Raw genomic sequence first — 232,771 nt, forward strand, 5'->3', positions numbered from 1 at the left:
TTATGGAGATAGCTGGTGATGTTTGCACATTACAAATTGTAGGCTTAAAAAGGGTTACAATGGTAAATGTTTTGTTATGCATATTTTACCACAACAAAAAAATTGAAAAAAAGCAGCCATTGTGATGTGCAGTCCATTTCTGCAGACTCCCTGACAGGGGTCAAATGGGGCTTAAAAAGCCGTACATGGTGGCTCACGCCTGTAATCCCAGCACTTTGGGAGGCTCAGGCAGGAGGATTGATTGAGCTCAAGAGTTTGAGATCAGCCTGGGTAACATAGCGAGACCCTAACTCACAAAAACATTTTTAAAATTAGCCAGGTATGATGGCATGCACCTGTAATCCCAGATATTTGGGAAGCTGAGGCAAGAGAATCACTGGAGCCAGGGAGGTCAAGGCTGCAGTGAGCCGTGATTGTGCCACGGCACTCCAGCCTGGGCAAAAAAGCGAGACACTGTCTCAAAAAAAAGGGTGTTAGAGCTCTGAGTAATTCCGACAAGATCTCCATGCCTCCCTCCCCCAACTCAAAACCCCCGCTCTCACATCCCTCCCCCATCTGCTGTGGAGACCTCCAGGACCTATCCCATGCTGCCCTATACCCAGCTATCTGCTACAGGAACTGGGTTGTGCCAGCTTGCAAGAGCCCATTGTTAAATGTTTAAATATTCCACGAGCCTGCTGTTAAACCACTGGTAGCTTGAAATGAGCCGTGGTGGGAGTATTTACACCATGGAAAGTGGCAAAGCCTACACGTCAGGCCAAAGAGTGCACTCTAACTCAGCCTCAGTGCACAGCTGCAAATCCTGTTCTCCTCATTCACCAAAGACACAGGACGCCCAGGTTGTCACTTCACACTGTGCCCTAATCCCAGTAAGGCCATGCTCACCTCCTAATCCAGCCCCACCTCCAGGCCTCCTTACTCTCAAAAACCCTCACTATTTCCTCTGGAGCTTGAGACATGCCCTGAGCAAAAGCTCCTCCTTCCCACAGCTTCTCTCCACCTGCTTGCTCTGACTGGAACCCGGGCCCCTGGAGCATCCTCCGTTGTGGTTACTTCCAGATCAACCCCCACCTTCCCCAAACTCACCAGCCTTGAAGCTGGTGCCATCACACTATGCTCTGTGCCACCTTTCCTGTCTGGTTCTCTGCAGACCCTAGGCCCCTCCATCTTGTTCCTAGAAGATTCCCACTCCCAGCTCATTGTCACTCTCACTAAATCCCTGTCCTAATTCGTGGCAATTTAAATCTCCACAGAGATGATCCTCCTCCTTCCCTGACCTTTGCTCCTCCAATGATCTTGCCGTCTACCCGTGCTTGGCCACCTCTCCCACGCTCCTTCTCTAGATCCCTGTGTGCCTTCCAACCGAGTGGCCACAAACCCCTCAAAATGAGCCTGGTCCAAAACGAGAGGCACTGTCCGTGTAAACTACATGCAAGGTTTCAAAGCCGTAGTGTGGAAAAAAATGTAAAATACTTCACTAATAATTCTGAATGTTGATGACATGTTGAGGTGACATCTGGGATGCATTTGGGTTAAATAGAATATAATTGTCCCTTCTCTACCTCATGTCCTCATTCCCCTTCTTTCCATGTGGACTCCATGGTCCATTGTGCCGCCCCTCTCTCCTGTGCACCTTCAGCCCCCTCACCTTTCTCTAATTTCTCATACTGGCCTGGAAAAAACTTCCAACCTGGTCAGTTACAACACTGTGCCAGCACCTGTTAAGCTGAACAAGATTGAAGGAAAACACACAAAGATTCTGACCCTCCACTCAGGCGCTGGCTTCCCCATTTCTGCAATGCTCCACCACCACCACCAATTGTTGATTTGTCCTCCCTATTGGAGCATTCCGTCATCTCCCATTATAATAATTAATTTATTAAAAAAATTAAAATTTGATCTCTGATATGGTTTGACTGTGTCCCCAATCAAATCTCACCTAGAATTGTAGTTACCATAATTCCCACTTGTCATGGGAGAGGCAATTGAATCATGGGGGTGGTTACCCCCATGCTACTGTTCTCATGATAGTGAGTGAGTTACCACGAGATCTGATAGTTTAATAAGGGGCTTTTCCCCCTTTTTGCTTGGCACTTCTCCTTGCTGCCACCATGTGAAGGACATGTTTTCTTCCCCTTCTGCCATGACTGTAAGTTTCCTGAGACCTCCCCAGCCATACTGAACCGTGAGTCAACTAAATCTCTTTCCTTTATAAATTACCCAGTCTCAGGTATGTCTTTACTGGCAACGTGAGAATGGACTAATAAAATCTCTCTCTCCCTTTCTGCTGTCCTTTATAGCAAGACTCTTTGGAAGTATCCATCTGGGCCAGAGTACAGTGGCACATTCACAGCTCACTGCAGCCTCGATCTCTTGAGCCCAAGCAATTCTCGCACCACAGCCTCTTAGTAGCTGTGACTGCAGGTGCGCACCACCATGCCCAGCTAACTTGTAAAAATTTTTTGTAGGCCGGGCGCAATGGCTCATGCCTGTAATCTCAGCACTTTGGGAGGCCAAGGTGGGCGGATTACCTGAGGTCAGGAGTTGGAGACCAGCCTGGCCAACACGGTAAAACCCCGTATCTACTAAAATACAAAAAATTAGCCAGGTGTGGTGGCGGCACCTGTAATCCCAGTTACTCAGGCAGCTGAGTTAGGAGAATCACTTGAACCTGGGAGGCGGAGGTTGCAGTGAGCTGAGATTGCACCACCGCACTCCACCCTGGGCGACAGAACGAGATTTCCATCAAAAAAAAATTTTATAGAGTCTTGCTATGTTGCCCAGGCAGCTCTGGAACTCTTGGCCTCAAGCAATCCCTACCTCAGCCTCCCAAAGTGCTGAGCTTACAGGTGTGAGCCCCTGCACCCAGCCGGAAGTATCTATTACTATCTTCAATTTCTCTCCTCCCATTTTCTCTTGAATGCTTTTCAATCAATATTTGCTTCCTACCACCACACTGAAGCCCTCCAGTGGCTTCCCTATTTCATCTGGGATAAAATCCAAACTCTTGACCAGGTGCGGTGGCTCACACCTGTAATCCCAACACTTTGGGAGGCCAAGGTGGGCAGATCACTTGAGCTCAGAAGTTCAAGACCAGCCTGGGCAACAGGGTGAAATCCCATCTCTACAAAAACTACAAAAATTAGCCATGTGCAGGGCGCATGCCTGTAATCCCAACTACTTGAGGTGCTGAGACAGGAGGATTGCTTGAACTTGGGAGGTCGAGGCTGCAGTGAGCCAAGATCATACCACTGCACTCCAGCCTGGGTGACAGAGCGAGATCCTGTCTCAAAAAACAAAACAAAACAAAAAGGCCAAAGTCTTCGCAGTGGCCACAAGACCCTACGTGACCTGATCTCCCATGATCCATTGCTCCTCGGCAGCCACCACTCCATTCCATGAAGTAGCCCAGGCCAACTACTCTGCAGCCAAAGTCAGGGAAACTTGGAGAACATGTGTGGACCAGAGGATTCCTTCGTCCTGGCTACCAAAAGAACCCCCAAATCCTGCAACCCACCCGCTATGTGCCCAGACACAATCTGGAGTAGAGGAGTAGACAGTGGCAGCCATCAGAAGCCCCACTGGCCAAACACTTCAGCCTCAGAATGGTGAGCTGCTCGAGGAATTGGGTAAATGTTTGTATTAGACTAAGGTTACTAGAATGGATGTTTTTCCGCATTGTATTACCCAGAAGAGAATACCTTTCAAGAAAGATGAGATTAATTAAGTAGGAAAATGAAGACACTCTATTATCTTTGCATATCTGATGTACTGTGAGTGATTTTGTGACCCTGCTGCATGCACACATATGCACAGAAAAAAAAAAAATTCTTAGAATGTAGACCGAACTATTAACAGTGGTTATGGATGAGTGATGGATGAGTCAAGTAACTATAGATTTGGAAGGATATTGTCTGTTTTAAAAGAAAATGAACACTTTCACTCCCAAACAAGATGGAATCATAGAGAACAGATTTCCTCTCCTGCCTGAAAAAATCAAAATAAATTGAACCAAATGTATAAAACAAGAGTTCTCGAGACACTGGATGATACGGTTCGGCTGTGTCCCCACCCAAATCTCATCTTGAATTGTAGTTCCCATAATTCCCATGTGTTGTGGGAGGAACCTGGTGGGAGATATTTGAATCATGGGGGTGGTTCCCCCATACTGTTCTCATGGAGGTAAGTCTCACGAGATCTGATGGTTTTATAAGGGGGTTCCCTCTTCACTTGGTTCCATTCTCTCTTGTCCACCACCATATAAGATGTGCCTTTCACCTTCTGCCGTGATTGTAAGGCTTCCCCAGACCTGTGGAACTGTGAGTCCATTAAACCTATTAAATCTCTTTTTCTTTATAATTTACCCAGTCTCACGTATGTCTTTATCAGCAGCATGAGGACAGACTAATACACTGGATATCAGGCAACTAGGCACAATGATTTCTGAGAATGTGGAAAATAAAGTGAGCCTGCAATTAACCCAGCTTCCTTTCTTGAGAGGGTTTCCAGGCCACAGCATGGACAGGGTTACCCAGGTGGGGCCTGGCAGGCTCCTCGAATTGGGAAGACAGAGCTGAGAATTCAGAGAGACTCTGGTCACAGGTAGGGGCAGGGGGGTGATGCTGAGAGCCCCTGGGGCATGCCTGCCCTCTGCAAAGCTCATGGCTGGTTGCAGCGAGGTGGTCTGGGGGTGGACGTGGGCAATGGGGAGGCTGCGTGTGTTAGAGCCAAGCTCTCCCCTCCTTCTAGTCTGTCTGGGTTTCTGCAGCTCCTGGTAACTTTGCACTGATTCCAGAGACAGCAATTGTTCAGGCACCTGGGTGTAATTCCAAAAAACAAACCCCAAACCTGGCTCTTGGTGCTTTCAGTGATGGCTCAGAGCAGGAATTCTCTGGCTTTGGGGTGCATCCTCAAACGTGGGGGAGGCTTGCTGAAAAGACAGGAGTCTGGTCCCACCTCAGGCTGCTGATCTGGAGCAGGCTCAGGAGTTTTTCTAACACGCTCCCTGAGAGATCCTAGCAAACGTTTGCACAACACTCACTTGAAAGCTGTGTGACCAAAACCATGATCACAGGGTTGTCCCTGAACACGGTGGAAAAATAACCTTTCCTTTAAATCTCCCCTGTGGTGACTTAGGGGAGGAGCCGGAAGAGAGCAGCGCTTCACAATAAAGGGAAGAATTGCTTGAACGGAGGCGGAGGCGTTTCAGGCATGAGTCACAGGCTGGGTGTGGAAGAGGACAGTGTGAAGCAAGGTAGGCTTCCCAGCACCCCTCCATTCTCAGCAGGGGCTGGCCAGCCTCAGCCAGGCCAGATGGAGGGAGCCCTGGAGAGTGGGGCCGGCTGCCCAGCTAGAATGCCTCCTTTTACTTCCAGCAGGGGGAAAAAAAAAAAGGCCTCCTCTCAATAGCAGAATTATCTACGTTTTCCCTCCCTTCCTCACTTAAATGCTTTCGAGGAGTGGGAGAAAGAAATTGGAGGCTGGAACGAATACCTTTTGCCCTCCTCTGAAAGGAGCCCGGGAGGGGTGAGAGGGTGTAGGAGCGGAGACTCCAAATGGCCCCCACCTGCCAAACCATTCTCAGGAACAGGCACCAGCTGAGATGTTGGCAGCAGCCGCTCCCCTGCAAGGAGCCCCTCCCACTTCCTGTCCCGCACACCTGCCTCATTGGAAAGTGACGCACCCACTCTTTGGCCTCGGCAGCCTGATGTTTCTCACCACACAGGAAGACAGTCATGCTACAGGAAGACCTCGGACTTTGCATCCAGCAGGTGTGAGTTCAAATTCCAGCTTTATAATTTGCAAGCTCAGAGGTGGATTTGCTGGGAAGCTAAACAAGCTTACCTGGAGAGCCCACAGCTTGCACGGCCCCTCCTAAGACTTTAACCTTATTTCGTATTCATAATTTTGTAGTCTTTTCCCTTTAAAAGGCAGCTCGAATTTTTTTTTTTTTTTTTTTTTTTTTTTTTTTTTGAGACGGAGTCTTGCTCTGTCGCCCAGACTGGAGTGCAGTGGCTGGATCTCAGCTCACTGAAAGCTCCGCCTCCCGGGTTCATGCCATTCTCCTGCCTCAGCCTCCCGAGTAGCTGGAACTACAGGCGCCCGCCACCTCGCCTGGCTAGTTTTTTGTATTTTTCAGTAGAGACGGGATTTCACCGTGTTAGCCAGGATGGTCTCGATCTCCTGACCTCGTGATCCGGCCGCCTCGGCCTCCCAAAGTGCTGGGATTACAGGCTTGAGCCACTGCGCCCGGCCGGCAGCTCGAATTTTTAAGCATTAAGCCCCACGAGACCTAAGTCCACCTAGGAGGTAGGAGATATCCCTTGCAGCCTGAGAATAATAATTACCACCTTGTAGGGTTGTTCTAGGAATTGCCAGACTGACAACACACCACACACCCAGAAGGCACCCAAGTCACACAGCCTGATGTTGTTCCCAGAGCGCCAATGCATCACCCTTGACCACAAGACCTGCGTCATTGGATTTGTCTCCAAAACTTGGGACTCTGGAGATAAAACGTCGTTGCAAGTCTACCTTTGCCACTGAATCTTAGCAGCTTTTGAAGCAAAGCATTTCAATATTTAGACATTGTGTGTTTCTAATGGGTACTGGGATCAAAATAATAAAAACTCAGTCTGCAAAGGGAGAAGAATAGAAACCAGCAGATTCATTATTTCACAGAATGTTCCTCTCCTCTCAGGTAAACATGCCTAATAATATCTGCTTAACTAATGAGCACCGCATTGCCAGTGGGGCCTTGACTCTGACGATGTAATGCATTTCTGTGCCATCGCACCCCCCACCCATCTCGGAGAGCGTCTGAAAATTAAGTGGGGCAGATGTAATTATGCGTCTAATATGCAAGGTACACGTGCACGTAGAAGCGTGCGTTGTGTAAACAACTCTACAAAATCAACTGCGGGTATCTGCTTGGCTCACGTCCTACAAGCACCATTTTCATTTTATTTCAGTTACTTCTTTTTTTTTTTTTTTTTTTTTTGGTAACAGAGTCTCACTGTGTTGCCCAGGCTGGCAGGCTGGAGTGCAGCAGCACAATATTGGCTCACTGCAACCTCCGCCTCTCAGGTTCAAGCAATTCTCATGCCTCAGCCTCCCCAGTAGCTGGGATTACAGGCATGCACCACCACGCCCAGCTAATTTTTGTGCTTTTAGTAGAGGTGGGGTTTCACTATGCATTGGCTGGTCTTGAACTCCTGACTTCAGGTGATCTGACCGCCTTGGCAGTTCAAATTCACATGCAACAGCCTTGGGCTATTTCTTTGAGAGTCAAATCGGCAGAGATGTGGCATGAAAGGAAAGAAGGCGAGTGTACAGCATGCTCAGGACTTTCAGGTCACTCAGAGCTCCCCGGAGCTGCACCAGACACAGAAGACAACAAAGGCTCTACCTGGGGGACAGGCTCCACACGGTGTGGCCCAGCGTGACAGTGAGGGTTCCTCCCATAACCAGCATGGGGCTCTATGCCAAGGCCATTCCCTCCCAAAGGAAACTCATGCAAGATCATTTTTAGGCTAGTTTCTAGTCTTCTAGCAAATGCGCTGGGTTAGAATTCATGCATTTTTTAGACTCCCATCCTCAGCACTAAAGACCCACTTCTGAGTGTGCTCCAAGCTGTGCACAGGGTAGGGAGAGGATTCAGACACAGCTGTGCCCTCCACAGGTCACAGGTGGGTGGAGAAGAATCATCCCTGCCCACAGAGACAGGCAGTAACAGGGAAAAGGGAAGAACAGGGCTAAGGGAACTCAGGAAAAGCCCGAGTCAGGTGTTAGAGAAGGAAGCAGCCAGAGCAGGCTGAGGCGGGGGGATGAGGGGGACACAAGGGGACGTGGGGTGACATGAGGCCTCCAGCAGGGGTGCAGCTTGTGGAAACCCAAGGAGCACTGCAAGCGGTGTAACTAAGGCTGGGCAGGGAGGGGAAGAGATGAGGCTGAAGTCAGTGGAAACCAGAAGGCCAAGGGCCTGGGGAGCCAAGCCAGAGGTGGAGCTTCATCCTGAGGGCCGTGGCCAGCTGCTAAAGGGATTTCAGGAGGGCAGTAATACCATAAGATTTGGGAGTTTTCGTTTTTTGTTTTTTTTGTTTTTTTTTTTTGATTTCGGGGTTTTGTTCTGACATGGAGTCTCGCTCTGTCACCCAGGGTGGAGTGTAGTGGTGCAATCTTGGCTCACTGCAACCTCTACCTCCCGGGTTCAAGCGATCCTCCTGCCTCAGCCTATTGTGTAGCTGGGACTACAGGCGCCCACCACCACACTAATTTTTGTATCTTTGTATTTTTTAAGTAGAGACGGGGTTTTGCCATGTCAGCCAGGCTGGTCTTGAACTCCTGACCTCAGGCAATCTGCCTGCCTGGGCCTCTCAAAGTGCTGGGATTACAGGCATGCAATACTGCGCTCAGCTAAGATTTGGGTTTTCAAGGGGTGGTCCTGGTTGCTGGGCACAGTGGAATTGAAGGAGATAGAAGTGGATTCTAGGGAGGGCATAGTGGCTACTTCAGAAGCTGCAGGATTCAGAGTTTGAGAAGCCCCAGTGTGCATCAGACCCAGCACGTTCAAATGTATCCACTACAAAGAAAAGAAACTTTTTATCTGAGGAAGGCAAGCCCCCTTTAAATGATCAGGCCTAGAGAGGCACAGATGTGACAGCTGTCACATCTCACTGCCCCACCTGAAAAATAAATCTCCTGAAGCCGCTTGCTGTGTGGGCTCTAGGTTGACTGGTACCAGTAGCTATGCATCAGCCTAACAATGCCACACGCCGGACACCGTAACTCGTGCCCTGTAGTTCAACAACGTGTAGACAATCACTCATCAATGTTATTTCTGTAAACTGATGAGAATTCCTGAAAAACAGTTTCACAATCGCCCCTTTCCTGATTTGTCTTCTTTTATTTAAAAGCTCGAGCCTCTCTTCTCTGGAGCACTTTCCAAGGTAACTTGGGAGTGCTCCCTGGACTGCAGTCCTCAACTGTGGCCCAAATAAACTCTCTACCTGTGTTAATTTCGCTTCCGTTTCTTTCTGTTGGTCAACACCACAATCTATATTTGAAATGTCATTCTTCCATGCTAGAATATGTATTTGGAAAGAAATTATTTTACTTTTTTCCTGAAGTTCCTTGGCTGTAATACATTTCATCGACTCTTGGCTGTGATCTGTGGACAATGACTGTGCACACCTACAGACTCACTCCTCATCTTCGTGAGGCTGGGACAAGGGTACCCACGGAGGCTTGTCCCACATCTGTAAAGGCCTCACATGCATGGCTGTGAGCCTCTCGGCCCTCATGTCCGAGCTCCCCTACCCCTTAAACAACTCTCCCAACCCCACCCCACCTCAGGTCCAGGGTGAACATTCCAGCAATGTGGTCTGCCCACAGGGGAGACCCAGGGAAGACGCCTGTACAGTCCTTAGAAAAAGGCTTAGGGTTTGAGGGTGAGGAATCCCAGGATCCCAGACACCTGGTGTGGGCTTCAGGTGGGCTCATGCCCTTGGCCCTGCCAGCTAAGTGGCTCTGCTGGAGGAGGCGGACCAGAGTGGGACCCCCAAAGGCACAGAGCCCTGGGCCAAGACTCCCAAATGCTCAAGTTTAAAAGTGATACTTTATCCTCTGGAATCCTTGAGAAGTAGGAAAATTTAACCCAGTGATTATTTTCAAGATAGCTTTATGTTAATAATTTAACCAATTCGAGAAATCAACATAAAATCAGCTAACCCCGTATGTGTGTTTTTTGTTGTTGTTGTTGTTTTGTTTTGTTTTTGGCCCCTGACTTTTGTGGAGACCCATGAGATGCTTGGTGTCCTGAGCCTAACGGATGCAGGGGCCTGGCTGGGACCCAGCTGGGAAGCTGATGCTGTTCTCCAGGTGAGTGCTTTGCCAAAGGCTGCTCGGAACACTGCCTGCCTCCAAACTTCTGCTTTCCTAATAGGTCACAAGCACTTTGCAAGAAGCTGCAATCCATCATCCCCTTCTGCTTGCATCCCCCCTCACATCTGTGGGTGGGAGAGAGGACAGAGCAGGGGGAAGCAGGAACTCTGAGGTTCCCACTTGGGGCACCCACACTTTGATGGGCAGGAGGTGCTCCTGGCCCGCTGGGTGGGACCTCTCCCAAGAGACCTTTATGCCAACCTGGATGCTGGGGACACACTCAGCTCTCCCTTAGCCTGACCCACCTTCCTAGAAAGACAGCTCAGGATTCATTTCTCCCCAGGGCTTTCACTGTGCATGAGAAGTCCCTTCTGCCTTCTATTTTCTCTTCTCCAGGAAACCTCTCTCCACAGCCCGAATGCATGACTTTGAACTTTTCCAAGACTTCCAGCACCAGAGACTCAGGACTGACCAACTTTCTCAATATCCTATTCTCCCAACTCCACTCTGGGCTCCCAGTCAATCTCCCTCCCCCCTTTTTCCCCTGTAAAAAACCTAAACTGCTCATTTCTTCTCCCTCAACCCCTGGATCACATCAGCCCCATGGAGAGCTCCACTCTGGTCCACCACCTCCAGCAGAGCCACTTAGCTGGGAGGGCCAAGGGCGCAAGCCCACCGGGAGCCCACACCGGGGTATCTGGGATCCTGGAATTCCTCACCCCTAAATGCTAACCCTAATTTTAGAACCTGATCACAAAGGATTTCATCCTTGAAAGAAACTGTTCCAGCAATCTCGATTTTGACATGAGTCTGGAAAGGATCTTGAGCACTACATGGGTCCCACTGGGGGTCTCCTCCCAGTGGCTCCTGTTCCCTCCCGGCACGGCTGGCCTTTGCTCTGCACCTCCACTCTGCACTGAGGTCCCTTTGGCTAGTCCTCATGGAGGGGCCTCAGGAGACAGTGGGGAAAGCACAGGTTCCCCACAAAAGACTCCAGTGTGGGCTCAGCCTAGTCATGTGACCCTAGACAAGCTTTTAACTTGCCTGCACCCCACAGCGCAAGTAACCTCCCCTGCTGTTATGGGTTGAGTTATGTTCCTCCAAAAAATCTGTTGCAGTCCTAACCCCCAGGACCTGAAAATGTGACCATATTTGGGCATAGGGTCTTTACAGAGGTCACCAAGGTAAAGTGAGGTCATTAGGATGGGCCCTAGTGTGATATGATTGGAATCCCTACAAAAAGGGGAAATTTGGACACAGAAACAGACAGGCATTGAGGGAAGATGATGTGAAGAGACACAGGGAGAAGATGTCATCTACAAGCCACAGAGAGAGGCCCAGAGCAGACCCTCTCTTACTGCCCTCAGAAGGAGCCAGCCCTGCCAACGCCTCGATCTTGGACTTCCAGCCTCCAGAGCTTTCAGACAATAAATGTCTGCTGTTTCAGCCCCCATCTGTGGGACTTTCTTAAGGCAGCCCTAGCAACAAACCCACCTGCCCTCTTGACTTCCTGAAATGAGAGAGCCACACGGCAGTGCTGCATAAAGGGCAAGGGCTGCAGTTTCATTCAGGCCATGAGCAATCATTGAGCACCGACAGTGTGCCAGGGACCACGCGTGAGCGCTAGGGGTCTACACCACCAACTTAGATAAAGTCCCTTACTTGCTTCCTTTACATAAGTTATTCTCCTAGCCACCATGCAAGTGGAATCATCTCAGACTTCTACAGTCTTCACAGCTCCTAGCTAATCATTAAGCACATTGTAGGTGCTTAATAAATGCCTAAATAATTGATTTACTACAGATTCGTAATGGCTACAAATTATTCAGTGTACAAGTCTGAATGTGGGCGTGATAAATATTTTATAGTCTTTAGCAACATCCAGAAGAACTAATCGTAGTTTGAGTCCAAAATAACCTCATTTATTTAGTACCACGACAGGCTTGTCCTGTTCTATAGGGTGTAGAATATTGAGCCCAAAGGGATGGCATCTCGTTTGCTTTCATGACCTCCTCCCCTCTTGCATGGATACAGATCATGGCTTTAGACAATTTTTGAGGTGAGGCTACATTTTCTGGGCATAACCAACTTCAGATAAAAGATATTTTCTGTAATGCATCATGCAGGATCTTAATAATTCTAGGAGCTCATTTGAAAGTCATGTTAAACTGGCCTTTTGAGAGTTCTGCATTATTAGAAAGAAAGGGAGAGGAGAAGGGGGAAGTAGAAAAGGGGGGGAAGTGGAAAGGGGGAGGGGAAGTGGGGAAAAGAGAGAACAGAGAGGGGAGAGGGAGAAAAGGAAGGAAGGAGGAGAAAGAGAAGGACGGCATATTTGGGGCGAAATCAGTCCCTGCAGTATGTGGACATTGTGTGCTGCTGGGCAGAAGGTTTTCAGCACGACAAGAATGAGAATGCCAAGTGCATAAATTATAATGTCGTCTTTTCCCTGCAAACAGTGAATAATTATAGATGCCAAGTGTCTCAGTGAAATCTGCTGGGCATATGGCCCCTTTTTGTCTTCATGCCACTTTTCTTTTCTCCTCCAGGGCAAAGAAGCCAGCATGAATTAGCACCTGGCCACAGTATCCTGACCTGCGAGAAAAAAAATGAGGGCATGTTTTCAATTTCCAGGGAAGCATACGTCCGTGTTTGATTCAAAACATATTTACTGAGTACCTAAAATATCCCAGGTCCTGTGAAAATACAGGAAGGGCTCGTCACACAAGGAGTGTACAACCTTAACAGACAGCCCGGCGCCACAATCATTTATTGAGTGACTACTGTACACCAGGGGCTGTGCGAGGTTGGGGGTGCAGATGGAGGCACCAAAGTGAATATTTCATCAATTCCTACCCCAAAAGGGATTATAGATTCATGAAAAGGGAGATTCATAACAAATCACATCTTTTCCTTTCATTCTCATAGCAGTCTACAAAGGCGGCACAATCATTCGCCCACCTTGCAGATGCAGCAACTGTGGCATGCAGTTTCAGTCACTTCCTTGCAAAGGGGACTAGGAAGTGGAGGAGGTGGGTGTGAACATAGCCTGGCTGTGCACACTGGGCTGGCATAGTCATCTCAGCACAATAGAGCAGGAGGTGAGGGGTGTATGCAGGCAAGCAGCCTGCAAGGATTCAGGAGAGGACACAGAAAACACTTCCCAGAGGTGCAGAGATGCTGTCCTTGGAACCCAGAGGAGGGAGTGACTCCAACAGGAAGACTAGCAGAGGCATCTGGAATGGGGTGGAACTTCAGTAGGTGAGGAAGTTGGGAAAGGCCAGTGCAGAGGCAGGCAAGAGCAGAGGCAGGCCCCTGTGGGCTGGGGATACCAGGGAGGAAGAGGGGCCTTGCGGGATGCAGGGGGAGTGGAAGCAAAGTCGGAGCTCAGAGGGCCCTGCTGGCCTGCTGAGGAGCTGGATACATCTTATTTGTGCTGTCTTACTCAGTTTCACACTGCTATGAAGACACTACCTGAGACTGGGTAATTTATAAACAAAAGAGGTTTAATTGACTCACAGTTCCACATGGTTGGGGAGGCCTCAGGAAACTTACAGTCATGGCAGAAGGTGGAGGGGAAGCAAGGCATATCTTACCATGTGAAGCAGAAGAGAGAGCGCATGCAGGAAAAACTACCACTTTTAAACCATCAGATCTCATGAGAACTCCCTCACTATCATGAGAACACCATGGGGGAAACTGTCCCCATGATCCAACCACCTCCCACCAGGTCCCTCCCTCAACACATGGAGATTACAATTTGAGATGAGATTTGGGCGGGGACACAGAGCCAAACCATGTCATTCCACCCCGCCCCTCCCAAATCTCATGTCCTTTTCACATTTCAAAACCAATCATGTCTTCCCAACAGTTCCCCAAAAGTATTAACTCATTCCAGCATTAACTCAAAAGTCCAAGTCCAAAGTCTCTTCTGAGATAAGGCAAGTCCCTTCTGCTTTGCCTTCATGAGCCTGTAAAATAAAAAACAATTTAGTTGCTTCCAAGATTCAATGGGGGTGGTAAATGTTCCCATTCCAAATAGGAGAAATTCACCAAAACAAAGGGACCACAGGCCCCTTGCAAGTCCAAAACCAGTCAGAGCACGTATTAAATCTTAAAGCTCCAGAATGACCTTCTTTGACTCCATGTCTCACATCCAGGGCATGCTCATGCAAGGGGTGGGCTCCCAAGGCCTTGGGCAGCTCCACCCCTGTGACTCTACAGGGTACAGCCCCTATGACTGCTTTCACAGGCTGGCATTGAGTGCCCACAGCTTTTCCAGGCACAAGTGCAAGCTGTCAGTGAATCTACCATTCTGGAGCCTGGAGGACAGTGGCTGTCTTCTAATAGCTCCACGAGGCAGTGCCCCAGTGGGGAATCTGTGTGGGAGCTCCAACTTCACATTTCCCCTCTGCATTGTCCTAATAGAGGTTCTCCACGAGGGCTCCACCCCTCCAGCAGACTTCTGCCTGGACATCCAGACGTTGCAAATCCTCTGAAATTTAGGCAGAGGTTCCCAAAGCTCAACTCTTGTCTTCTGCACACCCAAAGGCCTAACACCATGTGGAAGCTGCCAAGGCTTGGGCTTGCAACCTCTGAGGCCATGGCCCAAGCTGCACTTTGGTCCCTTCTAGCCTTGGCCGGAGCTGGAGTGGTTGTTGGGACACAGGACACTAACTCCTGAGGATGCACAGAGCAGCAGGGCCCTGGGCCCAGCCCAAGAAACCATTTTTCCATCCTAGGTCTCCAGGCTTTGATGGGAGGGGCTGCCATGGAGGTCTCTGACAAGCCCTGGAGACATCTTCCCCATTTTCTTGGCTATTAACATTCAGCTTCTCATTGCTTATGCAAATTTCTGAAGCTGGCTTGAATTCCTCCCCAGAAAATCGGTTTTTCTTTTCTACATGGTCAGGCTGCAAATTTTCCAAACCTTTATGCTCTGCTTCCCTTTTAAACATAAGTTCCCGTTTCAAACCATCTATTTCTGAATGCATGTAACTGAACACTTTCAGAATAAGCCAGGTCACATCTTGACTACTTTGCTGCTTAGAAATTTCTTCCACCAGATATTCTAAATCATCTCTCTCAAGTTAAAAGTTCCACAGATCTTTAAGGCAGGGGCAAAATGCCACCAGTCTCTTTGCTAAAACATAGCATGAGTGACCTTTACACCAGTTCCCAACAGGTTCCTCTTCTTCATCTAAGACCACCTCAGCCTGGACTTCACTGTCCATATCACTATCAACATTTTGGTCAAAACCATTCAACAAGTCTCTAGGGAGTTCCAAACTTTCCTACATCTTCCTATCTTCTTCTGAACCCTCAAATTGTTCCAACCTCTGCCCATTGCTCAGTTCCAAAGTCACTTACACATTTTCAGGCTATCCTTTTTTTTTTTTTTTTTTCTGAGACAGAGTCTTACTCTGTCACCCAGGCTGGAGAGCAGTGGTGCAATCTTGACTCACTGTAACCTCCACCTCCCAGGTTCAAGCAATTCTCGTGCCTCAGCCTCCCAAGTAGCTGGGGTTACAGGCATGGGCCACCACCCCCAGCTAATTTTTTGTTGTTGTTATTATATTTTTAGTAGAGACGGGGTCTCACCATGTTGCCCAGGCTGGTCTCAAACTCCTAAGCTCAGGGAATCCATCCACCTTGCCCTCCCAAAGTGCTAGGATTACAGGCGTGAGCCACTGCACCCAGCCTCATATTATCTTTTTAGCAATGCCCCATTCCCAGTACCAATCCTGTGTATTAGTCCATTTTCACACTGCTATAAAGACACTACCTGAGACTGGGTAATTTATAAACAAAAGAGGTTTAATTGACTCACAGTTCCACGTGGCTGGGAAGGCCTCAGGAAACTTACAATCGTGACAGAAGGCAAAAGGGAAGCAAAGCATGTCTTGCCACAGCAAAGCAGAAGAAAGAGAGAGTGCAGGAAAAACTGCCACTTTTAAAACCGTCAGATCTCATGAGAACTCCCTCAGTATCACGAGAACAGCATGGGCGACGCTTTCCCCACAATCCAATCACCTCCTACCAGGTCCCTCCCTCAACATGTGGGGATTACAATTCCAGATGAGATTTGGGTGCGGACACAAAGCCAAACCATATCAGGTACTATCAAAGGTTCCTGAGGAGGGATGTGACATGATCCAGCCCATGTAGAGGACAGTAACTGGTAACCACAGGCAGAATTCATTAGAGAAGGGAATCAGGTAAGAAATCATCAGAGATATGGGATCATTTGAAAAAACTATTGATCCTCCAACTGGGTACCCCAAAAGGGTAACTAGGACAATGCTATGAGGGAGGAAGATGAAACAAAAAAGCAATTTCCCCAGTAGCAGCATCCATAAGGTCCATGGCAGTGAATTAAGGGTGCCACCACTTTCTCAGAGTATGTTGAGTGAAACTCAGACGCAAAACTATGTTTAGTATAATTACATATGTGTCAATGAAAAAAAAAATGCATAGAGGCTGGGCACGGTGGCTCACACTTGTAATCCCAGCACTTTGGGAGGCTGAGGTGGGTGGATCACTTGAGGTCATGAGTTCAAGACCAGCCTACTAGCCTGGCCAACATGGTGAAACCCCATCTCTACTAAAAATACAAAAAATTAGCTGGGCATGGTGGCACAAGCCTGTAATTCCAGCTACTCAGGAGGCTGAGACACGAAAATTGCTTGAACCCAGGAGCCATTGCAATGAGCCAAGATCATGCCACTCCACTCCAACGTGGGCAACAGAGCAAAACTGTCTCAAAAACAAAACAAAACAAAACAAAAAACAAATTTAAAAATGCATAGAAAAAAGTGGAAACATATACAAAAAATGAGAACAATAATTGCCTTTAGGAGATGGGATTATAAATTTTTTAACTTTCCTTTCTCTTGTTTACCTGCACTTGCTAAGGTTTATGCAGTAAATATTTTACTTTTGGAGTCAGTTAAGTTTTGAAAAAAGCAAAAAAAGCCCACAACTGTAACAGGTTCTTCCTCTCCATAGCAAAGCTGATTCAAACAGCAGTTTTTGAACACAGTAGTATCATGCTGGTTGGTATCGTCTTGGTAGCAGAATGAGAACAAAAAATCATCCAGGGCAATAGGAATGGCAGTATGTAGCAGAGAAAATAGCCCAAGTCAAATTTATGTCCAGCCAAGACCACCATGAAAGCTGAAAACTAGCATCCCTGCTTCCTCTGCCCACCCTATCCCATCCAACCTTCATATACATCCCCCCCCACCCATTAGCCAGAGCATTCCTTTGATGGCCTAAGTTAGATGTTGTCTATGCCCCAGGGCCTTTGCACCAACTGGTCCTCAGGTGCCAGTGCTCTCTCCCAGTGTCTCACATGGCTGAATTCCTTGTCAGGTCCCAGTTCAAATTTACCTACTCAGAGCAACCTTCCCTGACCATCGTAGCTAATATAGCCAACACCCGCTAGCAGACACCCCATAGAGTCTAATCCAGCTTTGTCCATAGAACTTTCGGTGACAATGAGACTCTTCTGTGTCTACGCTGTCCACTTGCCACATGTGGCTATAAGCACTCAAAATATGGCTAGTGTTAATTAAACATGGAATTTTACATTTTATTTCTTTTTTTATTATATTTTAAGTTCTAGGGTACATGTGCACCACGTACAGGTTTGTTACGTAGGTATACATGGGCCATGTTGGTTTGCTGCACTCATTAACTCTTCATTTACATTAGGTATTTCTCATAATGCTATCCCTCCCCCTGCCCCCCCCCCCCACACACACCACGACAGGCCCTGGTTTGTGATGTTCTCCACCCTGTGTCCAAGTGTTCTCATTGTTCAGTTCTCACCTATGAGTGAGAACATGCAGTGTTTGGTTTTCTGTCCTTGTGATAGTTTACTCAGAATGATGGTTTCCAGCTTCATCCATGTCCCTGCCAAGGACATGAACTCATCCTTTTTCGTGGCTGCATAGTATTCCATGGTGTATATGTGCCACATTTTCTTAATCCAGTCTATCATTGATGGACACTTGAGGTGTTCCAAATTTTTGTTATTGTGATAGTACTGCAGTAAACATACATGTGCATGTGTCTTTACAGTAGGATGCTTTATAATCCTTTGGGTATATATCCAGTAATGGGATGGCTGGGTCAAATGGTATTTCTAGTTCTAGATCCTTGAGGAATCACCACACCATCTTCCACAATAGTTGAACTAGTTTACATTCCCACCAACAGTGTAAAATGTGTTCCTATTTCTCCACATCCTCTCCAGCATCTGTTGTTTCCTGACTTTTTAATGATCACCATTCTAACTGGTGTGTGATGGTATCTCATCGTGGTTTTGATTTGCATTTATCTGATGACCAGTGATGATGAGCATTTTTTCACATGTCTGTTGGCTGCATAAATGTCTTCTTTTTAGAAGTGTCTGTTCATATCCTTTGCCCACTTTTTGATGGGGTTGTTTTTTTTTCCTTGTAAGTTTGTTTAAGTTCTTTGTAGATTCTGGATATAAGCCCTTTGTCAGATCGGTAGATTGCAAAAATTTTCTCCCATTCTGTAGGTTGCCTGTTCACTCTGATGGTAGTTTCTTTTGCTGTGCAGAAGCTCTTTAGTTTAATTAGATCCCATTTGTCAATTTTGTCTTTTGTTGCCATTGCTTTTGGTGTTTTAGTCATGAAATTGCACATGCCTATGTCCTGAATGGTATTGCCTAGGTTTGCCTCTAGGGTTTTTATGGTTTGAAGTCTAACATTTAAGTCTTTAATCCATCTTGAATTAATTTTTGTATAATGTGTAAGGAAGGGATCCAGTTTCAGCTTTTTACATATGGCTAACCAGTTTTCCCAGCACCATTTATTAAATAGGGAATCCTTTCCCCATTTCTTGTTTTTTCAGATTTGCCAAAGATCAGATGGTTGTAGATGTGTGGTGTTATTTCTGAGGCCTCTGTTCTGTTCCATTGATCTATCTCTCTGTTTTAGTACCCCAGTACCATGCTGTTTTGGTTATTGTAGCCTTGTAGTATAGTTTGAAGTCAGGTGGCATGATGCTTCCAGATTTGTTCTCTTTGCTTAGGATTGTCTTGGCAATATGGGCTCTTTTTTGGTTCCATATGAACTTTAAAGTAGTTTTTTCCAGTTCTGTGAAGAAAGTCATTGGTAGCTTAATGGGGATGGCATTGAATCTATAAATTACCTTGGGAAGTATGGCCATTTTAACAATATTGATTCTTCCTATCCATGAGCATAGAATGTTCTTCCATTTGTTTGTGTCCTCTTTTATTTCGTTGAGCAGTGGTTTGTAGCTCTCCTTGAAGAGGTCCTTCACATCCCTTGTAAGTTGGATTCCTAGGTATTTTATTCTCGTTGTAGCAATTGTGAATGGGAGTTCACTCCTGATTTGGCTCTCTGTTTGTCTGTTATTGGTATATAGGAATGCTTGTGATTTTTGCACATTGATTTCGTATGCTGAGACTTTGCCGAAGTTGCTTATCAGCTTAAGGAGATTTTGGGCTGAGACAATGGGGTTTTCTAAATATACAATCATGTCATCTGCAAACAGGGACAATTTGACTTCCTCTTTTTCTAATTGAATACCCTTTATTTCTTTCTCTTGCCTGATTGCTTTGGCCAGAACTTCCAACACTATGTTGAATAGGAGTGGTGAGAGAGGGCATCCCTGTCTTATGCCACTTTTCAAAGGGAATGCTTCCAGTTTTTGCCCATTCAGTATGATATTGGCTGTGATAAATAGCTCTTATTATTTTGAGATATGGTCCATCAATACCTAGTTTATTGAGAGTTTTTAGCATGAATGGTTGTTGGATTTTGTCAAAGGCCTTTTCTGCATCTATTGAGATAATCATGTGGTCTTCGTCGTTGGTTCTGTTTACGTGATGGATTACGTTTATTGATTTGCATGTGTTAAACCAGCCTTGCATCCCAGGGATGAAGCCGACTTGATCGTCATGGATAAGCTTTTTGATGTGCTGCTGGATTCAGTTTGCCAGTATTTTATTGAGAATTTTCATATCAATGTTCATCATGGATATTGGTCTAAAATTCTCTTTTTTTTGTGTGTGTCCTTGCCAGGCTTTGGTATCAGAATGATGTTGGCCTCATAAAATGAATTAGGGAGGAGTCTCTCTTTTTCTATTGATTGGAATAGTTTCAGAAGGAATGGTACCAGCTCCTCTTTGTACCTCTGGTAGAATTCAGCTGTGAATCTGTCTAGTCCTGGACTTTTTTTGGTTAGGAGGCTATTAATTATTGCCTCAATTTCAGAGTCTGTTATTGGTCTATTCAGAGATTCAACTTCTTCCTGGTTTAGTCTTGGGAGGGTGTATGTCTTCAGGAATTTATCCATTTCTTCTAGATTTTCTAGTTTATTTGTGTAGAGGTATTTATAGTATTCTTTGATGGTAGTTTGTATTTCTGTGGGATCGGTGGTGATATCCTCTTTATCGTTTTTTATTGCATCTATTTGATTCTTCTCTTTTCTTCTTTATTAGTCTTGCTAGTGGTCTATCAATTTTGCTGATCTTTTCAAAAAACCAGCTCCTGGATTCATTGATTTTTTGAAGGGTTTTTTGTGTCTCTATCTCCTTCAGTTCTGTTCTGATCTTAGTTATTTCTTGCCTTCTGCTAGCTTTTGAATTTGTTTGCTCTTGCTTCTCTGGTTCTTTTAACTGAGATGTTAGGGTGTCGGTTTTAGATCTTTCCTGCTTTCTCTTGTGGGAATTTACTGCTATAAATTTTCCTCTACACACTGCTTTAAATGTGTCCCAGAGATTCTGGTACATTGTGTCTTTGTTCTCATTGGTTTCAAAGAACATCTTAATTTCTGCCTTCATTTCATTATTTAGCCAGTAATCATTCAGGAGCAGGTTGTTCTGTTTCCATGTAGTTGTGCGGTTTTGAGTGAATTTCTTAATCCTGAGTTTTAATTTGATCGCACTGTGGTCTGAGAGACAGTTTGTTGTGATTTCTGCTTTTATATTTGCTGAGGAGTGCTTTACTTCCAACAGTGTGATCAATTTTGGAATAAGTGCGATGTGGTGCTGAGAAGAATGTATATTCCATTCATTTGGGGTGGAGAGTTCTGTAGATAGCAATTAGTTCTGCTTGATGCAGAACTGAGCTCAAGTCCTGGATATCCTTGTTAACCTTCTGTCTCATTGATCTGTCTAATATTGACAGTGGGGTGTTAAAGTCTCCCATTATTATTGTGTGGGAGTCTAAGTCTCTTTGTAGGTCTCTAAGGACTTGCTGTATGAATCTGGTTGCTACTGTATTGGATGCATATATATTTAGGATAGTTGGCTCTTCTTGTTGAATTGAATTGATCCCTTGACCATTACATAATGGCCTTCTTTGTCTCTTTTGATCTTTGTTGGTTTAAAGTCTGTTTTGTCAGAGATTGCAACCCCTGCTTTTTTTTTTTTTTTTTTTTTTTTTTTTTTTTTTGCTTTCCATTTGCTTGGTAGATCTTCCTCCATCGCTTTGTTTTGAGCCTAAGTGCATCTCTGCATGTGAGATGGGTCTCCTGAATATAGCACACTGATGGGTCTTGACTCTTTATCCAATTTGCCAGTCTGTGTCTTTTAATTGGGGCATTTAGCCCATTTACATTTAAGGTTAGTATTGTTATGTGTGAATTCGATCCTGTCATTATGATGTTAGCTGGTTGTTTTGCCCATTAGTTGATGCAGTTTCTTGCTAGCATTGATGGTCTTTAGAATTTGGCATGTTTTTACAGTGGTTGGGACCAGTTGTTCCTTTCCATGTTTAGTGCTTCCTTCAGGAGCTCTTGTAAGGCAGGCCTGGTGTGACAAAATCTCTCAGCATTTGCTTGTCTGTAAAGAATTGTATTTCCCCTTCACTTATGAAGCTCAGTTTGGCTGGATATGAAATTCTGAGTTGAAAATTCTTTTCTTTAAGAATGTTGAATATTGGCCCCCACCATCTTCTGGCTTGCAGAGTTTCTGCCAAGAGATACGCTGTTAGTCTGACAGGTTTCCCTTTGTGGGAAACCTGACCTTTCTCTCTAGATGCCCTTAACATTTTTTCCTTCATTTCAATCTTGGTGAATCTGGCAATTATGTGTCTTGGGGTTGCTCTTCTTGAGAAGTATCTTTGTGGTGTTCTCTGTATTTCCTGAATTTGAATGTTGGCCTGCCTTGCTAGGTTGGGGAAGTTCTCCTGGATAATATCTCGAAGAGTGTTTTCCAACTTGGTTCCATTCTCCCTGTCATTTTCAGGTACACCAATCGAATGTAGATTTGGTCTTTTCACATAGTACCAAATTTCTTGGAGGCTTTGTTCATTTCTTGTTATTGTTTTTTCTCTAAACTTCTCCTCTCACTTTATTTCATTAATTTGATCTTCAATCACTGATACCCTTTCTTCCACTTGATCTAATTGGCTATTGAAGCTTATGCATGTGTCACATAGTTCTCATGTCATGGTTTTCAGTTCCATCAAGTTATTTAAGGTCTTCTCTACACTGCTTATTCTTGTTAGCCATTCATCTAATCTTTTTTCAAGGTTTTTAGCTTCCTTGCAATGGGTTCGAACTTCCTCCTTTAGCTCAGAGAATTTTGTTATTACAGACCTTCTGAAGCCTACTTCTGTCAGCTTGTCAAAGTCATTCTCCATCCAGCTTTGTTCTGTTGCTGGCGAGGAGCTGCGATCTTTTGGAGGAGAAGAGGTGCTCTGGTTTTTAGAATTTTTCAGCTTTTCTACTCTGGTTCTCTGGTTTCTCCCCATCTTTGTGGTTTTATCTACCTTTGGTCTTTGATGCTGGTAACCTACAGATGGGGTTTTAATGTGGATGTCCTTTTTGTTGATGTTGATGCTATTCCTTTCTGTTTGTTAGTTTTCCTTCTAAGAGTCAGGTCCCTCAGCTGCAGGTCTGTTGGAGTTTGCTGGAGGTGCACTCCAGACGCTGTTTGCCTGGGTATCACCAGCATAGGCTGCAGAACAGCAAATATTGTAGAACAGCAAATATTGCTGCCTGATTCTTCTGCTGGAAGCTTTGTCCCAGAGGGGCACCCTCCTGTATGAGGTGTCAGTCAGTCCCTACTGGGAGGTGTCTCCCAGTTAGGCTACATGGGGGTCAGGGACCCATTTGAGGAGACAGTCTTCTGTCCTTTCTGAGAGCTCAAACGCCATGCTGGGAGAACCACTGCTCTCTTCAGAGCTGTCAGACAGGTATGTTTTAAGTCTGCAGAAGTTTCTGCTGCTTTTTGTTCAGCTATGCCCTGCCCCCAGAGTTGGGGTCTACAGAGGCAGCAGGCCTTGCAGAGCTGTGGTGGCTCCTCCCATTTCGAGCTTCCCTGGACACTTTGTTTACCTACTCAAGCCTCAGCAATGGCAGACGCCCCTCCCCCTACCAGGCTGCTGCATCACAGGTTGATCTCAGACTGCTGCGCTAGCAGTGAGCAAGGCTCCATGGGCTTGGGACCTGCCAAGCCAGGTGAGGGATATAATCTCCTGGTGTGCCATTTGCTAAGACCATTGGAAAAGCACAGTATTTGGGTGGGAGTGTCCTGATTTTCCAGGCACAGTCTGTCACAGCTTCCCTTGGCTAGGAAAGAGAAATCCTCTGACCCCTTGCGCTTCCCCAGTGAGGTGATGCCCCACCCTGCTTCGGCTCACCCTCCATGGGCTGCACCCACTGTCCAACCAGTCCCAATTAGATGGACCAGGTACCTCAGTTGGAAATGCAGAAATCACCATCTTCTGCGTCAATCACACTGGGAGCTGCAGACCGGAGCTGTCCCTATTCAGCCATCTTGGAACGGAATCTCTCATTTTCACTAATTTAAAAGTAAATGTCTATGTGGCAAGTGGCTGGCATAATAGACAGCATAGGCCAAACCATTACCCACTTGTTTCTGTTTTCATAGCATATCACTGTCTGAAATTATCTTTCTCAACTGTTTACAAATTTATAGTTTGTCTTCCCCCATTAGAATGTAGGTTCTGGGACTGGGCATGGTGCCTCACACCTGTAATCCCAACACTTTGGGAGGCCAAGGCAGGCAGATCACCTGAGGACAGGAGTTCAAGACCAACCTGGCCAACATGGTAAAACCCAGTCTCTACTAAAAATATAAAAAAATTAGCCGGGTGCGTGGTGCACACCTGTAATCCCAACTACTCAGGAGGCTGATGCAGGAGAATCACTTGAACCTGGGAGATGGAGGTTGTGGTGAGCTGAGATTGCGCCACTGCACTCTAGCCTGGGCAACAGAGCGAGACTCTGTCTCAAAAAAAAAAAAAAAAAAAAGGAATGTAGGTTCTACAGGGGAAGGGGCTTATTTTTTCACTGCTATAATTCCAGCTCCAAAACACACAGTAGGAAGGCAATAAATGATAAATGAATAGTAGGAGAAAAGATAGACTTTGTAGGCTTTTATCTTTACTTTTGTAGTTTGGTTAGATCTTGTATCATACAGCTATTGCCAAATACACTATGTAACAAAAACAACCTAGAACTCGATAACTTCAAAGAAACATCTTTTAATCGTACAGATGTCTGGGTTACTTTAGGGTTACCTAATACCCAGCAGACCCCCCAGGCTGACTCAGCTGCGACCACTTGCACATGTGCAGCTGCCTGGGGGAGGCTAATGAGGTTTGGCGGGACTGGCCCTGCTCCAAAGACCAGCAGCAGGCCTGGGCGTGATGTCCCCAGGGCAATGGCCAAAACATAAGAGGCAGACAGAGCCCTCAAGGCCTCTCAAAGCTTAGGCTTGGAACTGAAACGCCATCACTTCTGCCTCATTCTACTAGCCCATGCGAGTCCACAGCTGAGCCCAAAGTCACAGGGCCCTGCAAAATCACATGATAACTGGTGTGGGCACAGGCAGGAAAGAGGAATTGGGGGCCTTCATGCAATCTACCATTTGGCTTTTTAGTTACTGGGATGGAAACTCAGTCTGACTAGCTCAAGAAAATGATAGATCATTGTAAAGATGTGTGGAGGAGGGAATCTCAGGGGAAGCCGAGGACAGGGGCTGGGCTGGGAACCCCAGGGACTAGAGAGCAGGTGTCAGGCTCAGACAGTTCTGGAAACCTCTGCAATTAGAACTCTTTCCAATATGTCTGGGGGTTTCCCAGTCTCTCTTCCAACTGGCTTCTCTACCCTCCCATCTCCATACCTTCCCTCTTACTTCTGCCCCTCCTAACTTGGGCTTGAATGTAGCTGATGTGGCCTCTCCAACTCCCAGGTACTTCCAGGTTCTTCTGGTCTAGGTCCTTTGGCTGTCTGCCACATTCTCTCCAAATTTCTTGGTTGTGATGGGTTCACACAACTTCTCACACCAGGACCCATCCTAAATTGCTGCCCAGACCACAGATTGGCTCCTCTTAAATTCAGGTTCCTAGCTCTGAGCCAATGAGCTATGGCTGCAGGACGATGTAGAACCAAATGTCCCCGAGAATAAGGCAAGCCTCATGGTGGACATGCCCCGCAGTCGTGAGCAGCAGAGCAAACGATGTGCCAGTGCCTGCGTATCCCGGATCCCAAAGGCCAAGAGAGTGGTGAAGTACAGGGCCTGGTATCTGTGATCATTGTGTTTGTCTTGCTCCTCTTCGTTTAGGAAACTGTCCTTCCCTAATTCCGTGGTAATTCAGGGGCAGGTGGGTGTCAAACATGGCTCCCATTCCCCTCTCTTCCCCAGCTCTCTAGGGAGTCTGAATCCCAAGCCAGAACACCTAGGGTGGAGCTGCTGCAGTCGAGTCCTCCAGAGAGCCATGGGCTCGGAACACCACAGTGGACCCCTCCTGTGGAGATCCTGACCCCTCACTTCTGTCTTTTGCAAAGCCTGGTTGTTTTCACTCCCGGCACCCTTTCAACAAGTCTGCATTTTTTATTCAAGTGGGGATAGAGTGGTTCTTGTTACTTGGAAGCAAAGAACCCTAAGCAATATTATGTGCATGCTCGGGACAGGGTTCCCTCAGAAGGAAAGAGGCAAAGGATGGAGACAGAAATCACGTTTTCAACTGTCCTATTTCTGTATTAGGATGCATGGGTTACAAATTCTCCTCATCTACCAGGGTTGCATTAGGGTCACTTAGGTAGGAAGGAAACATACCAAGACAGATTAGGCTCACCCAAACTCTTGCTTCGTAACTTTGACTTGGGCCAGCATCTGGAGGCACCGTTTAAAAAGCTAAGGAGGGCATTGTGTGCCTCCAAAGTTACCCTGAGAAAGGCATAAGAATGCATCACCTTGAGCTGATTAAAAAAAATCAGACAACAAAAATGAGCAATGTTATATTCAAAAGTGGTGGTGGGCGGGGGAGTTCTCTTTTAAAATATCAATATCATAGAAGACAAAGAAAGGCTATAGAAATGTTTCAGATTGAAGGCCGCTAAAGAGATGTAAATTTAATGCAATGCCTGGCCTTAGGTTGGATCTTGTACTGGAGGGCAAAAAAAAGAAAATATTGTAAAACCTAGTATTAGGTCAACTGATGAAACTGGAACATGGGCAATCAGTTAAAGTCTTGTATCAATGCACATTTATGTGCTTATGTAAAAGAAGAGGCTTTTTCTTACAAAATACAAATTCAAGTATTTAGGGAGAAAAGGCCATAATATAAGCAACTACTCTCCAATGGCTCAAAAACAAATTGTAGATAGATAAACAGATACAAGCAGACAGAGACAGAAAGTGATGAAATAGGGTGAAATGTCAATAGGTGAATCTGAGTAAAAGGTGTGTGGCATTCTCTATACTATTTTTATTTTTGCAACTTTTTGTACATTGGAAATCAGTTCCAATACACATTTAAAGGAAAAGGCTGGTGAGATGTTTATAGAATGGCTTTACTGGATTAAAATCTAACTAGCTTTTAATATTTTCATTTTGTTTTCCATGTAAGTCGCTGATCCAGGCATGCACACACACACACACACACAGTATCATTGATGAAACGGCAGCTGATTTTATTGATCTTGTTACAGTGTTCTCTGAGTACATTCTAACCACATGCCAGGCATTTTCATATATCATTTGAGGCTTACAACAATCCGAGGGCTGACGATGATCATCTCCATCTTGCATGTGAGCAGGAGGCCCTGCTTTGGTACACGCTGCTGTCATACCATGGTTCAGGTGTGCTCTGGTGGACACATGCCCACAGCCCAAGGAAAGTAACAATCAGAAACACTTCTTCCCTGAAATCTCTGTGAGGCCCTAGGAACCCAAGGCAGAGAGGCAGCCCTGCCCTGAAACTGGGAAGCAGAGCCCAGCAGAGAGAGGGACAGGCTCCAGGGCCATCCTGGCCTCCGACACTGGGGTGTGCACACACTACGGCTCAGGGAACAGCTAAAGGCCATGGCATACCACTGCAGGCCACAGTGGCTGAAGCAGGCCCTGTGGACTTTCCAGACACTTCTCAGAACTCAGTGAGTCCAGAGGGGAGAGGTGGAAAAGGACAGGCAGGTACTACTAGATGGTACAGAGAGGGCTATATCAATGACCCCTCCACCACAGTGCAGCTTCCGCCCAGACACAGGACTGCTGCATTATCTGGGGGGTGGGCAGTGCAAAATGAGCACGCAGGGCCACTTGTTTTAAAAATCTTAAGAATTTCAAGGTCAGGCGCGGTGGCTCATGCCTGTAATCCCAGCACTTTGGGAGGCCGAGGTGGGCGGATCACCTGAGGTCAGGAGTTCGAGACTAGCCTGGCCAATGTAGTCAAATCCCGTCTCTACTAAAAATACAAAAATTAGGTGGGCCTGGTGGTACGCACCTGTAGTCCCAGTTACTCAGAAGGCTGAGGCAGGAGAATCGCTTGAACCCAGGAGGTGAAGGTTGCAGTGAGCTGAGATCGTGCCACTGCACTCCAGCCTGGCGACAGAGCGAGACTCTGTCTCAAAAAAAAAAAAAAAAAAAAAATTCAGGTTGGTAATATCTGAACACTGAAGTGCAGGGCCCTTCTGCGCACCGTGCCTTGCATAACCGCACAGGGCGCAGGCCCCTAAAGCAGACCCTGACCAGACACTGCTGGGAACTTTATATACACTATTCCTCATCTCACAAAGCCCTTTGAGGGGGACACTTTTATCTCGATTGAATAGATGAGGATGCTGAGCCCCAAGGTGATTAAGTGAACAAGGCCCAGCTGCCAGAGCTCAGTAACAAATGAATGGATAAATGAGTAGATGAATGAATGAAAGCAGCAGATAGCCCTAACTTCAAAACCAGTGTTCTGTTCACTCTACAAGTTCACATGAGGGACACCCCTGAGAACTCTAGAAGGTAAGCTGGGCTACAATCAGTGGAATGGGTCTGGCAGTTTTTTCTGATATTGCTTTGTTCAGGCTGGCACAGCTCTGGGAAACCACAGAAACTCTGCCCTGCAATCCTGCGCAGATGGCACAGGCAGCGAGTGGCAGAACCTGGATTCGTGCAGGACCCCCTCAGCTGATTCCCTGCCCTTCCTATGAAGTCAAGGCTGCCAGGGCCTCTGGACGCCCTTACCTAAGCGCTCGCCATTCGAAGGACCCATCTGTTGTTAGTCAAAAGTTAATTTACTGTGAACTAGAACTCATTTACAAGCCTGTAGCACGTGCTGTTACATACCTGAAACTGTGGGAAATTTTCATCTTAAAGTGTGGATTTGGTATCTACAAGAGCCAAGAGTACTGTGTGTCAAGTTGCATAAGGTAGAGACTAATGTCTGGGTTTACTTGGGTTTTTTCTGTTGAAAAAGAGAGCAGCACCGAACACGGGGTTCATGCCTGTAATCCTAGCACTTTGGGAGGCTGAGGCAGGTGGATTGCTTGAGCCGAGGAGTTTGAGATCAGCCTGGCCAACATGGCAAAACCCCATCTCTACTAAAAATACAGAAATTAGCCAGGCGTAATGGTGCACGCCTGTAATTCCAGTTACTCAGGAGGCTGAGGCAAGAGAATCACTTGAACCCGGTAGGCAGAGGCTATAGTGAGCCAAGATCATGCCACTGCAATCCAGCCTGGGTGACAAAGAGAGACTCTGTCTAAAAAAAGAAAAAAAAAAAAAGAAAGCAAACTGGCAATGAAGTGAAGTAATAGCAACAAACTAGGGCAATAAAGTCATCAAAACTTATTATTCCAAAAAGATATTCTAAAAATCTGAGAAAAGCACATAGTTATAAAACATACATCACCTTCCAAAGTAAAGAACTATTCCTCTAAAAGGAAATCTGTTTGGCCATAACATTTATAACATTCATTCTAAGAAGGCAGCCTCATTAAATCAGTAATCAAAAGCCTTACAACAATGAAAAACCCAGGCTTCGATGGCATCACTGGTGAATTCTACCAAACATTTAAGGAATTTATACCAATCCTCCTCAAACTCTTCCACAAAATTGAAGAGGAGGGAACTCTTCCTAGCTCATTCTAGGAAGCTAGCATGATACTAAAGTCAGACAAAGACATTATAAGGAAAGAAAACTACAGACCAATATATCTGATGAATATCAGTGCAACAAGCCTCATTAAAATACTAGCAAACAGAATTCAACAGCACATTAAAAGGATTATACCCCATGACCAAATGGGATTTATTCTTGGAATGCAAGAATGGTTCAACATACAAAAATCAATTACTGTAACACACCACATTAACAGAATGAAGGAAAACAACCCTGATTATCTCAATTGACGGATAAAAGGCAGTTGCTAAAATTCAACATACTTTCACGATAAAAACACTCAATAAACAAGGATTAGAAGGAAACCACCTCAGTATAATGAGGGTTGTACATAAACAGACAACTAACATCATACTCAATGGTGAAAGACAAAGTTTTTCCTCTAAGATTAGAAATGAGGCAAAAATGCTCATTTTGCCACTTTTATTCAACATAGCACTGGAAGTCCTACACAGAACAATTAAACAAGAAAAAGAAATGAAGGCATCCAAATTGGAAAGGAAGAAGTAAAATTGTTTCCATTTGCAGATGATAAGATTACACACACAGACGGATACACACACACAAATACATAAACAAATCCTGTTAGAACTAATCAATGAGTTCAGCAAAGTTGCAGGATACCAAATCAACCCACAAAATCAGTTGTGTTTCTTACACTAAAAATGAAGAATCCAAAAGGGAAATTAAGAAAACAATTCCATTTACAATAGCATAAAAAGAATAAACTTAACCAAGGAGGCAAAAGACTTGTATGCTGGAAACTACAAAATGTTGCTGAAAAAAATTAAAGACAACTAAATGGAAATACATCCTGTGCTCATGAATTTGGAAGACGTAATAGTTAAGGTGTTCATGCTATCCAATGTGACTTAATTAATGCAGTTCATACCAAAATCCTAATGGCAGTTTTTGCAGAGGAAAACTCCACCTTAAAACTCATATGGAATCTAAAGGGATGCTGAATAGTCACAACAGTCTTGGAAAAGAAGACCAAAGTTGGAAGACTCACACTTCCTGATTTCAAAACATACTACAGGAAGAAAAACAGTGTGGTGCTGGGATAAAGACAGATATATAGACCAGTGTAATAGAATAGAGAGCCCAGAAGTAAAATGTCAAATGATTTTTGAAAAAGGTGCCAAGACCAATCAATGGGGAAAGGACAGTCTCTTCAACAAATGGTGCTGTGAAAATTGGATATGCAATGCAAAAGAATGAAGTTGGACCCTTACCCTGTACCATACACGAAAATCAACTCAAAATAAACCGAAGACCTAAATATGGGGGGTAAAACTGTAAAACGCTCAGAAGAAAACATAGGGGAAAACCTCATGACATTGGATTTGGCAATGATTTCTTGGATTTGACACCAAAAGCACAGGTAACCAAAGTAAAAATACATAAATTGGATGACATCAAAATTTAAAATTTACGTGACTCAAAGGACATAATTAACAGAGTGAAAGGCAACCTACAGGAGAGAAAATATTTGTAGATCATGTATCTGATAAGGGATTAATATCCAGAATATATAAAGAATTACTACAATATAACAACAACAGCAGGAAGAAAAATCAAATAACCCAATTTAAAAATAGGCAAAGGACGTGAATAGACATTCCTCCAAAGAGGATGTAAAAGTGGCCAAAAAGCATATGAAAAGATGCTCAACATCACGAATCATTATGGAAACACAAATCAAAACCATAATGAGATATCATCTCACATCTATTAGGATGGCTACTATTGAAAAAACAAAACATAACAAGTGTTGGTGAGGATGTGGAGAAAGTAGAACCTTGTGTAGGGAAAAGAAAGAAAGATCAGACTGTTACTGTGTCTATGTAGAAAGGGAAGACATAAGAAATCCCATTTTGACCTGTACTTTGAAAAATTGCTTTGCTGAGATGCTGTTAATTTGTAACTTTGCCCCAGCCACTTTGCCCCAACCTTGTGCTCACAGAAACATGTGTTGTATGGAATCAAGGTTTAAGGGATCTAGGGCTGTGCAGGACGTGCCTTGTTAACAAAATGTTTACAAGAAATATGCTTGGTAAAAGTCATCACCATTCTCTCGTCTCAATAAACCAGGGGCACAACGCACTGCAAAAAGCCGCAGAGACCTCTGCCTTGGAAAGCCGGATATTGTCCAAGGTTTCTCCCCATGTGATAGTCTGAAATATGACCTCATGACCGTCTCCCAGCCCGACACCCGTAAAGGGTCTGTGCCGAGGTGGATTAGTGAAAGAGGAAAGCCTCTTGCAGTTGAGATAGAGGAAGGTCACTGTCTCCTGCCTGCCCTTGGGAACTAAATGTCTTGGTATAAAACCTGATTGTACATTTGTTCAGTTCTGAGATAGGAGAAAAACTGCCTTATGGTGGGAAGCGAGACATGTTGGCAGCAATGCTGCTTTGTTATTCTTTACTCCACTGAGATGTTTGGGCAGAGAAAAACATAAATCTGGCCTATGTGCACATCCAGGCATAGTACCTCCCCTTGAACTTAATTATAACACAGATTCTTTTGCTCACATGTTTTCTTGCTGACCTTCTCCTCACTATTACCCTGCTCTTCTGTGGCATTCCTCTTGCTGAGATAGTGAAAATAATCATCAATAAAAACTGAGGGAACTCAGAGACCAGTGCCGGTTCAGGTTCTTGGTATGCTGAGTACTGGTCTCCTGGGCCCACTGTTGTTTCTCTATACTTTGTCTCTGTGTCTTATTTCTTTTCTCAGTCTCTCGTCCCACCTGATGAGATATACCCACAGGTGTGGAGGGGCAGGCCACCCCTTCAACCTTGTATGTGATTGGTAGCAATATAAAATGGTGCAGGCTCTGTAGAAAATAGTATGGAGGCTCCTCAAAAAATTTAAAATAGAATTACCATATGATCCAGGAATTCCACTTCTGGGTATAATATGGTTTGGCTTTGTGTCCCTACCCAAATCTCATGTAAAATTGTAATCCCCACATGCTGGAGGATGGGCCTGGTGGGAGGTGACTGAATCACGGGGTTGTATGTCCCCCTTGTTGTTCTTGTGATAGTGAGTTCTCACAAGATCTGGTTGTTTAAAAGTGTGTAGCACCTCCCCCTTCTCTCTCTCTCTCCTGCTACCATATGAAGACGTGCTTGCTTCCCCTTCACCCTTCTGCCATGATTGTAAGTTTCGTGAGCACCCCCACCAGCCATGCCTTCTGTACAGCCTGCAGAACTGTGAGTCAATTAAATCTATTTTCTTTATAAATTACCCAGTCTCTGGTAGTTCTTTATAGCAGTGTGAGAATGAACTAATCCAGGGTATATATGCAAAAGAATTGAAAGCAGGATCTCGAAAAGATATTGCACACCCATATTACTAGTATGGAGAGAGACCACCACTTCTCCTGCTGACCTTCTCTTCTTCTCCACCACCCCCTCCCTGTTTCCCTAGTTTATAAGACAGGAGAAAAAGGAGAAAGTGAAACGTTGGAAAGAAACAGAAATAAGATAAATAGCAGGACGACCTGGGTGCTATCACCTGGCCCTGGTGGTTAAAATAATAATAATAATATTAACAAAAAATAAATAAATAAATAAATACCAAAAAAAATAATAATAATATTAACCCATGACCAAACTACTTGTGTTATCTGTAAATTACAAACATTGTATGAGAAATCACTGTAAAACTTTTGGTTCTGTTAACTGATGCATGTGGCCTCCAGTCACATTCCCCATGCTTGCTCAATCTATCATGACCCTTTCACGTGGACCCTGTAGAGTCATAAGTCCTTAAAAGGGCCAGGAATTTCTTTCTCAGGGAGCTTGGCTCTTAAGAGACAAGTCTGCCAAAGCTCCCGGCCAAATAAACCTCTTCCTTCTTTAATCCGGTGTCTGATGAGTTTTGTCTGTGGCTCTTCCTGCTACAATAGCAGCATTGTTCACAAGAGCCAAGAGGTGGAAGCATCCAAAGTGTCCACCTACAGATGAATGAATAAAGAATACAATACATGAATATTCATACAATGGAATATCAGCCTTAAAAAGGAAGGAAATTCTGACATATACTACAACATGGATGAACCTTGAGGATATTATGCTAAGTGAAATAAGCCAGTCACAAAATGACAAATACTGCATAATTCCACATTTGAGGCACCTGGAGTAGTCAGTCATTGAGACAGAAAGTAGAATGGTGGTTGCCAGGGGCTGGAGAGGGGCAATGAGGAGCGGTTTGGTTGGAACAGATATCAGTTTGGGAAGATGAAAGTTCTGTAGGTGGATGGTGGTGATGTCTGCACAACAATGTGAACGTACTTAATGTCTTAGAACTATACACTTAAAAATGTGAAGATGGTAAATTTTATGCTGTCTGTATTTTGTCATAGTTCTACAAAATTAAAGGCAGTTTCATTAGTTCTCTGTTATAACTTGGATGCCAGTTCATGCAGAAAGGCAATCTCTTCAGGTCTCCCAGGATGGAGTGGTGACCTGGAAGAGAATCCTGTTCACTGGAGCAGGGTGCTGCTCTCTTTCGAAGATGCAGTGGAGTTTTCTCTTTCTCCACATGAAGGGCAGGAAAGACGACAATGGCAGGAGGTGGGGGATAGGCAGTGAAGTGCATTCAGCAAACTGTGGAGTTCCACCCAGACCAAGAAATTCTCCTTAAATGAAGTCTGTGGCACAGTTCTGGCTTTCACGCCCACTGTCTTCTGTGATGCTCTTGGTAACCAGCAGAGAGGGCAAGGTGTTGTGTCACATCTGCTTTCCGTGAGTTTAGACCAGGGGTTCTCCACCTCGGCACTAGTGTCTTTGGGCCAGAGGATTCTGTTGTGTGTGGCTGTCCTGTGCATTGTTGGGTGTATAGCAGCATCCCTGGTTTCTACCCACTAGATGCCGGTAGCCCTCACCCCCACCCAGTTGTGACAATCAAAAATGTCTCCCGACACCACCAGTGTCCCCTGGGGGGCAGAATCACTCCTGTTTCAGAACCATTAGGTTAAAGGTTTTGAGACGCACACAGAGTCTGCACAAACCCAAGTCTTCTAATTCCAGATCTCCCATTCTGCCATGACACCAAGTTATTCTCCACCTAAGGCCCCCTTGACAGCTACTCCCCACCCTTCTCCTCCCTAGAGCAGGACATCAAGGGATGCCTCACTGGGCTTCCTGGCTCTCTGGCTCAAGTGGGTCAGCAAAATGGGAGCCACTGGTGAGACAGAGGAGGGGAGAAGCGAGAGGGTGGGGTGTGTCTTCACCTGTCCTGGCCTCCATCCCTGCACACCGACGGGGACTATGACAATGAGTTGACTATACCAGGCTTTGGCATGACCTCTGCCTCCCTCTGCCCAGTGACGCCTGGGAACAAGGGCAGCTCCCACAGCCACTGCCCCTGCCTGCTTCCCACTCCCTCGTCCCTGGCGTGGCCTTTGCATGCCTCTGTGCATGGACCTTTGATTCATTTATTTCCAATTAAATCCTCTGACGGGGTCATCTGTTCCAGCCTGTTAAAACCATCACCCAAACTTAGGACAAGAACTGAAAGTCAGCAGGTAAACACACTGCAGCTGATTATCCACACCCTCCCTTCCAGCAAGCTCTCTGCTGCTCTGTTGAATACGTCTCCTCTCTCTGAAAGCCCCCAATCCTGCTCGCTAATGCTCTTATGGTGCGCTTCTCCCGCCACCTTGGGTTAAGTTATTTCTGTCCTGTCTTATCTCCTCCACTGGACTTGGGGATTTGGGAGGAAAAAAGAAAGGGATTGTATTTCACTCCATGTATATGAAAATGAATTATTTTGTGTTGTTTTCCATTTTTCTTCAATACTTGGATACAAAATTGTATTAAGACATTTTTAGAATTATTTTGAACTTCCACAGTTTTTAGAATAATCTATGAAATTTTCAGTTTTTGAAACTTTCACAGATTTCTTTCTACCTTTTGGATCTCATTGGGAAAGTACTCCAGGCACCTGCAGCATTTATTCCCATCTGTTGGGGACTAACTGGCTCGCGGCATTTTTTCAAAGCTCTACAGGGGCCAAACAAGATGCTTGGCTTAGTCTAATAAGCTCTCTGGGTGCCCTTGTGCCTGAAAGAACTAACTTTTGGATATTTTCTTGGACTCCTCAGAACCAAATGGCACCTCACTTCAAATCACGGTCCACTTGTTAAACTTACTGAGTGCTTGATACATGCCCAGAGTGTGATCTGCACTCAATATATGGATAATTAATTCAAATGTAATCTGACTTAACATACTCTGTACTCCAACTCTCCAGACAAATTTGTAGTGGAAGGAGTCTGGTGCATGAATAAATAGATATAAATTCAGTACAAAATACGTGTTTCATGACATTTTCGTGGAAAGGAAGTGAGGAAAGTTGGGAGGAGCAGATGTGATGAACATCTAGTTTTTGGGGAGGCCTCAGGGATGCCCGAAAGGAAGTCACTACCCAATCCAGGTAGCCCTGGTCTAGGAGAGGTGAGGAGGAGGGGCTGGGGAGCTAGTGATACAGACAGAGGAGGGCCCATAAGCACACCACAAAGCTGGAGACAGACAGCAGTTAAAGAAAAGTGGCATAAAGTCAGAAACAAGTCTGAGATGCAACAGTGTCTTGCTCTGTCACCCAGGCTGGAGTTCAGCGGCATGATCACGGCTCACTGCAGCCTCTATCTGCAGTGATGGCTCAAGCAATCCTCCTGCCTCAGCTTCCTAAGTGGCTGGGACCACAGATGCGTGCCACAACGCCCAGGCTGCTCTCGAACTTCTGGGCTCAAGGAATCCTCCCAGCTTGGCCTCCCAAAGTGCTGGGATTATAGGTGTCAGCTACCACACCCAGCTAGAATTAGTTTCTTTAAACGCTAGGCACTGAGTAACACAGAATGCCTGAGACATGATCATTGCCCCTAGGAAACTCAGCTGAAAATCCAAGTATGCAAGACTGCCTGGATGCCCAGAAGGCCTAGGAACGACATCAAGAGACCTAAGCCCATGGGCCGGTGTCTGTGAGAGCCAAGAGAGAAGGCTTTCTGGGCAGGGTGACCAAAGTTGTAGCCTGGCAGGCAGGGCAGATCCACACCAGCCTCAGAGGAGCAGGTAGGGCCAGCTGTGCTGCAGGCATCTTCATAGAGAAGACGCAGGAAGGGTTTCTGAGGGCAGACGCAGGGAAGGGTGCAGGGCTGATTCTGAGTCAAGGGCCACCTTCTCTCTGCGCTGCTCATATGCACCACTTATGTCATCCAGAGCAAAGCAGTGAACGTTGTAGGGCTGTGGCTGGTGGCTGCAGTGAGGCCAAAGACCTCAGTCCTGTGGGAACCTCTCTGATCCTCCAGAGACCTCAGGGGCACAAATAAAGCAATCCAACGTACAGAGAAGACAGACACGGAAAAAGTATGTTTGGGTTTTTAGAGACTGTATTAGTCCATTCTTGCATCACTATACACAAATACCTGAGATTGGGTAATTTATAAATAAAAGAGGTTTAATTGGCTCATGGTTCTGCAAGCTGTACAGGAAGCATGGTGCTGGCATCTGCTTGGCTTCTGGTGAAGCCTCAGGGAGTTTTCACTCAAGGTGGAAGGCAAAGGGGGAGCAGGCACTTCACATGGTGAAAGCAGGCTCAAGGTGGGGGAAGGTGCCACATAGTTTTAAACAACTAGATCTCATGTGAACTCCAAGCGAGAGCTCACTTATCACCAAAGGGATGGCCCAAGCCGTTCATGAGGCATCTGCCTCTGTGGTCCAAACACCTCCCAGCAGACCCACCTCCCACATCAGGGATTACATTTCAACATGGGATCTGGGTGGGGATAAATATCCTAACTATATCAGGGACCATCTCAAAAAAGTGTCCCAGAAGAGCAGGGGTTGGAAGAAAAGGAGTTTTGTGTGAATGCGAGCAGTGCCTTCATGAACATGGAATGTGGGGCCATCCTGGAAGAGGTAACCCTCAGCCACACACACAAGAACACACCCAAGTGTGTGTGCACACACATGCACAGCCACAGGATGGCTTTATATCCCATCTCAATAGCCTGTCCTGAATCCCTTCTTTTGGAAGCAGGAGCTATATCTATCTTCAGCGTTCCTGTAAATACCACAGCACTCAGGACACTGCATGAAACCCAGTGTCTTCTAGAGCAGTCGGTAACTGTCATTAAAGATGGTCCTCCCTAACGTGGGCAGATGAAGCCAGTCCAATGGCCGGCGAAGTACACATGCAGGTGTACAGGCAATGATGTTGAGTCAGATTTCTCTGGTTGCTATGGTTTCAAGGTCACTGGATGGTAACTAGGCAGCTTTGCTGGTACCTTGTCTCTGTGCTTTCCCTCAAACTCTAAACTGACCTGAGAAACCCCTAACCTGACATGCAACTAGTCCTCTATGCTATATTTCCAGTTGCCATCTTAGACACCTCTACCTGCATTTTGCAGACACAGCGATGTGTCCCAAACTGCAGTCTTGTTCCCTTGCAAACATGCCCTCCACTTGCATCCCTTCCTCACCATTCACTGTGCTGCCCAAACTACAAGCATGAGCATCCGCCTTTTATCCTCGATTCTGGCTCTCTGTCGCGTCAGCCATCCTTCCCCGTGTTGCTGTGGAGATGCTTCCCCGGCACCTACCTGAACCATAGCTGGATGCTGATTGCTCTTTCTGCCTCCCGCTTTTACTCCCACCCTCACCTCCTTCTCCACACTCCTACCACCGATGTCTTCTAAAATGCAAATGTGAGTACATCACTCCCCACTTCAGTATCTGTCAGTGACCCTGAAACGCATTCAAAAAGAAGTACAATATGTTGGCAAGGTCTACCAGTCTTAATTCAGCGTCGTTGTTCCTTCAGTCTCATCTCTGGCCATAACAAAACGTCCTGTGCAGTGCTCTGTCATGCTTCCAAGCCTGACCTCCTCATCCCAGTCCTGCAGATTTGTCACATGTCATGTCCTTCTGATTGCTGGTTTTCTTCTGTTTCCATGCAAGCATGTGAATTCCTTGAGAACAAGGGTAGTGCCTTGTTCACCATGAAATTTCTGGCATCATGCTTTGCACATAATAGTTATCCAACAAATGTGGGTCGAATGAATGAATTGTATGCAACACCGGATCAGGAGCTATGATACAAGTATTTTGGTGGCATAGGCTTGTCTCAGAGAAGCCTCTAAGCCTCCCTAAGAGTTCATGGCCATAAACCAATAGTTTCAGAGCTACTCCTTTTTTGATATGGATATATCTTGGGCTTATTAAATTGAAAGCATATATTTTATTTTTAAAATGTTATTAAGTTAACTAGGGGCATCGCTCCATCCTCAAAATTGTTTTGGAGACACCATTAACTCACCTAAATTATTAATAAAAAAAGCCATTTATTCCACACAAATAGCTGTTTGAGGCTGTCCTGCTTACCTACAGATATTCGTCTAAGAGCCCATAGACATTCAGACACCCGCAAACACAACTTACTTTCTGGACCTCCCACAACATTCCTCACTTTAGATCTTTTTTTCTTATCCCCTGCCTTTCAGCTTTCCCATTGCAGAACTGCTGAGAACAATCGAAAATGCTCTGCCTGGCAACTTCCAAGAACAAAACCCCAGGGACTAAGAGAACACGATGATTTTTAAGCTGCCAGTTAAGATGTAGCTCCTTCATCATCACAGGTGAAGCACCAATGCCTCTCGCACGTGAAATCCGTACACTCCTAGAGTCTTACTCCCTAATGCATTTCCGCAATCCGGGACGCCTGGCATTAGCGTCTCCAATAGTTCTGGGAACGAGGTGGACTGCGGAAGTACTGTATTAAAAAGTTAACGTTTTTCCCTGGGACACCCTCTCCTCAGAGCTATTAACGAGGTGACAGAAATCAGGTGACTCCCAGTCATCATGCAGAGGTTTCCTCACCATTTACCATCCAGTCAAATTAAAGAATAAAAATAAAATCCTATTGGCGCAGCGGCCACCAAGTCTTCGAGGCCTGGCCTCAGTGGGCGGGGCCGAGGCCGGAGGAGAGAGGCTGCACGAGTGGGCGTGACCTCGCGGAAGGAGCTGCGGTGGGCGGGGCCAACGGGGAGCGGCGGGGCTGTCGGGTGGGTGGGACCTCGCCGGAAGAGCTGCGAAGGGCGGGACCAACCAGGAAAGGGCGGGGCTGTCGGGTAGGCGGGACCTTACGAGAGAAACGGCGGAGGGCGGGACCAACTAGGGAGGGGCGGGCCTGTCGGATGGGCGGGACCTCGAGGGAGGATCTACGGATGGTGGAGCTGGTGAGGGGAGGGGCTAGTCAAGAGGAGGAGCCGGTCGAGGGGAGGGGCTGGTCGAGGGGAGGGGTTGGTCGAGGGGAGGGGTTGGTCGAGGGGAGGAGCCGGTCGAGAGGAGGGGCCGGTCGAGGGGAGGGGCCGGTCGAGGGGAGGGGCCGGTCGAGGGGAAGGGCTGGTCGAGGGGAGGGGAGGGTTTGGGGGCTGGTTGAGGGGAGGGGAGGGGAGGGGAGGGGAGGGGTTGGAGGCTGGTTGAGGGGAGGAGAGGGGAGGGGAAGGGAGGGGAGGGGAAGGGATGGGAGGGGAGGGGAGGCGGGGCCTAGCGGGGTCCGGCGAAACAGCCGCTCTCTCGGTTCCCGGGCCTCTCTGTGCGCCTCAGTGCAAAGCGTGCGGGGCACTCTTGACTGCAGCGAGACCTGCGGCGGTGAGGGGGCGAGGCCAGGAGGCCACGGTTCATGCCTCGCCGGCTGCAGAAGTTGTTGCCATACATTTCAAATGTGCATTTCCTACGTCTCACGCTCTGTCTTGCGCCTCCACAGCGGGCCACGGCCCTATCACCGCAATCGCAGCCACACGCTCCCTCCCCTGACTTGGCTCGGCTCTGCTCTGCGGCCAGGCCCGTGCCCTGAGGCCGCGGCCTGCCTTAGGCCGGCTCGCAGCGACTCGCGACGGAGAGCGCGAATGTGAACGGGTCGCGCGGAGAGGGTGGGGGGAGCGGGGAGCGTTAGGGCACGTGGGGGCGCGTTGACCAATGGCAGGGCGCTGTTGAGGGCAGCGGGGCGGGCCCGGGCGCGGGGGCGGGGCGAGAGGCGAGCGGGCGGGGCGGGGCGGCCGGCCGGGGGTGGGGAGGGGCGGGGCGGGCCGGCCGGGGGAGGGGCGGAGAGACGCCGCCGCCGCTGCTGCCGCCGCCGCCGCCGCCGCCGCGGCTGCCGCAGCCTTTGGGAGCCTGGAAAAGGGGAAGCGAGAGAGAGCGAACGACTCAGTCCCCGGGCGGCGGCGGCGGCGGCGGCGGCGGCGGCGGCGGCGGCCGCGGGGGCGCGACGGCCGGGGTGGGGGCGCTGCTGCTGCGGGGGCAGGCGGCGGCAGGGGCGGCGGCGGCGGAGGTGGCCCGCTCCAGCCATGCCGAATAAAAACAAGAAGGAGAAAGTGAGTCCGGGCCCGGCCGCGGGACGGGGGTAGCGGGGAGGGACTGCCGCGGGAGGGCGCGACGGCACCGGGGTCCTGCGCCCGGGCCCCGGCTCAGCCTCCCCGCCCGACACCGCGGGCTCCCCGTCCCCGAGGGCGGCCGGGCCAGGCATCCCCTGGCTTCTCTCGCCCTCAAGCCTGGTGGGGGCGGGGAGCCCGGGGATCGCGCCGGAGCCGCGGGGCCCAGGCCCGGGCCGCGGGGACCTTCGTGACGGGCCGGGGTTGAGCGTGGAGGGAGGGCGCGGCCCGGGGAGAGGGTCGGAGGGGCGCCTGTCCCCGCCAGCGCGCCGTGGGCCTGGGCGGGCAGGTGCGGCCGCCGAGGGGTTTCGCAGCCTCGCAGTCTCCCGGAAAGGAGCTTCAGGGATGAGGGCTATAGACTCCTGGGGAGGGACCCCTGGACGGGGGAAAGGGAGCAGGAAGGGACCCCGCTGAAAGCTGGTAAGGAATTCTGTGCCGCCCCAGAGGGACGCTCTGAGGCTCTCAAACACTATTATTATCCTGGGTGGCGGCGGCGGTGAGGGCTCTGAGCAAGGGTGCTGCGTTTGCATTCGAGGGGGGCGGGTATGTTTCTGCTTCAGGTGGAGCTCTGTAGCGTTTCATTATCACCCCAGAAATCCTCACTCATAGGGTTTAGGGTGGGAAGGAAGAAAGGGATGTGGTATGGATCTCAAAATGCCAGAAGCACTGTGTAAAATTGGATATATCTGTTTTCAGCTTGAAGTTTTCAACCTCAAATGCAGATAAAACGAAAGGAATCTGAATGGGGGGTGGGGGGCATTGCACTGTTGGAATCCTAAACAGTGTGATATAGAATTTCCTAATGGGATGAATTAAAAATATCAGAAGCTCTAGTTAAGTTGTATAAATCACTTTTAAAACTGCATTTGGCTTATCTGATGTTTACCTGTCTAAAAAGTCAGAAGACTAATTGCCTTTGCTTGATGTTTACCAGGAATCACCAAAGGCAGGGAAGAGTGGAAAAAGTTCAAAAGAAGGACAAGACACAGTAGAATCGGAGGTAACTGTCATCAAATATTGACTTTGTATTTCATATACAGCTTTTAACTTAAGGTAGAAAAACTGAGAGTGATAAAGCCTAGAATCTTCTAAAATGCTTCTCTCTGTGAGGTTTTTTTTTTGTGGTATCTTTCATAACCCTCAATTTTAGTTGTTTAGGTATTTACTGTTTTGCTTTGGGAAACTATTAATGATTTTATGAAAATTGTGCTTGCCTATGGAGTTGGTTTGTGGGTCTTTTGGGGGAGTATTTTGTTTGTTTGTTTTTGAGACAGGGTCTCACTTTGTCACCCAGGCTGGAGTGCAGTGACTCAATCTCTGCTCACTACTGCCCCTCGCCTTCCAGGCTCAAGTGATCCTCTTACCTCAGCCTCCCAAGTAGCTGGGACCACAGGCACATGCCACCACATGCAGCTACTTTTTTTTTTTTTTAATGGAGTCTCACTCTGCCACCCAGGCTGGAGTGCAGTGGCTCGATCTCGGCTCACTGCAACTTCTGCCTCCTGAGTTCAAGCGATTCTCCTGCCTCAGCCTCCTGAGTAGCTGGGATTACAGGTGCCCACCAGCATGTCCAGCTAATTTTTGTATTTTTATTAGAGATAGGGTTTCACCATGTTGGTCAGGCTGGTCTTGAACTCCTGACCTCGTGACCCGCCCACCTCAGCCTCCCAAAGTGCTGGAATTATAGGCCTGAGCCACCGTGCCCAGCCTGGAACTGGTATTTTTAAGTTCATTTCCCACACCTCAAACCCAACAGCCCTCCTGTATAGGTTGGTGTTATGGGGTCTATGGTGGGTGTTGCTATGTTGCTTTTAGCTTTAGGGTCATCCCCCCGCCAACCGCCACTTCTTTGCAAGCTGCCAGGCGACTCAGTGGTTGGTTCTTTTTCTTCCATCACCTTTGTTTTCCTTCGTACTATCTCTGCTACTGACGCCCTGGGCTAGCTCCCTATTTCTGTTGATGATTCCTTGGCCTCTTTCCCCCGTAATGTTAGTATTTGAAAAATTTACCTAATTTTGATATGTTATTGTTGTTCACATTCTGTGTGTGTGTGTGCGCGCGCACCTGCGTGCGTGCACACGCGTGCATTGGCCACTTGTGAATTTCTTTGCTTCTTGGCTTTGGCCTCATTGAGGAACAGCTGGAATGCCAAGTGAGGACTGCATCTACTTGAACAAGGTTGATACTGTTCCTTCACACCGTGAAGTGCCTTCAGAGGATTTGCAGAGTCACCACTTTCCTTTGCCTTTTCTTCCTTGTGACTTATTGTTGAACTGGAGCACCTGGGGCCAAGGGTTCAGAAGCTGCGTGGACCCAGGCAGAGCTGATGGGTCCTTTTGAATCCATGGGTAGCAGATAATTGGCTTAATAGAGTGTCATTTCTCCAGAGCTGGATCATTGAGGTCCCAGTCTTATCACAAACGACATTTATTTGCCAGTGTCAGACTTCCTCCTGTAAGCCAAATTAGAATGAGTTCAGTTCTGTCTGGGAAGCACAGTGAACTGGCGATGATCTGCAGTGGACTTTTTTTTTTTTAGCTCTGCGTTGTCTCTTTTCTATCACTTGGTGTATTCTGAACCTCCCTCCTCTTCAGCAGGTGGTTTATTCCAGCAAATCTGTTGCCCTCCCCAAAGCAAAAAGCAGAAATCCAAAAGGTTCCTTAAATGTCAATAGTTAGGATCATTTGTGCCAGTCTGTCCCTCCCTGTCTTTATAGCAGACAACTGAGGTTTACTATGCCATGCTTGGATTTCACTTGCTTATTTCTTCCCTGTCACCCTTTTGACTAAATTCATTTAGATGAAGACGAAACGTAGGTGCTTCATGGAGGTGTATGCGATATGCCTTTTTTTTTTTTTTTTTTTTTTGGTCTTTTGATCTTTCATTAAAACTGCTAAGATTTCTTCTCCCCATAACTTTCTTGCTAACGTACCTATATCCTCTTACTTTAGGGATATTCCTTATACAAAGGAGCATCAGTGTGTATATTTCATTTATTCCTATTTTTAGTAGGAAGATCCTGGCTGTAAGGATGAATAATGTTAAGTTTAAACCTGAAAAGTCTGTCAGTAACTCAAAGATACCAAAACCACTACTATGTGAAATGTGTGTTTTGAAAGCAGTTTGCCAGCCATGTCAGACCTGTGGTGTAGCCTGCAGTGCCTGAGTATGATGCCCCACTTGTCTTTTTGTATTTTTTCTAGTGCTACTGTCTAAGAGCTGGAGCTACAGAGCTTGAAATTACCACTGAAAAATACTGAAATGTTGGGCCCTTCACTGCTTCCTCATAAGGATACCAGAGGCAACATGGCATATTAAGCTTGACACTTGGCAGATCACTGTATAAATTGTTTTTCAGGAATACAAATTGGGACACTTCTGTTCATTTGACCTTTGAATTGACCCTTAACTTTTTTATTATTTTTTTTTTCCCCTCAGTCTTCAGCTGACTGCCTCACTTCTAGGTCCACCCACTTACCAAATATGATTGACTCATGCAGGTGAATTAAACCATTATTACACATTTTTCCCTCTCCTCTCTTTCAGTATTACTCTTAACTTGAATATTTTAACCTGAACAGTTTAAATAGGCTTGACAGTCCCATGCTGCTTTCAAGCCCTTTTATTTTATTTTATTTTATTTTTGAGACCGAGTTTTGCTCTTGTTCCCATGCTGGAGTGCAATGGCGTGATCTCGGCTCACTGCAGCCTCCACCTCCTGGGTTCAAGTGATCCTCCTGCCTCAGTCTCCCAAGTAGCTGGGATTACAGGCTTCCGGCACCATGCCCAGCTAATTTATGTGTGTGTGTGTGTATTTTTAGTAGAGACAGGGTTTTACCATGTTGGCCAGGCTAGTCTCAAACTCCTGACCTCAGGTGATCCACCCACCTCAGCATCCCAAAGTGCTGGGATTACAGATGTGAGTCACCACGCCCAGCCCCTTTCAAGCCTTTTAACATCATGTCACCTTCACAATGAGCAGTTGCTCCCATTACCCAGTGAACTCACCTTCTGATGGGACAGTTACCCTACTTGGGGCTTCACAGCCTTAAGAGATTTGCAAAGCAGGGACCTGCCCAGGGCAGAGCAGCCAGACGGCATGGAAATAATCCCAACAGAGAAAGCATTCAAGAAGCTGGCCTCTGGTTGACGTAACACACTACTTCAAGTATACGGCAGGTCCGTATAATAAAATCCTGCCTGGCTATTCTTCAGCCTCGTAGAAAGCAAGAAAGCAGGTGGCGTATGTTGCAGAACACTTCTTGGGTAGAACAAGGGGATATTTGATGGTTTGGGTTTTTCAGTAAGAAAGATAAAGTCCTGGAGTATAGGATAGAGTGGTAGAGTGGAAAATATTTCAGCCTGGGGGTTAGAAAATAAACATGCCGATTCTTGCTTTGTCATAAATGATGTCACCTAATTTGTGTGACCCTGTTTTCTCATCCCTAAAATGATTGGATGAGTTTAAGATGAGGCTCTTTTTAAATGTATGGGACAGATGGGGTGCTATCCTTCTTGAAAGACATTTTCCCTGCAAGTATGGCAGGCTGTATCTTTCAGTGTAGCAAAATTCTGTTAAAGGTCATAACTGCTGCCCTGTAACTTTTGCCTTATTCTAGAAACTTCTCCTTGAATGACATGTGTTGCTACATGTTTCTTCTCTTTCAGATAGAATGGTTAATTTTGACTTGTTGCTTATGTACATGTGTCCTGGAAATAAAAGTTTCTTCCCACTCCTTATTGCTGATTTATTTCATAGGAAGTCTAAGGAACGAGGCAACAAATGGGCTCATGGGTCACCTGAAGTTGGAAAATTCTGTGGAGATTAACAAAGGAGACTCACTTTTGAGCATCTGTTCTCAGTGTAACATTCAAATCTGTGGAAACATAACTAGGCACATTTTCTGATTATTTAGAATGTTAATAAATTGCTCTGAGATTCCTCAAGTCCATTTTGTAAGATCAGACCATAGGTGGGTGTTGTTTCTTTTAAGTTTGTGTGCTGTGTCCAGTGTTACATTTTTAAAAGTGTTCATGCTTTTTGTAAAGTGATTTGTTTTAAACACATTAAAGGTTGTTTGAGTATTGTCATGTATTTTACACCTGCTTCAGCTGAGTTTTGTTTGAAAGTCTCTACAGCAACTCTTACATAATATCTGTTGCTGAAGAGAAAGAACAATCCTCTCTCCAACTTGTTAGCTAGCTTTGCCACCTTCTACCTTTAGTAACAACCTTTTTCCTGTTATAATCTCTCCCTTTACATTCCAGTGCCACCACTCCCTGATGGTCTAGACCTAGGGAGACTGACACTCGCCTCGGGTCGCATAGGCGCTAGGCGAGGAGTAATTTTTTTAGAAATTAAAACTGAAATTTAAAAAATATTTATCTAATAATACACCCATTAAATGTTAACAACATTTTTATGAAAAATATCTTTGCAAGAAATACTCCTTCTTTTCACAGTCTCTGTAGCAAGTTTTCACCTGAGTTAGTGGGAGGAAGACAAGGACAGTCGTTTTGTTCGGTATGGCCCCTCCAAGGAGGGCTCCTGACACCCTGTAGGCTCACTTCTGAGCTTGGGGCTTGTGCTAGAACCTCCCATGCCTTTGCTTCCATCAGTCTTTTCCCAACGTTTTCCATATAACCCTGAGCTGAACTTCAGTGAAACCCAGAGAAGACCAAGAGAAATAATACTTTAAAAATCTTTTTGAAATTCCTATGTAATGATTATGGAGCAAATGGAATCCTTTGCTTTTAATTGCCACGTCTTGGCTCACTCTTCCCAGCGCCTCCCCATGGTCTTTCCTCAGAGCCCAGGGCATGGGAAAGAGGTGCTGCAGGGCGGATCCATCCCCCGCAGCCGCAGCCGCAGCCCCTGAGCTTTGGGGTTGTTAGCAGGCAGCTGTCCTGAGCTTGCTGCCCTTGGGGCATGAGAGAGTGGTGGGTTCTTCCTTAAGTGGCTCCCTTCTCTAGCCCCCATTCCCGTGCTACATCACAAGCTGCAAGGTCGGTAGACCCCAGGTACCTCCTTTGTGACCTCCACCGCTCTAGACCAAGGGTTCCAATCAGAATACTTGACTGTGGGGCCAGATATTTTGTTGCGGGGCTGCCCAGTGGCCCTGTACTTTGTAGGACATTCACCAGCGTCCCTGGCCTTACCCCTCAATGCCAGTGGCCCATGGCCCCCACCAACTGTGACAACCAAAATGCCTCCAGACATCGCCTAACGTCTCCTGGAGGATCAAATCGCCCCCTATTGAGCCACTGCACTATGGAGACCCCTTTCCAAACTATGTACATCTGCTTACAAACCATGCCTGGCACATACACATCTGAGCATTGTATTTCCTTTAGAACAGCAGCGAGTGCTTACCCAGAAGGGGGATCACTCCTTTATACTCTTCAAAATGATCAAGCACCCCAAAGAGCTTTTATTTAGTGGGTTATGTATATATACTGATATTTTTCCTTAGAAATTAAAGCTGAAAGTTTTTAAATAGTTCAGCTAATAATAACAATAACACCCATCACATGTCGGCATAAAAAACATGTGGAAAGAATTTTTTTTTTAATTTGCTGAGAAAAGTGGCATGGCTCTGTTTTTGCAAATCTCTTTAACATCTGGCTCTGTCGAAGGTAGCTGTCTGCCCCTGCACGCAAACTGTTCTGATTTTGTATGTGTAGCCTGTGAAAAACTCCCCATAATGACGCTTTAAAGGGCAAATCACGTCTTCATGTTATCATAAAAGCAGTTTTGACCTTGTGGACCCCTGAAAGGGTCAGGGGACACACCCCGGTCCCCAGACCACACTTTGAGAACCACTGTTTTAGAATACTCTTCCCCCATCCTTGGCTGGCCATCTGAATCCTTTCATCGTTTTTTTGTGTGTGGTTTTTTTTTGTTTTTTTGTTTTTTTGTTTTTTTTTTTTGAGATGGAGTCTCGCTGTGTCACCCAGGCCGGAGTGCAGTGGCGCAATCTGGGCTCACTGCAAGCTCTGCCTCCCAGGTTCATGCCATTCTCCTGCCTCAGCCTCCCGAGTAGCTGGGACTACAGGCGCCTGCCACCACGCCCAGCTCATTTTTTTGTATTTTTAGTAGAGATGGGGTTTCACCATGTTAGCCAGGATGGTCTGGATCTCCTGACCTCGTGATCTGCCCTCCTCAGCCTCCCAAAGTGCTGGGATTATAGGCGTGAGCCACCGTGCCCAGCCCCTTTCATCTTTGTAGCTCCAACTTAAGCTCATCTATCCAGAAACGTCAGTGAAGCTGTTTCTCACCATCTTGGACTGTGCGTTTTCCATCTTTTAAATGCTTATAGCAATTAATTACTAGACCAGTGGCTGGCTGTACATAGTTCTCTGCCACGTATACTGTGTTAGATGACCTTTGTTCCCCTGTGACTTGCCTTCCTAGCTAGATTCAGTCCTTGAAGGCATCAGTTGAGTTTGATTCTTCTTTGATCTTGTCGTATATATTAGGACCTAGAGTCAAGAAGTATTGAGTTGGTGGGTTCTGAAAGTACTGAAAAGGAGAGCTTCAAATCAGTTAGGTTGCTGATTTTTCTGATACTGTAAATTAGCAACAACAATAAAACAACTTGTTTATTAAGAGGCTTATATATCACTTTTTTGATCCAATAAGGGAATTTTAATGTAGAATTTTTATTCAGTGTAATTCATTTTAAATAAATAACATTATTCTAAAGCAGAAGATTATGGTATTTAGGTCTTTTTCTAATGTCTTGTGAAAATTTTAAAAAGTAGAGTATTTTGGTTTTTTCTTAGTTTTCTTTTACATGCTTGGTGGAAAAAAGTGTAGTCTCATAAGATCTTGGTTAAAAGGTCAGTGGTAAAAAGTATAATCTCATAAGATCTTATTTTAATTAAAGCATTTCAAAATAGGATTTCCATTTAAATACAGTTACGCATCGCTTAGTGAGGGGGGTACGTTCTGAGAGCTCCGCTGTTAGGCGATGTTGTCATTTTGTAAACATGTTGGCATGTGCTTAACACAAACAGGTGCTACGGTCTGCTGCACACCTAGGGCCTAGGGAATAGCCTGTCACTCCAGGCTACACACCTGTACAGCATGTCATTGTACTGAACCCTGTAGGCACCTGTAACACAATGGCAAGCATTTGTGTATCTAAACATAGAAAAGATACCATAAAAATATGGTGTTATAATCTAAGGCACCAGCATCATTTGTGCAGTCTGTTGTTAAATGTTGGTACGTGGCAGTGACTGTAAAGGTTTCCCTGTGATCTTTTGTGCTTTGTATATCTTAATTTAAATTTATTTTGGGAATGTTTCTCAGTAGAGCATAGTTACATATCTATTTAATGTGTTTTATAAGATAGGTTTTGTTTTGAGCACTTCTTGTTCTGTGCGAGCACTGTGTTGAGGATTGAGGAGATAAAAAAGAATAAGGAAGTATTGACCTGTTAGGAACGGAAGTATTGGCTGTTCCCATCATTTTTGAAGTGTAGCACCTGTTGCTTCTGGACATCCAGTATACTTAGGAGTAACTTGGCCCCCATTCAGTTAGATCTTGTTGTCCTTGAGTGGATGGGACAAGATGGAAGCCATTTCATGTAAAGAGCCACCTGGAGTTTTAGGTGAGAAAATCAGATGCTTTAAAGCATCTAAGCAGACACAGGCTCACCATTAAATGATGGAGCTCCAGAAAGCCAGTGGATCCTAGGGTGTGTATTATGGTTAAGGCCAGTAGATGAGATCAGCATTCCTCTCCCTCTTCAGTAAAAGCTTCGCTACAGTATATGCAATTCTAGAAAGAGCTCATCAAGCAAATGATATGAAATCTGAAGTTTTCCAGTTCAAGAAAGATGCTCAAAGTTCCTACATTAACGCAACAGCAGGGTGAACAGCAGCTTATGGCCCTGCCATGTGATGGTGGAAGGGTTTCCACCTGCATCCTTAGCGGAGCTGAGTGAGTCCGTCTGCCACCAACATGAAATGCGGTGATGTTTTCCTAAATCACAGGAAGATTCATCTGGAATATGTCAATTTGAAGACAGGTCTCCAGTGTTTCCTAAAACACTGGGTACCTGCCGAAGGGCAGGGCACAGTGGTGTCTGGTTTAGCACAACGTCCTATCTAAGCACCTTGCATGTTCCTATCAGTGTGTTGTGTTAAGCAGACTCTCCAGTGCTCCTGCAGTGAAACAAGTGCTGCTTCCCAAACCCAGACAACATTGTCATCTTCATGTTCTCCACCTGGGGGAGTGAGAGAACAAGCCTGGAAATTAAGCTCTCCAGAAGGGGAAAAAATTGCTTTATTAAGGACATTTGGCTTTTTCTTCATCGTGTGTGTGTGTGTGTGTGTGTGTGTGTGTGTGTGTGTGTGTGTGTTTGAGATGGAGTCTCACACTGTCACCCAGGCTGGAGTGCAGTGGCGCGATCTTGGCTCACCACAACCTCCGCCTCCCGGATTCAAGCTGTTCTCCTGCCCCATCCTCCCAAGTAGCTGGGATTACAGGTGCGTGCCACCACACTATCTGGTATATATTTTTTTAATATAAGGTTGAGCGGCCAGGCGCGGTGGCTCATGCCTATAATCCCAGCAATTTGGGAGGCCCAGGCGGGTGGGTCACGAGGTCAGGAGTTCAAGACCAGCCTGGCCAAGATGGTGAAACCCCATCTCCTCTAAAACTACAAAAATTAGCCGGGCGCAGTGGCAGGCACCTGTAATCCCAGCTACTCGGGAGGCTGAGGCATGAGAATCACTTGAACCTGGGAGGCAGAGGTTGCAGTGAGCTGAGATCGCACCACTATACTCCAGCCTGGGTGACAGAGTGAGACTCCACCTCAACAGCAACAACAACAAAAATGGCCCTCAAGAGATTAATTTCAGATACCCTGCAGCCTGCAGGTGCTAGCTCTGACCAAGGGCTGGCATTGCCCAGTAGTAAAATCAAACTACTAAGGGGTTCTGAAGGGGTTAGACCTGCCCTGGCCAAGATGTTCATTGTTTGCTGCATATGGCTATTTTAATTTTAAATTTAAATTAATGAAAGTTAAAATTATGTAAATAATTCAGTCCCTCAGTTGCACAGGCCACATTTCAGATGCTCAGTAGCCACATGTGGCCAGCAGCTACTCTGTGGACCAGCAGATGTGGAACATTTGCAGCTTCACAGAAAGTTCTGTTGGACAGAGCTACTTCAGACCCCAACAGTATTTTCCAAAATAATTCTTATGTGAGTGTATTTAATTTAGTTTAACGTATTTTGTTAGCTATCACTCTTAATATGAAATATCAAATTTAAGGTTAAATTTAAAGGAAGAGAAGGCATATATTGGCAAAAGAGAAGAGCGAGAAGAAGAGGGAGTGTGTGGTGAGACAGGAGGGAGGCCCTGTCTGCTGCTTGGTCTGTGGTTGGCCTACACCTGATACCCATATGAGAAAGACTCCGTTGCCCATAGGAGTGGGACCTGGAGAGACCCAAGAGCGGTCAAGACCTTTTGTCCTCCTAGTCTTTATAGACATTTTCTCTTATTTATTTATTTATTTTGGGGCCAAAACACACATGGTTAAAAAATACAGTAATACAGCTGGGTGCAGTGGCTCATGCCTGTAATCCTAGCACTTTGGGAGGCCGAGTCGGGCGGATCACCTAAGGTCAGGAGTTCAAGACCAGCCTGGCCAACATGGTGAAACCCCGTCTCTACTAAAAACTTTTTTAAAAAAATAAAAAATAAAATTAGCCAAGCGCGGTGGCATGTGCCTGCTGTCCCAGCTATTCATCAGGCTGAGGCAGGAGAATCCCTTGAACCCGGAAGGCAGAGGTTGCAGTGAGCCGAGATTGCACCACTGCACTCCAGCCTGGGTGACAGAGTGCAACTCTGTCTCAAAAAATAAATAAATAAATAAATAATATGGAAATCAAGGTTCTCCCTTCATCTTCCTGCCATTCTCAGACCAGTTTCACAGAGCACAGCCACTTTGACTGTCCTGCTGATTAGGAACGGCGCCACTGTCCAGATCAGGGAAGCCGTGCAGTGTGGCAGAGGCTGGGCTCTGGAGTCAGGTCCCCCTTCTGTCCCCTGGAGGGATCATACCCTCTCTCTGTATCATGTTCCTGTTTATCTTGGCCGTTTTCTCTGACATTGCGGCTTCCCTCCAGGGGATTCCTTCATTCTCAGTCATCTAGCAGGTTCATTCTGAGATCCAGCATGTGCTGAGCACCATGGAGAGTGCAGAGTTCCTGCACTCGTGGACTGTGCCTCCGATGAGGGCACAAAAGCGGAGTGCGGTGCTGCAGGTGTTTTCCGCAGGGCACTAGTGACATTGGGCGTGAGAGCGTCTCACCTTTGCAGAGCGATGGCCCTGGGGATCTCAACACCATGGTGACAACCAAAACCCTTCACATGGCTCCACACACTGCTGGTGGACAGGACCCTCTGGCAGCCCCTCTGCTGGAGATTGGGAGGCTGCTTCAAGGGGTCAGGGATGGTCTCACCAAGCAGATGACATGAAAAGTGAAATGTAAATGTCAAGAAGGAGGCCACAGTGCAAAGATCTAGGGCAAGATGTTCATTCAGCCAGAGGCAGCAGGTAGTGCAGAGGCCCCATGGAGGAAGTGAGTTTGTCGTGTCCACTGCCAGGTGTTCAGTTGGCTAAGGAGAAGTGAGGGTAGGCAGAGCGGGAGGGATGGAGGTAGGGAGCCGGGCACAGATAAGGTGGGATAGGGTCTTATAAACAGCCTGCCTACGCAGGGTTTTGGGATTTTGGCGAGGAGGGGGAGTTGTTTTGGGGTTTTGTTTTTAGAGACAGGGTCTCACTCTGTTGCCCAGGCTGGAGTGCCGTAGTGCAGTCATAGCTCACTGCAGCCTTGAACTACTGGGCTCGAGCAATCCTCCCGCCTCAGCCTCCCAAGTGGCTGAGACTACAGGTGTGTACCACCATGCCCAGCTGATTTTTGTATTTTTTTTTTTTTGTAGAGAAGGGATCTCACTGCGTCTCCCAGGCTAGTCTGAAACTCCTGGCCTCAAGCGATCCTCCTACCTCGGCCTTCCAAAGTGCAGGGATTACAGGCATGAACCACTGAGTCTGGTTGGGCTTTGAGTTTTTATTCTGAGGGAAGCCACTGGGATGTTTTGAGTAGGGAGGTAAGAGGATCTTCCTATTTGCTGTGTGGGAACAAGGGGCAAGAGCTGAACAAGGAGACCAACTGGAAGACTCTGCTTCTCAGATGAAGGGTTTCTTTGTTCACACAGGCAAGGATGAGGCACTGGCACAGCTGGCCGCGGGCGGGCTTGTCAGCTGACCACTTGCTTTAGAGGCCTTGGCTGAGAGCTGGCTCTTGTGACTTTTGGCCCCTAGAGACTAAACTGCAGAGAATTTGCTTTGAGGTGCCGGCTCCTGCATTAGCAGCCTTAGTTTTTCCTCGACAGACTGGTTTCTTTGGAGAATCCCTTTTTCTTGTCACAACCACTCAGTTTACTGATGTTCTGCAGAGAAGGTGTGTGGGGATAAGGTGGCTATGGACAGATCAGTATTCAGACCTAACATCAATCTCCTTTTCAGCTGCATAGCTCACTCCTTTCCTCTGCTATACCCAGTCTCCGAGTGCGTGGCCTCAGGGGGATTCTGTAGGGACAGAGCACCTGCTTTCTCCCTGCAGCCCCACCCTGCTTTGTGGTTGCCAGATGGAAGTTGCATCTGTTGACTATTCCTATGCTGAGATGCACCAGTGACTGCCTCCGCAGATCTTTTTATTACTGGAGGTCGTAACTTGCCTCTTCCTTCACTCTCACTTGTAAGGCAGGCTCAGGTTTGCTGATTGTGAGTGCATCACCAGACTTGATCAGGGAAGTCTGTCCTGTTTTCCATTATTTCTTCCTCTCATCCAGAAACTGTTGTCCTGGCACAAGAATCAGTAAACCTTTTTCTGTAAAGGGCCATATAGTAAATATTCAAGGCTTTAGGGGGCACGTGGTCTCTACTGCAACTACTTAACTCTTGCTGTTGCAGCAAGAGAGAAGTCGTAGACAGTAGGTGGATAAATAGACATGATTGTATGCCAATAAAACTTTATTTACAAAAATAACCAGAAGGCCAGATGTGGCTCATGGGCTGTGGCTTCCCCAGCCCTGGCCTACTGGAATCCAAATCAGGTTCAGCACTTGGAGAAGCTGCTGCTCTGGGTCCCTGGGCCTATATCTGAAACCAGTACTAGTTATGGTCTGTGGAAGAGGTATCTTTTGTGTTTAACTCTATTCACCATCTAAGAGATACTGAGAGATCAGTGATTTGGCCCTGCCCACCTGAATAATAAATCTCTTATATCTAGTTGTGAATTTTTAGCATTGCAGTGTTTAAATGAAGGGAAAGAGCGGCTTGTTTCTTTTGGTAATCCCTTACAGGATAAAACATCCAGGAGAGAGGCTTTGCCACAAATCCAGTTGCCCATTTTGCTGTTTCCATGAAATATTTCAAAGTAGAGAGACGAATAGACGTCCATGTGTCTGCTGCACAGATTGCCTTTTTACCCCAAATATATTGGGGTGCTGTTGCCTGGCTGCATGGAAGCTTGTGCGCTGTGAGGGCAGCTGGACACTTGGACTTGCTGTGTCTCTGTTAGAAACGAATGGGGCGTTGTCCCTGAGCGTGCAGGAGGCATCTGGCGTCGTTTCCTCTGCCTGAGGAAGGGCAGCCATGCTTGTTGGGAAGACTTGGGAGGGGCCATGCACCACGGAGGCAGGCGACGCCCTTTGCCTTTGTACCTCCCTGGGCCTGGCAGTGGGCCTGGGCTCAGGGCCAGCAGCTCATCTACCCTGGCTGGGAACCTGAACTCCTGCATCATTTCAAGGCCCATCTGGGCAGCACCTTGCCTTGCCATGTGGACTGGCCACCTCATCTTCCCTCCTCTCCAGACACTCCCACCACATCCTTCCCCCCAGCCACAGACTCCAGAATCCCAGATCCTCACAGCAATAGACACCTCCTCCCCCAGGGACCCCGTGTCTCTTCAGTGGAGAGGCTCTGGGAAGGGGAGGGAACGACTTCCTCTTTATTCCCGTAGCTTCCATTTGAGTGGCCGGCAAGTGTTTCAAATAGCATTTCAGGTTGTGCCCCCCCATCCACTCCACCCCCGCCTTCCTCCTAGAAGATGCAGCTGCTGCTCGGGTGCAGCCACTGTTCAGACAGGTGGGGGCCGCAGTGCTCTCTTGGAACCCTCCGAGACCACCGACTTTCAGTGGCTTCTACTGAAGGGAAAGGCCAACTATTTTGATTTGGGTTTGACAGATAATCTGAGTTCGAAAAATAATTTCCCATCATTAAGCCAGACATCAAGAGGCTAAAGTAAATTCTAGGTCATCTCTCCCCTCACTGAGTGGATAGAATAAAATAAAACTCCCCGTAACCAGCATTCCGGAAGAGGGCGAACGGGGAAGAATCAAGTCCTTTTTTTCAGATGTTGCCCAAGCCGGATCGCTAAACAGTATCATACTTCTTTACAGCGATTTCTTATCGCTTTAAGATAGATATCCAGTTTTTATTTCAGGAGTAAGCACCTAAACTGAGGAAGCACACCTGTTGTTTCTCACTTTACGTTCAGCCAACACTGATGCCTTCTCTGTGCTGAGAACGGCTGATCCTCCCAAAGCGTGTGTGTCTCCCTGGCTTCGTGGGGCCCTTGCTGTTGTCACCATAAGCCCAGAAGACTCAAGGATGCTGAGGGTAGTGCAGCCCTCTCCACCACCTATTCCAGAAAGCCCCCCTCACCCCAAAAGGAAACCCAATTCCCACTAGCAGTCACTCCTCACTCCCCTTCCCCCAGCCTCTGGCAACCACCAGTCTGCTCTCTATGAATTTGCCGATTCTGAATAGTTCATAGAAATGGAATCATGCAATATTTGTCCTTCTGTGTCTGGCTTCTTTTACTTCGCAGAATGCTTTCAAGGTCCATCTGTGTTGTAGCAAGTGTCACACCTCATTCCCCCCTTTTTTTTTTTTTTTTTTTTTGAGATGGAGTCTCGCTCTGTTGCCAGGCTGGAGTGCAATGGTGTGATCTCGGCTCACTGCAACCTCCGCCTCCCAGGTTCAAGCGATTCTCCCGCCTCAGCCTCCTTAGTATCTGGGACTACAGGTGCCCACCACCACGCCCAGCTAATTTTTGTATTTTTAGTAGAGAGGGGGTTTCACCATGTTGACCAGGATGGTCTCGATCTCCTGACCTCATGACCCGCCTGCCTTGGCCTCCCAAACCCTCATTTCTTTTTATAGCTAATATTCTATTGTTTAGATATAGCACATTTTGTTTCATCAGTTGATGGAAATTTGAGTTGTTTCTACCTTTTGGCTATTGTGAATAATGCTGCTGTGAACATTGTGAACAGATTTTTGTTTGAACACTGTGTTTTCAGTTCTTTTGGGTATATGCCTAGGAGTGAGATTGCTGGGTCATATGGATGGTCATTTTTGTGTGTGTGTTTGAGATAGTCTCGCTCTGTTGCCCAGGCTGGAGTGCAGTGGCGCTATCTCAGCTCACTGCAACCTCTGACTCCTGGGATCAAGCGATTCTCCTGCCTCAGCCTCCCAAGTAGCTGAGATTACAGGCAAACACCACCATGCCCAGCTAATTTTTGTATTCTTAGTAGAGATGGGGTTTCACCATGTTGGCCAGGCTGGTCTCGAACTTCAGACCTCAGGTGATCTTCCCGTCTCGGCCTCCCAAAGTGTTGGGATTACAAGCATGAGCCACCGTACCTGACTTTGGATGGTAATTTTAAGTTTAACTTGCTGAAGAACCACCAAACTGTTTTCCATATCAGCTGCCCTATTTTACATTCTCACCACAATAGACAGGTGTTCCAATTGTTGTTCCACGTCCTTTATGACACTTGTCTTTTTGTTGAGACAGGGTTTCATTCTGTCACCTAGACTGGAGTGCGATGGTACAATGATAGCTCACTGCAGCCTTGAATTCCTGGGCTCAAGCTATCCTCTCGCCTCAGCTTCCTGAGTAGCTGGGACTACAGGTGCATGCCACCACAACTGGCTATTTTTTTCTTTTTAATGGAGAAAAGGGGTCTCACTATATTGCCCAGGCTAGTCTTGAACTTATGGGCTCAAGCAATCCTCCCAAAGTGCTGGGGTTAGAGGCGTGAGCCTGGCCATGCTAACATGTTATTTTTCAATTTGAAAAAGAATAGGTATCCCAGCGGGTGTGAAGTCATTGTAATTTTCATTTACATTTCCCTGACATCTAAAGGTGGTGGGTGTCTTTTCATGTGCTTGTTTGGCCATTTGTATATCTTTTTTGGTGAAATGTCTGTTCAAGTCCTTTGCCTATTTTTTAATCAGGTTTTCTTTTTGTTATTGAGTTGTTAGAGTTCTTTTCATATTCTGGATACTAGACCCTTATGTAATTTGCAAATATGTTCTCCCATTCTGTGGGTTGTCTTTTCACTTTCTTAATAGTGTCCTCTGCACAAAAATGTTTAATTTTTATGAAGTCTGGTTTATCTGTTTTCTTTTTAGTTGCTCGCGCCTTTGGTGTCATAGCTGAGGAACCATTGTCAAATCCAGGGTCATGAAGCTTTACCTTTGTATTCTTCTAAGAGTTCTGTGGTTTCAGCTCTTCTGTTTAGGTTTGTGATCCATGTTGATCCTGTGGTGTGAGGGGGGATCCAACTTCATTCTTGTCCATGTGGCTCTCCATTTGTCCCAGCATCATTTGTTAAAGAGACTGTTCTTTCCCCAGTGAATGGGCTTGGCTCTCAATTGTATTCCATCAGTCTGTATGTCTATCCTATGCCAGTATCATACTACCTTGAGCCAGATGCACTTTTAAAAGATCTGAGGCTGGGTGCAGTGGCTCACCACACCTGTAATCCTAGCACTTTGGGAGGCCACAGTGGGAAGATTGAGCTCAGGAGTTCAAGACCAGCCTGGACAACGTAGTGAGACCTTGTCTCTACAAAAAACACAAAAATTAGCCAGACATGGTGGCGAGTGCCTGTAGACTAAGCTACTCAGGAGGCTGAAGGAGGAGAATCACTTGAGCCCAGCAGGTTGAAGCTGCAGTGAGCCATGGTTGTGCCACTGTACTCCAGCCTGAGTGACAGACCCTGTCTCAAAAAAAAAAAAAATTAAATTAAATTAAAAATAAATATCTGAAAATACATACAAAACTAGGTTTTGTCTGGGAGGACAAGTAGTTTGGTATTGCTGGAACATCAAGTGTGCACGGAAGTGGTTGTGTGAAGGCTGGAATTAAGGACCTGAGAGACGGTGACTGTGTGAAGGAGATGCAGCAAGCTCTGGAGCCTCCTGAGTGTTGCCAGATAACGGGGACATGAGATGTGTCCGTGCTCTCAACAAGCTCAGAATCTCTTTGTAGAAGCAGACATGGGATTCCAAGCCTGACGTAAGTGTAAGGGAACCCACCTAAGAACACTGAGGAGATGGTGGGGCCTGACTGCATGTGTGAGGAGTGGGGAACACGTTAAAGAGAATGGCATTTGAGCTAGAACTGAAGGCTGAGTAGATCAAAAGCTTTGTGTGCGGGTGAGAGTTTGGAAACGGGAAGAGGGCATTTCATGCTGGAGAAACAGGCATTGAAACAGGGCAGGGTCAGAAGACATTTGAGAATCTGAGAGTGGCCCAGCATTCCTGAAATAAAGGAGAGACTCATCTCTCCCATACATTGAGAGATGAGTCCTGGAAAAATAAGTGTAGGGGAGACAGCGGCTGAGCTCAAACCCCATGCTTTGGAGTTTGAACTTTCTCCTGCAGGCAGTGGGGAGCCGCTGGCATCTTGTGAGCAGCGCAGTGGTCTGATGGATCTTTAGAAAAGTCAGTCCGGTAACCGTAAGAAAATATGATTGGAGGCGGCTGTGGTCACCACTGTACCACCAACACTGAAAATATGATTGGGAGAAAGATGAGGGAAGGTGTTCTGATTGTCTGGTCTATAGGAGCTGGGGTTAATGCAGGGAGGAATAACGTGTTCATTTGGACTATTTTCACATACACAGTAGTCGAGGGAAATCGTATAGGGAAGCCCCAGGTCCCTGTTGCCCAGCCTTGGCCGTCATCCACATGCAACCCATCTTGTCTTATCCAGGCCTCCTCCTCCACGGGCACAGCCCTCTTCCCACACTACGTTATTTTGAAGCAAATCTCAGTCATCATATTTTATTTGTAAGTCCCACTTGTGGTATCCTCCAGCAAGGACTCTAAGAACCAGAATGTGATTGTCACACCTAAGAATATTAACTGCAATTGCTTACTCTCAGGAGTAAGCATTAAATCTCCCCTCCCCTCCTCCCTTTTTCAGTTGGTTGGTTTGGGTCCTGAATTGAATGGAGTCCTGAGATCCAAATTAGGTACATACACTACACTAGGTTGTGATATGTGCTGGTTCCTCCTCTCCTTTTTCTCCCTGAAACTTAATTGTTAAATCAGGTTGTTCCCATACATTTGAGGGATATGATAGTCAACCAAGGGTGATTTTGCCCCCCAAGGGACATTTGGCAATGTTTGGAGATGTTCTTAGTTGTCGCCGCTTGGGGGAGGGGCTGCTTGCATGTCAGGGCCCACAGCGGAGGCTCACCTGGGCTGAAGTGTGGTGGCGCGACTGCCGGGTGCTGCGGGGAGAACAGCTCCTGCCATTCCCCCACGTTCCCTGCGTGCAGATCGCATCCCTGTTGGTTAACACACACCCCTCTCTCTTGTATTTTCCTAAGAACTGGTGGTTAGACCTCAGGGCTTGATCAGATTCAGGCTGGACTTTCCGGCATTAAAAATACTTCTTAAGTGGCATATCACTTAGTCCTTAGCACATAAGTGGTGGCAGTTTGTTCCGTTTATGATAAAATTGCAGAGAGGGAGGATTTTGAGAGGCACTGGAGCATGGAATTGCTCGGGTGTGGGGGGTAAGGGGGAGTTGGGGCCCAGCATTTGGCTCAACCCCAGGCCCAGAGTCCAGGGACTGAGGCTCGGGCTTGGCTGCAGCACTGCCTGGGTGATTTCAGGCGCTCACCCCACAGCCTGAGCCCTGCTTTCCTCTCTGTAAGCTAAGGATGCACCAGCTCGGCCTGAACCACGGAATGTAACACGGGGCAGCCGCTCCCCAGCCTTCCTCCCTAGCTGTCTCCCTCAAGCTACAGGTGCCTTGCAGTGCCGCCACCGGAGGAGTCTGTAGTTTTACGGGACATCCGAGGAGCAGGGAGGGAGCCGGGTGTCGGGGCTGCGGCAGGGTCCCCTCCGGGCTGTCCGCGAACCAGCGGTGTTGGTGGTGTCTGGCACCCAGAAGGAGGGCTTGTTTACAGCCACCGTGTTTCCCGGGACCCTGGCTTCTGTCCTCTGCCCAGGGACCCCTTCAGACCTTCCCCACCCTCCCAAGCCTCAACCGGCGCTGCGTCTCCCGGTGGCCCAGCGACCTTGGCGGCTTTGGCCCCTGAGCCGCTAGGCTGCCGGGCGCGCTGTACATGGGGGGCCAGGCTCGACCTCACTCCTGTTGTCGCCGCGGACCCGCGTGGGCTCCCGCCGGGCCCTCCTGCCGCCCCCTAGCCTCCCTGCCCCTGTCCTAGCTAGCCTGCGCCTTCCTGGGCGCCTGACGCACCCCTCTGCCCCAACCATGTTTTCTCGAGTGTCGTCTGTCGCGGCCTTCCAAGGAGACCCTCAGCTCCCACCGGCCGCCTCCAGAGCCTCCGGCATGGGCCCCAGGCCACGGTCCCGCCTCGCCCCGGAGTCCGGAGCAGCGGAGCCGGCCCCCTGGGGAAGAAGCGGAGGATGCGGATCTGGCCTCCTGCGCTGCGCCTCCAACCCTCTGCTTGGCCGCGCGCAAACCGCGCTCTCCCGTTTCCTTTCCGTCCCGTCTCGGGGGCTTCGTCCTCTCGCCGTGGCCGTGGCCAGGCGTCCCGGAGCGACACCCAGGATCCCGCCCCAGCACCCGCTCCGGCTCCCACCCTCGTCTGCGCCCACCTGCCCTGGGCAGCTGCTCCCAAGGGAGCCCCTCGCCCTCCCTCTCTCCTTCCCTCCATTCTTCTCTCTCTGTGTTCCTCCTTCTCTCTCTCTCTCCTTCCCTCCCTCCCTCTCTCCTTCCCTCCCTCCCTCTCTCCCCCTTCTTTCTCTTTCTCCCTCTTGCCACTCCCTCTCTTCCTACCCTTTCTTCCCCCCTCCCCGTTTCTCTCCCCCTCCCCCTCCCTCTCTCTCCTCTCTTTCTCCCCATCCCCCTCCCTCTCTTCCCCCTTTCTCCCCCTCCCCCTCTCCCCCTTTCTCTTTCTCCCCCTCCCTCTGTCTCCCCTCTTTCTCCCCCTCCCCCTCCCTCTCTTTCCCCTTTCTCTCCCTTTCTCCCATCCCCTTCTCTCTCTCCTCCCTCTCTGTTTCTCCCCCTCCCCCTTCCCCTCCCTCTTTCTCCCCCTTCCCCTCCCTCTTTCTCCCCCTTCCCCCCTCTGCCTCTCTTTCTCCCCCTTCCCCTCCCCCTCTCCCCCCTTTTTCTCCCCCTCCCTCTCTTTCTGCTTTTTCTTTCTCCACCTCCCTCTCTCTCCCCTCTCTCTCTTTCTCCCCCTTCCCCTCCCTCTCTCCTCCCTCTCTTTCTCCCCCTCCCCGCTTCCCCTCCCTCTCTCTTTTTCCTCCTCCCCCTTCTCTCCCCCTCCCCCTCTCTCTTTCTCCCCCTCCCTCTCTCCCCCTTCTCTCCCCCCTTCCCCTCCTTCTCTACCCCTCTCTTTCTCGCCTTCTCCCCTCCCTCTTTCCCCCATCTCTTTTCTCCCCCTCCCCCTCCCTCTCTCCTCCTCTCTCTTTCTCCCCCTCCCCCTTTCCTCTCTATCTCCTCTCTTTTTCCCCCTCCTCCTTCCTCTCTCCTCCTCTCTTTCTGCCCCCCCTTTCTCCCCCGTCCCCCTCCCTCTCTCCCCCTTTTTCTCTCTTTGTCCCCTCCCTCTCTTCCCCTCTCCTTTCTCCCCCTCCTCCTTCCTCTCTCCCCCCTCTCTCTCTTTCTCTCCCTCCCCCCTCCCTTTCTTCCCCTCTCTCTCCCCCTTCCCCTCCCTCTCTCTCCCCCTCCCCCTCCCTCTCTCTCCCCCTCTCTCTCCTTCTTCCCCTCTTTGAGCCCAAGTTCTTGGTGGCATCTGCTTTGGGCAGCTCTGCAGCTCCTTAGGGAGGTCACCTCACCTTCCCAGGGACAGACAGTGTCTCATACAGACAGAGCCTGCCCTCCTGAGCTGATGTCCCATCAGGGAGGAAGATGTCCCCTCAGAGTTGGTGGGAGCATCAAGTCACAGTGTTGTGGGGCAGGCAGCGGGTGGTTGGTCTGGGCAGGGCCGGCAGAGTGGCTCCTCTCTCTGGCCTTGGCCCTGACAAGAGAGAGGAGTGGGGCGTGGTGGCCAAAGGGCCAAGGGCCCCTTCGAAACTGTGCCCGAGGGCTGACTTCTTATTGTCTCAGGGGCAGAAGCCTATCCTCAGTGTGTCCCCATGGCAGTCAGGACCCATGAGCTCACCTCCCAGCCCCCAGGCCGGGCCACCTTCCATGTGGCTGACCTTCCAGCTGGGGTCAGAAGCCACGGGGGAGCCCTGTCATTGGCCTCTACCCAAGGTCCTCGCTGTGAGTGCTGGGCTGGCACTATAGTGAAATGAAAAGGAGATGGAGGGGTTATCTACTGGAGCACGCACATATGTGACTGAACATCTAAAGCCGGGACAGCTCCTAGGAGCAGCTCCTCCAGACTGTGGAATCAATGCCAGGGGCGCCCAGAGAAGGCGGAGCAGAAACTGTCTAACTGGGGGATCTGTGGAGGAGCTGGTTATGGAGGGGCTTTTAGGGAAGAAAGACCCAGGCTTTCATGATAAAAGATTGACAGATGTCAAGCTCAGAGCCCAAGAAAGTACCTTTTGTGAAAAAAGCCACAGACTGAGGGAGAGAAGGGAAGGGAACCGAGGCCCCTGCCTCCCAGGTCAGAGTCTGCCTGCTGTTCCAACAGTCTGTCACATCAGACAGCGCTTTGCAGGCATTCCTAAGCACCTTAGTAGAAAGTAAAGCAGCTCTTACTGCTTATGAAAATTTCATTCAAGGATGAGAACAAATTAATGTTTGGGGCTGCAGTTGGTGTGTCTGCTCTCCTTGACCCTAAACTGGATGGGTTTGTGTCTGCAGGATGGAGTCTATATTAGTTCATTTTCACTATAAAAAACTACTTGAGATTGTGTAATTTATAAACAAAAGATGTGTAATTGACTGACAGTTTCACATAGGTGGGGAGGCCTCAGGAAACTTACCATCATGGCAGAAGGCAAAGGGGAAGCAAGGCACTTCTTACACAGTGGCAGGAGAGAGAAAGGGAGGGGGGAGCTGCCAAACACTTTTAAGCCATCAGATCTCGTGAGAACTCACTATCACAAGATCAACATGGGGGAAACTGCCCCCACGATCCAGTCACCTCCCACCAGGTCCCTCCCTCGACTCTTGAGGATTACCATTTGAGATGAGATTTGGGTGCGGACACAGAAGCAAACTGTCTCGGAGCGGGACAGCCTTTTTAAAGAGCATATAGGCAGACACAGACTCCCTTTCTTTGGGCAGACAAGAAGGGTGGGCAACAAGCACATTGTGTCACTGCTGGAGAGTGGTGGCAGCAAACAGTTGTGGGCCAGGTCACTGCTTGCTACCCAGAGAGCCCTTCAGCTGGGGGGCCCAGAGGATAGCTGAGCTCCACAGACCCCCTTGGTGAGCTCCTTTGGCCTGTGTGACAGGAGACCCCTGGTTCCTCTGCTTCGTGCATCCTCAGACTCTCTCCGCCTCTCCTGAGTAGTTCAGAGGGCAGCGTTGCAGGTTGGCCGCAGGGGTGTTGACCAGCCCTGGAGCTATGGTGCAGCCTGGGAATGAGCACACACACCAGGAGCCTGGGACAGTGGCAGCAGAACCGCTCCAGCAGAGCCTTTTCCTGGGGCTCAAGGGAAAGCACTCAGACGGCCTGCTCTGTGTGTTCAAGGCTGAGTGGTGAGCCAGCAGGGAACATCTAGCATTTTGTGAGATACTCAGCTGTATTCATCTCCTCGCACCACTGTACAAGTTACACATGCAGCAACTCCAAAGAGCATAAACTTACTATGTTACAGTTCTGGCATGCAGGTCTGAAATGAGGCCAAAATGAACGTGTCAGCAGGGTGGTGATGGCTCTGGAGGTTCTAGAGGAGAATCTATTTCCAGCCTTTCTCACCTTCTAGAGGCCGCCTGCCTGCCTTGGCTCGTGGCCACTTCCCTGCATCTTCCAACCCAGCCATGTAGCATCTTCAGATCTCTCTCTGACCCCTGCTTTCGTCATCCCATTGCCTTCTCTTGTCTCCCTCCTGCCTCCCTCTTGTAAGGACCTGTGTGATTCCCTTGGGCCCACTTGGATGATCCAGGATCATCTTCCCATCTCAAGATTTTTAACTGAATCCCATCTGCAGAGTCCCTGTCGCCAAGCAAGGTCCCATATTCACCGGTTCCAGGAATTAGGATGTGGACATCTTGAGGGGTCATTATTTAGTCTGCCACATCAACCTATGTGGTAAATATTTAGCAATCAAAAGTTTGAAGGAAGATACGAGAAATTAGGTGTATCTTTGAATCTCTCAGTCTAGCATTGCTGAAGGTGGGACCTAAGCCCCATACTCCAGCCACTCTAAGGAATGATGTCTTCCATGGAGTGAAGGGGAATGCCCCAGAGTAAGACTCGTGTATATGCTTTTCTATATTTTAATGGTGCTAAAAAATACAACCATTGTACATATTCATTTGTTTTTGTTTTTGTTTTGGAAGCAAATTTCCGTCAGGAAAAACAGCCTTGTTGCTGTCCCGTCTACAGTATCTGCTAAAATAAAAGTACCAGTCTCTCAGCCCATAGTGAAGAAAGACAAACGGCAAAATTCTTCAAGGTTTAGCGCAAGCAATAATAGAGAACTTCAAAAACTACCATCCTTAAAAGGTAATTTTTATTTGTCTTTTAAAAGTTAAATTGTGGCTATTGGAGTGAAGGAGCAATGTTTTGATAGTGTGCTAACTTATTCCTTTGCTGTGTTTGTATTTTGCAGGGTCGTCTTTTCTGTATTGAGGTGTTTTTTGTTTTGTTTTGTTTTTTTTAGGTTGCATGTCATTAACTTGTTTACTCAATTAACATTTTAAGTTCCAGAGCTATTTAAGATAAAAGTTTAACAACACAATATAGGCATAATACACTAAGAAAACAGGAAAAGCTGAACATCTTTTTATTTATGGTATTAAGCTAGCCAGTTTTTCTTTTAAATTACTTCTCATTTGTTTGTCTTAGAACTGTAGCAATTCTGAAAGGAATTACTCCAAGTAGAATAATGGTAAAAATTATCGTTGAAGTTCTCTACGTTTCTAAAGTAAGGACTGTAGCTATAGTACATTATGGACTTGCTTTGTTATGAGTCATTAGGGATTACCTCAAGCGTTCCTTATATGAAATTAGGAAAAAGTGCTCTTTACTTTGAATTTCCCCCCAAATGACACAGCCATCCCTTTCCATCTCAGGTTGTTTAATCCCTAAAAGTCTTCCTTTAGATTTTGAGATTGAGGTGCTTAAAACCTTATCAAGGAAAACAGAGTAAGGACCTTAAAGTCAAATGTGAACCTCTTAAAGCCTTTATAATTACTAAAATGTAAGACAGATATACTAAATAAAAAATCATTTTTCATACCTTAGATTTATAATAATGGATCTTTTTTAATTAATTTCCACTGAATATTAATTCAGCAACCAGTCCAGTGACTCTCGCTTATAATCTCATTACTTTGGGAGGCTGAGGCAGAAGGACCACTTGAGCCCAGGAGGTCGAGACCAGCCTAGGCAACATAGGGAGACTCTGTCTCTACAAAAAAATAAAATTTGCTGGGCATGGTGGCACACACCTGTGGTCCTGGCTACTGGGGAGGCTGAGGTGGCAGGATTGCTTGAGCCTGGGAGGCCAAGGCTACAGTGAGCCATGATCATGCCACTGCACTTCAACCTGGATGACAGAGTGAGATCCTGTCTCAGAAAAAAAAAAGTAAATATGAACTCAGTGAGAGCAGCAGTCTGTCATGTTTATAGCTGTATTCCCAGGCCTTCCACACTGTGAAGCAGATAGCAGATTTGCCAGGTGGAGGGAGGGAGGGAGGGAGGGAGGCTGGGTGGATGGTGGATTTATGGGTTAATGAATTTTCTTGCGCCCCACTTGCTAGAAATTCAGGTTCTCGGCCGGGCACAGTGGCTCACACCTGTAATCCCAGCATTTTGGGAGGCCGAAGAGGGCAGATCACGAGGTCAGGAGATCTAGACCATCCTGACTAACAGGGTGAAACCCTCTCTCTACTAAAAATACAAAAACAAAATTCGCTGCGCGTGGTCGCGGCGCCTATAGTCCCAGCTACTTGGGAGGCTGAGGCGGGAGAATGGCGTGAACCCGGGAGGCGGAGCTTGCAGTGAGCCGAGACTGTGCCACTGCAGTCCAGCCTGGGTGACAGCGAGACTCCGTCTCAAACAAACAAACAAAAAAAGAAGTTCAGGTTCTCGCTTGCATTTTCTAGAGCTTGTATTGTATTTGGCTTATAATTGGTTTACCTTTGTGGTAGATAATATGCATGCTAAGTCATTTTTTATTAGTCTTCCTCTTCCCAAATAGAATATACGTTTCTCATGCTGTTCATTCATTCAGCAAATATGTGTTGAGCGCCTGTGTAAGCAATTCTAGGTACTAGGGGTACAGAATTAAACAAAACTAAGCCCCTATTCTCCTGGAGTGAGCAACCCATTGGTGAGACAGCAAGGAAAGGGATAGGTACCGACTCCTCCTTCCAGTACCCTCCGGAGGCCGAGAGTCAGAGGGAGGGAAAAGGCTTTGTATAACCATCGTTGGGCCTTCGTATCCCAAGCCCTATCCCTAATGCCCGTCACAGCTGGGGCTTGGATCTGCCATGATACAGAAGGTTGGCCATGTGCCGCACCTTTCCATGCATGCCCTGCCTCAGCCAGTGCATGCTGGGTGTGTACTGCTGCTGAGTTTGGTCAAATGCCATATGATTTTTCTCCTTAAGATGTTAAGACTATAATTGCTGTGTTGATAGATTTTTCCGGTTTTGAACCAGCTTTGCATTTGTCAGTTTTGTCGTCGTATATTATTCCATGCACGGGGCACAGCCCATGCAAGTACTGGTGTATGCCGGCCTCCAGCATACTTCCTTTACCTCTTCTGAGGAGTCTCTGCACAAGACTCTTTCTACATCTGTTCTACATCTGTTTTCTATTCTCAATCTCCATTTCCTTCGTTTTTTATTATACCTAGTAAGAATGGCATGCAATGTACTTCCACTGACACTTACATTTTCACTGTTCCCGAAAAGAGTAAATTCTCCATAGTAAATCCACATATCCAGGAGAATTTCACATGGATCAAGCCAGTTCCCCTCACTGGTCTTGTTTGATAATTATTTCTTGGCTGTTCTAAAACATTAATGTTTCTGTATATATACTAAAATAATTTCATCTAGTTCAGAAAAATAATTGATTGGAATTAAAGTTATATATTAATTTGGTGAAAATTGATATCTTTTTTCCATCTAGGAGGATGGTATATATCCCCCATTTTTCTGGGTCTTGTTTTCTGACTTATAAAATTTTATGGTTTTCTTGTAAATCTCTAACTTTCCAGTAAATTTATTTCTAAATACTCTATAGCTTTTGCTTGTCACTCTTGTGACTGGGTTATATTTTTTCCCATTTCCACTTCTGATTGGTTTTTGCTAATCTCATCTAGAGCTATTGGTTTTTAAATATTTTGCCATCACCTTACCACATTTTCGTATTAGTCTTAATGTTTCCACTACAGTCTGCATATATAGTCCTGTTGTTTGCAATGGATTCTTTTATCTCTCTTCCACTATTTATGCCAACATACAGCAGTTATTTTAATTTTATTCTGCCACTAAGAAGGACCAACAAAACCTAGAACAGAGGTGATAGCAGGCATTCCTGTTTTCTCCCGTTTCAGTAAATGGCTTCGGCATTTCCTAATTTGATGGGAAAGTGGCTCTTGGTTTCTGGTAAGCAGTCTTTGCAAGGCTGCTGGTGCTCCAGAGTCCACACCCACAGGACTCTTCCTGGACCCATGCAGGCGGGTTGGCACCATGCCAGTGCATGCTGGGTGGGTACCGCTGCTGAATTTGGTCAAATGCCACATGATTTTTCTCTTTAAGATGTTACTATTATAATTGCTGTGTTGACAGCTTTTTCTGGTTTTGAAATATCTTTGCATTTTGTCAATTTTGTCACAGTGTGTTTTCATAGTGTTTGGAACTAATTTTCTTTAGAGTATTTGCTTCCATATTTACTACATGGAGCTGGTCTATGGTTTACTTCTTTTTCATAAACCTGTATTTTGTCCCATCTAAGATTTGTTGTCACCAGCACTTCGTGATGGTTCCTGGGGTGGCCTGTAGAAGCTTTTCCCAAAGCAGCTCCCTCACACTGCCAACTCACGACAGGGATGATGAGATGGACCTGGATTTCAGAAACAATACCATGTGGAATGTGTCCATGAAATAGGGTTGAAAGGTTGACTTGGAACTCAGTGGGCCTGTTGCTTTTCTCTATGAAACATCTGTAGCTTCTTTCCATAGTGGGTTCATTTAGAAGGGGGGGTCTGTTCACTAGTACATGGTCATTGTTTAATGGCCCTTTTAATCTCTTCCCCATCTGTGGCGGTTATGTCTCCTTGTAAGTTCATTTATTCTTTTGACTGTTCTATTTGTGTTCAATATTATTCATCTGCACTTTTATCTTTAATTATCCTGTGTCTTTTATTTGAACCTTTTCGTCATTTATTGAGTAGAGAGTTCACTTATTTTTAGTTTGCTTTTTAATAATAAAAGAATTTAAAGCCATGTATTCAGAGTGTAACTTTCAGCCCTATCCCTAGATTTTCTTTTTTTCCTACCTTTTCAAGTCATAGGCTTTTCTTTTTTAGAGTTAATTGAAGCATAATTTACATATCCTAAAATTTACCCATTGTAACTGGAAAATTTAGTTATTTTAGCAAATACATAGAGTTGTGCAACCATCACCACAGTTCTATTTTAGAATGTTTCCATCTTCCTCCAAAAGTTACCTCGTGCCCATTCACCATTAATTTCCACGCCAACCCCAGATGCAGGCACCCACTGATCTGCTTTCTGTCTCTAGACTTACTTTCTTCCGGACACTTCATATAAGCGAAATCATACCATAGGTAGTCTTTTACATCTGCTGTAATGTTTTTGAGGTTCATCTGTGTTGAGTAGTTTGTTTCTTTTTAATGCTGCATCATATTCAGTCAGATGAATCTAACACATTTTGTTCATCCATTCACCAGTTAATGGACATTTGGGCTGTTTCTTAGCTGGTATGAGTAACTGCTGCTGTGAATATTTGCATAGAAGTCTGTGTGAGCATATATTTCATTTCTCTTGAGTAGAGACCTAGGAGTGGAATTCCTGGCTTGTATGGTAAGTTTATGTTTAGCTTTTTAAGAAACTGCTGGCTGGGCACCGTGGCTCACGCCTGTAATCCCAGCACTTTGGGAGGCTGAGGCGGGCAGATCACAAGGTCAGGAGATCAAGGCCATCCTGGCCAACACGGTGAAACCCCATCTCTACTAAAAATACAAAAAATTAGCCGAGCGTCGTGGCGGGCGCCTGTAGCCCCAGCTACTCGGGAGGCTGAGGCAAGAGAATCGCTTGAACCTGGGAGGTAGAGGTTGCAGTGAGCTGAGATCACACCACAGCACTCCTGCCTGGGTGATAGAGCAAGACTGTGTCTCAGAAAAAAAAAGAAAAAGAAACTGCCAAACTGTATTCCAAAGTGGTTGCACTATTTTACGTTTCCATCAGCAAGGTATGAGGATGTGTCCACATTCTTGCCAATATTATTATTGTCTTTCTGATTATAGCCTAATTCTTGTGGGTGTGTAATGGTGTCTCACTGTGGTTTCAATTTGCATTTCCCCAGTGACTGGAAATATTAAGCATCTTTTCATATGCCTGTTAGCCATTTGTCTGCCTTCTTTGATGAGATGTCTACTTGTATCTTTTGTCTATTTTTAAGTTGGTTGTCTTCTTGTTGTTGAATTATAACAGTATGTTATCCCAGCTATGAGTCCTTTATTTTATCAGAAAATAAAATACAATAAAAATAAATTATTACAGAAGTGAAGTGCAAAATACAGCCACAATGTTTTTATTATTCAGTAAACATAAGATTGCCCTGTTAAGTTGATATGAAAGTTTCGAAACGCATACTTCTCAATTTTTGTTATTCATTGTAAATCTTCAGATGTGTCTATATGTGTTAAACCCTTCTTTTGAGCTTTTAATTTCAGGGCTTTTTTTTTTTTTTCATTGGTGAAAGTTCTGTTTGGTTCTTTTTTCGGTCTGCAGTGTCATTTTAAAATATTTTCCTATTCTCTTGAACACACCATCAAAACTTGTCACAAGAATAGTAAACGCAGCTGTTTTATAGCCTGTGTCAGGTCATACTAGTATCTGAGGTGTTTGTCACATTTTGTTCATGATGTCTTATTTCCTTGTGTATCTAATTTTTTTTTTTTTTTTGTATATTGGTCATTGTATTCAGATATTTGAAATAAATTGAAACCTAGAATCAAAGTGTCTTGTTCAATAGGGATTTGTTTTTGCTCTGCCAGACACCTGGAGGCACTGCCAATCTGGGAGTGCCTTAAACCACAACACTGGTTTGTTAAATCAACTGACCCAGTTGTTCTGCAATATATCCCACTTACCACCCTGTGGTTCCTGTAAATGGAAACCTTTTTTTGGCTGAAGTACATCAAAGGCAATGCTTTATAACTTAGGAGATAGTGTCATTATTGTGAGAGATACATAGCCTCTGGTTGCCTGTCATCAGAAGTGATGCTAAATTTTCAATTTTACTAGTGAATTCAGTTGATGATAGATTGATATCTCTATTGAACAATTACGTATTTCCCTTTACAACTCAAAAAGTACTAGTAATAATCTGCAGTGTATATTTTGGCATCCTGCCAATGTGTATTCCCTGTCAACCATATGCTAATGTCTTGAACAACAGTTGATAATCCTTTCCTGAGTCCGTAGTTTCACTAGAGAATTCAACATTTACTCTAACATTCTTCTGAAAGCAGTGATTTTTCTTACCAACCAGAGATACTTGGTTATCTTGAAATGGAACTCCTACTGAAAAAGAAGGATAAGCATAATTCTTTGTTTTTTATTACCAGTTCCCTCTAATGGTGACAGCTGAAGCTTTTTTCTAGCTTTCTCTTTGTTTTAATATCATTGTGGACTAATGTATTGTTGTTGATTTCAGTGTGTTTTTGTGTGCTAAAATCATTAGTCTTTCTGGTGTTCAGATGGCATAATTTCAATCACTGAGTGCCACAGTGCTACTGTGGTTCTTTTACATAGCCTCATTTATTTTTGATTCCTTGATTTCTGACACAGTGAGATATCCCTTGGGCTCATTTAGTACCTTCTCTTCCCCAGACTTAAAATCAGCCATTTTTCTTTTTCTTTTTTCTTTTCTTTTTTTTTTTTTTTTTTGAGACAATCTCGCTGTCTTATCCAGGCTGGAGTACAGTGGTGTGATCTTGGCTCACTGCAGCCTCTACCTGCCACGTTCAAGTGATTCTCCTGCCTCAGCCTCTCAAGTCGCTGGAATTACAGGTGTGTGCCACCAAGCCCAGCTAATTTTTGTATTTTTTGTAAATATGGGGTTTCACCATGTTGGCCAGGCCAGTCTCAAACTCCTGACCTCAAGTAATTCACCCACCTCAGCCTCCCAAAGTGCTGAGACTACAGGTATGAGCCACCACACCTGGCCAAATCAGACATTTTTCAAAGAGCCCAGGTTCCTTTCAGTGGTAAATATATTAGCAACCAAAATCTGGGTCAGAGGGATGTTTATTGCTACTGGTCTGACGTTACTTTTAAATGCTTTCAGTGGAGGGAGCTAGAATATAAATTTTCTGAATTGTACATTCATATTGATATTTTAAATTTAATTTTAACATTATAGTGTTTTTGAAGCAGGTTATTTCCCTGAGCACTTCACGGGCGGAAACTGGAGTGCATGGGTGTGGGAACTAGCTGGCCTCTTCAGCAGCAGCAGAGGCGAACTCCACTTACTCGCTGCTCCACCCCTTATGGGAGGGGGAGGGCAGGTGAGCTGGTGCAGGAGCCAGGGTGAGCACTTTTGGGCACCAGCAGGAGCAAACCCCATACCAGCCCCATGGCAGCATCTTCAGGGGTCCCTGTGATCCCTGAAGCCCCAGAGAAAGTATTGCAATACTCTTTTAGCTCTGCCATCCATGGACGACTTAAGTGTTAACAGCTCAGTGGAGGGTCAGTGTGACGACCTTTTACACCCGCACTCATGGCACCGGAGTCGTTGTCCAGCATCCAGGAGGAATGAAGTTGCACGAACGAATTGCAGATGGTAAATGAAGGAGATTTTATTGCCAGCAAAAGTGGCTCTCAGTGGGAAGGCAAGCTAGAAAGGAGACAGAGTGGGAAGGTAATCTTCCCCTGAAGTCTGGCTGTCTCCATCCAGATTCATCTCTGAAGTTACATCATCAAGCTGTCCCTCTGAAGTCAAGCCACTTCTTTCCAACATCCAACTGTAGTCTGCAATGTCCAGTTGCTTCTCTTCTCTCTGCCAGCTGAGCCTGGGGTTTTTATGGGCATGGGATGGAGGTATGGGGCAAGCCATTGGTGGTTTTGGAAAAGGCAACATTCGAGTGAGAAAACAGGGATGCGTGTTCTCACTTTGGGCCAAGGTTCCAGGCTTTTCGGCTTGAGGCTGGGGCCCTCACCGAGGACCTGCCCTCTTCTGCCCAGAACTTCCCTGCCTCCTGTTCTTATCATTTGCACTCATTTCTTGGCTTTTCATAGTTTTATCTCTGTCTTACACTGAAAATGTTGATTTCTAGCATCATTAATATAATTATGGGTATATTCTCTTAAACAATTCCCCAAAACAATATTGATATTACTGCAAACAGTTGGAACTTTGAATTGACCCATAGTCATTGCAGAAAGAAATGGCTGTTGACTTTATTTATTTATTTATTTATTTATTTAAGAGACAGGGCCATGCGATGTGGCCCAAGCTGGTCTTGAACTCCTGCGCTTAAATGATCCTCCTGCCTCAACCTCCCAACTACCTGGGATTACAGGCATGCACCACCATGCCTGGCTACTGTTGGCATTTTTGTTGAGATCCTGTTACATTTTGCAACTATCTGAGGGAGGGCTGGCATCTTGTGATGTTTGCCTCCTCTAAGAGTATGCTATGACTATTTTCCAAGGCCATTTTCATGTCCTTTATGGCTGTTTTTAAGTTTCCCTTGTAGGTTTTGCAGGTCTCCTACTAAGCTAATGCCTAGATAGTCAATTATCATTGCTGTTGTAAATGGGGTCTTTTCTTCCATTATGTCTTCTAGTTATTAGTTGTTTATTTGAAGGCTATTGAATGTGGGGGTCTTGCTTTCATAACCTGCTTCCTTACTGAATTACCTGATTGTTTTCATCAGTTTTTCAGTTGATTCTTTTGAATATTCAGGTATTAGTTAGAGCATCTGCAGATAATTTCACCTCTGTTTATAATTGTAAACTCACATGTCTTTCTCTCCAGTTGAATTTACTAATAAATTCAGTAAAACAATTTCAGTAAAATGTTACGTAGTGGTGGTGAGAGTGGGCATACTTGTCTTGTTTCTGACATTAGTGGGAATGAAAGGCATTATTTTTAGCAACCGTTTATTATTTCATTCTGTGGATACCCCAGTTTTTCAGCCATTATAAATGACACTGTTCTGTTAATCTTTTGTTACCATTGTTGTTCACATCTTTGAACCTTTCGTTAAACTTGATGAAGGAAGTACTGGATCAAAGAGCAGGGATTTTCAAAAACCCTTAATAGATGTTGTCTACACACTTTGCAGAGAGTGGCACCACATACTCCCCCAGAGTGTGAGCTGCCTGTCCGTCATCTCTCTCCAATGCTGAGATCATGTCAAAGTTGTAGATTTGAGAAGTAGAAAAAGGTATTTCATATTTTTATTTTTTTTAACAGTGAGGTTGAATACAGCCCTCAGACCTGTTCATTGAAATATTATTCTGAATGAATGCCTTCATTTAACAGTTTTGGACCAGAAGGTAGAAGGGTTAAATGTTAAATAAAGAGACCCTTTTTTTAAAGATATTTATAAAAGGAGTAAGTTAATCAGGGACTTGTTTTTTTGAGGCCATTTTTAGAAAAGAAAAGACTGGGAGAAGTCAAAGTTATAGCGGAATAATGTAAGACTTATTATTGGCTAATTAGAGACTGGGGTAAAAGAGTTGCTGAGTATTTGGCCTTTTGTGAAAGAAGTCATTGCATTATTGTTAGAATTTACTTGAATTGTTTAAAATTGGCTTTTGAATACCAGTTAAATATTTTATATCTCTTGCCTTCCTCTTGTGCAAATACAATACTTCATCCTCATTCAAAGCAGTTTATTTTCTTTTCTTTTTTTTTTTTTTTTTTTTAAGACACTCTGTCTCCTAGGCTGGAATACAATGGCATGATGTCAGCTCACTGCAGCCTGGACCTCCCAGACTCAAGCAATCCTCCCAGCTCAGCCTTTGGAGTAGCTGGGACCACAGGTGTGCACCACCATGCACAGCTAATTTTTGTATTTTTAGTAGAGACGGGGTTTCACCATGTTGCCCAGGCTGGTCTCGAACTCCTGGGCTCAAGCGATCCACCCACCTCTGCCTTCCAAAGTGCTAGGATTACAGGCGTGAGCCACTGCACCCTGCCTATTTTCTGATACAATTGAAAGCTTTACCATAAATTTAACTGCTTACAAATGAATTATGCATATATTTACAGGAACTTTGGCTTCTGGCCTGTTAGTTGAAGAATAATAAAAATGGACTGTGCGGAAGCTATCGAGTGCCTGCTGCTCTTCCAGTTGGCTTAGAAAGAGCCAAGCAGGGAACCTCTGCTTTCGTTAGTCTTTTCTTCTCTCACATGTTTTGATTTTTGTTTCTTCTCGTGATTACCCCTATTATCTTGATGAGAGGACACAGTCCCTGGATTGGTGAGGCAGCACACTGGCCGTCTGTGCTGCTCAAAGCAAGGGGAGGTGTTCAGAGCAATGACCCAAGGTGGCCCTTGCCCTCAGGAAACCAGTGGGCCCAGAGTCACAGTGGTGTTCTAGCTTCAGCCCCTCTAAGCCACAGAGAGGCACCACCAGGGCCGCTCCCTCTTTGGAACACTGGGGAGCCCGTTGCCTGTCAGACAGCCTGAGCCCAGCCAGCCGGCCCAGCCTCTCCAGGGTACCCATTCTCCATGGCCCAGGGGCCACACACATGACCTTGACCGTTACTCCATGGTCAGTCTCAGCTCTCTCTGGGTGGCACCCGCAGGGTTTGGTTTCCATATGCCAGCTGTAATCTCAGCTCATTATCACACACAGAGACCACTCCTTGGACATTCCCACCCTCTGTCTGGTCCAGAACCCTGCTGCCTCTGCTCCTCAAGTATTTCCTGAACTGTCCTGGCTCAAGCTGTCCTTATCTGAAAAAATAAATAAATAAAATAAAAAACAGGTAAAATACACATGTTAAAACATATTATTTATTATTTTAACCATTCATAAGTGTACAACTTGGTGGTATTAAATACATTCAAAATGCTGTGCACCCATCACCACTATCCATACCCAAAACCTTTTCATCATCCCAACAAAAACTCCATTAAACAGTAAGTTGCTGTCTCCCCATTCTGCTTTCTGTCTCTATGATTTTGCCCAGGGTAGCAGCCTGTTATAAGCGGAATCGTACAGTATCTGTCCTTCTGTGCCTGGCTTATTTCCCTAAACATAATATCTTCCAGGTCCCCCCACGTTGTAACATGTGCGAGACCCTCGCTCCCGTTGAAGGCTGATGCCATCCCACTGTGTGGTTGGACCCATTCCACATATCCCCTCATCAGTGGATGGATGCGTCGGTCGCAGAGCACACCACACACATTCAGTTAGTATACATGTTAACAGTTGTGCACTGGTCTGCCTGTGTCATCCATTCGGGCATCTGCCAAGGACCCAGGAAACACACAATGTGTCCCCCAAAGGAATGAAAAGCCCTCCTAGCCCTTCTGCCCTCTTTCTCTGCCCCCTCCATTTTCACAGAGGGTGGCCAAAACCTCAGCCAGGCCCACCACTCCCTTCACCTCCCTCCGCCTCGGATTTCCTCTTGGAAAATGAGGCTTCTGACTCACTTGACCTACTGTGTAGGCTCCTAAGGGTGTCAGCAAATTAAAAAAAAAAAAAAAAACCATTAGCATGAAAGCACTCCGATGTATGCATACTTTTACTTCGCGTTGGTTCCCTACATTCTTAGAACAAGGAAGGAGTGTGAGTACTTGCTTTGGATTGAAAGGTTTTCCAGACTAGCTGTAGGAAGTATGAAAGTAACCAAGGTCTCACACACAGCCCCAGCACTCTGGGTAGATTTCACTTCATCTACTCCACTCACCTACGCTGAGCTTCCCTGTGGACAAGCTCGTCCGTCCTCTTTAATCACTCCCAGGCCTCGCTCACACAGCAACAAGTGCCTGTCCCTGTGTCCTTGCTGTTGGCAAGCCGAAGTTCCCTGGCAGCCTTTGAACATAGCTGAATGTTAGGTATCTTTGATCTGTCTAAGGAAAAAGTCTATTTTAAACTGTGAAGTGAAGCCAATTTTTTTAGGTCAGATTCTTACCCAACAAAGCATACATCATCCATGCTCATACAGTTTCCAGTTTAAAAAAAAAAAAATAGTGCTGGCCAGCGCAGTGTCAGTGCACTGTGCTCGTGATGCCACAGTTCTCTAGGTTCAGAACACCAGCCTTCTGTTAATTACGATAAAACGTCTTCACTAAAATAGCATATTTAATTTGCCTTCAAAATTGCTTGGAGAGACTTAAAAAATAAAACCTTCAGCTGAATGATGTAGAAAGGAAAATTTGAAAGTTTTATTCAGAAATACTACCTAGAAATAAAATCAGTGGGATGTATTTACAGGCAGTTTGTTTCTACGTAAAGAATAAAACAGTGACAGAGAGATCAAAGAATAAAGAATAATTCCTTTTCAAGCCAGGCACAGTGGTGTGCGCCTGATTTCTCAGCTACTCACTAGGCTGAGGAGGGGGAGAATCGTGAGTTCAAGCCCAGCCTGGGCAAAATAAGGAGACGTTGTGTCCAAAAAAAAAAAAATGAAATAAAGAATTATTTCTTCATTATTGTCTAGTACATAGATTATGGTAGTTATGGCATTTGATGGGAGACCATATTGAGCACTGTGGGCTTGTTGGCCCATTGAGCTGTGGATGGCAGGCTAGGTGGGCTGGGCCCAGCAAAGCGCCCTTGCTTGGTCCTCGCTCAGGCCCTTCACAGGCAGCCGCAGCTTCAGGAAAGGTTCAGAACATTGCTGTGAGGCCAGCGTAGAAGGCAGGTAGGCATGTCACAGGTGGTGAGTGGAAGGCGTCCACTCCTTAGCAGGTGCATCATGGGAAGCCTGGAATGGGGTCTGTGTTCAGGGGAGAGGGAAATGCTGTTCTTGAGATGATTTGACAGCATATCCCTCTTAATTATATGCTACCTGGAAGAGGTGTAAAGGGTAGCAAGGTGGTTTTGTAAGATCAGAATTGGGTGCGACTGCTTGATTCATTCATTCATTCAGTACATTTGAGGGAACATCTCCATGCCAGCCATTCTCTAGGAGCTGGACCAAGGAAGAGCTTGTGGACCGAGCCACAGACCCGGAGGGAAGAGGAAGCCTGCCTGGATGAGGGTTATCTAAGCAGAGATTGTCCTCAGGTGGCTCTGCTGCATCCCCCTGCGGCAGCTGAAGGGATCTTTCTGTTGGCCGATGGCCTGTGTTTTTCTGGTGGGACAATGCCCACTGCTTCCTGCACTTTGCTCTGATGGCTGGAGCTGCATTTAGGTGTGTCCTGCCTCAGTCGCTCCCAAGCTGTCCACCTCAACTCAGCATGGAGAGCGCACTCCATATCTGATGCTGGCTTATTTAAACGTGAGGGGGTTGGGAGATCACATATACGCCCGTTTACAGGTGAGGAAAGGACCAGCGGGGTTTAGTGAAGGCAGCCCTGCTCCCCATGCTGAGCTCCCTCTGTCTAGCCCCTCCCTGAGCAGGTGATGAAAACATAGCCCAGTGCGAGTGACATGGTTGCATTATGAGCCTCTTCTGGGTTGCAGTTATTGAGAGTTTGTTTCATCAGTGAGGAAGGTACTCTGGAGACCCAGTTGAACCCTGATAGCTTCAGTGAGCGTACAGGCTCAATGCAAAGGTGACGGGCTTACAGGAGAAGGTCCAGGCAGTTCAAAACTGATTTGAGACGGGGAGTCAACCTCCTCTAATCTATGTTGGTTCCATTTTTCATGCCTCATTTCAGCTAATTTTGGTTTGTGTTTTTTACGTGCCTGATCTCATGTATCCAGATTTCCTTGGTTCCCATCACAGCGCTTTCTCTGTTCCTAGCCTGTGCCTAAGAGACAGTATTCATTGAGGGTTTCTCCCTGCAGTGACTTAATCTGTATGTCTTTGTAAAAATTATTTTTAGGCCAGGTGTGGTGGCTCACGCCTATAATCCCAGCAATTTGGGAGACCAAGACGGGTGGATCCCTTGAGTCTAGGAGTTTGAGACCAGCCTGGGCAACCTTGGCCCTACAAAAAATTTAAAAATTAGTCAGCCATGCTGGTGCATACCTGTAGTCCCAGCTACTTGGGAGGCTGAGGTGGGAGGATCACTTGAACTCAGGATGTCAAGGTTTCAGTGAGCTGTGGTCGTGCCACTAGGTTCCAGGGTGGTAGAGTGAGACCCTGTCTCAAAAAATATATGTATTTTTTTAAATTGTTACTTTTGGCCAGGCATGGTGGCTCATGCCTGTAATCCTAGAACTTTGGGAGGCCGAGACAGGGGAATCACCTGAGCCCAGGAGTTTGAGACCAGCCTGGGCAACATGGCAAAACCCTGTCTCTACTAAAAGTATAAAAAGTTAGCCAGGTGTGATGATGTGTGCCTGTAATCTCATCTACTCAGGAGGCTGAAGCACAAGAATTGCTTGAACCCAGGAGGCAGAGGTTGCAGTGAGCCAAGATCATGCCATTGCACTCCAGCCTGGGCAACAGAGCAAGACTCTGTCTCAAAATGCAATAAAAATTTTAAAAATATATAAAATAAAATTGTTACTTTTAATTACTCTGAAAGTAATATGTGCTTGTTTTAGCAATACTGGAAAAAAAAAAAAAACAGGGAAGTTTTAGAAATAAAAAACATCCATATGATCCTATAGCCTTACTGCTGTGGGTATATATCCAAAAGAAAGAAAATGAGTATATCCTGGGGGCACCGCACTGCCATGTTTGTTGCAGCACCACTCACAATAGCCAAGAAATAGAATCAACCTAAGTGTCAATCAGTGGATGCATGACTAAACACCATGTAGGACATATACACAATGGAGTATTATTCAGCTATAAAAAAGAATAGAAACCTGTCATTTGCAGCAACATGGATGGAACTGGAGGTGATTGTGTTACGTGAACTAAGCCACGCACAGAGGGACAAATACCATGTGATCTTACTCGTGGGAGGTGGGAAAACAAAGTGGATCTCATGGAGGTAGAGAGGAGAATGGTGGTTACCAGAGGCTGGGAAGGGAAGGTAGGGAGAGAAGGTGGTTAAGGGCTACAAAAATTCAGTCAGAAGGAATAAGTTCTAGAATTCAATAGTACAGTAGCGGATTTGTAGTTAACAATAATTTATTATCTATTTCAAAGTAGCTGGAAGAGAAGAATTGTAATGTTTCCAACACAAAGAAAATATACATGCTGGAGGCCTTAGGTATCCCCCAGTTCCCCTGACCTGGTCGTGACACATTGTTAACAGGTATCAAAATATCACATATCCCCTCCCCTCCAAATATGCACAACTATTATATATCAATTTTAAAAAAGAAAAACTCGTACCCATACAAGCCAGTGATGACACTGTGTATATTTGGGGAGTGATTCTTCCTATGATCATACAATTTCTGATTATACACCGCCTCTTTCACTTATATTTTCATTTTATGCATTTATAAGTATTTCTGATGGATGTGTAATATTTCACCAGGTGTGTGGGACAATCCCTTTGGCATTAAAGTAGTTTCCAGTATTTTAGAACCATAAATAAAACATGCCCTCAAAAAGAGTCAGATAGTTAGAAATGAAGTTATCAAGGAGAGAAAAGACATGCACACTGCAAACTATGAAATGTTGCTGAAAGAAACAAAAGAATACACCAATCAATGGAAAAACATCTCTTGTTTATAGATTGGAAGACTTAATGTTGTTAAGATGTCAATACTACCCAAAGCAATCTACAAATTCAGTGCAATCCCTATCAAAACTTTTACAACATTCTTTTCCAGAAATAGAAAAGTCCATCCTAAGATTCACAGGGAATGTCAAAGAGATAAGCATAGCCAAAACAATCTTGAAAAAGAAGACCAAAGTTGGAGGATTCACACATCCTGATTTTAAAACTTACAGCAAAGCTACAGTAATCAAGACTGTGTAGTACTGGCATAAAGATGAGCCCAGAAACAAACCCTCATATAGGTGGTCAGATGAGTTTTGACAAGGTTGCCTAGACCATTCAATGGGGAAAACACAATCTTTTCAACAAATGGTATTGGGAAAACTGGGTACTCACATACAAAAGAATGAAGTGGGACCTGGCCAGGCGCGGTGGCTCACGCCTGCAGTCCCAGCACTTTGGGAGGCTGAGGTGGGCAGATCACGAGGTCAGGAGATACAGACCATCCTGACTAACATGGTGAAACCCTGTCTGTATTAAAAATAGAAAAATTAGCCGGGCGTGGTGGTGGATGCCTGTAGTCCCAGCTACTCGGGAGGCTGAGGCAGGAGAATCGCTTGAACCCGGGAGGCGGAGATTGCAGTGAGCCGAGATCGCGCCACTGCACACCAGCTTGGCAACAGAGCGAGACGCCGTCTCAAAAATAAAAATAAAAATAAAGAATGAGGTGGGACCCTTACCTTCACAACACATACAAAGATTAGCTCAAAATGGATCAAACACCTAAACCTAAGAGTTAAAACTATGTTTGAGAAGAAAACATAGGGGAAAGATTCCATGACATTGGATTTGAATGATTTCTTGGCTATGACACCAAAAGCTCAGGCGACAAAAATAAAAATAGATAAATTGGACTACATAAAAATGTAAAACGCCTCTGCATTAAAAGGGCCAGTCAGCAAGAAAAGGCAGGCCACAGAATGGGGGAGATACTCGAAAAATCATATAACTGATAAGGAGTTAATATCCAGAATATCTAAAGAACTCCTACAACTCAGCAAAACAGCTTGATTTTTTAAATGTGTGAAATACTTAAATAGACATTTCTCCAAAGAATATAACATCTGCAAATGACCAATAAGCACATGAAAAGATCCTCAACATCTCTGTCGTTAGGAAAATGAAAATCAAAATTACAGTGAGATACTTGACGCCCACTAGGATGGCTACTAATTTAAAAAAAAAAAAAAAAAAAGAGCCAAGGCAGGCAGATCACTTGAGCTCAAGAGTTTGAGACCAGCCTGGGCAACATGGTGAAACCCCATCTCTACTAAAAATACAAAAACTAGCCGGGTGTGGTAGCACGTGCCTGTGGTCCCAGCTACTCAGGAGGCTGAGGTGAGAGGATTGCTTGAGCCCAGAGGGTCAAGGCTGCAGTGAGCCAAGATCATGCCACTACACTCCAGCCTGGGTGACAGAGCAAGACCCTCCCTGTCTCTAAAAATAAAACTAGTGCTCGCTTCAGCAGCGTATAAACTAAAATTGGAACGATACAGAGATTAGCACGGCCCCTGCGCAAGGATGACATGCAAATTCGTGAAGCAGTTGCATATTTTTAATAAGTGGTGTTGGGAAAACTGGATATTCATATGCAGAATGAAACTAGACCCCTCTCTCACTGTATACAAAAATCAAATCAAAATGGATTAAAGAAATCTAAGACCTCTGCCGGGTGCAGTGGCTCACACCTGTAATCCCAGCACTTTGGGAGGCTGAGGCGGGCGGATCACGAGGTCAGGAGATTGAGATCATCCTGGCTAACACGGTGAAACCCCATCCCTACTAAAAATTCAAAAAATTAGCCGAGCATTGTGGCGGGCACCTGTAGTCCCAGCTACTCGGGAGGCTGAGGCAGGAGAATTGCTTGAACATGGGAGGTGGAGGTTGCAGGTGAGCAGAGATCACACCACTGCACTCCAGCCTGGGTGACAAGAGCAAGACTCCATCTCAAAAAAAAAAAAATCTGAGACCTCAGACTGTGACACTGCGACAAGAAAACATTGGGGAAAATCTGCAGGACGTTGGTCTAGGCAAAAATTCCTTGAGCAATACCCCACAAGCACAGGCAACCAAAGCAAACAGGGACAAATGGGATCACATCAGGCTAAAAAGCTTCTGCACAGCAAAGGATGCACTGAGTATAGTGAAGAGACGACCCACAGAATGGGAGAAAATATTTGCAAACTACCCATCTGACAAGGGATTAATAACTAGAATATATAAAGAGCTCAAACAACTCTATAGGAAAAAAATTAATAATCTGATCAAAAGATAGGCAAAAGATTTGAGTAGACATTTCTCAGAAGACAGACAAATGGCAAACAGGCATATGAAAAGGTGCTCAACATCATTGATCATTAGAGAAATGCAAATGAAAACCACAATGAGATACTATCTCATACCAGTTAAAATGGCTTATCCAAAAGACAAGCAATAACAAATGCTGGAGAGGATGTGGGGAAAAGGGAACCCTCGTACACTGTTGTTAGGAATGTAAATTAGTACAACCACTATAAAGAACAGTTTGGATGTTGCTTACACAAGTAAAATTGAGCTATCATATATTCGGCAGTCCCACTGCTGGGCACATACCCCAAAGAAAGAAAATCAGTATATCAAAGAGATATCTGGACTCCTATGTTTGTTGCAGTACTGTTGACAATAGCTAAGGTTTGGAAGCAACCTAAGTGTCCATCAACAGATGAATGAATAAAAAAAATATGGTATATATACACAATAGAGTACTATGCAGCCATGAAAAAGAATGAGATCCAATCATTTGCAACAACATGGATGGAACTGGAGATCTTTATGTTAAGTGAAATAAGCCAAGTACAGAAAGACAAACATCACATGTTCTCACATATTCATGGGATCTAAAAATCAAAACAATTGAACTCATGGACAGAGAGAGTAGAAGAATGGTTACCAGAGACTGGGAGGGGTAGTGGTGGGGGTGGGTGGGGATGGTCAGTGGGTACAAAAAAAGTCAGAATAAATAAGACCCACTTGATAGCACAACAGGGTGATTATAGTCAACAATAACTTAATTGTACATTTTAAAATAATATGAAGAATGTAATTGGATTGTTTGTAACTCAAAGGATAAATGCTTGAGGGGATGAATACCCCATTCCCATTCTCCATGATGTGCTTATTTCACATTGGATGCCCGTATCAAAACATCTCATGTGTCTCTTAAATATATACACCTACTATGTACCCACAGAAATTAAAAATAAGTTTTAAAAAGTAAGTGTTAATGTCCTCATGGAGAAATTGGAACTGCTGCTGTATACTGTTTTTTGTTTTTTAGGGTTTGTTTGTTTGTTTGAGACAGAGTCTGGCTCTGTCACCCAGGCCGAAGTGCAGTGATATGATCTTGGCTCACTGCAAGCTCTGCCTCCCGGGTTCACGCCATTCTCCTGCCTCAGCCTCCTGAGTAGCTGGGACTACAGGCACGCCCCACCAGGCCCGGCTAATTTTTGTACTTTTAGTAGAGATGGGGTTTTGCCATGTTGGCCAGGCTGGTCTCGAACTCTTGACCTCAAGCGATCTGCCTGCCTCAGCCTCCTAAAGAAAGTGCTGGGATTACAGGTGTGAGCCACCACGCCCAGCCCTGTGCACTGTCAGTGGGAATGTGAAATGGTGCAGCCACTGTGGAAAACAGTATGGCAGTTCTTCCAAATATTACACATATACCTTGCAACTATGTATCGCTATTATGCATCAATTAAAAATAAATAAACAATAGAATGGGAAAACAATAAAAATAGAACTGCCATATGATCCAGCAATTTCACTTCTTGGGTATACACCCAAAATAACTGAAAACAAGCATGAGCAGATACTTGTAGCCCCATGTTCATGGTAGCATTATTCACAGTTGACAAAAGGTGGAAGCAACTTAAATGTCCGTAAACAGAAGAGTAAATAAACAACTTCAGTGTGTGCCAGTGGAATGTCACTCAGCCCTGTAAAGGAAAGAAATTCTAGCACTTGCTACAATATGGATGAACCTTGCGGACATTATGCTAAGTGAAGTAAGCCAGTCCCAAAAGGACAAACGCTGTAAGATCCCGTTATGTGAAGTACCAAGAGTAGACAAGTTCATAGAGACTGAAAATAGAGTGATGGTTGCCAGCACTGGAAGGAGGGGGAATGGAAAGTTCCTGTTTAATGGGGACAGAGTGTCTGTTTTGCAAGACGAAGAGTTATGTGGATGGATGGTAGTGAGGGTTGCAAGACACTGTGAATGTGCTTAATGCCACTGAACTGTATGCTGAAAACAGTTAAGATGGTAAATTCTGTGTTGATGTGTATTTTAGCACAATTTTTTTATTTTTTTGTTTTTATTTTACTTTAAGTCCTGGGGTACATGTGCAGAACGTGCAGGTTTGTTACATAGGTATACATATGCCATGGTGGTTTGCTGCACCTATCAATCCGTCATCTAGGTTTTAAGCCCCGCGTGCATTAGATATTTGTCCAAATGCTCTCCCATCCCTTGCCCCCCACCCCCCAACAGGCCCTGGTGTGCAGTGTTCCCCTCCCTGTGTCCATGTGTTCTCCTTGTTCAACTCCCACTTATGAGTGAGAACATGCAGCGTTTGGTTTTCTGTTCCTGTGTTAGTTTGCTGAGAATGATGGCTTCCAGTTTCATCCATGTCTCTACAAAAGACATGAACTCGTTCTTTTTTATGGCTGCATAGTATTCCATGGTGTATATGTGCCGCATTTTCTTTATCCAGTCTATCATTGATGGGCATTTGGCTTGGTTCCAAGTCTTTGCTGTTGTAAATAGTGGCACAATTTTTAGACAATTGTTTTTTAATCCATTATAATATTATTAACTCCTTGTATTTATAGCATTTTATTTCCTTTTGCTTGCTTTTGGAGAGAACATACAGAAATTTGTGATTTTAAGCCCGGGCATGGTGGCTCACACCTGCAATCCCAGCACTTTGGGAGGCTGAGGCCGGAGGATCACTTGAGCCCAGGAGTTAAAGACTACTCAGGGCAACATAGTAGAGACCTCATCTCTATTGAAAATGAAAAAAATGAGCAGGTGGTCCTGACTCTGCAGGAGGCTGAGGCAGGAGGATCACTTGGGGCCACGAGGTCGAGGCTGCAGTGAGCAGAGATCATACCACTTCATTCCAGCCTGGGTGACAGAGCAGGACCCTGCCTCCAAAAAAACAAACCACAGAAATTTGTCATTTTTAATATGAGCACTACTCCTGAGGGGTTTGTTCATAAGTATTTAAATGTTCTTTTTTTGCTTGAGAATTGATTATTCACTTTCCCTTTCTTCTAAAAGTTATAGGGATTTGGGGGTGGTGGTTTTGATTGATTTTTATTTAACTGTTTAAGCCATCTCAAATTTTATTTTGGTGTGATGTGAAAACACTTTAATTGACTTTTTTCTGCATATAGTTAATCAGTTGTCTGCCCCAAGATTGCCAAGCAATTATCTAATTCTTCCCCTTCCACTGATTTGAGATACACTCTTTATTATATTACATTTGTGTCAACATATTTCTCAGTTTGGGGCTGTGGCTTGTGTTCCATTAATCTGCCTCTTTTGCCCCATCACACTGTCATTAATTCATATAGCTTTATAGTTGGTAGGACTAGCCTTTCTCATTAGTAGTGTTCTCATTCTTCTTGTTCTTTTATTTTTTGCAGGTGAACTTTCGAATACTTTTGCTAAGTACCTGGAAAAATAGAGGCCCACCAGAATTTTAATTGGAAATACTTTAAACCTGTAGATCAGTTCGGGGGAAAATTATCAGCATAGCTGCAGTATTTATATTTTTATATTTCCAATTCAGAAGTATACCTTACCTTTATTCAAGTCTTCTTTTCTTCCCTCATATTATTTGTTTATTTATTTCTATCTTAGAGTCTGTTTTATCAGTGACGGCCAGATCAGCCTTGGAGTTCTTTAAAGAACTACTTACATGCATAGGGTTTCAAAAGAGCCTGGGGTAAATCACTAATAAAGGCGAGATCCTTTGATCTGAGATCATTAGGAAAAATACATCAAAAAGTGTCTTCACTATTTCTTTGACTGCTATTCCGTATATTATATATAAAGCTCTTTGGAGCCTTTCCCCCTTATTTCTGTATTCCCACTCATCAGCACAGTCATAGGCTAGGCACATTTTTTCATCTTATCTCATACGAAATATTAAATCATTGGCGAGCAGGTCTCTGTCTCTTTAAAGCCCAGATCTTCAATAAGCATCTGCTCCTGGGCTCCTTCCTGAGCCACTGAACACCTCGTTCCTAATTGTGTCTGAGTTCATCTGGCATCACTCGGAGGAGGAGGAGGCGGCTGGGGTATGTGGCAGTGAGAGCCATCAACACTGCTTCGTAGTGGTCGTTGGTGATCGGTGGCCGTCCCCTCCAGACAGACAACCCACAGGTCAGCAGTGAAGGCCCAGAGGCAGGAGGGCAGCTAAGATCTAAATTCCTGTTACCCAACTGAAAGCACGTGCTCTTTAAAAAAAAAAAAAATTAATTCTGCTGTTCAGATAGCAGTGAAGCCAGGGCAGGTGTGAGGTCAGCAGGCTGCTCAGGTGGTGCGTGCCCACTGCTCACATGTGTCAGAAATCACATCATCTCCTGGCCAGCTATGGAATCCAGCAGTGTCTTGTCAGCTCTGGGGAAAGAGGGGGAAGAGAGGGATTTGGTTTGCTTTTATCTATTTATTTATTTTAGTTGCTATTGATACACACAATAAAAGCTACATTCTCGTGAGGGAGGACTTGATTAGCAGCCCTGAAGGGTGGTGGCAGGTCCCTTACTCATTGGATGTACCTGGCGCTAAACCCTCAGCTGAACTGTGAGCCCTAGCTGTGTCTCAGGTGTTTCTTACTCTACTATCAATCATGTTTAGGAACTAAAGGACTTTTGTATCGTTCACAAGTGGGGGAACAGAGCAGAGGAGCTGTGTGAGAGACTATTAAAAATGAGGAGCCATAGTTTGGACAAAGTTTCTTGTTGGTGTGAAGAAAGGAGGAATTTTTTTCAGTTCTACCTGCCAAAGAGGCTTTTCTTATAGTTTGTTTTCATTTGGAACTACTAATAACATTGATTTTTGTAGGGAATCATCTCACCGCACCCCCTCATGGGATCCTGCAATACTCCAATTCAGAAATAATGTTTTTCTCCTTGGAATAGCTTTTTACATTAAGCTTATTTGAAGATAGAAAACTAAGATCCGAATAGTAGCTTTTAATAGCCCCATAAAAATAAGTGAAATATCTTTAATTTTAAATTTGAACAATATCTAAAACTTAAAAAGTATTTAATATGTCAGCATCTTTGCAATACAAAAATAAACACACTGAATTTCATTTTATGCCTTTTTCCTCCCAAGGCCAGGGGATACAAATATTTCAATTTGTGTCACTTTCTAGCTATCGAATTTATAAAACAGCTTTCATTTTCTATGTAAGTTTTTAAGCTTAATTTTTTCAGGAAAAAATAGATCTCAAGAAAAAAAGTGTTTGGGATCATAAGTTAATAACTTGTCCTATTGGTAAAGGAAGTTGAATAAGAGTCCAAACTAATGGATTAGAATTGTGTAATATTTGATTAGCCATTTGTTAAAAAACAACGAAACAAAACAAACACTGAGTTGCCAGAATCCTACCTAAGATGCAGATATTAATTAGAACTAGCAAGTCGAAGTTGCACAGGTGGGTATAAAATGAATTTGGGATCCCTAACTGGGAAATGCTGAAGTTCACGCAGACGTAGACACACAGTTTTTGTTTGTTTGTTTGTTTGTTTGTTTTTTGGTAGCTCCCTCGGAATCATGCGTTTACAGTCTGGCCAGGGTTGTGGCCTCCAGTACTTCCCCTAAGAGATGGGATCTTTGCCTAAAAGTTACTGAGAAACGAAGGCTGCAGAAAGCCGGAAAATGTCCAAGCTTTTAATGCACACTGACAGCCAAACAGAACGCTCTTTCCGTTTGCAGTTTTTTTTAGTGTCATTTTAAGTTGCAGCTTCCGGCCAATCAGCGCGCTTCATGCCTGCTGACATCACGAACCAGCCAGTTCCCTCCAGCTGCAGAGAGCTTCAGTTTGCCTTTTTTTTTTAAACTAAAATGGAGGCTGGTTTCTTGCCTTAAGGAGCCCATTGCCTTTCCCGCTGAAGTCTAGATGTTGACATGTAATAAAGCGGGCAGCAGGATGGTGGTGGATGCGGCCAACTCCAATGGGCCTTTCCAGCCCGTGGCCCTTCTCCATATTCGAGGTAAGTTATTGTGTGTTTCACTGAATCGGAACCTTCCGTGGGTAGTTAATAAATGGCTATTGTGCTTCAGATAAGAAAAGCAGGAAGTCCTTTCTAGCAGAATTCCCCCCATTTCGCTGCAGACTGAAGCAGAGGAGGTTGGGTGTGTCACTGCAGTTTGGCATTTTACGAACTACTTACAGAATTTGAGGCTTGAAAGAGGCCTTGCATGCATAGTTCAAAGCTGGTTTTTCTGCTTTCTGCTCGCTCTCCCATCCCCCTTTCAAAGCTGTGCTGATGTCAAAGGATGTGAAGTCACTGCCCAGGGAAGGTATTGGGTGGGGGTAGGAAGGAGAGGCGGGCCCGTCGCGCCTGGCCAAGTTGTCCGTACGCAGAGTTTCTGTTACATCTGTGTTGCTTAATGCTGCAAAGGTTTTGTCGAGGACACATCTCAGAATTAAAGATGAATTGCAGTCAGAAAATATGCACAATTGATTGGAAAAGAACTTCCTTTAAAAGGATTGTTTTCATTCTTGCCGTGGAGCCTGAGAGAGAAATATGCTCCACTTTGAAATCCTGAAATCTGTCCTGGGTCATCGTTTTTGAAATGTTAACGTTTTCGTGGAATATTAGGAAATATTTTGCATTTAAATAGGCTCTGTATTGCCATTTGACTTTTAAAATGTTAAATGGCAGCAAGTTTTCAAGGTATATGGAGATCACTATTAATAATTACAGTTTGCCTCTTTTTATGCATATTTTGGTTTCAAAACTGAGCCTAAAAGCACAGCTACTCTAGTAATTAATAGTAGTTATGTTGAACCACAGGCGTCAGGGTAGTAGCCTACTTATTCTTGGTATTTTAAGATCTATGAATTTTTTTGGTCATAATTGAGTGAAATAGAAAAATGATTTTAAGTTTCATCAGATCACTTTAGAATTTATAGTATCAGAGCTGTGCCCCAACAAAACTGTTTCTCAGAATCTCTTTTAAGGATATATTTAAGGAAGGGTGGGAGCAAGATTTCTAGGTGACTAATAATCTCTCTGACTAAAATGCCAGACCAGACTTTTCAGATCACAGGGTGTACCCAGGCACATGCATACCCAATCTACTGGAATAAAATGGGTGGTGCTTTTCTCTCCACACCATCTTTCATGAAGGTGGAAACCAGCATTCAATGACCACATTGTAGGACAGGCTGTGAATTTATTGTTTTTGTAGTGCACCCAGTAAAAAGCAAAGGTTGCCTATAGGTAACATTCAGGTATTTTAGCTGCAAGAACCAAATGGGCAAGAATAAAATGTAATTGTTTGGACTTAAGTTAAATAGTTTTTGTTTTTTGGGAGACAGGGTATCACTCTGTCACCCAGGCTGGAGTACAGTGGTATGATCACAGCTCACTGCAGCCTCCACCTCCTGAGCTCAGCTGATTCCCCCACCTCAGTTTCCTGAGTAGCTGAGACTTCAGGCACGCACCACCATGCTCAGCTAATTTTTTAATATTTTTTGTAGAGATGGGGTTTCGCCATGTTGCCCAGGTTGGTCTCGAACTCTTGGGCTCAAGCGATCCTCCCACCTCAGCCTCCCAAAGTGCTGGGATTACAGGTAAGAGCCACTGTACCCGGCCAAGTTAGTTCTTAAAAACGAACTAGTTAGCAGTAAGATAAATTGACTGCATATAAAATGTAAATTTTTATGCTTTTAAGGTATCCACTTATAAATAACATAAATCTTTTTGATTTGTGTTTTCTGGTTTTTATTTGATGCCTAATATACTACTCAGTTTTTGAATTATGAACTTATTCTGAAATAGAATCATGTCATGTTGTATCTTGAACCACATTGATTTTTCTTTTTTTTTAATTCCAAGAGCTTATTATAGCCAGTTTGGATTTGGTGCTGTTGGTTGGGTGGTTTGTTGCTTGCTGTATAATTGTGGAGGGAAAAAGTAGTGAAATGTATTAGCCTGAAAGAGACTTGGGTTTTTGATAACCTTTGGAGACCTAAGACTAACTTCTGACTCAAACAGTGGGGGTGATTTCTAACTTCAAAATTTGAAGAATGCTTGACTTACTCATGAAGACTTTGTGGAGCAAGCGTGTTAATGTGAGAGGTAGCAAAATTTGATTTATTTACTGGGCTTTAGAGTCTTAGCTTAACCTCCATTGAGCAGCTCCTGTGTGCCAAGTGCTGAGGATCATTGAAGTGATTAAGTCGCAGCCCCTGTCCCAAAGGAGCGAATGGTTACATGGAGAGGCCCAGCATAGGAGCTCTGCCATGAGAGGGCTAGAGCAAGAACGCACCGGCAGGGTGCCGGGGAGAGCAGCGGCTGGTGTCGTGATGCCATGATGCCGTGAGCAGAAGGAACCGAGGAGGGCTGCGCCCTGGACTACCCTGCTCACGCGGATGGGGTAGGGATGCACTGTCCTTCTCGTTTATTTAGGGAGGAGGGGTCTTTTCCACTGAAGGAGAAATAACTTACCCAAGGTTACACAACCTAGAAGTGGTGGAGCCAGAATCCAAACCCAGATTGTTGTGTTGTTTCGTTTTGAATCTTTTTTAAAAAATCATTTTAAAATAGGAATGTTGGCTGCTTGAAGAATATTTTGCTACAGGATTACAATAGTGGTACTTTCCCTAATGCCTTATCATTTATTTGGCTCGGTGGCCTCTTTTTGTGTAACAGTTTTGTACCTTGGGCTCATTTCTTAATCATTTTACAAATATTGATTGATCCATACCACATGCCAGGCAGGGTTCTAATGTGGATATGAGCAGGGGCTATGGCCCAACTTTCCCAGTTTACCATCCACCGGGGTGGGGACCAAGTAAGCAAGTAAAGTGATCACCTGATTTGTTGTCACGATCGCTTTGACCATTACTGTCTACCAAGTAGTCTGGAGTTTGCGATTAAAATGGCGAATTTGCATATCCTAATAAGTTCAAGTGTGAAAGGGACATATTTTTGAGGGTTAGTGTAAGGCCTTCTGTCTGTAGAAGGAGAGTCACCTGGAACTTGATGACTGTGAATGTGGCTTGGTGTGACGTCAATCCTTACCCTCAGCTGTGTCCAGGAGACCTGCCTGCTGTGGTGGAAATGTTCTGTGCTGTCCTCTGCAGCAGCCCCTGGTCAACTGCGACTGCTGAGCACTTGACATGTACAGCTGAGAAAGTGAATTTTTAACTTTAGTTATTGTAAATGTAAGTGGACACACATATCTAGTGGCTACGATCGATTGGACAGCACAGTCCTAGACTGGAATTGTTCAACTTTTTTTGGAAAAGGGCCAGATTGTAAGTAGTTTTGGCTTTGTGGGTGAAAGCAGCCACAGACAGTAAATGAATAGGCCTAACTGTGGTCCAATAAAGCTTTATTGACAAACAAGTGACAGGCTGGATTTGGCCCATGGGCCATAGTTCACCCACCCTGTTCTAGACTGCTCTTTGACTTTTGGAATTGCCTGTTAAGGATAGGAAAGCATGTTTCCTGCAGGCCTTTGGTCTAGTGCCTCCTCCCTATGCTGGGAAGCTGGGCCAGCTGTGATGCTGTGAGGCGTGGTGGGCGGGCCCGCTTCCCACCCTGCAGCGCATGCTCACTTCAGGAGCCAGGTTTAAGGCAGTGACAGCCAAGCCAGAAAGATGGTAATGGCCAGAGAGGAATCACACAGTTTTGAGCCTTTTCCAGCTGGCCTTTATTCTGGGCTTCAAGAATGTTATTAACTGCTCTCATCTTGTTCTAGTCATTAGCAAACTTATCCAGTGGATGAGTCTGTCTTTGAAAGACTCAGGAGTAGCTCCAGCCTAGTGGGATGTTGGAGAACAAATCATTCTTTTGATGGAAACTCATTTTTTCTTGGGAAATGGAGGTCTGATGGATAAGTTTATTTTCTCACAAGTACTTCCGAGTCACCAGTTTGTTGAAGGTCTTTACCTTTCCAATAAAAATTCATTTAAAAACATGCAAGAAGCAAGCATAGAACTCAAACCCCATGGTTTTCATTTCCTGCTGCACTAAATCTGGTGACTTAACCTACATTAATAATAATAACAATAGCTATTATACATAATGCACATGGGTTACTAAATTAGTAACACACCTGCATGGTGTGAAGTCAGTAAGTCCTAGTGAGAATGGGTGCCCCTTGTTATCTTTATTACCTAAAATTAGGAAGGAAAAATGTTTGAATGATGACTAAACAGATTCTTCAAATGATTAAACCGGTGGTTCTCTGAACAGTGCCTCAGCTCAAGATTTTTGCTTCATAAACATCTATGTACTATGTAACTGTAGCTCCCTGCAAAGTGACCTTATAGAAATACAGCCTTAACCTTAAACCTGTATCTTATCCTGTGTCCAGTCCTGTTTCCTATATGTAAAGTTGTTTCTTCTGTATTCCTGGTGGTATGGAAGGTAACCAGAGTAACAGATAACTCTCTGAGGAAACGGGTGGGTATGTTTGTGTAAAGTCTGTACACCTTTTTGTTCGTTAAGCACACACGCACATTTATGCTCAAACACACTCTCATCCACCTCCCTTACCATACGCTCTCAATCTCAGAGGCAAAAACAAAAACTTACCATTCAACTTGGGTCTGATGTCTGCTCAGGAGGTTTTGCCTTGCAGCAAAAGCTATCTTCTAAAATTTTTTCATTAAAGTATGTTGTGTAGAGAAATGAAAGAAAAATAAAGTTAAGGTTATTAGTCAAGAATAGGGTGTGTGTTTTTAAACCCAGGAAAAGAATAGACAGAAACACAAAGACAAAGTGGTTTGGGATACATCCTAACTTTTGGTTCCACATGTCAAATGAAATTGCAAGGTGGTTCTTTTTGGATCCTACAGCACTTTGCCAATTATGACAAGCTGTTATGAACGCTCATATACTTCTTCCTCCCAGCACTCCTGCCTGGCAGGTGAGCAGGACAATCCTAGTATTTCTCCTCCCCAAGGTCACCCAGCCTAGAGGGCCCAGTCCAGGGCTGTTGGCAGCACTGAGTATGAGGTCCCGAAGCTGCTGCTGGTGGCTGTCCCAGAGGAGAAGCAGCATGCATTGAGTGCCTTCAGTGTGCTGGATCATGGCTGAAACCTTGTACCTCTGTTCTCTCTCTGAATCTGCCCAGCACTGTGAGGCATTATAATCCTCCCCCACTCACTGCCACCCCTGCCTTTTTTTTCCCCCCCGGGAGAAAAAAAGGGAGCCTCTTGCCAAGGGCCACCGAGAATGTAGTGAAACAAGATTTGAGCCTCAATCAGTCTGATAGCAAAGCTCATGTTCTTTGCTCTGCAGACATCAGAGTGTTGAGAGATGCTGGTGGAAGCTCTCACCTCATAGGTACTTTTTGATTTATACTGTTTTCTATACAGTGGTAATATATTTGAGTGTCTGGAGTTCAAAACTCATTTCAGGGTTGAATAGGAGTTTGTTAAAGGTTTGCATGCGTATGTTCTTGGTGTGCAGGGAGAAAGTTGATAATCTTCTTACCTGCTGTCCCAGTTCACTTACCAAATCTACCAGCTAGTAGTTGTTGACTTATCTCCTCCACAAAATCAAGAGTATCCTTAGGACAGTCCTGTTGAACTTGTTCTCTGGTGACACTGAGCATTATTCCTAGAGTAGAAGCATCAGTTAGTGTCAGTGGATTGAAAATTAAAAGTTATTTCTGAGTGATCACTTAGGAAATAGCTATCTACTATTATTTCTTTTTTGAGATGGAGTCTCGCTTTGTCACCCAGGCCGGGGTGCAGTGGCACGATCTTGGCTTACTGCAACCTCTACTTCCCAGGTTCAAGCCCTTCTCCTGCATCAGCCTCCCAAGTAGCTGGGGTTACAGGTGGCCGCCACCACGCCCGGCTATTTTTTGTATTTTTAGTAGAGACAGGGTTTCACCATGCTGGCCGGGCTGCTCTCGAACTCCTGAGCTCAGGTGATCCGCCCGCCTCGGCCTCCCAAAGTTCTGGGATTACAGGCATGAGCCACCGCGCCTGGCCTGTCTAGTGTATTTCTTAGCTAAATACCTGATCAGTGGAATGAAAAGCTCATAAAAAGCTGTACTTTATTTTTCTCTCAATCCTCCGTACAGGTGATGTATTTCAGTGAAAAACGTATAGGAGATGGCTTTTACTGCAAGGCAGACACCTGCTGAGCAGACGTTATACCCAAGTTCAAGAGTAAGACTAACTACCAAAAAGGTGCCAGACTTTACACAAGGTGGCTGGTTGAAAGAGCAGACACAGGTGCCCACTCCACTCTGCGCCTTGCTCAGGCGCCGTTTCCTCTCCCTGTCGCACTGGATATAGGACCGCCAAGTGGAGAACTTCTAAACCTGGGGTAAATCATTTCTCTCACTGACATCTTGGAAAAAAGACACTGGCTAAAATTCATGGGGACAAATCAATAGTCCTACAGCAGGTAGAAGTCTGGCATTATTTTAGGCCCTTGAATTACACATAAATCAAAAACTCTTCTAGTTTAAAAAAGAAAAAAAGAGATACAACAGTTTGGTACAGTGAGTGAATCTAGATTAGATCTTTGTTCTAAAAAGTGTAAAATCAAACCTATTAGAGACATTTTGAAGGCAGCTGGAAAAAGTGGAGTGCAGAATGATGTTGGATGTGTGGAATTACTGCAAACTTTCTTGGTGTAAAAAGGTGTCCAGGCCAGGCGCGGTGGCTCAAGCGTGTAATCCCAGCACTTTGGGAGGCTGAGACGGGCGGATCACGAGGTCAGGAGATCGAGACCATCCTGGCTAACACAGTGAAACCCCGTCTCTACTAAAAAATACAAAAAACTAGCCAGGCAAGGTGGCGGGCGCCTGTAGTCCCAGCTACTTGGGAGGCTGAGGCAGGAGAATGGCGTACACCCGGGAGGCGGAGCTTGCAGTGAGCTGAGATCCAGCCACTGCACTGCAGCCTGGGCGACAGAGCGAGACTCCGTCTCAAAAAAAAAAAAAAAGGTGTCCAAATTTTGTAAGGGACTTTTCTTATTCTGAGGGAATGCAGAATGAAGTAGTAATAAGTGAAGGATCATGATCTCTGCAACTTGAAATGATAAAGAGAAAAGTGGGTAAAAAGCAAATATGTCAAAGCATGAACAGTTATTGAATCTAGGCAAGTGGATATACAATATACAAGTATTCATTGAAATTCTATGGAGATTTTAACTTTTTCATAATGTTCGAGACAAATAAATATATTTTTTATATATATAGAAATATATAAATATAAATTATATATAATATATAGAAATATATATTTTATATATATAGAAATATATACATCTTATATAAAAATATATTTATATATAGAAATATATACATATATAAAAATATATATAGAAATATATACATATATAAAATATATATTTTATATACAGAAATATGTAAATATATATAATATATGTAAATATATAAATTATATATATATATTTTTTTTTTGAGATGAAGTCTTGCTCTGTCGCCAGGCTGGAGTGCAGTGGCGCAATCTCGGCTCACTGCAACCTCCGCCTCCTGGGTTCAAGCAATTCCACTGCCTCAGTCTCCCAAGTAGCTGGGACTACAGGCGTGCACCACCATGCCTGGCTAGTATTTTGTGTTTTAATAGAGACAGGGTTTCACCATGTTGGCCAGGATGGTCTCGATCTCCTGACCTCGTGTTCCACCCACCTCGGCCTCCCAAAGTGCTGGGATTACAGGCGTGAGCCACTGCCCCAGGATGAGAAATATATTTTTTAAAAATAAGGCTGTTTCACTCTCTTATCATTTCAATATTCACTGGTGAAGGAAATATCTTTAAAAAGGTTCTGCTTTGGAAACAACATACAAAGGAAATGTAATAACTTAGCTACTGTTTCCTAAGCCATGAGCAGTGGCCTTTCATGTTTGAGTCTTTGCCAGCCAGTGTTGGTCCTCTGGTTATAACTCAGGGTAGCTGCACAGACCACCGCACCATCTTACCAAACAGCGTTTTTGGGGTGCATCACCATTTTTTATGTTTATTGCCATTTTTATTGGTCTTTTGGAGTGTAACTGCCTTTAAGGCACACCGGAAGATAAGATAAAACCAAAGTTTCCTGCACACTTTAACAGGCAGGGTGTTTGGTGGTTAAGGGTAGGACCTGGAGCCACATGCCAGGGTCAGATCGCCACCACCCCCCACCCCGCCCACCCTAGGCAAGCTCAGCTGTCCAGGGCATGTGACTCACTCTCTGTTTCTAGAAATGGAACGTGAAATGGGAATAATAATACAAGCTACCTCTTTGGGGTTTTTTGAAAGTTAAGTGAATGCACGTAAAGAGCTTAAAATGGCGCCTGGAGTGTCGTGAGACTCAAGTGTTTGTGGTGTCTGTGGTTACCTCTTTTGCAGGTTGTATGTGGTACTCCAGAGCCCCACCACTTAGCCATGATCTGTTTTCTTTTTCTCCAGCTCTATTATCTGTATTTGTTCTCTCAAAGCTCATCTGTCTCTCTGTCTCTCTCTCTTTTACCCAGCCTTTTCATCTCTTGCAGTTTGCTTGGCATTTCACCATTTGGAAGAAATCAGTATCATCAGTACCTCTGGAGTCTGCACTATGTTTTGCTTATAGATTGTGTATAGTTACCTACTAAGATGGTCCTAAGCACATGTCCACAGCCTCGGTTCAGAGTATACTTAGTGTTCCCTATTCAGTCTTTCTGTTCCTGTGCTCCAGTCCGTGAAGTCTAGAGTCAAATAAGAAATTAGCATTTATATACATCTCCCCTCCTCATCTTTAGAAGAAGAGTTTCAGTATCACATTCATAAGAAATTTCATATTTAAAAGTTAGTGTTACAGTCACAGTGCCTCACACCTGAAATACCTGCAGTTTGGGAGGCCAAGGTGGGCAGATCACCTGAGGTAAGGAGTTCAAGACTAGGCTGGCCAACGTGGTGAAACTCCATTTCTACTAAAAATGTAAAAATTAGCCAGCATGGTGGCGAGTGCCTGTAGGCAGGAGAATCACTTAAACCTGGGAGGCGGAGGTTGCACTGAACTGAGATCGCGCCACTGCACACCAGCCTGGGTGACAGAGTGAGACTCTGTCTCAAAAAAAAAAAAAAAAAAAAAAAGTTACAGATATCTGTGGTTAATCTCAAATAGGGTGACTTTACATGTCATTTCCGTTTAGTTGTTTTTAAGTGCAGATGTTGCTTTAATTAAATAATGTTTGAAATAAGGGGGATCCCAACTCTAACCTTGTATCTTACTGTTTTTAGATGTTGATATTTTGGTGTTTTCAGTAGAATTTGAGCTGTTAACAGTGTTTGATTAGGTTTTCCAGTTTCTTTGTCATCGACGTTTGTGGCCTCGTTGTAATACACATGGATTTTTATCTGCTGGTTGTGTTGTTCACGAGCAGTGTGTTCTAATTATGGTATTTTAACGTATAACTTGTGAAAACAGTAATGTTTCACTCTAGGGAACAAGTCCTGAAGAGCCCTAAAGCCCTAGAGAACCACCTCCACTTCTTCCTAAGTTGCTGGTTCTTTATTCTTTGTGGGCTTCAAGGAGGAGGTGGGCGGTGAGGGTGTCTGTATATGTGTGTTCACATTTGTAGACAGTTTCTGCCCATGTATAATTAGGAATGGGTTGTTGGTTCTGTTTTTTTTTTCCCCAGCTTTATGTAGTTGGTCAGACTTCTCAAAGGCGGGTAGCGTTGGTTAATCATTCTCTTGGAATTCTGAAGCCTTTGCGTGGAGCAGTGTTCACCCTGGGCAGCCCGTGGCCCCTGGGGTCACAGAGCTGCTTTCCACGGGGTTTGCAAGGCCATCACTGTCTCGTAAGATCACCAAGATCTGATTTACCTCTTTTGCTGTGTGGGCGTTTGCCCTGGTGGTGCAAAGGCAGTGGCCAAGTAGCATGGCACCTTTCTTTCATCAAGCAGGACAGCGGTGCTCAGCTAGCAGCACACCAGTCTGACCAAGGATGTCCTTGATGAAGCATGAAGTTACTAGTTTTTTAAGTCTCAACTGTTTTGTATACCTTTTTACTTTTGTTTTTGTTTGGGTTTGTTTTGGTTAGGTTTTTTTGTTGCCCAGTCTGGAGTGCAGTGGCGCAGTCACAGCTCACTGCAGCCTCAACCTCCCCAGCTCAAGCACTTCTGCCGCCTCAGCCTCCTGAGTAGCTAGGGCTACAAAGAAGCACCACCACACCCAACTTTTTTTTTTTTTTTTTTTTTTTGTGGTAGAGCTGGGGTCTCACTGTGTTGCTTAGGCTGGTCTCAAACTCCTAGGCTCAAATGATCTTCCTGCTTTGGCCTCCCACAGTGCTGGGATTAGAGGCGTGAGCCACTGCAGCCAGCCTCCTTTTTGATTTTGCGTGACGAAATGCAGCGTTCACATAAAGCCCTTCTAGCATGCTGGAGTGTGATGGCCGTCTCGAAGAAAAGCGCCCGTGCTGATGTGTGAGTTATGAGCCAAAATAGCCACTTTTTCCAGGAACTTATAAATTATGAGAACAGTAATATAAAATCATTTTTACTTGACAGAACAAAAAGCAGACAAACGATAGATATTAAGACTTAAATATTTGGCTGATATTTTCTAGAAAATCTATGAAGTGAGCTTATCAATGCAGGGGAAAACAACTGCGCCACTGTTTTTGGCCCATGATAAAATTTGAGCTTTCAAGAAAAATTTGAACTTCGGAGAACTTTTATCTGCCAGTGTAAGTGTGACAGCTCCCAGTGCCACAGACTCTTCTGCTGAGAGGGGTGGCGACATTAGCAAGTGGAGTTTCTTGATGTATACGGTGGGAGGCCGCACAATACGTGCAGCAGTGTGCTCTCAGTGACCGACAAACAATGCTACAAACAAGCGTGGGCGAAGAGCCTCCCAAAGTGTAAGAGATACTGCCGGGTGTTAGTGTAACTGACGGGTTCATCAATACGGTTTCAGATTCCTCATTGCAACTAATCTTTTTTTTTTTTTTTTTTTTTTTTTTGAGACGGAGTCTCGCTCTGTCGCCCAGGCTGGAGTGCAGTGGCCAGATCTCAGCTCACTGCAAGCTCCGCCTCCCGGGTTCACGCCATTCTCCTGCCTCAGCCTCCCGAGTAGCTGGGACTACAGGCGCCCGCCACCTCGCCCGGCTAGTTCTTTGTATTTTTCAGTAGAGATGGGGTTTCACCGTATTAGCCAGGATGGTCTCGATCTCCTGACCTCGTGATCCGCCCGTCTCGGCCTCCCAAAGTGCTGGGATTACAGGCTTGAGCCACCGTGCCCAGCCGCAACTAATCTTTAAACAACTATCACTTGTTGAATTTTAGCGTAGGCAAAGAAAAACATCGGCAATTTTTTGAGAAGCTATTGAAACCTCCCTTTTCCCACCAGACATGTCTGTCTGAGCCTGGGTTTCTTTACATATACTTGAACCAAAATAGCATATCACAGCAAATTGAACACAGAAGCACATCGGCAGATCCGCCTGTCTTCTGTTGAATATTGAAGATCCATGCAAAAATGTACAACAGGGCCATTTTCTCACTGGTTTCTTTTTGAAAATAAGGTTATTTTCATAAAATGTTACTTAACATGAAGTGAACCTATTGCTAATTTAAATGAATAAGTAAATATTTTAAAAATGTTCAAATATGGTCAATATCAATGGATGTAACCCCCATAATCAAAGCTCTTTAGGGTTCACCATACTTTCTAAGAACGTAAATAGGTCTTGACACCAAAAAAATGGAAAACTCTTGGCCTAGGAAATTTTTCTAGAATGGGCTGGATGTGACCCTTACCCTGTTTTTACCAAGCCTCCTTGGTTTTTTCCCTCTTTTCTCTAGGGAAAAAAAAAAAAAAAATTAAGTAGTCAGCAGAATCATCTAAATTGGTCTCTGGGACCATGAGAGCTGAGAGCATCCGGAGCCCACCTAACCCTGGTCCTTCCTCCTGCCTTGGTCAGTTTCCTTCTGTGTTCTTCAAATCTTTTTTTTAAAGCCATTTTCAAGTCATCAGTTAATAGGTGAATACAACCACCTTTACGTTTTTTCTTCATTGCAAATAAAACTGAAATTTTCGCTAACCTTATCCCCTGAGATTGGTCTACCATCCCCACATCTCAAAGTGACTGCTACTTAGAGTTTGCTGTATGTCATTCCAGACCATTTTCTCTCTGTGGGGTGGGGGGTGTGTGTGTGTGTGTGTATCCACATAAATAATATAAATACTTATTTATTCACAGAGTATATAGCATTTTTTGTTTCATCTCTTTAAAAAATTGACATGAGAGCAGTTTTAGTAACAAAAACCTTTTATACGTTCTTAGTATCTTGTTAGCCCTCTCGGTTCTTAATGCTCTGACCTGGTGTTACGTCATATATCCTGTATTATACTGTGTATACATACATTGCATAAATGCTTAATGTGGTCTCGCATGTTTTTCTGTGAATTTGGCTTAAACTGTCACACTAGCTAGGCGTCTAGGAGGCGGCGGCAAGTGGAACGTGGAGCTGTCGCAGACACTCAGCCCCCACAGCCTGTGCATGGGTGCTCTAGGCTAATTTTACAGGTGTAATGACCAGGCCAGAGTGAAACCATGTTGTCTGATTTTAGAACAGAGGTCACTTATGCTTCACCACGCTGCTGGAAATGTGGAATTGTTTCTCAATTCTTGGACCTGGTCCTGAGGAGATGTTTCCCTTTAGAGAACATCATTGATGCTTTTAAAAGTATTTTACTAGATGTTGAAAACATTGAGGTCTTATTAATTTAATGACCCCACCACCACCCCCAGCCCCCCCCAGCCCCTCCCCACATCCTTTCCGGAATTATTACATCAAATCATACAGGAATCTGGCGCTCTCAGAGCCAGGATTAAGGCCTAACAGTGTCACTAGTTACTGAGGTTCTTGATTAAGTCACCATACTTTCCTGAATCTCCAAATAAGTTACATTAAAAATGCATTTGATTAAATTACTTATTTTCAAGAGAATTGGAAGAAAGGGACTGTGATTGGTGTTCTGATCTAATCCCCCGAAGATGAAAACATGAATGAAAATGAACATATTTCTCCTTTTATGTTATTGTTAGTTAAGAGAAATGCTCTGCCGGGAGAAACCTTAAATGACTGTCCAATGGGTAGGGTGTTTTAAAGAATCTAATAAATTCAGATACTTTTTCTTTTTACACAAAGTCACAAATGACGTTAGGTTGATAAGTGTTTTTATGACTTATCTTAAACAACGTTTAAATTTAAGCCAATGTTAAAGTTGTGATTTTGGGAAATTTTTTACTTATCCGTCCTCTCTTCCCTACTTCCTTCCCTTAAGAACCCCATTCTTATTTTCTCATTTATATCCCAGATGAGGCTGTCAGGTATTGAAACCGACCTTTTGAAGACATGTAAACTTTTTGGGGACTGACTTTTTTCATTCAAATAGTCTAATATCAGTGGATATGAACTCTGCATGTTTTTACTTTTAAATCTTATGCATCATTTAAATGTTAACTTTCAAAATATTAATCTTGAATTGTCACATTTTTGTGTGAGTTGGCATTATCCAATTAAATGAACATAAATTATACTGCCTACATAGATTGGAAAAATATCTTTTGGTGGGCTGTGTGTATGCACACGTGTTTATGTAAAACCAAATATCAACTTACAAAAACCAGCTCAGTCGTACAGTCTTGTTTAGTGTAACATACGGGCTGAGACATTTGCTTATTTGAGCCTTTTCACCCTTTATTTGTAAAAAGGAGGAGAGCCCTTAAGTGAAATGTAAACTAAACTTGGAACCCCTAAAATAATTTTGAATACTACTTCACATTTAAATGTGTTCTTAAAAATAAAGCAAAGTTTAAGAAGCATGTTCGGTAAAGAGTTCTTTGGCAGGAAATGGGGACTTATCAGCCAAGCTAATAGCCTTAGCTATGGCATCCATAGTAACTAACACATGCTGCCGATGTAAATATTTGTTGTCAAGCTTTATGCCGGGGAGCAGTGCTGCAGAACCCAGGCAAAGCAGTTCAGGCCAGTGAAATTAAAGCATCAGCCACCAATGTTTGATTCCTTTTGTATTATCCGGTATTCCAAGCATGACAACATCATTCATCTCTTCTAGGGTTTTTCAAAATAGTTTGGCCATAAGAAAAATAATCCTAGAAGACCAGTTTACTTGGAGTAATTCGGTACCCCCTCCCCCACAGCATGATAGATACCCAAATGAGAATAGAGAGGCTGTTATTGTTTGTCATTAGCACCCTGGAACCTGTTTCATCTTCAAAGCTCCTCGCAAAAGGGTTCATTAGCCGTCGCCCTCTTTCCTAGGAGACAGTAAACACGTATGATTAGTCCTACTTTGACAGTGGTGGAAACCAAAGCAGAGAGGTTCTCCAACTTGCCTGAGGTCCGAGAAGGAGCTGGTGACAGAGACCAGATACTGAACCAGCACCTGGGTTTTCTGACTCACGGTTCTGGGCTCACCCCTCTCGGAGCATGCACTGAGCCTGCTCTTGCAGGTTTCTTTATCACAGGGATCTATCTACACGGTAGTCTCTGCTCTCAGCTTTTTACAGTGGTGTAGAGTGCAGTGCAGCTGAAACCAGGTTAGTTGATCTTATGGTGTCATCTAGAAAAACAAGAGATGCAGATTCTGGGTCACGAAGGTAAGACTGTACTTTGAGGGTTTGTGCTTATGGGTGAAATTAACTTATCTGAGCCTTACATTGTCTCACTAGGCACAGTGCCCACCTGTTCCGTGGCACAGCCCCAGAACTCCTGTTGAAGAAACAGACTCCAGGACTGACTTTCCACTTGATTTTAGGAGCTCGCACATCCTGAGAGATTCATGTTCAAGCTGCATTTTAGACCTAGCTGACAAGGGTATTTTCATGCTAAACATAAACTTACTATTGGTAAAGATTCTTAATGAGTAATTCTTAGGATTCAGTACAAAATTAGATATATCCTTTTTATTGGTAATGATAGAGCGTGGAGTTCCTGCAGGGTGGGGGAGAGGCATTCATCCGAAAACGGGCTGTGTTTTAGTGTAAACGTTTGTCTACGGGGAAACAGTAGGAAAGCATCAAGAAATATTTCTTGATGTATACAATTGAGGTGATGTTTACATTGTAGTGAAAAGAAAACCTCCGCATGCATGTTCCTGATTTTAATAAAGCTCTGCAGAGATTTCCTTCCTCATTCTTTGCTTTTGACTCTGCGTATGTCCTGTTGCTAATTTAAGTGTTGGTGACCCTGTGTCCTTTGTTGTGCCAAACAAGGTTAAAATTAAGACTAAAACAGTTTCTGAGTTCATTTCAAATGGAAGGACAACATGATACCTAACACAGAAGAGAACAAAATTTAGTTTTGACTTTCTGCCCTATGTCCACCTAAAGCTGTATTTCATTCACTCACTAATATGTAGAAATCAACTGTGCTTAGTGCTAATAACTGGTCATGTTCTAGGTGCTGTGGGTGCGTGTCTGCGCTGGCTTCAGGAGAGAGCAGGCCCTGTGGGGCCCAGCAAGGCCTCCCAGGAGAAGCAGTGCATTCGCTGAAGTTGCTGATTGGTGGTACTAGGATGCATTTGGGAAGATGGGATGATGTAGCCTGCTGGGGTGTGTGTTGGGGGTGGTTGTTGCACTGTGGCGAGAGAAATCCTGGAAAAGGGTGCGTATCAAATAAGTAGCATCCGTTTATGACTGATGAAAGGAGAGCAGCAGAGAGCAGTGAAGTGGAAGGCAGGACACAGCAGTGGTGTCTTGTGCCACCATCTTCGTCACTACACAAGGGGAAGTTGGGCTAAGAATAAATTTGTTTTGGTTCCAGGATGAAACTCAAGAGATACAGAAGAAACTGAAAGTGATACTTTTGGCAGAGAAATAGGATAAGAGGGTTTTCACCGTGTGTGTGTGTGTGTGTGTGTGTGTGTGTGTGTGTGTGTGTCTTGATGAACGTATTACTTATTTAAAAAATATAAAGAAGTCATAGCATTAAAAGTGGGAGACATATACTGATAATAGAATCCGGTCATTACTATCTTTCTGTGTCTTAGAAGTTACTACTATGATTTTAGCCACTTAACTGGCTAGAACAGTTTTGAAAGGCCAAGATCATGGGTTTAAGATTTGAGACTTGACCAAGAGGTAACTTTCCTAGTCCTTATCATAGAGTGCACGCTCCCAGCTTTTGTCCACCCTGTTTGGAGTGCACACATTCATCAGTGAGGGCAACAGAACACAGCATGCAGGTGGAACTGTGCAGGTCAGTCACCACTCCACCTCCCAGCCAGGGCCTCACTCCAATTCCATCATTTGGATTTTACTGAACTTTCATGTTGGCATTTCATTTAGTTGAATGAACCAGTTTTGTTGTATTTCAGATATTCTCACTGTGTGATCAGACCTGTTCAGTTTTTGTAGGTGAACGGTAAAGCTGTCAAAACCAGATCTGCTGAAAAACCAAAATGTTCAGTGTCATCTTTGGCAGAGGGGATTATCAGAAACTTCTGGGGCAGGAAGGGAAATTTAAGAAGGAAGTTGGGGAAGGTAGGACCTCATGGCTTTGGTTTTTCTGGTGGTCCAAGGGAGGAGGCTTCTGGAGAATGGAGGGGGAACAATAAGTGACAAGCATGAAGAATGAAGAGGGAACTGACCAAGGATCAGTGAGAGTAGGAGGTGGCCCAGAGGGCGTGGTCAGAGGTGGCTATCACGGCTATCACAGCAAAGTCTTTACTCCGAGAACCAAGTCTTTATCATATATATGTTTTGCAGATATTTTTCTCATACTGTGGGTTGTCTTTTTCACTGTCTTGGTGGTATCATTTGCAGCACACGTTTTTAATTTAGAGGAAGACCAGTTTATCTTGGTTTGTCTTCTGTCTCCTATGCTTACAGTGTCATAGCTATGAAACCATTGTTGAATCCAGATTTACTCTTACACATTCTTCTAAGAGTTTTTTAATATTAGCTCTCTTACATTTTGGTCTTTGTTCCATTTCATGTTAGTCTTTATATAGGGTGTGAGGTAAGGGTCCAACTTCATTTATTTGCATGTGAATATCCAGTTTTCCCAGCACCGTTTATTGAAAAAACTATTATTTCCCCTATTGAATGGGTTTGGCATACTTGTTGAAAATCAGTGGACCATAAATAGGGTTTATTTCTGGATTCTCTATTCTATTGGTCTGTATGTCTATCCTTATGTCTGTACCACACTGTCTTGATTACTATAGCTCTGTTGTAAGGTTTAAAATCAGGAAGTGTGAACTCTCCAACTTTGTTCTTTTTTTCAAAATTGTTTTGGCATTTTGGGTCCCTTTTGGTATATTGGGTCCATTTTACTCAGTGGTGTAACGATATGTGCATGTCCATATGAATTTTAGGATCAGCTTAGCAATGTTCCTTGTCTCTTTCTCTTAATTCTGTAGCCTTTCCTGGGTTAGAATCAGATTAGGACAGTGCTCCCTGGAATCTGCCCAGTAGCTGCTCTGACTGTGAGTAGAGAACCCGTGGGCCATCTGGGCACTTAATCTGAAATGGTCCATGAAGAACCCCTAAAATGTTTAAGTTTCTGAAATCCCTGGTTTTATTGTAAAAAGCTATTTGAATTTAGTATTCTGTTTCATGATTATTATAGTTAAGTGTAAAAATGTTTAACTTTTTTTTTTCTTTTTGTTTTTTTGTTTGTTTGTTTGAGAGGGAGTCTTGCTCTGTCACCCAGGCTGGAGAGCAGTGGAGTGATTTCGTCCCACTGCAGCCTCTGCCTCCCGGTTCAAGCGATTCTTGTGTCTCAGCCTCCCTAGTATTTAGGATTACAGGTGTGTGCCACCACACCCTGCTAATTTTTGTGTTTTTAGTAGACACAGGGTTTTGCCATGTTGGCCAGGCTGGTCTCGAACTCCTGACCTGAAGTAACCTGCCCGCCTTGACCTCCCAAAGTGCTGGGATTACAGGCTTAAGCCACCACACCCAGCCTTATTTAACATTTTTCAACTGCATGGAAAACTGATATTCTAGGATGTATATTGAGTTTATCCTGTGGCTTTATGCATCCTCCGGAATGCATACCCCAGCATAAAAGGCCAAGATTGGGAGAAACCTGCCTGCTGGAGTTCTTGGATTTATAAAAGTTCTTTCCTTGACTGTCTGCCTTCTGACCTCTCCAGACCATAACTAGCAGAGCCGAACTAAAGGGCAGAGACAACACTGATCTGCTGCCATCTGCACTGGGCAAGATGGCCTCACCTGACTCACAGCTGTTGCTTTCTCTCTCAAAGCCACTATCTTTTTCTGCTGATTCTTAAAACAGAGTTGGATCTTGTCAATTTTGGCCATCAAAAAGATTGAACTCTTGCAGGATTAAATCCATTATTTTCCTAAATTACCATGTTTTGGGAAATCAGTTCTTGGCCATAAGTGCAGGCTCAGGTGCGCTGAGGAGGGCACCCCAGACACCTGTGGTGCTCTGTGACAGGACTTACCTGTCAAAGGCAAAAATAAGGGTGATGTCATGTGAGTTTTCCATTAAGCTAAATTTATTCAATGTACAGGACTATCTTTTATTCCGAAATTGTCTTCTTGTTCCCCATAACCTTGGAAGTGAGATACTGTCTTTTTCAGTATTAAAATGTCTTTTCTGTAGGATTTTTTTTTTTTTTTTTACGGATCTTATTTGTGGTTAGGATGACAACCCAGCATCAGTCCTCAGGATTCTTTATGAAATGTTCCCCGTCTGTGAAATTCTAACTCTAGAATTTCAGTTTAGACTGCAAATCCCAGATTTGTACCTCATTTACATTTGTAGTAACCACATCATATTTCAAATGATTTGTGTAACCTAAAAGCCCATTTTTTTATTCTTTTCATATGAAATGTCCAGAATGGGCAAATCCATAGAAACAGAAAGCAGATCAGAGGTTGCCAGGGGCTGTGGAGAGGGAGGAAGGGGGAGTAATTACCTACAGGGACGGGGAGTTCTTCTGGGATCGTGAAAAAGTTTTGAAACTCGACAGAGGGCTGATCGCACAACATTGTAAATGCACTAAATGCCTCTGAAGTGTACTTGAAATGGTTCATTATATGTTATGTAAATTTTCAATTTTTTTGAAAAGCCCATTTTATTCAGTGGATTAATGATATATAAGAAGACTGGAAGGTGTAGGGGGAGTGTTGTATTCAGAGGATATACATCAAGGCAAGGATACTCTGTATGCTTGTACACACACACAAATACATATACACAAAGAACATACCTATTATTAATTTATGTTTCTAAGTATGATCATTAGAAACTGATTAGGTAAATAAACTTTCTGCTTTGGGACAAGCAGAAAGATTTAACACTTAAATGAAATTCACAGATATTCTTTTTTTTGTTTTTTTAGACAGTGTCTCACTCTGCCTCCCAGGCTGAAGTGCAGTGACATGATCTCGGCTCACTGCAACCTCCGCATCCTGGGTTCAAGCGATTCTCTTGCCTCAGCCTCCCAAGCAGCTGAGACTACAGGCGTACGCCACCACACCTGGCTAATTTTTTGTATTTTTAGTAGAGATGGGGTTTCCCTATGCTAGCCAGGCTATTCTCGAATTCTGGCCTCAAGTGATCTACCCGCCTCAGCTTCTCAAAGTGCTGGGAGTACAGGCGCGAGCCGCTGTGGCCTCAAAAGATACTCTCTATCTTACCTCAGAAGCTATGTTTTTCAACCTTTCACACTGGAAAGTTGAAGTTGTGAAAATATCTTCAGGATAAATCTGAATTGTGTTTCTTTTATTGCTGAGTCTGGTCAATGTGTTCCTGGTATTTAGTGAACTCCGATCAACACAGGCTGAAGTTAGTCAGTGGGGTTCTCTCTGTGGGGTTCTAATCTTGAAATAGCATGAGACTTGCCTTCCCCTTTTCCATTCCTCCAAGAAAGAGAAAGGAAAGGAAGAGAAAATAAAAAGCAACCCTGTATTATTTTTAAGTTTAGTACATCTTTTTAACTCTTTTCTCTCCCTCTCCTGCTTCCTTCTTCAATCTCCAGCTACCATTCATTTCCTGATTTCATTTATAGCTCTCACCAGGCAAGAAGGCCAAGCAGAAGGAGCCTACATCAGGGAAGTGCCGGGCCAGGGGCCCCACCTGAACTTGGGGTTCTGGGTAGCCTGAACACAGATTTCTTAGTTTCCTGAAGTAATTGAGCTTGTTGCCTTAATTTCAGTTAAAATACTGATTGTGTTTAATTTTAACTGAGCATGAAGACCTCTTATAATATTCCATAAGGCTGGATATTTTTTTGAGGAAGACGATTTTTCCTCTTAACCTTGCCTCTGTGTGTGTGTGTGTTTGGTCAGTGTTTAGACAGTTTTCCATGCACGGACCCTGATCACAGCGGGAGCAGGCAATGCGAGATGCCCCTCATCCAGCTCCACATGGTGGCCTTCCTGCCCACAGGTCATCCTTACGCAGTGCCTTCAAATTGAGTGTCTTCAAAGGTGCTGCTTAGTCTCGGTTTGGTTGTTCTATTACTGTCGTATTTTTCTTTTTTGCAGTATTGAAATGTTACTCGTAGGGACCGAACACTGGTTTTAGTGTCCACAGTGGCAAAAAAAAAAAAAAAAAAAAAATTTTTTTTCAAAACTTGTTTCTATTTGGTCCTCTGTGACCCAAGTTATTGCTTAGCTTTCTTTCCTGGTAAGAGCCAGAAACGAGATTAGGACGTGAATGGTATTTTCTGAATCCTCAGAGTGTGTACAATACCATTTTGTAAAGAAAAGCATCTATATTCAAAGTAGATGTTAATAATTCCTAAAAATGCCAAATTGTTCTCCCATTTATTTTTCAAGACTTAAATATGTTCTAATCCATAGGAGAATGAGAGTTTCCAAGTTCATTAATTCGGGTTCCTGTTACCAACTCATATTTTACAGCCCATATAAAGTTTTATTTCAGTGAAACTTTTAGTTATCACAAGTAGAACTTGGGAACTCTACACTGCTGTCTCCAGACAAGACACAGGGTTTCACTTACATTAACAAAGGATGATCCATTCAGAATTGCAAACAAATGCTACATTGTACCCTTGGTAGTTGTGACCCGATTCAGTCCTGCTTTGAGGCTGACGACAGCCAAGTGTTGGCCCAAGTCAGCATAAATCAGAGCAACAGAAAATCCACCCGAGGTGGGGCCCCGGATTGGATGTGCTTTGGACAACAGGTCCCCAGCCTGCACCTGAATGAATCCTGAGGCAGGCCTCTGTCCCTGCTCTAAACACTCATCCTGAAGTGTATCTGGACCATTTTAAGTACCATTCTAGCAGTGGTACTTAGTTATAATTAATATAAACATGTCATTCTATTAAAATAAACCTGCAGCTTCTGTTAAGTTGGGTCAAATATAAGATACTGGGGTTTAAAGATGTAAATCGAAAATTCAGTTTCGGCCGGGCGCGGTGGCTCATGCCTGTAATCCCAGCACTTTGGGAGGCCGAGGCGGGCAGATCATGAGGTCAGGAGATCGAGAGCATCCTGGCTAACACAGTGAAACCCTGTCTCTACTAAAAATACAAAAAAATTAGCCAGGCGTGGTGGTGGGCGCCTGTAGTCCCAGCTTCTGGGGAGACTGAGGCAGGAGAATGGCACGAACCCAGGAGGCGACAGAGTTTGCAGTGAGCAGAGATCGCGCCACTGCACTCCAGCCTGGGCGACAGAGTGAGACTCCGTCTCAAAAAAAAAAAAAAAAATTCAGTTTCATCCAGCAAGGAATACAGAGAAGCAGCAATAGAACCTGCCTGCCCTCAGGGAGCTTGCAGTCTAAGAGAACATAAATATGTATAATTTAAAGTAAAATGGAAGTGTCATTAAGGGGGCAAGAGGATGCAAAGATTGCCTTCAGTTAAAGTGATAAGTACATTACCATCACAGCAGCATTTGCAGGTATTGGGGCTTTATTGTAAGTTTCTTCATTCAGCAAACACTTCCGAGCACTTTTGTGTCTGATCCTGTTATAGCTGGTGGAAAATTGTAGACTAACAACCCATGTGCAAATGACAACATCGTGTGTCATGTGCAGGGCTGGCAGCTACGTGGGGACATTAACAGAGCCCAGCAGAAGGGCACCTCACTCCACACCTGGGGAGAAAAGAGGTGTGCTGACTTTTGTTTGTTTATTTGTGCTTGTTTTACCATAAATGAAATATGAGCCTTCTTAATATGTTATCTGTGATATGTTGGCATAGATATCTTAATGTATAAAACATGCTTATATTTATGTATGACATTATGTTTATTTTTGGCTACATCCAGAAAACAATTTGATAAGGCTTAAACTATTAAAATATGTGCAACAGTGTGTTAAAGGAAACAAAATAACTAGAAGCCAGTTAGGAGGACCAGTTCAACTTTTGAATGGGGCTATTCAACAGTTTCAGAAATTTTTTTTACACTACTAATGGGCCAATGGGCATAGCATCTTTTTAAGCTTCCTTCCAGTTAGTGGTACTAAAACCATTGCAGATGCATAAAGGAAGATGCTTATCATCCTGTCTAGTTGTAAGATGGGGTACTACTCCTTATCGTAGTACATTCCTTAAATAAGTACAAGAATTACAGTTGACCCCTGAACGTCACAATTTGAACTGCACAGGTCCACTTATATGTGGATTTTTTTCAACCAAATGCAGATTGCAAATGCACAAGATTCGAGACCTATGTATACAGAGGGCCAACTTTTCATATGCACGGGTTCTGCGGGCCGACAGTGGGACTTGAATATGCGTGGATTTGGGTAAGCGTGGTGGTCCTAGAACCAATCCCCCACATGGACCGCTGTGGTCTGTTACTTACATTGGCTTTAAAGTTGAGTTTAACTTGTCCAAAGACATTCTTATTTAAGCAGCAATATTATGATACAGCTTTGAAGGCAAAACTTAAAAGTACCCATGGATAGCCTTGGATCCATGGAAATATTCTAATCCTGGGCTTCTAAATAGTATTGCGTGTATAGAACAAAAGACTAGCAGGGGATTAGCAAAGGCTGAGAGCAAGTGGTCTGTCTGTCCTCATAATGAAAAGGAGCAGAACAGAACAACAGAGGTAAAGTGATTCTCTTGCTCCTCATTCAGGTAATCATTGGAGATTTGTTGAGCAATAATAGTCAACATAGAAATCTACAGCTTAGGCCAAATAGAGGATTTCTTGTTATCTTCTTTCTTTATGCTGTGGGAGAGCCCAGGATTCCTCCAAGTGCAGCAAGTGTACACCACCACTTACGGCAGTTATTTTAAGTGATTCAGAGTTGAGTATTATTTTATTTTAATAATTATGTATCGATGAATGTGAAACTATATAATTAGCACATCAAATCCATGGTTTCTTGAATTACTGTTGCTTAGGACAGGTCTTAGTAAAAAAGTGTATCCATTTAAAGCAAAATACCAAGTAAATAAAAGCATGACCGTACATGGATTTGTGACGATCTTGAAGGTGTTCATGCAGGACTGAAGTACGAGAAACCTCAGGGTGGGTGACTCTGGGCACCACCTGACGAGTCTGTTCTGAAGACACCTTCCCATCTCTCCTGGGTTACAAGCAGTGGAGACGCCCTTGGGCTTGCTTTGATGAACACAAGTGTTTTTAAGGCACAGTCGTGGAGGGACTCCACACAGAGGAGCAGGGTGGAGCTGGACTGTGGAGCCAGAAGGGTCCAGACTCCAGCAGCGTGAGTGACCCCTCTGTGTCCTCATCCACCCCACCACTCCCAGTCTCTGCGTGTCATGCCCCTTCTTCCCCACACTTCACCGTGTAATTTCTCTGCATGCTCTTTTGCTTTTACTCAGGGACGTAATACAGTTAGCAGTGTGGGACCTCCAGCAAGTACTGGACTGTTGAGTAGCTGTTCTTCATTTGTGAAGTGGGAGTGATAACAGTTTCTCTCTCACAGGACAGTTGTGGGTGGTCAGGGAGGTTGGGGTGTGAGCACTTGGCACAGCATCTGAAACGTGCTGGAATCAGTCATGTCCACACTGGCAGTGATTAGAGCTGCCTGATTCTTCCCATGTTCCATCTAGTGAAAAGTCGTCGGTAGGTTCAATTTTCAGGAGAAAAACGTTGACTTGGTCAAAACATTGTCCTTGATCAAGTTGTTTACTCTTGCTCCAAGCCGCCCTGGAGTGTGGTCCAGGAAAAACATGGGCGCCTAGGTCCGCCCCTTGGCCAGCCGTGGCCAGAGGCCACCAGTGCTGCTGTTCACATGGCCAGTGTCAGGGTTTTAATTCAAGGTGGAGCTTCCCAGCCATTCTGGTAATGAGGAGTCTTGCCTGTTATGTCTTGGCCAGCTCTGATTGGTCAGATGTTTGAAGAAGATAGGGTTGCCAAAGATTCCTGGACTCTGCAAGTTTGGCAGAAGTTGGTAGAGGATCACACAGTTACCAAAAATGATTGGTTTAATTATATGGTTTGATCATTCTTCAGAAAACACCACCTTGGGTGAACCATTGTTCTTAATTTTCCCTTCATTTTTTGCTCTTGTTGTCTGGCCCCAAAGACACGCCCCCTTGCGATTTTGTAAAGGATGCATTTCGTTGGGTTCCATTTTGAGAGGACACAGTTTGAGGGAGCACATGGATCTAAACTTGAATTCCACCACCCCCAGCCAGATGAATTGCCGAGTTAGTTCACTGTTCCAAAACTGTTTTTTCAAGGCATTGTGGTAACAGGCCATCTGAAATTCCCTAACATGACTAGGGGTTTTCACTTCCCAGCTTTATTGAATCAAAGGGGTTTTTTTGGCATTTTTTGTTTTTGAGACAGAGTCTCACTCTGTCATCCAGGCTGGAATGTAGTGGTGCGATCTCAGCTCACTGTAACCTCCGCCTCCCAGATTCAAGTGATTCTCCTGCCACAGCCTCCCATGTAGCTGGGATTACAGGCACCCACCACCACGCTCAGCTAACTTTTGTATTTTTGTAGAGACAGGGTTTCACCATGTTGGTCAGGCTGGTCTCAAAACTCCTGACCTCAAGTGATCCACCTGACTCAGCCTCCCGAAGTGCTGGGATTATAAGCGTCAGCCACCACACCCAGCCTGAATCAAAGTTTTAACATTTGTCTCTTCCTCTGGGTGGCAAACGTGATCCAGTCAGGACAGATTATATCCCATGTGAAGAGTCACCCTGAGAATTTGAGCGGGGCATGCTGTGTGGTTACTTGGACTCCAGACCCTTGTCTGCAGAACTGGTGGGACCTTGACCTGGTCCTGTTCTCCTGTCTGCACACGCAGGCCATTGAGGTGCTGAGGCTGCAGCAGTGACAGCAGCACTGAGGGTCAGCTTCAGGGGGACGCTCTTCAAGCCAAACAAAAAGTCTTCTAAAAAAATAGAACTAAAGATGGTCCCTTGATGTGGCGTCTCAGTACAGCTGCTGAGGTATCTCACAAGGCCAGCAGCAAGTTAATCTGAGGAGGCATTTTCCTCTTGCAATCAGGAGGCTGTTCCAGCAGAAATGGCTCAAGGAGAAATTCTCCTCCCAGACTCAGTGTCTGGGGGGTGAAATTTCCCTGGCTCATTGCCAGCCCTGGCCTCCAAATCTCTGTAAATTATGAGGTCATAGAATGCATGCTTAAAGCCCCAGGCCTGTCAAGTTGCTTGGAGATATTCATACTGAGGATTTATTAAGATATTAATTTGGTTATCAGGAGTCTGGATGGGGATGAGAGGAGGGGATCTTCATTACATGCTGGGAAAATCAGAAATCAGCTCTAATTGCTACTACTCTTTCCTCTCCCAAGATGACTTTGCCAAAAAGCTGTGAGAAAAAGTCCTCAAATCTCAGAGATGGACTTGGTACTTGATTATACCCAGCTCGCTTGTGGGCCTGTGGCTACAGAGCCTCAGAGGAAGGTGAGAAGCTCTGGCCAGAGTCCTGCTTTGCTCCACCTACTTGGCAGGGGCTTGGAGAAGTGTTTTGTTTTGTTTTGTTTTGTTTACATTTTAGGAGTGTATTCAAAGCATATTCACAGTAAGGAAAAAAAAATGCAGCCTGTGTCTTTAGGGACTGGGAGTCTCTGATTCCAGCACAGCCAACTGCCCAGCAACCCTAGAACTGGTAGGCTGACACTGGGCTGCTCCTCACAGTGGTGGGAGCATGGGCTGCTCAGCTGGGGCCATCTAAGGAAGCAAAGATGTGGTGCTGTCCTGTGGCTGGGGGAGCGGGATGAACTGGGATAAGGGAAGCCCAGGGCAGGGTGTTGGCACAGAGCTGGGAGGTGAATCACACCCAGGAACTGATGTGGCCTGAACTCCACAGTGACTGTCACCTGGGAATGCAGTTTACAGTCAGCGAGTGCTCAGGAGAACTCAGTAGAGGGGAACGTTGATGATTTAGGTATTAGGTTGGTGATCATGTTATCAAGTCAGATTTGCAGTTAAGGTGGTGTCCCAGACGTTTGTTCAGAGGGCTCCTTCCCACTTCTCATCTGTAATACCGGCTAGTGGGAAACCTGGCCCATGTCAGATTTGTATTAGGAACCATTGATTTCAATTCATGGGCTTTTTCCATTGAGGAATTTAAAGGTCTTAGAAGTAATATTCTCGTTAAGGCATCTGAGGTCTCCCGGGACAGACACAGTCTTCCTCTTGACCAGGAATGATGAGACCATCTTCTCCCTGTAAGGGACCAGTAGTAGCATGTGTAGGACCACCCTGCCTGCACAGGTGTCCCCTCATGGGGTGCCTCTTGCCCATGCAGGTCACCAGGTGCTCTAGCCGCCCTGCCTGGGCTCAGGCATCAGCACTGTCCCATCTGAGGTGTTGCCTTAACCTCTCGGTAGACCTCTGTCCTTGTCTGTCTGATGGGGATGATAGTAGCCCCTCTGTGTGTTCTTACTAGGATTAGTGGACTGAGAAAAGTTACGGTAATATATTACCAGCATGTAGAGAATACCCAATAATGATGAACTATTAGTATTCCTTAAAAGAATTAAAAGTGAAAATAGTAGGAAACATTAGTAAGATAAAATACAACGGGAAATTAATTTTTTTTAATTACTTAAGGAAATTCTTCAATCCACAAGGAAAAATAAGAAAGTTAGATTTCCTAGCAGCTGAAAGGTCTTTTGCAGTTGAGGCTATAAAGCTGGGCAGGGTTTCAGCTGAGCTGAGGTTGGAAGTCCCTGACCTTCAACTGTGGCCGCCTGTGGAGCAGCAGGGAGAGCAAACCCAAGCTCAGGCGAGACCCCAGCAGCCCCCAAAGCATGGACGGAGCTGCCAGCCTTCTCTCCCTTGCCCTTCTCTCTCTACTCCCGACCTGCCAACCTTAGCCTAAAATCAGAGCTACTAGACTCACACACACTGTTGTAACTGGTTTTGTATTGTAAATGAGTCATTCTGTTATTTTGGAAACTTACGTCTCATGCCAGGATCTGCAGATAGTTCTTTTTCAAAATACTGTTTAGACAAAATAAATTTCTTTAAATATAATATCCCTACTTTAAATGCCTGGGGTGTTGCATGCATTTTTCTAGGCTAGCAATGCTTAAAAGATGATTTCTATAATTTCAGTTATATTTACCTTTATATATGCGTTATTCTGAGTAACAAATTAAACAAACATGGATCTTCTAAGTTTGGCTTTAAATCCTAAGAAGAGATAGATAATATATAAAAGAGTATTAAAAAGAAATAGAGAGTAAAGGTATATGTCGGGCAGATGCAGAAGAAAAGCAAGGGTCATGACATTAATGCTGGGCAAAGCTAAATTGTGAAGACAAAACAATAATCGATGAAACAGGGTTACTCATCACGCTGAAGCATACAGTGCATAGGATGATATAACTACCATGAATTTGTGTGGCCTAAATGATTGAACATTGAAACATATAAAGCAAGAAGTGTAGGGAGTTCAAGACAAAATTGGTGAGTGCAGTTCTGGTGAGAGACACGCCTGGACTTCTTGGCCCTTTACAGGTCGTGTAGTAGACGTGAGTTGTTATTACTGTGAGCCAGTAGAGACTTTCAGGTTTGGTGGCTGGAAAACAAATGCTCATGGTATAAGTTTTTAAACTTAATATATAATAGTTTACAGAGGAAACAGATGTGATTTCCAAAAATTTGACGTAATTAGAAACCATAGTCTCACATTATAATGCAATAAAAATAGAAATAAACACACAGGCAGAAACCAGGCATCCCTGCGAGTCCCTTGGGGCGAGAAGAGCTTCGTCGCTCGGGCAAAACGTCCACGGAGGCAAGGACCATAGGCTTCGTGGAAGCTTTATCTTCAACCTCTAGAACACTAGCGCTGAGTAGATTCAACAAATCTTGTTAAATGAATAAGAGCTAATAATCCTAATAAATATGTTGAACGCACTGTTCTAAGCATTGTACATTTATTATATCACTCACTCCTCACAGTCCCTCTTTGAAGAAGGTGCTGTCCTCATCCCCATTTCACAGATGGGGGAATGGGAAGGGTGGGCTCAGTCACTTGCCCCAGAATTGACAGCTGGCAAGTGGGAGCCTGAGATTCAGGCCAGGCTGTCGGACTTGGCTGTGTTCTCATGTGCAGAACCACCATTGCCTCCAAATGCATGAAAAAATGAGATAAGGTAATGGCTTACAGAGTTAATGTGTAAAGATTGTTATTAAATAAGAATGAAAAGAAATGATTTAAACACTAAAGAGGTAGAAAAGAACCAAAGTAAGTTGAAGAATTACTGTGTTCTTTAAAGACAAAAGCAGAAATGATTCAACTAAGGAAAAGAGAGAATGAAACCAAAGAGCAGGTTTTGGAAGGGAGCAGACAGCCCCTGAAGTGGGGAGAGTAAAGACAAGTAGACCCAGAGCCAGTGTGGTAGGAAAAGGTGAGAAACCATAGTGTGCAAGAAGTAGTAATCGTCGAAGGAAGGTAAATGCAAGCATCTCGTGAATCTGAAGATGGCATTTGGTAAAATTCACTTTCCATTCCTGATTTGTCGTTTGTTTGCGTATTTGTTAACTTTTTGAAATGATTTCAAAAGCATGGAAAAGTTGAAAGAATGATGTAAAGAATCTAATCCGAATTTCACCCATTTGTCAATATTTTGCCACATTTGCTGCACATTTCTCTCATATACTCTATATGTTGTAAAGAGCAGGCGGTCTTACCAGTCCCTCCTCTACCTTCAGGGCCCTGGACTCACCTCTTGTCCCCCTCGCCCCAGGCGGCTGTGAAAAGCAAAGCGCTATGCCTCCCAGGCACATGATCTTCTCAGAAGGGAGGAGCCTCAGGGAAGGAGGCGGCAGCCCCTGGGACACAGCCTATCCCTTGAGGGTTGTATTGTCCTTTCTTCTTGGTTGTATAAATCTTCACTGTTTTGGCTGGGCTCAGTGGCTCATGCCTGTAATCCCAGCACTCTGGGAGGCCAAGGCGGGCCATGGTCGGGAGTTTGAAACCAGCCTGGCCAACATGGTGAAACTCCATCTCTACTAAAAATACAAAAATTAGCTGGGTGCAGTGGCGGGTGCCTGTAATCCCAGCTACTCGGGAGGCTGAGGCGGGAGAATCACTTGAACCTGGGAGGCAGAGGTTGCAGTGAGCCAAGATTGCATCACTGTACTCCAGCCTGGGCGACAGAGCAAGACTGTGTCTCAAATTAGAAAAGAAAAAACAAAAAAAAGACCAGGCAGTGGCTCACGCCTGTAATCCCAGCACTTTGGGAGGCTGAGGCAGGTGGATCATCTGAGGTCAGGAGTTCGAGACTAGCCTGGCCAACATGGTGAAACCCCATCTCTGCTAAAAATACACAAATTAGCTGGGCATGGTGGCGTGTGCCTGTAATCCCAGCTCCTTGGGAGGCTGAGGCAGGAGAATCACTTGAACCCGGGAGGCGGAGGTTGCAGTGAGCTGAGATCGTGCCATGGCACTCCAGCCTAGGCAACAAGAGCAAAACTCCATCTCAAAAAAAAAAAAAAGCAAAAAAATCTTCACTGTTTGACGAGCTTGTTGATACCTCTAAACAAATTTTTTAAAATGTATTTTCTCAAGCCTTTCTTGTTGCCCACTGTGCGTGTTGACTGTAACCTCTCCGGCCATTACCAAAGCAGATTGCCTGGTAAGGCAGAACACTCATTTCCAGGGCCACGCATGGTGGCTCATGCCTGTAATCCCAGCACTTTGGGAGGCCAAGGCAGGCGGATTGCCTGAGCTCAGGAGTTTGAAACCAGCCTGGCCAACATGTCGAAACCCTGTCTCTACTGAAAAAATACAAAAAATTAACTGGGCGTGGTGGCATGTACCTGTGATCCAGCTACTCAGGAGACTGAGGCAGGAGAATTGCTTGAACCCGGAGGCGGACGTTGCAGTAAGCCAAGATCGCCCCACTGCACTCCAGCCTGGGCGACGGAGCAAGACTCTGTCTCCGAAAAAAAAGAACACACATTTCCAGAGTCAAGTTATGTGATCACAGGTGACACAGGGCCTGTGAGGACAGCCTGCAAGGACTTCCTGCCAGTCCTCTTCTTGCTCATCTATGTCCCTACTCCACGGGCACCTGTGGACACCCTGACCTGAGCCGGTAAGGCTTCACCAGTGCGCGCCTGGCTGCCTCCCTGCCTGCCCCCCGGCCCCGTGATCCCACGTCCTGGAAAGTGTAAACTCTTTACAAAATTCCCTGTCTTTTTAGTGCAGTTTTAGAAGAGAGTAGACTCAGATAAATGTATTCCATCCTACATCTGTAATCATAAAGCAAAGCGTTATTTGTGATGTAATATTTTTTAAAGAACACCATGAGAAGCCCGACTTGATTTATTGAATCGTGGCACACATATCAAGTGAAATTTCAAACAGTTGACGATGACATTACCTATTTGTTGGCGTGTGAGACATCCTGGACGCGGGGTGTGGGTAGTGAACAGAGGAGCCCACGAAGCCGGGCTGCCAGTGGTGCACTTGTCTGCACACACTCAGAGACGTCCGCAGTGTTCTCTCTGGGTTGGCCTTTCCTGTGTTGTTTGGATTTTTTTTTTTTTTCTATTTTGCAGTGAGCATGTATTATTTTTCTGAAAAGAAAATTCTTCAAAATAAGTTACACATGTTTACATATCACATTAGCCATCAAATACTCAGTTTTTCCTGTAAAGACCAATGGTCACCTATACACAGAGCAAAAGATTTCATTTATAGGTTTTTATATGGTCCTTCTTGTGGTGCCCACCTTGTACGTTATTTTCCTGGATTAAAAAACATATATATCACATTATTCTCTTCTCTTTTCCTGTTTAGAGACCCTGTTGTATTTTCATTTTTTCCCCTCTCTGGGATTTGCTGCTGGCACTCGAGTTCCTGAAAGCAGCTTTCTCTCATAGTCTCAAGAGAACCAGAAAGAACCTCATTTTTCAGATGTGGAAACTGAGGCCCAAAAAGGTCAAGCAACTGTTCGCAGCTGGTTAATAGCAGTGTCTCTTGCCTTTTTTGTCTGCTTGCTACTTTCTGGTTTTTATCCTCTTACCTATGTGAGCTTCCAGCAACACCTGCTCTGCCTCACCAAAAAAAAAAAAAAGCTCCTCTCCACCGGTCTTTTATAACCTATCAGACTTTAAGGATATTTTTCCATTCAAATCTAGTTATGCCACAGATTGATAATACTAAGATGTCTGTGAACTCACCAAACGGACTAGCTCCCCCATGACCTAGTGGGTACATCTGTAATCATCGGATCTGGGGTTCATTCAGCCTCTTTCAGCCAACATTTAAGTAGTTCCTATTGCACTGCCCTGTTACAGGATCAAGAACAGCAAAGCACTATTGCTGTGCTGTTTATCAGGGCATATGCATAATTGTGTTATACAGAACCAGACATTGTCAAATTGAGATTCCGCCTTTCATTTGGTACAAATTTAGTTGCTGAGTGCAGTGCATTCGAGGCCTGCTCGGACATGCCTGGAGAGGGTGAAAATGTTGCTTCCGTTAGTTGTTTCCGTTACCATCCGGACGGTAGCAAGATTGAGTTATAGATGCTAGTAAGTCACTGGATATATGATTAACAAAAAACAAAAACAACATTTATTGAGGACACGCTATATTTCAGGGATTTTTCTAAGCACTGTACATCTCTTAATTCACATCAACCCCAGTAAAGACAATTATTCCCATTTTCTAGTTGAGAAAACTGAGGCCCAAAGAGATCATTTTCTGCCCAGGGTCACTAAGGTAGTCAGAGGTGAAGCTGGGATTCCAACCCACAGGTTTCGGCTTTCTGCCCAAGTTCTTAACACCTTTGTTTTACTGCTGCTTCCTGTCTTCGAGGCTTTACAGATAGTTGCTAATGAAGGATTCAAAGTTAGAAATGAAGGGGGCAACTGTGCCTAGTAATGGCCATGAATGTTAAATTTTTAGTTTAGCTATAAAACTTGGACCATAAAGAGCAAATCTTAGGAAGTACTGTATGTAGAAAAGTAGAATCTAGAGGACAGCCTGTGGAGGTGTCCCCAAATGCCACCACCTCTCAGATCACCAAACAGGGCTTCCACACTGAAAGACATGGGGCCGGCTCGTTCCGTGTCCAGATAGACACTTTCACTCTGCCTCCAGACACCAGGCTCCCTGTTGAGTGGTCAGTCCTCACCTGAGGAAGTGGGGCGAGGGAAGGGGGTTGCTCAGTCACTGTGGTGTTCTTTTTGAAATGAAACCTTCCAGCCGCAGACACAAAAAGCTGTAGAGAGTAAGGCAGCGGATCGCCCATGCTTCTGGGAGGCAGGGGAGGGAAGCACCTGTCAAAGGGGGCCCTTTGAGGCCAACTGGGGCAGTGAGGCCAGGTCAGGGAGCAGGGCTCCAGGGCCAGGTGGACAGCCAGGAGGCTGGAGCCATGCGGTCCCTCACAGGCCACCCAGGCTTAGTCTGGAAGGCAGGGAGCACCTCCTCCTTCAGAGACCACTGAGCTCTCAGCTCCCCATGGAGCTTCTTGGCACCTGATCTCTAGTGCCGCCTCTTGCGGCTGCTCTGAAGAGTCCAGCTCGTGGAGGTCCCCCAGAGCCCTCCTTATACCTGCAGGTTCCCCACACCAAACCCTGCTGTGTCAAGAAAAATTCAGTGGCAGCACAGACGTATGGGTAGAAAAGGGTCCACTGTCTTTCAACACTTACCGAACACTAGAATGTTCCTCGTTTCCATGAATAATAAACATATCAAATCTTTAGGTGACATATTCTTCTCCAGTGGAAAAATGAACCTTTTAGCTGGTGAGCCTCTTGAGTAACCTGCCAGCTGTATTACAGTCGTGTTACTTAGGGAGTGTGAATCGATGGACCCTTTGAGAAAGCGGTCGAAAGCCAAGGCTTCCAGGTGCAGCCTGCCCCCTCGAGTCCCCACTGAAACAGGAGGAGAGGGCGGGAGCGCCTGTGGGCTCTCAGTGGCTATTTTGCTTGTTGGTTTGCTTTCCCGCTGGTGAGCGGCCACTGAGCATCCTGGGGAAAGGGGAGTGAGGAGCAAGCTGGGGTTCGGCCCCGACCGGGGTGCTCTGCGTGCACTCCTCAGGGTCCCCACCCAGGTGTGCTGGTGACAGGCATGAGGGTACTGTACTGGGGAGCTGCATGTCACCGACAGTCACCACCCGAGGGGTGCCTGCTTATCTTCTATCGCCGAATCATCCTCCAGATCACGGATCTGTGTCCAGCCCTCCCCAGGTGCAGTCCGTCCCCTGAGAGCAGCGTGGCTGTGGTGCCTGCTCACACCTGGCATGGGTAGACCAGCCTTAGCTCGGGAAGGCATGGATGGGAGTGATGTGTCTTTTTTCTTTTTTCTTACTTTATTAAAATACTGAGTTTTATTTCGCATATTTTTTTAAATCTCCCCACCATTTCCATGTCTGATCACTGCTACTACTATGTCCTGTTATAACATTCCATACGTACTTAAAACCAAGCAGAGAGTGGAGTTCCGTCTTAGTTTAGTTATTAAACTAAACAGGCATTTTGGGCTGGGCGTGGTGGCTCACCCCTGTAATCCCGGCGCCTTGGTAGGCCAGAATGGAAAGATCGATTGAGCCCAGGAGTTCAAGACCAACCTGGGCAACATAGCAAGACTCTGTCTTGTACGAAAACAAATAAAAAGATTAGCTGGGAGTGGTGGCATGTGCCTGTGGTTCTAACTACTTGGAAGGCTGGGGTGGGAGGATCGCTTGAGCCCAGGAAGTTGAGGCTACGGTGAGCTGTGATCACACCACTGCACTCCCATCTGGGTGATAGAGCAAGACCCTGTCTAAAACAAATGGGCATTTTGGACAATATATTCTTGATAATGGAACCTGGACAGCATTTATCAAACACGGTAGGGAAAGTTCTCATTCTGCATTATAAAAAGGACTGCCACATATCAACTGTTAGAGATAGGAAATAAGATGGAAAATTTTTAACTGTTTATTTTCTTAAAGAGACTTCCTCTGCCAGAGATCTTCAATAGCCCCCAGTCAGTCATCCAGAAGCCGTTCACATAATTGATTATCTTGGCTTCCACTTTGAAAGAGAACCACCTTTTGCTATACTTGGCTGCATTTTTGCTTTAATGTCTTCTGCAGAACTAGGTTCTTCTGGTGTTTTAGGAGTATTTTCCTATTTTTTTGAAGGGTTCTGGACCTTTTCTTGACATTGGTGACTTGGAGTCTTTTCCATTCTGGTTTGATTTTTATGCATGATTGACTAGAGTGTCTCGTATAGATTTCTTCACTGGAGATTTGTCCTCAGTTTCCTTCTCATCTTCGTCATCATCATCTTCAGCAGCAGCAAACTTTACTTTTTTTCTGCGGAACCTTGCTACCACCTCCAGGCGGGATCGCTTTCCAGATACTCTGAAGAGTTTCACATCCTCCCGTCTCTCTGACTCTGCATCTTCCTCCCCAGCTACTAAGTGCCATCCATTGATACGCACGGGCCCTGAACCACACTTCACCCACAAGGCCACAGGTGGTGGTATTTCAGAGCCCAAGGGAAGCCCTTGGCTGTACCGATGTTTTCAAAGCCATCAGTGCTACCTTAATCCATCTACCTTCATCATTCATTGCCTCTGCTTCAACAATGCACAGTTCATCCTTTGCGCCGCTGGTACCCATTTTCATCATCATCCAGCTTAAAGTGGTCATCACTTTTTTTTTTTTTTTTTGAGTTGATGGACAGGTGAGGTGGAGGCTGGAACACAAAGTAGGTTAATACCAATACCAGGTAACTAATTCGAATCTTAGAGAGTGGAGCGGTGGGTATGTGACAAGTTCGAGGAGGCTGGTAGCTTGCGGGAGGGGCCGGAGCGCTCTGGCACTGGTTTCCCTCTGTCTCGCCTCCCCAGAGATTGGACACACGTGTACATGCACACAGTCCTGATATCGTGGTTTCTGGCTTGTGACATGGTACCTGTGTTGCTCTGTGGCCCTGATCCCCAGGCTGCCTCTGCGAGGCTGGAGCTCCAGTAGCAGCCCAGGGCCCAGTAGGTCCTGGCACACAAGCCACATGCTCATTTGGTTGTGTCCTGCACCGACCCTCCCTGCTGCCATCCCCGGGCTGGACGTCATTTGCAGGAAGAGCCAAGCTTCAGCAAGAGTTCGTGTCTGGAAGGAAGCACTTGAACCTCCTCTGTCGGAGAAGGTTCTGGAATCAATTTCAAGATGAAATTGAAAAGATATTATTACATCTTCTTGTCAAATGTTAAGAGCTGTTACTTTTCCTGAGATGGTACCTGCCCTTGTTCTTTGGGTAAATGAGCTACTGCATTGCTGGAGCTTCTGGTCACCAGGTGCAGTGATAGTGTTAATAGTCAGCGTTTCACCAGGCGTGCTGGTGTGAGTGGAAGGTGAAGCGATACGGGCTCCACAGAAGGTGTTGAGCGTTTACTAATCAGTGCCCTGAGTGTCTGTTCTCCACAAGGCTTGCTAGAACTAGAGTCCTAAGTGGGAAATATGGCCTGTATCAGGACATAATGCTGTGCTGGATTTATATCTTTATTCCTAAGAGTTTGTTTGACCTGTCTTAACTTTTCCCTGTTTTAAAAAAAAAAAAAAAGCTGAATCTTCCAGTTCAGCTAACGCCATTGAATTTCTCTTGTCCTGCAGCCGGAGTGAAGGTTCATTCTGAATGTGCGTGTGTCCACAGGAGATTGTACAGATGCGGAACCTGAGGCTGAGAATAATTTCATGACTTTACCATGTTCTGATTTAGCGGAGTCTGAACTGGGAGTCCGTTTGCTCTTCCGCATGACTCTCTTTACCGAAAAATTCACTGAAGAGCTTTTCCGAGGAAAGCAGCCACTCCCGGCCTTCGCCCGTTTCAGCCTGACCTCTCTCCATCCGGGCGGCCCTCCACTCCACTCCACTCCACGTTTCAGCCTGACCTCTCTCCATCCGGGCGCCCCTCCACTGCACTCCACTGCACTCCACTCCACTCCACTCCACCCCACCCTACTCCACTCCATGTTTCAGCCTGACCTCTCTCCATCCGGGCGCCCCTCCACTCCACTCCACTCCACGTTTCAGCCTGACCTCTCTCCATCCGGGCGCCCCTCCACTGCACTTCACTGCACTCCACTCCACTCCATTCACCCCACCCTACTCCACTCCATGTTTCAGCCTGACCTCTCTCCATCTGGGCGCCCCTCCACTCCCCTCCACTCCCCTGCACTCCACTCCACTCCCCTCCACTCCCCTGCACTCCACTCCACTCCACTCCACTCCACTCCACCTTTCCCCACCTATTCTCTGGTAGAGGCTGCCAGTCTTCATGGGCAGAAAGCATGAATGAACTAGAATTTGGCTTCAACCACTGCTTTTTGAAATGAAAAATCTCTGCCTTATTAAATTATACTGTTAATTTCATGAGAAAGGAAAGATGGGGTTGGTGGTAGAAAGTTGTGGGGAAAGTGAATATTACCCCTTTCTTCGTATGCAAATAAAACCAGGCAAACGAATCAGAAAAACCCAAAGGGCTTAAGGTAGGAGCAGCTCAGGTTTGTGAGGGAACCCCAGCTTGGTCCTGTGGTTAGCAGATCTTTCTCTCCAGGAAAGATGATGTAACCTTGGTAAATGTGTACAACAAAGCTGGATAAACCACAGCATTGGAACGTTCATGGTGGATTGTGAGCCACGGGTTGTCTCTATCCAAACATGTAAATAAGAGTGTCGGTGCAGAAACTGCAGACCAGCCCCACGTTACCAAATTTATACCCAAATGAAGTGTACCTGGCGGTACTGTTCCTTTTGCCTGAAATCTACCCACACAGAGTGGAAAGATGGTTTCAGCATCCCTGGTGACAGGAAGGGCTGTGCACTGTCTCTCCTGGTTTCTCATGGAGCCCCGCCAAACAGACCTAGCTGCAGGCAGCCACACGCTGGAACGGGAACACTTAGGGTGGGCACGGCCTCTTCTAAAATCCCATCTGCTTTCTACAGCCAGTTTGCTTCAACTCCTTCACGTTGGGTGGTACAGACGGACCCGGGGGGAGGCGGGGACATTGGCTTCATTTGAATGAAATGATATCCGTTTAGAAACCTGGGCAGAGTCACATGTGTAGGGAAGCTAAGATACCATATCTCATCACACCTAAGGCACTGTTAATTGTAGCCCAAACCATTTTTAAAGAATTACCAAAAAAGAAAAAGTGAAAGATGCAACTTGATTTTAGAAACATTAATATGGAAAATGTATGTATTAGAATGGATAAGACACTTGCACTTTGAAATTAAGAAAGATTTATTGTAAATTTCAGAAGTCCTCAACCGAGTTACAAACAGTGTGAGAAGATTAACCCAATTTTGAAGTTATTTAGGTGCTAAGGGTCCGGGTAGAAGTGAGTCTTGACATTTCGTAGATATATAGAAGTGCGCATGTCATTGTTAATGTTTATCGAGCTTTCAAGTGGTAGAAGCTTGGATTTATAGAGTGAGAGATCCTTGTTACCAAAAATGAGGACTGGCAGGCCTGTACCGAGGAAGGCAAGTCGGGATTGCCTAGAAGAGGGCTGAGGGCTGGGTTCATGGGCTGTAGCTAAGGCCCTTCTCTTCTGAAGGAGAACTGCCTGCCTCTGGCTTCTTGGTTTCGGTTCTCCTGTGTCTCTGCTGAACAGAGATCAAGTTGGACCCTCATCTGCTTCAGAATCCCCTGGTTCGAATCTCTGTTCCCACAGTACTTTTTAGATGTTTCTGTCAGGGCCCCTCTGACTGCAGAGATTCCACAGAGGAGAAATGCCTAAGAGCAGTTTCTTTGAAGACCTGAGTTTTATCTTAAAAGTTTATGTAGATGTTGCATTCTACTCTGATACAGGTGGTGTTCTTTTGATATAAATATATTTCAAATTACAGTACCTCTCATTTAAATTACCTGAATTTGTTTTCCTCAGATAGATCTGTTTGTTCCGCAAACATCTGTGGTCCCACTATGTGCTGGCCAGTTTTAGATACCAAGGATAAAAATGGTGAAAAGACAAAAGGTCCTCCTCTGGGAAAATGTATAATTAAGCATCCAGTATGATTAATGTGGGGTATGCAAAATATAATCAGTTGTCCTCATTTTTAAGGTACTGTCTTTTGAGGAAAATTGATTTTCCAGGAGAATGCAGCCTGATTAATCTCTCCTGTAACTTCAGGCCCCCTGTGATTGACAAGTGAGTGCCTCTAGACAGTCCCCCCATTTAATGTGGCCTTCAGTGCCTTCCCAGCGAGTTCAGCCTCTCCTCAGCTGTGGTTCCTGTTCTCCCTGAGCCTTCATCCCCAGGTCTCCCAGTAGAATTAATCACCTCCCATATTCTGGTAGTTTTAAGTCAGATACTGTGTTTTAATGTATCTCTGTATCGTCAGTGCCTGGCGTGTATGGGATGCGTTGCGAAAGACAGTGATGCAGTCTTTCTAGTGATGCAGGCTGTGTCCTCATGGTTGGGGCTGCTCTGAGACTGTAGTTTTCTTTTCTTTTTTTTTTTTTTTTGAGACAGAGTCTCACTTTTTCTCCAATCTGAAGTGCGGTGGCGTGATCTCAGCTCACTGCAACCTCTGCCTCCTGGGTTCAAGCAATTCTCCTGCCTTAGCCTCCCGAGTAGCTGGGACTACAGGCGCATGCCACCATGCCCAGCTAATTTTTGTATCTTTAGTAGAGACGGGGTTTCACCATGTTGGCCAGCATGGTCTCAATCTCTTGACCTCGTGATCCACCCACCTCGGCCTCCCAGAGTGCTGGGATTACAGGCGTGAGCCACTGCGCCTGGCCTTGAGACTTTAGTTCTTATATCCCAATTGCTGTCCACGCATGCTTTAGATCTGATAAACACGTCATACCACAGTTTTTATTTTATCCATTTGCAAGCATAATTACTGATCTTTCTTTTAAGAGAGAATCTTCATATAAATAGAAAAAAAATAGAGATCACCTAGATCTTAATTGGGAAAGTTTTTCAATTAAAAAAAAAAATTTTGAAGCTTTAATTCTTCAACATGAAACACTATGTAGAGGAACGTTAGAAACTGTGTTGCGGTGCTGGGCGTGGTGGCTCCCGCCTGTAATCCCAGCACTTTGGGAGGCCGAGGCAGGCGGATCACAAAGTCAGGAGTTCGAGACCAGCTTGACCAATATGGTGAAACCCCGTCTCTACTAAAAATACAAAAATTAGCCAGGTGTGGTGGCGGGCCCGTGTAGTTCCAGCTAATCAGGAGGCTGAGGCAGGAGAATCACTTGAACCCAAGAGGCAGAGGTTGCTGTGGGGCCGAGATTGAGCCCCTGCCCTCCCGCCTGGGCAACAGAGCGAGACTCAGTCTCAAAAAAAAAAAACAAAAAAGAGAGAAACTGTTGGGATTTCGTGTGTGCAAGTGTGGCTTCCGGTCTCAGGTAGATCCAGGTGAGTTTAGAGGTCGTTGGTGTTGACGCATCTAAAACCACGCAGGAAACGGCTGACGATCGTGCACCTGAGTTCTACCCTGGAGCAGCCCAGGGATGCCCCGATTGGCAACAGTGGGAGTTGGGAAAAGACAGGGCGGCCAGAGGGTGGGTGTGTGCAGAGAGACTCACGTCTCACTAGGTTCTTTCCATTTTCATTGTTTAGCCATATGCAGGTCTCTTTAGCCTTTTTGTATTTGAAATATAACTTACTTACAGAAGCATATGAAACAAATGTGTAGTGAATAATTATAAAGCAAATTCCCACATAACCACCACTCAGGCTGGGCACCCGAAAAGCCCCCGTAAGTCTTTTATAGTTTTAGGGATGCCTGTTTCTACCTATAAATGGAATTATACTGAATAAATCCTCCTTATCGGCCCCTTTGATGCAACAGTATTCTGTAAGGCGTATCCATATTGTGTATAGCTGTATTTCATTCATCTCTATCGCTTTGGAATGTTATAGAGACTGCATTTGCATTTACCTAATCCACCACTAATGGGCATTTGGTTGTTTCTAGTCTGAGCTGTTAGGACGGTGTGCTGTGGACATTCCTTTACCTCGGTTGTGATGCACGTGTGTGTGAGTGTTGTGAGGTGGCACGCCAGGAGTGCTGTCCTAGCTGTCAGCTGCGTGTATCCTCAACACCACTGATAACGCACTGCCCCGCCCATGGGTGCTGTTCGGGCTCCAGCCACAAAGCAGCTCCTTGAGGCACTATTTGGTGTTGGCAGTAGTGGTTTTAATTTGCATTTCTCTGGTTATTATTAAGAGTGACGATCCCGGCCGGGCGCGGTGGCTCAAGCCTGTAATCCCAGCACTTTGGGAGGCCGAGACGGGTGGATCACGAGGTCAGGAGATCGAGACCATCCTGGCTAACACGGTGAAACCCCGTCTCTACTAAAAAGTACAAAAAACTAGCTGGGCGAGGTGGCGGGCGCCTGTAGTCCCAGCTACACGGGAGGCTGAGGCAGAAGAATGGCGTAAACCCGGGAGGCGGAGCTTGCAGTGAGCTGAGACCCGGCCACTGCACTCCAGCCCTGGCGACAGAGCAAGACTCTGTCTCAAAAAAAAAAAAAAAAAAAAAATAGAGTGACGATCCCTTCACAGTGATTAGCCATTTGGATATATTTTGTGAAGAACCTGGTTGAGACTTTTGCCTGTTTTTCTGTTTGTGCTCTGAAGCTTTCTTACTGAGTTATTGGACATGTTTATGTATTCTGGGTATGAGTCTGTGGGTTATATGTATTCAAATAGTTCTATCCTGTGACTTGCCTTTTCATCCTTGTGGGTGTCTTGGTGAAGAAAAATGTTTAGTTTTAATATAGATCAACCAGTCTTTTAACGATTGCTGGCTTTGTGTCTAAGGAGGTCCTTCTCTACTTCTTTCCCTACGTAAGACATTCTTCTATATTATTTTTTAAAAGCATTAGAGTTTTGCCTTTCAGATTTAAGTCTATAACCCACCAGGAGTTTGTTTTTTAAATATATATGTATATAATTTGATCCAGTTTCTTCCTTTCTTTCTTTGTTCTTTTCTTTCCTTTCTTTTTTGTCACTGTGTACCTAGTTGTCCCAACACAACATGTTGAAAGGCCGACTTTTCCTCACTCTTCTGCAACCTGCTGCTGTCACAAGTCAGGCGTCGATTTACGCACAAGCCTGTGTGACAGCACAGAGCCTGGCTGCTTTCATTCGTGAAGCTTTACAGGAAGTCTTGATTTCCAGAACAGCAAGTCCTCCAGCATTGTTCTTCTCGGGGATGTCTTGGTTAGTCTTAACGCCTTGCATTTCCACATACGTTTTAGAATCCATGTATTCAGTTCCACAGAAGTGTGTGTTGGGATATGGATTGGGATAGCATTGAATCCATAGGTCAGTTTCTTACTTGGGTAACTGTTACCCACGGGCTGCCAGAGCAAGCATCAAATCAATGGTTAGCTAGTAAAAGCTCCCCTCTGAGTCGGAGATGGGTGCACGGGGCTGTTCTCACCGCTCCTGTCAGCGTTGCGCAGAGGTTCTAGTCAGCACAGTAGATAAGAAAGAGATGAACAGTGTGGGGACTTGCAGATGAAAGGAAAACCAGAGGGATTTACAGATATGTTATCAGAATGCCTAAGAGTTGAGCAAGATAGCTACATATAGAAGGGATACTCAAAAACCATTTTTTCTCTATTGCAACAGCAGTTAGAAAATTAAATGTTTTTAAAGATACCATTGATGATGACATCAAAACATAGCAAATACCTAAGAATAAAATCTAAAAATTAATGTTTCGCACATTTTTGAAAGAAAATTAGAAGACTTTGTTGGGAGACATTTAAAGAGAACTTGAGTAATTGGCGAAATAGTCCATGTTCATGCACTGGAAGACTCAATCCTGCCAAATTCTTAAGTTCTCCCCAGATCTGTATGGGAAATACAAAGGGCCACAAGCAGTGAAACCATGAGGGAAGGACCAGGCGCAGGAGTCAACCAGACATTAAGTCCTTTAGGGCTCTAAAAACTGAGACTCCAGGTGGTGCAGGATGAGGCAGTGGCCAAGAAGAGAGAGAACCCTGCCTGCATAGGCCGTGCTCTAGGACAGAGGAGACACTAGAAGTCATGGAGAAATGGTCATTTCAAAAAATGGCATGTAAATATTATCTTTAAAAACAAAATAGTACTGCTGAGCTTTTGTTTACTTGGTGGGGGAAACTCATCCTCTGCTAAGTTTCCTCATCTGGGACACAGAGGGGAATGGAATTTAGTACCCATTAATGACGAATCCCAAATTTGCCTCAAGTTGTTAGTTCAACTTTGTTCCTACTCGCTTTGTACTAAGAATAAATATATTTGAAAGACAAGATGGCACCGTCGCTAAAGGTTGGCTCCTGCCTTTCGGAGAGCTCGAGCACTTCTTTCTGTTTTGCGTGAGATCTCGTCTGTGGACTCGCCACTTGCATAGACCTCCCCAGGACCCTGGGAGCACCGTGCATGGAAGAATGCCTGTGGGGCTGGCGTGGTGGCTCACGCCTGTCATCCCAACATTTTTGGGAGGCCGAGGCAGGAGAATCACTTGAGCCCAGGAGTTCAGGACCAACCTTAGCCAACATAGTGCGATTGTGTCTCTATAAACAATTTAAAATTTAGCTGGGTGTGGTGGTGCGTGCCTGTATCCCAGCTACTCAAAGGGAGGGCAGGAGGATGGCTTGAGCCTGGAAGGTCCAGGTTGCAGTGAACCAGGATTATACCACTGTACTCCAGCCTGGGCAACGTAGTGAGACCCTGTCTCTAGTTAAAAAAGTAAAAACATACATGGAAGCTGAGGGTGGTGCTTGACCTGATCTCGCTGTGGTCTCTGTGTTTGTAACTTGGTTGCGTCAGCTGCTTAGTGAATACTACCTGAGTGACCAGGAAGTACTTCCCACACTTATGAGCCTGCACCTCCTGGGGTATCTTTTGAGTTGTCACTGTCTAGGCTGGTGGTTTTTGCAGCTATGTCTCCTTGCTCCATCGGGGTAATGTTTATTTGGAAGACCCCAACATCTGTGCAGCAGAAAGTCCTGGTTCTGCTGCCTTTCTGCAGCTGCCATGTTGAAAGTTGGTCCTTTATGGTTTCTTGGAGCATTTCTTTTGACCACCAAGACTTGTCGTGTAAATGTGAGCTTGGCTTCTTTTTTTCAATCAGTTTCCTATCCACAAGCAGTTCACATGGTGCCTCTTGGTACATAGTGACAATTTAGTGATTCAGCCTTACTTCCTCATAGTCTGTGATTTGGTGGCTAAGCATGTATGTCACAGCTCTCACTCCCTTCTTTAGTTGAGGTGCATGTTGCTAGCAACATCAGTGAAGCTGGCTGTGGCATTCACCATTTAGGACTCATTTACAAAAGCCTTCACCGCCCAGTAGTGGTCTCCAAACTCTTCTGTCCACGCTTGCCTGGAAGCAAAAACAACCTCCAGCACACACCTCCACTGCGTCCAAATTCGTCTATTGAGTATTAGTATGTCGTAATTTCTTGTTCTTTGTAGAAGAAAAAAGTATAAATAGACACTCAGCTATTTTCTTTCTACATCCCAATCTTGAGTAACCCCCAGGCTCACCCTGCACTCTGGAGACCAGTGGCCAGTGAAATGCATTCAATTCCTGTGCCTCCCTAACTGTTGGGGCCAGGGGCATGTAGGAAGCTAGACAGGAGTGCTCCCATCCTACTTTAAAGGACACCTTTGTTAAGCATCTCTATTTATCACTGATTAATAACAGGCTTCCTTTTAGTAAATACGTTTTTTAAAGAATAGCACATTTTTTCTCTTTTTTTGAGACAGAGTCTCGCTCTGTCACCCAGGTGGGAATACAGTGGTGTGATCTCAGCTCACTGCAACCTCTGCCCCCTGGGTTCAAGCGATTCTCCTGCCTCAGCCTCCTAAGTAGCTGGGATTACAGGCACCTGCCACCACACCCAGCTAATTATTTTGTATTTTTAGTAGAGATGGGGTTTCATCATGTTGGCTAGGCTAGTCTCGAACTCCTGACCTCAGATGATCCGTCCACCTCGGCCTCCCAAAGTGCTGGGATTACAGGCGTGAGCCACCACGCCCGGCCAGAGTAGCACGTTCTTATCTCCACCTTCTTTCTGTCGTTTTGGATGCCCTGGGTCTTTTCTCCTCTCCCCCTACAGGTTTTGCATGAGTATGTCCATGTATATTGCTCCTGGGTATGATTGAGGATTTATCTTGAACTATTTGGAAATTGTCTCAAATTCACAATAACATGTTAATTAAAATAATGGGAAAAGCTAAAATGATCTATACAAGTATAAGGCATTTGTAATAACACTTTACTGTTAAAAATCAGAATGCATAATGGTATAAAGCATATTCTTCCACCACCTCCACCCGTTTTTATTTCCCAGTGCTACAGTCCTGTTAACACAGCAGAAAATAAGATTTTTAAAATACGTTGATAAAGAAGTTGTTAAATTAACTTGCATTCAAAAAAAAAATGGAAATATTTGATAGGCCCAAGGATGCAGTTTTTTACTTTTGTACCCAACTCATTGTTACAGGTTTTTTTTTAAAAAAACAGTAAAATTCTTAAAAAAAAAAAAAAAACTGGTCAAATGAGATTTTTTTAAATGAAAAAAAGAGCTCATGAGATGATAATCACAAGCGTATCTGCTTATAGTCTATAAGCAAAAATAGTACAGAAACACCCTGTCTGGAAGCTTAGGATAATTGAAATTCACTTGCCTTTTAGAACATGTTGGATAGAAATTTTATTAAAAACAGTGTTACTCTGCTCTTCCTTCTTAATTGTAATAAATTTGCTTTTGTGTTTGGATGACAACTTAGTCTTTATTCTGAGTATCAGTTCCTGTGCAGTGTTTATAAAACGAAGGATGCTTTTAGGGCATTTTGAGGCATATGAGTTATTTAACTCCACTCTGAATGATCCCAAAATCCTTTTGAGTTTCAGTTCCCTGAAAAGGGTACATTTGGCCCTCGTGTCTGTATCTGCCACTTCATCGCAGCGTGGCCTTAGGCAAGCTATGCTGGCTCTTGTACCTGTGTCCTTGCCTCCAGATGGGGTAACGGCACTGGCTTGGACTGCTGTTAGGAGGATTTGGCGAGGACATGTTCTTGAAGAACTTAACTGACCACTTCTTAGGAGCCAAGCTGTGCATAGCATGGCTCATAGGAGGAACGGTGGACTCTCAGCTCTCCGTAGTGCCAAGAATGTGAGAATGCCAAACAGCTCCAAATACACAGGCTGCGACAGCACACATGAGCTCATTTCAGGTAATCCTGGCAAATTAGGATACAAAGGTGTAGAACTGATGGGAATTGAAGGCAAGCAAAGAGGTAATTCCAAAAATGAACCTTTTTCATCGAAAAAGGCTGGATATCTGAATGTGAAGAGTCCTGAACATTGTAATGACGGTTACTCGTTTCAAATAGTTGCGCAGCCACTGAGTTCTCAGAGTGTTTAGGAATCAAGTTTTGTTCTCGTGGTGTTTTAGGATCCTGCAGGCAGTACACTCCACTCCCGCGGCCTTGCGTGTGCGTCTGATCTCTGAATGCAGTGTAGGAAACGGAAGCGGTAGCTTCCTACAGAATGGGTCTGCTCAGACAGGAGAGTCTGTGTGTGTGCCTGTTATTTGCAAGGCTCAATGTTGGGCATTTGGGCATATAGAGAACTAGAAGACATAATCACACGGCACCTACCCTCAAAAAGCATCTAGTTGGGAGTAAGAGGTACTAAGCAGAGCGCTAACTGTTTAAAGCTCTAACAAGTGCCAAATGACTTGCTCAGAGTCATACATCTTACCTAAGCAGTAAGGAAAGGCCTTGTAGAAGAAACCTCAACAGGAAGTTGGCAGTAGGGCAGGGAAGGGAAAGAGGCGTGTGGAAATGCTCGGCACCAGAGGAAGCGCAGGAGCTGCAAGAAAGCAGGAAAACCCTGCCACCCCCAGGACACTCCCTGGAGCGAGGCTGGCGGGAGGCAGTGGGTCTCAGGGCCCCAGTGCTCCTAAAAAACTATGCAGGACCCGAAAGAGCGCTCTTTATGTGAATTTAGCTATTGCTATTGACCAATTTGAAATTAAACTGGAAAAATGTTTAAACATGTATTTATTTATTAAAATATCATAAACCTATTACATTTTAACAGAAATAGCACATTTTTACTGATTTAGCCACGTTGACCAGTGGCTAACACTGGTGAGCAGTGGCTCACACCTGTAATCCCAGCACTTTCGGAGGCCGAGGCAAGTGGATCACTTGAGGCCAGGAGTTCAAGACCAGCCTGGCCAACATGGTGAAACCCCGTCTCTACTAAAAATACGAAAATTAGCTGGGTGTGGTGGCGCACATCTTTAGTCACAATTACTGAGGAGGCTGAGGCACAAGAATCATTTGAACCCAGGAGGCGGAGGTTGAAGTGAGCCAAGATCACACCACTGCATTCCAGCCTGGGCAACAGAGCGAGACTCTGTCTCAAAAAGGAAGAAAGAAAATACCCATGTTTTCCAAAACAAAACCTAATTTAGTGGTAAGAGTAGCATAGTTTTATACTTTTGCAAATCTCTGTAATGTCTGGCTTAATAGGAGACATTAAGACAAGGATTCCCCTGTCCACTTCTGCATTCGGTCTGTTGCCATATATTGCTGTGGTGGAAGTTTGGGAAAACACGGTTGGGAAGGGAGGAGTATTTTAGTAGCCTTTTCAGATAGTTGTGGACATTTGCTTTGATATTACACCAGAACTTGCATGGGTAGTTTCTTAAAGGAATCTGTAATGTGGAATCTGAAACCATATCAGTGGAAGCTGTCTGTAAATTTTATTCCTTTAAATCAAGTGGTCTACTTTGTCCTTTGAATGGCTCTTTTGCTCTGGAATGGTGTTAACACTATTTATTCATCATTTGGAAAATACTTGTTCACCGAGTTATGCAAATCTCCTAAGTCATTTTGCAAATCTTTGACACATTTCAGGATGTGTATCAGTCAGTCCCATTTATTAATATCACCACTGATCTCCTCTTCAGCCCGGGGAAGCTGTCACACTCCCAGTGGCAGATAGTTTTCCAGACTTCCCAGAATACTGGACAGTGGTTCAGAGCTTGGTTTGAATTTAGCTTCATCCACTTGCCAGCCCTGCAGTGATTTTTCTAAACCTCTTTCTTTATCTCTGTTGTGCAGTTATAAAGATTAAATGACAAGGAAGTGTCAATCTGTGTAAAGTTTTTAGGATGATATCTGGCCCAGGTAAGCACTCACTAAGTCATCGTTATCGTTACTGCTGTTTCTAAATTGCCGTCATCATTAACGTCAGTCATCGTGTGTGATAAGCCTTGACTGTAGACCAGGGTGAGGGAAATGCAGTGTGCTTCGTGGGGCTCTAAGGTGCTAACTCTTTGAATGTTTGGAAGGAACATCAGTTTGGACTGTTCCATCTTTGGACTGATGCCAGTTGCTCTGTTTGTCATCTAGCAAGCATGGACAACCACCTGCCCTTCCCATGTTGTAAGCTGAGAGCCTGTAGACAGACAGAAGGAGGCACCCTTCCCCCTCTGGTCTTTTTTACCCTGCCTGAACCTAAATTCTGCAGCTGCCACCTGGTGTGAATGTGTCCACGCCCTTTCCCCAGACATGGACCTTACTGGTTGCCTCTCATTCCGTTGCCCAACACGGTGCCTGTGATGATTGCTGCTCAGATAGTACTTGTTGAATGAACACATGTAGATGGAGTTTATTTTGAACAGTGCTCTCAACATGGTTTGAAAGACTTAAAAAGCATACAAACTTCATCATACCAAACATATAGTATGACCAGCAACTAGCTGGTTTTTTTTCTTTTTATTTTCTTTAGGGAATATTTAACCTTTGTATATAGCCCACCCCATCTCCTTTTTTCTTGAACCTCTACCAAAATAAAAATAGCAGAAAGCTTAAATGTGTTTCACAATAACTTTGCATTAAGCACTTTTGTGATCGATATACTTTGCTTTCTGCTTTTCAGATGTTCCTCCTGCTGATCAAGAGAAGCTTTTTATCCAGAAGTTACGTCAGTGTTGCGTCCTCTTTGACTTTGTTTCTGATCCACTAAGTGACCTAAAGTGGAAGGAGGTAAAACGAGCTGCTTTAAGTGAAATGGTGGAATATATCACCCATAATCGGAATGTGATCACAGAGCCTATTTACCCAGAAGTAGTCCATATGGTAAGTGATTGCAGGTTAACCAGTGTGTCCCGGTTCTGATTTAGAAACAGGGCAGGCCAAGACATCTGAGCCTAACACAGTGCTACCCAGGAGAAGCATCCTCCTGTTCCAGAATTTGTAGTTGTACTTAAAGAATGAAAATTTTCTTTGTATCCTGGATTATAATGATAATAATAGTAAGGGAAGTCAGTTGCCTTCTAGAGACCAGTGTAAGTGCTTTGCATTTATTAACTCATTTAATCCTCACAACTACCCTATGGGGTAGAAATGTTAGAATTTGTATTTCTATGTATTATTTTATGCTCTTTAAATTTTTTTTAAACGTATTTAACATTAATATACTAGTGCCCTTTTATAGTTCAGAAGTAAAAATTTTGCCCATCCATGTGCAGGAAAATTCTCATGATGGGATGGAGTTGAAATATTGAGAGAACCAAACTGGTGTCTGAATAGTTCATACTTACTGGCTGAGAAGGCCTCCGCCTGTCAGTGCTGGGATCAGGACAGCCCATGCTGATTGGCTGGGAGGGCCTTCCTCTATCAGTGCTTCCTCTGTCATTCCTCTATCCATGACAGTATGTCCTGACTGGCTGAGATAGTCTTATCATCCTGCAGTTAGTTCCCTGTTGGTTTTTTTCAGCCCCCGGATCTCAGTCCTCTGAAGTGTCATACTTTACAGCCCATCCCTCAGTCACTACCACCTGGAAACACTTAATTGAGTGCCATTACCACAATTTCCTGTTTGGCACTGAAATCCAGTTTTCTGCTGAGTTTTCTTGAAGTGTTGATATTTTATCTGCCTTTGAAACTAGTGCCCCACACACACACTTATTGGGGAGTCAGTGTGGCTTAGTGTAAAATGTTAAATCCAATTTTCATTGAGTTCTTTGTTAAGTTACTGATTTTTTTTTTCCAAAACTATGTATTTCAGAATTGACTAGACTTCCTGACCTAAAATACTTTTATTTCCTTCTTTAGTATGTTTGCTTTGGAAAAAGATGAAAGGAATGTTCTTTGTTGTAGTTCGGTCTACTGTGTCAGAGGTTGAGATCAACTTGATTGTTTTAACTTATTGTTATTAACTCTTAACGTTCAGAATTCACTGGCATGGCTACTGTGTAGTCGGCCTAAGGACTGCAAAAGCCATGCGGGTTCCTGTCCCAGACTTGTGCCTGAAGAATAGTTATAGGCATAAACTGAGCAGAGAATATATACCCTAAAACCTTACCTGTTCAGACTAATGACACTTGGGGAATAGCTTTTTTTCTTTCTTTTTCTTTAGTTAATTTTAACTCTCAATTACTTTGGAAGCCAACTCTAGCCCCAGAATCATAAAAATCTCTAATATTTTCTCCTATTACTTTCATAATTTTGTTTTGTACATTACATTTTATAATCATTTTTCTTTAAGTATGGATATGTAATAGTTGTACTTATTTATGGCGTGTGTGATACTTAGATGGAAGCATAGAATCTGTAATGATCAAATCAGGGTAATTGGGGTTTCCATCACCTCAAGCGTTTATCATTTCTTTGTGTTAGGACATTCCAGTTTTGTTTTGTCTTTTTTTTTATGATGTGGGTTTGGGATAGAACTTCATTTTCTTTTAAATTTATTTTCTTCTAAAATTATTGAAAAATTATTTCTCCCTACATCATGTATTGAATGTTTCATTTCCCCCTGTTGCTTAATGCTTCCTTATTATGTATTCATTTTATTGTATTATATGTTAGATTTATAAGTATATAAATTCTATATTAAGTTTACGTGTGCGGAAGATTTTCCTGTGTTTGAGAAAGTCTCTGATTCCCACTCTTTAACCTAAGAGGAAAGAGTCTACAAAGAATGACAAGGCTCCTGTTGGCCTGGTGCAGGTCAAATGCCTGCCCTCGAACCAGGTGTGCTCCCCACTGCCTCTCCTCTGTATTTCACAGTAGCAGTGTGGGTTACTGGCGCCACTTAGGATACTTAAAAGCCCTTGAGGCTGTTTTTGTAGATTAAGTCGTCATTGCCTTTCCTCCCCCTGTTATAATTGTTTCCTAACTTGATTCTCCTCCTGCTGTCTTACCTTGTTTCCCACCCGAACCTCATGCCAGACTCCAGAGTGTTGTCAGCCCCGGGCTCCCTAAGCAGTAAGCAGACACTGACTGAGCATCCACCGTGGGCCAGACACGTTTTGGGGTGAGGAAATAGAATGGCGAACAGACTTCTGCCCTCCTAAAGCTTTCATTTTCATGTGGGAGACAACCATAAAATAAGCCAACCAATAATATATCATTTTAGATTACGGTAATGCCGTGAATAAAAGTCATCCAGGTGAAACAGTTGCAAGACTGGAAATGTGATTTCTGCCTTCTGCCCACGTGGGCGGGAAGAAGGCACGGAGTGGAAACTTGGTGATGAATTAGACCGTCCCGTGAAGATGGAGGCACATGAGATGCTTGTCTGTGGTCACTGTGAGACCAGGGGACAGTTCATTTCCTTTCCTTTCTGCTCTAAGTTCAGCAGAGTTGATGAGAAGTATAGTGAAAGAAGGAAGAACACAGGCGGTGGGGTGGTGCCTGGCTGTGGTTTGTGACCCTCTTGTCAAGAATTTAAGCAGCCTGTACAAGGCCTCTGTCCCAAGCAGTGCCTGGGCCTGGTGTGGCAGGTGGCAAAAGCCTGGGCCTCTTTGTGGTTCACGTCTGGTGAGAAGCTCTGCAGCTTAGAGCCCCTGTGTACTCAACACTTAAGCAGCCTTTAGCCATGCCTGTTGTTCTGTTTGTTTCTTGTTGGGGGTGGGAGTGTGTATATTTTGGTCATAATATTTTTAGAGACATTAATTTCCACTTTTTTTGAAAAATCCAAAGCTTTATAGTTGCACTCCTAATGCTGCTACTTTTAAGTATCCTGCTTGTTAGACTGGACTGCTAGATGTGTTTTTTTTTTAACAGATCTACTGATATATTATTCACATAGCTTAGAATTCACCCATTTAAAGTGTGTGAGTCAGTGATTTTTAATATGAGTATGGGATTGTACAGCCATTTTCACATCTGGTTTTAGAACTGTTTCATCCCCTCAGAAAGAAATCCTGTACTCATTAATAGTCACTGCCATTGTTCCCTCCTCCCTCACCCACCCCTAGCCCTGAGCAACCACTGATTGACTTTTTGTCTCTATGGATTTCCTGTTGTGGACATTTCATATAAGTGGAATTACAGAATATGTACACTTTGGTGTCGGCCTTCCTTCACTTAGCATAATGTTTTCAAGGTCCATCCACATGCCAGGACCTCATTCCTTTTTATTGCCCCATAATATTCCATTATACAGATATACGACATTTTATTTATCCATGTATCTGTTGATGGATGCCATCTTATTTCCATTTGGGGGCTGTTATGAATGACTACTGTGTGAACACTGATACACAAGCTTTTGTATGAACGTGTGTTTTCATATCTCTTGGGCATATACCTAGGAGTCGAGTCGCTGGGTCATGTGGTAACTTGAACATTTTGAAGAACTACCAGACCGTTTTCACAGTGGCTGCACCGTTTTACGTTCGTATCAGCAGTGTACGGGGGTTCCAGTTTCTCCGTCTCCTCAACACTTGCTATGATCTGTTTTATTGCAGCCGTCCTAGTGGGTATGAAGTGCACCTAATTGTGGTTTTGATGTGCGTTTCCCGACAGCCAGTTATGCTGAGCAGCTCCTTGTGTGTTGTGTATTTTTATACATCATAGACTTTAGACCTAGAAATTAATGGAAACATACTGATCATCTAGCTTGACCCTTTTCTTTTCCAGATAAAAAAGCTTATTGGGTTCAGAGAGATGCGGGTGGTGAGGAGCAATTCCCAGGGGAGCCAGCTCCTGGCATGCAATTTCCCAGGTCTAAGTTATACCAGCTCCATCATTAATTTCAGCCGTGTTTAAATATAATCAGCCACCTGTTTTTTTCAATTAAATTATCCAGTTAATCTGTTTCTCAGGCATGGACCTTCTTCTGATAGTCAAAACACCAGTAGCAAAACTAATTGTAGCTTTTAAAAAACTCAGTGTTGTAAAAGTAAAGCTGCTTTGTTAACAGTAACTAAAGAGTTAAGGTTAGGGGTTGCACCCTTTCAAAATCTGAAAAATTGACATATCTAGCAGTTTTTACATGATTTCAGAGGGTGCAAGCCTCCTAGAGCCTACAGTAGACCCCAGATTAGGAAATGTAGAGTTTCTTATCTTCTAAATCAGGGTTCTCATCCACATCAGGGGATCAGAGATACCTGGTCTCCTCGAGAGCCTTTCAGAGGGTCTGTGATGTTAGAACTATTTCCATCATACTGCTAAGACTTTCATTGACTTTTTCACTGTGTTGAAATTTGCACCGATGGTGCAGAGGCAGTAGTAGGTACAACATCTGGCACCTTAGCAAGAAGCACAGTGGTGGCACCAAGCTGACAACCACACACCCCAGTAGAAACAAAAACTGCCAGTTTCACTTAGTGGCCTGAATGAAGCAATAGAATAGATTATTATTTCATGACCCTTGTGCACACATGGCCTTAGGACTCTATGATGAAATGTGAAGTTTTCATAAAACTCTTCTGCTGCTGGTGCAATAGTCAGGAGGGAAAGCGCTTGTGCAATGGAGCTGTCGGCCGAACTTGCTGCTGTTTTCATGGAACACCGTTTTTACCTGAAAACTGGCAGACAGACCAGTTATTCAGACTTTGAATATTTGGCGGGCATCTTCTGAAAAAAGAAGCAAAATGAGAAAGTCACTTTAGGGAAAATAACTGACAGCATTTGTTGTCAGTGATAAAATTTGAGCTTTCTAGGGAAGTTTTGTTTCATTTTGTTTTTAGAGATACAGTCTTGCTCTGTTGCCCTGGCGGAGTACACTGGCATAGTCATAGCTCGCTGCAGCCTCGAACTCCTGGGCGTGAGTGATCCTGCCACCTCAGCCTCCTAAGTAGCTGGGACCACAGGCATGCACCACCCTACCCAGCTGATTTCTTTTATTTTTTTGTAGACGCAGGGTCTCCACTCTATTGGCCAGGCTGGCCTCGAACTCCTGTGCTCAAGCAATCCACCTGCGTCGGCCTCCCAAAGTGCTGGGATTATAGGCATGAACTATCACACCCAGCCAGAAATCTTGATTTTTGGAAAATGTATATGCAGCAGGGTGAGCTTCAGCCTCCCAAAGCTGCAGACACTACTGCTGAGCCTAGTGGTGATGGGAATGAGCAGGATTTTTAATAGATATGATGAAGTGAGTCACCACTTGGAAGAGCCACATAACTCAGTGAACGAGTATTTTCCAAACGACCGGCAGAGGTTACAGAGTCGTTTGTGGCAAGAGAGCCATTCAGAGTGCACGATCCAGCACTGGATTTGAATGTGAAAGGACAGACCCTCATTGATGGGTTTCAGCACCCATGCAGGAGCTCACCCTAATAAACTACCACTGGTTGAATTTTGATGTAGACAATGAAAACACTATTAGATAGATACTCCTTCCTTGTCAACTATGTTATCCGTGTGGGACCAGACTTTCATCCTGTATTTCAACCTAAGCATTCTGAACACAGAAGCAGATATGATAATCCAGCATTTTTCTATTAAACCAGATGTTAAAGAGATTTCCAGAAATGTAAAATAAGGCCACTTCTCTCACTTATTTGTTTTGGAAAATATAGTTATCATGCATAAATATATGTCATTTCTACTAAGACATGATATTTTTTCTTTTTTTTCTTTTTTTTTTTTCAGATGAGGTCTTGCTCTGTTGCCCAGACTAGAGTACAGCAGTATGGTCATTACTCACTGCAAATTCAAACTCCTGGGCTCAAGCAATCCTCCCCCTCCCCCTGCCTCAGCCTCACAAGTAGCTGAGTCTACACTACAAGTGTGTGCCACTACACCTAGCTGATTTTTTTTTTAAGAGATGGAGTCTGGGCCAGGTGCAGTGGCTCACGCCTGTTATCCCAACGCATATGGGACATGGCCCACTGGGAGGCTGAGGCGGGCGGATCACCTGAGGTCAGGAGTTCGGGACCAACCTGACCAACATGGTGAAACCTCGTCTCTACTAAAAATACAAAAATTAGCTGCGTTTGGTAGCGCACGCTCGTAATCCCAGCTACTTGGGGGGCTATGGCAGGAGAATCGCTTGAACTTGGAAGGCGGAGGTTGCAGTGAGCTGAGATTGAGCCACTGCACTCCAGCCTGGGCAACAGAGTGAGACTCCGTCTCAAAAAAAAAAAGAGATGGAGTCTGGTACATTTCCTGAGTTGGTCTTGAACTCCTGGCCTCTAGTAACCATCCTGCCTCAGCCTCCCAAGTTGGGATTTTTTTTTTAATTTCTCTGGTTTAATTTCTAATATGGCCAATATCAGTAGATACAATTCTTGTAAACAAAAGTTCTTTAGGATTTGTAACTGTTTTGAGGAGTTTAGTAGGGGCCTGAGACCAAAAAGTTTGAGAGCTACTTTTCTAAAACAGTGCTACTCAAAGGCTGCAGCTTCAGCAGCCTTTAAGCTTATTAGAAATGCAGATTCTTGGCCGGGTGTGGTAGCTCACACCTGTAATCCCAGCATTTTGGGAGGTCAAGGCTGGCTGATCACCTGAGGTTGGGAGTTCTAAATCAGCCTGGCCAACATGGTGAAACCCCATTTCTACTAAAAATACAAAAAATTAGCCAGGTGTGGTGGCAGGTGCCTGTAATCCCAGCTACTCGGGAGATTGAGGTGGAAGAATCACCTGAACCCGGCAGTGGGCGGTTGCAGTGAGCCAAGATCCCGCCACTGTACTCCAGCCTGGGCACGGCAGAGTGAGACTCCGTCTGAAAACAAAAGAAATGCAGATTCTTCAGGTCCACCCTAGACCTGTGGACTCTCTGGGGGTGTGTCGCAGTGCTGTGTGTTTTCATTATTCTCCAGGTCATCCTCAGGCAAGCCAAAACTTTGAAAACTGTTTTGAATAACATCCTGCATTGTCCCATCTTTGGATTGTCAATTCCCTCAGAGAACAACTTATTATACTCTTGCATTTCTTCCACTGAATTCAGCACACTGCCTTTTATAGACTCAATAAATATTCATTCAATATGAGGTTTTCTGCGTAGACTTGGGCGTTAAGACTAGTCTTCATAGTCACCGATGAACATAACCTGAAGATCAGAAAAGGAATTGCTTGGATTGGTGGTTGAATGAGTCGGATAACTCAGAAGTACTTGGCATTAGGGTGGACCTCTCTAGAGTTACCCAAATCTATTGTGCTGGACCACTGAGAAGGCAGCCTCTTGTACTCACTCAATCATGCAAGAAATGTGTATTGCAGGCGCCATGCTACCGCTTGGGGCTACCCCAAGGAAGAAAACAATATAGTCTCTACCTGTATGATATCCACCCTTACTGGTCTGGGAGACGAGAAGAGGCAGCAGACGTTGTGATATGAGGGCCAAGGACTGCAGTGGCGGTCAGTGTGAGGTCTGGTAAGAGCACAGGCATAGGAGGCCTAACCCCTTGTCAGGGCGCCCCAGAGAAGTGGCATCTACACCAGCGGCCAACGCTTCGGGACTAGCTGGCTCAGTGAAAACAATATAAAGGAGGGAAGGGAAGGGGAGTGTTCCCAGCAGAAGGAACAGCTCCTCCAAGGCCCAAAGACTAGACAGAGTAAGACGTGTTTGGGTTTGAGCCAAGCCTGGAGCTCCCGATTGGGTAGGGCTGGAGTCTAGATCCTGGGAGGATCTTGAGGTCGTTGAGGACTTGAGGTCGTTGGGAGAGCTGGGACCACCCCGTGTGCTCTGGCTGCAGTGTGAAGCATAGATGGGAATGGGTGTCAAAATAATGCATGAAGGGACCAGCTCAACATCTGCAACATTTGAGGGGAGAGGTGGCGGAATGAGCCAAGCAGCTTTGATGGCAGAGAGAAATGGGCAAATGCAGAGATGTTGAGAAGGTAGAAACACAGTTCAGGGTGGATTTGGTTGAGATACTTGGAGAGAGGAACCAACCTGCAGGTTTCTGACTTGAGCAAGTGGAATGCTGGTTCCGGGAAAGAGCATGGGCCCTGGTGTAGGAAAGGCCTGAGATGGGTCTTATCTGTTAACATTATTTAGAGCTCTTTGGGTTAACAGGGGCCGACACCCAATTCGCTGTGGTTTACCCTCACAAGGGAGTGTACCAGGCAGACACTGAGTCACTCACACTTAGTCCACAGACTCACAGGGACAGCTTTTCCTTCCATGTCCCATGTCCCCCGCTCCCTGTATGCAGCCTTCCTTCTGGGGCATTCCTCTATGACGACAGAGGAAAGCATGGCCCTTGCTGGCTTGCCAGAAGAGGCCTGATGCCTCCTGTCCCCTGCCTGCCCTTGATCCCATTGCTGTAGCTAGGGAGGTGGGGTACTATGGTTGTGACTCAGACTGCGTCATGTGCCCACCAAACCACGAGACAGAGTCGAGGAGCAAGAATTCCCCAGAAGGGAGGGAGTTGTGTGCTTCTCTGGGCAGATGAGACGGTCGGGTCTGTACCCAACTTTCATCCACTAACTGTGTTACTGTAGGTGAGCGGCTTGGTTCTGTAAGCTTCAGTTAGTGCTGCAGACAAATAGCTGTAATGCTTCTGCCTTTCAGAGCAGCTAGGATGAAAGGGGAAACACATGGAAAGCTGGGTAGCCCCGTGACAAAATTGTCAGTGTCCTTGGAAGTGGGCCAGAAAGGGACAAGCCTCCAAGATTTCTCAGAACACTTACCAGGGGGACGCCTCAATGCAGCCTTCTTTCTTCGTATTAGTATGGGACTTACTTCTAATTCTTGCTCCAGACTCTGATACCTTGAGGTTACTTAACTTTTCTTTTTTCTTTTTTTTGAGACTGAGTCTCGCTCTGCCGCCAGGCTAGAGTGCGGTGGTGTAATCTCGGTTCACTGCAACCTCCCAGGTTCAAGTAATTCTCCTGCCTCAGCCTCCCAAGTAGCTGGGATTACAGGCACGCACCACCACACCCAGTTAATTTTTGTATTTTTAGTAGAGACAGGGTTTCACCATGTTGGCTAGGATGGTCTCAAACTCCTGATCTCAGGTGATCCACCCACCTCGGCCTCCCAGCGTGCTGGGATTACAGGCGTGAGCCACTGTGCCTGGCCTCTGTTTTCTTATTTAGAAGGTTATCATGCTGTGGAACTACTTCATAGAGAGTTAGTTAGATTAGTTTAAGTGGTGATCGGAAGATTAAAAATACATGGTCTGAAGTATGATTTCATGTTTGTAACATATAAATAAATTCATGAAAATAAAATCAAACTTAGGGAGAGAAAGCAACTTGTGAAATACTCTGCAGAGTACAGTGACCCAGCCCTGCAGCACCGTCCACACCGCAGACTGATTTGGTTCCATTTTATCAATAGATTTGTAAAGTAAAGCTGAAGGCCTGGCCAACATGGTGAAACCCTGTCTCTACTAAAATACAAAACTTAGCTGGGCATGGGGTGGTGCACCTGTAGTCCCAGCTACTCGGGAGACTGAGACAGGAGAATAGCTTGAACCCTGGAGGCAGAGGTTGCAATGAGCCAAGATCACGCTACTGCACTCCAGCCTGATGACAGAGCAAGACTCCATCTAAAATAAATAAATAAATAATAAAGCTGAAGGAATATAGTACAAACTGTTAATAATAGGTGCCTTTGGGTGGTATGTGAACTTTTCCCTTTTACTATACACTTTTGCAATTAAAAAAATAAAATTCTCAATGGGCCAGGCACAGTGGCCCATGCCTATAATCCCAGCACTTTGGAAGACCAGGGCAGGAGCATCACTTGAGGTCAGGAGTTGGAGACCAGCCTGGGCAATGTAGCAAGATCTTGTGTCTACAAAAAAAAAATTTTAGGCCAGGCACAGTGTCTCACACCTATAATCCCAGCACTTTGGGAGGCCGAAACGGACAGATCATCTGAGGTTAGGAGTTCGAGACCAGCCTGGCAAACATGGTGAAACCATGTCTCTACTAAAAATACAAAAATTAGCCAGGCGTGGTGGCACACACCTGTAATCTCAGCTACTCAGGAGGCTGAGGCAGGAGAATCGCCTGAACCCGGCAGGCAGAGGTTGCAGTGAGCTGAGATCATGCCACTGCACTCCAGCCTGGGCGACAGAGCGAGACTGTCTCAAAAAAAAGAAAGAAAGAAAAGTTGTTAATAACTGGGTGTGGTGGGCACACCTGTGCCTGTATGCCTAGCTACTCGGGGCTGAGGCGGGAGGCTTGTTTGAGCCCAGGAGCTTAAAGCTGCAATGAAGTATGATTGTGCCACTGCACTCCTACCTGGACAACAGAGCAAGGCTCTGCCTCAAAAAAAAAAAAAAAAATTAAGAGTTATGTACCACATTTGTTATCAAAAACCAGTAAAGATATTTTTCTTTCTTAAAAACAAGCTGCCAGGCACGGTGGCTTACACCTGTAATCCCAGCACTTTGGGAAGCCAAGACAGGTGGATCACCTGAGGTCAGGAGTTCGAGACCAGCCTGACCAATATGGTAAACTCTCATCTCTGCTAAAAATATGAAAATCAGCCAGGCATGGTGGCAGGCACCTGTAGTTCCAGCTACTCAGGAGGCTGAGGCAGGAGGATTGCTTGAACCCGGGAGGTGGAGGTTGCAGTGAGCCGAGATCGCACCACTGCACTCCAGCCTGGGCAACAGAGCGAAACTCTGTCAAAAAAAATTAATTAATTAATTAAAAACATAAAATAAAAATACGCTATCTGTATATAATCGTAGTACTGTTTTTATCAGGACTCTTGTGGGTTTCCAGGGAAAACTAGTTCATCACATTATTTTAATCCGCACTGTCTGTAAGTGATTTGATGTTGACTTACACGTTTTATGAGCATGAGAGTGTTCTTAGAATCTCTTGGCCGGGTCCTGGGGGAGGTCTCACACCCTGAACCCCGAGATGGGTGTCCTGTGCTTCACTTAGGGACTGATGTAGAGCACATTCCTTCTTCTATTTTTATAGCTGATATTTACAGTGTGTTCTGGAAAGTTTTACTTGCTGTAAGGGTGATGATAGTTTGGGAGAGGAAAGAATGTGTTGAATTAAAAGGGATAGTATATTGACCAATGGAGTTTCAGTCAACAAATTTATTTCAAGTGAGGTTTTAAATCATGCATTCCCAAGTACTTTTTGAAATCCAGAGAATGATTTTTCCACTTTAAATATCAGTAAGCTGTTTTTGTTTTTTTGTTTTTTTGTTTTGTTTTGTTTTTTTGTTTTGTTTTGTTTTTTGTTCTTTTTTGAGACGGAGTCTCGCTCTGTCGCCCAGGCTGGAGTGCAGTGGCGTGGTCTCGGCTCACTGCAAGCTCCGCCTCCCGGGTTCACACCATTCTCCTGCCTCAGCCTCACGAGTCCCTCCTGGGACTACAGGCGCCCACCACCACACCTGGCTAATTTTTTGTATTTTTAGTAGAGATGGGTTTTCACCGTGTTAGCCAGGATGGTCTCGATCTCCTGACCTTGTGATTCGCCCACCTCAGCCTCCCAAAGTAAGCTGTTTTTTAGAGGTTTGTTTGTTCTTATGATTTTGAGATTTTCCTTTGATGTTTTTAAATTATAAAAGAAATACATGCTTATGTGATAACAAATGAAACAAATATGAAAACATTTTAAAAAGTTAATCTTTTTCCTACTTCACCCCTCCCCAGTTCTAGCCATCTCTACCTCCAGTCAACCAATTCATGTTTATTGTGTTTTCAGAAGGCTACTGACAAACTTTTGGGATGATGAGTATGTTCATCATCTGATTTATATGATTGTTTCACAGGTATATGCATATGTTAAATATCAAATTGTGCACTTTAAATATGTACAGTTAATTGTATATAAATTATATCTCAGTAAAGCTGGGTGTTTGCAGATGTCCAAAGTTGTTAGGTATTTCTTTTGGGCTAGGGGTGCAGTGAAGAAATGACTAAGACACCAAGGGCATTGTGAACCAAGACGTTTTGGGAACTTATGACCTAGTGAATATCTTTCCATAACTTTTTTTAAATTAATTTTTAATTTACATACAGTGAAATTCACTCTCTTTTGTGGCCAGTTCTCAGAACTTTGGTAAATGTGTATAGTCACTTCTTCCCTACCACAGTCAGGATATAGAACAGTTTCTTTTGTTTTTGCTTGTTTGTTTTGAGACGGAGTCTGTCGCCCAGGCTGGAGTGCAGCGGCACAATATCGGCTCACTGCAACCTCCGCCTCCCGGGTTCAAGTGATTCTTTTGCCTCAGCCTCCCAAGTAGAACAGTTTCTTTAACCTCCAGAAACATGGCTTTCTGCCCTCTTTGTCGTCAGAGCTTTCCCCATCCTTTATCTCTGCCCCTCACTAGTCTGTTCTCTATCACATCATTTTGTCTTTTCCAGAATGGGAACTCCATGGAAATGGATTCAGTGTGTAGCCTTTGGGTCTAGCTTCTTTTGCTTAGCATGATGCGTTGGACATTCATCCATGTTGTCACACAGTTTGTTCCTTTTCCTTCTCAGTGTTGTCTCATTATATAGAAATAACACCATTTGTTTATCCATGTCCTAGTTGCGGGATATTTGAGGTGTTTCCAGTTTGGGGCAATAAAACTGTTATAAATATTTATATACAGATTTTAGACTTAAGCTTTTATTTAACTTGGGTAAACATAGGGATGCAGTCGCTAGGTGAACGGTAAGTGTGTGTTGAGCTTTCTAAGGAAGTGCCAAACCGTTTTCCAAAGTGGCTGCCGTGTGGTTCCCCCAGCAGTGCAGGAGTTCTCGTGCCTGCTGTATCTTTGTCAGTATTTGGTGTCAGCAGTCCTTTTATCTCATTTTGATTTTAATTTGCATTTCCCTAATGACTAATGATACCAAGCTTTTTTGTTTGTTTGTCTCTTTGTTTTTTGGAGACAGGATCTCGCTCTGTCAGCCAGACTGGAGTGCGGCGGCTCAATCATGGCTCACTTCAGCCTCTACCTCCCAGGCTCAGGTGATCCTCTCACCTCAGCCTCCTGAGTAGCTGGGGCTACAGGCGCCCACCACCACACCCACCTCATTTTTGTATTTTTAGTAGAGACAAAGTCTCACTGTGTTGTTCCAAGCTGGTTTCGAATTCCTGAGCTCAAGTGATCCCCGTGCCTCAGCCTATGAAAGTGCTGGGATTCCAGGTGTGAGCCACCACACCTGGCCCAAGGATTTTTTTCCCTGTGCTTTTTGTCATTTGTGTATCTTCATTGATGAAGTGTCTGTTCAAATCGTTTGCCTGTTTTTTAATTGGGCTTTTTTTTTTTTTTTTTTTTGAGTTTTGAGACTTCTTTATATATCTGGATACAGATTTTTTTACGAGATAAATGATTTGCAAGTATTTTCTCTCCGTCTGTAGCTTGTCTTTTTTTTTCTTAAGTGTCTTGTACAGAGCAAAAATGTTTAATTTAGATAAAGTCCAACTTAGGATTTGTCCTTCATCAGTAGTGCTTTTGGTATCATATCTAAGAAGTCTGCCAAACCTAAGCTCACAAAGATCTTTCTCCTATATTTTCTTCATGGCCTCACGTTTTACATTTAGGTCTGTGTGATCCATTTTGTCTGCAGTTCGTTCTTTGGCTTATGGATTTCCAGTTGTTCTGTTTGTTGAAAAGACTGATGAACATCCACTGAACTGCTTGTGTGCCTTTGTTAAAAATCAGTTGAGCATGTTGTGAGTCTTCTGGACTCTGTCCTGTTGCATGTTTGTGTGTCTCTGTTTGCCAGTCTCACACTGTCTTCAGTACGGTACTTGATAGTAAATTTTGAGATCAGATTGTGTGACTCTGCTCTAACCTCTTTCTTCTCTTTCAAAATTGTTTTGACTATTCTAGTTCTTTTACCTTTCCATATAAATTTTAAAATCAGCTTGTTATCTACAAAATGTTCTCCAGGGGTTTACCACACATGCACTGAACATGTAGACTTGGAGACCATTGACCTCTTAGCAGTATGAGCTTTGCAACCCGTATACACAGCACGTCTCCCCATTTTGGTCTTGTTTTGTAGTTGTCAGCAAACAGGTGCTATAAATATCTTCTTAGACTCATAAATTAGTATTTTGGTTTTTAGTTGTCATAGTAAATAGATCTGTTTATTCTCCATTTGTAATTGTGTATTGTCTTTTTTCTTATAATTCTATCAGGTTTTGCTTCATGTTATATATAGTCATATAAATATTTAGTGTATATCCACTTGGTAAATTAACTCTTTTACCACAATAGAGATGACTGTATTCCTGGTAATATTATTTGCTCTGAAATCTACTCTGACCTTAATATAGCCATTCCAGCATTCTTTTGACTAGTGTTGGCATGGTATGTCTTTTTCTTCCCTTCTACTTTTGATCAGTTTGTATCTTTATACATCAAGTGGGCTTATGGTAGATAGCATCTTGTTGAGTCTTGCTTTTTTTTTTTTTTTTTTTGAGATGGAGTCTCGCTCTCTTGCCCAGGCTGGAGTGCAGCAGCGCAATCTCGACTCACTGCAAGCTCCGCCTCCCGGGTTCACGCCATTCTCCTGCCTCAGCCTCCCCCGAGTAGCTGGGACTACAGGCACCGCCACCACGCCCAGCTAATTTTGTATTTTTAGTAGAGACGGGGTTTCACCATGTTAGCCAGGATGATCTCGATCTCCTGACCTTGTGATCCGCCCACCTCAACCTCCCAAAGTGCTGGGATTACAGGCGTGAACCATCGTGCCCGGCTGAGTCTTGCTTTTTTATTCAATCAGACAATCCCTGTCTTTCGGGGTGTTCAAACCATTAATTTTTCACATGATTATGAATGTACTTCAGTTTAAATATACCACGTTCCTTTTTTTTTTTCTATTTGTCACACCTGTTTATCGTTTCTCTTTCCTCTTTGTCTGCATTTTTTTGGATCAATTGAGTCCTTTTTATGATTCCATTCTATCTCATTTGTTGGCTTTTGTAAGATAACTCCATATTGTTGGATTTTAATTGTTACTCTTTTCTAGAATACACCTTTAACTTATCACACTCTACCTTCAAGCAATAATGTACTATTTCGTATAGAATAGAAGAAATTTACAACAGTATACTTCTATTGCTCCTCTTCCAGCCTTTCCGCTATTATCACACATTTTAGTTAGTATGTTATAAACCCCACAATCTTATTGTTTTTGTTGTAAAGAAATTTAAGTGATTTGTTAAAAATCTTTTATATTTACCCAGATAGTTACAATTTTCAGTGCTCATCATTCCGTTGTGTAGATTCAGATATCCATCTGATATCAATTACCTTCTGCTTGAAGGACTGTCTTAATATTTCTTATAGCACAGGTCTACTGATGATGAATTCTTTTAGCTTTTGTGTATCTGAAAAAGCCTTTCTTTTCTTTTGCCCTTTTTTTTTTTTTTTTTGAGACAGGGTCTTGCTCTGTTGCCCAGGCCAGAGTGTAGTGGTGCAATCACGACTCACTGCAGCCTTGACTTCCAGTTTCAATCAGTCCTCCCACCTCACCCCCCCAACCCCAACTCTGCCCCAGCAGCTGGGATGACAGGCACATGCCACCATGTCCAGCTAATTTTTTTACTTTTTGTAGAGACAGGGTCTCACTAGGTTGCCTAAGCTGGTCTGAAACTCCTGGGCTCAAGCACTCCTTTCATCTTGGCCCCGCAAAGAACTGAGGTGACAGGCATGAGCCTGGTCCTACCTTCAGTTTTGAAAGATCTGCTTGCTGGTATAGAATTGCATGTCAACCATTTTATCCTTGAAAAACTTTTGCTCGCCTGTTGTCTTGCTTGCATTATTTCTGACAAGAAGTCTCCTGCCATTCTTTTCTTTGTTCCTTTGGACATAATGTGCCCTTTCCCCCTCTGGGAGCTTTCAAAATTGTCTCTTCTAATGCTCTTTTTAAGCCATTTGATTATGATGGGCCTTGGCACAGTTTACTTCATTTTTCCTGTGTTTCGAACTTGTTTATAATTTTCATCAATTTGGGAAATTGTTTAACCATCGTGTCTTCAAATATTTTTTTCTGTCCCATGACTCTTCCTCCCCTTTAGGGACCCCAATAACGTGTATTAGTCTTCTTAGAGTTGATGCTGATGCTTTATTTCTCTTAATTCTTTTTTTTTTTTTCTGTGTTACATTTGGATAGTTTCCTTTGCTGTCTTCAAGTTCTTTAATCTTTTCCACCATGTCTTTTCTGTTAATTCTTATTACAGTAAATTTTTCATTTCACACATTATTTTTTTAGTTAAGTGACCAAGTTTACTTAAGCAACTAGAGTTCTGTGGGTACGTATTGTTGTTGTCATCTCTCGTGGTTTGATTTGCGTCTTTTTAAAATATCTTTCATGTCCTCCTAACTTTTTGGACACAGAATGCTATATTAATATCCTTGTCTGCTAATTCTAACATTTGTGTCAGTTCAGTTTAGTTCCATTGATTGGTTTTTCTTCTCATTATAAATCCTTTTCCTGCTTCTTAGTATGTCTGGTAATTTTTAATGGGATGTCTGATGTTGTGAATTTTGGTTTGTTGAGTGCTGTATGCTTACATAGCTCTATTGATGTTCATGAGATTTGTTTGGGGATGCAATTAAGTTACTTGGAAACAGTTTGATCCTTTCAGTTCTTGCTTTTAAGATGTTTTAGGCAGGAACAGTTATATTAAAACCAGAACTAATTATTCTCTACCACTGAGACCCTTCTGATTAGGAAGCCAGTGCCCCATGAATCATGAATTTTTCCCATCTGATTGGTGGGAACAGACACTGTTCCCAGCCCTGAGCAAGTACTGGGTTCTCACTAATCCTTTCAGGTGCTTCTTTTCCCAGCCTCTGGTAGTTTCCTCACACACATATGCTGATCTGTACTCTGCTGAATAGTTGAGCGACCTCCACAAATCGCTGTAGTTCTCTCTGTGCAACTGTCTCCTTTGTGGAACTCTGCCTTGCAAATTCTAATCCCATTTGACTGCTGGATCCCACCTGGGTTCTTTCTCCCTGTACTACAACCTAAAAATCTATCAAGGCAGGAGCCTGGGGCAGTGTGGGACGCACCTCACTTATTCCCATCTCTCAGGGATTACTGTCCTTATCCTTCATTGTCTGAAATCCAGTATCTTGAAAACCATAATTTTATATTTTTTTGCCCACATATTTGGTTGTTTCAGGCAGTAGCATAAACCTCATCCTTGTTACTCCATCTCATCTGGAAGCATAAGGCGGCTTCATTTATAATAGATACTCAATAAACACTTAACTCCATCCACTCAGGGGATCTAGCAATTATTATCAAAATGAAAGACTGCTTGCATAATTTATAATGCCGTAATCTCATACTTCATTTGGCGGTTAGGGGGCATGGCTGTGCATACATGACTGGGAAGTGATAAGGAGTTTATCTCTGAAACTTCCCTTCTCAGTTGATTTATATCACGTTGGATACAGAGTATGTTGTTCTGCTATTCTAAAGCATTACTAAACTTTCTCATACCTTACTGCAAAAAGAAATCAGAATACATGATAAAGCAAATATATTTGAATGTTAATGGTGAAATCTAGATGATAGCTATTCACTGTAAAATTCTTTCACCTTTATTGCATTGAAATTTTTCATCATAAAAACATTGGGAATACATCATTCAGAATCTATGCAAAACTAATCTTTGGCCCAGAGTAAATAAGAGCACTTCCAAATCCAGTGTTATCTTTAAATGGCACTGGTTGAATTGAATTATAAGTATTATGAATCATTTCTTACATATAAATATTCTAAACTCAAAAAAAAATTTAAACTCAGGCTCATAACTATAAATGATTTATTTTCTTGCTTGTCTGAAGTAAGATGATACCATATATTGTTATGAAATTGTAGAAAATTAAAATATTCATTGTTTGAAAAGTTTAGACTAAATTTCCTTCATTAAGTATTCTACAAAGGTTTGTAAGTGTTTTGTTTTGTTTTGTTTTGTTTTGTTTGTTTTTTTAATTTGAGATAGAGTCTTGCTGTGTCACCCAGGCTGGAATGCAGTGGCACGATCTCAGCTCACTGCAACCTCCGCCTGCCAAGTTCAAGCAATTCTCTTGCCCCAGCCTCCGGAGTAGCTGGGATTACAGGCCTGCGCCACCCTACTTGGCTAGTTTTTGTATTTTTAGTAGAGACGGGGTTTTGTCATGTTGGCCAGGCTGGTCTTGAGCTCCTAACCTCAGGTGACCTGCCCGCCTCAGCCTCCCAAAGTGCTGGCTGGGATTACAGGGTTGAGCCACTGCGTCTCGCCCGTAAATTTTTATTTCCATATCTTTAACTGCTATTTAGGAACATATTTGAATAGATTGTAAAAATAGCAAGTTATTCAAAGTAAGAATTTTCAGTGTGGTTCTTTTCTTGACTGTCACATCATGGCATCTATTTGGAGGTGAAATCGATTCTTTGAAAGCAGCTCTTGCTGTGGAGGCAGCGCCAGGTGGGTTTGTGGGAAGAAGCCTCTGCCCTCCCTTAGCCCCGCGGCACTGCCGAGTACTCATTGTGCGCCGGGGAGACCTTAAACCAGGGACTTCCCAGCCCCCCGTCATACTTGAGATAAATATTCCAAAGAAAACGTACAGCATCGTGGAAGAGCTTAAAATTAGGGGCCCAATTAGGACGGTAATTACTTTGCAGCTGAGATGTAAAGGTTTAATGAGGCATTTTTCACAGCTTCCAGGTAATTAATTGGTGTTGCAGTTAATAAGGTGACTGATGTGTGCTTTTCCCAGGATCCATTTACTCTCAGCAAGTGTTTGAGGACCTCCTAGGTGCCAGGCACGGTGGTAGGTGCTGGGATTGCTGTACATTTATGTTCTCTAGATGACAACTGAGTTCTGGCGCCATGAAAGCAGATTCAAACTCACTTTACAAATGGGGAAAGGGGTAGTTTCTCCCTTTAAGAATGCTACTACAATTTTTACTATTCTACCTAAATGTTAAGTTCATTGAGTTCATCAAAAATTCAGTTTAAGATTGTGTCTACTTTTTACATTGCTTTGTGAAGTTCCATCTTTGTAATATGATGTCATCCCACATCAAAGATTCCTCCGTTTATTCAGGCATTCTTCGGTGCCTTTCATTAGGTTTTCTGCTTTCTCCATCAAGGCCTTATAACTAGGTCAGTAATTCCCAGGCACTTCATAGTTTTTGTGTCTGGGTAGCTGGAGTCTTCGTCTCTGTTTCTTTTTTGTAATTGTTTAATTGTTATGGAGAGGTAGTTGCTGTTGGTTTCGTATTTTTGATATTTGCATGTGGTAGTCTAGTTGTGGCGGTCTGTCTGTTGCCTCTGTTTTCTAGCTATATCATTTGCGAACAAATGACAATTTTGTGTTTAAAAATACATATATTGTGAAGGGGCTTACACATTCTGCCCTTCCCAGAAATGTATCTTTTAGCAGTATGACTTGTAGAACCTAACAGTTCTATCACGGGAGCAAGTGTTCTGCAGTAACTGTAGTTTGGTCTTTGATGAATTCATCTGTTATAAATCCTGCTGAAATGAATAAAACAGAGAATAAATAACACAATAACCCTTATGGTTTTGAACAGAGAACTGTAAATAATCAAACCTTTCTTTCCTGTTGCCTCTAAAGTTAGACTATCAGTGTTTTGGTTTTTTTTGAAATGTATCCCTTCATGTCTTAAAATTTTTATATGTTACACTGCTGCAGTTATGTTATGACATAAATATTTTATTACTTCACTCATTGGTAATGAATGATAACACATACAGAAAGGCTGCAGGATATTGCTGAATTGTAAGAATTTTCCGTAAAGTTGCTTCTTGGGCCATTCTAGTTTACATCTAATTTAATAAATTTAGCAATTTGGAGAACATCTGCGGGGCTGATGTAAGTACTGAAAGTGGAAGTGTCCGGGAGGCAGCAGAAGCAGGTGTGTCCTGAGATTAACCAGAGTCGGTCCTGGCACAGATGGGGCTGTGTGAATCACATGCAGACATACGTGTGCACTCACGTGCGTGCCTTTATTTTCGTGTGCAGGTCAAACAGTCACAAACGTTTGGGAAGTGCTGTGTAATGCTAACTGTTCGTGCATAATGTTTTCCCATTTAGTAAGTGCTGTTGCATGCGTTTTCTGTGATTCTCACTACAGCTCAATGCAAAAAATAAAAAAAAAGGATTTACCTTTTTTTTTTTTGAGATGGAGTCTCACTCTATTGCTCAGGCTGGAGTGCAGTGGTGCAGTCTCGGCTCACTGCAACTTCCACCTCCAAGGTTCAAGTGATTCCCCTGCCTCAGCCTCCCGAGTAACTGGGACTCCAGGCACCCACCACCACACCCAGCTAAGTTTTTTATTTTTAGTGAAGATGGGGTTTCACCATGTTGGCTAGGCTGCTTTTGAACTCCTGACCTCAAGTGATCCACCTACCTCACCTCGGCCTCCCAAAGTGCTAGAATTACAGGCATGAGTCACCACGCCTGGCCTTTACCCTTTCCAACAGAGGAGAAAATTGAGGCTCAGGCAGGCTGTTTGTTCTGAGGTCCTTCTTCTAGGTGGGAAGAGGATGTAGAGAGACTGTTTCCATGAGGCTGTGCTGCCTTTCTTGGGCAGCGTGATTCTGCATCCTTACCTCTGGGTGTGCACTGGATCCGTAGGTCTCATTTGAGAGATCACAGTGAACCTGTGTGCTGCACAGAAGACCCAGTACTCCTTAGACCTCAGAGCTTCTTTGGTGTTCACTGCATGACGGTGATGTCTTCCCTGTTTCCTCAGACCAGATCCATGCATCCAGGTAGCATGGCAGTGACATTTGCACATGGACATCAGCACCCCGGGTTTCTGTACCTGAGGCTCCTGCTCCTGATTTGCCCCTGAAGCTTTTGTGCTAAGAAATGTTGCTAGGTTAGAAACCCGAGAATAATTTGAGGTGATACACTGTTCGCTTTCTGTTCCTTTTTCCCCCCAAAATATTACTTTTTATTTAACCTTTTCTGGAGATGTGTACTAAATTAATGCAATGTAATGTGGTAAGAAAAGTGTGTAGAAGTTAGAAGTGCAAGATTTTTTTCCTTACACATGAGAAATGACTTTCGATCGATCAGAATTGGCCTGGAATGAACCTTCCTGGACCTAGCTTGGTCATCAGTCAAGGACGTTGTATCAGTCTGCTCAGGTTGCCATAAGAAAATACCACAGACTCAGTGGCTTAAACCACAGAAATGTATCTTCTCTCCATTCTGGAGGCTGGAAAGTCCAAATTCAAGGGTGTAGCAGGGTTTGTTCCCTGCTGAGGGCCTCGTTCTGGCTTGCAGACGGCCACTGTGCCCTCCCATGGCCTTTGCTCTGAGCAAGTGCAGAGAAGGCGAATGCGAGCCTTCTACTATCCCTCCTTACAAAGACACTGATCCTGGAGGGCCAGGGCCCCCTTATGACTTCATTCACCCTTCATTGTTTTCTTTGAGGACCCGTCTCCAAATCCAGCCACACCAGGGTTTAGGTCTTTAACATGAATTTGAGGAAGGGAGGCCACAACCGTTGAGTCCATGACAGATGCTGAAGAGAGGACCTTGTGTTAAGAGCAAGCCATGTGAGTCGCCTTGCAAGCCCTCAGCTCAGCATCCAGGATTCAGTGAGTGTGCAGGTGTTTGAGACGGGGCCTAACTGCTGGGCTGACTGTCACTGTGCAGGAGCGCTTCAACTGGAAACCCTAATCACTAGCTTTCCTGCTCGTAGAAACCACCAGTTTACTCAGGCATCTCAGCTGACCGGGTGCCTCAGTCAGGGCTGTCCACAGAAACAGCACGAGAGACAGATTGAGATCTCAAGGACTTGCCTTCCGCAGTGGGTGAGTCCAGCAGGCAGGTGTGGACTCCGCGGACAGGCAGCGGGCAGGAGACTTGGCCGTGGCGGACACTGCAGGCCACAGGTGGACTCTCCTCAAAGAAGCTGCAGCTTGGGTCTCACGGGCTTCTCAGCTGGCTGGTTGAAGCCCCCACATTCTCAAGGGTGATCACTACTTGAAGTCCATTGATTCTAGGTGTTAACCACATCTGTAAAATGCCTTTACAGCAACACCCACAGCAGTGTTTGGACAGCTGGGCACTGTGACCTAGCCAGGTTGACACATACGGCCAGCTGGCACAGTAGGGGACATTTTACTTTTTTTCAGTTATCGCCTTTAACCATGATGGGTGCAGTCACACTTTCCTGACCCTAAATACATCTTGGGCAAGTTGGTTAACTTTTTAGTAATCCCTGGTTACAGAAATCCAATCTAGGTTAAAGCTTTCATCTCAGACCCTCTCCAAATGGCATCTAAACTGCACCCCAGGCAGCCTGGCCAGGGAGGGACGTGCCATGGGAGAGGAGGCGAAGCAGGGTTGGCTCCGAGCCCTTCTTGCCCGCACTTCCCCAGGGCTTTGAGCAGAACCCGGAGCAGAGGGGAAGGGCAGCTGCCTGTTCTTCCGCTCACTTGCTACCTGTGGCCTTGGCCAGAATGGTGGTCTCTTCCTCTGTGGCATGTCCGTGACTCTCCGGCAGCAGGCCTCTTCCAGAGGGACAGCTGTTTCCTCTCCCCCAAGGCCTACAGCCTCCTCTCTGGGTGAGCTGACTTCTGTCTCCCTTGGCAGCTTCCTGGGTGGTGTGGCCCTACAGCTCCTGCTCTGGCCTGTGTGTCCCTGATGGGCAACCCCAGAAACCTCGGAAGCGGCAGCCCTGCTTTCCTTCCAGGCACCGTGGTTCCTCAGGCCCTGATGTCACAGGCTGTTCCCAGAGTCTCCTGCCGGGCATGGTCCTGTTCACAGATTCCTCTGCCACCCAGAGTTCATGCCCAGGCTCTGCCCCCCCCCCCCACACTGTGCTCCGCTGCTGTTGGCACCAGGCAGGGCTCACAGCTCTAACCCACCGAATAACAAAGTGCCATCTCCCTTTCCTGAAGGTGACCCTGTCCTGTGGGTGGCTGGACCCTGACCCCAATCTTTGGGCTTTGAGAGAGAGGATAGAAAACCCCAGTTCAGGAATGCCACACTCCCTGTAGGGGCTAAAGACTCAATTCAGACTTTCCTCTCTCACCCTTCATGGCCCTAGAAGACATGGAGAGCTTCCGGCAGTGGCTGCTGCTGACAGGACCAGTTCTGTTACGTCTCCACACACCCTGGGAGGAGACGGCGGCCCGCCCAAAGTGTGTGTGTGGCCTTTCGTTAGTAGTTGAGCTCTTAGCATCTCCTTGTTCACATCTGTAGGCTTTGGGGTCAGGGTGCCAGGAGCAGCAGACTAGTCCCCATCCACACCGAGTGCCTGTGGGCCAGCGACTGAGGCAGGAGCGTCCACCTGGCAATCACTGTTCTTTGGGAGGCTCCTTGCAGTGACCTGTACACACATCAGCTTCACAGAGGAGGGGACAGTCCCTGGAGGGTAGAAATTGCCAGAAATCATACACCAGTGAGAGTCAGGCTAACTCTTGCTTTTAGATTGCAGACTTTTTTCTTTGTACCTATGTCTCAGGAACATTACTCATACTTTTACTAATAAAAGTTTTTTTAATTAGTTGTTTCTGGCTTTTCAGCCCCTTTTTTCATCCCTGCATTTCTACACTATCTGTGAAGGCCATTGCAGGTGGTCTTTACATCAGCTCCCCTCTCAGATGACACAGAGAACAAGCTCAGATGCTTGATGCCCAGAGCTTTTATAGCTGATGACTTTCTGAAAAATGATATGAAGGTTTGGAGTTCAGTATCAATACCAGTAAAGAAGGGAAGAAACAGGCAGGTGCGGTAGCTCATGCCTCTAATTCCAGTACTTTGGGAGGCCAAGGCAGGAGGATTGCTTAAGCCCAGGAGTTTGAGACCAGCATGGGCAACATAGTGAGTTCTTGTCTCTGCAAAAAATAAATAAAATTAGCAGAGCATGGTGGTGCATGCTGGTAGTCCCAGCTACTTGGGAGGCTGGGGCAGGAGGATCGTGTGAGCCCAGAAGTTGGAGGCTGCAGTGAGTGATGATGGCCACTGTACTCCAGCCTGGGCAGCAGAGTGACGCCCTGTCTTTAAGAGGAAAAAAGAAAAAGAAGGGAAGAAACAACAGTGGCAACATTGAGTATTAACTTAGTCTTTACAAGACTGGGTATCTAAAGCCAGCCAAGTTTGCCCTGGACTCTCTAGAAACATCTTCTCATTGTTGTCGTAGAGTCAGATTTTAATCTTTTATGTCAAAGGTTTTAATTTTGTGCTTCTGAGAGTGGTGGAACTGGGGCTTTTTGTGATCACCTGTAAGAGCCATTCACCAGAGCCCAGTTATATAACTGGCATATGATCCGTTCAGAGATTCAGTAAGGTAACCAATCATATTTAGGCTTAGTACAAAAGAGAACTGGGCACGGTGACTCACACCTGTAATCCCAGCACTTTGGGAGGCTGAGGGGGGGCAGATCACTTGAGGTCAGGAGTTCGAAACCGGCCCGGCCAGCGTGGTGAAACCGTGGTGAAATCCCGTCTCTACTAAAAATACAAAAATTTGCCACACATGGTGGTACACGCCTGTAATCCCAGCTGTTCAGGAGGGTGAGGCACAAGAATTGCTTGGACCCAGGAGGCAGAGGTTGCAGTGAGCCGAGTTTGCACCACTGCACTCCAGCCTGGGCCGCAGAGGGAGACGTTGCCTCAAAAAATAAATAAATAAATAAATAAATAAATAAATAAATAAATAAATAAACTGACTTAGTACAGAATAAAAATAGGTTATAAATGTATGACACGGCAACACTTATCTTTTCTGTTTATGTCACTGATCTGTCAGTATGTGTTATACAAGTCCAAACAGACTGAGAGAAGTCTAACAGCCCGTGCCTGGACGCACAGCCGTGCTGCCCGTAACGATCCTCTGTGCGCCTGAGCAGTCCTTTCTCTGGAAATGATCCTAGCTGCCGACTCAGAGGTCGTCCCACCCTGCCTGTTGCTTTCCTCATCGTTGCGGTTTGCAGAGGGTGTTGGTGCCATTGTCACACGGGTCCTCCCTGCGTCATGCAGCCCTTGCTGTTTCCAGCATTTTCAGCTGTGAATCTCTGCTGTGTCCTTCTTCATCTCGTCCCTTTCTTACTCTCATTTTGAACATTCTCCTTGCTCTTGTACCCACTGGATAGTGTAAGACCTCAGAAGTCATCACTGTGCCATCAGCCTTTGTTGGTGTTGGTTATCATTTAAAGTTTGACAGTCAAGGGTTCAAATGACTTTGGTGGTAAATTTTCATGCTCACCTGTCCAAAGTGACGTTTCCTGCTGCAGTTTTGATCTGGGCTCTCTTTGAGGACCCACACGGCTTCTGTGTTTTGAGGATATGGAGGAGCTAAGTTACCATGGGAAGCAGCTACTGTTAGAATTACCTAAGACTTTTTAAAATGTTCTCTGTCAATATTTTAAATGCCCTGGTTATAATTATAGAATATGTGGATTTTAGTTTGCAGTTAACATGTTTCGAACATTACCACCTTCCTCCAATCCTACGGGAGCAGAATTTGACCCAGAGGAAGACGAACCAACGTTAGAAGCAGCCTGGCCTCATCTACAGGTATTGGGCTCTGGGGTGACCAGAATCGGAGGGCACCAGTGATGCATGGGAGTAGCCTGGGGTCCACAGAGCAGGCACACAGGTCTGGGCAGATGGACCTGTCCTCCTCAGTAGCATGGTCCTCGCAAACCCATACGTACAAGAAGAATATTTTGGCAGAATAAAGTTAATGTGTGTGTTTGACCACTTTACACAGCCAGTGAAGATGTGGAATTGTTGGTGTGCTCTCAGTGAAAATGGCCACTTTGTTGATGGCCGTTGAATTCAGGCTCAGAGGTCGTAAGCCGACAGTCTCCCAGTTTTTGGTACTCATATTTAATGTGTGCCTGCTGGGCCCCCAGGTCCCGCGCTGGCCACTGCCTTTCCCCAGGGCATTTGTAAGGCAGAAGGGTGGCTGGCAAGGAGGCACCAGGGTCAGCGAGAGCAGAGCAGGAGCCAGGCATGCGAGTGGGAGGGCCATCTACCCGTGACAGGCCTCCCACGCTGTCCTACCCAGTATGTCTGCACAGGGGAAGAATCGTCCCAGCTCCAGGAGGTCACAGTTCAGGGTCCGCATCTTAGGGCCCTCTTACCTGCCAGCCCCAGAGTTCCTGTGCATTTGGTTGGCTCTGTGCCTTGGCATTTTGGGACACTCCTGGGCGACAGGCTGCAAATCCCCCCCCACAGAGTTGGGTCATGGCCTGGTTTGTGGCATCTGTGCCCTGTAGTCTCTGAACAGTGTACTATAACTGATGACATCAGCCATGGAGATCATTTTGTTTAAATGCCGTTTAAGCGTCTGTGGATCTCACCAAATAAAATAGTTACATCACCATTTATCATTGAATTAAGCCATGTAATTTAGCATTAATTCTGTAGATATGTGGCTTTAAGAGGCTAATATTTGCAGATCAGTAAAGATTCAATTCCTGGTATATTTTAATCTCCATTCAATAAAATCTCATGTTATTTGACGCGTTGTTGTTTTTTTCTCCTAGCTTGTTTATGAATTTTTCTTAAGATTTTTAGAGTCTCCAGATTTCCAACCTAATATAGCGAAGAAATATATTGATCAGAAGTTTGTATTGCAGGTAAGGTACAAATTAGCTGACACTCTGAAAGCCCTGACGGATTGGTGACAGCCAGCCACTAAGTGTCTTTTTCTTCTCAAAGCTTTTAGAGCTCTTTGACAGTGAAGATCCTCGGGAGAGAGATTTTCTTAAAACCACCCTTCACAGAATCTATGGGAAATTCCTAGGCTTGAGAGCTTACATCAGAAAACAGATAAATAATATATTTTATAGGTAAGTCACCTGTGGATGGCGTTGTCCTCACGTGTGGTGATGCTCACTTCCCCCTCAGTGCTCCCCCACCCCATCGTCTCTGACAGGACTCAGCACGTGGAGGGGTTTCTCAAAGCCTGTCTGTCATGTGCAGGTGGACCCCCTCGTGCACTGTGTGCGGTGGGCCCCCTGGGCTCATCCTCCCTGCCTCCCTCCCCTCTCCCCACAGCTCCCTCCTGAGCCACCAGGCTCCCCAGCGCCTCACCCTGGGTCCCTCTATCGTTCCTGTTTCTACTGAAAGGTCTAGTTTCCCAGAAATGTGGATAAATTGGTTCCATCCAATCCAACTGTGTTAGTGAAGGTTCTCTAGAAGGGCAGGACTTATAGGATAGATGAATATATGAAGGGGAGTTATTAGGAGAATTGACTGACACGATCACAAGGTGAAGTCCCACAATAGGCCGTCTGCAAGCTGAGTCCCAAAACCTCAAAGGTAGGGAGGCGGACAGTGCAACCTTCAGTCTGTGACCGAAAGCCCAGGAGCCCCTGGCAAACCACTGGTATAGGTCCAAGAGTCCAGAAGCAAGAAGAACTTAGAGTCCAGTGTTCAAGGGCAGGAAGCGTCCAGCACAGGAGAAAGGTGGAGGCCTGAAGACTCAGCCAGTCTAGCCCTTCCACGTTCCTCTGCCTGCTTTATTCTGGCTGCACTGGCAGCTGATTAGATGGTGCCCACCCAGATTAGGGATGGGTCCACTGACTCAAATGTTAATCTCCTTTGGCAACACCCTCACAGACGCACCCAGGGACAATACTATGCATCCTTCAATCCAGTCAAGTTGACACTCAGTATTAACCCTCACACTAGCTTTTTCCTTCTACCTGTGTATCACCTCGTTCTTCCCATGGAGTCTCGGGGCGAGGAGTGATATCATTCATCTGTAGAAAGCCTGAGATCTGTGCACCTCGGTTAAAGGTTTGGAGACTCCCACTGTGCACCGGGGAGGGAAAGCCCCGCTGGAGCAGCGGATGGAGGAGGACAGCGTCCAGTGGCAGGCCCCCCTCCAGGCCCGCCCCTCCCCAGCCAGCCTCTGCTCAGTGCCAGGCTCCTTCCACGCCAGGGCTCTGCAGCCAGTGTTTGAGCCTCCTGGGATGTCTTTTTTCACCAGCCCTTCCCTCAGCCTCCCAGGTTTCCTGAAACATCCCTTCACTGGGAGGCTCTGCCTGACTTGGCGGTGGGTCTGGTCTCGCGCAAGGGCAGCCACCATGTCGGCTGATCTGTCACACGACCCGCCCCACTGCCAGCTTCATGCCCCGCCCCCTGCGGTAGCACCAAGTGAATGTTAATAGAAGAAACAGTTCCTGTCGTTTCTTTTTGTTCCTAGAAAGTTCACTAAATGAGCAGTTTCTTCTACAAGTTGTAGCTTCTCGGGTCAGCTTGCCTCTAAGGCACCAGACTCCAGGATGGCGCGAGGTAGTGACACATCCTGGTGATGATGGGGACAGTATGACGGTGTCTTCCTGTGAGATAAGAGCATGAGCAGGTCCTACGCAGCCTCACTGCAGGGCCAGGGTGTGGACAGAGCATGGGCCATGGCCTGGAGAAGGAGCCAGGTGTCAGCCACGGCCAACACAGACCTCAGGGTCCTTTCTTAGTCACAGTGACCAAGCACGGGAAAAGAACAGGGGCATCTGAGACAGATGGCAGATGAGACCCCCCCTGCCGAGACCCACAGCCCCGGCCCTTCCTATCCCTTGCTGGGATCCCATGTGGGGAGCACCCCGCCCTTCCCCTCCGCGGTCATGAGGGTTGCATTCCCTCCCGGCCTCCACACCTGATAGGGCATTTTGGCATGAGAGCCTTTGACTCTGTGTGTGACTTTCCTTTGAACTCCTTCCAAGTTCCCCACATCTCATTTATAAAATGGAGCCTGGTAGCCCGGTGCTGGGCACAGCCCAGGCCTGACACATTAACTGTAACAGAGAATGGTGTCACTTTCCTAAATGTCGTATTTCTAGTTTATGTTTCTGGGTATCATGATTCCTTTTCAACAAGATCATTACTTGCCTGGTGTGCTTATCTATGAAAACATAATATACATGATTTAATTAACATACAACAGGTATAATTTAAATTTCAGTCGTCTTGACCTAAAACTAAAGCTCTACCCATTTCTGTTTTCTTAATCCTAGTAGGTTTTGTTCAGATAGCAGAATCACAAATCTATTGAACACCTGCATTGAAGAAGTAGAAAATGTTTCATACCTTAACCTTACGAAATACTTAAATAGATTAGTATTCAAAAGCTATTACACATGATTTAGTTCAGTTCTCACTAAAGGTTTGGCGCTAGAGTATGGCATTTGTGTTTTTGTGCATGCGTTTAATAATCTTTTCTGTAATTGTCCTGATATATGCAATCAGAAGCAAGCATACTATCTAGATTCCATAACTGATTTGGGTCCTCATTGTCGGTACCACTCCCTCCTCATTTCATGTGAGAAAAAAATAAGAAAGATCTTGAGAGATGCATTCAGCTCATCTAAGTTTTTTTTTTTTTTATTTTCTCTTTTTTTAAGGCAGGGTCTCACTCTGTCACCCAGGCTGGAGTACAGTGATGCTATACTCCATAGCTCACTGCAGCCTTAAACTCCTGAGTTTAAGGGATCCTTCTACCTCAGCTTCCCAAGTAGCTGGGACTACAGATGTGTGCCACCACATCTGGCTAATTTTTTAAATTTTTGTAGAGATGGGGATCTCACTGTGTTGCCCAGGCTGGTTTCAAACTCCTGGCCTCAAGTGATCCTCCTGCCTCAGCCTCCCAAAGCACTGGGATTGCAGGTGTGAGCCACCACACCCAGCCAGCTCATCTAAGTTCAATATAGTACAGCTGTACTATATGTTTTTTAACATATATGTTTTAAATGTTTTTAAGAAAAAACATTTTGAACATATTTGGTTCAACTTAACTGAAAATGTAAACATCAGGTTGCTGTTTATTTCTGTAGTTTCTCATTATCGTCAGCTTAAGTGTGAGTTAAACGATGCTGTCCATAACCCATGGTACCTGCTGTGGCACACAGTGGGACCTGGAGGCTGGGCGGGCAGGGCAGTGTGCCGTTCCTTCTCTTGCTGCATAACCAGCCATGGGTCATGCACCGTCCTCACCCTGGCCCTGCAGCGAGGCTGTGCAGCACCTGCTCATGCTCTTATCTCACAGAGAGATGCCATCAAACTGTCCCCGTCATTGCCAGGATGTGTCACTATGTCACACCATCCTGGAGTCAGGACCCGCCCCCAGCTCAGTGGCTTCCGTCAGCATGGTCCCTCACTCCTCGTGATGCTGTCATCTGCGCAGGGCTCATCCAGACGGTTCTGCTCCGTGGCGTGTGCTGGGGCCGGAGGGTTCCCAGGGGCTGCTGAGCAGGTCTGCACACTGCCTCTGTGATGCCTTGAGCTCCTTCAGGTTGTGGCAGTTTCTACAGCCATGGCCACACCCAAGGGGGAGAAGCAGGACCCCCAGTCCTCCTAAGAGTCTGGCTTGGAACTGGTGCAGAGTGACTTCTGCCCTTTGTATTGGTCAAAGCAGGGCACAAGGACAGCCCAGCTTCAGAGAAATAAGTAGAATAATAAGTAAATAAGAAAGAAGTAGAATAAGAGGTGTTCAGGAGTCACTTCTACCCTTTGTTCTGGCCTCGCCTCTTCCCATGAGGCCAGAACACATCATACAGGCAGGAAAGGCATTTAGAATCCCTTCTGGAGACTTCCATAGCCAGCAGGTTCCCAGCTCAGTGTCTGGGGGGTCTGATTCCCTTTCTGCTAAAAGAGTGAGAAACGCTCTCGCCAGCTCCCAGGATCTCTGTTTCCCTCCCGTGGTGTCCCTGTTTGTCTTCTGCTGGAAAAGGAAGAAGGAAAAGAACTGTCCTCATTTTCTCTTTCTTCTGCCTACTTCAAAGCAGGTTTAAAAAATTAGAAATTAAGAATTTATCAGTAAGAATGTAGTAATGTGGATTTAGGAAAACAAAATGGCTTGTAATAGCAAGCCACCCTCATGTAAATGTTAGAGCTGATGGAGCTAGACCAGAAGGGGTTCAGGGCTCTTTGCCTCGGAGGGGCCCAGAGCACAGCTCTCCAAGGCCCCTGCGAGAGGAATAGTAAACTGAAGCCACACGGCTGCAGTGTATGCAAAGGGAGCCTGCAGGGTGAGTTTGGTCAATTAAAGCGCCTGTCAGCGTAGACGCACACACTGACTTCTGCTTGGGCGCAGCTTCCAGACGTCAGGGTAGGCGCAGGCTCAGGGACACCAGGGGAGAGCATTTTCTGTTTCTTGTCATGGCACCACTGTCGTTCCTGTCACCCACGGCACCAGGCTTTGCCCTCATGATGTTTCTCCCTCACTCTCAGGCTTTGGCCACGTGCGTTGTTGTGCTGCGGCATCTCGCTGCTAAAGGTTCTGCTTTCTGGTGCCTGCAAGAGCAGATCTCAGGTTTTTTTGTTTTGTTTTGTTTTGTTTTGTTTTGAAACAGGGTCTCTGTTGCCCAGGCTGGAGTGCAGTGGCGCCACTTCAGCTCACTACAACCTCCATCTTCCAGGTTCAAGTGATCCTCCCACCTCAGCCTCCCGAATATGTGGGATTACAGGCATGTGCCACTACACCTGGCTAATTTTTATATATTTAGTAGAGATGGAGTTTTGCCATGTTGGCCAGGCTGGTCTCAAACTCCTGACCTCAGGTGTTCCGCCTGCCTCGGCCTCCCAAAGTGCTGGGATTACAGGCATGAGCCACTGTGCCCGGCCAGATTTCGGTTTTTCTAAGCTGGCCTTCCACCCTCTCCACGCATCTTGCCCACCCAACTCCACATCACCGTTCCAGCCAGAGTTCTTCTCCCTATCCACACTGCCATTTAAAAAAAAAAATCTGTTAAAATCCTCCTTCAGGACCCAATTCAAGCACCACCTCTCAGTGCATTCTGATCGTTTGGGAACATAGAAATGTTAAGGCCCATTCTTCAAAAATATTTCACGCCTGTGGATGTTAAGGTCACACTATTTCATTTGTTTCAAACAAAGTGAATGAAATTTCAGAGTTGAATTTTTTAATCTTCTCAAACTTATTTTTGACTTAGAGCTATCTCTAATCAAATGGTTTTCATCTGATGGGCAGGGATCTTTCAGACCCTCTCACTTCATGCAGGGTACCCCTCGTGGACTGCTCTAGACCAACCCCAGGTGCACAAGGCTTGGGGCGGGAGAGATTTCTTTGTTTCTGTAGGACCCCTTTTTGGGGAGGACATTTTCCTGTTTCCTCACATGTCCCTGTTCCCTCTCCTTGTCCCCAGTTTATTCAGCAGACGTGTTTTCATCATCAAACAGATGCCAGGCTTGCTCCTAGTCCCGGGAACATAGTCACGAGAAGTCCTTGGCCGTGTCTTCACGGTGGCCCCATCTGGAAGGAGATGGGCTGGCACAGAGGGTGGGGTGCATGTCCCGGGGGTCCCCTAGAAGCAGGCGCAGTGGACCGAGACATCTCAGAGGAAGGGGGCTGGGTCTGTCGCAGATGGGTGCTTCAGAAAGATCGCACCTGAGGCAGCACGGAGGATGTGTGTGGGTGTCAGTGGGAAACTGGGCAGGTAGAATAAGAGGTGTTCAGGAATCACTTCTACCCTTAGCAGGAACTGTGCTAAATATTGCAGGCTTTAAAATTAAGACATAGGCTTATGTTGAAATACGGCAGAAACGTAAGATGGGTTAATGAATGAGTAAAAGGTGGATGAACAGATGTGTATGCGATCAAGCAGATGGAGCGCATTGCTCGTGGTCAAATCTGGGTGTTGAAATGGGTGTTCACTGTAGAATTCTTTCAGTTTTCCTAGAGGCTTGAAATTTTTCAAAATAAAATATTGAGAAAAAAATTTGTGCAAGACCTGCCCTTGAGGCATTTACAGCTGCAGGCCTTGAGGAGTTTCTTTGGTTCCTGACGGGCTGTGTGTTTGCACAAATAGACGTGCTTCTTGTTGCCTGGCTCCGTGGCTCCCCCTAGGGCATTGTTTTCTTATTCACGTTAGTTCAGTGTCCAATTCTAATTGGAAAATTGTTTTTTCTAGGTTTATTTATGAAACAGAGCATCATAATGGCATAGCAGAGTTACTGGAAATATTGGGAAGGTAAGCCTCTGTGTTATGGGTAGCAAACGGCTGTAGATGGAATTTATACCAGAGTGATCCATTTCATTGAGTTCGGCTGCCCCCTTTAAAGCCAGGCAGTTTAAACCATTCTCTAAAAGAACTCAAATAAAATTTCACTTAGAGCAGGAGTTGGTGAGCTCTTAGATTAGAACATGCCAAATGACAAATCTCTCCCATTTTTATGGGTTCTGTACGTAGATTCTGCTTCATATACCTCAGTATCATTACTATGGAAACAATTCCGGTTATTTCCTCAAGAGCAATGTTAAAAATAGTTACCTAAGAAGGTTTATATTAGAAGCTTGGAAGAAGAATAGATTGTGCATTTGGGGTATCATGTAAATGTTAATATTTTCAATTACTTTGGGTTTTTATATGTATATTTATAAAATTAACATTTCAAAACTTTCATCATCTTTATCCAAGTAAAGTTTTTACTTGCCTTTTTTTTTTTCCTTTATCTTTTTGAGACTCTTGCTCTGGCACCCAGGCTCGAGTGCAGTGGTGCCATCTCAGCTCACTGCAGTCTCCACTTCCCTGGTTCAAACGATTCTGCTGCCTCAGCCTCCCAAGTAGCTGGGACTACAGGTGCCCACCACCATGCCTGGCTAATTTTTGTATTTTTAGTGGAGATGGGGTTTTTCCTTGTTGCCCAGGCTGGTCTCGAACTCCTGGCCTCAGGTGATCTGCCCGCGTCACCTCCCAAAGTGCTGGGATTACAGGCATGAGCCACCAGGCCCGGCCACTTTTGTTTAATTGATAACCCGTAGATTTTATATTAGACCTTCTAACCCACTGTTTGCCAGCGTTCCTCGGGGTCCCATGGCAGGTAAGTGTGGAAGTGCTTTTTCCTGCACCTGTTTAGGGAAGTAGGGTAGATGGGCAGTCCAGGGTTCTCAGGAGTCTGCGGTGGAGAAGCCTGGCACTCTGGGTGGATCTGGTGACTCCCTGCAGCTCCTGAGCACAGGACTCTCTTCTCACAGTGGATCAGGTCCCGCCCAGTAGTTCTGAGAAAAGCTATTCTTGCCATTTTAGATGTAATTTGAAAAAATGTCCTCGTTGACAATTCTACTTTTAGTTTAGACAAACTTGGGTGGGGTTTCTCCTCAGTGCAGTGCAGTGAGTGGTGAAGAGGATGCTACTTGCAAGATGTGTGACTGTGGGCAGGTACTTCTATAAGATGGGAGAATCGTCGCATTTGCCTCCTAGGGTGTTGCAGGGACCAGAGCGCTGTATGACGTGTGTTCCACAGCCCGCCACGCTGTGTGCATAGGGCCCCTGTGTGTGTAGGGCCCCCGTGCAGCTCCCACCGAGAAACTGATTAGTTGTATCCTTCTTCCAGAAGAGGTTGAGCCTGTGGGTGACCCTGTGAGTGAGCACACCCTCCTTGATGGGCCGCTCCAGGCTCGCCCTTCCCGCATTGCCCGCTATGCCGAGCAGAGTGAATAATGGAAGACCAAGTTAGAGACAGCTCTGTCTACTTCTGCAGCTCAGTGACAGTCACTTCCGTTTGCCTAATTACAAAACCAAGACAATAAACTAGTTGTTTGAGACAAAAACTTTGCTTTGGAGGCTCTAGGTAGGACCACCTTTTCATGCACAAGAGAACAGCTTTCTAACTGATTTTTGGTTTTGTTTTTGTTGTTTTGTTTTTCTTTTTGTGTGTGAGACAGAGTCTAGCTCTGTCGCCCAGGCTGGAGTGCAGTGGCTGGATCTCAGCTCCCCGCAAACTCCGCCTCCCAGGTTCAAGCAATTCTCTGCCTCAGCCTCCCAAGTAGCTGGGATTACAGGAGCCCGCCACCACACCTGGCTAATTTTTTGTGTTTTTAGTAGAGACGGGCTTTCACCATCTTGGCCAGGCTGGTCTTGAATTCCTGACCTCAGGTGATCCGCCCACCTCAGATTCCCAAAATGCTGGGATTACAGGTGTGAGCCACCGCGCCTGGCCCTGATTTTTAACCAACCCTCATCCAGTGTCCACGGGTCTCTGTTACCAGCATTAGAATAACGTACCTGAATTATTCCAGGAAGCAAGAATTCCTACAGATGGATAAGGCTGAGGGAAGGTGCTGGGTGGGGGGTCCCGCGTGAACTGTCCCGTCTTCCTGGCCTGTTTAGAGAGGAAGATTTTGCCACCAGGAGCTCCTGCTGTTGAGCCAGCCTCCTGCTGTTCTGGGTAACACCTGTAAACCCAGAGTTTTTAAATCATGTAGTTACAAGGATAAAAATAAATATGCTTCCTCATAGGCATTTAGTATTTTTAAACTTTTTGCTGGTATCCTCTTTTTTCTGATACACACACATATACACACACACATATGTGTATATATATATAGGAAGAATCCTCGGATTTCCCTTGTAGACTGTTGCGGGGACCGGAGCGCTATATAAAATGTTCCACAGACCCCTGTATAGGAGCTCACTATACTACCCAGGCTAGGGAACAGTGGCTCTTCACGGGTGTGATTATGGCACACTACAGCCTTGAACTCTGGGCTCAGATGATCCTCCCACCTCAGCCTCCCAAATTAGCTGGGGCACAGGTGCATGGCAACATGCTTAGCTACATATATTTTGCCTGCTGAGTTTTGATGGTGAAAACAACAAAAATTGAAAGAAAAACAGCAAGATGTTTGTTTAAAACCTGGAATTTGGGCCGGGCGCAGTGGCTCAAGCCTTTAATCTCAGCACTTTGGGAGGCTGAGACGGGCGGATCACGAGGTCTGGAGATCGAGACCATCCTGGCTAACACAGTGAAACCCCGTCTCTACTAAAAAAACACAAAAAACTAGCCGGGCAAGGTGACGGGTGCCTGTACTCCCAGCTACTCGGGAGGCTGAGGCAGGAGAATGACGTAAACCCGGGAGGCGGAGCTTGCAGTGAGCTGAGATCCGGCCACTGCACTCCAGCCTGGGCGACAGAGCGAGACTCCGTCTCAAAAAAAAAAAAAAAAACTGGAATTTGTAAATGTTCAAACCGAATAAATGTTCTTTTTACAGTATAATTAATGGATTTGCCTTACCACTCAAAGAAGAGCACAAGATTTTCTTATTGAAGGTGTTACTACCTTTGCACAAAGTGAAATCTCTGAGTGTCTACCATCCCCAGGTAAGGGGCAGTGGGAACTCTAGGAACACAGCTGTTGGCATTTGATCAGGATTGAATACAAGATAGTGAATCCAGCCTTAACTGAGAGTGCTTTCTTCTTTATACGACACTACTGACTTTGGTAACCAACTTCTGGTGATAATTGAAAGAGTAAGGGGATAAAGAGAGATTCCTTTTAAGAAATTCAGAAAAATCTCTGTAATACAGAATTTTTCAGTTAGTTTTAAGCATAGAGAAAGGAGTAACTCTCGGAAAGGAGTCTAGGAAGACTTCTGAGTGGAGTTTTTTGTAGTGTAATCTAAAACTCAGCACCTTTAAGAGAAAAGCCTCTATAGGTCCATGGCCAATGAATGGCCTATGAAAACGTTTTTTAAAAAAATAAAGCTGCCTGTAATCCCAGCACTTTGGGAGGCTGAGGCGGGCAGATCACCTAAAGTTGGGAGTTCAAGACCAGCCTGACCAATATGGATAAACCCGTCTCTGCTTCAAATACAAAACAAGCCGGGCGTCGTGGCGCGTGCCTGTAGTCCCAGCTACTCGGGAGGCTGAGGCAGGAGAATCGCTTGAACCTGGGCAGCGGAGGTTGCAGTGAGCTGAGATCGCGCCATTGTACTCCAGCCTGGGCAACAAGAGTGAAACTCCATCTCAAAAATAAGTAAATTAATAAACAAAAGTGTGAATTTTTAAAATTGTAGCAATCTAAGTACAGCTGTACTGAAAAATTGGTCAGTACGTGGTTAGTGGGCTGCATTTACCTAGATTTGATTTTCTTTCACTCTGGCTGCCGTCAGCGTCTTTGTTCACGTTCGGTGGTCACAGGGCCACGCCCCAGCACAGGCACAGGGCGCACAAGCCTCCTTTCTGCCAGGCCCTACGTTCAGAGCTTGTGGTAGGAGCTAAATGACCAAAGGTATATTCTTTAATTGATTCTTCCTAGGAAATATTTATTTTCTCTGACTTCTCTTAACTGGTAATATCTTTGCATCCAGCCAGATTATCATATTAATTGTTGTACAAAAGAAATAGTTCAGAGATTTAAGATGGAACCAGATTTTAATTTGTTCTTCCCACTGTTAGGTGACTTGTTGATTGTAATCTCCACAAGGACCACAAGAAAATCCCATCATACCGGATTGATTTAGTGGTAGTTAGACTAAGAAGACTGTTTCCTGATTTATTTTTCTTATTTTTATTTTTCAGCTTTCTGATCTATCACCAATTCATGGGCATTAGTGGTAATGCCCTTTAACATGAACGTTGAGCATTGCTCCTGGGGTCCCTCCCTGAAAGTCCCACTCAGAGCCTCCTGTGGAGCCTGCCGGGGGGTGGCACACCCTGGGGGCAGCATCATGATCACACAAGGGCTTTGTCTATACTGTGGGTCCTTGTCTTGCTGTGGGAAGTTGTTTAACGACAATTCTAGAAGCAGCTCAGCAGCATTTCCATGTTGAAATGGTAATACTCTTTCTCCTTTCGCTTTGTAGCTGGCGTACTGTGTGGTGCAGTTTTTAGAAAAGGACAGCACCCTCACGGAACCAGTAAGTACGGTTGCTAGCGCATCTTGTAAGATGTGTGTGTTTCACTGAATGTAAATATTACGACATCTGCTTCACCAAATTGCCATTGAGACTTTTTCATCTTAAATTGCAGTACTAATAAACAGGCTCATTTCATTCATAGGTTATAGGTTTTCAAAGTATAGTCATTTTAATTGCAGGTTCCTTTATTACAGTGATGATTTTATGTGATGAGATTGCCGCCTTATCCCTCATCGCACTTTACTCTTTCGAACGTAAAGCACTTGAGCGGTCGTGGCCACTGAATTTTAGTGTGCAGTTCAGTAGTTTCACATCTGCTTGGTTTGACAACATATTGAACTGATTATGATGAGAAGAATTATAATTAGGGTTTGAAATTCTTGTACTGAAGAGGCTTTACCGTCTTGAAAATACTTCCCAAGTTACACTGTAACTGTTTTATGATCATTGAATCACAAGTGAACGTTAGATTACTGCTGTTCTGTGTGCGGATTTGAATTTTTTTCAACCTTCATCAGTTTGTCAGAGGATTTGTAATCTTGTTTATTAAAAGTAAAAGGCTGTCATAGCCAGGGTTAACAGACATGTCAGGTGCCAGTTTAAACATTTAAATACATTTTTGAAGCAACTTTATTGAGATATAATTCACATACCATACAATTCACCCATTTAAAGAGTACAATTCAAAAATTTTTGATATGTTACATTTTGAATTTGTTTAAATAATGGTAAAATATATAAAACATAGAATTTGTCATTTTAACTGTGTTAAATGTACAATTCACCAGCATTAATTACATTCATAATGTTGCACAACCATCACCACTATTTCCAAAGCTTTGTCATCGTCCCAAACAGAAATTCTACCCATTAAACAATAACTCCCCGTTCCCCTCCCTCTGGCCCCTGCTGACCTGTAATCTGCTTTATCTCTGAATTTGACTATTCCAGGTACTTTATATAAGGAGAATCATAGAATGCTTGTCCATTCACACCTGGCTTATTTCACTCAGCGTAATGTCTTCCAGGGTTCATCCTTGTGTTGCATGTCAGAACTTCATTCCGCATCGTGGTTGAATGCTGTTCTACTGTATGGATAGAACACATTGGGTTTATCTATTGTTTTTTCAGTGTACGCTTGGGTTATTCCCACCTTTCAGCTATTGCGAATAATGCTGCTATTTGTGTACTGGTGTACAGATATTTGCTATAGTCCCCATTTTCAATTCCTTTGGATATATATCCAGAAGTGGAATTGCTGAATCATATGGTAATTGTATGTTTAGCTGTGGGACAAACCATGATACTGTTTTCCACAGCGACTGCCCTGTTTTACATTCCCCGCAGCAATGCACAAAGGCTCCCGTCTCCCCGTATCCTCACCAATGCTGCTGCTGCTGCTGCTGTTTTCTTTCTATCTATCTATCTCTCTGTCTGTCTATCTATCTATTTATTTTGGGGGGAGAGAAAGTGTCACTCTGTCACCCAGGCTGGAGTGCAATGGTGCAATCTTGGCTCACTGCAACCTCTGCCTCTTGGGTTCAAGCGATTCTCCTATCTCAGTCTCCCGAGTAGCTGGGATTACAGGTGCCTGCCCCCATGCCCGGCTAATTTTTGCATTTTTAATAGAGACAGGGTTTCACCATGTTGGTCAGGCTGGTCTCAAACTCCTGACCTCAAGTGATCCGCCCACATCAGCCTCCCAAAGTGCTGGGATAACAGGCATGAGCCACTGCACCCGACCTGTTGTTTTAATGATAGCCAGCCTAGTGGTGTGAAATAGTATCTTGTTGTGGTTTTGATTTGCAGTTTCCTAATGACTGGTGATGTCGAGCATCTTTTCAGTGCTTATTGACCAAAATCTGTGTCCCTTCTTGGCCCGGGTGTGGTGGCTCACTCTTATACTCCCAACACTTTGGGAGGCTGAGGCGGGTAAATCACTTGAGCCCAAGAGTTGGAGACCAGCCTGGGCAATATGGCAAAACCCCATCTCTACAAAAAATACAAAAATTAGCCAGGCATGATGGTGTTTGCCTGGGCAACAGAGTGAAACCCTCTCTCCAAAAAAAAAAAAAAAAAAAAATTGTTTATCTTCTTTGCAGAAATGTCCATTTAAATCCATTGCCCATTTTTTAAATTGGGTTTGTTTTTTTTTAATTATTTGAATGTCAAAGTAAGGAATGTTAGGAGCCAATTCAGATGTTTGAGTGCTCTTTTAAAAGTCACTGTTAGACTAGAAAAGGTAGATCTTGTCATTCCTCGTCCCTTTCTCTCTTTCACAGTTCTCTTGTGACATTGTAATTTTTATAGTGCAATTGCATGAGAAATTCTTAACATTGAATTTCTGAGTAAAACTGGCTTTTCGGCTCTGCTTTCTTCTAAGCTTTTAAATTCTATGTGTAGATTCCCTCCATTTCACCGACAAAATTCAAGAAGAGCTCTTGTCCTATGACTGCAGAGGTAGCAGGGGCTACAGAGCCGCGAGCTGGGCCCGCCGTGCCCTGCCAGGCCCTCATGGAGGGTCGCATCCCTGCACGCTCTCCCTCCACCCCTAGATGCCTCCACCCGAGATTTTGGGGACCTCCCAAGGAAATGTACCAAATCTCATCACACTTCAGCATCAAGCATAGTCAAGGCTTAGGGTGAGGAGGTGTTATTTTTATCCTGCTTAACTGACTGAAGACATGTTTAGGTAGGAAAAAGAAAAATGAACAGTGTTAATAAAACTCATTGGGGATTTTTGTTTAACTGTATTTTCTCCAGTGGTTACATGCCTTAACTCTTCTGCCTATATTTGAGGTCTTCTCCACACTGAAGGGTGCGAGGTTGTATTACTATTATTATTATTATTATTATTTGGAGACAGGATCTTGCTCTGTCACCCAGGCTGGAGTATAGTGGCGTGATCTCGGCTCACTGCAACCTCCACCTCCCAGGTTCAAAAGATTCTCCTGCCTCAGCCTCCCAAGTAGCTGGGACTACAGGCGCGCATCACCAAGCCTGGCTAATTTTTGTAGTTTTAATAGAGATGGGGTTTCGCCATGCTGGCGAAGCTGGTCTCGAACTCCTGACCTCAGGTGATCCACCCACCTCAGCCTCCCAAAGTGCTGGGATTGCAGGCGTGAGCCACTGCACCTGGCCAAGAGGTGGTATTATTCAGAGTTTTCTAGAGGGACAGAACTAATAAGATAGATTATATATAAAGGAGAGTTTATTAAGGAGTATTAACTCACATGATTACAAGGTCCTACGATAGGCCATCTGCAAGCTGAGGAGCAGGGAAGCCAGACCTGTTCCAAAGCTGAGGAACTTGGAGTCTGATGTTTGAGGGCAGGAAGCATCCAGCACAGCAGAAAGATGTAGGCTGGGAGGCTAGGCCAGTCTAGTCTTTTCCCATTCTTCTGCCTGCTTTATATTCTGGCCTTTCTGGCAGCTTAGATGGTGCCCACCCACATTAAGGGTGGGTCTGCCTTTCCCAGCCCACTGACTCAAATGTTAATCTCCTTTTGCATCACCCTCACAGACACACCCAGTGCATCCTTCAATCCAATCAAGTTGGCACTGAGTATTAACTATCACAGAGATTTTACTAGAGAAAGTAATATGTAAAAAAAATAAATAAATAAATTTCTCTCTCCCCTCCTCTCCCACGTTTTCCTATTCAAAAAAGAGAGCTGGGCACAGTGGCTCATGCCCCTAATGCCAGCACTTTGGGAGGCCAAGGCAGAAGGAGCCCTTGAGGCCAGGAGTTTGAGACCAGCCTGGGCAACCTCCTCTCTACTGAAAAAATAATAACAATAATTAGCTGGGCATGGTGACACGTACCTGTGGTCCCAGCTACTCGCAAGGCCGAGGTGGAATAGTGGCTTGAGCCCAGGAAGGAGGTCAAGGCTGCTGTGAGCTATGAATGCACAAACTGCACTCCATCCTGAGTGACAGAGTAAGACCCTGTTTCAAATAAATAAGTAAACACAAATAGAAGGAAAAGAAAGATATGGAAGGAGAGATTTTTTGAAAGTCTGCAGTTTTCTTTCATGAATTTTCTTTGTGCGTATTTCTCATACTCCTGTAGTGGCTGAAGAATTCACCAAATGCCACATTGCATTTACCACAGACGAGGCTACTCCCACCTAAGCCGCTGTCCCAGCATCTTTATTCCCCCATTCACTGTCTGTCAGCCTGACCCTAATCCTTCTCCAACGAGGGCTCAGTGAATGATCCCCACCCTATTCTCTCTTCCACCGAAAAGTAACAAAAGCAGAGAATGTTTGTAAATGTTTTTAATTCCCAAGAATATAGTAAATAAAGTGAATATCACTTTGCAAGAGTGAGAGCTGTTAATTGCAGTCACGTCTAAAAGAGGGCAAGAGACCCGGTGCCGGCTTCAGTTGGGTCCTTCCAGCGTAGATGTTACATGCAGGACTCTAACTTGGCACCAGCACAAAGAAGGTACAAACCTCACCAACCCAGGCCCCAGTGTTCCCACCTAGGGACACTTCACTGCTTAGTTTCCTGCTGTACGGATAATGTAATGGTACTGTCCCAGCTTTAGAAAGCAGATATAATTTCCTACATATTAAGAACATTCAGACTCACATGTCAGTAAATTCTCTCTTTTGAAATGCCTATTTTATGAAAACACAAAAGCCATTTTGTCTTACTTCAGCATTGAAAGCTTGTTAATGATAAGATCAAAGTGCAGGCTTTTGTACGGGTGTGCATCTCTTGGTAGCACATAGGACACCTGGTGTCCACGTCCGTCTCACAGACCTGCACCAAAGGGACTCCTGAAGCCATCAAATGTCCAGGCTCAGGAATGTTTAAAGTCAGATCCACTTAGAAGACTGAGATATGAAGGACATGTGTTGCCCCATTTGTAGTAAATACTGTAATTAGTGTTTTTCATTTGCTGATTGTGTGCAGTGCTCAAAAGCTTTCTGGGCACATGAAGCACTTCCTCTGTTGGAAGAAGAACAGAAGCTCATCAGAGATTTTACAGAAGTAAAACCGTGTTCCGTTTTCACCCACCTGCCTCTTCAGTCTCATCACGTTTTACTCCATGGCGTAGTAGCAGCTCTCCTTTCTCCTTAGTCTACCAGGACAGGAAGGGGGCTCCCCAAGACTCAAGGCTGGGGCCACTGGCTCACCTGCCCTCTGCAGGGAGCGGGCAGTCCTTGGTCTTCCAAAGGAAAACCCAGCAGCACACAGCCATTGTTGCCTCGGATTCGCATTCCCTGAGCGGACACCCTCCTCCACAGAGCACGCCACACTGACGCGGCCAAATAGCTGGTCCAGTCACAGCTCATCCAAACAGTGTGAACTGGAAGGCCCGTGTGTGAATCCCATCCCAGAAATGATACCTTTTCCAGAGAAATGGAATAGCTAAATCAGTTGTGTTGTATAGTTCACAAATTAACATATTTCTTCTAATAAAATTCCATTTGACAAATGAAGAGAAATAGATGTAGGAAGTGATTTGCATCTGCTATATCCTTAAGAGTGATTCCAGTACACACGGAGTGTGGTAGGAAGACAACGAATATTTATTCAGTAGTTTTGAGGTAGGAGAACCATTAAATGATGCATTTTTAGAAATAATTCCTTTTTTGTTTTTTCTTTTTTTTGTTTTTTGGTTTTTTTTTGAGATGGAGTCTCGCTCTGTCACCCAGGCTGGAGTGCAGTGGCGCAATCTCAGCTCACTGCAAGCTCCACCTCCCGGGTTCACGCCATTCTGGGACTACAGGCGCCCGCCACCACGCCCGGCTAATTTTTTGCAGTTTTTGTTTAGTAGAGATGGGGTTTCATCGTGTTAGCCAAGATGGTCTCAATCTCTTGACCTTGTGATCCACCCGCCTCGGCCTCCCAAAGTGCTGGGATGACTGGCGTGAGCCACCGCACCCGGCCGAAATAAGTCCTTTTAAAGACACTTGTATGGTAGATTTTTATGTCAGACTTCAAAACTAGCAGCACTTCCTTTTTTATTTTTATTTGGCTTTTTTGGGGTTTTTGTTTGTTTGTTAGAGTCTTGGAGTACAGTGGCACAGTCATGGCTCACTGCAGCCTCAGCCTCCTGGGCTCAAGCAATCCTTGCACCTTAGCCTCTTGAGTAGCTAGGACCACAGGTGCCCATCACCACACCAGGCTAATTTTTAAATTTTATGTAGAGACAGGACCTCACCACGGTGCCCAGGCCAGTGTCAGACTCCTGGGCTCAAGCATTCCTCCCACCTCGACCTCCCAAAGTCCTGAGATTACATACATGCGTGAGCCACCACCCCTAGCCTCACTTCCTTTGTTTCGTGGATTTTGGAGTTTTATAAAGTGCAGTATCATAAAAGATTATCTGGGAGCCCAAATGCCAAAGCATCAAAACAAAATTTTTCTAAATGGATGTTAAATGTCCACCTTTTTAAAAAATCACTGTAATGATTAAAAGGCTGGCCTGCTAAGCCATGAGTTGGTGTGATCTACTGAGCTGGAAATGACTAGTGAGTGAAAATGACCAGGCGGTCCCAGGGTCCAGCATTTGCGGCAGTTGCACCGCACAAGAACTGTAGAAGCCCCACGATGTTGCTGTGACTGGGCCAAACAGCTGCTCTAACGTGCTGGACTGCACTTGTGCGATTTATGTGTGTAAGCGCATACATGCACTTCATATATAAATGCCTGTTTTGGATTGTAGTACTTTTTTAGAACTAACATGGCTACACTGTAAAAATATTATGAAATCTGCATGGATTCAAATTCAGTATTTTGTACTGGTATGATTGTGGTAAGACGTTTGGAGACTACAGGAACATATAAAGAAAGAAAGGTTGCCCAGTGGAAGTCCTTTCTAGCTGTCTGACTTGGCCAAGGAACATAAAACAGCCACTATCCACAAGCTGGGAAACCACTGCAGTCCGACGGGCTGTGCCTGGCAGAGAGCTGGTGGCACAGACCCTCTGGGTGGTGACAGTCCTAGCTACAGCTGCCACTGCAGCCTGCTCACTGCAGGCCCAGCACTGCTCAAGCTGTTGCATCTGATGCCCACAGGTGTGAGCACAGAGAGCACAGTGCACCCTGCCCGGGGTCCCATCACAGCACCTGCAGATGCAAGTTAAAAAGGTCAACTTAGTTCACATCACTATTTTTGACATATTTTAACACAGTTGAAAACACTGTCTATGCATACAAAAGTATGTGTGTTTGTATATAAATACATATGGATGGTTGATAAATTTGAGAAAGAAATGGGTTGTGTCCACGTGGCCAGCAGTTTCAGTACCGGCTGCTTCCACACTAAAATGCACATATGAATTGATAATGCTCTGTGTTTTCTCCATTGATCTTATTCTTTCTAAATTGCCCCAACTGCTATTTTTTTTTCTTTTTTTAAAAGAATGGACTCTTACTGAAATGGTGTTTGATCAGAGAAAGTGGGTTATATAAATTAAAATTGTATAATTTCTGAAGTATATAAAATTAAGCCAGGCAGGTGGTACGTGCCTGTGGTCCCAGCTGCTCAGAGGCTGAAGCAGGAGGATCACTGGAGCCCAGGAGTTCGAATCCAGCCTGGACAACGTGGTGTGACCCGTCTCTGAATAAACTGATTGATCAGATAGTTAGATAACCAGACAGACAGACTGATTTCTCAAATACAGAAGATCACGTACAGTGACTGAGTCACTGTTCCCTCCGTAAGGAAGACAGCAGCATCTTCCTGTGTTGCCTTGCAGTGGAGCCACCTCAGTGAAAAGACAGACTTCTTCCCCTGCAGGTGTTGGGGCCTCATGGGCATCAGTCACTCCATGTGTCATTTCTTTTGTAGGTGGTGATGGCACTTCTCAAATACTGGCCAAAGACTCACAGTCCAAAAGAAGTAATGTTCTTAAATGAATTAGAAGAGATTTTAGACGTCATTGAACCATCAGAATTTGTGAAGATCATGGAGCCCCTCTTCCGGCAGTTGGCCAAATGTGTCTCCAGCCCACACTTCCAGGTATGTGGGGCTTGGGGAGACCTGATTAAATTGTTCCCGTGTTCATTTGGGAAAGGAAAAGTTCCATGTGTAGCTGGCCATGGTTTGCCTCTCATGCAATTTAAAGGTAAAATCCAAGTTTTTACTTGAATTATACTTCAAATACGATGCTGCAACTATGAATTGTATAGAATACCCTTGAACGTCTTGTCCCCTCTGCTGCAATACTTTTTCTCAATAAGAGCAGTCATCTGGCTTCTCTAAAGCTGTCTTTGTCTTCATGTTCAGTGTGCTTCCAAGTTCATAAAACCTTCCTTTCCACACCTGAGCATCAACGTTGATAGACAACAGGTGGTCAGAGCCTCGGCTCTGAGATGCCCTTGCTGCTGAGGCACTTCATTCCTGACATTGTGTAAATGCGTCTCCCTTTACCTTTCAAAACGGCTGACAGCTCTGACTTTTGTCACTGCCAGATTCCTGTGCGAGAGGACGACCTTGGTCAGAGCTACTTTCTACTTTCTTTTCCCCGTTTCCTTAACCCTTCAAGCCAGCCTCAGCTCATCACCTCTTTGGAAGGCCACCCCCACCCACCTTCCCGGCCTGCCTGCCTCTGTTGGACGTGCTAGCCACCTGTGCTTTTGCATCATTGAGCGGATATTTATTGTGCACTCATCATGAATGAGGTGAAAATAGGCACAAAATGAGCACGACCTCCTGGTGCCCAGGGAGCAGGCCACGCAGTGGAAGATGGTGACCGTGTCACACCACCACCTTACAGCCAAACGTGAAAGGCCAGGTGGCGTGTGCAGCAGGCTCTCGGAAGCACATGAGCAGTTACCTTAGCACAGGTCTAAGTGGTTAGAAAAAGTCCACAAGAGTGAGGGGTCCTCCGAACTGAGCCTTTCAAGATGGTTTTGAAAAGAGGTCATTGAAACCAACAAAACTAAGACAAGAAGGCAAGTGACAGAGGAGTAAGAAGCTCTGGAGCGTGGGCAGCCGTAGTAAAGTGAGGCCAGGCTGAGTCGGGTTAAAGGAGGGAACTGCTGTGGTCTCTTCCATTACAAATATTCAGATTATTTTCATTTTATAAATTTCAGTGAGTTTTCACATAGGAACTAAGAAAGGAAAATGATGTTTTGGGTTTTTTGTTTGTTTGTTTTCCGTCAATCCTGGCCTACAGAGAAAATAATGTTTTTCAAGACTTGTGTGAGCACTTTGTACAAAGGAGCATGGTTTCCTAGAAACGGTAGAGAGCAGTGACACAGAGCCCTGGTCGAAGTACAGGAGAGACTGCCAGTTGTGGGAAGTGTCCTGAAAACTTGAACTCCTTCCCTAGATGCAAAATTAGCTACCGACATAGGTAACATCAGAATTCCGAGAGAAGACACGGACGAGCGAACTCACAATGTGCTGTTTTGCATAAAAGCATGTGACAGGGCAAGAAGGAAGGGAAGTCCAGGTGGGGAAAGCAGAGCCAAGGTGGCCATGCAGCTGCCAGGGGCTTGGGTGCCACTCCATATGTCACAGAAGCCTTCACATCCCTGCCAAGAACAGAGCATAAAGGCTGCCAGGGTGGCCTGCCATGCCTCTGATGAGGGAGTTGAGCGCCAGGACCCCCTCGGACCTTCAGCTGCAGGCCCAGCACCCCCACTCGCCCTCATCTGTGTCCCCCATGCACGCTTGCACCCATCTTGGCTTCTGCTTCTTAGAGGACCTGATCAGCACAGAGTACATTCCAGAATCTTTTCCAGACACATATACATAAGGCCAACTCATTCTTAATTTTTTTTTTTTTTTTTTTAGATGGAGTCTCACTCTGTTGCCCAGGCTGGAGTGCAGTGGCACCATCTCGGCTCACTGCAAGCTCCGCCTCCCAGGTTCAAGTGATTCTCCACCTCCCAAGTAGCTGGGATTGCAGGTGCCCGCCACCACACCCAGCTAATTTTTGTATTTTTAGTAGAGACGGGATTTCACAATATTGGCCAGGCCGATCTTGAACTCCCAACCTCGTGATCCACCCACCTTGGCCTCCCAAAGTGCTGAGATTACAGGCGTGAGCTACGGCACCGGCTCATTCTTAACTTTTAGATGTTTTTTTCCCACCCAAAAAAAGTACTGGTCTTAAAAACTAGAAAAAGTTAAAGTTTAAACCATCAAGCATCTTAAGCTTCTATTTTCTAAATCAGGCTTAAAATATTACCCCCACATATATTGGTGGGTGGTGGGTGGGTGGGTGGATGAATGGATGGATGGATGGTTTTATTTTTTGTTTGTTTGTTTTCTTTTGAGACAAAGTTTTGCTCTTGTTGCCCAAGCTAGAGTGCAATGGCATTATCTCAGCTCACTGCAACCTCCGCCTCCCAGGTTGAAGTGATTCTTTTGTCTCAGCCTCCCGAGTAACTGGGACTACAGGTGCCTGCCACCACACCTGGCTGATTTTTGTATTTTTAGTGGAGACGGGGTTTCACCATGTTGGCCAGGCTGGCCTTGAACTCCTGACCTCTAGTGATCCACCTGCCTCGGCCTCCCAAAGTGCTGGGATTACAGGCATGAGCCACCGCACCTGGCCTAGATGGATGCTTTTTAAAGTACAAGGTATTGAACTCTTGAGTAACAACTAGCCCAGGAGCTGTGCTACGATTGTGCCTTGTTTTGAATCCACACCTCACTCTCATGCGTGCCCTCCCCTTCCCCATTACCTGCCTCCCTGCTGTTCTGCAAAGTTCATCCCAGCTCACTGCCTCTGAGGAATCAGCCCTGATTCCTGAGCCTGGCACAGGCTCACCCGCCATTCTCTCAGCATCCCACCCGTACACACTGCACCGCAACCTCAGGATCTCTAAGCCGGAGGCTTCTGGCCGGAGAAACGTCAGCCCCACGCTGCTCAGAGGCTGCAAGTGCTGCTGTGAGTTGTGTGCAGATGGAGGTGGTGATAGTAGTAAGACAGGAGAAGCTCCTCTTCCCAGAGGCACGCATGCTGTGGTGGGGACAGGCCAAGTGTCCTGGTGGCTGCCTCGAACTCCCAGATAGTTCTGTGGAACGTGCACATGCATTCTGGTTGACTATGGAGAGAAAACGCAAATAGGGCAGGGTATGAACAGTTGTTGAATCTGGGTGGAGGGAGGTGGGGGGCACTCATTATATTAGTCTTGCAGCTTTGTCTGTTTTTGAAAGTTTTAGTAATAAAAATGGGGGGCCGAGTGCAGTGGCTCATGCTTGTAGTCCCAGCACTTTGGGAGGCTAAGGCAGGCAGATCGCCTGACGTCAGAAGTTCGAGACCAGCCTGGCCAATATGGTGAAACTATGTCTCTACTAAAAATACAAAAATTAGCCAGGCGTGATGGCACGTGCCTGTAGTCCCAGCCACTTAGGAGGCTGAGGTAGGAGAATCGCTTGAACCCAGGAGGCAGAGGTTGCAGTGAGTCGAGATGGCCCCACTGCACTCCAGCCTGGGCGACAGAATGAAACTCCATCTCAAAAAAAAAAAAAAAAATTAAAAAACAGAAATGGATGGGCCAGGTGTGGTAGCTCGTGCCTGTAATCCCAGCACTTTGGAAGGCCGAGGCAGGTGGATCACCTGAGCTCAGGAGTTCGAGACCAACCTGACCAACATGGCAAAACCCCGTCTCCACTAAAAATACAAAAAAATTAGCCAGGCATGGTGGTGAGCACCTGTAATCCTAGCCACTCGGGAGACTGAGGCAGGAGAATTGCTTGAACCTGGGAGGCAGAGGTTGCGGTGAACCGAGATCATGCCATTGCACTCCAGCCTGGGTGACAAGAGCAAAAATCTGTCTCAAAAAAAAAAGAAAAATGGGGGAGCCACCCTCCAGTGGCTTCCCATGAGTAAAGGCCAGTGCACTCAGGCCCTGTTCCCCTGCCCTCCTCTCGTTCATGCCCCCAGTGCCCTCCTCTTGTTCGTGCCCCCACTGCCCTCTGCAGTGGTCCTCAGCCAGCCCCGTGCTGACAACTCAGGACCTCTCCTCCCTCTGGTCCTTGCTCAGATGTCCCCTCCTCCCCATTGAAGCCACCCCACCCCACACACACCGCCGCTGTCTGTCCCCCTGCCCTGCTGCCCTTTGTGTGTGACTTTTCGTTTCTAGTAAATTAATAATCATCCATCACCTGTCTCCTCCCCTCTAGAATGTAAGCTCCGTGGAGGCAAGGATTTCTGCCTTGCTTTGTTCAGTGCTGACCGCTCAGCAGAACACAGCGCACCCCCTTGACCTGACAGATGGGGGAGGCAGACGGATAGGTGGAGCAGCCTACTTTGAGTTGTCTCCTCAGCATCTAACCAGCGTCTAGCATACATGTTTACTGAATAAGTGAAGAAATATGTGACAATGTTCCTGATTGCTTGATGTACAGAAATTATCTGTCTCTTTGTTGAAGGCTCTTCAGGGTTACAGGTCACAGTCTAGAATATTTTGAATTTATAGAAATAATCATAATTTTCTGGTCCAAGGTAGTTCATTACCCGACTCATGGGTTTAATAGCAAGGACAGCTGCCCGATGTCTCAGGCACAACCTCCAGCAAGCCATCCACTTGTGTCTTTCAGGTGGCAGAGCGAGCTCTCTATTACTGGAATAATGAATACATCATGAGTTTAATCAGTGACAACGCAGCGAAGATTCTGCCCATCATGTTTCCTTCCTTGTACCGCAACTCAAAGACCCATTGGAACAAGTAAGAAAGAACTGGCTGCCATCTTTTTCAGTCATTTTAAAATGTGGCACATTTTACTGCTATTTCAGTTAGAATAAATATCAGAATTTTAAATATCAGTTAAGAAACAAGAATGTCAATTGCTTTGTGGACTTATAAATTAAGTAGCACTGTGGGTTGTTTCTGTGGCCTTTGATTTTACCACCTCACCTTCGTTCCTAGCCAGTATAGAGGCACATTGGTTTGCAGCCACCTCCCAGTAACAGCAGCTTCTAGACCTCTTTCTGAGCACCCTGCAGAGAAGCTGAAGGTCTCCACCGGGCTTATGGAGCTCAGCCCCCGCAGGGGCACAGTGGCCGCCGAATTCTCGGGTGTCTCTTGAGCTCTGCGGACATGCACCCTGGAGGAGCCCCTGTGTGAGGCCCAGGAACCACCCCACAGTGGCCACTCCCTGGAGAAGAGGAGGAAGCCAGGTGATCTGAACACAGCCGCATTGCCCCAGGAGCAAAAAGCATCTCCTCCTCCTCCGCTCCTTCATCTTTTGACTTAAAGAGGATGAATAAATGTGTTTACTGAGCAATAGTCTTCTGAGACTTTAAAAGGAAACTGTTGATATGGGGCCACGTTATTTATTTATTTTTCTTTTTTAAAGTTTGTATTTTATTTCTTTTTAGACAGGGTCTTGCTCTGTCCCCCCAGCTGGAGTGTAGTGTCACAATCATGGCTCACTTCAGCCTGGACCTCCTGGGCTCAAGCAAACCTCCTGCCTCAGGGTCCCGAGTAGCTGGGACTACAGGCACCCACCGCCACCCCTGGCTAATTTTTGTATTTTTTGTAGAGATGGGGTTTTGCCATGTTACCCAGGCTGGTCTCGAACTCCTGAGCTCAAGTGATCCACCCACCTCAGCTTCCCAAAGTGCTGGGACGACATGAGCCACTGCAGCCAGGCCATATTATTTATTAATATGGTATCATCTAATACTCCTGTTACTTAAAGAAATATGAGTATCTGAGTTTTTCTTTCCCTACCTTCTTTCATCTCTTTCCATTGTACATTGTAATTATAACTCAGAACTTAAAGAAGAGCAGCCCTCCTCCCTTAGTTTACGGGTGAGGAAAGTGAGACTTGGAGGGCATTCGCAGCCCAGTCCGCGGCACAAAGATGGTGAGCGGCACTCTGGCCCAGTGCGATCTCCTAACTCCCAGTGTCTGTTGGGGCACCCCTCCTGCTGTGCTGCACAGTCACCCTACTGCCGGCAGACTAGTCCTCTCCCATGCACCCTCTCTCCTTGTCCGCTCGAGGCTGCCGGTGGCACTGCCTCCTTCCCAGAATTCTGCAGAGCAGCAGCCAGACAGGTGTTAGCCCTGGAGCTCTGAGCCAGACCCCCAAGCAAGGGTCCAGCCAGTCCACTTGCATCAAGTCCTCTGAGGGTCGCCGCCCAGGAATTGAACAAAGAAGGGCAGGCAGATCAGAGTGAGGATGACTTTGGTTCACATTCCTGCCTTCCTCCTGACCAGCTACCCAGGGAAGTTAGCTCTCACCAGATCTTTCTCAGCCGGAAGAACTGAGAAAGTAAAGTGTTTTGCCTTGCAACGATCTTCACTGGGTTGGAGGACTACGATACAGTTAATATGCATAAAGTACCTGGCTTATGATAGGCACCGAGGAAGCATTTGCTGCCGCTTAGTGGCTGTAGGGCCAGCAGCCGTGCTGACAGCAGTGGAAGCAGCAGCCAAGACCCTCGTGGCCATAGCGTGGTGGCTGTAGTTTTTAGTACAGCACATCCACCCTCAACAGCCTGTTCTTTGTAGCATTAATTTGTTTATTTATTTATTTTTGAGATGGAGTCTTGCTCCGTCGCTGCCCAGGCTGGAGTGCAATGGCACTATCTCAGCTCACTGTAGCCTTTGCCTCCCAGGTTCAAGTGATTCTCCTGCCTCAGCCTCCCAGGTAGCTGGGACTACAGACACGAGCCACCACTCCTGGCTAATTTTTGCATTTGTAATAGAGACGAGGTTTCGCCATGTTGGCCAGGCTGGTCTTGAGCTCCTGACCTCAAGTGATCCACCAGCCTCAGCCTCCCACAGTGCTGGGATTACAGGTGTGAGCCACCACGCCTGGCTTGCATTGATTTTTTTTTTTTTAATTGAGCGCAACAATGACAATAGAAGCCCCTGGAGCGTCGCCGTGTTTCTTGTGTGTGGTTTAGTGTGGTATGAAAGTCAGCACAATTCATAACTAACTCAATCCCTGCCCATTGCAAAGAAAAACATGTTCTTTTAAGTGTTTTCTAAGTATGATTTGGGTTTTATTAAAAAGTGGATTAAGAAGTAATTATGATTTGAGGGTTAGGTTTTTTGGTATTTGTTTTTTAGCTACTGGCAATTGTGGCTCACAATCCTACGGGCCGAGCAGGCTCTGCTGTGCAGGCTTTCGCTGGTGTCTGCTGGGGGATCGGGGCTCTTATGTGGCTGCAGTCTGATGGCAGCTAGGACTAGAGTCACCGAGAGGCTCAGCTGGGACAGTTTGGCCTCTTTCCCTCTCCATGTGTGTCAGAGCCTGAGAACTAAGCATTGATTAAGCTGTTTTATGCTAATTTTATTTTCTCTTTAAAAAGCTCTGTGTTGGCATTATTAAAATTAATTTTTCTGTCCTCAGAGAATAAGCTGAAAAGAAACTGACATTTATAGGAAATAAAGTATTGCCATTATTGTCCTCTTTATAATTTTGTCTTAATCATGTTTGTTCAGATTTTAATGTTTTTAATTCAGTTTCTGAGCAAGGTGGGTTTTGGCCACTGTCAGCCGGAGACAGTAAGTGGAGTGGCCTCCGTGGCTGTGTGAGAGCCACGCTGAAGAAAGTCTCCGGATGCGTGGCTGACTGTCAGAAAATGAATAACTGGGAATGAGCAGGCCTTGCATTTTAGAGCTTGGGAAACCTGTGCAGTGTGGGACTGTTGGAATATGGAGCAGCCTGAGTGTGGAGAGGCGAGGGCTCAGCAGGAACACGTGCTCCCAGGCTCACCGTGCGGTTTCCTTTACAGGACAATACATGGCTTGATATACAACGCCCTGAAGCTCTTCATGGAGATGAACCAAAAGCTATTTGATGACTGTACACAACAGTTCAAAGCAGAGAAACTAAAGTGAGTTGTTCCTTTCACAAATTACTGTTTCCAGGGTTTTTTTCTTAATCCTAAGTAAACCTCTTCCACTGTTTTGTCCTAAAACGTTACTCTTCACTCGAAAGCAAAACCAGGCCTCTCATACTTGGAGAGCAAATTAAAACTGTGTTATGATAACGTATTTTGAAAGAACAGGTGTCTAAAGTTAGCAGTTCTCCCCCCTTGTATTGCCAGATTAATCCTCTTTGCAGTAAGTGCTTACGTACGCAAGAATTTAACATTGAGAATTTTTTCTTTTCTTGGCTATATTGGGCTTAAAGGCTATAATGTGTAGTCCATTTTCATGTTTATAAGGCAGGGATTTGAATTATATCTTGTGAGGTTTATACAAGAGAGCAGGAATCTTCGTTTCAGTGTAGCTTTATTCTGATTTAATTAACTCAGTAATGTGGGTGTTCTCTGGAATCTAGTCTGTCCTTTGCAAAATCAGGGTCCTGCCCTCATGTCTTTGAGCCCACATGTGTCCAGGGATGATATAAGTGGCAAAGTACTTTATCCGTAGGCTGTGCAAGTCATAATGTGATTAAATAGTTGTTGGAGGTCTTCTTCCAAGTTGAGTATGGACTATTGGCAGATTTTATTTTTTGCTTGTCACTTAAAACTGGCTAAGGTAGATAAGCTTTGCACGAATGTAATTCAAAATACGCTGTGTATATATGTGCGTATGTATATGTGTATATATATATGAAACAACTGCCATTTAGTCATTCCTTAGACAAATACGTGAATATTTACCTGTACACCAGGCCCTGTTTTAGATTCTGGCAATATAGCAATGAATAAAACCCACAAAAATCCTTGCCCTTTTGGGGTTTATATTCTGGGTAGTGTGGGGGGAAAAATGCAGAATACACCTAAGTGAACCATAGAGCATGAGAGACGACGGATCCGTCAGGAAAGAGCCGGGGAGACAGGCCAGCCACTCCTCTAGGGCTGCCCGCTGCGTGGTCCGTTCTCATCTCAGCGCTCAGTGCGGCGTGCAGGTGGGAAGCACACAAGCAGCAGGGCCTTCTGACGGCAGATCCTCCTCTCATGGAATCCCACAGCTTTCCCAACAGGACCTTAAAGGTTGTGTAGTACATTTTCTGGGTTAAAAAGCTTGGATCCTGGCCGGGCGCAGTGGCTCATGCCTGTAATCCCAGCACTTTGGGAGGTCATGGCAGGTGGATCATTTGAGGTCAGGAGTTCGAGACCAGCCTGGCCAACATGGTGAAACCCCGTCTCTACTAAAACTACAAAAAATAGCCGGGCGGTCGTGGCATGCGCCTGTAATCCCAGCTACTCAGGAGGCTGAGGCAGAAGACTCGCTTGAGCCTGGGAGGTGGAGGTTGTAGTGAGCCGAGATCGCGCTACTGCACTCCAGTCTGGGCGACAGAGTGAGGCCCTGTCGCAAAAAAAAAAAAAAAAGAAAGAAAAAACTTGGATCTGAGTTAAGTGATTGACTGAAAGTCACGGGCCTCCCGCAGTGGAGTCAGTCAACAACCCAGGTCTCCTGGCTCTTAAGACGTTTCCTTTTTAATATTGTAGGAATAGGAACACTGGCTCCTTTGACACTGGTCGCTTTACACTGTCCTGTAGTCTCATTTCTTCAGTGGATATATGAGCTTCTCATCAAATTATATAGGTCCCATGAAGAAACAACCGACCAGGGGAAGGGCAAGGATGGAGACATAAGACTTACTTAGATTAGATTTCTTTTAAGAATTCCAATTCTTGATCATGTTAAATGTTCTGATATTTTCTCATGTTTGAATCTCGGTTCATTCTTCATGCTGTGCTGGGCACTGTGCAGTGTGGGGAAATGGAGTGGAGGGGCTGCGGGAGGAGCCGCTGGCTGTGCCCAACTTGCCTGTGCCTTCGCCCCTTCAGCTTGTTCTTGTGTCTGATTCATCTCTAACACAGATGACATTTTACTGTTTTTCAGAGAGAAGCTAAAAATGAAAGAACGGGAAGAAGCATGGGTTAAAATAGAAAATCTAGCCAAAGCCAATCCCCAGGTACTAAAAAAGAGTAACATGAAAACGCCCAGGGTTACTTGAATGTTTTTATAAGATAGGAATATATGTCTTCACCATGGCGGGGGGACGTGATTTCACTAACGTTGTATATGAAAATGTCTGCAATAAAAAGTACTTTTAAACTTTGTAACCCTCCTCTTGTACAAGTACTTATTTTGCCCCATATCGTTTTTACCACAGATTTGACTTTTTTTCTCTGCTTTTTAAATAAGATCTGAATCTGATGAATATACTGTGGTAAAAAGAAAACTTGAATTCCAGTCCAAGACTATGTTTCCTCTCTCAAATGTCATAGATGCTGTCGCTCAAACAGCATTTCCCTTTCTTTTTCATATGAAATTAGTTCTAAAGGAAAGGAAATTAGATTGGAAATAGAGTATGACGTTTTGATGTCTTCTTCTTTGTATGAGGTTCCTGTAAGCCCAGCCTTTTATCATTAAAAATTAGCTGTATTCTGCCACGTTAGCAGCTAACCCTCCTTCCCTCCCCAGCAGCGGGTGCCAGTGTGCTCTGGTGAGTCCGCGCCGACGGCCGGGGTCCGGGAGGGCTTCCTGGTGTCATGGTCTTGGGTTTGATGTACACTGGTCTAAATGCTTAGAGCATTATGACAGTTCTTTCTTCATGTTCTGTGTGCCCAATTATAACAGTGCCTCTTAAAAAGAAAATCTTTTTCACAAAATCTTTTGTCTGAATCTTTGCCACTCTAAGAATTCTCAAGCTTTCCTTCAACTCTCCAGAAAAGATGTAACCCAACAACGTGTTTCTTTTAGCGAGGGATGTGCGTAGTTATCTAAGTTGGTTTTTATATTTCTCTGACATTTAATAAAAAGTTATACATGAATATAAAGTTAAAAGTATATATTTACCTATACAACAACATATTGGTTTGTACACTCTGATAAAACTACAATCAAGAAACTCAGATCAGGAAAACTGAATGACATTTCTAATTGTAAGCCCTTGAGTCCACCTAAAACAGGTAGCCAACATTTTTCTAGCAGTATTTATTCATACTGACATACAAATGCTGTTTTAAGTTTACTGTCTAAAACTGTATAGTCCTTAATTGAGGTACATAGCTATAGCTATCTACTTTAATGAATTGAATTTATATTGAAAGTGTGCTTAAAATACTGATACTTGTTTGAAAACATGGTAACACTATAAACCTGGGCAAGTTTATAAGGCCCAGCCCTGCCTGACACTACGGTGCGTGTCTTGCTTTGTTCTGAAGAGCCACAGGCAACGTGGGTGCTGACAGTCCTCAGGATTGTCAAGGACCTCAGCACATACGCAGGTGAAATCAATAGCCTCAAAAACATGTGAGAAATGAATACGCACACACACACACAATCACACACACACGCAAATCAGAAGGTCTGATTTTATGTACCTAGAATATAGAAATAGCTTATTGAAAAAATTGCACAAAATCGTTACATTACAAATCAAGAGCTGGTTTGTATTGACAAACATGGCCCAGTTTCACTACTGTACGTACTGTACGTAACCAGTGTTTCTTCCGAAATACGTATTGCTCTCTTTTTTCTTTTTCTCAGCTTTTCCTGAATGTTCTCAAGTAACTTTATGTATGCTTTTTGGTTGCTCTCTTTACAAACGTCTGTGGTGATGGCAGGCATGCCGTGGTTTTGCCTAGGAGCTTTGACAAACTGTGATGCTGGGAGCTTAGCCCTGCCTTGTCCTCATCTCTGTGTTGACACCATCTGTGACACAGTCCCCATGAGTCTCATCCACATGCTCTAGTTGCATGGCACATGGTCTCCAAAACAGAAAATACTTCATGGGTCAATATCTCAGAGCTGGAAACTCTGGCCTCCTACTTGCTTCTCATTCTCAGGAGAAAACCTCTAAATTCTGATCACTGCTTCACATTATAACAGCAACAGAAAGTCACCAATTTTGTGGATAATACAGTCTGTTTATTTCTGTAGTGAAAACAGTTGGGTTTTCAAAGTTTGGTTTTCCATCTCAGATCTGCCTGTGGAGAATGGGTTTGCGGGCTTTGTTTTTAAGGTGGGTTCCCAGGGACTCCCTGTGTGTTCCCCCATGCCCCCCGTCCTTGCAGACTGAGCCTTCATCCACTCAAACGCGTGACAGCACATACCCAGCAGGCGTTGGGGACCCGGGAAGGCTGCGGTGCCCTCAAGACTGCATCTTGTTTGAGCAGTTGTGGCAGCTTTGTTGGGGTTTTTAATGTCACACATGATTTAATTTTCTAAAATCATGAAATATTGGCAGTTTCCAACATAAATGTGTTTCTCCTAATCCATCAAAAGGGGCCGTATAATATTTTACTACTCACTTACCCCAGCTTTTGTGGGAACCGTATGAAATGAAGTCAGGTACTTCTGTGAACTCAGAGTAGCTGTGGCTCAGTGTTTGCAACGACCAAAACTGCCGTGAGCGGCCTGGGGCAGGGTTGGAATGGATGCCTGCCTTTGCTTTGAGAGAGGAGCTCATGTGAGGAACGCACCTCAGTGAAGGTTTTTCTTTTGTTTTGTTTGAGACGGAGTCTTGCTCTGTCGCCCAGGCTGGAGTGCAGTGGTGTGATCTCAGCTCACCACAACCTCCGCCTCCTGGGTTCAAGCAATTCTCCTGCCTCAGCCTCCCGAGTATGCTGGGACTACAGGTGCCCGCCACCACGCCTGGCTAATTTTTGTATTTTTAGTAGAGATGGGGTTTCACTATGTTGGCCAGGCTGGTCTCGAACTCCTGACCTTGTGATCTACCCACCTCGGCCTCCCAAGGTGCTGGGATTATAGGTGTGAGCCACCACGCCCGGCCTTCAGTGGAGATTTTTATTCCTAGTCAGAACCCTCGCCTGCCGGTGCCCCCTATGTGAGGTTTATTTTGCTGTGAACATCTGATGGCATTCTCATGTGGGGACACTGTCCTTTGCCCCAAGGACAAACTCCAAGTGAACCGAACTCCAAGCAAGGGCTGTTGGTGGGTCCCGTGGAAAGCACTGCTTGTCGCCCGGAGTAGTCAGAAGCAGAAGTGCTGGTGGGAAACAGTCCCCGCAGGTCTCAGAGTCTTGTGGCCACGTAGGTTTCTGTATGTCCCCCTCGAGGACAAGGTGCTGTGTCCTGAATTGTGGTTCTAAGGACACAAAGATGAGAACAAGACATAGCCCCCAGCCTCAGGGAGCTTACAGTCCATTAGGAGAGGCAGGTGAATTCAGCTCAGATGATCAGATTGTATTAAGAAGACACCGGGGGGAGTGTGTTGGCGATGGCAGGACCGGCTTATTCATTCCCATCTCTAAGGAAAGACACACACAGTACAGGGGCCTGGCCTCTTGGTTTGACTGAGGGGGTCACCCAGTCAGCCTTGAGGGAAGGTGCCCGCGGCAGAGGTAGAGAAAAGCAGGGACATGGTGGGTGGCAAGTGTTGGCCCTGGTGGGGTATCAGTTATGGGGAGGGCTGGTGTGATGTGCTGAGAGGTGAGGGTGGAGAGGGAGCAGAATTCCCTCAAAATGTGAGCAGATATTAAAGAGCCATAAGGGCAACATGGCCCAGCCCGAGCTGCATTTTTGCAAGCTCTTCTGGGGCAGCATGGACGGAGTGCTGGGGCCATCGGGGTAGGCGACGCGTGTGGAGATCGTGGTGCTGGGCGGAGCTGTGGGAGTGAAGGCACAGGGCGCTGAGGACCTGGTCCGACTGGCATTCGAGGAAGGAACCCAGCTGAAGGTGTGCGCCCCGGCTGTTTTGGGAGGAAAGGGAAGCCAGGTGGGCCCAGAGTTGAGCAGCAGGGCCTGGGCCTGGAGGCATGGAAGCCGGGGTGAATGAGGAGGGGCAGGGGGTTGGGAAAAGGCTGAAGACGGCCCACAGAGGAAGGAGCCCAAGATGCCTGGAGGAGAGGCTGGGGTCACAGAGACCGAGAGGGTGCAGGTTCAGGGCTGAATAATGGCGTTCACGGTCTTCATTCCTCAGAGAGGTCCAGTGAGGCAAGGCTGGGAAGGGCTTAGCAGCCAGAGGGCACCCATAGGCCTCATGCCAGAGGAGGCTCCATCAGAGGTGAGGGCCAACACCGGATGGTGGCTGAGAATAGAGCTAGCTGCTCTGGGCTGGCAGGGTGTGAGGGGCAGGGGTGAAGCAGGTCAGCAGGAGGGCGCCGCTGTGGCGGGGCTGCGGCCTGAAAGAGGCCGAAGCTGTGGGACTCTCTGGGCAGAGAATGGAGGGGTGTGGATGAGAGCAGCCTGGGCAGGAACCCCTGCTCCCCTCTCCTGAGCTCAGAGGCCCTGAGCAAGCTACGCAGCCCCTCCATGTCCCAGTTCCCCCATCAGCCAGGTGAGGGTGGCAGCACACACATGACCATGCAGGACAAACAGGTGCCCCGCTCACAGCAGACACAGGTGCCGCTTCCTTCGCCTGTGCCCTCAAAGCGAGCAGACACTCGTCACAGTCATGCTGTCCCGCGCACCCTGTCTCATGGAAACTTCACAGCCACCCTCCAGGGTGACCTTACCCCTGCACTACACTCATGGAAACGGAGTCAGCCGGGCCCAGTGACTGCGGGCTGAGCCATCTGCATTTCAATCCAGAGCACAGGGAGAGTGAAGAAGTCCCAGGGCCACCCGTAGGGAATGGAGAGGGAACGTCAGGCTCACCCAGGCTGTGTTTGTTTTGGTGGAGAGCACGTCACCCAGGATGTGATGAGAGGGTTTCATAAGCAAGCCGGGAAAATGGGATAAAGGGGAGAGAGAACCATGCCAGCTGCCTTGATGAGAGGACATGATCGTGAGAGGAAAGGGAAGAGAATCAGGAGAATCATGAGGTTGGAGGTCGCTGGCAAAGAATGGGCGGCCAGAGGTGAGGGTTCCAGCGGTGAGACAACTCCCACCACCGAGCCCAGGGCGCCCTCGCGCTTGGCTGCTCACGTGGTCAGAACTTCGGAAGCTGTGGGGTGTGGGCCAGGGTGTGAGTCACTGTCCATCAGGTGCAGAGGGGCCAGGAGGGGACCAGCTGCTTTGCTGTCTCCACTGAGTGCTTTCTGGTTTCAGAAGTCAGCAAGGCGCGTCGTGTTGCAAGTGTAGGCGAGTCTCCCACTGAGTGGGCTTCGTGCGGGAGAGGGCCCTGGGGGGTGGCAGGGGAGATGCGTCCCTGGCCAGGATGAGAAGCTTGGAGTTCAGAGCCTGGGCACCTAACAGAGTGACTCCACACTTTGCATTGCAGTACACAGTGTATAGTCAAGCCAGCACCGTGAGCATTCCGGTTGCAATGGAGACAGATGGGCCTTTATTTGAAGATGTGCAGATGCTGAGAAAGACAGTGAAGGACGAGGCTCATCAGGTAAAAGTGCACTGAGCTCAGCTGGGCGCCCATGACAGATAATTGCTTAAGAAATGCACATACTTTTGGTAGGCGATGTGATTTGCATCAGTGCCTTCTGTTTAAGCTGAAATTAAAAATTAAATTTTGTTAGCCTTATAGAAAACATTGTATCTATAGATCTTAGTGATCAAATTACTAGAAACAGTTTTTAAGGATTAAGTATGTGCCTGAGATTTGTATCTCCATTTACTAACAGTAGTAGTAATCCCAACTCTTAACTATTCTTTAAATGTTAACTCCAGCAAAATCGAAAGCTTCACAACCATATCCACCCCTCGCCTTTTTCTTCACAGCCGTCTGGCTTCTGCTTTGACCCAGAGATGCTCCCTTTTAGCTCTTCACAGCAGGTGCTAACAACCCCTTCCCCAGGACACCTCACGCCCCTCGCCCCCCTCACCCCCCTCGCCCTCCTCATGCCCTTTGCCCCCTCCCCCCTTGCCCCCTCACCACCCTTGCCGCCTTGCCCCCTCGCCCCCCTCGTCCCCCTCACCCCCTTGCCTCCTTACCACCCTTGCCCTCCTGCCCCCTTCCCTCCCACCCCCCTCATCCCCCTCGATCCTCTCGCCCCCCTCCCCCTTGCTCCCCTTGCCCCCCTCGCCCCCTCCTGGGCACTGTCTTTCAGTGCTTATGTCACAGGCCAGCTCGGGTAACAGCCCTGCTCCAGCGGTTTTCTTTCCTTTGTTGTGGAATAAACATGTAGATCACCCCAATTCAAAGACAGCCTCCTACCACTGTTATTCCTCAACTGGGCCTGTAGACACTTAGGACAACTTACTCCGTTCCTGCTTGAGTTCAAGGAGCCTTTCAACTGCTGTGTTTCCCTGGGCATCCCTCCCTGTTTCAAACGCCTGTAAACTCAAAAAGGCGTCCCAAGTGGTCTGGAGACATTGGCCTTTCTCGCTGAGAAACTTGAACCTCTTTTTGACCAGGGAAATAATTCCTGAAGACATCCTGTTCTAAAATTCTGAGGTGAAAAGTGAAAGTAGGCACCCTGCCTGGAGTGGCCATTCTTTTATTCCTTTACTAGATTAAATAAAATATATTATTTAAATGAATGCCCCCCATTTTTTTTTTACATTTTGAATGTGACTGCCAGAAGATTGGGAATTAGCACATGGCTGGCGCCATATCCCAGTGGGGCTGCCCTGGGGAGTTGCACAGGAAGGGGCTCCTGGCACCAAGCCCCCCGGTAGCCACAGTCATCGGTCTCTTCCGCCCCTCTAATTCCTCAACTCAGGTTAAGAGCAAAATAGATGACTGAATGCTGCTTTTAGTTCATCAAAGCCTGAAAGTACTAGAAATACAGTGGAAAGGCCCACTGAACACTCCAAACCTCAGTAACTAATGTTCTATCTAATTCGGTTGGATTCCATACTTTCCTCACAGTGAATGTTCTTAGCAATGAATAGTTTTCATCACAAATACGAAAATCTGTGTATATTTCTCTCTTTGTGGGAGTGTTAATGTTCTCCCTTCTTGATATTTTTTTTAACTCAGGGATTTAAGGTCGCCTTTTTGCCATTTTGATTTTGTGGCTTCAAATCTGCTAAAGACTTGTAAGCTGATCTTGTTACTGCACACAGAAGGAAATCACAGTTAGTGTTAAGACACGAGGCTATACACAGTTAAAAAGCCAGTTCTTGGCTGGGTGTGCTGGCTCATGCCTGTAATCCCAGCACTTTGGGAGGCCGAGGCGGACGGATCACCTGTGCTCAGGAGTTCGAAACAAGCCTGGCCAACATGGTGAAACCCTGTCTCTACTAAAATATACAAAAATTAGCCAGGCATGGTGGCAGGTGCCTGTAATCCCAACTACTTGGGAGGCTGAGGCAGGAGAATCGCTTGAACCTGGGAGGTGGAGGTTGCAGTGAGCCAAGATCGCGCCATTGCACTCTAGCCTGGACAACAAAAGCGAAACTCCGTTTTAAAAAACAAAAAAAACAAAAAAACGATTCTTACACATTAAATAGCTTAGGGTTGGGGAATTTTTCTTTTTGGTGTAGCCTTTGACTTAGGTTAGAATTAAAGCTAGACAAAGAATAAACTATATCCAAAATGTAATGTACCTGAAAGGTATGTACATATTTGCAATTTAGGTCCTGCTCTGTAGTAGATCAAGAACTTGATCAAGAATGCAAACCAAAATAGCATTCTGTCCTGAGTAAAACTGCGTTTGAAAGTCAGCCCTAGTATCTGTGTGATATTCGGGGCCCCGGAACCTCCAGCTGCTTGGTCTGTCCACTGCCCTTGGAAAGGGGCACGTCCCCTCCTGGGAGGGTTGCCTTATACGGTGACAGGAAGGAACAGGTCCTGTGGCCATCCACTTGTCTAGTTCTAAATACACACACAGGCAGGACAGTTCTTGGAGAACTCCTGTAGCATGTCTGCTTCCTTGTTTTCACAATTCTTGCAATTGTGTTCTGTCACCGGGTTTCCTGTGTGACTGACATTCTTACAACAGTGATTCCCTCTCCTCATCCTTAGATCGCTATGAATTATGTTCCTGAGTCAAGACTCAGTATCATTGAGATGTCAGTTTTCCCCAAATTAACATACTCTCCATTAGAATCTCAGCAGGCTTTTTATCCTCAAGAAATTGAGAAAGCTAATTCTAAAATTCACTTGCAAATGCAAAGGATCTAGAATAGCCAAAACAACTGTGAAAAAGAATGAAGTTGGAAGACTAATAACACTATGCAATTCCAAGACCTCTTATAGTTTTTGTTTGTTTGTTTTTGGAGACAGGTTCTCACTGTGTCACCCAGGCTGGAGTGCAGTGGCACGATCACAGCGATCACAGCACACTGCAGCCTCAACCTCTTGGGCTCAAGCGATCCTCCTACCTCAGCCTCCTGAAGTGCTGAGATTACAGGTGTGAGGCCCTGTGCCTGGCCTGACTCCTCGTAGATTTCTATGGATCAGTTGAATCAGTTGAATTCAACATATCTAGATGAAGGTATTTATGGAGTGCAGTATCTAGGTATAATATTTGAAATGATAAATTCTGCTCCTTTTTTTTTGTTTTTGTTTTTTGTTTTTTGTTTTTTTGAGAGACAGGGTCTTGCTCTGACACCCAGGCTGGAATGCAGTGGCAGTCTTGGCTCACTGCAGCCTCGGCCTCCTGGATTCAAGCAATCCGCCCACCTCAGCCTCCCAAGCAGCGGTGACTACCGGCACCACCACATTCAGCTGATTTTTGTATTTTTAGCAGAGACAGAGTTTTACCACGTTGGCTAGGCTGGTCTCAAACTCCTGGTCTCAAGTGATCTGCCTGCCTCGGCCTCCCAAAGTGCTGGGATTACAGGCGTGAGCCCACCACACCCAGCCAATAAACTTTTCTTAAGTTGAAAAATGTTTGGAGTGGTTTTCCTAAAATTCTGAAAAGCACTATTGTTAAAGCAAAAAGAAGGTACCAGTTCAAGGCTGCAGTGAGCTGTGATCGCACCACTGCCCTCCAGCCTGGGTGACAGAGCCAGACTCAGACTCTCAAAGCTTTCAAAAAAAAAAAAGGCACTAGGATGCAGGAAAAATGTATGTGTACAATTTGGTGACCAAATCGACATAAGAAATTATAGCTAAAAATTAAGCTTTTTTGGTTTTGATATATAGTCATTTGAAGATATTCGATGCCCTTTTCATTTTATTTTCAGCTAACTTTATCTTTCCAAAATAATTTCACATTTCTCTGAGATGATGTGAGGGTTGGCTTGGGACGGGTGTGAGGGGTGGTTGAAGGAATAGCTGGAGAGACGGAAGCAGGCTCTGATGCTGATGGATGGACTAGGCTGGATTTTTGTGGAGAAATTCAACCATGTATTTACCTATCCTTTATTTACATTTCCTTCAAGAAACTAGTATAACCCTAGTCAGAACATTCAAAGAAAACTAGCACATATCATGTGAATGACATTTATATCACAGACATTTAAAATGTTTGCAATTCTCATTTTTAACAGTTGGTCGGGAGAAAAGCATCACCAACCATGCAAGTAAGGAAGGTGTAGAGAGACGGAAGGTGGTCAGTGCAGGTACTCATTATTGAACGCATAGAGCACATGAAAGGCCTGTTCTCCAGGAAAAGAACTGACGAGTTAACATGTACATGAAGTATTTTCCCTTTTGTCCATGTCATTCCAGCTTGTGATGGTCAAAACAAAGAAAGAAATTTGGCGACTGGGAGGCCGAGCACAATGGCACACGCCTGTAATCCCAGCACTTTGGGAGGCCAAGGTGGGCGGATCACCTGAGGTCAGGAGTTCGAGACCAGCCTGACCAACATGGCGAAACCCCGCTTCTACTAAATAACAAAAAATTAACCGGACATGGTGGTGGGCGCCTGTAATCCCAGCTATTTGGGAGGCTGAGGCAGGAGAATCACTTGAACCCAGGAGGTAGAGGTTGCAGTGAGGCAAGGTTGCACCATTGCACTCCAGCCTGGGTGACAGAGCGAGACTCCGTGTCAAAAATAAAAATAAAATAATTTTAAAATAGGAATTTGGTGGCTGGGCACCATGGCTCACACCTGTAATCCCAACACTTTGGGAGGCCGAGGCAGGAGAATTGCTCGAGGCCAGGAGTTTGAGACCAGCCTGGGCAACACAGCAAGACCTCATCTCTAGGAAAAAAAAAAAAAAAAAATTAGCCAACCATGTGGTGTATGCCTGTAGTCCTAGCTACTCAGGAGACTGAAGCAGGAGGATCCCTTAAGCCTAGGAGTTTGAGGCAACAGTGAGCTGTAATCACGCCACTGCATTCCAGCCTGGGTGACAAAGACCCTGTCTCTAATTTAAAAAAAAAAAATTTTTTAAGAAATTTGGTCCCTTAAGAAATGTTGATTATTTCTATCCCAAATTAAGTAGTGAAGTTTGAATGTACACCTTTAAAGAGGAAGAAAACTTGCATAGCCATGTATGCCCAACCCCTGGTGTTCTTTCAGCACTTAGGGTTTACACTGAGCCTTCCGGGTCTGCCCGTGGGCTGCAGAAGAGAGGCCGCCTGTCACTGACTTGTGTCTCCCGCGGTCTGCTCCGCCCTTGCCAGCATGTTCACCTGCACATCCCCTCCGCCGGGCCCTTCCTCGCCCACCATCTGCATGCTGTCTTCTCCCTGCCTCCTGTCCTCATTTTTTTGCCTTGTGGATAGTAAAATTATTCTCTGCTTTGCACATCAATTCAATTGAAAATGTCTAAGCAGAAAGGCCCAGATATGTCCACCGGTTTTCTGTCCTTTCAGAAGCTCTGGGGTCATGTGTGTGTTCTCAGTTTGCATTCACTGGTTCCAGCTCCAAGCTTTTTACTGTTGCCTTTTTCTAGGAAAATGTTTCTTCTCGTTGGAGTGCCTATTGCAGCTATAATTACATATTTTAAGTATATAAAAATCTTGGTTTTGTTTTGCTTCACTTTGTTTTAGAGATCAACATAGAACGGGCCATAAAATTCAGGGTAGGATTTCACCTCTGAGTTTCTCATGGGTTGAAGGTAGACATGCTCTGCATCCTCACACATTAACACGCATTAACACGCTCTCACAAGTACCGTGATGGGTGAGGGGACCGTGACCTTCACCATCTCCAGAAGTGGAAGATTCTCCCAAAGCCCTCACGCTGGTTTCCAGGGGAAAAAAAAATCCAAAGTCCTGCCCCTACCATGAGTGAATGTGAATATTCAAATAACATTTCTAGAAATCATCCTAAAGTGATGTGACACAAAATTCTTTTTAAACCTTGACCTGATGGCTGTTTTCATCGATACATTTGCAGAGAACCCTGCTGGGAAACACTTAGCAAAAATTGGAACTTTTCATTCAGGACTTCTGCAGATCCTTGAATTTTTCATTAAAGCGAAGGAAAATGTATTTTACATCCATACCAAAATCAGACATCTGGAATCTGTGAGCCTTGTGTTCTTTTTGTTGTCAAATGATTGACTTAAATCTTGTCTGCTAGACGTACCACCAAAGTAACTTAGTCTCTCTTAATACACTGAACAAAAAGGAAGACTTAATTCTGGTTAAGAAGCTTTATCCAGAGAAGTTTCTAACTAATTGGCAGTCAGTCTTGCTGGCATATACATCATGTTTGGGTGATTTAGATGGTTTATTGTTTTGTTTCAAAATATTGGTATCAACACAGTGTCTCTACTTTTAAACTGGATTTTGTGTTTATTCGTGGAAATGGATGCTTTGATATGTAAACTCTCCAAATTAAGTTTCCCTTTTATTGCAGATACAGTTATCCAAATCCTCATGCAGACATGGGATTCACTTAATTTTTTTTTAAGTGAAACCAAAATTTCCTAGACTTTACGAAGACAATGGATTGGAGAAGAGAGTTTTTTTTTTTTTTTTCGATTTGATAGATGTTTGAAATCCAATTTAAATATGTTTTTCATTCATTTTTTTTCTTTGCCTCCAAGGAAATTTCTTTTTTTTTTTTTTTTTTTTTTTTTTGAGGTGGAGTCTCACCCTGTCACCCAGGCTGGAATGCAGTGGTGCAATCTCGGCTCACTGCAACCTCCACGTCCCGGGTTCAAGCGGTTCTCCTGCCCCAGCCTCTCAAGTAGCTGGGATAACAGGCATGCACCACCACACCCAGCTAATTTTTGTATTTTTGGTAGAGACGAGGTTTCTCTATGTTGGTCAGGCTGGTCTCGAACTCTTGACCTCGTGATCCACCCGCCTCGGCCTCCCAAAGTGCTAGGATTACAGGCGTGAGTGACCGTGCCCAGCCAGAAATTTCTACTTCTTGAAATGCTTCTGTAGGGGACATGCTGATGAAACGGCTTTAATGACATTTATGAAATAGGAGGTTACTTATGAGATTTACTAAAATGCATGAATTCTGCAAATTAGAGGTACTGAGTCCTTTGTATAAGCACTGCACATTTCAGAAGACCAAAACGCCAGTATTGAACACACAGGCCCTCACACGAGTCACGATTTTTAGTAGCAAGACATTTTTGGCGAATTTCCATGATAAGACATACGCCGTTTCCTTGTGGCCAGGGTGCCAACAGTGAGTGGGTGAGGCACACGTGCCTCGAGGTTATCCTTTGACCTCCACCTCAGAAGTAAGCTTGCTTTTCAGATAGCTTAGTGTGTAGCCAACGCCATTGCATTTCTAATTCCAGGCACAGAAAGATCCGAAGAAGGACCGTCCTCTTGCACGCCGCAAGTCCGAGCTGCCTCAGGACCCCCACACCAAGAAAGCCTTGGAAGCTCACTGCAGGGCTGATGAGCTGGCCTCCCAGGACGGCCGCTAGCCTCCGGGGTGCCGCATCGGGGCTGGGCCCGCCAGTTCTTTTCTGGATTCTGTAGAAAATATATACTTTCTGTGCCATACCAATCAGTTACACTCAAAGCTTTCTTGGACCCCGTTCTGTAGGCAATAACGTGCGTCCGCCTCAGCGCGAGATTAGGAGTTCAAACAATGGTGACTTCCCAGAGCCCGCTGGCAGAGCCACGGGTTGACGACGGTGTCCTCACAGTGTCGTCGCCACCCCAGCATAGTCCACGTCAGACTATTTCACAAAGTCAGAGCTATAGGAAAGCACCCTGCCCTTCATCTTCATGTTCTCCCAAATGCAACTTAGGATCTTTTAACATAGGTGGTTCTGTGATAACATCAATGTTTTCCAAATCAAAGGAACACTTTAAAAAGTATGACCTATTTTTTAAGACTTTACAGCCTTTGAAATGGTTTCCACGCGATTGTTACGCCAGCAGTTCTCGTTTGTTTGTTTTTCAGTCTCAGTGAAATGGCTCTTTGCTTTCGAGTTCTCACACAACGTACTGGGAAAATGACAATCCTCAACCGCTGGTATTTTCTAAGGGGTCTCTTCACTTTGATGAGTGACATGAATACCGTGTCTCCTTCTTTTGTGTGTACCTAAAGCCATATTTCCAAGTCTGTGGTACTCCAGGATTCCAGGAGTAAGCTTGTAGAAGAAATTTATTTTAAAAGAGATTGCTCTGAAATTTATCTTAAAAGAGCTTGCTCTGTCTACCTTGACAGAAATTGGAGTTTAAAAATTATGTGTTCATATTGTTATTTGCAGATTTCATTTCCATCAACTTAAACATTGTTGCCCTTCAACAAGGCTCTTGAATTCATAAAATTATAGTCTCTAAGAATTCCACATGTGATGGAAAGTTAGAGCCAAATCATTTTGAGTTAAGCCAGTTCTTAGCCCAACGCAAACTGCAGCTGTCTTTGAGCGTAAAGTAACACAACAGCGTTGCACGGGACCGCCAGTGCCGCTGCCTTCCCCGAAGGCTGCAACGCGGTTCTGAGAGCTTGGAGGAGGCACCAGCGAGGATGATGTTCAGTGGGGCTCTTTCTGTTGCAAAGAGCTCACATTATCAACACCTCGTAAGGAAAATACAGTGTCTGAGTTTCCATCGGTCTTCAAATGCTGCTATGTATTCCACAGACTTCCTTGCATGTACTGAGCTTTTTTAGATGGAATAGCACAAGGAGAAAAATCTTTAAACTTAGTGCTTTGTCTAGTCTTTATTTCTCTCAGGGTGGCCAGTATTTTGACTTATTTATCCTGCTTGAAAGCTACTTGAGATGTGTACTGCTATTCTAAACACGTGATTCTAGTTTCTTTCATCTCTGGCATAAGATTATATAACTTAATGTTAAGTGTCTTGATGCATAAAAGACAAAATCTGGCTTTTTTTTAGGATCTGGTTTTTCATCGAGGTCTCGGGTATCCTTTTAAAGATCGTGAGAAGCAGACATTGCTCCTTGTGCAGCTCTAGTGCCTGCTGCCCACTGCTGTCATTTCAAGCCACTGGCAATGCTTCTGTCCTCGTGTCTTGGAGGAAAATCACCTGGGGGGAGGGGACTTCTTGTGTTAAGAGCAAGTGCAGGTATGAAATGCGAAGACTGCCCCAGCTAAAAGTGGACAAGTCCACTTTGTGAGATGAACACTTCCTGAGAAACTTGACAAGTATCTCCCCATTTTACCATTCTGAAAACTTATCATTCAAAAAACAGTTTAGATGCCTTCTCCTTTTGAGGGAAAAAGGGTGCTTTTTATTGTATAAAGCAGCGTCTTATGTATTTTGATATACCATTGTTTGAACTTCCGTCTTTAGCTGATAGTATTCTCAAATATCCTTGATTTTGGATGTTCAGTATGTTTGCGAGAGAGGTTTCTGGGAAGACTCTCTTTTCGCCCTAGGGAAAAAGCAAAATATCAATGTTTGGTTGACTGTGTAAAGCTCAGTGTGTAAGAACATCTTTTTGTCTAGGTTTTCTTTCTGCTCTTTATTGAAGACAAACACTCACCAAAAAGAAAAATAAAAGTTTTCAGAGAAACCAATTTTCTTTGGCAAGAGTATTACTTAATATTCTGGCCTCCTAAAGGTTCCCTAGTTAGTACTTGGACTCCTGTGCTAATTGTCAGCTTACATATCATTGTATAGAGACTGTTTATTCTGTACCAAACTGATTTCAAAAGTATTACATTGAAAATAAACCGGTGACTGTTTTTCTTCATAAAGTTCTGCGTTTGGCATCTTCACTCTTTCCAGAATGTATCTGTACATCAGAAATGTCACTATTCCAAGTGTCTTTTTAGTGTGGCTTTAGTATGGCTTCCTTTTAATATTGTACATACATTGTATCTTTGTTTTATGGTAATAAGTAATAAAAATGTAGACTTCATATTTTGTACAAAATGTCCTATGTACAGAATAAAAAAATTCATAGAAACAGCAAATATAGGTAAGTGGCACAATTATTTTTCTTTAGAAAATACCTGTAACTTTATGCATTAGTGAAATGTTAAGTACCGACATATTTTTTAACATTTTGTAATTCAGAACTTTTTGTTTTGACCTTGTTTATGAAGAGAAACTTCAGACACCTGCCATTTAATATGCTCTTTTATCTAATTTTCAAAAACTAAAAACCGGTGTATCATATGGACTAAATAAAGAACATGTGAATTTTATTGCTCATCATGAAACTAAATTTAGCCACGGTGTTGGGCAAGCTGGCTCTGACGTGATCGGGTTCCCATTAGGTCAGGGCCGCCCGCACACAGGGACGCTGACTGTGGAGGGGTTGGCCATCTCCACCCAGCCCGCCCGGAGTGCTGACTGCACCAGCTGCTAGCCACAGCTGTTCAAAGCTAAGTCTATCCGCTGATGTTTTACTTAGTGGAAAAGGCAGTGTGCCTTTTTATAGACCACCTCTTGGTTTGGTTTGGGTTTTGGGGCTTTTTTGAGTAGGAAAAGGTGAGTCAATACAATTTATAGAAATGAAAGTCTTGAAAATAGGGAATTGCTGGAATTATGAATTTGGGATCCTAGTTCACCCACCTCCTCAATGGAGGGATCGTTATCCTCGCTGATGCTCTTGCGAGAAGCCCATGGAAACAGGACTAAAGTGTTACCTCCTCGTGTCGTGGTTATAACTTCACCTTTCCGTAGCTGCGTGTGGTCAGCACGCCGGCTGGCGTGGGAGGGCAAACTTTGTCCTTAGCTTCCTTCTCTCCCCAGTGGTGTCTGCTCCCTTCGCACTGACAGAGGTGCAGACGCCGTCACTCTCTGCAGCTGGGGCACATGGACGAGGCTGAGACCCAGGCAGAGTGTGGTCTTCGGCCTAAGGGTCCGGTAACTTTGCTGGCTGTTTTGAGGAACCACACATGCCCCACTTCCACCTAAAAGTGGGCACGCCAGCCAGAGGACTCCACATCCTGCGCCGCTGCCCAGATCGGTGTTTCCGCAGACTAGATGCTTGCCCGCTGCGGTCCTTATCCCCCATCTTAACACTGCAGGAAACCTGGTGTTTAGTAACTTCCTGCAGCACAAGCGTTCGACAGGACTCACTCACAGAGGCATGCTGCGATTCCAGCCCAGCTGCACACTGCTGCTATTTGGGGGTAGCAAGAAGCATAAAGGCCAAACGACTGGCTTCGTGTCTCCTGTGAGGGTTGGCAGCAGCCATCAGCAGTAATGACAAGGAGAACTCGTATTTCTTACCACTGCCTTTATGCCAGGAGCTGTGGTGGGTGCCTCATTTCCCTGGGTTAATTTACTTAGTTCTCACAACCCACCAAATAATTTACTACTCTTATCCTCATTCACAAATGAGGAAACTGAGGCACACAAAGGTGAAGTCACTTGCCCGAGGTCACGCAAATACTGAGTGGAGCCAGGTTGCTACCCAAGCAGTGTGGCCTGGGGTCCAAGCCCCGACCATCACATTACATGGTGGAAATACCTTCTAGTTGGGCAGCGTCATGGGTGATGGTGAACACAGGTGAGGGCCTGGGGACATGCTCGCAGCACCATGTCAGGCCATAGGAACACCCCCAGGTGGACAGTGTGAAGTTATGGTATTGTCAACCTAAAGGAAGAAACTGAGACAATTCAGGGAGAGGCCAGGCCCCACGGCTCATGTCTGTCATCCCAGCTACTCAGGAGGCTGAGGTGGGAGGACCACTTGCGCCCAACAGGTTGAGACTGCAGTGAGTTGTCATCTCACTACTGCATGCCAGCCTGGGTGACAGAGCAAGCAAGACCTTGTCTCAAAAACAAGATACAGGGAGAGAGCTGATTTGGGCCAAGGTCGAGAGCTGCAGCCTGGGAAACACTTGCAAGCTGCCTTGAGAAATGCTCTGGGAGAGAAAAAGAGGCTTCAGCATTTAAAAGAGAAAGGACAGATCGGGAAAGGGGCAGTTACTCAGGTTGTTTTTCAGGAGTTCTCGCTGGTTGACAGAAACACTTGAGTGATTGGCTATACATGGTTGAACTACAGGGCGCGAGATGCAGTGTCCAACATGTGGCATTGTTAGGGACATGCATAGCTACTGGTGCCAGTCTGCAGCCCACACAGCGAGCTTCAGGAGATGATCTCCCAAGGCAGGAGGGGGAGTGGGGCATGGGGGCTCACCTTCCTCAGGAAAAAAGTGTTTTCTTCTCATCCTGAACTCCAGGTGAAACCCTTGCATCTGCATTCACCACCACTTGACACTGGGGAGAACCCCGGGCCCTGCAAGGTCGAGGGGTAACCACAGTCATGGACCCCAGGGTCTGTCCTTCATAACCATTGCCCCATGGAGATACCCAGGGCCACCCAGAGCCCGTGCTTAGCCCCGACGTTGCACTGGGGAAGCAGCCCCTATGGAGACAGTGTCAAGGGACTGCTGTGACGGCTGTGGGCTCTGACGGTGTACTTGACCCCAGAACCAAAAGAGCTTGATTCCAGTCCAGTGGTTCCCGTTCCTCAGAGGCTATTTTTTTGTTTGTTTGTTTTGTCTTGTTTTGTTTTTGAGACAGAGTCTCACTGTGTCACCCAGGCTGGAGTGCAGTGGTGCGACCTCAGCTCACTGTAACCTCTGCCTCCTGGGTTTAAGCAATTCTCCTGTCTCGGCCTCCGGAGTAGCTGGGATTACAGGCGCCCACCACCACACCAGCTAATTTTATATTTTTAGTAGAGACGGGTTTCACCATGTTAGCCAGGCTGGTCTTGAACTCCTGACCTCGGGTGATCTGCCCGCCTTGGCCTCCGAAAGTGCTGGGATTACAGGTGTGAGCCACCGCGCCCAGCCTGAGGCTTTTGTTTTTATGTAAGTTTAGATTTTATAAAACTTCTTTTTTTTTTTTTTGAAACGGAGTCTCACTCTGTCACCCAGGCTGGAGTGCAGTGGCGCAATCTTGACTCACCACAACCTGCGCCTCCTGGGTTCAAGCGATTCTCCTGTCTCAGCCCACCAGGTAGCTGAGATTACAGGTGTGCGCCACCACACCCAGCTAATTTTAGTACATTTAGTAGAGACAGGGTTTCACCATGTTGGCCAGGCTGGTCTCGAACTCATGACCTTGTGATCCACCTGCCTCGGCCTCCCAAAGTGCTGGGATTACGGGCATGAGCCACCGTGCCCAGCCCAAGGCTTTTGTTTTTATGTAAGTTTAGATTTCATAAAACATCAGCATTTTTGTAAACAAACATGCTAAATTTCAGCACTTTGGAGACCACCAACACATTAGCCTCTGTTCTCATTATATTACTAATGTGAACCTATAAAATTATCAAAGGTTCAGCTCTTATTTAATATGTAGTTTTATATAAGATTTCATTTGGAGGGGAAAAAAAATGGATTCCACTGTCAAAAAGTTTGAAATGTACTAAGCTTAATTCAGCTCCTTTTTTAGAGAAGGGAACAGACCTAGAGGCGCAGAGATAGGCTCACACTGACTGGAAGCCAAGTGTCCCTACTTTCATAAGACTTTCTGCTTCGTATAAAAAGCATGATGTAAATTCCACAGAACTTGGGGGTGGGGGTGCGGGCCACATGACTCCATAATCTCTAGAATTCCTATTTTCCTACTTACAGGTTTTCCTGATCACGTCTGGTGTAGGGTGGTTGCCTTGAGGGGCTTCTAGAAATACACAGGTAAATAAATATAAGCTGGGGCTGGCCCAGGTGTACTGATTTGTGTATTTTTATAGGATAATATGTAACAAATGGATTACTGGCCAATCCAAGAGGGGTTTTTGTTTATGTTTTGGGACCTTTTGTGTTTTTTAGAGATGGGGTCTTGTTGCCCAGGCTGGACTCAGACTGCTGGGCTCAAGCGATCCTCCTGCCTCAGCCTCCCAAGTAGCTGGGACCACAGGCCTGTGCCACCACACCTGGCAATCCAAGAGTTTTTTGACCTGTCTTCTTAATTTCTGTAATAAAAGCAACCAGTAAAAGATACTGTTGGTGAACAAACATGCAGCACAGCTGTGATGGAAAAAGACTAGTGGAGGGGGAGTGAGGAGAACCAGTGCCCGGGAGCCCCAGAGATGCTAAATGAGCACTTTACAGCCCACAGCGCTGCTCAGGTGCTTCTGCCTCCCAGAAGCGTCGCACACACACCTGCCACCCCCGAATCCGAATATGGATCAGAGAGGGTGCCAAGCAAGGGGGAGGATTAGGCCGGATCCTGGCGCTGAAGCATCACATGTCAAAGAAAGTCAAAGGCTGACATTCTCCCCGGCTACTCCGTCCCTCCCTTTCTCAGGTGTGGTGACTTCATCTGTCTTCACTTCTGCCTCCAAAACAAGGCTCCCTTCCTGCTGGTGAGCCCCCGCTGACTCTCCCTTGAGTTCTCCTCTGTGCGCTGTCCTAAGCTGGAGCTTCCACGTCTCATGCAATGCAGGTGAGTCCATCCACCGGGTACTTCTTGGGTGTTTAGATGCCTGTTGAAAATGGGTCCTCAATTGGCCGGGCACGATGGCTCACGCCTGTAATCCCAGCACTTTGGGAGGCCGAGGCGGGTGCATCACGAGGTCAGAAGATCGAGACCATCCTGGCTAACAAGGTGAAACCCCGTCTCTACTAAAAATACAAAAAATTAGCCAGGCGCAGTGGTGGGCACCTGTAGTCCCAGCTACTCGAGAGGCTGAGGCAGGAGAATGGTGTGAACCTGGGAGGTGGAGCTTGCAGTGAGCCAAGATCGCACCACTGCACTCCAGCCTGGTGACAGAACAAGACTCTGTCTCAAAGAAAAAAAAAAAAAAAGAAAACGGGTCCTCAATCAAGGAGCGACCCCCAGAGTGAGCGCCGTGCCTGAGGCTCGGAGCAGGGTCACCTCCTCCTTTCAAACAGGAATCCATGCTGAGGCTGGAGCCTCTTTAGACTCACATGGCCCCACAGCCCACAAAACCGAGGCTGACCCCAGGGCTTGAGCTAAAGGAAACAGTCATGTATATCACCTGTTGCTGTCAGATGACTTGTGAGAAGCCGTCTCGTTTCCAGTGCTGTCAGAGCCCAGGTGATTCTCTAGTAAACGCTTTGCCAGGAAACCTGGAGGTTTCTTCCTTCGGGATTGCTTCTTTGTGAGTTTCAAACAGACTAGAATAAAAAGCCTGCTACAGAAAATTGACATCATAATTAAAGGCCCAGAGGTCGGTGTGAGACTGGCATGAGGGGCAGAGGAGGGACATGGGACCCACCCGGAGTCTCCGACCTCTCCCAGGCTCAAGAGTTCCCTCTGAGGACTCACAGGGGTGAGTAGAGCTGTCGGACACGTGGCTACAATTATGCCAGTGAGCAGACACTGATGAAAATCGGGAACAGGACAAGATGCACATGGCAGGGCCGTCCAGGAGACGTCAGAGCTGCCAGCCGTCCTCTCCCCGTGGAGCCCTGCGGCGCACTGGCTTCTCCCGGTGACGATGTGCACCAGCTCGCGTGGAGTATCGCCAACCAGGGAAGCTCGCCTGAGCATTGGCGTCCACAGTTTTACTGGGGGTTTATCATGTGTACATGGTGGCCTCGGTGTCCAGCCCCTCCAGAGGTGGAGCCATCCTGTGTGGCCCGAGACCCCCAGCATAAATCATGTCGTTTGCCTAGACTGGCCAGCAGGGCCCAAGGCCCCCCAGCTAAACAAAGGCACTCTCACCGGGCACAGCATGCCAAGGGCCTCTTGGCTGCTGCAAAGCCGGGGAAAAGGCCAGACCTCTCTTTGGACATGGTTGAACCTTTCCTGAACAGCTGTCCTCCCCACAGGAGGAACCGGAGTACAGAGACGCTCATCTGCTGGGCCAAGGTAGCTAAGGGCAATGTGGGGGTCCCACAGTCAACCCAGGACCTCCCTAACTCAAAGCTCTTCCCGCTACACAGCAAGAAGAAGGGACTTCCCAGCTAAATGGCGATGCCAGCTTTCCAGTGAATCTGAGAAAGGAGAGGCTTCCAGAGTGAGAATAACTTGCAGAGGAGAAGGAATAGAACCTGCCTTCAGAATGTGAACCATTCCCCGTAACTCAGAGACAAAACAATCCCATACCTTGAAGTGGCTTGGAGATGAGCTTTCTTTTATATCAACATTAAATACATATGGGTATACCTAGCTTTATTCCCCCCCACTCAACTTACAGTGTGAATGTGTGGTAAGCGTGTTCATCGCTGGATAAGCATCTGGTATGGTCTAATTGGCAATAAGTAGGGGAATGGGGGCCAGGCGCCGTGGCTCATGCCTGTAATCCCAGCACTTTGGGAGGCCGAGGTGGACGGATCACTTTGGGTTAAGAGTTTGAGACCGGCCGGGCGCGGTGGCTCAAGCCTGTAATCCCAGCACTTTGGGAGGCCGAGACGGGCGGATCACGAGGTCAGGAGATCGAGACCATCCTGGCTAACACGGTGAAACCCCGTCTCTACTAAAAAGTACAAAAAACTAGCCAGGCGAGGTGGCGGGTGCCTGTAGTCCCAGCTACTCCGGAGGCTGAGGCAGGAGAATGGCGTAAACCCGGGAGGAGGAGCTTGCGGTGAGCAGAGATCCGGCCACTGCACTCCAGCCTGGGTGACAGAGCCAGACTCCGTCTCAAAAAAAAAAAAAAAAAAAGAGTTTGAGACCATCCTGGCCAACACAGTGAAACCCCATCTCTACTAAAAATACAAACGAATTAACCAGGTGTGGTGGTGGGAGCCTGTAATCCCAGTTACTCAGGAGGCTGAGGAAGGAGAATTGCTTGAACCTGGGAGGCAGAGGTTGCAGTGAGGTGAGATCGCGCCATTGCACCCCAGCCTGGGTGATAGAGCAAGAGTCCGTCTCAAAAAAAAAAAAAAAAAGTTTACCTAGGTGTGGTGGTGCACACCTGTAATCCCAGCTACTCGGGAGGCTAAGGCAGGAGAATCACTTGAACTCGGGAGGTGGAGGTAGTAGCGAGCCCAGATCATGCCACTTCACTCCAGCCTGGGTGACAGAGTGAGACTTCATCTCAAAAAAAAAAAAATGTAGGGCAGGGGGAAGTTTTCAGGGAACCCAAGAGCCTGAGTCTTCCTGAATGAGCTCTCCAGCAAGGTGAAAGCCCAGCAGAGTCTCTGGAGGGCAAAAATCTCAGGCAGAAGAAACTTCTGTGACTGCATTCACTCATTCATAACAGAACACCTGCGGCCCCCCTGCCCCAGCTGAGGATGAGGAAAGTAACCACGGCTGCCGCTCTCCCTAGCTTCTTTCTCCAGCCTGGAGACCGGCACGACTCCATCTCACCATGAGGAGCTCGGGGTGGGAGTCTCCAGCCTGGAGACTGGCACGACTCCATCTCACCATGAGGAGCTCGGGGTGGGAGTCTCCAGCCTGGAGACTGGCACGACTCCATCTCGCCATGAGGAGCTCGGGGTGGGAGTCTCCAGCCTGGAGACCGGCACGACTCCATCTCGCCATGAGGAGCTCGGGGTGGGAGGAGGCCTCACGGCCGTGTTAGGCAGCCCGTGGCTTTATGAGTGAGGGCAGCCAGGACCACTGAACCCCAATACCCTCCACACTAGTTAGCACAGCAACAGTGTCAGGCAGACCCCAATCTCTCAGCTCCTGGCCCTGCACTTGTGTCAATATGGTACCGCGGTGAGACCCTAAATCTGCTCCACCAAAGTTGACCCTGGAGCCAGTGTTGGGTCTCTGATGACCAGGAGGACCTGGTGGTTGCCAGGGTCCCTACAGCCAGTCTGCACACCTGCCCGGGGCGTGACAGTGTTTCCATGTCCTCATCAAAACAAGAGAAAAGACAGCTGCGTGAGGTGGCTCACGCCTGTCATCCCAGCACTCTGGGAGGCTTAGGTGGGAAGATCGCTGGAGCCTAGGGGTTCAAGACCAGCCTGGGCAACATAGTGACACTGACCGTGTCACTACCGAAAAAAAAAAAAAAATTAGCTGGGTGTGGTGGCGCATGCCTGTAGTCCCAGCTACATGAGAGGCTTGAGGCGGGAGGATCACTTGAGCCCAGGAGACTGAGGCTTCATTGAGCCATGCACTTCAGCCTGGATGACAGAGCAAGACCCTGACTCAAAAACAAAACAAGAGAAAAGAGCAATGGAATGGTTCCTCTAGAAACTCAATTTGAAGAAGGATCCTTTTTCTGACATGCTCTTCCTCCACTTTTAGCATGGAAATATACCTTTGGAAATGGCAAGTGTAAATACTAGTTTCTTTTATAATTCTCCACTTGAAAAAAGTTGGCAATACCATTTTAAAATTTAAATAGTACGATAATGCTCATCAGCCTCCAGACCTACGAAATCCCCATTTCTAGGAACCCCTGGTCTAGTTCAAACCCTGGTTTTACAGAAAATGAAATAGAGAAAGGAAATCCCCATAACTGGTGAGCCAGCCCCTGTTGTATATCTGCTAAGGTCTCACAGAGTTAGCTGGGCTCGGTGGCTCACACCTGTATTCCCCGCACTGTGGGAGGCCAAGGCAGGTGGATCACTTGAGATCAGGAGTTTGAAACCACTCTGGCCAACATGGTGAAACCCTGTCTCTACTATATAAAAAATTATCTGGGCATGGTGGTGCACCCCGGTAGTCCCAGCTACTCAGGAGGCTGAGACAGGACAATCGCTGGAGACAGAGGTTTCAGTGAGCTGAGATTGTGCCACTGCACTCCAGCCTAGGTGACAGAGTAAGACCGCATCTCCAAAAAAAAAAACTCACAAAGTTGTATGTTGGCGGGTAGTACTTTATCTTGACTACCATTTGGTTTCTTTCTAGGTTGTGAATTTTTTGAAAGTCTCTAGGAAAATGAACATTTGAAAGATTTATTTCAGACAGGCAACGGACCTCATACGGAAATGTTTTACTTTACCAAGTACAAATTCAGATATTTCTTACATAGAAAATATTTCCTGTATTAAAAAGCTAAATTTTGGCCGGGCATAGTACCTCATGCCTATAATCCCAGCACTTTGGGAGGCCAAGGTGGACAGATCACAAGGTCAAGAGATCGAGACCAGCCTGGCCAACATGGTGAAACCCCGTCTCTACTAAAAATACAAAAATTAGCTGGGCGTGGTGGCATACACCTGTAGTCCCAGCTACTCGGGAGGCTGAGGCAGGAGAATCACTTGAACCCAGGAGGCGGAGGTTTCAGTGAGCCAAGATTGCGCCACTGCACTCCAGCGTGGGCAACAGAGCAAGACTCCATCTCAAGAAAAAAAAAAAGGCTAAATTTCTCAGACTACTTGAGAAAAGATCTTTGGAATCATCTTCAGTCTGCCATACAGGATGTACCAGAAATGCTCCGTCATTTATAGTCACACATTTTCTATTTTTAAAAAAGTGCCCTAGAATAAATAAGAAGTAGCCAGGCTTGGTGGCTTACAGCTAGTAATCCTAACACTTTAGGAGGCCAAGGTGGGTCGATTGCTTGAGGCCAAGAGTTCAAGACCAACCTGGCCAACATGGCAAGACCCTGTCTCTTTAAATAAAAATATATAATTTTTTTTTTAAATAAGAAGTACCCATGTTTTCCACCAGTTGACCTTGAAAAACTAGGGTGTAAAAACTCAAATCCGGCTGGACATGGTGGCTCATGCCTGTAACCCCAGTACTTTGGGAGGCCAAGATGGGCAGATCCCTTGAGCCCAGGAATTTGAGACCAGCTTGGGCAACATGGTAAAACCCTGTATCTACAAAAAAATATATAAAAATTAGCCAGGCATGGTGGCACATACCTGTAGTCCCAGCTACTCAGGAGGCTGAGGTGGGAGGATCACCTGAGCCTGGGAAATCAAGGCTGCAGTGAGCCAAGATTGCGCCACTGTACTCCAGCCTAGGCGACAGAGTGAGAACTTGTCTCAAAAAAAAAAAAAAGAAGAAAAAATCAAATCCAACCCCCTTGGGTGAGGATTTGACCCAAATGAAGACAGTGAAAAGAATTTCAATCAACAGGTATCTGTGGGGTGGCACAGGTGGGCAGTGGGGACTCAGTATGCCCTGGACAGTATCACCCTCTTGAGACACAGCGGACACCCACAGCATAGAGGGGTCAGTGATAGCAGCATGGGCCACACCTGCCCACCCCCCCCCAGCCCAGTCCCTGTGATTTTCTTCACCTCAGGAACTGACACCACCACCCAGCAGACTCACCAAGCCAGAAACCCGGAGGTTGGCCATGATTCTTCCCTTCCTAGGATTCTTAGATCCTAGAGACTGCACCTTAGCCTAGCCTTTCTCTCCTGCCCCGGCCCCGCCCCTTCCCTAGTCTGCAGTGACAGTTTTCTCTCCAGAACACGTTAAAATGGAGATCACGTCGCCCTCTTGCTTAAAACCCTCGAGTGGCTTCACATGGCACTTAAATAAAGCCTGAGTCCCTCCCCATGCTGACCTCTGCAGCCATGGCCAGCCGTGCTCCCACGGGTCCATCGCTGATTTCTGCTTCTCACCCACCAACCTCCTTCCTGCCCCAGGGCCTTTGCACACACTGTCACTGTCACTTCCTACTTCTAGCTCCCAAAGTGACGGTGCTGACTGTTTTCAACTGCAGGTCTAAAATGCAATGGTTTCTCTCGAAAGGGGCTTTCTCTGACCACCCTCCTGAAATTGGGAGGCCCCCATCCCCTTACTCTCTATCAGGGTACCCCATTTTCATCAGAGCCCTGGTACAATTTGTAATTTCATTTACTTCTTAGTAGAGTGCCTCCACCACGAGGCAGGGAGCTCCTCTGCTTTTTCATGGAGGTGGCCCCAGTGCCCAGCTCCATCCCTGGTGCAGACGGGACAGCTTGCTCAGCTTGTGAAGTGAATGAGACGTGAAGAGCAGGATGCACACCCCGCAGTGACTGTGCCTGAAGGGGGCAGAACCGTGGGAGGACATTCACTCATCCCAATGTCTATGGAGCGTGCCAAGCAATGACGGCGGTGAACCCAATGCAGACGCCCCAGTTTCCATGTCCTGAGACGGTCCAGCGAGTCAGGCTCCATGGCAGGAAGCCGGCATCGCAGTGGGGAGAGGCTAGGGCACTGCAGGGAGGTTTCCCACTGGGCTTCCCCTGACGAAAGCGGAGAATGTCCCAAGCAAGAGAATGCATTCAAAGACCTGAAGATGAAGGAGGCTGGAAGATTTGCCAGGGTTTGGCTGACAGAGTGGCAAAGAAAAACAAAACAAGGAAAAACTACCTATGACAATTAGATACGTACAAAAGGCTTCACAGGTAAATCTTTCCAATCCCTTTTTTTTTTTTTTTTTTTTTTTTTGGAGATGGAGTCTCCCTCCGTCGCCCAGGCTGGAGTCCAGTGGCATGATCTGGGCTCACTGCAACCTCCGCCTCCCGGTTCACACCATCACACCGTTGTCTTGCCTCAGCCTCCTGAGTAGTTGGGACTACAGGCGCCCGCCACCACACCTGGCTAATTTGTTTTGTATTTTTAGCAGAGACGGGGTTTCACCGTGTTAGCCAGGATGGTCTGGATCTCCTGACCTTGTGATTCGCCCGCCTCGGCCTCCCAAAGTGCTGGGATTACTGGTGTGAGCCACCGCGCCCAGCCTTAACCAACCTTTAAAGATCAGATAATATGAATTTTCCTTAAACTGATCCCAAGCATAGAAGAAGGAAAACTGCTTTTTTAATAAAGCAAATATAATGATGATACCAAATTCCAATAAAGACTGCACACAAAAAGAAACTACAGACCAATCTCATTTATGCATACTGATGCAAAATCTTAGCAAATTAACAAATACAATCCAATGTATATTACAAAAGGAATACAACATATCCTTACTCAAGTGAGCAGGCTTGTCATTGACAATAAGGAGACAAGCTGACATTAGCTCCTCCTCATGCAATGCAGCGGGGAGTCCCAGCACTGCCTACACATTATTCCTAACAAAAATGTTCAGTCTGAACCTTACCATGATCAAACAATCAGACAAATCCAGACTGTGCAAAATTCAACAAGACAACTGGCACGGATGCTTTAAAATGTGAAGGCCGGATCCTGCTTTTGCCCATAGGCAGTCCAGAATGACCCTCCCACCATAAAGAACTACAGAATTAGAAAAATACATGAAGGCCGGGCACAGTGGCTCACGCCTGTAATCCCACACTTTGGGAGGCTGAGGTGGGCAGATGGCTTGAGGCCAGGAGTTCAAGACCAGACTGGCCAACATGGCGAAACCCTGTCTCTACTAAACATGTAAAAATTAGCTGGGCATGGTGGCAGGTACCTGTAATCCAGCTACTTGGGACACTGAGGCGTGAGAATAGATTGAACCTGGGAGGTGGAGGTTGCAGTGAGCAGAGATTGTGCCCCTGTACTCCAGCCTGGGTGACAGAGTGAGACTCTGCCTCAAAAAAAAAAGAGAAAAATACATGAAAACTTTTTCAGACATTGGTCAGGATAAAGTGTAGGCTGTGATTTTGGTATCCACAGAGGTCCTGGATTCAGTCTCCCACAGGCACTAAGTGTGACTATAAACTAATTGTGATGGTTCATTTTATGTGTGGACTTGACTGGACTAAGGGATGCCCACATAGTTGGGGAAACATTGTTTCCGGGTGTGTCTGGGAAGATATTGCTGGAGGAAATTAGCATTTGAATCAGTGGACTGAGTAAAGATCTGCCCTCAGCAATGTGGGTGGGCCTCATCCAATCCACTGAGGGCCCAGATGCTGGGACACCCATCTTCTGCCCTCAGACGCTGGAACTCTCAGCTCTTGGACCTTCAGTCTCTGAGATTTATACCTATGGCCGCTCTCTCCACCCCGTGACCACACCTTATCTCTCGGGCCTTCAACTTCCAATTGGAAGTTATAGCATTGACTCACCTAGTTCCCAGGCCTTCAAACTCAGACTGAATGACATCATGGGCTTTCCTGGTTTCCAGCTTGCAGATGCCATACTGTGGGACTTCTTAGCTTCCATAATCACACCAGTCAATTCCTATTATAACTCTCCATTGGTTTATATTCACCAATATATAACCTACTGCTTCTGCTTCTCTAGAAAACTCTAATACACTGATCGCTGACTGAGCAAATAAATACATATATCAGAAAAATAAAAGCTGGATCTTTCACTGAGACAGGGTTTGCAAACACAGGAAGAAGCTAGGAAGATCCCTGGGAGATGCTGAGTCAGAAATATCACTTGAATCCAGGACATGTACATACACACACATATACAGACAAAGACAACAAAAGAATTATAGATTGTGTGTATATATGTAAAGCGTTTGTACATATATATGTTTCCTAGCCCTCTTCTAAGAGGGTCTAGAAGCACCAATCCCTGGCAACTCTGAGCACACTGAGTGCCAAGAACTTCATCTCTCAATTCTGTTCCGTTCTGTACTCCACTAAAAGGAAACATAGTTCGTTTTAGTCCTTTCTGTTGCTTAGAGCAGAATACCTGAAACTGAGTAATTTATAAAGAAAAGGAATTTATTTCCTACCGTTCTGGGGGCTGAGAAGTCCACGGTCAAGGGACCACATTTGGTGAGGGCCTTCTTGCTGGTGTGGACTCTGCAGAGTCTTGAGGTGGCACAGGGCATCACACGGCGAGGCGGCTGGGTGTGCCAGCTCAGGTCTCTCTTCCTCTTCTTATAAAGCCACCGGCCCCACTCCCAGGATAACCCAGGAATCCATGAATATATTTCTTCATTCTTGAGGGCAGAGCCTGCATGACCCAGTCCCCTCTCAACACTGCCACATGGGGGTGAAACTGCAGCCTGAGTTTTGGAGTGACAAATATTCAAACCATAGCACAGTGCCTTGGAGAGATGGCTGAGTCTAAAGTTAACCCTGGAACTTTTTTTTTTGAGGGGGGGACCAGAAATTAAGGAAGTACTCAAAGAATGATGGGGACATATTAAAAGGACACAGGGGCCAATTTGCAGGTTCTCCCACTCTTCAAATCTAGGGTAATTTGAGTTTCAATACAAATAATGAGACTATCAGATTACAACCCACTGAACAAAATAGGATTCATGAGTCCATGTTAGTAAATAAAGGAATGAAAAAACTATATGAGGGAGAAGGGAAAGGTCTTCCTTATGATAGAATGCCAATTAATAAATATCAAAAAAAGGATGAAAATAGATCATTATGGTATAGCAACCACTACATAGGTGGTGGATAAAGGCAAGACTCATCAATAGATGCTAAGGCTGGTGGGTGGATGTCTGATAAGGCACAAGGTATTAGTGGAATAGTGGAATCTCTCTCTGCAACATGCCAATCAAACATAAGGTGGGGGCCAGGCACGGCGGCTCATGCCTGTAATCCCAGCACTTTGAGGGGCCAAGATGGGAGAATCGTTTGAGCCCAGGAGTTTGAGACCAGCCTGGACAACATAGTGAGACCCTATCACTACAAAAAAAAAATTAAAAATAAAAAATTAGCTGGGCAGTGCCTGTAGTCCTAGCTACTCAGGAGGCTGAGGATTGCTTGAGCCCAGGAGTTGAAGGCTGCAGTGGGCTATGACTGCACCACTGCACTACAGCCTGGGAGACAGAGCGAGATCCTAGTAAATAAAGTAATTTAATTAATTGGGGAATGGTGACTTCACATTGGAGAAACCTGGCAGACACCGCCTTGGCCAGGTGACAGAGGCTAACATCAGCAGCAGTCAGTGGGCAGGGAGAACATGAGCCCCCTGATGCAAGGCACTGCACCACCAGGAACACACATCTGCAGTTGTCTTGCCAAGAATGGGGTCATGAGGACACATCGCCTGGACCCAGGTGGGGGGCCAGCCCGCAGAAGAAAGGTTTGTATTCTGTAAGATAATGCCATGCTTTCAACGTTTGTGCCCCTTCCAAATTTTATATTGAAATGTAATCCCTTACTATCCCACTGGTCTTTAAAAGAAAACAATTTTATTTTATTTATTTATTTATTTTTGAGATGGAATTTCACTCTTGTCGCCCAGGCTGGAATGCAATGGCACAATCTCGACTCACTGCAACCTCCGCCTCCCGAGTTAAAGCAACTCTTCTGCCTCAGCCTCTCGAGTAGCTGGGATTGCACGCATGTGCCACCACAGTCAGCTAATTTTGTATTTTTAGAAGAGACAGGGTTTCTCCATGTTGGTCACGCTGGTCTCGAACTCCCAATCTCAGGTGATCCGCCTGCCTCGGCCTCCCAAAGTGCTGGGATTACAGGTGTAAGCCACCGCACCGGGACTTTTTTTTTTTTCTGAGACAGGGTCTCGCTCTGTCGCCCAGGCTGGGGTGCAGTGGCACGATCTCGGCTCACAGCAAGCCCCGCCTCCCTGGCTCACGCCATTCTCCTGCCTCAGCCTCCCGAGTAGTAGCTGGGACTACAGGCGCCCGCCACCACACCCGGCTAATTTTTTGTATTTTTAGTAGAGACGGGGTTTCACCGTGTTAGCCAGGATGGTCCCGAACTCCTGACCTTGTGATCCGCCCACCTCGGCCTCCCAAAGTGCTAGGATTACAGGGGTGAGCCACTGCCCACCCAATTTTTTGTATTTTTAGTAGAGACAGGGTTTCACCATGTTGGCCAGGCTGATCTTGAACTTCTGACCTCAGGTGATCTGCCTGCCTCAGCCTCCCAAAGTAGAAAAAATATTTTTTAAAACAAAGGACAATAAAAAAAACAAACGTAATCCCTAGGGCAGCAGCACTGGGAAGTGTGGCCTCTGGGAGGTGACTGAGTCATAGGGCTCTGCTCTCAGGAATGGGATTTGATGACCTTATAAAGGGGCTTGATGGAGAGAGTTTGACCCTTTTCACCCCTTTGCCATGTGAGGACAGAGTTCATCCCTGTGGGAGTACACAGCCATCAAGGCACCATCTTGGAAGCAGGGGCCAGGCCTTCACCAGACAAGAAATCTGCCAATGCCCTGGTACTGCACTTCCAGCCTCCAGAACTGGGAGCAACAAAGGTCTGTTCTTTTTTTTTTTGGAGACAGAGACTCGCTCTGTTGCCCAGGCTGGAGTTACAGTGGTGTGATCTCTGCTAACCACAACCTCCGCCTCCCAGGTTCAAATGATTCTCCTGCCTCAGCCTCCCAAGTAGCTGGGACTACAGGCATGCACCACCATGCCCAGCCAATTTTTGCATTTTTAGTAGAGACAGCGTTTCACCACGTTGGCCAGGATGGTCTTGATCTCTTGACCTCGTGATCTGCCCACCTCGGCCTCCCAAAGTGCTGGGATTACAGGCATGAGCCACCACACCTGGCCAAAGGTCTCTTCTTTATAAATGACCCTGTCTGTGGTATTTTGTTATAGCAGCACAAACGAACTAAGATAGACTGTCAAGGACACTAAGAGACAAAGTGAGGCTGAGGGGCTATTCCTGCCAGGAGGCTGATGAGACATGGCAAGGAATTACCATGCAATTCTCTGGATAGAGAATAGGACAGAAGGGAAAGAAGACTTTGTGCGTATCTGGTAAAATGGAATGGAGTCTGATGTTGATTCACTTTTGTTTTGTTTTGTTTTGAAGGCAGAGTCTGACTCTGTCACCAAGCTGGAGTGCAGTGGCGCAATCTCAGCTTACTGCAACCTCCACCTCCTGGGTTCAAGTGATCCTCCCACCTCAGCCTCCTGAGTAGCTGGGATTACAGGTGCGTGCCACCATGCCCGGCTAATTTTTGTATTTTTAGTAGAGACAGGGTTTCACCATGTTGGCCAGGCTGGTCTGAAACACCTGACCTCAGGCAACCTGCCCACCTTGGCCTCCCAAAGTGCTGGGATTACAGGCGTGAGGCACCGTGCCCAGCCAAATTCACATTGTTTTTAACAGTGTCGATTTCCTGACACAAGGTCCATAAGAAAGTCAAGTCGGAGAGGGTTCCGGTTTGTGGAGGTATACTCGGGGAATCAAGGGTGCCGCGGCATCAGATCAGATAAAGACAATATATCTATACATCTATAAGAGAGAAGCTGGGCTGGCCGAGGTGGCTTATGCCTGTAATCCCAACACTTTGGGAGGTCGAGGCAGGCAGATCATGAGGTCAGGAGTTTGAGATCAGCCTGGCCAATATGGTGAAACCCCATCTCTACTAAAAATACAAAAATTAGCCAGGTGTGGTGGTGCGTGCCTGTAGTCCCAGCTACTCGGGAGGCTGAGGCAGGACAATTCCTTGAACCCAGGAGGCAGAGGTTGCAATGAGCCCAGATCGCACCACTGACTCCAGCCTGGGTGACAGAGCGAGACTCCATCTAAAAAAAAAAGAGAGAGAGAGAGGAGGTGAGGGAGCAAATATGATGAAGGGGGTATGTGGCCCCTGAGGTAGTCCTGAGGGACTACAGGCAGACGCCACCAGGCGCAGCTAATTTTTATATTTGTTATAGAAACATAGTCTTTGCCATGTTGCCCAGGCTGGTCTCAAACTCCTGAGCTCAAGCAGTCCGCCTTCCTTGGCCTCCCAAAGTGCTGGGATTACAGGTGTGAGCCACTGCACCCAGCCAAGAAGTTTCTTGATGTCAGAGTGGAATTGCAATTTCAGCTCCATTTGCCTCTCAGTGCTCTCATCTGTGGAAAGGAGATTATGATTCCTACCCTGTATGTCTTCGAGAGGATCATGTAAAGCATGCAGAGGAAGCTCAGCAGATGGCACCTGCTGTCATTATTATCATTGTCCTATCCCCATTTCACACTGAGAAAACAAAGGCTCTGAGAGGGAAAGGGGTCCACTGAAATTAGTAGCCCTGACCGTGGCTCACGCCTGTAATCCCAGCACTTTGGGAGGCCGAGGAGGGCAGATCACCTGAGGGCAGGAATTCGAGACCATCGTGACCAACATGGAGAAACCCTGTCTCTACTAAAAATACAAAAAATTAGCCAGGCGTGGTGGCACATGCCTGTAATTCCAGCTACTTGGCAGGCTGAGGCAGGAGAATCACTTGAACTCGGGAAGCGCAGGTTGCAGTGAGCCAAGATCACGCCATTGCACTCCAGCCTGGGCAACCAGAGCAAAAAAAAAAGAGGCTGAGTGTGGTAGCTCACACCTATAACCCCAGCTCTTAGGGAGGCAGAGGCAGGAGGATAGCTTGATCCCAGCCAGGAGTTCGAGACCTGCCTGGGCAATATAGCAAGACCCCATTCTCCACAAAAAGGGGAAAAAAAAAGACAAAAAAAAAAAAAGAAATTAGCAGCCCTGGTGGGACAAGAGATTCCAATGGTAGTAGGGAAGATGGGAGGAAACAGCATTTTAGTTTATTTTGATGGCTACGCAGATTTGTACAACTCTTTGGAAGGGTAATTAGGTAATGTTTAAAATGTTTAAAATGTCATACCTTTTGACTCTGCAGTTCTGCTTCTAGGAATTTAGCCACCAGCACTTGCACAAAAGAATGACAGCTACAAGCCCGAGAATGCTCACAACAGCACCATTCTCCATATTGAAAAAGATACGGAAGCCGTGAAGAAATTACTAAATGAATAAAAGTGCATCCTGGTCAGGCGTGGTGGCTCGCACCTGTAATCATGGCACTTTGGGAGGCCGAGAGACAACAAGAGTTCAAGATCAGCTTGGCCAACATAGTGAAACCCCATCTCTACCAAAAAAGAAATACAAAAATTAGCCGGGTGTGGTGGTGTAAATCTGTAGTCCCAGCTGGTTGGGAGGCTGAGGCAGGAGAACTGCTTGAACCTGGGAGGTAGAGGGTGCAGTGAGCCGAGATCATGCCATGGCACTCCAGCCTGGGCGACAGAGTGAGACTCCATCTCAAAAAAGGGGGAAAAAAAAAAAGTGCACCCGAGAGCTGCAGACTTCTCAGCACATGACAACTCCATTCTAACCTCTGCACTAAGAGATGACAAAACAGTAGCATGCTTCTAGAAGCACAAGGTCCTAGGGTGACCCCAGCACCCCCATTACAATGCCTGCCAGAGAAGCTCAGTGATGCCAGAATTTACTATTTGTTTTAGCCAACACCTAATGACAGACCCCTGGCACCTCCCTTCGAGCATTTACTAAAAATGGCTTGCAAATATGAATCCTGCTTCTATCCCTTTGAGACGTGTATGTATCTCCTTCAGCTCTGGAGTGTTTCTAAGGACCTCAAAGCCATCCTTTTGAAATGTAATCATGAGGAAGGTTAGACTTCCCAGTCTCTGTGGGAAGACAGAATCCTAACTTCTGTAATTGACAGCTGGCCTAATCACATGACATTGATCAACCCTTTGTGATTTTTCACTGGAGTCCCTTCTTTCGCAGGTATCCCCTTTCCTTGTTTCCTCCCTCCCTCCTGCCTCCTTTCCTTCCCATTATCTCTGTAAGTTCTCACCTACCTGAAGTGTTGGTAAATTTTCTTTTCTTTTCTTTTCTTTTTTTTTGAGACACAGTCTTGCTCTGTCGTTTAGGCTGGAGTGCAGTGGCACGATCTCGGCTCACTGCAGCCTTCACCTCCTGGGTTCAAGCAATTCTCCTGCCTCAGCCTCCCGAGTAGCTGGGACTAGAGGCGCACGCCACCACACCCGGCTAATTTTTTTGTATTTTAGTAGAGATAGGGTTTCACCGTGTTGCCCAGGCTGGTCTCAAAGTCCTGAGCTCAGGCAATCCACCCACCTCGGCCTCCCAAAGTGCCAGGATTACAGCAGTGAGCCACCGCGCCCGGCTGAGTGTTGCTAAATTTTAATCAGAGGTGGGAGCATAGAATGAGACCACCACTTCTCCTGTTGTCCTTCCCAGCTTTTCCCCACCTCCCCTTTTCCCTAGTTTGTAAGACAGGAGAAAGGGGAGAAAGCAAAAAGTTAAAAGAAACAGAAGTAAGATAGACGACCTTGGCGCCACCACCTGGCCCTGGTGGTTAAAATAATAATAATAATATTAACCCCTGACCAAGACTACTAGTGTTATCTGTAAATTCCAGACATTGAATGAGAAAGCACTGTAAAACTTTTTGTTCTGTTAGCTGATGCATGTAGCCCCCCGTCACGTTTTCCACGCTTGCTGGATTTATCATGACCCTTTCACATGGATCCGTTAAAGTTGTAAGCCTTTAAAAAGGCCAAGTATTTCTTCTTCAGGGAGCTCGGCCCTTAAGATGCGAGTCTGCCGACGCTCCCGGCCGAATACAAAACCTCTTCCTTCTTTAATCCAGTGTCTGAGGAGTTTTGTCTGCGGCTCGTCCTGCTACAGGAGGACCTTAAAGATTGAGTCCACCTCCCAATTTACAGATGGGCAAACTGAGGCCCAGAAAAGTTCCCACACATGTTCAGAATTCTACCTCCAGCCTCTGTTCTGGCTGTTCTCTTTCCGCCTCTGGCTGCCCAACTCCCTCCTGCCCTTGCACCCCTAACATTAACAGCCAGAGTGATCTTCCAAAAACACCCATCTGATCCATTCAGAACCCTGCCTAGCAACCACCATTCCGGAAAGCAAATCGCTGCCCCAGCCACCTTCTCTCCTCGTGTGACAGGTCAAATCTTACCCCGGAGCCTTCCAACCTGCTATTTCACATCTTGCCCTGACCTGGCTTTTTTTTTTCCCCCGAGACAGAGTTGGGTCTTGCTCTGTCGCCCACGCTGGAGTACAGTGGCTCCATCTCCGCTCACTGCAACCTCCGCCTCCTGGGTTCAAGCGATTCTCCTCCCTCAGCCTCCCAAGTAGCTGGGATTACAGGCACCCGACACGATGCCCGACTAATTTTTGTATTTTTAGTAGAGACAGGGTTTCACCATGTTGGCCAGGCTGGTCTTGAACTCTAGACCTTGTGACCCACCCGCTTCAGCCTCCCAAAGTGCTGGGATTACAGACATGAGCCACCCGCCGGGCCCTGATCTAGCTATTGACTGCTTATCCTGGAGTCTATCTCTCTAGTGCCAGAGCTGAGACGCTCGCAGACTCTCCCCCATCTCCAACCTGTCTCACCCGCTAGCTGATGAGCTCTGTGGGAACACCGCCCAGGCTTGTCTTGTTCACCAACGTGTCTCCAGTGTTTGGCACTGTGCTCAACCCCTCCATGCCCTCGCTCAAGCTCAATCGATGTTTGATAGAAACATCTATCTGTTCTCTTGTTCGGTCAGAGAACAGCATGATCACAGGAGGAAGGCACACAATCAAAAGCTGTGTGCAGGTCCAGGAGCGGTGGCACACGTACTCCCAGCACTTTGGAAGGCCTAGGCGGGAAGATCACTTGAGCTCAAGAGTTCAAGACCAGCCCTGGCAACATGGCGAAACACCGTCTCTTCAAAAAATACAAAAACTAGGCCGGGCGCAGTGGCTCACGCCTGTAATCCCAGCACTTTTGGGAGGCGGAGGCGGTCAGGAGTTCGAGAACAGCCTGGCCAATATGGTGAAACCCCGTCTCTATTAAAAATACAAAACTTAGCCAAGTGTGGTGGCGAGCGCCTATAACCCCAGCTACTACGGAGGCTGAGGCAGGAAAATCGCTTGAACCCGGGAAGCAAAGGTTGCAGAGAGCCGAGATCACGCCACTGCACTCCAGTCTGGGCAACAGAGCAAGACTCTGTCTCAAAAAAAAAAAAAAAAAAAAAACTAGGCGGGCGTGGTGACGCAGGCCTGTAGTCCCAGCTATTTGGGAGGCTGAGGCAGGAGTGTCGCTTGAGCCCAGGAGGTCGAGGCTATAGTGAGGCGAGATCGCGCCACTGCACTCCAGCCTGGGCGACAGAGCGAGACCGTGTCTCCAAAAAAAAAAAAGGTGTGTGCAGGTAACAGCAAGTAGTTCCAAAAGAGTAGACCGAGGTGTGTGCAGAAGGTAACAGTTGGGATATTCGCTTCTGTCTAATTAGCACCTTTGGACATCTGCGTCAGGCTCTGCGCTGACAAAGAGCGCACTGACGGCCACAGGAGGGCCCTGGTCCTGTGATGGTACCCAGCACTTAAGTGTGACAGCAGCCACGCACCATCTCCAAAAGCAGCACCCACAACAACCTACATACTGCATATAATTTGAAGGGGGTCACGACCCCAAAAGCCCAGCCATGGACCACGGTTTAAGAACCCCTAGTCCATCTGGAACAATAAACATGAAATGAGTGCCTGGCTTGGAATGCAAGCCAGATCGTGACAAAAACGAGGAAGGAGCCGACGGTTTCAGAGGCTGTCGCGAGGAGAGGTCCTTAGAGGCAAGGAGGGGACGACGACGAGCCTAAACTCCTGGGCCCAGGGCAAATTCGTTCTCTTCTCCTGGCTACCCAGAGCTGAGTGCAGGATCTCAGCGAAACATGCCCCAATCTCAAGGGCGACACCGAGAGATGACGCAAACGGCGCGCCAGGCTGCGCCAATGCAGGACCGCCCCGCCTCCGGCCGGTGCATTGTGGGACCTGAGGGCACCAGTCATACGCCCAATCTCGCGACAGAGCGAGATTCACGCGGAACATAGCGGGAAGAACGGGGAGGGCACTCCTCAGCAAGAGTCCCGCCCCGCCGGGGGCATGGACCAATCACAATGCCTCTCCTTCCTGGCTGCTGGGATTGGTCCGAGGGTGCACATGACCGGACTGCGGGACACGTGACCGAGCCGACCTGGGTCGTGTGACCTGTCTGGTGTAGTCCTGGAACAAGGTTTTTGCTGCGGTGGGCAAGGGCCAGAGAGACCTCGTTCTGACACCAGGGTTCGGAGACTGGCGGGCCTCGGAAGAGCAGAGCTAGCGCACTTCCGACCTGGCCCTCTGCTCGCGGCCTTGGGCAAGGCGGGTTCGGTCACTTGCTAAGGAAAGAGCTCAATACGTCATGTGTTCCTCTCCCAGTGACTTGGACCTCGGTTCCCTCTCTAGTGAAGTGGGCACAGTGTGGCCCGAAAAAGGGTTCTCTGGGGCTTGCTTGCCTGAGTTGGGACGCGTGGAAATGCCCTGCCGAATATGGATGGGGCGATGGCCTCGCGGGACGGAGCAGCCCAGGAAAGCTGTCCGTGGACTGGGTTGTGGAGCCAAGCTCCAGGGCCTCGGCTGACTTAGCGGCCAGTCGTACGTAGTGGGTATGCGGCGGGCCCGACGCCACCAGTTGTGGACCACTGACTTTTGTCATCTTCACGACCTCAGTGAGGGTCAGAAGTGTCCGCAAGCCCTGTAAGCGAGGAGAGGCCTAGCTGAGGGCGCACAGCCTGGAAGTGGGGAAACTAGAGCTGGACCCTGCTTGACCCACAGACCCTCCGCCGGCTTGCTCTTGCGAGGCCAGAAGCGAGGGTTGGCGAGCCAGCTGGGAGTACCCACCCTCTCCATGCCTGGTGGCGTCACCCAAGCCCCAGCGACACCCCGGCCTGCCCAAGATACTGGTGACCCTGGAGGCCGGGGCCCTGGCTTCTCAGTCAGGGTCTTCTCCCCACAGCGGCAGAGCTGTCTGGTGTTTTGAGCCCTTTACACCAGGGGCAAGAGGGCTGCAGGCCAGAGCCAGCAAAAGAGGAGAAGCAGAAGGAATGAGAAACCTAGAAGCTGGAACGAGAAGGAGGGGGTGAGATGGGCAAAGGCCCAAAGAAAAACAACCCCCCCCTCCCAAGCTTAGTTCATGTAGCTCTATAAATATCTATCGAACACCTACTGGATGCCAGGCACTTTTCTAGGCACTGGGTAGCTAGCGTTAAACAAGAGGCAGAAATCCCTGCCTTCAACAGAATCTATGCTGTGTGGAAGTAAGTGATACAGGGAAAAGCTAAAGATGGGGAGAGAGGTGGGAAGGGTATAGAGGGCGGGAAGAAATTTACAAAAGAGGCAGGGAAGGCCTTACTGGGAAGGTGACTGAAGGAAGTGAAGGAAGGGCATTGCAGGCCAGGGGTTCATTGTGTGCAAGGGCCCAGGGGTGGAAGTGATCACGCAGTGATGTGAGCGTGGGTTTGAGTCAGAGAGGTAATACGTGGCCACCGAAAGGACTCAGTGGCATAAAGCCATTGCAGGATTTTAAAGACTGACCTGGTCTCTGCATTGTAGCGGGTGTACTCTGCTGGTCTGTTGAGAATTAACTCTTTGAGACCAGAGTAGGGGCAGAGAGCCCTTGGAGGGTGGGGGGGGCTACAGAGATAATCCAGAGATGAGGGTGGCTTGGACCACAGTGGCAGCAGTGCAAACAGGGGAAAGGAGTTGGGTTTGGGAGGTATTCCAAAGGTAGAATTGGATGCATGCCATTCCAGATCACCAACCGTAGGCCGACTATCCTGGAAACCTTTCTTCCTCTTCATGAAGGCACCTTCCCTTCACTTTCACTTCAAGTTACCATTCCACAGAGGGACAGAAACTCAATCTCAGGATCCCACCCTTCAGTTCTGGGGGTTGTGGCAGCCAAGTCATGGGTGGCGTGGGTGGGGAGTCTGGTCCCCTGTCACCTTGTCCATCTCCACTGGCATCTGTGGAGGCCATCTCACTCCAGGAAGGTCCACTCGGGGCACAGCGTTTCCCACTCCACATCTAGCTTCCCTTCAGCTGCCTCCACACCCTGCTGCCTTGTAACTACCAGTTGGTCTCAGGCCTCCTTCCCAAGCAGCCCCCAGCAGCTTTCTTGCTGTTCTCACTGAGCTGGACACCTCTCAGGAGCAAGAAGGAGCTATGCCCTTTGCTCCCAGAACCCCAAACCACCCTCAGTGTCTCTATCATCTTTGCCCAGGCCAGGGCAGCTGCCCCTGTTCAAGCACCTAACCTTCCTGCCTGTCCTCTGATTCTCCCATCCCTGACCCCACCCTGGCCTGTGGGATATTCCCAGAGAAACTTTGGCTCTGGTGTATCCACTTCCCTCCACACCGTCCATGGCTCAGCTCTCAGCTCCGAGGCTGCCCCACAAGGTTATGCAGATGTTTAGTGAGCCAGTGGCGGTGAAATTGGCACATTGCCTGTCCTGGCTTGGACCTGCATACAAGAGGTGGAGAGGTGCTTTTCCTCATTTCCACAAAGGCACCTCTGAGCCACCATGGGCCTCGTGTGCTCACAAACCTCTGGAAGGTCAAAAGCAAGGAATTGGCTCTTGCTCTTCTGTGTTCTGTTGTAACAGTCCCTGCTAAGAGCCATGGCAAGCTCTGGCCTAGCTCCCTGAATGTGGGGAGGTTTGGAGGGGAAATTATACTGGTTCATAAAGAAAATAGTACCCCCTTTCTTTGCTGGTAAGTCCCTCTGAAAGGGAAGGAATGTTGTACCATATCCCAACACCCATGACCTGGGGGCCCCAAGAGGCTCAACAGTGACAATTTTGACTTTCTTTGTTAAATAGATATTACTATATAATTTTTTTTTTTTTTTTTTTGAGACAGAGTCTTACTCTGTCACCCAGACTGAAGTGCAGTGGCACGATCTCGGCTCACTGCAACCTCTACCTCCTGGGTTCAAGCGATTCTCCTGTCTCAGCCTACCG

At 45.7% G+C, this 232,771-nt stretch overlaps 1 protein-coding gene, 2 long non-coding RNA genes and 1 pseudogene across 11 annotated transcripts; 3 read left to right on the forward strand and 1 right to left on the reverse strand.

Moving 5' to 3' along the window:
• The first annotated feature begins 5,136 nt into the window (after positions 1 to 5,136).
• LOC103229720 (uncharacterized) lies at positions 5,137 to 11,620 on the forward strand. Of its 2 annotated transcripts, XR_496257.3 has the most exons (4): positions 5,137 to 5,254; positions 5,585 to 5,773; positions 6,358 to 9,879; positions 10,279 to 11,620. It is a non-coding gene; the product is annotated as an uncharacterized lncRNA (long non-coding RNA). The 2 variants fall into 2 exon arrangements; XR_012091088.1 differs by having other exon boundaries at positions 5,158 to 5,254; positions 5,585 to 9,879.
• A 28,839-nt stretch (positions 11,621 to 40,459) lies between these two features.
• Positions 40,460 to 207,737, forward strand: PPP2R5C (protein phosphatase 2 regulatory subunit B'gamma). 8 transcript variants are annotated; one of them, XM_007987870.3, is made up of 16 exons: positions 40,460 to 40,690; positions 41,682 to 41,747; positions 64,515 to 64,680; positions 136,766 to 136,965; positions 162,389 to 162,499; positions 163,477 to 163,569; positions 163,652 to 163,782; positions 169,864 to 169,923; positions 172,944 to 173,052; positions 174,537 to 174,590; positions 182,401 to 182,571; positions 187,111 to 187,238; positions 190,262 to 190,363; positions 192,327 to 192,399; positions 197,617 to 197,733; positions 204,903 to 207,737. In XM_007987870.3, exons 1-16 carry the CDS (start codon positions 40,664 to 40,666, stop codon positions 205,032 to 205,034), a joined length of 1,740 nt encoding a protein of 579 aa, XP_007986061.1. In that variant the 5' UTR covers positions 40,460 to 40,663; the 3' UTR covers positions 205,035 to 207,737. The 8 variants fall into 8 exon arrangements, with proteins under 8 accessions (XP_007986061.1, XP_007986063.1, XP_007986062.1 ...); XM_007987871.3 differs by lacking the exon at positions 204,903 to 207,737 and adding an exon at positions 201,732 to 203,149 and having other exon boundaries at positions 40,569 to 40,690; XM_007987872.3 differs by lacking the exon at positions 197,617 to 197,733.
• LOC119619223 (U6 spliceosomal RNA) lies at positions 81,656 to 81,756 on the forward strand (annotated as a pseudogene).
• Positions 82,994 to 88,756, reverse strand: LOC119619089 (uncharacterized). Its single transcript, XR_005235536.2, has 2 exons — positions 88,648 to 88,756; positions 82,994 to 86,866 (listed from the first exon to the last, which is right to left on the reverse strand). It is a non-coding gene; the product is annotated as an uncharacterized lncRNA (long non-coding RNA).
• Positions 207,738 to 232,771: the final 25,034 nt, after the last annotated feature.

Source organism: Chlorocebus sabaeus, chromosome 24 (assembly GCF_047675955.1).
Source record: "Chlorocebus sabaeus isolate Y175 chromosome 24, mChlSab1.0.hap1, whole genome shotgun sequence".
Taxonomy (NCBI): domain Eukaryota; kingdom Metazoa; phylum Chordata; class Mammalia; order Primates; family Cercopithecidae; genus Chlorocebus; species Chlorocebus sabaeus.

Bases quoted from the DNA above. Each gene is read 5' to 3' on its own strand.
- PPP2R5C (XM_007987870.3), top strand. From the start codon at position 40,664: ATGCCGAATAAAAACAAGAAGGAGAAA. The intron at 174,591-182,400 runs GTAAGTACGGTT...TTTCTTTTGTAG, and splicing joins ACAGCACCCTCACGGAACCA to GTGGTGATGGCACTTCTCAA. The intron at 182,572-187,110 runs GTATGTGGGGCT...TGTGTCTTTCAG, and splicing joins TCTCCAGCCCACACTTCCAG to GTGGCAGAGCGAGCTCTCTA.